This window comes from Pan paniscus, chromosome 5 (genome assembly GCF_029289425.2).
Source record: "Pan paniscus chromosome 5, NHGRI_mPanPan1-v2.0_pri, whole genome shotgun sequence".
In the NCBI taxonomy this organism is placed as follows: Eukaryota; Metazoa; Chordata; class Mammalia; order Primates; family Hominidae; genus Pan; species Pan paniscus.
Window position 1 is genome coordinate 167,182,960 of NC_073254.2, and position 288,358 is coordinate 167,471,317.

The 288,358-nt window shown below is 36.7% G+C and overlaps 1 protein-coding gene and 1 pseudogene across 4 annotated transcripts; both read left to right on the forward strand.

The window, feature by feature from the left end:
- The first annotated feature begins 30,083 nt into the window (after positions 1–30,083).
- STXBP5 (syntaxin binding protein 5) lies at positions 30,084–216,016 on the forward strand. Of its 4 annotated transcripts, XR_004672215.3 has the most exons (29): positions 30,084–30,663; positions 31,945–32,042; positions 61,172–61,253; positions 65,091–65,191; positions 86,430–86,564; positions 88,107–88,170; positions 92,891–92,974; positions 103,893–104,016; positions 116,602–116,680; positions 135,588–135,742; positions 136,961–137,033; positions 139,375–139,522; positions 139,761–139,828; positions 140,093–140,133; positions 141,014–141,234; positions 141,728–141,906; positions 150,451–150,576; positions 152,635–152,786; positions 159,657–159,722; positions 164,712–164,771; positions 164,870–164,917; positions 178,867–178,917; positions 184,629–184,868; positions 188,881–189,250; positions 189,547–189,712; positions 199,274–199,385; positions 208,304–208,524; positions 210,240–213,270; positions 214,603–216,016. XR_004672215.3 is itself a non-coding variant. In XM_034963050.3 (28 exons), exons 1-28 carry the CDS (start codon positions 30,511–30,513, stop codon positions 210,279–210,281), a joined length of 3,459 nt encoding a protein of 1,152 aa, XP_034818941.1. In that variant the 5' UTR covers positions 30,084–30,510; the 3' UTR covers positions 210,282–216,016. The 4 variants fall into 4 exon arrangements, 3 of the variants coding, with proteins under 3 accessions (XP_034818941.1, XP_034818942.1, XP_003811575.1); XM_034963050.3 differs by having other exon boundaries at positions 210,240–216,016; XM_034963051.3 differs by lacking the exon at positions 164,870–164,917 and having other exon boundaries at positions 210,240–216,016.
- Positions 216,017–226,556: 10,540 nt separating this feature from the next.
- LOC100987747 (transcriptional coactivator YAP1-like) lies at positions 226,557–234,393 on the forward strand (annotated as a pseudogene).
- The last annotated feature ends 53,965 nt before the right edge of the window (positions 234,394–288,358 follow it).

Genomic DNA, 288,358 nt, shown 5'->3' on the forward strand with positions numbered 1-288,358 from the left:
TATGGGTTACTGAAGCATGAAACTTATTGACAGATGCTAGCGCTAGATATAAGCTGCCATGCTGTTTTCCCCAAGTTCATTTTCACATTAAGTTATTCTGGCAGTTTTAATTTTTTTAAGGTACCAAGAACCTTTTTAAATGCCTAGAAACGGAGAAAACAGAAGGTCATATCACATCTAAATCTATTTTACTTAATCATATGTTTGTAAATAGTAAATGACACAAAATTCATTTTTTGTAGCATAAATATCTTTGCCCACTGATGAAACTCAAGATGTGCTCTGCCCTTCAATGATTATGTAACTTCATTTCCTGTACTCCTACAAATACATAAAATTATAGGACCTACGCTTTCATTCTACCAAATTCTCTCTTTCCAAAGCAGAAGACCATCATGGGCTCTCAAAAATAATTCTGGTTGATTTTATGAAGATTGAGAAGAACACTTACTTCCATTCTGCTCTCACAAAGTGCTGTTAGGAAGTGGTCTTATGCCCATGCAAAATCCAACCCAGAAGCCAAGAAAAGCAGACATGCAGAAGCACAGAATCTCCCAAGATGGGAAGGCACATTAAAAATAACAGTCTATACGCATGCTTGCACACATGCATGCACACACACACACATTTAACAGAATCAAAGGTCAAAGAAATGCTACACAAAATCTGTAACTGGGTGCACAATGGCTCAAACCTAATGTTAACTGATTAAAACAATTTTTCTATCCCATACTATGTGTTTAGGAGCTGCTAGGCATATATCAAAATTGGATAACTTAGAACATAAACTGTTTTCCTCTCATATCTATTTCAGAATTCTCAGAGTTTCTCAAATATGATGGGTAAACCGCCTGCAGAAAAATCACCCGGGGCCTTGTTAAAACTGGAGATCCCTGAGCCCAGCCCTGCAAGATGGAGAGGAGATTTAGAATTCGGGAACATGTTGTTTTAATTCAGAACTCAGGGAATGGTTATAAATATTAAAGTTTGAGAACCACTGACGATCAGGATCTGTTATGTACATTAACACAAGTGGAATTACTGTAATAGAGAAAAACACTTCTACTTAATATACCCCAAAAATGATATACTTTAAAAATCTCAAACCTGACTTCTTAAGCTGCTTTAAAGAATGGTTTCTCTGTACATTCCAAATGGACTTTCACATATTTGCCCTCAGTGATTTCTCATGTAGCTTTGAATCCTGGAGAACTACCCAATAATTAGTCTTAGAAACCAGTGAAGGTGGCCGGGCTTAGTGGCTCACACCTGTAATCCCAGCACTTTGAGAGGCCGAGGCGGGCGGATCACCTGAGGTCAGGAGTCTGAGACCAGCCTGGCCAACATGGGGAAACCCCGTCTCTACTAAAAATATGAAAGTTAGCCAGGGGTGGTGGCGGATGCCTGTAATCCCAGCTACTTGGGAGGCTGAGGCAGGACAATTGCTTGAACCCGGGAGGCAGAGGTTGCAGTGAACTGAGATCGTACCATTGCACTCCAGCGTGGGCGACAGAGCTTTTTTTTTTTTATTTGAGACTGTCTCACAAAAAAAAAAAAAAAAAGAAACAAAACTAGTGAAAGCATTTAGCTTATTTTAGGTGTAAGGAGTTGTCTTTTAGTGTGCTGAAAACAGAAGTACAGCAAGCATTTAATCTTGCAGTGTTTCTTAAAAGAGACTTTAAATGCTAGAGCATTTCAAACCAAAAGAACAGCAGAAATTGTCATCTAAAGGTAATGTTTTTGTATCCCACCATTTTTATTATTCTAAAAGAAAAACCATAATTAAAATTAAGCACTAATATAGGTTAGAGTTTAAATTGTATATAATATTTAGAAACATGACAGCTTCTAAAATGCATTGAACCAGGACATGGTGTTTCAAATATAGAAGGTCCACAGATAATCAAGAATTCTAGCTTAAGTTTGGTACTCTTCTTTGTCCTGGGGCCACTATTTCCCATCAGTGTCTTTTGGTACAAACCTGGTACTCTATGCACTCTAGAGGGTTATTGGGGGTTTTTTTGAGGTTTGATTTTAAGACCAAAAAAAAAAAAACCCTGTATGTTTTAATTTAAAACAATGACTGGTAAATTCTCAAGGATGCATGCCCAGTGTTTCATTACAAGGGTGCTATTCCTTGTTTTCTGAAAATGCATATTACGTTGTTCTTGTATTACTGCTATAGGGTACTATCTCTGCATATTATATTTCTAGTATTCATAGTTCATAGTTCGTGATTCTTAATTTTGCCACATTGGAGTTGTTTTCTCAATGACAGCCTTTTAGTCAACTAGATGCCCTGCCTTCTACCATACTCATGATGTCTTACAGGCAATTGTGAATGTATTTGGAACAGCCAAAATTAACTTAATAGTCTAAATAGCAGAAGAAATTAAATTTATTCTTCTAAATTAATGTCACTAGTCCATTTAAGATACTGTGTATCTGTAGTGTTCATCATACATGTTATCACTTTCCCAAGTATTTCTTGTACACTGTCATTTAATAAATCTATATCTAAAGTCATCTTACATTTTGTTTGCCATTATCTTAGGACAGAAGTGGTATTTCAATAATAGCTTTCTGTAAATATTTGTGGAAAGAACTTAAACTAGATAGGGCTGGTTAAATGTATCCTAAATCTGTACTTGATTGGTTCCACAGGTTTCATCAAAACTTTGGTTAAAAAGTCCTGTATCTAAAATTTTGTTGGGAAATGAAGGCCGGGAAAATGCTATCTGATTCACTGACATTTAGCAGGAATTAATGACCAGTAACAACCAATCTCCCAGGAGACAAATGCAAGGAACCAGGTTCTTTCATACCTGGGTCGTTATGCAAAGAGATAACTTGCTGTGAAACTCTACACCTGGGACCACATTTTTACACCTGGTCAGCTTCACACTTCTTACCAGCAGTTCCCTTCTCCAAAGCCCATTCTGGGTCAAAGAACAGAGCTAACATTTACTTCTATATCTAATTTTCTTTGAGCCCTTATTTTGTGCCAGGAGTTGTGCTAAGCTCTTTACAGTACCATTTGCTTGTATAATTATTAAATCCAATTTTACAGTTCAGAAAACTAAGATCCTATGCTTTTAAGGACTGTGGCATATAACTGGAAGCATCCTTTCTTGTGCAGACAAAACCAACCACCAGCAGTATAATATCTTTGGAACGACAACTCACTGCAGTCAACCCTTGCCAATAATTCTACTGTCAGATATTGATAAGGGTTTCTTAAATATAAATCCTCAGCATTTTCAAAGTGTACATTTGATTGTTACAACTCCAAGATAAGCATGAAAGAGATTATGATCCTTACTTTAGGAATGAGATAACTGAAGGGAGAATGCCAGTCAATTGACTTACACAAGATTATATAACTAAATAGCAGAACTGAGTCTAGAACCTTGGCCTTCTGATGACTCATCTAATGTTTTCTAGCAGAATCCCCTTCAAATAACACTTTAATTTCTAGTCCTTCAGTTCCTATATCTTAGAACTTTTATGAATTTTTCTAGAAATATACAACTATATGGAATACAAAACTGAGCTGAAAGGAAAAGGTAGAGAAACAAAGCAAAAATATGAGCTTTGAACCACATCGTAAACATAAAAGAAAACATTTTCTGAAATACTACGCTTGAGTCCTCAAAAAATTGTAAGGCTGACCTTCAGAAGGCTAGTTGCTAAGTTCCTTGATATTTTATTTTTATTTTTTTTAAGATGGAGTCTCGCTCTGTCACCCAGGCTGGAGTGCAGTGGTGTAATCTCAGCTCACTGCAACCTCCATCTCCCAGACTCAAGCGATTCTTGTGCCTCAGCATCTGAAGTAGCTGGGATTACAGGCATGCCACTATGCCTGGCTGGTTTTTGTATTTTTAGGAAAGACAGTGTTTCACCATGTTGGCCAGGCTAGTCTTGAACTTCTGACCTCAGGTGACCCGCCCACCTCAGCCTCCCAAAGTGCTGAAATTACAAGCATGAGCCACCATGCCTGGCGCCTAGTTCCTTGATTTAATAATTTATTCAATAACATTATTTGAGACACAGAACACTTTTTCAGCTTATTTTTGCCATTCTATGCTGACTGCAGAAAGAATTGATTTGCATATGATCATTAGTTATCAGTCACTGTATTCTGGACTGTATATTATATGAAAGTCTTCATCTGAGTCAAAAAGGAAAATCAATGTTATTTTTAATTTTTGAAGTTAAAAATGTACAAAAGACCAGCACCACAATTCCAATGGTTACTTTATTAATCAGTATCATTGGGTTATTTATTATAAAAATTATAGTGAAAAAGAAAGTTAAAGTATGATGTAAACTTTCTTTTCTCTGACATCTACAAAGACTTCTCTACTGAAGTGAATCAATCCAAGCTCAAATTCATGAGACAGCTGCTTCTTGCTCAGTTAGGTTGAATGGTTTGTTCTATTTCTCTCCAAGCATCAGTTCTATTCTTCTCTTTGAAGATTCACTTTTATTGTTCCTGTTTTTTCTATATTCTGTCTGATTTTGTATATGTAAGCTTTTTTTTTTTTTTTGTCTTTTTTCCTTCCTAAGGCATGGACTCTGGACCCAAATTTCCATGCTTTACAAGTCTAGCACCCATATTTACCAGCCATAATTTTGTCTCTTCATTGAAATTTTCAAGACATACCAACTAGTCTCAGCCTAGTCTTTGAGCATGTTCTAATCAGATGTGATAATCATGGTGAAAGATTTACATAAATAATGCCATTAAAGCCCATCAAGTCAGGATAATACCCAAAGAAAAGAATATGAGCCAGGCAAACACCAAAAACATGTCTACTGTTAACATTTATCAAACATTATCCTAGTTACCACAATAAAGAAAAACACAGGATTTTCTGGAAATATACAGAACATACATTTAAACCACAACAGAAACCATCATATAAAGTTTCTAAAGGAGGTAACATAGGAGCTGAGATTTGAAAGATGGATAAAAAGTTAGGAAAAGACAATGAAACAAGGAGTTTCACACAAAGGAATTAACATGCATAAAGATGTATGACACAGTTTGGCATCTTGAAAAAACTACAGGTATTTCAATATACCTATCCATGACTCTCTTCTGTCTCTGCTTGGAGAAAAGCATAGAAGTTTGAGGCCAAAGGTTTCCTCTTAAGTGAAGGAGAAGTTGCACATAGTCCTAATCATATCATATATGTGAGAACCACCAGGTGTCTATGTCTACTGCAATGGGATCAGGAAATGTAATCCCTAGCTTGCTTGACACAAATCAGCTAAAATTCTATCATGGAAAAAGGAATTTCTAGCAATCCTTGCTATAGGACAGTAGCTGGAGAGGTTAAAGCCAGTGAAGTGTGGATTAGATAACCTAGGAAGAATGAGTAAACTGAGAAGAAAAGGACAAGGACAGAACTCATGTATCTTATTAGTCCTTTTCAGGCTGCATGAGAGACATCAGTTGGATTCCAGATTCCCTCATCTCTTTAAAACATCAGGAGACATATTTCTTACCTTGCTTTTTTCTTGAGCTTTTGGTGACGTGACTCCCAATTGTCTATTTCATAATATATAACACTGTGGTAAGAAATGACCCCAATTCCAGTTATATTTCCAGAATTATCACCCCCACCACTAACAGCATGCTGCAGCTTTGCCTTCCTGACCTTCTGCTTTATCTGCTGAGGAGATCAGCTGAAGCACATAGAAAGCATATTATAAAACATTTGCATAACAGATGATTTGTAGAGACAACTAGTAGATTGGCTAAACCAGGATTATAGGGGTCTGAAAAGAATGATGGTTTAATATTAACAAGATAAAATTTCCTAGGCATACGTGCTGTATAGTTTTAAAAATCTGAATTCACAAGAGGTAGAAGATCTTGCTCAACAGTTAATACGAAAAGACCTTGAGTTTTGTTTAACCACAAGATCAATATTCCAGAACACTATGATACAATTGCTAAGAAAGTAAAGCAGTCTTAGGCTTTATTAGTTTGTTAGCACATACCACAAAAAACAATGGTACACAAAACATTGTATACTCAGCTCTTAGGCATGCCATTCTCATATTTACAACTTACAGTCACATTTGACTTCTTCCCCCTTCCCACCACATCCAATTAATGTCAAGTCCCATTTATTCTAACTTTTTAAAATGTTGTGATCCTTATGGTATTGAACTGGAATTTGAGGCATCAGTATGAATTCATTATGTATAATTACATATTACATACTACAAATATGTATTTGATAGAGTTATAAACGTGTGTGTGTGTACATTTCTTAGCAAAAACAACACAATAGCAATGAGCACGTCAAACACTCAGATCTATTTCTAAATATCATTTTTCACTAGACGGGATCAGGGATCCATAAAGAAATGGCCACATTTAGGGCTGGGGCTTGGAAACTGTAAAAAGAGCCTGGAACATTTTATTGTACAGAAAGTATTAAAACAATAATGGGGACATGTTAAAAAATATATACAGAATCCAGTTTAATGGATATTAAAACTGGTGGATGAAATCATGTTTGATGAGCAAGGAGATATTTACATAGTTTCAGAGTAATCTCTTATAAATTATTAATTACAAAGAGAAAAATAGTAACTTTACAGTAGATTTAGCAACCAAATTTATTTAAGTAATCAAAGTTAATGTCACTAATAATGAAACAAATTGACATTTTAGGCCAAGCACAGTGGCTCATGCCTGTAATCCCAGCACTTTGGGAGGCCGAGGAGGGAAGATCACGAGGTCAAGATATCAAGACCATCCTGGCCAACATGGTGAAACCCCGTCTCTACTAAAAATACAAAAATTAGCTGGGCGTGGTGGTGCATGCCTGTAGTCCCAGCTACTCGGGAGGCTGAGGCAGCAGAATCGCTTGAACCTGGGAGGTGTAGGTTGCAACACGCTACTAACTCCAGCCTGGGCGACAGAGCAAGACTCTGTCTAAAAAAAATAAAAAAAGAAAAACACATGAGACAAAGTAGCAAATGTAAAAAGTCACGTTTGTTCATTTTTGCTTGCCAAGATAATTTCACAAAGCCGCTGACTCTGGGACGTGCAGATCTCTGAAAAGACGCTTTGAAGACAAAAAAGGATAGATCACAAGACCACCCATGTCTCTTGCCTGAATCACTGTATTCTTTAAAAGATAAATGACGCTATTCCTTGCCTCTTCCTACACGAGAGATAATGTCTGATAGGGTTAGTGATTGTACCTCTGTATTCTATAACCTTTATACCCAGACCTTCATGTGATTCTGCATTAATGTAACTTCTGAGCAAGTTTGATGTGATTTTGAATGTACTGAGACCCCAGCACCTGTGTCTAAGTAGTGGGCTGAAACCCTGTGCTGGAGAAGTCTGATAAAACCTCTCTAAAATGCTGTTCCCAAGGTATAGGCATCGGTAAGATATTTGAATGAAACTAACTTTAATTCTTTAAAAGCTTGTTGTTTTTCCTTAGTCAACCAATACAAACCTGAAGATAATTGCAAGGAAACAAAGAAATCCAAACTGAAGGACATCCTACAAAGTTACTGGCTTTACTCTTCAAAAGCACAATAATGAAAGAAAAAGAAAGGCTGAGGAACTGTTTCAAGTTCAAGGAAACTAAAAAGACATGACGACTAACACAGTCTGTTATTCTAATTGTATCCAGAATCAAAAAAAGGATATTACAAGAATTTGTGAAATTTGGGTAAAAACTATGAATCATGGCTGGGCACGGTGGCTCACGCCTGTAATCCCAGCACTTTGGGAGGCTGAGGCAGGTGGATCACGAGGTCAAGAGATTGAGATCATTCTGGATAACATGGTGAAACCCCATCTCTACTAAAAATACAAAAATTATCTGGGTGTGGTGGTGCATGCCTGTAGTCCCAGCTACTCAGGAGGCTGAGGCAGGAGAATTGAACTCGGGAGGTAGAGGTTGCAGTGAGCCAAGATCGTGCCACTGCACTCCAGCCTGGTGACAGAGCAAGACTCCATCTCAAGGGAAAAAAAAAAAAACAACTATGAATCTATGAATCACATAACAATATTGTTGCTAGCTGTCCTGGTTTCGAAGGAGGTACTTTGGTTATGTAAGACAGTATTTAGGAAATACATACAGAAGTATTTGTGCAAAAGAGAAGACACCAAGAGAAAGAAACAACTGCTAAATGGGGCAAAATATTAAGAATTGCTGAGTCTGGGAAGAGGATATACAGGTCTTTATAATATTTTTTGCAATCTTTCTGTAAGTAAAACATGATGTTAAAATTAGAAACTAAAAAAGTTTTGAATCTGACCCCAGTAGTTAGCAATAGCTTGTTTCCCGAGTCTGGTAAATACTTCCAATGAAAAATAATAAATCCATAATCCATTAATCTAGCAACCTCCATCTGCTATGTACAAATTTAAAGAATGGAAAAGATTTTAAACTCTTGTTTACTTTAACATGGTTGTTGTTTGATATAATTTTTTATGTTTTAACTTATACCAACCAAGGTAATCGGACCATCATCTAGCAATCACCTATGTAGTCAGCTTTCAATAATGGAATTTCAAAGAGAAAGAAAAGTAGAAGTCTAGATCTAAAAGTTATGTTTTAGGATACTAAATGTGATCCCATATAAGCTAAAAATATGCTATAGGCATGACAATATCTTGGGGTAGTTTCATCCTCAGGACACAACTGCCATAGCTAACATGGAATGCAAAATAATTCTTAATGGAGTACTCTGGTCTTAGCGTTATAATTCAACTACACCAGTCACTAAATGAATTATTTATTTATTATGATTATACTTTAAGTTTTGGGGTACATGTGCACAAAGTGCAGGTTAGTTACATATGTATACATGTGCCATGCTGGTGTGCTGCACCCACTAACTCATCATCTAGCATTAGGTATATCTCCCAATGCTATACCTCCCCCCTCCCCCCACCCCACAACAGTCCCCAGAGTGTGATGTTCCCTTTCCTGTGTCCATGTGTTCTCATTGTTCAATTCCCATCTATGAGTGAGAATATGCGGTGTTTGGTTTTTTGTTCTTGCAATAGTTTACTGAGAATGATGATTTCCAATTTCATCCATGTCCCTACAAAGGACATGAACTCATCATTTTTTATGGCTGCATAGTATTCCATGGTGTATATGTGCCACATTTTCTTCATCCAGTCTATCATTGTTGGACATTTGGGTTGGTTCCAAGTCTTTGCTATTGTGAATAATGCCGCAATAAACATACGTGTGTATGTACTAAATGAATTTTAAAACATATCACATATATTTAGTATATTTATATTCCTAGCAAGAACTCTACAAAGAAATGATTTTTACCCCAGTTTTACATATAAGGAAACTGAAGCAGAAAGATATTGAATAACTTGTCCACACGTCCTGTAAGGATTTGAACTGGGACTTGAACCCAGTGGCTCCTGTTCACAAAAATAGTGCCTACTTGTCTTTGTCCTTCTTACTTACATGTGAATGACATAAAGACGTTCAAGACTGCAAACACTCCATAAAAGAGTAGAGGTAATACTAGTTAATGTGGCTAGCCTCTTACCCAAGAGTGCTCTTCTAGAAATCTATTCCTAAGAAATAGTTATCATTGCATATCAAAGTTTATACACAAAAATGTTATTCATATTGGCAAAAATATACTTCAAACAACCTAAATGTCAAATAATAGAGATTGAATAAACCATGGTGCATACAATAGAATATTTTCAGATAATTTTGATAAGAAAATGCTTATTATACAATGTTGAGTTAAAAACAGGAGAATGCAAGGTTAGATAGCATGACTCAAATATACATATCTATAGACATGTACATCTGTGCAAGTATATATAGGAAAAATAGAAGGAAATGAATCAAAATGTTAAATATGTTTATTGTTGGGCTTACATTTGTCTATCTTGTCTTTATTTTCCAAACTTTCCCATGTTAGTTGCAGTTACTTTTGTGATTTTTAAAAAGTCAATAAAAACCATTAAAAAGAAAATTACATGTAGCTTTTGAAAAGGTAAGAAGAAAAATAGATAAGCCAACATAAGAAAGGTACTTGGGAGACTAGTGTCTCATTGCCTGAGTCACCAAATAAGGCAGGCAGTGGAGAGAGTTCCCCTCTCTCTCTACAAGAAAGTTTCCACTTTGTGGGTTCTATAAAAAAGGGATTTGGGGGTTTGGGAGGAATTGTTCATTTCACAGCTACATTCACACAGGTTTTCAAGGACACCACTGGTGCCATCTTCTAAGAAATAGAAAAAAAAAACCACTTTAGGGAAAGTAGAATATATCCACCATTTATAAAAAGATCCAGGAAAAAGAAAATCAAAAGTAATGTACTTGAATGCAGAAATTTAAAATAAATAAAACAGGGCAGTGAAGTGATTCAATATAATACTACAATGGTAGATACATGTCATTATACATTTGTCAAAATCTATAAACCAAACATTAAGAGTGAACCCTCATGTAAACCATGGACTCTAGGGGATAATAATGTGTCAATGTAGTCTCAGTGATGGTAACAAATGGACCACTCTAGTGCCAGACGCTGATAGCAGGGAAGGTCTTTGCATGGTGGTGGGGAGAAGAGGATATATCAGAGCTCTGTACTTTCTGCTCAATTTGTCTGTGAACCTAAAATTCTCAAAAATATAGTTCATTAATTTAAAACATTTTTTAAAAAGTGAAAATGGAATTTTCCTGTAAACTCTAACACAATTCTCTAATCATTTGAAATTTAAGCTATGAAATCATTGAAGAGATTTAATTGGATTAACTTAATTTGGATTAGATTTGATCCAATTGGATTGAAGTGAATTAGAATTTTAATATATGCCTCTATATTGTATGCTTACATTCCTTAGGAGGAGGGAAAATTATTTTTAGGGGAATGTTTGTGTGCATGTGCATATGCATGGATAGATGATTGACAGATGGATACGAGATACATAGATACGTGTGTGTGTGTGTATATATATATATATATATACACACACATATATATATTCACTATGCATTTAACAGAATACCTGGTCGGACACTGGTGCTAGCTACTAACGATAAAAACAACTAAAGGTAAATTATGGTACTTTAAGAGATTGCAGCCTATCAGAGACACAGGCATGCAAACAGTCAGGAGTACCCTCTACTCACATAGATGCTGTGTGCTGTATTAACTCTGGGGGTCGGGGGTGGGAAGGCATCTACTTTGTAGATTAGGGAATGAATGCTATTACTTGGAGTTGCTCAGAAGTCCTATAAGAAGTTACAAAACAAAAAGAAGAGTGGGCTGTGGGGACATTGATGAGTAGGCACCCAGTCTTTAAGGAAATGACAGAGGCATCACGTATCAGATGACACAGGACTTGAGATTAATAGAATGTTAAGAAAGAAGACATGTTCCACCACTAGCAAAATCAGGGCTGGGGAAAAGACAGATTTCCATATTTCTAGAAAGTAATATGCAAGGTGAGTAGTAACCCGAGATAAACTAGAGGAGCATGCAGGGACCAGGTGGTGAGGATATAGAGAGTAAAAGTTGTATCCCAGAGGGAGTGAAGAGATGTGAAGAGTTTTGAATAAAGACATGACCTGATTAGATTTTTTTTTTTTTTTTTTTTTTTTTTTTTTTTTTTGTGGAGACAGTCTTTCTCTGTTGCCCAGGCTGGAGTGCAGTGGTGCCATCTTGGCTCACTGCAAGCTCTGCCTCCCGGGTTTAAGCTATTCTGCTGCCTCAGCCTCCTGAATAGCTGGGATTACAGGTACCCGCCACCATGCCTTGATAATTTATGTAGTTTTAGTAGAGATGGTGTTTCCCTATATTGGCCAGGCTGGTCTTGAACTTCTGACCTCAGGTGATCTGCCTGACTCGGCCTCCCAAAGTCCTGGGATTACAGGCATAAGCCACCGCGCCCAGCCCTGATTAGATTTTTACGTTGGATAAATAATCCTTGGGTAGCAAGGAGAGGTTCCATACTAGAGACAGGAAGATAAGGAATTCAATATTGCAGTAATCTAAGTGAAAATAATGAAGGCTCAAACTAGGACAAGTGGTGCAGTGGGGAGAAGAGGAGGAAACAGGCCCTGAGCTACTGAGGAGTAAGAGTCCTGGGGCTTAGTGACTAACGAATGTGATGGTGAGAGACAAATAGTGGTAGTCTTCTCCGAAGGAGAGAACATAAGGAATACGTTCAAGGGAAGAGATGAGCAGCCTAGTTTTAGACATGTTGACTTAGTGCCTAGATGGCATTCATGTGAAAATGTCCACATGACAATGGGCTATTTAAATCTCACTTCCCTTTCACTGACACTGAAGAACTGGTGACTTCAGGATCTATATAGCCCCCCTATATTTGTATGTGACACATGTCAGGGAACCATGCAACTTGCAGAGGGAAGTGGCCTGGCAGTTCAGGGCCAACTTTCACCAAGGGAGCAGGGAAGACTGACGCTAGCCCTGACCAAGGTGAGCACTGAGCTTACTTACTCTCTTCTAACGCATCCATCCTTTGCTGTCAGGCTGATTTTCTGGAAAATGCTGGCAGGATAGAGCATGTATCTTCTGATCAGGAGGATGTTTAGCTTGTGTCCTCATATTTGCAAAGAATATGGATGAAGCCAGGTAGGTGTACAGTTAGCATTTGAAAACATCTAATTAGGAAAAAGAAATAAGTACCACCTACCTTCCTATACCAGTATCAAAAGCACATTTATTAAGAATATATTTAGATGAAACTCCCTGGTGGTCATTCCATAAAAATCATTAAACTCTATCCATCATCCATCAGAATTTAGAGAACAGTACTTCAACTGTAAAATGATAAGCCAACATGAACAACCACCCTCAGGCTAAAGTGATTGAACATGACAAACACAAATATCAAAGTATGTAGTGTGAGAAATGGCCAGCTCAGAGTAAAACATGGAGGCAAACAAATACGTATACATGAAGAAATAGTCATTTCCCTGTCAAGCTATTAAGAAAAGTATCATTGAAGACAATACTTTTGCTATTTGTAGAATGATGAGCCTGGGTTTCTGGGAATAGAACTTTCCACAGTAAAAAAAAGTAGCCTGGTAATGGCTTGTAGGAAGGTATAAGATAACCTGATAAAAGGGGAATTGTGTTAATTTGCTTAGGGAGAGGGAACATGTTACACCTTCGAGGTAGAGAATGGGGATCATAGTTGCAACTCTCAATGGGAAGGCATTTTGATAACAGCTACTACGGATCTATTGTCTGCTCTCAATATTAGAAATTGCAATCCAACTATGTAAGTTAGGAGCACATGTGAAACCACCCCATATTATGCCTTATTAAACAGAAGTAAATTTTGAATTACATGAGTTTTATTATGCAATCTCCTCAGGCTTCATTGGAGTGTTGTGACTTCTATTGTAAGTTTCCAATTTTCAAGAATAATGACAACGTACTTAAGCTTGCCTATTTTATGAAATAATACATTTCTATTTCAGGTGAGGGAAATAAGCTGCATGATGAACTCCTGAAGAAGGAAATTACATTCATTTCCTTCATTACACTATTTCTGCTACAAAATGTTAGTACAATGAGCATGTTTGTAACTGCAACCAGACAACTTTCACCACTAGTAATTATAGGGGTAGAACAGGTTTCACAAAATGGAGTGAAACAGGACAAAAGAACAGAGCCAATGAGGTTAGGGTCTGACAGCTGGTAGGATATCAGCCTAATGTAAAGTTTTGGTTTGCTGTGCTGGCGCTCAGCATAGATTTATTAAGAGGGTTCTTTGGGGATGTCAGCCTCAGCCACTGTGACAGCAACATTACTATTACCAGATGATGCTGAGTCTTAGGATTGTTAGAGTCAGTTAAGTTTTCTGACTGTCTGGATTATAAGCAGTGGGAATCTATATAACATTTTCAAAGTTATTGATTTAGAAAAGTCACTGATCAAAAAGCAGGCAAAAATTCAGTGCTAACACCAAAAAAAAAAAAAAAATCACAAAGGTAGAGATAATGTTAGGAGGAATTATATTTATTCCAGTACTTGGGTAGAAAATCAACTAAAATCTTGGACAAGTGAAATAAAATGAAATACAATGAAAACTGGAAGGGAATAAAACAAATCTCTGCTGAGTGTTTAATTAAACCTAGGAGGAAAGACAAAGTCAAACTGAATTAATAGAATATTTGCTATTGATGCTATTTATAACCTTGATTCAGAATCTTGAAATTTTCATTAATAAGGTATATCCCTAAATTCTAAGCATTTCCACAAAGCTACAAACTAACAAAAATTTTACAAAATGCTTTAGAACAATGTTTTAAATAATTTTTAAAAAATGGAATGGAAGATTGAAATTGAAATGTGGAGAAAAATAAATAATGCTTACCTGCCATAAATTCTGAGATTTATCCCTACTTACCCCTTTTCCTAGGCAAAATGAGAGGGGAATAATAAGGCCCTGGAGAGGTGAGTGACTTCAGTTCTTTGGAAGGTCATTGCTGTGTGGAGGAGCTGGGTGCTCATACAAAAATGACTGCACTGTCAATTCAAGGGGTATGTGTTTGGTCATTTATGTCAGAGGGGCTCGGTCTGATAATGTTAAGAAGTGAGATGTTAGGCTGGGCGCGGTGGCTCATGCCTGTAATCCCAGCACTTCGGGAGGCCAAGGCGGGCAGATCACCTGAGGTCAGGAGTTCAAGACCAGCCTGACCAACATAGTGAAACCCAGTCTCTACTAAAACTACAAAAATTAGCCGGGCATGGTGATGGGCACCTGTAGTCTCAGCTACTCGGGAGGCTGAGGCAGGAGACTCACTTGAACCTGGGAGAGCAGAGGTTGTGGTGAGCCGAGATTGTGCCACTATACACCAAGCTGGGAAACAGAGCAAGACTCCGTCTCAAAAAAAAAAAAAAGAAAAAGAAAAAGTGAGATGTTACGCTGCTGACAGCATCGCTTGCCTTATGTGAATTCATGACTTCAGACTACCTGCATGACATGTTTTTCCCCTTTAAAAGGAGAAAAAGTGTGGTACTTTTAGAAGTATGAAGGAAAAACCCAAGCTGAATGTGGATAACTAGCTCTTAGGATCTTTATAATATTTTAATCTAAAATCAATGAGTTCCTTCTTTTTAAGAGTTTTATAAATTTATGTCACAGTAAAATAAGAATGAGAATGTTACAAGAATGTTGAATATAATGTAATTATGGTAGGATAAGGAAATAGGTAGTAAGGAGCATGATTTTTCTCTCACTCATTGTCCATCCCTCCAACGACCCTCCTTGCTTTCGGGCTCAGAGAAGTAGGTCCCTTTTTGGCCCACTTGGAGATCACGAAAACTTTGCTGGCAAACAAAAGGGGCAACGTCTTAATTTTCAATCCTTAATTTAAAATGGAAAGAGTTACGAAGCAGACAAATGCGATTGAGGGGAAAAAAATTGTCTGTTCTTTCTGCCTTCTCTAGGCAAATATGAGCAAGGAAGAAAGGAAGAGAAAAGTTGAAATGTTAGGTGCAAGTGTGGGGAGCTCTATACCTCAAGCCTCTTTCCACAGGTGGAGGGAGAGTTGAGGAAGGGCACCTCACAAACATATCTGTCTTAGCTCTGGCTACTATAACAAAGTACCACAGACAGAGTAGCTTATAGACAACAGACATTTATTCCTCACAGTTCTGGAAGCTGGAATTCAAGATCAGGATGCCAGCATGGTCGAGTTCTGGCAAAGGCCCTCTTCCAGACTGCAGACCGGTAGAAAGAGACAGACATCTCTGGGGTCGTTTTTATAAGGACACTAATCCTATTCATGAGAGCTTCACCCTCAGGACCTCATTTCCTTCCAAGCTTCCACCATCACATTAGGGGTTAGGATTTCAACATATGAATTTATGAACATAAACATTCAGTCCATAACAATATCTATCTCTTCAAGTATCTTCTTTCTCTTTGCCCCCTTTCATTTTGGTGATCTAAGAGTAACCTGTGTCTTCTGTTCTAGGATGTTACCAGCTTCCCAGAGAAATCACCCACCCCACTCAGTTGGCATGGCCAATAAAGTCAGAACATAGCACTACAGTAGGGAGGAGAGGATTGGAGAAAGGCTTCTTGGCCCTAGTGTGGGTCTTACAATTAGATAAAGTATCGTATTAGATGGCTATGTGATGGGCGTTCCCCACTGGAAATCTGAATCCGTGGCTTCATCTCAGCCAAATCTCACCTGCAGAGTTGAGTAAGCTTCCCAAGACCATCCCTGCCCTTGAAAGGTGGAGGTTCATAACCTGTGCTGAGAACCTGGCAGGATGAACCAAGGCTAAGAAGTCAACACATTTCCATTCACCACCATGGCAGCATTGTGAGAAAGGCAAGAAGCGAACATCTTGAAATGACTGAGTTTAAAACTGGGAATGGCTAAAAAATCCCTTAGCTTACCTGATATGATGAGACTAATTTTCTACATCAAGTTAAAAAAAATGAGGAGTAGGCTTCAAGTTAGAAATTAATGTTAGCATTTGAAAGTGAAAGAAGTTTCACCTGCATGCTGCGAGCTTTGTGCCTGCTGCTACAATAATGTTTCAAACAGGCTGTTTGGGGGATCTCTGTCCTTCTCCCTAATTTGCTCCTGGATAATCATTTGGCTGCCACTGAAGCAGCGATCTGAGTTGTGCGGCAGCCAAGAAAATCTCAGATCCTGTGTTTGCTAATTGGACATAGCAATTCATGCTCAGGGGCAACCAGTAAAATGGGCTTCACTCTGCCAGAATTGTTTTGGCTTGCATTTTTTGGGTTAGTCACACTCCCAGTTCTCTGATCCCTGAAGTATCTTCCTGGCCAATAGCATCCCGATTCTCCATCCAGGCATAGGGAATGCTCATTGCACTATATCTGGAGATGCCAAGGCCTTCTGTGGAAGATGAGGGTTTGCAGTTGGACAGAGCTTTTGTATTTTTCTGAAACTTGTTCACTTTAGAATAGAGTTAATATGATAATCAATTCACAAGAAACTAGAAGTCATAAACATTAGACAATAATATTCTGGCATATATTTCCACTTTAGAGATAATATAAATCATAGTTTGCAAGTCAAATTAGTGAGAGAAACAGGTGGCTCAACGATAAGACTTTAGGTTTAATTAACTAAAATTAAATAACCTTTAGTTATGAAATTATAAAATGGAGGTCCAGACGATCACCTGTGCCTGACCTGTGCAGTGGATGCTTAGATTATTAAAGGATGTTTAGGAAAATAAGAACACAATTACATTGGATCTTCAAATTAGTCCTGAAGATTTACATTTTTTCTCTCTATATAAAGTTTGAAGTAGAGAACATTAACATAAAGAGAAAATTACTCTAGTTATTTAGAACTTTGAATAAGTCAGTTCTTCAAATCAAAGATTTATTCAAAGCTCTTTGATTTGAAGGGTATTTATAGTTTTCCTAATTAGGGTATAACAACTAACAAAGTTTACATTTTGATTACTTTTCAATAGGACTTTTTTGGCATTTACTGTTTGATTTCTACAGCATGTCTTACTTTCCTCCATTTTACAAAGAGATATTTGTAAATGGAGGGGTTAAATTACGTGGTAAGTGCTATGTTGGCTACACTGGAGCTAAAAGGAACTCCTGCCTTCTGGTCCAGAGTCTATTGATTCATTTTTCCTCGATTAACTGTCCTCTGCCTCAGGGATGCCACAGAGAAGAAAACCAAGTCCTTTACACATAAACGTATGGTGCCTTAGGTAGTGGTTAGAGCTAAGGGGAAAAATAAGTACAGGCAGGGGGACTGGGGTGAACATGGGAAGTGCCTATGTGTGTGTGTTGGGGGAAGGGAAATTGTATTAGTCTGTTCTTATGCCGCTAATAAAGACAAACCCAAGACAGGGTAATTTATAAAGAAAAGAGGTTTAATGGACTCACCATTCCACATGGCTGGGGAGGCCTCACACTTATGGAAGAAGGCAAAGGAGAAGCAAAGCCACGTCTTTTATGGTGGAAGGCAAGCGAGCTTGGGTAGGGTAACTCCCATTTATAAAACCATCAGATCTCGTGGGATTTATTCACTACAACAAAAACAGTATGGAGAAAACCCACCCCCATGATTTAATTATCTCCACCTGGCTCCACCCTTGACACGTGGGGATTATTACAATTCAAAGTGAGATTTGGGTGGGGGCACAGCCAAACCATATCAGAAATTACTCCTAGTTTATGAGAAAAAGTCAAGGAGTGCTATATTGATGAGGTGACATCAATGTCAGTTTCTCACATCATCAATTTGTCACAAATGGTCAAGGATGAGAAGAAAATGTGGAAATGGATCCTGCAAATATCTGGGGGAAGAGAAGTATAGGCCAGGGATTATCCAGCCCACTACCTGTTTTTGTAAATAAAGTTTCACTGGAACACAGCCAAGCACAGTTGTTTACATATTATCTACAGCTGTATTTGCACAGTTTGTGCAACACTGGCACTGTTGCAATGTGGTTGCAACTTGGGCTGTATGTGGCCCCCAAAACTGAAAATATTTACTATCTAGCTCATTAAAGAAAAGGTTTGCTTACTACTGGTTTACACAGAGGCAACAACAAATGCAAAGCCCCGAGGCTGCTTGATATCATCAAGGAACAGCAAGAAAGCAAGTGTGGCTATGTTGGGATGGGCAAGGGGAGAGGGAGAGTAGGTAAGGACAGAGCAGAGAGTGGGGACTGGATCCTATAGCACCTTTATAGGCCATTGTAAAGAACTTTGACTTTTACTTAGAGGGAGATAAGGATGCTGAGTACAGAACTGACATGACATATTTTAACTTCAGCACTCTCTTTAGAGTAGATGACATGGTTCTAGGGATGGTGGCTCAAGCCTGTAATCTCAGCCCTTTGGGAGACTTGAGGCCATGAGCTTGCACAACATAGAGAGACCTCATCTCTAGAGAAAATATAAAAAATAGCTGTAGTGGTGCATGCCTGTAGTCCCAGCTACTCAGGAGACTGAGGCAGGAGGATTGCTTAAACCCAGGAGTTCAAAGTTGCAATGAGATATAATCATACCACTGCACTCTAGAGTGAGACCCTGTCTCAAATTTAAAAAACAACAACAACAAAAACTTGACTAGGTGAAAGGGGGTTTGTTTAACATATACTGCAATCACCCACATGAAAAATGATTCTGGCCTGAACCAAAGTATGAGGGTGGAGACTGTGAGAACTTGTTGAATTCTGAAAATATTGTAAAGATAGAGCTAACAGGATTTGCCAATGGACTTAAAATAGAGGTATGTGTGTGATGGCCAGGGGTGAGAGGTGAGGAGAGCAGGTGATCAGAGGTTACTGATGTGAGCCTGAACATCTGAGAGGGTAGAATCACCATTAACAGACATAGGAAGGTTTTGGGAGGTGTAAGGTATAGATTGAAGTTGGAAGTGAAGAATTTAGTTTGGACATTAAATTTTACATGGCTTTTGGATATAAGCTTCTTATATAAATGAAAAGCATACACAAATAAAATCTGGAGTTCAGGGAAGAAGTTTGAAGTAAACATACAAATTTGGGAGTCATCAATGTTTAGATAATATTTAAGTCATCTTAATATCTTAAGTCACCTAGAGAATGGTTATAGACGTTAAAGAGAATGATTTTATTAGTTACCACTTAATACATGTGACAATTTTGAGCTCGGAACTAAAGTTTGCTATGTAATCTTACAACACTTTACTTAGGTATTTGTATGCTCATTTTACACAAGAGGAAATGAAAAGTGTGAAGTGACTTGTCTGACTCTACTTAGCTAGTGAAATGTTAGAGTAGGCAGTAGGCAGACATGAGCAGAGCGGGAGAGGTCCCCCCGACCCAACCTTCCTTCCAGGAATGTCAGGTAATGGGCAGGCAAATTGTTAAACTGTCTCGCTAAAATAATAATTGATTGCAGCTGGTGCTAAGGAAAGGCCGTGTCCCAACAGATAGAAAACACCTGAAGATGGTGATCAGCAGCTTCCCAATAAGATCTCAGGAGTTGGTTGAGTGGGCTCAAACATGCACACTAAGAGGCAAAATAGCAGAGTTTAAGTGGTCTATGGTATATGACGTTCCTTTAGGAACACTGAACTGGTAAGGGAAAAACATCTCAGATGAGCCTGTGCACAACTTCAGTAAACACACTGAGCACGCTCACCTCCCAAGTGCTGGCAGGCCACTGTGCACGCGGACAGCCTGCCTCAGGGAAAAATCAAGAGAGGGGAGATGCAAAAGCCCAGAACCATGTCAACATGTAAAAGCTCAAGTCAAAGGTCAAACCGGGCACCTGGATCTCTCAAGTTGCCTGTATGGCCCTCTTCAGATTGTTCTTTACTTCCTTTTATTCCTACTCTAAAACTTCTTTTTTTTTTTTGAGACGGAGTCTCACTCTGTTGCCCAGGCTGGAGTGCAGTGGTGCAATCTCGGCTCACTGCAACCTCCGCCTCCCAGGTTCAAGCGATTCTACTGTCTCAGCCTCCTGAGTAGCTGGAATTACAGGCACGCCCCATCATGCCTGGCTAATTTTTGTATTTTTAGTAGAGACGAGGTTTCACCATGTTGGCCAGGCTGGTCTCGAACTCCTGACCTCAGGTGATCCGCCCACCTCGGCCTCCCAAAGTGCTGAGATAGCCACCATACTTGGCCCAAAACTTCTTGATGAACTCCTGCTCAAAAACTTCCCTCGGTCTATCTGTTTTATGCCCCTCAGTTGAATTCTTTCCTCTGAAGAGGCAAGAACCGAGCTGCTGCAGACACATACAGGCTCACCACTGCTAACAACAGGATCTAGGTATGTCTGCCTTAGCGGTCTGAGACCTCACTGTTATGTCATGACATAAGAAATAGAAATACAAAAGACTGAGCATCAGTAGCAAATATTTGAATAGTTGAACAAAAAAACAAATACTGAAGTAGGTAGCACATTGACACCAATATTGTCACCGGGTGGGTACCTCTCCTCTATGTCTCAATTGCAGTGAGACACCTCTTTAAGGAAACCACTAGACTGGTAAACTATGATAATGTTTTCATGGAACTTCCTCCTCAATTTCCTGAATTTAACAAACCCTCTCATCATGAATAAGCAGAACATTTCTAGCTTAAGAGGCAGCCACTGCCTAGGAATTTATGTATCAATGATATGCACATTTTAGGCAAACTACAGATTACTAAATTTGGATGCTCTTGTAGGTCACTGGACACATCCTATATTAAGTTAGAAAAAACAAACTTCATGACTGAAAAGTAAATATGAATCATTTGAAATAATACAGGGCAGAGAATGTGACTCATTGATAGATGTAACCCACAGTGTCACTAAAATCTTCACGGTGTTTCCTTTACCCTCACAAATCTATTGGCCCTAATCAAAAATGTTTTTGGTTGACTGATAGTCTCAAACTACTTTGTTTTCACTTTTTTCTCAAAAGTGCAGTCATATCCAGCTGCTAAAAAATGATGTGAAGCAAAGAAACAGCCTGGTATCCCTTTTCTTTTTCTTCCTGTAGTCTTGGAATGAAAGGATCATTTCTTATTTCATCACAACAAAAATCGAAAGAGGCATGGCACTCCATGCTGAAGGGTGAATAGTGACTATCTTGTATGCAAATGTGAAAACCCCCATTTACTTTAATTATGAAGCCACACCTTGAGGTTATACTGTCATTACGGTTATGAGGAAACCAAGGAAGGGAAGTTGTACTGGGGGCCTGTTGAACAAGGAGATTAAGTCTTGGTAGAAATATTTGGGTCATGCTGACCTGGATGAAATTTAGTGGGAGTAGTTAGAGGTTCTGAATGAGTGACAAGGGATTGAATGATTTCAGGGAACTGCCTCCTCCACCCGCCACGTTTTCCAACCCTAAGAGTTCTATCCTTGGAGGCCCATGCTCTGGGACCAAGTACCATGGTGATGAGTATATGCCCAGTGGGAGAGTGTTTCTACAGAGTGTGAAATGAGCCAGAGTAATTATCCTTAGGAGAATAAAAACATGCCTTTGACATTGGGTTTGTCTTACCTTTCGGGGATTCTGCTTCCCTACCACTAAATTGCCATCCCATTGGTTACCAAAACCAAGTTGAATCATGTTTGTATTCCCCACAACATCCAGCAAGATACCTGTCACATAGTAGGCCCACAGTTAATGTTTGTGGGATGAAATACTAATGCTCACCCTGCTGGCAGGTAAACAAACACTAAGATTCAGACTTTTGATCCTCTATCTTGGAAAATGCACTAACACTATTACCTTCCATCCCTCCCTTGCTTTATAGACTTTAATCATTTTGTGTCCCCAACATCATGATTATTTTTTTCTCTCGATTTATTTATGGGCCAGGAATAGATTGGAACTAAAATACCAAAGTGTAAGTAGTTACATTGCTTGTCCTTCCTTTGTAAAGAATATTCGTTCTTTGTGCTTCTGACCTATTCACCTTTTTTTCCCTTCCTGATTAGCTAAGGCTATCAGCTGAGTGTCAGGGAGAAGGGAGTATATAGTGCTACATAAGAAAATATATAGAACAGAACAGTCTAGGAGGTGAGATGAGGGGGTATTTGGAGAGAGCAAGTAAGCCATCCAGCAAAGGCTGGGCTTTCTGAGGAGAGAGGGACATGGGGGTGGCGGGGGAGTATTTGAAAAACTGCCCTGAGCTGGGGTAGAAGGTGGTGGGGAAGCTGATAAAAGGGTGAAGAGAACTCAGAGGATGTTTTTCTATGCTAAGTGTTTTATCTTCCTTCAAAAGTGGCCTTAACAGATTAAAACAATATCTAAATTGTTTTCCAAGGCTTTGGAGCTAGGGGTGTGTGTGTGTGTGTGTGTGTGTGTGTGTGTGTGTGTGTGTGTGTTTGCATCAAAGAGAGAAAGAGAGAGAGTATGCTGAGAATTAAAAGGCCCAGTTTTATTTGGGGTAGAGTCCATATTTTTTATATTCATTTTACTAACATTTTGGTTTACTAACATTTTGGTTAACTAACATGTTACCAGGTAATTTAATGGAGATTTTGCATTAAAAAAATTGCATTCCTAAAGGAACTTAGTTTGTGCCATTGGTCATAGAATCAGGAACAGGGTGATGGCTACTAAAGGTGGAATTGGGACTAGGGAAGTGTGAAAATAGAATAATAGAATGCCATAAAAAAAGAGCAGCTGATGCGGAAGCCTAAAGGTAGTTAGGAGGCCAGAAATTTACCCCAAAGTGGAAGCTGTTTGACCCGGGCTGGGAGAAGCAGGTACTCCAGTTTTAGGTCTGCAGGTACATTATCTTTGGACAAAGTGTGTAGTGTTTCCTACAAACACATTTTAAAAAATCCATTCTGAGTTTAAAGCTAGATACCTAGTCCTGTTTGGAGGAACTCCATCCCATGGATACAGACTGTGCTTTCCTACCTTCTGCAAAAAACTTCTAAGAGTTAATTAGCATCCTTTGCATGTTTTCACTGTTAGTATTAATATGATTCTCTTGGCTCTGATGGGTCGTTAGAGAAAGTGTTCCCACCCTCCTTATGTTAAGGTTTTTGTTTTGGTCCTTTTTGATTTCTTATGTGGTAATCTTTAGGGTTGACCAGAAAGAAAAGAGTTTGCATCTAAATGTTCCACAGTTCAGTGACTAAGAGGGGTGACACAGCCCCAGAGCCTACGATGGCAGGCACTGTTACATCGGTCTCAATTAACACTGTCTCACTGGGCTGGCCTGTCAGGCAACTCTCTCTGAGGGGAAAAAGCAGACAGTTTTCTATTAGTATGTTGGTATTTAGTTACTGACCTATTTTTCAGATGAAGAGTACTACTTTGCATGCTGCATAGTTTTTAATTAAAAAAAAAAAAAGATGGCCAGGCGCTGTGGCTCATGCCTGTAATCCTAGCACCTTGGGAGACCAAGCTGGGAGGATCGCTTGAGGTCAGGAGTTCAAGAGCAGCCTGGCCAATATGGTGAAACCCCATCTCTACTAAAAATACAAAAATTAGCCGGGCACGGTGGCGGATGCCTGTAATCCCAGCTTCTCAGGAGGCTGAGACAGGAGAATCGCTTGAACCAGGGAGGCGGAGGTTGCAATGAGCTGAGATCGGGACACTGCACTCCAGCCTGGGCGACAGCCCTCAGAATCACACTTGGTGTGCTTGGCCTGCCCTTTGAGAATACTTTTTAGAAGTAATATGATATACGATTAGTCGCTGTTTATATATAAATATATATATAGGTGCGAATCCAGGGGTGGAATGCGGGATGCAGTGGAAGGAGGCAGTGAAGGTGAGGAAGGAACAAAATATTAACTTATACTGCTGTTTCAAGCTTATTCCATTACCACAGCATATTAGCTGTGAGTAATTCCATAAGGAACAAGCTTTATTGCTTGCTCTTTAGTCCACAAATCAAATTTTAATGAGTTATTTGAAAAGAAAAGCAAACCCTTTGGGAAAAGTTTAGCAAAATGTTCAATATATTTACAATAATATTCAAATCCTAAAATATTAAAATTAAGACTAGTGGGAGCATTATTTCTTACCTCAGATACTCTTCCCATTTTAGAAATACCATTCCCATTGTAGAAATGGCACTTGAAATATATGAAGACGTATCAAGCAATTTCTGATTGCCTGATCAGGGTCTAGGTTTTTAGAATTTGACGTTATTTTTCACTCATATTATATATTAATGCCTACTAATTTACATTTAACTGTACATTTGGTTCTATTAGTTTTGTTTTGCACTTCTGGAATTTTCTCTTCACTCGTACTTTCTGACCCTTGTCTAGACATTTTCGTCTATAGTTTAATTACACCCTTACAAATAATATTAAATATTAAATTACAGAGGTAATCTCTGCAATAGTCAAGGCTCACTAACATCTGCCCGATCTGTTTTTGTAGAAAGGCCAGAGCTTATAAAATATCACAATGGGCCGGGCGTGGTGGCTCACACCTGTAATCCCAGCACTTTGGGAGGCCAAGGTGGGCAGATCACTTCAGGTCAGGAGTTCAAGACCAGCCTGGCCAACACGGTGAAACCCCGTCTCTACTAAAAATACAAAGATTAGCCAGGTGTGGTGGCACATGCCTGTAGTCCCAGCTACTTGGGAGGCTGAGTCATGAGAATCACTTGCACTTGGGAGGCGGAGGTTGCAGTGAGCCAAGATCACGCCACTGCACTCCATCCTGGGTGACAGAGTGAGACTTGGCATCAAAAAAATAAAAAAAGTTCAAGACCAGCCTGACCAACATGGAGAAACCCCCTCTCTACCATAAATCCAAAAAAATTAGCCAGGCGTGTTGGTGCATGCCTGTAATCCCAGCTACTTGGGAGGCTGAGTCAGGAGAATTGCTTGAACCCAGGAGGCGGAGGTTGGGGTGAGCTGAGATCATGCCATTGCACTCCAGCCTGGGCAACAAGAGTGAAACTCCGTCTTAAAAAAATAAAAATCATAATATAGTGGATTCTGCTTGTTCCCAGATGAGTCTTGTGCATTTAGCTAATGATATTTGTTGAGTCCACTGAGGAACAAATGGTAACCAGAAATTACTCAGGAGTCACAATTGTGGAAATGAAATTGTAGTACCACACTTTGAAGTGCTCAGGCCAAAACTCGAGGCATCATATTTACCTCTCCTGTCTCTGATACCCCCATACCATCAGCAAATCCGTTTGGCTCTACCATTAAAATATAATCCCGAATCTAACCCCCTGTGCACTACAATCACTTTTAACCATTCTGGTCCAAGCCACCAACCCCTTGCTGGATTATTGCAGCCATCTCTTCACTGTAGGAAGAACTGACAGTAGAAGGTAAAAATGGCGAGTGACAGATGGCTGCAATGATCTCTACTTTCTTTTACAATTAGATGCAAGTTGTATCTAAACTGCTATCAGAATATTTGATTGCAAAAACCAGAAATATAACCAAACTACTTAACGCAAAGAAGGAAAGAATGTCTCAAGTTTCCATAAAGCATAAGATTCGGGAACCAGAAAGTCAGAAATCAAGATTCTACTCTCGACCTCCTGGGGTCACTGGTGGTCATTCTCTGTCATCTCTGTGTCTGCTCCATCCTCCCGAGTTCTGTCTAAGAATGGGTACACTCAGCTGTGGTGTGTAGGAAATAAAACACACTACCCAGCCCTAGGACAACATGGCTTCCTCCTCATTCAGATTAATTTGTAATTTTGTAATCCAGTTCCAAATTCCCAGAAGATTATCTCTTGGCTTGCCTTATTTCTGGTTTCAGTCTCAGATCCTAGTGGTTTGGACCAGGAAACAAGGGGACCCGATTAAAATAGAGTTGCCCAGGCCCGTCATTTAGCAGGGGCAAGGGAACTCTTTCAGAAAAGGTGGCTTGAACTAGACAAACCAACTAATTAACATCTGTGCTGCAATTTCCAAATAATTTAAATTCAATAGTCTATTAAACTATGTAGTGAATTAATTATTGTCATGCACACTGCCTTCAGGACTCAATAAACTGAAACTAAGTCAATAAAAATGAATGCTAGCAAGTGAGGTAGATTTGTTCTACTTTCCAGAAAGCTTTTGCCATTAAATAATTTCTCATTAAAATGTTTATTTTCAGTTTCTGCCTTCTCTATCTCAATCAGCATCCAGCTTACCTTTGCGATCTGTACCAGGTCCTGCATTAGTCTGGTAACCTTTAAACTGGATAATGAGGACTGATAGATTCAGAAATGTTATGAATTCTTGGTCTTTAGTCTTCTGCACCTGTCAATTTCGTATGCTAACATTCTTTTAGTGTACGTGTAGTTTCGTTTTCTTAAAAAGTTGTCTTATTCTTTTCATTGTGTTGGCAGAATATTTTTTAGTGCCACCTTGACTCAGCTAAATGTAAGATGTATATTTATAATTTGTCAGTAGTATACTATTACATCATCACCTTATGGTCCATTCTTCAAACAGGTAAGAAATAATTTCATTCAGGAGAATGTCACCTAAAGGCAGAAGCTATTGAATTGCTTGAAATCAACATACTTACTCATTCATTCAAATAAAACAAATAAACACAACTTTTCTGAGAAATTATGATGGGTAAAATTCTCTGTTTTGTGCTCAATTTAAAAATGAATAATATAGATTATTTAGTTTAATGTATTTAATTCTAAACTTAAAATGTTTAATTCCAAATAAAATTCTCAAAATTTCAGTTCTAATTTGAAAAAACAAATTGATTAATTCTAACTGACTTATAAGAATTACTGTGAGTTTGAGGATCGATTATTTTACCTTTGCTATAATAAAGGTCGTTATTTTGGGCCATTGTTAGTTTTGGCCATTTGGATTTTTGGATAAGTCCCCGTGTCTCTGAGCACAGAGGATGGACTGCAAGTTCACAAAGGTAGGCTATATCCATCTTAAATTCCAGGTATCCACTAAGAACTGAAATTTTGAGAATGTCAGAATGAGTTCATAACCTGATGGAAAAGATAGAGTATAGAAATAAAAACAAACATTCTAGAGTCAGAAGAAGGAAACTGGCTTAAATTGGTGACTCTTTGAAGTCCCCTTTACCTCAAGGACCCTGATAGAATAGGAAACTGACATTTTTGAGTGTCTACAGAGTACTAAGCAATGTAGTACAAACTTTTCATATTCTTTCTTTTCCCCCTCCAGTTCATGCTCATAAATTTCTAAGAAGAAGGTGGTATTAATCTCATTTTAAACCTGAGGAATCTGATCCCTAGAAAAATTTAAAATTTGCCCAAGATTACACATATTACCATGGCCTGGACTGAAGTTCATGGCTGGCTGACAACAAAGCCTGTATTTTCCCACTACACCACAAAGCCTCTCAACAAGAAGTTGTCTTTTTTTTCTAGAAAGTTTTATAATCCAATTATGAAAAATTATCCAATAGATTTATTTTAGACCTAGGTAAGTAAAAAGGCAGATCATACAATTCTATGGGGTTGTGATCTGTCTGTTTTGCAATTTCCCCCTGTGGAATCACATGTACTTTTAAAAAGCTCTCAAGGTAATTCTAAGGCTCTCTTCCCCATTGTCTTCCAATGGTCTTTGCCTCCTGTTCGCTAGGTCTGCTCCTCCTTATCCGGCATGATCTATGGTGGGCGTCACCATGTCCAAGCCTTCCTGGCCAGTTAAGTGGCCCTCTGCCGTCCTCCTTCATTATTCCATCATTGGACTCATCACATCGTTTTACAATTACTATTTATGTTAAAAGTCGTCTCCGTTAGACCGTAGTGAGCTTGCTGAAAGCAAGGATTGCATTTTCGTGTCTTTAGTACCTAGCACACCGCCTGACAACAAAATGTTAGAGAACTAAATTAATAAAAAATTCAGAGCCACTTGGAAATAGTTTAGGAATGTCCTCAAATTTGTTTTCTTGGTCGTTGCACCCAGTGAATCAACTAATTCAATAAATATTAAACGACAAATCAAAATTTTGTAGGTTCCAAATGCAAGACATCGTCCTGGGATGCGGAAGCTGCAGAGTGGACTACATTTCCCGAAATCCCTGGGCCCAGTCGTAGTTGGTTCGCTGACTGCTTTTGAATGCTGGTTAACTCAACCAATAGGGTGACGAGAATTTCCCTAAAGGAGAGGGAGCCGACCTCACAAAGAAGAGGGCGGGTGCTTCTGACAGGTTTGGAACTTAAAAAAACCCTTTGTGGCGGTTCCGTGGCTTTTCCGCAGACGAGAGCGCGCGAGGAGTCATTCGCCAGGAACCTGTCCCCCTCTCCCCGAATTAGGATTAGTCTTCCTGCACTTCCTTCCTTCCTTACGTCTTTCCTATTTCCACATCCTTCCTAATCAAGTACCTGTGCTTCCGTCCACCTGTCCTGTTGAAAGCACTCTCCGGGGGGTTTCCCCGGCACAATCTCTGTCTGTCTTTTCCAACTTGAGCCAGGCATTTGTCTCCAAGCATTCACGCGAGATGGGCAGTGCGGCCTCGGAAAGATCTGAGCAAAAACTTCATCCTATCCCCCTTTCCCCGTTCTAGAGTGAAGCTCCCAGGGGATTACTGAGTGGCTCATCAGCGTCAGGGCGGATTGAAGGTTCTGAAAAATAGTGGCAGCGCGGCGTTTCCTGCCACCCGCGCTCCTCCCCGGCGAGGGGCTGGGTGCGGGGTAGTGTCATCGGCCGGGGCTGACACCGGCCCTGGAGCCGTTCCCCGCTGGCAGCCTCTTCCATCCCAGCAGCTAACTGCTAAGACCAGACACGTTCCACCAACAGTAACAGCTGTAGGAAAGAACCCGTTTTTTCCCGTCTAGGTTTCTCTCCTTTTCCTAGTACCTAAGTCCATCATCCTCCTGCCTCTGACATATCGTTGTCTAGACGCTCTTTTTCAAAACTCAAATCCAATCAAACAAAAACAAAGCCCGTCAATAAAGCAAGAACAATAATACTGCAGCCAGCGGCCAGGAGCGTGCACCCCATTAACGGCGAGAAAGCATCAACCCCTGCTGTAATGACTGAATTGGAAAGAAAGGTTTCCTGCTGCTTGTTAGTCGTCAACATTTTTACTATGCCAGCTGCAAGAGAAGCAGCTGCATACTCTGGCAACTCGACTGGGGTGGGAGAAATTTAGCCAGCGTCTGGGATTTTCGCAGAAGATAATTTAAGCCCCAGCTTCGCTCCGGCTGGGGGGCTGGGGGCCTGCGGGGCCAGGGTGGGGGAACCGGGCTGCGGCGCGCATGCGCAGGTACCGCAGCCCGGCTCCTGGGAGGCCCTGCTGCCGCCACCGCCGCGGCCCGCGCTGTAACCGCGGCTGCCGCTGCTGCTCCGGGCGGGCGTTGGTGCCGTGTGCCGAGGCGCCCTGTCAGGCGAGGGGGAGCGGCTGGGCGGGGAGAGCCGACGGCCGCGGCGGCGCCTGAGGAACGCAGCCGGGCTCGGGAGCGGCGAGGGCGGGCCGGTCCAGCGGCGGAGGAGCGAGGCGGGGCGAGGCAGGCGGCGCGGGGACCCACACCAGGCGCCCTGTGTGCGAGGCCGAGCGGCGGCCGCGGACAGAGAGCCGGCGACCCCCGGCAGGAGGAGAAGGAGCCGGAGGACGCGCGGAGGGACTGCGGGGCCGGGGCGAGCGAGCAGCGGCGCGGCCGCGGGCCATGGACGCAGCGGCGACGGTGGCGGCGCCGGGGGCGAGCCGGGGCGGCGGCGCGGCGCAGAGTCCGCCCGCGGCCAGGTGAGGCTGGGCTGAGCGGGCTCGGGCGCCGCCGCCACTGCTGCTGCTGCTGCCGGGCCGCGGAGCGAGGCGGCGGCGGCGGCGGCGGCTGAATCGGCACCACAGCAGCCGCGCCAAGCAGCGGCGGCCTCGGAGGAAGAGGGGTCGCCGCCCAGGTTTCTTGCGGCCGCCGCTCTTGTCGTCGCAGTATTTCCTGTTCGGATTATCTTTTGCTTCCCCCCAGCTGCCTCCTTACCCTCACACTCCCACTCCTCCGTTTCCGCGGTCGAAGCTGCCTTCGGCCCCGGGTGGTCTCCCCCGCCCGGGGACCCCCTGTGCCTCCCCTCCCGGGCTGCGGGGGAGCCCCTCCGAGACCATGAGGAAATTCAACATCAGGAAGGTGCTGGACGGCCTGACCGCCGGCTCGTCCTCGGCGTCGCAGCAGCAGCAGCAGCAGCAGCATCCGCCTGGGAACCGGGAGCCGGAGATCCAGGAAACGCTCCAGTCCGAGCACTTTCAGCTCTGCAAGGTGAACGGAGCGCGCAGCCCCGCGACGCCGTCATTGAAAAATTGGGGTTGTTTTAAGGGGGCTACTCGGGCTTTACATGGGAATGCAAGGGAAGAGAACGCCAATAATAATAATAATAACTCTAATAAAAGGCTCGCTCCTCCCTTGGCAAACGTTTCTTCGGTGGGTTATTTTGGAGATTGATACCTTACTCCTTTTCATTGATTTTTCTCTCTCCCCTTTGCACATGCAGCAATCAGTTCAAGGTTGCTTCAAACTATTATCCCACCTTTAATCGTATTCTGACACTGCCAGTAATAACCTGGAAGCTTTTATATTCAAGCGTTTTAATATGATTCACCAACTTCGAAGTTTCCTTTGGAAACGGTGTCTAATGAATGTTGTTTATCAAAAAGCCAAACCTGTTCTACCACACCTTTGCTCATCACTTTTCCCTTAAAATGTGGTGTGAGTGGCTTACGATATGAAATCACAGGGTTCTTTTTATCATTATGTTTGTTAAAAAGTACTGAGATTTTTGCCTGTTAATGGCACGATAATTGCCATAGCGTTCTGTAATTCAGAAAGAATGATGCAGCGAATTAAGTCACCAGCTGCTTAATGAGAAACACAAACTTGCCTAGGTTTTAATACCTGCCTTTCTCATAAATAGCCATGTATTTGTATGTCAGAGTTAATTAAAAGTGTGCATATATATATATATATATAGGTCTAATGCCCTAAAATGATTATGGCCTTAATAGTAAATTGCAAAAATGTATGTTGTACTCATCTTCATTCTGTTACAAGTGTAAAATGTTGGGATAGAGGTTTGATTATTGCTCTACTGAATGCTTGACTAAAGTAATTATATGACAGCTTTTCCTCAGAAGTACTTGCGTTAGCATCCAAATAAAGTAATGATGAAATGAATACTGCCAAAATAAAGTATGAATTGCATTTAATGGGTTTACAGAATTTTGGACCATTGCAAACTTTAGTCATCTGGTGTCGGATGTAGTAGTATAGAATATTAATAAAAGATTTTCTTCTATGGAATACCAGTATTATGGAAAAGCGAAATTAAAGTATATCACTGGACTAGATTTTTGTTTGTTTCAGGTTCTATGTGAATAACTTTGTTAATGTAGGTTTCACTTATTTTTTCAAAAGCAGTAAGTGCATGTGTATGTGTTTTGCATCAGTGGTAGTGGTTCTAAATTCTAACGCCTCTATTGACTTTTCTGTTTTAAAATTTCGCTTGCTGCCTTGGTTGCTGTGATGTCACTTGCCCATCCCTAGACTGTTCGCCATGGATTTCCCTATCAACCCTCAGCCCTGGCCTTTGATCCTGTACAGAAGATCCTGGCAGTGGGAACTCAGACTGGTGCTTTAAGGCTGTATCCTTTCTTTAATTTTATTTTTTAACTTCTACTTTGTTCTGCCCAGTCCTTCTGTGTTGCTGATTAGTTCCAAAGAAAATTTTTATTTTCCTGTTGGTGTGATCAGATATATACTATGAGAAATCATGTGTTGGCTTTTCCCTTGATTATAATTCAGCTTATATACTGCTGTGATGTTTCTCAGCTCCTAGTTTATAGTAGCTAAACATATATCCAAATAGAGGTCTAAAGTTTTTTTATGATAACTATTTTATTTGTAAGGAGATAGAAGTTTCTAAGGAAAAATATATCTGCTTCTATACTATTGGTGTGATGAATGGGGTATGTTAAGGATGAGGTTTAAAGACAATTACTTTTAAAAATATTATGCATGGTAGATATTGAACTTATGACCTATTCTAATAAATTAGAGATTGGATTTCAATCTGAATTTGGTTGTTTTTGGCATGTCCGTGTAGAAAAACAATTAGCAGAAGTGTAGCAAATTAATTTTCTATGAATAGTTATAAATGGTTAATATTTCTACCAGTTTTTAGAGCGTTTTCTTGAAAAATGCATGGGGATAAATTTTTCTCTTGATATACTTTTTCTCTCATAGTCTACATTTGTTATGTATTTGTAAAAACTGTTAGGTTACTATACATTAAACTAGTAGTATAGAATTACTTTTCCTGGTTATGTATGAACTATATTAGTTTTATCAAGCATTTTTTTAAATACTTCAAAAGATTTTTTTCAAGATAATTTTTTAGTGAGAACAGTACAGACGACTCACTTTCTATTTTTATGTTGAAATGTGTTTTCTTTTACTGTGACTTTGAAACATACTTAACCTAAATATATTCTTTAACTTAAGATTTGGATTCATCTATCTGTGGGATATCTACCTCCTGCATATTAATGAGTAACGTGTTGGTGATAACTAGAAAAAAAATCACTAGATGATTTCAATAGACATTACTATTGTCAAAAAAAAGAAAAGAAATATAGGATAGGGGAGGAGCTTTACCCCTTTATATTTTAGATTTTTCTGGTTCCTGAGAAGGAGTGAGGGAACCTGCATTTGAGTTAAACATGTGCCAGGCATTTTACTTACATTTTAAAGTCATTATTTCAAAGAAGTACTATGTGATACATACAAATATATATATGTATAGATAGATAGACAATGCCTCAAGTTTTATTTGTCACTTAATGTGCTATCTTCAAAATGCTAATAGAAGTTTTAGGATGGACTATTGAACTGTGTTACTAAGTGAAGTCTACTATACATAGTAACTACTACGCAGTCATACCTTTATAAACGACAAAATCTGACCAGGCTAGATCTGAATCTGTTAATTTCTGAGACAGTATGTCTGAAGTGCTCTTGCCCAAATATCTAGATAGTTATGACCAGAATGTTTTTTGGCTTCAATTGTTAGATATTTTTATTCCTGAACTCAGTGATCAAGACCATCTAGTTCAGGGTTGTTGTGTGAAGACGGGAATGAAGTTATTTTGTCAGTGTGGGCCCTGAGTGTTCAGCAAAACTCTGTAGTGACGAGACTAGTACAGCGTTGGATCTAGATGCATTCTTTGGAACTGAAAGCAGTTTCTTTTTTTTCCCAACAAGATAATTTCATAACTGGACTAGAAGAAGGAAAGTAAAGTTGAATTAAATCAGCTATTTTTCCCTTATTTTGCTTTTCTGTAAAATGAGTTTAGGTTTTATTGTTTTCCCAGTGTGGTCTCGACATTCTTTTGGTAAATAACCTCTTTTCCTTGTAACAGCCAATCTGGCCCTTTTATAATTTAGTATAATTATAAGTGAGTACCACCAGCAAGGCTGATTTTATAAAACCAGATTCTTAGACAACACTTTTACCCTAATGCATTTGTGTAATTAGCAAGTTGGCACAAAAGGTGTAAAGCGTTAGGCCTACTGTGAATTGCCAATTAAAATCAAGGATCAGGTGGCCAAAATTGTCACTTGTATATAACTTTTGGTGTACTTTCTATAGTTAAATATTATGTGAATAAAAGTGAACCTGTAATTATAGTTTGCAATTATACTCTAAAGTTTTTTTTAGAACCTCCTTACTAAGAATGAAGTATGGAAAACTGTTTACTAAATTACCTTCTACTTTGCCTTTTTATGAGATTTCTGTGGACATTCCAGAGTGCTAAATTGGCTTGCTTGCCAGTAATACCACCTAGTCATTCCTTCTGTTGGGTTTAAGTAGCAGATGAGCTTATGAGCTTTATTTATTATGGTTCTGATTTATAGAAAATGACTAAGTCCTTTTTATTTTATCTCATTTTCCATATATGTGCTTTCAGGTATATGTTAGTGTCTCTTTCTTTGTTATTTTTGAAACTGGACACCTAAATTCCGAATCTCCACATTTGGTTAACGTGCAGATTTACTACAAGTGTGTATATTTTGACTTGGATCTTTTGTATATTTTCCTATTGTAATTGGTTTCTTTTGATCCTTTATTCTCTTCTTATATTAGACTCTTGTAGTCTGTAACACAGTTATCCTAAAAGATATCATTAGAGCAGAAAATAGACTTCTAGATAAAGTATTGTCCTTGCAGATTGAAAAGTAGGTGATGTTTCCAGAAGTAAGATTAGGCTATTACAATTCCAAATGTGTATGTAATTTGACTGATGAATATCTTCCTAAATGTTAGAAGACTTTACTAAATTGATTTATCTACTCTGGGTTAAAACCAAAAAATCAAACAAGAAAGATATATCTGATAGCTAATGTTTGTAGACAAGGATTAGTGAAAAATCTTAATCCTTTAATAATACATAACAAATAATGAGGCAAAATAAATTAAATGTATTTACTACATTAATGTATAGCAAATGACATATGATATAAATATGCTGAATGCTAAACCTTCTTGGCTTCTGGAGAGAATATGAGATTGAAGAATGAAGGTATTTTTAATAATGTTACTGTCTTTATCTAGACTTCTGATTTACTACTAAAATTTCAAATTGCTTCATACTTTAATGTAATCATGGGTTACCCTGATCTTGTTTTTAAAGTAAATTTTTTTTCTAAACACAATGAGGTCATTTTATATATGAATATTTCAAGGACTGAGCAGAAAAATGGAATTTCAGGTTTACTGAACTTGTGTAAAAATTTGAGGTTTAAAAATGAATTGTCAAATGATTATCGAAGAACCTCATTCATTGTCTTCTTGACTGGTGGAAAATACAGTGAAATAGACAATCTCTGTTTTGATGAGGCATGGATTGTCTTATAATGCAGAGTAATGTTGCTGGAGACAGGCTTACAAAATGATTTTTTTACCTTAGAGTTGATTTAACAAGCACTTGAGTGTCAGACAACATTAGATTATAAATTGTGGCCTGAATTCTGGTTCTTCTCTTTCCACTAAATAATTACATGTCCTTGAATTAGTTTTTTTTTTCCTTACTATAAAAATGAAGGTGCAGTATTAAATGTTTTCTTCAAGGAAGAATTTTATGATTTCAAGTAGCTATGTATTCTAGAGGAGTAATACAAAAGAAATGAAAATGTGATCCTTCCCTTCAAAAAGTTTCCAGTTCTAACCAAAGGACTGGAACTAAATAAGCAGTTGAAATTTGAGAATTATTTGGGGCTCTACTGACATTACACAAAGTCAGGTTACATGTAAATTTGTTGCATTTGATGAACATTTCTATACATTGGTAGATAAGTATTCAGAATGACAGGGAGGAAGGAGTGGGAAAATTATTCTAGGCAAGGAAAACAGTATGGGCAAAAGCATGGAAAAGGGAATTATGCGAGTTTGGAGGAATACTAATGAGGCTAGTTGGAATAATTGAGTTAGCAGGAGAAATAAGGAGGCTGTTGAGGGTCTTGAATTTTAACCTGAGGTATCTGCATGATATTCAGTTAGGAATCATAGTTATGTAATAGGAGATGCTGACAGGAAGAAAGCATGATTTTTTAGCATGATTAGTGGAGTAGTGGTATAGGTGAAAAGAATGGACCAAGTGAACTTCACAGAAAATTATTAATCCATATAGGTAGTAAAGTGAATCCAAAACAGGGGTGGCAGAATGGGAATTGGAGAAGGGCTTGACTTGTTTGTATAAAATCTTAGGGAGTAACTAAAGATGATAAGGTTTTGCAAGTAAAGTAATGAGGCAATTACAAGCGAAGTGAAAAACTTGGCAAAGAAGTGGCAGAGAAATGTTGAGTTTGAAATTATGTTATCTTTAACTTTTATTGTATTATCATTTTGAGAGAGTAGCCTAGACTTCTTATTTTAGTGTGAGAATTTGATATACTTTCACTGTTTTGTTTTGGTTTTTTTTTGGCTGGTCCTTGGTGATTTCCAGAATTTTGTTACTGAATTTATATTTAAGGTCATTAGTAGCTGTTTGGCATTGTCCATTTATTTTCTGTCAGTGTTTCTCAAAGTGGTAGCTTTTTGGGCAGAATAATTCTGTGGGTTTGTCCAGCACATTGCAGGATATTTAATATCCCCGTCTCCCACCTACTGAATGCCCATGTTGCCTCCCCTGTCAGTGTGGCAACCGAGACCCTCCAACACACTTCCAGGTGCCCCTGGTTGAGAACCACTGCATTTAGCCCAAGTTCTTCACCAGTTAAATAAGAATAATAACCCTACCTAGCTTGCGAGGTTATTGTCACGATTAAATCTAATAAAATGTGTGTGTGTAGCTTTTACGATCATGAAGGGATATTGTGGTGGATACATGATTATTACATTATTATAATACATGATTATTATTAATATGAGAGTTTTTCTGTGGCTTTAATTTTCAGGTCCTTCATTTCTCTCAGCGAATACTGAGTGGCAACTGTGTAGGAAGGCCTTCATTTCATTTATTTTTGTAGCTAATACAAACTTTGAGGAAAAGATACTGAAAAGCACTGTTCTTTTCTTTGAGTTTGTTTTTAAAATGGTTGTGTTCAGCCTGGCACAGAGGCTCACGCCTGTAATCCCAGCACTTTGGGAGGCCAAGGCAGGCGGGTCATGAGGTCAGGAGTTTGAGAACAGCCTGACCAACATGGTGGAACCCCATCTCTACTAAAAACACAAAAATTAGCCTGGCGTGGTGGTGCACGCCTGTAATCCCAGCTACTCAGAGGCTGAGGCAGGAGAATCGCTTGAACCCAGGAGGCAGAGGTTGCAGTGAGCCAAGATTGTGCCACTGCACTCCAGCCTGGGCAACAGAGCAAGACTCTGTCTCAAAAAAAAAAAAAAAGCTTGTGTTCTTCTCAACCACAAGTTTTCAAAATTGCTACTTAGATGTAATAATAATGTATGTGAAAGTTTCTCACATATGGTAAATGCTAAATTGATTAATGATTTTCTGTACTGTACTTATAAGATAGCATTAGAATATTTTGACTTGCTACTTAATTTTATTCTATAAAACATAATTATACCATGGAAAAAAGAATGGAAATGATTTTCATTTGAAATAATTAAAAGTAAAATAATTAGTTTAGAATTTAGCCAGTGTTTTTTGTTTGTTTGTTTGTTTTGAGTCGGGGTCTTACTCTGTTACCCTGGCATGCAGTGGCAGGATTATAGCTCACTTCAGCCTCCACCTTCTAGGCTCAAGCAATCCTCCTACCTTGGCCTACCAAGTATTTGCGACCACAGGTGTGTGCCACCACTATTTTGTTTTATTTTTGGCAGAGACAGAGTTTCACCATATTGTCCAGGCTGGTCTTGAACTCCTGAGTTCAACCTCCCAAAATGCTGAGATTACAGGCATGAGCCACCACGCCAGATTTTATCCATTCTTCTCCCTCCCCATCATTTTTGTTCATAGCCACTTTCCTCCTCCTCCATCCTTTTTTGTTCATGGAAGACTTCTGGTCATTTGGAATTGTAGTTGTGCAGGAGAAACAAGGAGCTTGAAATTCTCAGCTCATATCTCAACTCTTAGCTCCTTTAGCTCCTCATTCAAGAGGACATTGCATAAAAGGAAGAATAAGTGCTGTATCAGCTGTAAGTTGTGATTCTTAGCATGGACTACCGCAGCAGGAGGAATAGGCACATTTATTTCAGAACAACCAGAAATGGAATCTGCTTGGAAACAGTTTATTTTGCAATGGATTTCTTGTGGAAGGAAACAAATGTGATAGAAACCATGGAATTGAAAAGAATATGTTAACTATTGGAGATTCAAGTCCGTGCTTTGTAAGCCTTTCTGCTTTAAGTAAGATGAGTTTTTATCTCTGTTGGATATTCTTTGTTTTCTGTTTGGTTTTCAGTATGATTCATTTGAAATTACAACCTAACTTTGCCATCCTAAAGGAAAAAGTAAAGGCATTTTGGAAGAATTGCCTTATTATTAGGAGATTCTTGTTCCAATAATCTTCAGACTTACCTTGTATAAGTCAACTAAAATCTCTGTGCTTCAGTTTCCTTTCTTGTAAAATGAGGAAATTGGGATGTGTTATTTCCAAGAATCCTTCCAACTTTTGGACCTTAGAATTTCTTTTTCTGTGGGGGGATTTAGGAATTCTTTGGACTGTGTTCCTGTAGAGGGATCTTCTGGTTGATTGCTCTGAGTTCCTGTTAAAGAGAATGAAGTGTCAGACTCCATACCATTGCGGCTCCCTCAGCTTTGTGTCCATTGACTACATTCATAATCCAAGTCAGTAGAAGCACAAGTGTAAACCTTTGTTTACAGAAGGGACCAGGAAAGAGCATGTGAATGAACTAGCACAAATGTCTTTCCTTGAAACAGTAGCTCACATTGAATACTAAGATGGTGGGTTGTAGCATTTTCTGTGTGTAACAGATAAGATCTCATTATGAAATAGGAAACCAGGACTTTTAAAAATACCATTAACAAAATTTACCTTCTTCCTTGGTTGTTAAATGTCAGGATGTAAAATTAAAATAAATTAACTTAAACAAGAATATTGAGTTCCTAATCACATGATCTTAATAATCTTTAGAGATTTATTATAGAGACTGTCTCTCTTGAATTGCTAGTATGTAATTTGAGTACTAAATTTGGTAATTGTATAGTGTAATAACTTGGAGTAATAATTGCTGGGCATGTACATGTAAGTAACTGGACTATAGGTTTGAGTATCACTAAAGATAAGCTTAATTGTTGGATCAATTTGGCTTTACCTTTATGCACTGGAAGAGGCAGTTATTTACAAGAAGAATTTTTTTCTTTTTTTTTTTTTTTGAGATAGGGTTTCTTTCTGGAATACAGTGGCACAATCACAGCTCGCTGCAGCCTAGACCTCCCGGGCTCAAACGATCTTCCTGCCTCAGCTTGCCAAGTAGTTGGGACCACAGATGTGAGCCACCTCACCTGGCTCACATAATTTTATATGTGTGTGTGTGTGTGTGTGTGTGTGTGTGTGTGTGCGCGCACGCACGCGCATATATATATTTCTTTTTTCTTTTTCTTTTTTTTTTTCTTTTTTGCAAAGATGGGGTCATACTATGTTGCTGAGGCTGGTCCCCTGGGCTCAAGCTGGGATTAAAGATTATGAGCTACTGTTCTCAGCTACAAGAAGAAAATTAATAATTAGGATATCAGTAGTGTAGCAGTAATAATTAGTAATAATCAGAATGTGTATTTGTTTTCGATGTTTAAATGAAAGTTTCCTGACCTGATTTGCTATATTAGCATCATCAGAAGGTATACTTGGTATTTTGGGATGGCAGATAAGGAAATAGTTTTTTGGTTTGACCTAAACAGATGTTTATCTGTTTAAGAGTATAACAGATTGATAAAGAAAAGGGCATTTCACTATTAATACCTTTTAGATTTGAATTTGAATTAAGATAGATTTTAAACATAATATAGTTCTACAGAAGTTCTTGGGAAGCAAAACAAAGTGATTACTGACATGATTTTTATGAAATAAACTAAGAGTTCATAAAACTATAATAATAAAAAACTGCCAAAAGGTACTTGATACATCTCTCTTCCCTTAGTCATATGCAGCACACATTATTCTAAGGAGAAGTTATGGTGCTTTCTAATTTAATTACTTAGACTTCCTGTAGAGACATTCAGGTTTCTATACAATACAATTATTTTGCACTTTAATTTGAACACATTTCTGATGTTTATTAGCAGTAATAAAAATAAGGAGTTTTTCATGATCTTCTGTATATCTGTATTATCATTCTTAATATTTCTGAATAAGTATATTGCCATCATCTACTTTCAGATTTAGCAATTCTAGTTGGTTGGTTTAATCTCTTATTTTCCTCATATTTACTTTTAAATAAATTTTGGACACCAGCTCTGTTTACCATGTAACTTATCTTTTTTCTTTTGGCCATGAGTGGAAGGTAAGCTGAGGTGAAGGAGGTAGGGGTAAGAATTGTTGACATAGTTTACTGCTTACTAGTGAGTGTTCCTCAATGGCCATGTGTTTAGTGAGTCCTTAAGTCTAGAATAAACTTTTCTCTGTTTAAATAATTCTTATGTTTAAAACCCAATGTCTTTGTGATATATGTTTTGGTTTGATTCCATCCCAACTTCCATCCTATTTAGCCATCTTTTTCTTAGTTGAGCCTTTAAAATTTTGATTTCCGCATTGCCATTTCTTTATAACTAATATGTGACATTAAATGTCTAAAAATAGACCTTTTGGAAATTGTAGCTGTAATATGGAATGGCATTTTCTTTTAAAATAAACTACGAAGAATGTTACAGGGTATGAAAAGATACCGTGCAGTCCAAAGTAATGCAAATCAGCAAAATCAGCCAGTATCCTCTCCTTTATCAAGAGTCCGGAAATTAGACAGTAGGAGTGTATAAATTATAAAATCAAGATGAGGGAACACACAGATTCCTAAATGATCAACTTTATGTCCTTCAGTAAGGGTCATAGGGTGGATGAGTATGTGTGTGTGTGCAGACACTTAAAGAAGATCTGAGTCTGTAGGAGTCAGTGAACATTTCCTGTAAAAGACTAGATAGCAAATTGTGGTAGGCTTTATGGTCTCTGTGACGGCTACTCAACTCTGCTTCTATATTAGCACAAATGCAACCATAAACAATATCTAATGAATAAGTGTGCGTCAGTAAAACTTTATTTATAAAATCAAGCAGTTGGCTGGATTTGGCCCACAGGCCAAAGTTTTCCAATCTCTGCCTTAGTTTATCAGCCTGACTTGTTTTTAAAGGATATACAGAGAAGAATGTTCAGTAAGAAATACATTTTTAAATTTAAACTTCATTAGTAGCACTTGTTACTAGTTGAAATTTAACCTTTTGTCACAAATAAGAGTCTTAAAAAGAATCAGTAATTTTTTTTTGTTTGTTTGTTTGTTTTGAGACAAGGTCTGGCTCTTGTCGCCCAGGTGGAGTATAGTGGTGCTATCTCGGCTCACTACAACCTCTGCCTCCCAGGCTCAAGGGATCCTCCCACCTCAGTCCCCCAAGTAGCTGGAACTCCAGGTGCACGCCACCACGCCTGGCTAATTTTTGTATTTTTTTGTAGAGACAGGGTTTTGTCATGTTGCTTAGGTTGGTCTCGAACTCGTGAGCTCAAACCATCTGCCCACCTCAGCCTCCTAGAGTACTTGCATTATAGGTGTGAGCCACTGCGCCGAGCCAATTTTTTAATCAGTAATTTTTAATAATACATAGTAACTCTATATATCAAGGTAAATTATTTTTATAGGTTTTTTTAAATCTTGTGAGAGGTGTGTTATCTCTGTGGAATTATGATTAGTATAATAATAAAGGTAGCTTAATTAGGCATCCTTTGAGGGTAGTTTAATGATTAGCTCAATTATTGAAGTGTTTAGCTTGACTTCCTAATTTTAATTAAAAATATACTTGCCTTTGTAGCTTTTTCTTAATATCTTTCTTAATATCATATACATGTGTGTAGGTACATTTAGATAGATGCCTTTAAAGATAAAAGTGAATGTAAGCATTTTATTAAAATATTGTGACTTCTTTGATGTTACAGATGTTTGTCAAAAATAACCGAGAAAAAACTACCTGAAAAATGAATAATGTATTTTTTAAAAATTCATGGCTGGGCACGGTTGCTCACGCCTGTAATCCCAGCGCTTTGGGAGGCTGAGGCAGGCGGATCACCTGAGGTCAGGAGTTTGAGACCAGCCTGACCAACATGTTGAAACCCCGTCTCCACTAAAAATATAAAAATTTGCCGAGCGTGGTGGCAGGTGCCTGTAATCCCAGCTACTTGGGAGGCTGTGGCAGGAGAATCACTTGAACTTGGGAGGCGGAGGTTGCCGTGAGCTGAGACTGCGCCACTGCACTCCAGCCTGAGCGATAGAGTGAGACTCCATGTCAAAAACAAAAAACAAAACAAAAAAATTCATAAGGCTCCCAGAATAAAATTCAGATTCTTGGCCACTTTCTTTAGAATCAGATATATTACATGCCTCTTGTTGGAAAGAACATATATGGTAATTTCATTGGAAACTGAAATTTTATCTACTTTTTGAAAATATTTTATAGTTGCCCACTGACCACTCTTTGCATTATCCAGTAGCAGTAAATATAGATATAATTTTATTTAGTAAATGAGGCTAATTTTTACTTGATTCCATTTCTCCAACTAGTATTCTTTTGGAAGTATATGTAAAAATATATATATGACAAATAAATGAAATGATAACATGCTGAGCATATTTCTTTATATTTATTGGAGCTATGATTTTAACGTGAGCATTCACCCAGAAAGGTTTTTAAATAAAAAATAGCTGATAATTTTTGTTTTATATTAATCTTCATTTGAAAAATAAGGTTTGCTTTATACAGCTTGTTATTTGTAAGATATATGACGAGTCCTAGAACTCACATGGTAGCTATTGTTAAACAGCAAGTTTTAAACAATTGGAGGTGTTTTAATAATAGTGTTTGGTCTTGTTTTTTATTTTCAAATAAGTGCAGTCTGGAACTTTGAAGCTTTTCCTTGTGAAGTTGTTTGTTGAGTGCTTAATCCTGCTCTTTCTTTAAAGTACATAATCTTTTCTTGTGATGGCAGTACCTCTGCTGTTTCACAGCAGCACTCTGTCAAAGGTGACTATAAATCTGGCCGCATCAGCTATTGCAGTACTTTCTGCTAAATGGTTTTCCTTTGTGCGTTTGTCTCTTTTTGTCTTTTGAAAAGGAAAAAAAAAAAGTGTTGAAACAGATTTTTCCATCTGTTCAGTCTTTGTACTGTATTTTTCATAATGTGTTGTATTTTTCTTTTAAAATTCACTTAACATACTTGAGAAAAGAACTTAGCCATTAGGCATCTGGGAATGGATGCTGGGATAAAAAGCTGTTTTTACTTATATGTGAGAATTTACATTCTTTGTTGTTCATTTAACCCAGACCACTATTATTTATGACTACGTAGTAAATAGTAGTTTGAGCAAGTGGTTCCTCTAAAAGTATATTTATCTATCAAAAGCCATTCTAAAGAATTGCCTGTGATGACAAATATAATTCATTTTTGCCTCTTCAAAAACAGTCCTAACTCCAAAACAGTGAATATTAAGAATGATTGTTTTCAACCACTCTAATTTGTGCACAAATAATAAAAAATTTCTTACTAAAAATAATAGTGGAAGGAGGTAACTAGAGGCTTATTCCAACCCAGTGAATACTATAATTATGTATTAGTCTGAATGTTGCAATTACTTTTCTGTTTTGGTGCTTGTTTTATTCGCATTAAAACAAAAAAGCAGTTGACCGACCTAAATTTTCAGATACTGTTGGACATTTGTAAAATGTTACAGTTGTCTTGACTTAAAGTTTTAAATGTTGATGTACACGTTTTTCATGGCTATTCTTAGCCTCTTGTTAAATTTTTACTGCAGAAATAGTTCATTTTGTAGTTTTACTTAAATGAGATTAGCAGAATATAAGCATTGAGTAAGCAGTAAAAATTAATTTTGCCTACTCTTATCATGATGATGTGGCTATCTTCATTTTTAATATATTTTCTAAATAGACTTCATTTTTTAGTGCAGTTTTAGGTTCACGCAAAAGTAAGTGGAAGGTACAGAGATATTATATATACTCCCTGCCTGTCCCAAAACATTCGTAGCCTCCTCCATTATCAGCAGAGTGGTACATTGAATCTACATTGACACATCATTTTCATCCAAAGTCCATAGTTTATGATAGGGCTCATTCTTTGTACATTTTATGTGTTTAGACAAATATAATTACATGTCTTTCATCATTATAATATCATACAGAATATTCTCACTCTGCAGAGTTTTGTGCTGTTCTTCGTGTAGATCTTGTACATATTTGTTAGATTTATATTTAAGTATTTCATTTTTTGGGGTGCTAATATAAATCTCAAATGATTTCAAATTAATTATTTCAAATTTCACTGGTTCTTTTCTGGTATATAAGAAAATGAATGACTATGTTTTTTGGTTTTTTTTTCTTTTTTAGAGACAGTCTTGCTCTGTTTCCCAGGCTGGAGTGCAGTAGCACAAACACAGCTCACTGCAGCCTCGATCTCCTGGGCTCGAGCAATCCTTCCACCTCAGCCTCCTGAGTAACTGGGACCACAGGTGCACACCATCACACCCAACTAATTTTTAAATTTGTTGTAGAGACAAGGTCCTGGCATGTTGGCCAGGCTTGTCTTGAACTCCTGGGCTGCAGTGATCTCACATCCCAAAGTGCTGGGGTTTACTGGCATAAGCCACTGTGCCTGGGTGTGAATGAGTTTTGTATGTTAACCTTGCATATCCTGGCCACCTTGCTATAATCACATATTGGTTGCAGGAGTTTTTCTGTTCATTCTTTCTGATAGCTGCATAGTTGATCATGTTATCAATGAACAAAGAAAGTTTTCTTTCTTTCTTCCTAATCTATCTGTATACCTTTTATTTCCTTTGCTCATTGCATTAGCTGGTGCTCCCATTACAGTGTTGAAAGGCGTGATAAGAGGGATATCCTTGCCTTGTTTCTGATTGTAGTGGAGAAGCTTTGAGTGTTTTGCTATTAAGTGTGTTAGCTGTAGTTTTTATGTAGATGTTCTTTATCAAGTTGAGCAACTTCACCTGTATTCGTAGTTTACTGACAGTGTTTATCTGGAATGAGTGTTGGATTTTCTGCATCAGTTGATATAATCGTGATTTTTCTTTTTTTAGAAAAATGTTTTCTAAATGTTTTCAAATGTTGAACTAGACTTGCATACCTGGTATAAATCCCATTTGGTCATGCTGTGTGATTCTTTTTATACACTGTTGAATTCAGTTTGGTAAAAATTGTATTGAGAATTTTTGCATCCATCTTCATGAGAAGGATCGATCTTAGTTTTCTTTTCTCGTAATGCCTTTGGTATTCATATTAGTGTAATGCTGGGCTCATAAAATGAGTTAGGATATATTTCCTCTGCCTTTATCTTCTGAAAGAGACTAGAAACTTGTTATAATTCACCAGTCAACCCATCTGGTTCTGGTACTTTCTATTTTGGGAATCTATTAATTGATTCAGTTTCTTTAATGTATAGAAGCCTATTCAGATTGTTTCTTCTTGTCTGAGTTTTGGTAGATTGTATTTTTTAAGGAGTTGGTCCATTTCATCTGTGTCATCAAAATTGTGGGCATAGATTTGTTTTTAGTATTCCTTTATTCTTTTAATGTCCATGGAAATTAAAGTGATGTCTGTCTTTCATTTCTGATGTTAGTAATTTGTGTCCCCTCTCCTTTTTCCTTAGCATGGCTAGAAGCTTTTTTTTTTTTTTTTTTTTTTGAAGGAAGCAGCTTTTAGTTTTGTTGATTTTTCTCTTTTGATCTCCTGTATTCAGTTTCACTGATTTCTTCCTTAACTGTTATTATTTATTTTTTTTCTGTTTACTTTGGGTTCAGTTTCCTCTTCTTTTTGTAGTTTCTTAAAGCAGAAGTGATTGATTTTACCTGTTTCTTCTTTAATATATATGAATTCAATGCTATAAATTCCCTTTACTATTTTCTGTGTTTCCCATAAATTTTGATAAGTTGTTTTCATTTTTATTTAGTTCAAAACATTTAAAAAATTCTCTCTTAATATCTTTTTTGACCCAAGTGTTAATAGAATTGTTTTGTTTAATCTCTACATATTTTGGGATTTTCCAGCTCTCTTTTTGTTATCGATTTCTAGTTTACTTCCATTATGTTCCAAGAGCAGACATTGTATAGTTTCTATTCTTTCAAATTTTTTGAGGTATATTTTATGGCCCAGAATATATTCTGTCTTGGTTAATGTTCCATGTGAGTTTGAGAAGAATGTGTGTTTTGCTGTTACTGGATAACGTAGACTGTAGATGTCCATTATATCTAGTTGGTAAAGAGTGGTGTTGAGTTCAGCTCTGTTGGCACTTTTTTTCTGCCTTCTGGATCTGTCCATTTCTGATAGAGGGATGTTAAAGTTTACAACTGTAATAGCGGATTCATATATTTCTCCTTGCAGTTTTATGAGTTTTTGTCTCATATATTTTGACACTCTGTTCTTAGGTGCATACACCTTAAGGATTGTTGTGCTTCTTGGAGACTTGACTCTTTTTTCATTTTGTAATGCCCCTCTTTAATAACTTTCCTTGGTCTGAAGTCTGTGTCTGAAATTAATATAGCTACTTTGCTTTCTTTTGATTAGTGAAAGCATGGCATATCTTTCTTCATCTATTTACTTTTATTCTATATGTGTCTTTATATTTAAAGTGAATTTCTTGCAGACAGCGTATAGCTGGGTCTTAGTTTTAGATCCACTTTGACAATCTGTCTTTTAATTGGTGCATTTAGGCCATTGAAGTTTAAAGTGAATGTTGATATACTTCAAATAATACCTACCATATTTGTTACTGTTCTCTATTTGTTGCCCTTGTTTTTGTTTCTATTTTTGTTTCCCGTTCTTTTTACGCCTCTTGTGGTTTTAATTGAGCATTTTATGTGGTTCCACATTTTCTCTCCTTTCTTAGCATATCAGTTTCTTAGCATATCAGTTATACTTCTTTTATTTTTTTAAATAGTTGCTCTAGAATATGCAGTATATATTTACTGTTAATCTGGGTCTACTTTGAAAGAACACTGTACTGCTTCACAGGTCATATGAGTACCTTGTAATAACAAAAAGAAATTGTAATTCTTTACTCTGATCACTTATGTCATTGCTGTCATTCATTTCACCTATATATAAGCATATGTGTTTATATATGTAAACATACATAAACTGGATACATTGTTGCTGTTATTATTTTGAAGAAACTATTACTACTAGATCAATTAAGAAACAGAAAAGTTTTTATTTTTGCCTCTATTTATTTCTCTGATGCTGCCTTCCTTTATACAGAGCTGAGTTTCTGATCTATGTTATTTTCTTTAAGAAAAAAACAACGTTGACATTTTTTGCAGCGCAGGTCATTTCGTCAGTTTTTGTTTGAGCAAGTTTTCATTACTCCTTCAGTTTTGAAGGCTAATTTTGCAGTGTACAGAATTCCAGTTTTTTTTTTTAACTTTCTGCACTTTAAATGTTTTATTTCTCTCTCTTCTTGCCTGCATGGTTTCTTGTGAGAAGTCAGAAATAATTTTTATCTTTGCACCTCTGTTGGTAAGGTGTTTTTTCCAATGGCTTCTTTCAAGATTTTTTTTTAATCTTTGGATTTCTGCAATTCGAATATAATATGTCTAGGTGTAGCTTTTTTTTTTTTTTTTTTTTTTTTTTTTTTTTTTTTTTTTAGCATTTATTCTGCTTGGTATTTTCTTAGCTTCTCGAATTTGTGGTTGGTATCCGACATTGATTTAGAGGAAATTCACAGTCATTATTGCTTTAAATATTTCTTTCTGTTCCCTCTTCTGGTTTTCTTGTTACATGTACGCCTTTTGTTGTTGTCTCTCTGTTCTCAGATACTCTGTTCTGTTTTTTTCCAGTTTTTTTTCTCTTTGCTTTTCAAAGTTGGACATTTCTGTTGAGGTATCCTCAGGTTAAGAGACTGTTTCCTTAGCTGTGTCCAGACTACTATGGAGTCTGTCAAAGGCATTCTTTACTTCTGTTAAAGTGTTTTTGGATTCTAGCATTTCTTTTTGACTGGTTCTTAGAATTTCCATCTTTCTGCTTATATTGCCCATCTGTTGTTTGGTGTTGTGTACTTTACCCATTAGAGCCCTTAGCATATAAATCATGGTTGTTTTAAATTCCTAGTCTGATAATTCCAACATTACTGCCATTTCAAAGTCTGATTCTGATGCTTGCTCCATCTCTTCCAACTGTATTTTTTGCCTTTTAATTTTTTCCTGATATCGGGACATGATGTACTAAGTAAAAGGAACTGCTGCAAATAGGCCTTTGGTACTGGTGTGGGGGGAAGGGAAGTGTGCTATAGTCCTGTCATTAGGTGTCAGTTTTTTAGTGAGTCTGTGCTCTTGGACTGTGAACTTCAGGAGTGCTTCTTAATCTCTTCTCCCCACACTTCCTCCCACTCCCTTTTAGGTGGAATAGGATGGCTAAAGTGGGCTGGAGTTGCGTACTTCTCTTCCTTTACTTGGAAGGCTTGGGCCCACTGGAGTGAATGATTTTTCTTCTCTCAGGTTAGTTGGTCCCTGATAAAACCCCAGCAGGTTAGGCTCTCGTAAAAGTGTTATTTCTGAAGGCAGTCCTTGTTGTTAAGAACAGAATATGCTCTTGCATATTTAAAAATGGTTGCCTTTTCTCTTCCCTCTGCTGGTAGCATGAGGGAATTTTCTCCAATATTCATTGTGAGAACCTGCTCAAGCTTTAGAGGTAAAATTTACAAAGATGTGGGGACATCTCTATGACTGGGTTCCCCTGGAGTTTTTGACTTTCTGACTTGTCTATTTTGAGCCTCCGGCTATTCCTCAGTTACAGTGCTTGCTTCCTTACCCGGACACAGGTTTTCACAGAGGTTTGTGCTTATGGGTTTCTGCTTTCAGCAAGTTGTGATTCTCTGTATCCACCTGTCTGTCTTTCCAGTTTGGGGGCAGTGGTTTTTCTTGTGTCTCACTTCTCTTACAGATCTTTAAGAAGAGTTGTTGATTTTCCAGTTTGTTCAGCTTTTTACTTCTTGTTAAGATAAAATGATTTCCATGCTCCTTACACACTACACTGGAAAAGAGAAGTTGATATTAATTTTTATTGGTGAAAACATAGGTGGTCTTCAAAAAGAGGTTTTAAAACTGACATTTATCAAGTAGGTGCAACTATTGAATGGGGTACTCTAAAACTGTAGTTAATCAGTTGGCAAAGGCTTTGGATTGCAAGCACATTCGTAGCCCATAATATACAAAATGAAGTGCTCTTCATCATGTTCATCTTTGGTAAAGACTTACTAAACTGTTGTTTTGAGCATATTTCTATTAAGTCAGTCAGAAGCTAATTTAGATGAGAGTAGAAAATTATTAAACATTTGGAAAATAAGACCTGGGAGGAGATAGGGAATTCATGATTATTCAATTAGAAAAAAAGGAAATCAGAGAAGTTATTTAATAGATTATATGTTTATAAATAGATTATTTAGGGAAGGTAATGCTTAATTATACTTATGTCCACAAGGTTTCCCAGTGTTTCTCAACTATGGCTATGCATTAGAATAATTTGTGGAGCTGAAAAAACCAAAATGTACAAACAATGCCCAAACATGCTTGGATTTCTTCTTTAGAGCTTCTGATTCAGTGAGTATGGCAAGGGGCATGACATCTGTAATTTTTTGTTTTTTAAATCTTTGTGGATGCTTGTGATATAGAGCCAAAATTGAGAAATACTGGTTTAAGTGTTTGACAGGCTGGGTAGCAGTATTCTTAGGCAGATGGTAGAAAAGAAACATGTTAATTACTGTATATAGACAGGATGTCGTTTTAAAGCAGTCATAACATCTTGAGATCTGTGGTGTAACCATGAGGAAATACACTGCCTTTTTGTTCTGCCACTGCCTTTGGAGACAGGGCTGTGAAACTGTTACGTGAAATATTTGGAAAGGAACTGGAGTTCCAGGTCTTGAGTTATGGTGTTTTTCCTTCCTAGCAGTTTATCACTGGTCAAGAGAACGAGCAATATAAAAGACCTTGAAGTCTAATTATGGTTGAAAAGTCTATTCTTAAACATGCAGGGCTTGGCCAGGTGCGATGGCACATGCCTGTAATCTCAGCACTTTGGGAGGCCAAGGCAGGCGGATCATTTGGGGCCAGGAGTTCAAGACCAGCCTGGCCAATATGGTGAAACCCTGTCTCTACTAAAAATAAAGAAATTTGCCGGGCATGGTGGTGCATGCCTGTAATCCCAGCTACTGGGAGGCTGAGGCACTAGAATCACTTTCACAGCCGGGAGACAGAGGTCGTAGTGAACTGTGATTGCACCACTGAACTCCAGCCTGGGAGACAGAGTGAGACTGTGTCTCCAGATAAATAAAATAAAATAAACCGAACTAAACTAAACTAAATTAAAATAAAATTTAAAAATTAAGTTGCAGGTGATCCTCACACTGATCAGGTTAAGAATGCAAATGACGTTTCACAGATGAGAAAACTACAGCACAGTTAGATTGTTTTAGTTATTACAGATCGTTTAATGTATTTTCATTTTTTCCTGGTAACCTGCTACTTACAGAAAGTTTATTTTTTTATCATTAGTAGGATAAATGTATCATGTACTGCTGCTTTTATTTATTGACTTTCATTTATCCCCCATAACAGTGCGGATGAAGAAATCAAAGGTTTCTGATGATGCTCAATTTTTTAAAATTGTTTTTATGTTCACACAAAATAAAGGACAGTATTGGTCCTAATCTAAAGCTCATCCTCTTTTCACAAATGCTTCCATCAATATTCTTTGATCCCATTACAGTGGTATTTAGATTTTAACTTTGTTATTGAAAAATAATCACATTATGGTTAAATCTCTTCAAGACTTAGGCCATTAAAAGTAAAAATCATCTACTGACTTTTTATTCAGAGTAGTAAGGCAATTCAGAGTAGCAACATTTTGAAGGCATATCAAAATACTTAAAAAGGTTTAAATTACCCTGTTTGCTGAAAGTAAAAGAATGTACTGAAAGAAATGGTAAGAGAGGTTAACCTTCAGTGTTTCTGATGAATTAAAATTGTGCTCTTGGGTTTACCTTTTTTACTGTGGTAAGAAGGAACAGTTTTCCCTTAAATTTTTTCTTGGTTTAGTAGGAGAATATCTACTCAAAGAAATTTACTTTCACAGAATATTATATAATTAAACATATACTATTATAGGATAATTTATTGTCATTTCTAAATGTAGTTCATAGAAAATATCATGATCCTTATTCTTATCTTTAAACTTTGCAAGATATAAATGTATTTCCAGAAACCTCACAGGATATCACAGTTCTCCAGTTGCTTTCTATTTTATGTGTACTCTAGTCTTCCATTCCTAGGTTGGAAAATTGAATATGTCCCTTCTGTAGAGATTAGAATAATATCATTACTTTTCTTTGCCTTGTTCCTCATTGAAAATAATTGAAGAACAGATTCTCTGAAAAGATATATAATCTTACAAAATATTAACAATTTATAATGAATATACCAGTTTTGATATTGTCTCATTCTTCATATAAAAGTAGAGGTTGTCAGAATATGTGTGTCAGACATTTTCATAATACACAGTGGTAGTGACGGTAGTGAAAACTTGCCCAGGAGCGATACTCTCAGACTTTATCACTGACTGCGGGCCCATGGCCTGTTTATTTTACTATTTTTTGTTTCTACTTTGCTGACAGTACAAATCCCACAGGGAAGAATAAGCAATAAGAGGAAATATTGTTGTGATTGTAATAACAACCTACAAAAGTCATTGAAGATAAAATGAATGGGCTGGAAATGTAATTTATGGGATTTTAAGGGCTATAATGGATCCTAGAGAAAATCGAGTCCAATTTCCTGATAGTGACAGGATTAGAACGTTTTTCCACTGTTGTATACTTTTTATTGGTTTTCCGAAAAGTGAACTAATCTTACCTAAGAAGATATGACTGGAGCGGACATGGTGGCTCATGCATGTAATCTCAGCATTTTGGGAGGCTTGACTCCAGAAGTTCAAGACCAGCCAAGGAAACATAGCGAGACCTTGGCTCTACCAAAACAAACAAACAAAAAAGCCAGGGGTAGTGGCAAGTGCCTGTAGTCCCAGCTGCTCTGGAGGCTGAGACAGGAGGATCCCTTGAGCCCAGAAGGTTGAGGCTGCAGTGAGCCATGATTGTGCCTCTGCACTCTACCCTGGGTGACAGTGATACCCTTACAAAAAAAAAAAAAAGATATTACTGGACATAAAACATGTTTCTTAGGTTTTAAGAAAACTCATTCATTCATTGAGTGTCTGCTATGTGTCATACGGTTTTCCAGGCTTTGGGAGTAAAAAGAGCAGATTACCACGTTCCTATTACCTGAGACTGTTTGAAAGCCTTCCACACTCTAGGATGGAAGTATAGCATAGGCTGTCAAACATAGTTGTGTAATTCAGCCAAAGATGGTCCCAACTGAAGGAAAAGGAAGTAGGTACAGAATTCAGTATGACTGTATAATAAGCAAGGAGGGAAAGCAAAGAATGGCATGAACATATAAGAATAGCATAAGACATGCTAAAATTTCAAATGAACTGATGTTTGTGAGAATAATTGAAAAGTTTTTTTTCCAAGTAATATTGTTACCTATGAAATTCTTATCTACTTGGAGTAACTGAAGACCTAACTGTTATATTGCTTTTATAATTCTGTTGCTAAACTTTTGAGATTTGTACCCTCAGTGCCTATTAAAGTTCTCAAATAAGAAAAATTGATGAGTTAAGCAAACATGGTTAAGGAATATCATTCTATAGCTTCGTATCTTTACCTCCTAGGAGCTACTAAATGAGCGAACATGGAGGGTAATTAGGATCATTAGTACAAGAAGCTCTGATTTGTTTCCCCTTAATGTGCCCATTTTTCTTGCCACACAAGTCTGTGTAGTAGTGAATGACAGCAGGTAGGGTTAGAAAGAAACCAGTGGTTATGGGGAAGAGAGAGAGACTAAGTAAGCGGTTTAAAATTCCAGAATGTGAGTTATGAAAACAAGGCTCTCCTGTTGTGTGGATCTAGAGAGAGATCTTGATTCAGGGTTTCTAGTATTAATGGTATAAGTCAGTTAGAGGGATACAGTAACATAATGAAATAAACCCAATAATTGTATGTCTGATTCTGTACTGCTACTTTTCTCCACTTTAGAAACACACTAAAGGTAACCACCTTTCCAAAGGCATATACATGGTGTAAAGATTAAGTAGTATAGTGTAGTGGGGGCTGTGATGAAAAGAACATGCCCTACCTTGCCCATGCCTACCCCTGCTCCCCAGAAGGATCCATTTAACTGTTTCTGGTCATGTTGCTAACTCTAAATAAAATCTCTTGCCAATGTTTTTTGATTCCTCAACTTTGGAAATTATCAGTTGATTTCCTGCCTTGATAAATGAGCATTTGCCTCGTATCTCCCCTCCCCTGTAGTCTTGTCCCTATTTTTACTTTGTTTCCTTGTTACCTTTGTAAATTTCAATAAGTATCTTATAGTTATTTCTGTATTTCTTGCTCTGTCAATTATGCATACTAGCTCTTGGCTCCCCACTTTGTAAATGAGAAAGTTAACCCATCACTTTTCCATGTTTGTTTCCTTTTTCTTCCTCCTTTCCTTTGCGAACTGTAGTCACATGTAATTAATATAAACTTTTAGTTTGATTCTAAAAGTTGAAAATGGGTGAACAGTACGTATTATACCTTTTTTTCTTTTCCTGTGATGACTTTTTTATTCCACAGTCAAGTGATATCTTTTGAGTACATTTCCTTTCTTGTACAGCTGCTTTTCTTCCTTCTCCCCCACTTCCCTTATGCATTGGCTGCTGTCATCTCATGCTTAAATGCCTCAGGCTTCTCAAGGATGGAGTCACATCTCTGGAGCCCTCTTGTTCTCATGAACCTGCCTCCAGTGAATACCTCCTTGTTCTTCTCTAAGCTGGGCCAGTGTTGTTTATGTCAACTGTACTGTTTTCCTCCTGGGCTTTTTCATCTTTTTTCTGAGTTGAATTCAGTGTTTATTAGATTCCCTGTCATTGCCTTGTTTTGTGTGTGTGTGTGTGTCTGTGTGTCTGTGTGTGGTTTACTCTTTCACTTTATTGGAGCATAGTCTTAAATGACTTACAAAAAGAATGATAAGATTTTTGAGGCCCATGAATATCTAAAAATCTTTGTTCTATAATTAGATCTTGTCAGGGGTTTGCTTGAATATCTTTATAACTCTGGGGACATTACTTCACTGTTTTCTAGCAACTAGCAATTTGATCATTTGTTTGCAAGTGGTCGCTTGTTTGTTTGTTTTTGTTTCTTTTTACCTGGAAGTCTGTAGGAAGTCTTAAGAAACATTTTAGAGTGGTGTATTTAGGTTGGGACTAATTTCGTTTATCATTCTGTGTACTTCCATCTAAGGACCCATGTTCATTAGAAGCTGAGTAAAATCTATTTTCTTCTATTATTTCTTTGATACTTTCTCTTCTTCTTTTCCTTTGTTTTCTCTTGTTGGATGTTACATGTTCTAAAATGATCCTTTATATTGCTTACTTTTTCTTTTATATTTTCTAGTCCTTTTATTTTTTGGCTTTACTTTTTTAAAGGGATCTTGGAATGAAATGACAGCATACATATATGTTCAGCTTGGTATCTTGGACCAAAGACTTCTTTTCACTACTTTTCAGTCATTATAATATCCAAAATTGGGATTTCCTGAGCAATTTTCATCAACATATTTTAGGAATTAATGTAGATTTTAAGTTATTAGTGAGAAATACAAATGATTTTAATTTACAAGGGAAAGATATTTTTCTTGGGACTTTTACTTACATGTATTTCTAAGACCATACTATTCTTTACATGATCAACATTCTTATTTGTTTACAAGAATATTGAATTTTCTTTGTTGTTTCTCATCTGTTAAATACGTCTTATTTTTAAATCGTGGATGAAATAAATTTAAAAAGTCAAATGCAGGACAGAAGGAAATAAGTAGCTCACTTGCAAAAATGCTAAACCTTTGTCTTGTTTTTTTCTCCTCCTGTGCTGCATTTCATTTAAGTTGCTAAATAGTTGAATTCATTCACTGCTTATGAAAAGTATTTAAATGTTTCAGACAAAAATATATTTAAGACTATCGTATGTTTTAATTTGTTTTCGTGAATAATTCTAGTGTTTGCTTGCCTTAAATTCATTGCTTTTTTTATTACCTATTCATATATGGTGTTAGTATTTATCATTCATACAAGCTAATTCTTTTTTTTTTAACAGCTTTAGTGAGATATGCTTACATATAATGATATGTAAGTACCAGCTTGTCAATTTCTATAAACAGCTGGGATTCTGATAGAGATTGTTTAGGTTCTTTATATCAGTTTGGTGATTATTGCCATCTTAATAATATTGTCTTTGTTCCATGGATATAGGATATTTTTTCATTTATTTAGGGTTTCTTTCAGCAGTACTTTGTAGTTTTTAATGTTACAGGTCTTGCATTTCTTTGGATAAATTTATTTTTAAATATTCTATTCCTTATGATGTTATTGTAAGTGGAATTATTTTCTTAATTTCATTTACAGATCATTCATTGCCAGGGTAATGAATGAAAAAAAAAAAATCCAGTTTTTTTTAGTGGATTTCTTAGAATTTTCTATATATAAGATTATGTCACCTATGAATAAAGATAGTTCTGCTTTTTTTCTTTCTATTCTGAACACTTTTTTTTTCTTGCATATTTCCATGGCTAGAACATTAGATTCCATGTTGAGTAGATGAGTGGTGAGAATGGACATGCTGTCTTTTTCCCCATCTTAGTGGGAAAGCATTCAGTCCTTCACCACTGGGAAGGATGTTAGCTGTGAGTTTTTCATAGATGCCCTTTGTCATGTTGAGGAAATTCCCTTCTATTTCTGGTTTTATTGAGTTGAGAGTTTAATGATAAAAGGGTGTTGATTTTTGTCAGATTTTTTTTCTACACCCGTTGAGATATGTGGTTGTGCTCTGTATTCTAACGTCGTGTATGCCATTGATCCCGTATACTTTTTAAAGATGATTGTTTATTTATTTCTATTTCTTATTTAATTTTGCCAAGTATTGGTCCTCTCAGTAGCTGTAGGCTCTAAAATGTTTTTTAGCTGATCATTTTATATGTGGAGATATTTGTAAGGAGGTTTTCTCAAAATTACAACTAGAATTAGAATACAGAATTCTAGCTTTTTGCTTATCTTTCTGGGCCATATTGCTTCATTATTAAAATTAATTTTTAAACATGGTACCCTAAGCTAACATGAAAAATGACTATAGTATATTATTCTTTAAATTAGCATATTGTTTACTATCTAATTGGTGTATGATGTTCATTTACTACAAGTTACATTTGGTCTAGTTTTATAGAATTAGACTAATCTGGGTTTATTAAGTACCCAGTTGTGAAACGTTGATTATAAATATATGTTCCTTTTCCAGTTTTAAGATGATTTATAATAAAGCAGGAAATAACATTTACATGTGAAAATTGGCTCTTAATATATTTTGCTGTGTGTGTGTGTGTGTGTGTGTATGTGTGTGTTTGCTTGCGTGTATGCTATAAGGGTTGGTAATTTATACTGTGGGTTCTGGAATTAGACTGCCTTGGTTCAAATCTCAGCTTCTTTACTAACTAGGTGAGTGGCCTTGGACAAGTTACTTAAACTTTGTGCCTGAGTTTCCTTATTTGTAAAAACAGAGCTTATCGTAGAGAACTATTGTGAGATAATACATATGTAGTATTGTACTTGACACAACTTAAGTGTTCAGTAAATCTCAGCTTCCGTGATGATGCTGGTGATGATGATGGTGATGATGATGGTGATGTACTTAAAGGCCTCCCAATTCTTCATTTATTCCTCCCTTCCCAACCAATCAACCAGAAAAAGCCATTTAGGCAGTTAGAGTGATGCTTGTTTTGAATTTGATATACACTACTGTAAAAAAAAATAAATAGATAAGGTTTTACTGGCTCTGGCATTTGTTTCTGCTCATGTGTCCTGTATACCTATACCTCTTCCTGCTTATTCATTAACTGCTAGTTTTATCATGTTTTTTTTTCCTGTGATTATTTCTTTTTTTCCTATTGCTTACATAGAGGGTCATGTCTAAATTACACAGCCTTGTGTTCAAAGACTGTGCTCCTGATCTGTTTTAACTTTGTCACATACATCTTCTCTTCATAAATACGCCAGTGATAATGGTGCTTGTCTGGACATGGACCATGAGTCTAGCTGTGCAGAAATTATCTGACATGTATCATGGGTCAGATAAATTAACTGATTTGCTTTAAAAACAAGAATTACTAGTGGGATTAGGTAGATATCATAGCTGTTAGTCAAGCAATAGAAAAATCGAGAGCAGAAATGTATCTGAGATAGGAATATTGTATTATCTTCAAAAGAATACATTGAAGTTTAGAGTTACAAGCTAAGATACAGTGACAGAAAAATATATTTACCTTTCCCTTATAATTGATGCATACATATATAAAAACAAATATTAGAACAGTAAGTGAATATTTCCTCACTTAATAAATTTGCAAGAATGTTCAGTGTATAATCTTTTGGTTTTTCTTCATTTTAGTTTCAGACGTTTAATTTTTTTCATTTAATTGTGAACATAGCCACAGTAAGTGGAAATCACTAAGCAGATCTTCATTATAGTGTTTGACTATTTCTTAATAAAAATGTTAACTCAGAAATGTCAGTATTAGGAAGAATCATGTGTGCAAGGAATAATAATTATAGATGTGAAAAGATATGAATGTTTTGTGATAAATTCAATGTTGACATTTTCTGGTATTATAATGGTATGTCCACTGTCAGGGAACATTTAATTCTAGCCAACATAGTGAATAATACATTGTCTTAAATAATAATGGATACCATTTGGTAAGTACACTCTATGTAGTTTAATCCTCACTGCAGTTCTGCAAGCTAGTCTAGATAGGTCTTATATGCATTTTATAGATTAGAGAGTTAAGACCTGTAATAATTCTCTCCAGATCACAGCATCTAATGGCAGAGCTGGCATATGAACTAACTTGAAAATAGAGGTCTTCAAGTCTCATTGTGCCTCAGATGGTTCCTGTGGCACAATAAGTAAATAAGTAATAAATAAATGAACAAATAAACAAACAACCTACCCAGGCATCTCCTCTGGAAATTTGGGTGTAGCAAGTTTGCAGTGGGGCCAGAATTCTGATAAACTACCAGGATAGGGAACTACTTGCTCTGAAATTTGTGTCCTTTCTATGTTAGTATCTCAAGATTATATGTAGGCATTATCAATTCTTTAAAACTTAATTTTAAATTTTTTGTTATGGAGTAATAACTTATGAGTTTTTCTTCTACTGCATAGGGCAGTTTTGGTGGTAGGACCCCTTGGGGCTAGCTGCAGCTGTATAATACTGCCTTATTTACAGGAAAAGGGAATGAAATAAGTAACTTTGAGAAAAAATCATTTCTCTGAGCCTTAGATGTATCGCCTGTAAAACATGAATAATAACTACCTTTCAGAATTACTGTGATGATTAGGTGCAATTATGTATTTAAGGCACAGTGCCTAACCATTTAGTAGCTACTCAGTAAGTGGTTCTTATTGTTTATTAAGAAATTATTTTTATCATGTTAGCTAGAAGTTAAGGAACTATGTTATATCAATTTAAAAGTACATTTTTTTGTTTAGAGTAGTGTCATACATAGCCCAAGAGTAAAACGTCTCTTGACCTCTGTGTAACTGACTCCCTGAATTTATAGACATTTTTCATTCTCTTTGGAGAAAACATTGATTGACGCCCATGGCAATTTGAAGTTTCAACACCAGTAAACTACTTCTTAGAAGGCTCAAATTAGTAGACCTGTTGCTTATTCTTTACTTACCAAGAATCAGTTTTTCTGTATTCCCAATCTGTTTATGTCTATTGTATTAGATATTCTAATCAGGTAGATCACCTTAATATTCTATAAAATGATGAAGTACAAATGCCAAAAGAGACATTTTTAAACAAACATCTAAGATGAATGCGTTTGAAAGACTTCATGAAGGTCAGTCACTTAAAATTTCCCTCCTGATTTGGTGTGCATACCTATAAATGACTGGAAAAGAAATAGACTGTATATGAATGCTGCACTCGTATTGGTTGACATTATCTTTAAAGTTCCTTTTAAGAAGTTAAACTGGAAATCTTATACCTGGATAGTCATAGCTATGTTTTACTCAAGAAAAACAACTCTGATTTTTAGTTAATAGATTCATACTTAAAGAAAATGTCTTTGCCTAATATCAAAAGATTAGCAATATTATGTATGTTTTGTGATAATATTACAGTAAGTATAATTTTTATGATTTTCTACAGTAACTCACTTAAAAAAATCAACTTATTCATTGATTCCGATCTGGTCTCAGAAGAGAGGTTTGACATTCATGTAAAATGGGAATTATAAAATATGCTGATTGGTGCCAGAAAGAATAATTGAGCTGAAGAGATTAGAATTAGACTCACTATACTGGGTAGAAGGGCAGTTTCTTTTTCTGAAAAAATAAATGGGTGAACGGAGATATAGACTTTTCTTTTTTTGGCCTATCACGGTGTGATTTGCACATTGCCAATACTATTAATTTGAATTCTAGTTTCCTGCAGTTGTATTTGAGCAACTGGTATAGCAAAAATACTACTCCTACTACTACTATTACTATTATGACTACTACTACTACTATTACTACTAACAATAATTCTAGGTGTTTAAAGAGTAGGATATTATGAGCTAAACATACTCAACCTGTTAATTTATAAAATATATAATTAATTGCTAGTAATAAATAGAAAAAACTCTTGAAAATGAATACCATCTAGAAAATTTCTAGAAAGCCAAAGGAAGAAATCATAGCCAATAGGAATTAAACCTATGGCACAATTTTTTCATTAAGAACTTTGTGGCATGTATTAATAGAATATAGAAACAGACCATACCTGAATGTGAATTTATATACTGGCAACTATAATTTTATTAAATCCCACCAAATTTTATTTTTACATTTTGCTTTTTACTTTAGGGTAATAGTTAATAACTGGCAAAATGAGATTAGTTTAGCAGCCGGTTAAAATGACTACCTTCTTGTTTCAAGTTTATGAAGGTAAAATGCATATAACAGTGCCTGGCACATAGTGAGTTCTACAAATGTACAGTTTTTTTTTTTCTGTTCTGTTTTGATGTTTTTACTCAGCATACTTTATTAATTTAGAGTGTAGACTCTGGAGCCAGAAAGCTTATTTATATTCTATTTTCGCTACTTCTAGTTATGTGACTTGGGGCAGGTTACTTAATTTCTTTGTACTTCAGTTTCCTTATCTGTTTAAGTGGGGGAAAATAACATTCTTCGTGAGTTATGAGGATTAAATGAGTTGATATAAATAACATTTTCATAATAATGCCTAATGTGGAAAATGTTATATAAATATTTGCTGTTATTATTGTATGCCAATTCATTTTAATCAGTATCCATGCCTGTAGTAAAAGATTGACACGTTCATTTGGTGAAACAAAATCATGTTTCAATTTGAAACATAGTTATGTGGTTCTTCATTATATTTTTAGCGTTACTTAAAAATTACACTGCAGAAATGAAAAATGACAGTAAAATCATTACTATTCCTAAAAGCAACATTCCAAAATGACATTTGCCTACTTTTCCGATTTGTTTGCTGACTTCAGCAAAATTGGATGTTCTATAGATCCAACCACCTTTTGTCTTCTTTTTGTTATTTTAAGATGAAGAAAATAATTTGGGCCAGCATAAAATGTATTACGTATATATTATCTTGTTTTAATATGTTGCTGATGTTAATAATTCATTTTCTTCTAATTTGCTTGTTTTGTTTAAACCTGTAATCTCTGAGACTTCTCAACAGAAACTATTAGATTGATGTGTAACAAACCTAACTCTAAATCTCAACTTCAGTAAATGGCCTGTATTGAATATGAGGTCATTGGAATATTTATCAGCCTATTATATAACTTACCAGTTTCTCAAAACCGAACAAATACCATAAACTCCTTAATGGAATTAATTACAGCTTTGGTCGTCCAGGAGTAGAATGTTATTGCCAGCATGACAGTGGAGCTGCAGTAATCCAGCTCCAGTTCCTGATTAATGAGGTTAGTGAACTGTTTTAATCATTTCTACTTATATCTAAAATAGGGCCACTTCTAGTCTTTCAGATTTCTTACATGCATTCACAATTTATTTACATATTTGAACAAAAAATAATTTATAATGAATCAGAAATAGTAGTAATTCGTTTTAAGGTACCGTCATGGACAGTTACATAAATAATGTAAAATGTTTTCTCAAGACAGTGTTGTAAATTGAAAGGCCTAAGGTGAATGTTTTTGGTAAAAGGTGCTGCATTTAAATTTCAGGGATATTGAATACTGTGTAACATAGAAATCTATATTAAAATATTTTTTAAAAGATTGAGCTTATTACAAATCAAAGAGTGTGCTTCTTTAATGAATTGCTTTGAAATACAACCAAGAAACCAGCATTCATTCATTAGAAAGTAGTTTCTGCCCAGAGTTCTTAAATAACACCCAAATGTGTCACTTAATTGCTTTAAGTAATTGATGTTGCCTTTCCTTTTGAAAGTATAGAAGGAGCTAGAGAAAACAGCATTTTATCGGCATAGGAAACACTGTTTTTGCATATTTTAAGAGCATACGAGCAGCTCAGAAAATAGATGTTAACTGCAAGTATTGATAGAGAGGGAAAGCTGGTCGTAGAAGGAAGAAAGAGAAATTGCTTCAGAAAAGGCTCTGATCTCCTTAGATATGAGGATAGATTGTGGACATTATTTTAGTCCCTAAACCCTTAGGCTTCGTGGAATAATTTCTTAAATGTATGTGAGAGAAAATAAATTCCTGAATACCTCTGGCTTTTGATAAATGTTATATTCATACCAGAGGATTTAAGAAAGGCATCATGGGTGTAAAAAGATAATTATGACAATGTAAAAACCTCCATAAAACTATAATCCAAATAATTTGCAATTGTCTAGATTTTTCAAGGTCAGAGGATGTGTTTTTAAAAACTTCAGTATCCTGTATAGAACTGTATATTAGGCATTTTAAGATGCTAAATTTTTTTTAATTAAAATGTAGAAAGTTGTCGAAGCCATATATGAAGACTCAGATTATTTTTCCTCCTTTAAATAATGTTTTATTATGGAATCATTATACTCATGGTTAAGTTTAAAAATAGTTTCAGAGAGAGCCTGTGTACCCTTCTTTTAGCTTCTCCCAATAGTTACATTTTATATAACAATAGTATGATAGCAAACCAGGAAAATGACATCAAAACAATACTATTAACTAGACTATAGACCTTTATTTAGATTCTCTAGTTCATATATGGACTCATTTGTGTGTGCATGTAGTTCAGTTTTATCACATGTACAGATGCATGTAAGGACTACCACATCAAGATACAGGTCAGTTCCCTCAGCACTAAGGGAAAATAAAGAAGTGCCTTCAGCACTAAGGGAATCCCTTTGTAATTGAACTCCTGCTCACCCTCAGTCCCTGGCAACTATTAACCTGTTCTGTCTTTTTTTTTTTTTTTTTGAGATGGAGTCTTACTCCGTCACCCAGGCTGGCATGCAATGGCGTGGTCTTGACTCACTGCAACCTCCGCCTCCCGGGTTCAAATGATTCTTCCGCTTCAGCCTCCTGAGTAGCTGGGACTACAGGTGCTTGCCACCACACCGGCCAATTTTTGTATTTTTAGTAGAGACAGGGTTTCACTGTGTTGGCCAGGCTGGTCTCTAACTCCTGACCTCGTGATCTGCCTGCCTCAGTCTCCCAAAGTGTTGGGATTGTAGGTGTGAGCCACCACGCCTGACCTGTTCTTCATTTTTATACTTGTGTTAAGATTATTTTTTAAATCAACATTTGAGCCAATGTTAATAAAATGCGGTAAATCATTTACTGTAACCTAAATTTTAGAAATCTTAAATTTATGCTATTTTTATTCATATTAAGTATTCTTTTTCTCTTCAATAAGATTGATCATAGACTTCTTTGGAAGGGCCATTTTTTTTGACCTGTTAAATTATAAATACATTATAAATACATAAAGATAGGGTTTTTTTTGTTTTAAAAAGTGGAAATCTGACAATTAGGTGCACCTATTTGCTTTCAGATTTGGAAAACTATATACTGTATAGGTGAAGGAGCCACCATAAGAAGAAGACAGCTATTATTGATATTTTGGCTCTATGTCTTCTCTTCTTCCTTGAGATTTTAAGATGTGGTAAACATTAAGAAAGAAGATGACATCGCCTGATATTTGATGGAAATAAGAAATAGCAGTACAAATCTTTGACACCCTAAATCCTTTGAGTTTCTCTACTTCAAAGTGATGTAGATAAAACGATGCTTTTAGTGAAATGGAGAGAGTGTGGACTTTATGTATTTCTGCTTTCCAGTTGTCATGTCCTGGCAACAGAAGTTACACACTAGGGTAGCCCTCATAGAATTTTGAAGGTGGAAAGGAGTTGGAGAGATAATTTAATATAAATCTTGTCCTGACAGCTGTTTTAATTCTTCTGAGTAGATGAGAAACTCTTATTTTGAAAGGGGGAGACTTTACAATTTCTTACAATACCCTAAAAGATTGGTCTTGCAAATCTCTTTTGAAATTAATGTAAATTCTGCATGTTACATCTCTTGTCTTATTCTTTCAGTATTGATGATAGATTTCTGAGTCCTTTGAGGAAAAACATTCAGATGTCTTAATAAATCAGCTCTAGTCTAGAGAGTCTTAATTTTATTCACAATTATCACATTGCATTCACAATTTAAATCAGAATCATCTCAAAGGTTTTTCAAAATATACTTCCATAGGTCTTTGCTCTGTGTCTTTGGCCATTTTCTGTTGCTACAACTGAATACCTGAGTCTGGGTAATTTATAAAGAAAGAAATTTATTTAACTTTTGATTCTGGAGGCTGGGAAGTCCAAGGTTGAGCAGCTGCATCTGGCTGACTTCTGGTGAGGGTCTCATGCTGCCTCATAACATGGTAGAGAAGCAGAAAGGGAAGCTGGTGCATGCCAGGAGAGCAAAGAGGTCAGCCTCACTTTATAACAACTCACTAGCATAAGAACTAATCCATCCTGTGAGGGAAAGAACTCCCTCCCTCCCTGGAGACTGCATTAAACCCTTCACAGAGGCAGATCTTTTATGACCCAAATGAGGGATGGTTCACCACCTCTCAACACCACTTCACTGGCAATTAAATTTCAACATGATGCGTTTTGGCATTGCAAACCACGTCTAAACCATAGCACTCTGGAAATTCTGATTTGTTGGGTTTGGGTGAGAACGAGCCACTTAAATGATTCTCAAATACTGCCAGGCCTTTTCTTCCCTATAAATAATAATATTTAGTTGTATCAGACATTTTAACATTCTAAATTAGTCAGATTTCAAACCTTCAGACATGGAGGTTACAGTGTGCCAAATGCTATGTTTATTTTCCGTACCATTCTAGTAGAAGAATTATGATCTGGGTATAGTACTTCCATAAGAATTTGTCTTAAGCCAAATGAAATGTGGAGGTTACTTCATACCATGTTTTGCTCTGCTAATCAAGGAAGTATGTATAATAGTTACAAAGTAACTTACAGTCTGACCTCTAATTTTAAATAACTAGATCTTAACCATACTATTCCACTAGATCCTAGTATACTTTTGGCTTATGAGATACTAAATTATACTTTAAAGTATTGAAGAAGTTAACGTATTTACATGCATGTAATACACGTACACTTTTTACATCTGCTGTTTTGAATTTGAGTGAGGCAAATGTTTCTTAGATCTAAATCTGTTGGCAGAAAGTTTTGAAATTTGGGAAGGAGATATTTCTGGCAGCTATTGAGTAGACTTCATGTTTATAAAATATATTATACATGAAATGTGTTATACTTGATTTTTAAGGGAGCGCTTGTGAGTGCCTTGGCTGATGACACCTTACACTTATGGAATTTACGTCAGAAGAGGCCTGCCATACTACATTCGCTTAAATTTTGCAGAGAAAGGTAAGAATTCTCCCAGTTATCTTATGTATAGGATATTTACTATTATATTTTCTTGAATTTCAGTCTTTGATTTTTTGTGTGTGATGGACCTTATGTGCAATCTAAAAACTGATTCAGAAGCTTCAAAGGATATACAATAAAAGCAAGATTCCTTCTTTTTTAGATCCATCTTACTTTCTTCAGCAACCACATAAATTTCTTTTGTGTCCTTCTGGAAGGATTTACAGTGTATGTATAAAAGAAAAAATCTCTGTATAGCTCCCCTGCTTTTTTTTGCATAAAAGGGAAGCTATTACATATTCTTCCTGTAACTTGTATTTACTTAACATATCCCATAGATTGTCTCATATCAGCACATTTAAATCTTCCTGAATCATTTTCATAACTACATAATATTCTGTTCTATATAAGTGCCATAATTTATTCAGCCATTCCTCATCAGTGGACACATAATCATTTTCAGTCTGCTGTTCATTTTACTCTGTTGTGATGTTACGTTACATATGTCTTTGTCTACATATACAAGTATATCCATAAGATAAATTTGTAGAAGTAGGTTAGCTTGGTCATATAAATCTCTTCTAATATGACCTGTGAATTTGGGGCTTTGATTGGAAAAACTTTTTCACCCCAGTTTTATTAACCATCGTCCCCTATATGTTTTTGTGGTACTCTTTTTTTTTTTTTCTGAGGCCTGGTCTTGCTCTGTCGCCCAGGCTGGAGTGCAGTGGCATGATCTGGGCTCACTGCAACCTCTGCCCCCCAGGTTCAAGTGATTCTCATGCCTCAGCCTCCTGAGTATCTGGGACTACAGCATGCACCACAACACCTGGCTAATTTTTGTATTTTTAGTAGAGACGGGGTTTCGCCATGTTGGCCAGGCTGGTCTCGAACTCCTGACCTCGAGTGATCTGCCCGCCTCAGCCTCCCAAAGAGCTGGGATTACAGGCATGAGCCACCAAGCCTGGCCTTTGTAGTACTCTTAAAGTTTTATTTTTTATACTTAATCTTTTATTTATATGAACTTATTTTGGCATGAAATATGAGTAAGGATATAGTCCCTTCCCTCAATAGTTTTGAGAGACATATATTGTTTATCTTATATACATGTGTAGTTGTATATATGTATGTATATAATATTTATGTAGTTAGCATTAAAAGCACAATCTTTTTTAATATATATTTTGAGGAAATTTTTAAAATTTTGAATCTTATAGGAATACCAAAATGGAAGTACTTGATTCTTTTATTTTAATTTCTAAGGAAAAGTTGATTTGTTTTCTCAAGTGGCTACTTTTTTCCAGTCAAGTTTTAGTTTTTAGTGTCTAAAATTTTGGTTAAAACCTGTTGACAATAAATGTGGAAGAAGAGAATGTGAGAACAGTATAGTTATAACAACTGTAATAACAGTAGAGGTAAGAAGTGTGAACTTAAAGTAGAGGAAGGAAACCTGTGAGCTCTAGGGTTTTATCTTAGATTGTCTTATTTGATTCTCATGACATTTCATGGAATTAGTGAGAAACGTGGTTTGGGAGAAACGAAACTTGGAATAAGGCAAAAAGTAAAAAGCAAGCATAGAGACTAGAGAGTTGGGAGATGTAAGGAAAGATAGGTATAATCACAGCTAAGTCATGATGAGGTAACTGGTGACTTTTTTGACATAGTAGGTACTTAGTAAGTATTTGATTGTTAAACAGAAAATGGGATATCTTGAAGTTTGTAGTTGTAGTCTTAGGTCTGTCTCTCTATTTCTAACTCTTACTGTATTATGATACCCAAAACAGGGAACCATATCACATTTCTTTGATTTTAACTTGCACAGTTTTTAAATTAACAGACTTTATTTTTAGAACAATTTTAGATTTATAGAATAATTGAGCAGATACTACAGAGAATTTCCATATACCTCATATACCACCCTCATTCCCCCAACTCAATCCCCCCATTCATGGTGTTCTCTGATATTAACATGCATTAGTGTGGTAAGTTTGTTACAGTTAATGAACAAAAATTGATACATTGTTGTTAACTAATGTTCATAACATAATAAGGTTCACTATTTGTGTTGAACAATTCTATGTATTTTGACAAATGCGTAATGTCATGTATCTATCATTACAGTATCATGTGGAATAGTTTCACTGACCGAAAAACCAATGTGTCACCTGTTTATCCATACTCTTTCTCTAATCCTCGACCCCTGTCAGCCACTGATCTGTTTCCTGTCTCTGTAGTTTTTGCTTTTTCCAAAATGTCATATATATAGCCATGTGTTGCATAACGATGTTACACTCAGTGACAATTGTATATATGATGGTGGTCCCAAAAGATTATAATGGAGCTGAAATACTCCTATAGATTAGGGATGTTATAGCTGTCATAACATCATAGCATCTTATAGATTAGGGATGTTATAGCTGTCATAACATCATAGCATCTTAGTGCAATACATTATTCACATGTTTGTAGTAATACTAGTATAAACTAACCTATTGTGCTACCAGTTGTCTAAAAGTATAGCACATATAATTGTGTACAGTACATAATATTTGATAATGATAACAAATGACTGTTACTGTCATATATTTATTAGAATATACATTTTATTATTTTAGAGTTTATTCCTTCTACTTATTTAAGAAAAACAGCCTCAGGCAGGTCCTTCAGGAAATATTCCAGAAGGCATTGTTATCATAGGAGATGATCACTCCGTGTGTGTTACTGTCCCTGAAGACCTTCCAGTGGGACAAGATCTAGAGGTGGAAGACAGTGAGATTGATGATCCTGATCCTGTGTAGGCCTAGGCTAATGTGTGTGACTGTGTCTTAGTTTTTTAAAAAAACAAAAGTTTAAAAAGTAAAAGTAAAAATAAATTAAACATATAAAAAAGCTTATGGAATAAGGATATAAAAAAATTATATAGTTTTACATTGTGTTTGTAAGTGAAGGGTTATTATAAAAGAGTCAAAAAGTGGAAACATTTAAAATGTTTATGACGTAAAGTTTACAGTAAGCTAAGGTTAATTTATTATTGAAGAAAGAAATTTTTAAAAATAAATTTAGCCTGGACTAAGAGTCCAGTGTTTATAAAGTCTACACTAGGGTACAGTAATGTCCTAGGTCTTCACAGTCACTTACCACTGACAGACTCACCCAGAGCAACTTCCATTCCTGCAAGCTCCGTTCATGATAACTGCCCTCTATAGGTGTACTATTTTTTAATCTTTTATACTACATTTTTACTGTACCTTTTTATGTTTAGATACACAGATACTTAACCTTTGTGTTACAGTTGCTTACAGTATTCAATATGTAATACGCAGTAACATGCTTTCCAGGTTTGTAGCTTAGGAGCAATAGGCTGTACTATACAGCCTAGGTGTGTAGTAGGCTATACCATCTAGGTTCGTGTAAGTATGCTCTATGATGTTCACACAATGTTGAACTCACCTGCTGATGGGCTTCTTAGAACATAGCCATCTATAAGTGACACATGACTGTCATTGGAATCATACATATAGCATGTAGCTTTTTTAGACTTCTTTCACTGAGCAATATGCATTTAATGTTACTAGTCTTCTGGCTTGCTAAGTCATTTCTTTTTATCAGTAAATTTCTTTTACAAATGTAACAGTTTGTATTTCCATTCACCTATTGAAGGATATCTTGGTTTTTGCTTTTTTTGGCCATTATGAATAAAGCTGTTATAAATATTCACATGCAGTTTTTTTGTGGATGTACATTTTCAACACAGTTGGATACCTGGGAGTGCTATTGCTGGATCATATGCTAGACTATCTTTGGCTTTGTGAAAACTGCCAAGCTGTCTTCCTTAATGGCTATACTATTTTGCATTCCCACTAGCATTGAATAAGAGGTCCTTTTGCTCCATATCCTTACTAACATTTGGTATTGCCAGTTTATGGACGTTAGCCATTTTAATACCTGTGTAGTGTTACCTCATTGTTATTTTAATTTGCGGTTCCCTAGTGACACATGATATGGGTTATCTTTTCATATTCTTCTTTGTTTCATGTGCTGCTTTGATGAGTTGTCCAGATTTTTTGCCCATTTTTAAGTTGGGCTGTTTGTTTCTTATTGATAAATTTTAATAATTCTTTGTATGTTTTGGGTACCTTTATCAGATAGGTATTTTACAAATATTTTGTCCTAGTCTGTGACTTTTATTTTTATTCTCTGCACAGTGTCTTTGTAGAGCAGATATTTCCTATTTAATTAAGTTTAGCTTATTAATTTTTCTTTCAGAGATTACACTTTTGCGGTTTATATCTAAAACATCCATCACCAAACTCAAGATCACTACCTAGATTTCCTCCTGTGTTATGTTGTAGAAGTTTTAGAGTTTTGCATTTTACATTTAGATCTGTGATCCATGTTGATTTAAATTTTTTGAAATATATATAAGTTCTATGTCTAGACTTTTTTTCTTTTTTTAATTCTTTTTTTTTGCTTATGATTGTCCAGTTGTTCCAGCACCATTTGTTGAAAAGATTATCTGTTTCCCATTGAATTGTATTTGCTCCTTTATCAGGGAGCAATTTACTGTATTTAAGTAGATCTATTTCTGGTTGTCTATTCTGTTTAAGATAGATCAATTAATCTATTTGTCTGTTATTTTTCTAATACAATCAGCTTTTTGTATCTATGGGATCCACATCTGGATTCAACCATCAGCAGACTGAAAATATTTGGGGGAAAAATAAAAAGATAATAAAAATAAAAATACAAGATAGCAATCATTTACTTAGCATTTAAATTGTATTAAGTATTAGAAGTAATCAAGAGATTATTTAATGTGCATAGGATGTGCATAGGCTATATGCAAATACGATACAGTTTTATATAAGGGACTTGAGCATTATTGGATTTTGGTATCAGAGGGGTTTCTGTAACCAATCCCTCACAGATATGGAGGGATGACTGATTGACTTGATTACTGTAGTTTTGTAGCAAGTCTTGAAGATGGGTAGTGTCAGCCCTCCGACTTTGGTCTTCTTGTTCAGTATTATGTTGGCTATTACGGGTTTTATGCCTTTTCATATAAACTTTAGAATCAGTTTGTCAATATCCACACAATAGCTTGCTAGGATTTTGATTTGGCTTTTTGAAAGAGGACTGTTGACTTTAGCATTTACTTATTTTGTACTTTTAACATTTTTACGTGTCCGAAATTGCAATGTTTTTATTAATGAATGGTGTCTTATAATTAATTGAAAATGTTTTGTGAATTTTGTTAATACTAAATAAAAATAATGGCATGCCCTAGCGTCAATAGCATTTAGAATCAGTGAAATACGGTTTTTGGTGATTTTGAAATTACATGAAATGACAGTTTGTAATTAATTTGAAGCATTTGTAGTGGACTTTCTGATTATGAGTTTTATGACCTACCAGTGGTTTTCCTTCAACACTTTGAAGTTGTTATTCCATGATTTTCTGCCCTCCTTTTTTGTTTCTATGAGAAATTAGTGGTTATTTGAATTTTTATTCCCCTGTGTGAAATGAGTCCTATTTCTCTGGCTGCTTTCAAAATTATCACTTTATCTTTGGTTTTTAGCACTTTGGCAATGATATGCCTAGCTATTATTTTCTTCATATTTATACTGCTTGAGGTTTGCTGAGCTGCTTTTTTTTTTTTTTTTTTTTTTTTTTTTTTTTAGAGGGAATCTTGGTCTGTTGCCCAGGCTGGAGTTCAGTGGCGTGATCTTGGCTCACTGCAATCTCTGCCTCCTGGGTTCAAGCGATTCTCCTGAGCCTCACGAGTAGCTGGGATTACAGGTGCCCACCACCACGCCCGGCTAATTTTTGTTTGAATTGAAGGCACTGTCTCCAAATACTGTCACATTCTTGGGTACTGGGGGGTTAGGACTTCACCATATGATTGAGGAGGGCAGCACACAATTCAGCTGTAAAACAAAAGTAGGCTAAAACCAACCAGGATGCAAGATGGAATTTTTTTAAATCAGCAAACAAAAGAAAAAGTAAATATACTTTGAAAGTTGAGGAAAAACATACAATTTTAAATATCCTCCTTAATTAGCATGTAGCTTATTATGCCAATTGCCAGACTCAGCTCAGGGATTTGTCTGCTGTATAATTTTTATCACAGGGACAAATTTGCCGATAGTAGTAGCTACAGCATCTCAATCTTCTGTAGCCTGAAAGGAATTGGTAGCAACAGTATGTCATAGTAGAATACTAGGGGTGTGTACTTTACTTACCCGTCCTCTGTTACAGATTGAATTGTTTTCCCAGAAAAGATAATCTTAAAGTCCTAACCCCTGGTACCTATGAACGTGACCTTAGTTAGAAATGGAGTCTTGGCAGATGTAGTCAAGTTAATATGAGATTATTAAGGTGGAGACTAATCTGGTGTCCACATAAGAAGAGGTGAAGATACACAGACACAGAAACTCAGAGAATACCATGTGATGAAGGAGGTAGAAACTGAGTGATGCAGCTATAAGCCAAGGAATGCAAAGGATAGCTGCCGATACCAGCAACTAGGGGAGAAGCATGTAACAGATTCTCCCCTAGAGCCATCAGAGAGGGCAGCGCCCTGCTGACACCTTGATCTCAGACTTCTGGCCTCCAGAACTGTGAGAGAATCAATTCCTGTTGTTTTAAGCCACCTATGCTGTGGTGATTTGTTTTGGCAGCTCTAGGAAACACATATCACCTTTGTTCCTCTTCCTTGATATTGGTGAGCCTTGTTAATATGTGCCATTAGGTTTATACATGCAAAAGAGAGGTTCTTTGCTCCCATAGAAACTGAGAATTTGATAAGTAAGACAGATAAGTTGCAGTATCAGAATATGTTCCATTTAGCTTAATACCTTGTTTTTTCCTTTAAAGAAGTTTAAATAGGAGCAAGTCATGGGTTGATAAGCAGCTACAACTCTCTTCTAGTCTTTTTTCATCACAATGAGTTAGTATAGTATGACCAGTATTCTCAATCATGTTAAGTTTTTGCATAAGTTTATAACTAATGATATGTGAAGCATTTTAAGACTGAAAACTAAATTATATGTGGACTTTTTTAGGACCTAATGTTATTGTTTAATATTTTTACCTCGATTTATATAATGCTTTATTGTTTGTAAAACCTTTTCACATAAATAATTATTTATTCTCAGGGGTTAAGAAAATTTCCCTTAATGAAATTTTATAGAATATTTTCCCCTGTAAGTACATTAAACACCAGAAAAGCTGAATCTTGATATTAAAGTTAATATATTTCTAAAGACGTATGTTTTTTCTTTATTCTAATAGTCTGATTTACAGTTTCTACATGACTTTTATTATTTGATGATAGATGCATCATTGTTTAGAGAATAACATAAGTGTGCTTTCATTCTAAAGTAATGAAAGGGAAGGAAAATTATTATATGAAATACATTAATAATCAAGACTTTATAACTTAAATATCAAGGGAGAATTCATGTTCACAGTCCTCTCATGGAAAAAAACAACCATATGACAAATGAAGTTAATCTGTTCAGATTCCAGCACAGCGAGGGGAGATTTGGTGCTTATAATGTACTGTAGCAATGAGTTGACACCCTAGCATCAGATTTTCCCAGTATCGTAAGTAAATGTATATAGAAACAAAAACTCATTTATTACATTATACTCATTATTTTATTACAGTACTGTGCTTTGCATATTTATAAAGCTTGTAATTTGCTTAGTATGCACATTAGTGCATATATTAGTAAGACATAACCTTAGACAGTTATAAAAGAGTGTTTGGCTGAGTACCAGACCCCAAAATATCTATACAGGTCTTAAGATTTTGAATTAACTAATTGCACAGGTTGAACAAGGAAAAAATTAATCACAGTATTGAAACAAAGACACAGAATTATAGTTTATCTGGTAATCGCATAACATTATCAAAATTAGTTTCTTTGAAAACAGCTTAATGAAAAGTGTACAGGCATTAGAAATGAGAGTGATTTGATGGGATGAAATTAAGGACTAGAACATAGGCATGAAATGATGCCCAATCCTGTTGGGAAGACGGGGGATCTGCTACTCTGGACCTAATTCTGATCTACAAAGACAACTGGTTGGTGATATGGAAATGATGAGTCATCTTGGAAATTGTAGGTATAGAGTATCACATATTCAAGCACAATTTTAAAATAAAAGAAAAATTCTCTTAATATTCAGAGGAAAGACAGTTATGATTTGATAAACTTGAAATTGTTAAAGGAAGGATGTTCAGGCAGTATTGGATCACCTTCTAGAATAAAATTATCCATAGTAAGGAGTCTCTTTGAATACCTCTACCCTTTTCCTTGTCAGAATTTCTCCTACAATTCTGCATCTTTTGTTTCAATATTGTGATTAATTTTGTCCTTGTTTAATGTGTGCAGTTAGTTAATTTAAAATCTTTGTTACACTTATATAGATTTTTAGGGGCTGGTACTCAGCAAAACACTCTTTTACAACTTCCTGACAGGAATTTCTTCTGTCAAGGAATAGGAGAAATATATTTAAAGAGACTGTTCTAGTTCCAAAAGGGCCTTACAATGTGTTAAAGGTATAAAAAGATTATATAAAAAGACATTAAAAGATTATATGGAAGGAGGAGGTATATAACCAAAGGCGAATATAAGAAGAGTACTTAGCTCAGCTGGGTGCGGTGGCTTAAGCCTGTAATCCCAGCAATTTGGGAGGCCAAGGTGGGCAGATCACCTGAGGTCAGGAGTTCAAGACGAGCCTGGCCAACATGGCGAAACCCTGTCTCTACTAAAAATACAAAAATTAGCCAGGCGTGGAAGTGGGCACCTGTATTCCCAGCTACTCGGGAGCCTGAGGCAGGGAGAATTGCTTGAACCCGGGAAGCAGAGGTTGCAGTGAGGTGAGATCACACCACTGCACTCCAACCTGGGCGGCAAAGTGAGACTCCATCTCAAAAAAAAAAAAAAAACTACTTAGCTCTGCCAATGAACCAATAAACAGAATGAGCTTTTTATTAATGCATGAATAGCTTACATTAGAGATGCAAATGTGTATTACAATATGAGTGAATGTGATTTTAGAGGTTTATATGAAAACATATGATGAAATAATTGAGTTTTTTTTTAAAGAAGACAAAAGTCAGTCATCAGGAAAATGCAGACTAAAACAACAACTACTCATCAGAATGGCTAAAATGTTAGTTAGATTGTGATGCAGCTGGAGCTTCTCATAACTTACTGATGTGAATTTTAAGTGTTGCAGTCATTTCGGAAGTTTCTTGGGCAGTATTGACATCCTCCATGACCCAGCAATTTTATTCCTAAACAGGCACCTGTGGTAGGCAGAAGTCTAAGATGGGCCCAAGGTATCTACCCTTTGATGTACACATACCTATTTCTTGTTAATTAATCAAACACTTAGCTTGGTGAAGACATTTTGCCAGATGTATTTCAGTTCCCAAATTAGTTGACCTTAAAATACGAAGATGATCCTCAGTAGGCCTAACAAGCAGGTGAGCACTTAAGATACTGGATTTTTCCTGTCAAAAGGCTCAGAGTGTGAGAAGGATCCAGTGGACAGGAGATTGTTTCTTGCTGGCTTCGAAGATGGAGGGGGCCATGTAGGAATACCAGTGGCCTCTAGGAGCATACCCCCTGACAGACAGCAGGGAGACAGGGATTCAGTCCTACAGCCACAGATGCTGAATTCAGCTAGCAACCTGAATGAGCTTGGGAGCAGATTCTTTCCCAGCACTTCCAGAAAGGGATGCAGGAATGCAGCATGGCTGAAATGTGGATTTTAGCCTGTAAGTCCTTGAGCAGAGACCCTATTAAGTGACTGCACCTCTAACCCACAGAAATAATAAATGGGTATTCTTTTAAGCCATTAAATTTGTGATACCTTGTTACAAATCAGTAAAAAAAAAATACACCTGGTATTAGTTTGGTACCTGAAAGTGGAATACTACTGTAACAAATATCTGAATATGTGGAAGTCACTTTGGAACTTGGCAGTGAGTAGAACCTGGAAGAATTTCGAGGAGTATGATAGAAAAGCACATACTGCCCAAAACAAGCTGTTTGTAGGACTCAGTACTTAAGTTTCTTGCTAGGGAGAGGCTGGAGAAAGTGGTTCCTTGTTGTATAGTGGGAGAACAGAATGCTTAGCAGAATTGTCCCCTACACAACATGTAAGTGATTAACTTGGATATTTAGCTGAAGAGATTTCCAAGGAAAGTGTTGAGGGTGCGAGCCGATTCTTCTTGCTGCTTTATAATAAAATGCAAGAGGAGAGAGAAATTGAGTGAAGAAGTTTTAAAGGAACCAGGACTTGACAATTTGGGGAATTCCTACTGTGATGCAGCTGGCAAGAGAGAGATTGTTTCTAAAAGTGTGGCACAGAGAAAAATGTGAGAGTGCAGCTGTATAATTTTTTACTAAAAACCCGTTAGAGATCAAAAGGTCAGAGCATTCAGTCACACAGAGGGCCCTTTTTAAGAGATTAACAGTGTGCCCCACAGATCTTTTCAAGAAACCAGAGCATCTAGAAAGTTTTTAAAAGTATCATCCCACAGGCATTTCAGCAGGAGCCAAAATGGAGAAAGGGTTATCCGAAAAAAGATTTGTGGGTGTGACTTTTGTCTAATGGAGTAAAACCCAATACAATTTAAGACCTGCAAGTTTCTTGAGAAAATTGCATCAGTAGAACATTGCCAGCTTGGACTGAAAAGGACAGAGAGAGTACAAAATAAAAGGAAGCTGTAGCCAGAAGCAGGCTGATAAAAGAACTCAGCTGCAAATAAGTGGTAACTTACATGAAAAAGGAACAATGATTAAGAGAGTAGAGCTTAGACCCACAGAGAATTAGTCCCTGGTCTTGAATCCTAAGAAAAATCCACCATTTGCCACAACGAATTTCAAGACTGTTATGGACTAATAAACTCCTTTTTACCTTCCACTTTCTCTCAGTTTCAATGGGAATTTCTATACAGTCAGCCTTTCATATCTGTAGGTTGTGTATCCCTGGACTCAACCAACTATGGTTTGAAAATATTTGGGGAAAAATACAAAAAAAAAATAGTATATTTGCATTGCACTTACATTGTATTGGCATTGTAAGTAATCTAGAAATGATTTAAAGTATATGGGAAGATTTGTGTAGGTTATATGCAAATATTATACCATTTTATATGAGGGACTTGAATATCTTTGGATTTTGGTATTCATGGGGCTCCTGGAACCAATCCCCCATGGATACCAAGGGAGAACAGTAACCAGTAACCTATATCCATCCCACCTCTGCATGCTGGGTGTGTTTGGGAGCAGATAATTTTTTTCTTTGGTTACTCTAGGACAGAGAAATTAATAGAAAAATTGTATCCTATTGTTGGATGTATCATGACAGTTCTGCTGTTTTATTGATATCTAATTTATTAATATCAATTTTTATATCTGTTCTTCTCCCTACTTTATTTTTAACTTCTTGTGTTTAAGATCAAAATTCATTTATTTGCTTAAGAATAAATGCTTTAGGAGGATCGCTTGAACCTGGGAGGCGGAGGTTGCAGCAAGCTGAGATCACATCACTGCACTCCAGCATGGGCAACAAGAGTGAAACCTTGTCTCCAAAAAAAAAAAAAAAAGAAGGCCGAATAGAGTAGAAACAGCTCCAATCTGCAGCTCCCAGCAAGATCAACACAGAAGGGAGGTGATTTCTGCATTTCCAACGGAGGTACCCAGCTCATCTCATTGGGATTGGTTAGACAGCGGGTGCAGTCCACAGAGAGTGAGCCGAAGCAGGGTGTGGCGTTGCCTCACCCGGAAGCAGAAAGGGTCGGGAAACTCCCTCCCCTAGCCACGGGAAGCCATGAGGTATGGTGCCACGAGGGACGGTGCATTTCAGCCCAGATACTACGCTTTTCCCACAGTCTTCACAACCCACAGATCAGGAGATTCCTTTGGGTGCCTACGCCACCAGGGCCCTGGGTTTCCAGCACAAAACTGGCCGGCCGTTTGGGCAGATACCGAGCTAGCTACAGGAGTTTTTTTTCATATCGCAGTGGCACCTGGAATGCCAGCAAGACAGAACCGTTCACTCCCCTGGAAAGGGGGCTGAAGCCAGGGAGCCAAGCGGTCTAGCTCAGCAGATCCCACCCCGACAGAGCCCAGCCAGACTGCCTCTCTAGATTTCTCCTCTCTGGGCAGGGCATCTCTGAAAGAAAGGCTGCAGCCCCAGTCAGGGGCTTATAGATGAAACTCCCATCTCCCTGCGACAGAGCACTTGGAGAAAGGGGCGGCTGTGGGCGCAGCTTCAGCAGACTTAAACGTTCCTGCCTGCCGGCTCTGAAGAGAGCAGCAGATCTCCCAGCACAGTGCTCAAGTTCTGCTAAGGGACAGACTGCTTCCTCAAGTGGATCCCTGACCCCCATGTATCCTTACTGGGAGACACCTCGCAGCAGGGGTCGACAGACACCTCATACAGGAGAGCTCCGGCTGGTGGGTGCCCCTTCTGGGATGAAGCATCCAGAGGAAGGAACAGGCAGCAATCTTTGCTGTTCTTCAGCCTCTGCTGGTGATACCCAGGCAAACAGGGTCTGGAGTGGACCTCCAGCAAACTCCAGCAGACCTGCAGCCTGACTGTTAGAAGGAAAACTAACAAACAGAAAGGAATAGCATCAACATCAACAAAAAGGGCATCCACACAGAAACACCATCTTAAGATTACCAACATCAAAGACCAAAGGTAGATAAATCAACAAAGATAAGGAAAAACCAGCACAAAAAGGCTGAAAATTCAAAAACCAAAATGTCTCTTCTCCTCCAAAGGATCACAACTCCTTGCCAGCAAGGGAACAAAACTAGACAGAGAATGAGTTTGACGAATTGACAGAAGTAGGTTTCAGAAGGTGGGTAATAACAAACTTCTCAGAGCTAAAGGAGCGTGTTCTAACCCAATGCAAGGAAGCTAAGAACCTTGAAAAAAGGTTAGAGGAATTGCTAACTAGAATAACCAGTTTAGCGAAGAATATAAATGACCTGATAGAGCTGAAAAGCACAGCTTGAGAACTTGATAAAGCATACACAAGTATCAGTAGCCAAATTGATCAAGCAGAAGAAAGGATATCAGGGATTGAAGATCAACTTAAATAAAGCATGACGACAAGATTAGAGAAAAAAGAATGACAAGGAATGAACAAAGCCTCTAAGAAATGTGGGACTATATGAAAAGACCAAACCTATGTTTGATTGGTGTACCTAAAAGTGATGGGGAGAATGGCACCAAGTGGAAAAACACTCTTCAGGATATTAGCCAGAAGAACTTCCCCAACCTAGCAAGACAAGCCAACATTCAAATTCAGGAAATTCAGAGAACACCATGAAGATACTCCTCGAGAAGTGCAACCCCAAGACACACAATTGTCAGATTCACCAATAACAAGTTCTGAAATTGAGACAGTAATTAATAGCCTACCAACCAAAGAAAGCCCAGGACCAAACAGATTCACAGCCGAATTCCACCAGAGGTACAAAGAGAAGCTAGTACCTTTCCTTCTGCAACTATTCCAAACAATAGAAAAAGAGGGACTCCTCTCTAACTCATTTTATGAGGCCAGCCATCACCCTGATACCACAACCTTTCAGAGACACAACAAAAAAAGAAGTTTTCAAGACAGCATGCCTGATGAAAATTGATGCAAAAATCCTCAATAAAATACTGGCAAACCAAATCCAGCAGCACATCAAAAAGCTTATCCACCATGATCAAATCGGCTTCATCCCTGGGATGCAAGGCTGATTCAACATACGCAAATCAATAAAAGTAATCCATCACATAAACAGAACCTATGAAAAAAACCACGATTATCTCAATAGATGCAGAGAAGGCCTTCAACAAAATTCAACACCCCTTCATGCTAAAAACTCTCAATAAACTAGGTGTCGATGGAACGTATCTCAAAATAATGGCTATTTATGAGAAACACATAGCTAACATCATACCGAATGGGCAAAAGCTGGAAGCATTCCCTTTGAAAACCGGTACAAGACAAGGATGCCCTCTCTCCCCACTCCTGTCCAACATAGTATTGGAAGTTCTGGCCGAGGCAGTCAGGCAAGAGAAAGAAATAAAGGATATTCAGACAGGAAGACAGGAAGTCAAATTGTCTCTGTAGACGACATGATTCTATATTTAGAAAACCCCATCGTCTCAGCCCAAAATCTCCTTAAGCTGATAAGCAACTTCAGCAAAGTTTCAGGATACAAAATCATCGTGCAAAAATCGTAAGCATTCCTAGACAAATAGAGACAGAGAGCCAAATCATAAGTGAACTCCCATTCACCATAGCTACAAAGAGAATAAAATACCTAGGAATACAACTTACAAGGGATGTGAAAGACCTCTTCAAGGAGAACTACAAACCACTCCTCAAGGAAATAAGAGAGGACACAAACAAATGGAAAACATTCCATGCTGACGGATAGGAAGAATCAATATCGTGAAAATGGCCATACTGCCCAAAGTAATTTATAGATTCAGTGCTATCCCCATCGAGCTACCATTGACTTTCTTCACAGAATTAGAAAAAAAACTTTAAATTTTATGTGGAACCAAAAAGCCCGTATAGCCAAGACAATCCTAAGCAAAAAGAACAAAGTTGGAGACATCACGCTACCTGACTTCAAACTATTCTACAAGGCTAGAATAGAACTAAAATAGCATGGTACTGGTACCAAAACAGATACATATACCAATGTAACAGAACAGAGGCCTCAGAAACAACCCACACATCTACAATCATCTGATCTTTGACAAACCTGACAAAAACAAGCAATGGGGAAAGGATTCTCTATTTAATAAATGGTGTTGGGAAAACTGGATAGCCATATGCAGAAAACTGAAACTGGACCCCTTCCTTACACCTTATACAGAAATTAACTCAAGGTGGATTAAAGATTTTAATGTAAGACCTAAAACCATAAAAACCATAAAAGAAAACCTATTCAAAACCATTCAGGACATAGGAATGGGCAAAGACTTCGTGACTAAAACACCAAAAGCAATGGCAACAAAAGCCAAAATTGACAAATGGGATCTAATTACACTGAAGAGCTTCTGCAGAGCAAAAGAAACTGTCATCAGAGTGAACAGGCAGCCTACAGAAGGCGAGAAAATTTTCGCAATCTATCCATCTGGCAAAGGGCTAATATCCAGAATCTACAAAGAACTTAAACAAATTTACAAGAAAAAAACAACCCCATCAAAAAGTGGGCAAACTTCTCAAATGAAGACATTTACACAGCCACTTTATGCAGACACTTCTCAAATGAAGACATTTATGCAGCCAACAAACGTATGAAAAAAAGGTCATCATCACTGGTCATTAGAGAAATGCAAATCAAAACCACAATGAGATATCATCTCACACCAGTTAGAATGGTGATCATTAAAAAGTCAGGAAACAACAGATGCTGGAGAGGATGTGGAGAAATAGGAATGCGTTTACTTTGTTGGTGGGAGTGTAAATTAGTTCAACCATTGTGGAAGACAGTGTGGTGATTCCTCAAGGATCTACAACCAGAAATACCATTTGACCCAGCAATCCCATTACTGGGTATGTACCCAAAGGATTATAAATCATTCGACTATAAAGACACATGCACATGTATGTTTATTGCAGTACTATTCACAATAGTAAAGACGTGGAACCAACCCAAATGCCTATCAATGATAAACTGGATAAAGAAAATGTGGCACATATACACCTGGAATACCATGCAGCCGTAAAAAAGGATGAGATCATGTCCTTTGCAGGGACATGGATGAAGCTGGAAACCATCATTCTCAGCAAACTAACACAGGAACAGAAAACCAAACACCACATTTTCTCACTCATAAGTGGGAGCTGAACAATGAGAACACAGAAGTGAACATCATACGCTGAGGCGTGTCGGAGGGTGAGAGGCTAGGGGAGGGATAGCATTAGGAAAAATACCTAATGTAGATGATGGTTTGATGGGTGCAGAGTCACAAAGTCATGAAGCAATCTCCCATATTTAAGGACCTGTAGTTAGACATTGCTGGGTGGGTAGTCAAGAACAAATAAGGCAAGAAAGATCTACTTCATGAAAGACTTTCTTTGTTCCTTTTCGTTGTTGTTGTTGTTGTTTGTTTGTTTAAGGAGGGAGGGGTGGTGCAGTCATGGCTCACTGCTCAAGCAATTTCCCAGGCTCAAGCAGTCCTCCTGCCTCAGCTCAAGCAATCCTCCTACCTCAGCCTCCTGAGTAGCTGGGACTACAGGCATGAATCTCCAAACCAGGCTATACATTTCTTGTAGAGACAAGTTCTCACTATATTGCCCCGGGCTCATCTTGAACTCCTAAGCTCAAGTGATCCTCCAGCCTTGGCCTCCCACAGTGCTGGAATTACAGGTGTGAGCCACTGTGCCCAGCCATGAAAAGGCCTTCTGTACAATTATAAGAAAGTTAGATTCTCAACCTTTTTTCAACTTTAAATAATTAATCTAGTAACATCATCTTAAGATACATGATAAGCAGGTATTTTTTGGACTATAGACTATCATACAAATTGCAGATTATTTCCTTGCTGTATTTCAATGCAGGAACAGAAACCACTGCAGATATTTTACACATAAGAGGATTTAACACAAGAACCTAGCTGTTTAAAAGAATGTTTGGAAGGGTACAGACTTACTGAGTTTTAGAACGTATTGCCATAGCTTCAATGCAGGGAATAGGAAACAGGGCTGCTTTCATGATTACCACCTCTCACCACATGAAGCTCATGAGCAGACTTGGAACACTGTGTTTGGTCCCCACTGCTGCTGCTCCATAAGTGTCTTCTACTGTTCAGATCTCTGTAAACATCCTTGTCAGCAGAGATAGCAACAGAAAGATAGTCTCTGCCTCACTTCTGCCTACACATTTCAAACACATCCAATTAGTAGAAATGTAATATCATCTAGAACCTTAGCTGAAAGGAGAAGTATGTTTTAGTTTTCCAGTATATGCAGTATAGAAGGACATATAGGAGGAAGTGCAAATCCTGTAATCCCAGCACTTTGGTACTGAGTACCAAGTGACCAAATCCTGCACACTGTGTATCTCTACCCTTTTTTCCCAGATATAGGTACCACAAAATGTCACTGAATATGGTTTCACTAAATATGGTTTAAGAAGCATTATGGTAGAAGGGAGGAAGCTATTAGAGTCTTTCAAGTAGATAATGTGAACTTTCTTGGCTTCGAAAAGAACTCTTCTGGCAGTTTAGAATGGATTTGACGATCAGTGATAATGGTTTAAATTAGGCTCAGGCCGTAAGGATGGAGAGGGAGTACACTGGGAATATCTGATTGTTTTATTAATTACTATAATAGGTTCCCATATTTTGTATGGTTTACTTGCTCATTTAATAAAGACTTACTGAATACTCATTAGGTGTAAGATATTATGATATTTGCTGAGAATATAAATGTGATGACATTTTCTATTATGTCGGGTTAATCTAATGGTTAATTTCAACATTACTTAGGAAGCTGTACATATTCTTCTGTCAAAGAAAATTGGTAATAATAAAATCTTCCAAATTTTGTGCTTGACTACATAATATTTGACAGGCTGCTGTCACAGCTAAATATTATAGCAAATAGGATGTATGTGTTACTCCCTAGTACTTAACATTATACATATCTTAAATTCCTTAAGCAAATACAGAACTGTCGTGTTCCCAGTAACATGATTTGTAAGATATGTTTAAGTCAAGTGCAGTATAGGGATTTAGAATACAAATTGTATTCTACAAGAATCCCCTCAGTATGCCACTAAATACAAGTTGTATTTAGTGGCACACTGAGGGGATTCAACTTCATTATCTGTGTATTTCTGTTACATTGTTGCAATCATTTTCTTTTCTCTTGGTTCAGCTTATCCATTTTAAGGTAACTTTTCAGTCTCAATTTAATATGCTGTTCTTATAATATTAAAATAAATAACCTTATTAGTGTTTCCTAAGTTTTAGTGTTTCTTAGGTGGGTTTCAACTATATATATTATTAAATGTTACTATTTTCAGTATAATTTTATGTTTTACTAATAGACGCCAGCACTACAAAACTTAACTTGGTCTCTTGATATTAGTAAAAGATGTACGTAAAAATATGAGTCATTGTTATTTATTATCATTAATGATCTATATCACCATAAAATTAAAAAATAATCTTTAAGAAAAACAAGTGAAGAGTTGATTTTGATCCAAGGCAGTATTTCAGCTTCATGAAACATACACTGTTTGCATTCCTGAAAAGTTTTGTTGGGGTCTTCTTAACTCTAGAACTATAAGAATTTATTTTCCTATATGTTTTTATAGCTTTATTTTAGTTGAGTTTATTTTATTACTAATAGGTCAATTTTCTATTTCTGCATAGAAGAACAACCCCAAACTTAGAGGCTAAAATAACAGCCATTTTGTTGGCTCATAGTTCTGTTGGGTCGGCAACCTGGGTTGGCTCAGCAGGAGTGCCTTCCCCTGAAGTCACTTACACAACTGTAGTTATGTGGCTGCACGACTAGGTTGGATGATCTAGCTTGCCTTACTCGCATGTCTGGTGGTTGGTTCTGGCTATGGGCCAGGCCAGGGTCTCCAACAGGCTAGTCTGGGCTTCATCACATGGCACTTGGGTTCTGAAAGCATTAAAAAAGAGACCAAGCCCCTCTTCCTTGCAAGTACTTTTCAAACTATGCCTGTGGCACAACTGCTAATAATTCACTGGCCCATGCAAGCCACACGATCAATCCTAGAGTCAGTGTGGGAGGGGAATGTAATCTGAAATCTTCTACGTTTGAAATCTGTTTGTCTCAAAGCTGTTCAGTGCCATTTGTTTCATGACTACTTTTACTAAAAAATGTTAGATTTCTATTGCATGTGACTCAAACATTTCCTTAAAAAAAGATTTCTTGTGGATTACTTTCTTAAAATTATTAAATAACGATACCTTCTGTCTTGTCTGTCTCTCTCTGTGTACAAACATGCACACGCATAACACATAGTTTTTTGTTTTTTGTTTTTTTTGAGACGGATTCTTGCTCTGTTACCCAGGCTGGAGTGCAGTGAGTGGATCTCGGCTCACTGCAAGCTCCGCCTCCCAGGTTCACGCCATTCTCGTGCCTCAGCCTCCTGAGTAGCTGGAACTACAGGTGCCCACCACCTCGCCTGGCTAATCTTTGTATTTTTTAATAGAGACGGGGTTTCACCGTGTTAGCCAGGATGGTCTCGATCTCCTGACCTCGTGATCTGCCTGCCTTGGCCTCCCAAAGTGCTGGGATTACAGGCGTGAGCCACCGCGCCCAGCCCATAACACATAATTTTAAGTGCTCTAACACATTACTCCTTTTAAGTAGTCAATATATTTTTTAATTTATTATTATATAAAATATTTCATATTCTTTAATTATTTTATCATTTAAACCCTCCATAAGATAAGGATTTTAATATCACTGGCATGGTATTGTTTTGTTTGGTTGCAACTGGAAGTTTAGTTTTTTCACTCTTCTGTTCCTACATTTTCAGAGCCATGACAATTTGCCAGTTAAGAAATTCTTGAGTTCATTGTGATTTAAAAAGCATTAAACTTTTCTCTCTTCTCAGTTTACTTAAATGATGATGGTAGTTATAGAGCAGAGTAATTTTTAAGTTTGGTGGTGCTTTGTACAAATACACTCCATTATTTATATATTTTTAAAAAAATATATGACTCATTCTAGAGACCTTATTAAAGTGTTGGTGCCAAACTAGTTAAATGAATGTTTAAGTTTCTTGTTAATGTATTAAATACTAAATATTTTGTTCTTCTCACTTCTGGAAAACATAGTGATGCTTAAAATATCTCAGTCATGTAAGTTAGTTTTATAGTTGACTGAGGAAAAAAAATCTTAGGATGATAGCTAATATTGAGAAAGTGAGCCTTGAGAGTAACAAAGTACTATCAAATCATTTTGTTTATACAGTAGACATGTCTATACTTGGTTAAACTTACATAAATTCTTTAGAAAGAGAACGTTATCATATAAAACACTCAACAGAAATTACAAGTAGATGAAGCTTAAGTAATTATCTAACTGAACATTACCTCTAAGAAAGAATGAGAATGAGTTGCGTGTGTATTTATTTGATAAGTGTTTTCGTCTTGAAAATCTCTGTAATAAAATTGTGTGTTAATGGAAATGCAAAATATTCTGTATGCTTTGCCGAGTGCCTAATGTTAGTATTGACAGGCTGGCAGTCATTATTATCATTTGTGTTATTTTAAGTGCTATTTATTTAAATTATAAAGTCTTTTCTGAGAGACGAAATGGGGGGTTCTGTAGGAAAAAAAAAAGCATTATAGATTTTCACAAGATACCTTTTTTTTTTTAACTAAAAATAAGTGCTATGAAAAGGACAAGAGAAAAAAACAGGACAAGACGGTATTCATTCTTTGCCTTGAAATTAAATGAGCCAGTATGAAAGCTGTCTGCAGTTGTCAGAATGATGAATTTTAGCAAATGCATGTAAATTATTGTAATTTGTTAATGAAGGCCTGCCATATCATCAGAACATAGGAAGAAATAGTTCAAATATATTTCAGAAACATTGTCTAAGGCTGAGTACAGGGGATCTCAGTCCTTCAAAAGGCCCACAAGTTAATGAGAAAGATGGACCTTGACAATCATATAAGGCAAGCCTGATAGAGATACAAAAGTATCACATCAGTTTAAATGCAAGTGGTATTTGAATTGAATCTTTGAAGAGAAGAAAAATATCAAGGAGGTGCATTTTGCCTGGAAGGAGTAGTAACCACAGGTACTGAGATGGATTAATGTGCTTAGTAATGCCTGAGAAACACAGTAGTACTCAGGGGTGATGTAGATGTTGAAATCATAGCTTATGGCCTAAAGGGTAAATGTGTGGTATGCCCAAGGTTACGCAGTTAGTGGAGGACAGCCAGATTTGAAACACATTCTAACTTCAAAATTCATCTTCTATCGTGCCATGCTATCTATTTGCTGTAAGGCCTTATGTTTGATGTATAAGCTGAATTAGCATAATTAAATATTAGTCACAATGAATAGATAAATCTGATGATTATATACCAGTTTTGCTGTTCCTGAATTATATATCATAATCAACCCTCTAATGCAATTAGTAAAATTTGCCATTTTTCAAATTTCTTTTTTGAGTATATTTTTCTCTTGCAGGGTTACATTTTGCCATCTGCCTTTCCAGAGTAAGTGGCTCTATGTGGGCACTGAACGAGGTAATATACATATTGTCAATGTGGAGTCCTTCACACTCTCAGGCTACGTCATTATGTGGAATAAAGCCATTGAACTGTGAGTTTGAACAAATATTTTGTATCTGAAAGCATCAGTTCTATATATAATAATACCGTTACATCATAGCCAATCAGTAAATCTGTATGGAATTAAATATGTGACAGATGTTCTTAATATTAAGTACAGACTTATTAGTTTTTTATGAGTAGTATTTTGACATGGCAATTTGTAAATTTAAATTATGCATATGTATATAGAGATATATGCACATTACGTATGTATATATTTACATTTGTGTACACTGTAACACTAGTTTAAGGAAACAGTCATTCCTACTAATGAAAATCGTATAATTTTTTCTGTTCTTTTATCTTCTAATTATTTTTCTTTCAAATGATGGTCATGACCCACAAATGAGTTGCCACCAATGTTTGGAAAACACTGATTTAAACTACTACTTGTTATGTTTTAATAATCATCAAATATAATGTTTGCTAAAGTTAATATATTATCAAATTAATTTTGTTTGATTTTACTTAATTTTGATAAATTTTTACTTTTTGATAAATTTGATAAATAATGATTGTTTTCATTTACTAATATTAGTAACAAAAACTAGGTTAAACTATAGGGCCCTAAGGATCTTTAGTGCTAACTCTTCACTCTGTCTTAAATTTTTTGTATCTTATCTCTTTCTACAAGTTTTTTCTTACATTTCTGGGACATAAAAATCAAAGTTTAAGGATATCAGCAAGACCCTTTTGAATGTTTCTTTTTGTTTTTAAGCAAATAGTCTTGTATTGTTGCATTCCACGGTATTTACCTCTTTTTGAGATAAGGATAATTCTGTGACGTATCTCTTAAGTCATGTGTTAGTATAGCTGTAATAGTGTATTAATCCTGGTTTTTCTTCTTGTAGCAAGAATATTATTATCATATATCAGTCCTTTGGTAGGGTGGGTTTTCATGGTCTGTTCTTTGAATTGATCATGACATCTACTAGGTAGGCCTAATGCAGGTGTCTGTATAGTTTCACAGATGGCTCTCATGAAATGGAGTGATCTGTCAAACTTGGGAGTTTCTGAATTAGGGGTATGCTTATTTTTACTCTATAGGCATCAGTTCAACCATATTCTTATTTGTAGAACTTCTTTTTCTCTGAGCAGATATAGGTGGCATTATTTTTTTTTAATAGAATGTTTTTCTATTTCTATTGAAACTAAATGGGATGCCTAAATTGGAGGCTAGAATTCAGTAAAATAAGATAGGTGCTGCATTATTCAAAAATAGTAATTTTGAGAATTCTACCTTGACAATAGATTTCCTGTGCTCAAATCTTTGACTAAATTGAAGATTCTTTCCTATGCAGAAAGTGTACTTAATTGTGAATTTTGCTTAGTTATATGAGTCACCACTTCTTCCCTGATCCCTATTTTGATCCATATTAAGAACTATATGCCTATTATTTATCTCTTGCTGAAATCCTTTCTTTCTTTATAAATATAACTTATTTTCTATTTATTTTTATTGGAATGAAATATGTAGCCATATTAAAATTCTTAATTGAAGAGAAAATCTTACTAACTTTTTCTTTTTTAGGTCATCTAAATCTCACCCAGGACCTGTGGTCCATATAAGTGATAATCCAATGGACGAGGGAAAGGTAGAATTTTTTGTAAAAAATTATATATTAAATGCACAAATTTTAGTATTTTTCAATAAACATACTATTTCAGGATCACACTTATTACAAATTGAGATTACCATTGAAGGTTGTGTATCATATACAGTTAATGCTTATTATTAATTATTAAGAACAAATGAAAGAATTAGAATCATTTACAATTTTAAAGGACAAAACAATACCTTAAAACATAAGTCAAACTTAATGCATATAATTACAGGTTATTAATTTATATTTGGCTTATTCAGACTGTTTCCCCTGATTGTCTGTTAATCCTGGTAAAAAGTTTTCTTTTGGTTTTTGGCTTCTTTTGAACACTTTGTACAATTTTTGTAGCGCTAATCACAGATTGCCTTATGTTATAGTTGTCTTGATACCTCATCTCCCCTAAAATTTTTTGTCATAAATAGTTCTAATTAATAATGTAGAGTTTTTTTAATGTTATTTAATTTTTAATACTCTGAAACCAGTTTCATATAATCAGTATCTAGCTATTGTTAATTTAGATTATTTAAATCTTTTAAAATAATAAATATTTTTGGATGAATTTTTATTTTCTATTTCAAACCAGTCTTTCAGGTAGTTCTGTTTAATAATGATGTTTTTCTACCTATATAATTTTATGATCTTAAGCTAAGTAAATACCAGGAAGTTTATTGCTATCAGAAATCAGTAAAGTGAAACCTCTGGATTTTGTGCAGGAGTTTAACCAGGGTTTTCATTTCCTCAATTGTGGGAGAGGTTGAGCTGATATATTGTTTAACACTGTTCTCTTAGTTTGCCATTGGGTAAACAAAAGGATAATTAGACCGTTTGGAGTTAGGTCATAATTATAGCATTGTTTTAAAAGCTAAGCCTTTCAGTGGGAGGCATGGTAGGAGAATTCAGAACTTCCTTTCCATCTCTAATTGGTCATCAAGTCATTTTAATTCTTCCTGTGCCTTTTGCTTTTCTTTTTCTTTCTTTCTTTTTTTTTTTTTTAAATTTTTTAATTTTCCTAAAAGTCTCACTATGTTGCCCAAGCCAGTCTTAAACACCTGGGCTCAAGTGATCCTCCTGCCTCGTAATCCCAAACTGCTGGGATTATAAACACAAGCCACTGTGCCTGGCTTAGACTGCCATTTTAATCTTAGTGTTCTACTCTTTCAAAGCTTTCAGTGGGTCTGTAGTATCTAACAAATAAAATCAGTTTTTCTTGAAATATAGCCCTAGATTTCCTTATTTTTCAGGATATCTTTACCTGAATGTTGTGCTGAAGCAAATAGTTATATTTTCAGTTATGAACTGCTCTTTATGTTTCCATACCTTTGTTTAAGTGAGTCCTTCTGTTTGGAATTCTCTTTCCATCTCTCTGCTGAATTCCTATCTACACTTTAAGGCCCAGATTAAATATTTTTTGTTTGTGATTTCTTCCCTGATAATCCTGACAGAAAATGCTTTTTCTTTCTTTCACATTTATTAGTACTTCAGTTATGAAATTTTATGGTATTTATCACATAATGCTTTGTATTAGAAATGTGTGCATATCTCAGCTCCCCTGAATTTGAAACTCGTTAAGCACAAAGGTAATATTTATACAGGTTTCTATTTGCCATAGCATCTAACTTATAATAAAAATACCAACTGCTCAATATACAATTATATGAATTATATATATAATTCATTCCATAAATAATGAGGATGGAGTAAATAAGTTATATATATATATAATTTAAAAAATATTAGGGTGCTAGAATAAACTATATTATCTAAACTTTGGTTTCTTTTAGACTCTTTCCTGTTTGCAAAGAACTAGACATTTTGTCATTGAAAAATCATGTAAGGTGACAGGGCAAGTTCCTTCAATGCTAACCTTACCGGTGGATACTGCCACATTAAGTGAAGGTCTTGGCCAAGGAAGGTTAGACATTAGATAGGTTAGACTTATGATAGGAATAGCTACCATTTATTTAATTCTATGTGTCAAGCACTGTGCTGGCCACTTTATATACACGATTTCATTTGATCTTTTCAACAAATTGTAAATTAGAAATTTCCCTTACTTTACAAATTATAAAGCAGAGACTTGGTGACATTATGTGTTCCATAGATACAGAGCTAGACTTTGGCGGATCTGAGATTTGGAGACCAATTTCTTTAATTTCAACCCAGGAGTACTCTCTGTTATGCTAAGCTTTCTTTCTAGATACAGACTGGTTATATATGTTGTAGAGAAATGTATTCATATTCCACATACACACTAATGCTTTTTCAAAGAGAAAAATTAGACGGGAATTAGTCATTAGTATGTAAGCTAATTAACATCTCTATGGGTTATAAAAGATTCTAGTAGGAATAAGCATTGAAGAATTTCCAATTTTAATTAAGTACTCTATCTTTAGTTTTCTATTTTTAAATATTTATTATTCTCTTGCTTTTGTAGAGAAAGGAATTGAAAAGCTGGAAGATTATGGGCATAAAATTCTAACCTGTTGTCACATGTTTCTAATATCCTTAGAATACTAGAGCTGGCTAGAGAGGTTAAAGTTTAACCCTCTTAAGTTATTAAGGTCTGGATAGATAAAATTATTTCCTTAAAGTTATATGGCTATTAAGTGGCAGATTTAATACTAGAACTCAGGTTACTTAGGTCCTAAGCAGTGCAGTGCTGTTTACAGTGTACATCAACCCTTACATTTTATTCTTTTTCTTCTCTTTCCTTATTCTCAAATGCTGTATCACATGTCCAAGATATTTGAAAAGACTGGGAAAAGAGAGAGGAAACAAATACCATTTTTTTCCAAAAGGTGTATGTATCTCAGATTGCCTAGGAAAGAAGAGATAAGGTTAGAAAAATTGACTGTATTCTGTACTAAAGTAGGAAAACTTATTTTGTTAGTTTTGATAGTTAGTCCCTCCAGCTGCCCCTGTACTCTGAAATCTTCTAAATTTGTCCTATTAAAATTACTGGTTCTGCCCAAATTTTGTTTATATCCCCAGATTACCCAAACAGATATAGACTAATCATTTTTCTAATTATTAAACAAATATTTATTGTGTGTCTACTATGTATTAGGAAGTGTATTAGATATTAGAGACATATAGATGAAAATGCATGGTACTAGCTTAAGAAAAGGAGCATCTTAATTTGTCTAGAGGAACTGGGTAGACTTAACCAGGAAGCAACACTGAATTTAGACTTAAAATATTAGTAGAGGATTGCTTATTGAATGAAAGGGGAGGAGGTTTTAAGCAGAGGAAATCTCATACTGAGATTTGGAAAATACTGAGGTGGGGCCTGGGGGTACACTGTGGTACACTGTGGGCAGCGTACATAGTTTGTGAGGCAGGAACATGCATTCCATCCTGAAATAGATGCATTTCATAAGAAGTATTTATAACATACCTGGCCCTGTGTGTTACGTTAGAGGTATTGTGGTAAACAAGATAAAAACTAATCCTTGCCCCGATATCCCGGTTTTACAGACTGCACAATAATTCAAATAAGGAAAAGTCCATTATTATATTGTGTGGTGATCCTTCGAATTAAAAAAGAAAAGTACAAAGTGTTATTGGAGCACATAGGGAGGGTATTGACTTACATTTGGTAGGTCACAGAAGGCTTCCCAGAGGAAACGATCACTAAAATGACATCTGAAAGATGAGTAGGACTAGTCAGGCAAAAAGGATGACATTCAAATGGAGTGGCCCAGGTAGCGAGGCAGCATGTACAAAGGTTCAAAGGTAAGAGAGAATATGAACTTAAGAATATACTGTAATGTATTGAGTGGCCATGGTATGGTAAGGGATGGAACTGGAGAGGTAAACAGAGGTCATACCATGATGGATCTTGTAGGTCATATTACTGAATTTGCAATTTATCCTAAAAATAATGGTGTGGCATTTAAAAGTTTTAAACAGAAGCATACATTACCCTGTTCGGTTTGTATTCTAGAACTCTTACTCTAGCTACAATAAGAAATGGGTTAAAATAGGAGCAAGACTGGAGTCAAGGAGACCCGAAAAGGAATCTTTGTGTCTTGAACCAGGGAAGAGGCCCTAGAGATGGAGAGAAGTAAATTAGATAATAGGATGTAACTTAAATTTACATGGTGATTTTACCTGTTGGAGGAGAGACTAGTTAAGAATGAGCTCCAGGTTTCTAGCTGGTGCCACCGAATAGACGTGATAAGGAATGGTGAGAGACACTGCAACAGGGAATTCCAGAGAAGCAGATTAGAGAATATAATTAATTCAATTTGGGGCACATTTACTTTGAGGCTTTTGCGTAGATAAGTGGAGATGTGGCCACTGGAATTATGTGTCTGAATCTCACCAGAGGGATGTAGGCTGGATATGATTTGGAACTAATCAATATATAGATGGAATAGATGAGATTACCTCATAGTGTGTAGAATTTGAAAAGTTTGTAAACTTGAAAATACATACAAAAGTTTTGAAAAGACTTCAAAATGGTACTGTTTTTGTTTTCAAAAGTCAGTTGTATGTTGAGTCCCTAATCATCAAAGACATATAAATATGCCATGCAGTGTTCTCATTTGTCATTTACGTGATTACTAATTAGCAATGCAGATGTTTGTTTATATTATACATTTATACTCAACGCATTTGAATGATAGTAGTTATTTTCATTGTCAGCAAATAAATGTTTTATAATTGATATCATTCCTAGGTAATGTGCCTTTTTCTTTTATCACAGCTTTTGATTGGCTTTGAATCTGGAACAGTAGTTTTATGGGACCTCAAATCAAAGAAAGCCGACTACAGATACACATATGATGAGGTAATATTATTTTTGCTAGTAAAAGCTATGGTCATTTCTCTCATATAAAGCAGTTTCTCTAAAAACTTAATTGGTAATTTTACTTTAGGCAAACTTTGTAATTGCAGTAATACACAAATTATTTTTTACAATAGATAATATGTTCACACAATTCAAAAGATAACAAAAATCTTCTGGGTTCCCACCTGCCATTTGGTTATCTAGTTTCCTTACAGGTAGCATGTTACCAGTTTCTCTCATGTTCTTCCAAAGAGACTCTGTGCATTTACAAGCAAATTCATAAATATATCTTATTTTTTCTTTTGTACGAATGATAGTATACTATAGACATTTATAATCCACTTTAAGAACCAGTAAGAATTAATTGTGATTGACAGATAAGTCTTTTCTCTCCTTTTGCTCCTCACTTCCCTTCCTTACCTTACCTCTCCTTTTTTGGCATTTATTTGTTGAAGATAGAGTCTTCCAGATGCTGGCTTTTTCTGGCTGCATCCCCATTGTCTTTAACATGTTTTTTTGTTTTTTGTTTTTTGTTTTTGCCCTCAGATTTCCTATAAATTGGATAATTTACTGAGGCTTGATCAAATGCCGGTTTATTTTTCATTTTGGCAAGACTACTTCATAGATGATACTGATACTCATTTAGCTGGTGGAACCTTAGTGTCTATTTCAGATGTTGGAAGCCAGTGGTGGTTGAGGCCGAGATCTGTTACTGTATAGTAGTTGCAAAATAGGAGACATTCTAATTCTGTCTTTCCTTCTCTATTTATTATGTAGGTCACTTCAGTAAAGAGAACCTTCCTCTTATCTGCTATTTGTTTATATAATAGGACAGTTCATATAGCAAAGGCAGGATAAATATGTGGTTCTTTTCCTTTATTTTAGTATTCATCTTAAGGGGTTGTTCTCTAATGGTTTCCATGATGACCAATTTATTCTGACTTTTAGTTTCACTGTGTGCTCAACAACTTAAACATATTTGATATACTTCAATCCACTGAAGTTATTGTTGCTTTTCACATTATCCCAACTTTGGTCAGTGTACCTCCTCCCTACTAATCTGTATATTTCTGAATCAAATTTAGAATAAGGTATTTTTCTATGGAACTATGACTTCTTTCAGTGCCATGTCTGGTGGCCATAATTTAGACATCAGGAGTGTTCATGGTTTCCAATTCAGTGAGTAGAGCTATATCTAGGAAATGTGTAAGTGGTTGTTTAAGATAAAATACATCATAATCTTAGTCATAATCATATTGGTATGTTCAGTTACTGAGACATCAGAACCTATTGAGTAATTATAGCAACATTTGAATACTTTGCACATGTTTGTACATTATCTTTTTAGGCATGACTGAAAGGGAATTCCCTTTGTTTTTATGACTGTATACTTTTTGCTGCTCACTAGTCAGGGTCTTCAAATTAAACAAGCATGTTTTGAATAAATACAGTTCCTATCATTTCTGTGTAGTTGTGATCTGTAGTTGTGGTCTGCAGATGAAAGCAGATTTTAAAAATTGAACATTTTGGTTTTGCTTATTATTTTAAATAGTGATCTAGGCTTGAGCCATTATGGAGTCACAGGGACTAGTTTACCTCCTTGCTTTAAACAAAGAAACTGGACAGGATATATTGAACAACAGTTTTCAGCAGTTAGACAGCAGGTCATGTAGAACAGTATTTTTTAGAGAGGAGAAACAAAGAAGGTAAACCCCTCCATTGCTTTAGCTAGTGGCCTGAAGAGATTTTCCAGTTCTTGGAACATGAAGAGGGAACCTAGGTGGAAGCTGAGAAGTCTCCCTGAGTTGAAAAGTCAGAGGTGGGAAATTGGGGAAACTAAGACATCTGCAGCTTAGAAGGCAAGGTATTAGAGAGCAAAGAGCTTAGAAAGAGAGTTGTAGAAGTCTACAAAAGGACCCCTGCCCTGAGTCTTCAGTTGAATACTGATTATTGCATGGGTATAAGGCTTGGATAAGATCCACCAAAAAGGAAACAGTAGAACCATTTCTGTAGCACAGACAGGACTGGGAATAGTTCACATTCCCAACAGAGTAGAGAAACTTTGTAATACACAGGGTATGAGAAAGAGTGCTCAGAAAGCTGTTGTTTCAGTGGTGGAACTAAACTAGCCCTATACTAAAGGCTGGCTTAAGTTCATCCTAACAAATCTTGAATGCAAACTTTCAAAGGACTGAAAGGACTAAACTGTTTTTAAGTACGTAACTACATCCTAGGAAAAACACCCAAAAACATTTAGAAGAATATGAATAGTAGCCCGATATAAATTTTACAATGTCTGGCATCCAAATAGAAATATATGAAGTATGCAAAAAGCCAGGATATACAACCCATAATGAGAAGAAAATGAAAATAGAAACAGACTCAGAAATGACAAGATGATACTATTGGCATCAAGGATATTAAAACAAGTATTAAATAGACTCCATATGCTTAAGAAGGTAGATAAAAGTATGAACATGTTGAAAAAAGACATGGAAGGCAAAAATCACACAAGTGGATTTTTTACAGATGAATAATAAAATAAGGTGAAAAATACTCTGAACAGTACTGCCAAAGGATTAATAAGCTTCAGGAAATAGCAGTAGAAGCTACTTGATGTGAAAGAGTGGAGGAAAAAAGGACAGATCATTAGTGAACTGTGGTACGACTTCAAGCAGACTAATATGTGTATTTTGAATCCTAGGAGGAGAGTGGAGAGAAAGTATGTTTGAAGAAGCAATGACCAAAAGTTTCAAATTTGATGAAAACTATATACTCAGAGATTTAAAGAGTTGAATGAACTCTAGGCAGAAGAAACACGAAACAAACTACATAAAAGCACAATTTGCAATTCCTACAAACTAGTAATAGAGAAGATTATGAGAAACAATTAGAGGAATTTTAAAAGCCACATTAAGTACAGGGGAGCAAAGATAAAAATGACAGCAGAGGCTGGGTGTGGTGGCTCATTCTTGTAATCCCAGCACTTTGGGAGGCCAAGGCGGGCAGATCATGAGGTCAGGAGATCGAGACCATCCTAGCTAACATGGTGAAACCTCGTCTTTACTAAAAAATACAAAAAATTAGCTGGGCGTGGTGGCAGGCGCCTGTAGTCCCAGCTACTTAGGAGGCCGAGGCAGGAGAATGGCTTGAACCTGGGAGACGGAGCTTGCAGTGAACTGAAATCACACCACTGCACTCCACCCTGGGCGACAGAGTGAGACTCTGTCAAAAAAAAAAAAAAAAAAAATTACAGCAAATTTTGTTTTCTTAGATGCAATGTAAGCCAGAACACAGTGGAATACCACCTTCACAGTACTGAAAGAAAAATTTGTCAACCTAGAATTTTATACCTGGTGAAATTTTTTTTTTCAAAAATAAAGGCAAAATAAACACTTTTATAGACATAAAAATTGAAAGAATTAATCACTTGCAGACCTCAACTATAAGATATGTTAAAAGAAGTCCTGCATGCGGAAGACAGATGTTATGAGATGGAAATTTGGATCTATTCAAAAGAATGAAAGACTCCAGACATGGCAAATATGTGGTAGATATAAAAACTTTCTTATTTTCTAAATCTAAGAGATCATTAATTATCCAAGCCAAATATAATAAAAATGTAGGATTTTTGGCATACATAGAGTTAACAAACAGACAACAATAGCACAATGGTCGGAAGACATGGTCAGAAGACAGAGGACCATTAACAGATTATTATTTTATACATAAAGTAGCATAATATTATGTGACGGTAGACTATGATAAAGATATGTATTGTAAATCCTAAAGGAAATACCAAAGCAACAACAGCAGCGACTCAGAGAGTTAAGCTAAATAGGAAATAAATTGAGATTTTAAAAATATTCAATCCAGAGGAAGGTAGAAGGGAACAAAGAATAGATGGAAGCAACAGTGAACAAACAGCAAGATGGTAGATTTAAATCCAGCTATGTCAATAATCAGATTAATAGTTTAAGCACCCCTTAAAAGACAGCAATTATCATATTGGATATAAAAGCAAGATCTAACCACATACTGTCTGTAAGAAACCCACTTTTAAAGATACAGATATGTTGAAAAAAAAGATAGATGGAAAAAGTAATATTAGCAGTAATCAAAAGGAAACCAAAATGACTATATTAATATCAACCAAGTAGGTATCAGAGTGTTTCACCCACCAACAGAGTAGACATTCTTTTCAGCTATACACGGAACATCACCAAGACATGCTATATTTAATGTCATAAAATCAATCTCAATAAATTTTAAAAGATTAAACTCATATAAAATGTTATTTTACTATACTAAAATTAGAAATCAGTTATATAGATGGAAAATCTATAAATATTGAAAAGGGAAACAACATATTTCTAAATAACCCATGAGTCAAAGAAGAAAACATAAGGAAAATTAAAGTATTTTGAACTGAAAAAAACGATTTACCAAGTCCTGTAGGATGCAGCTAAAGTATCCATTATAGCATTAAATGCTTTGTATTAGAAAACAAGAATGGTTTCAAGTGAGTGGCCTCAGCTTTCACCACAAGAAACTAGAAGAAAAAGAGCAGATTAAATCTATAGTAAGCTGAAGAACTGAAATAATAAAGAGCCGAAATCAATGAAATAGCTAACAGAAAAATAGAGAAAAGTGATAAAATTAAAAGCTGGACTTTTGTGAAGATCAGTAAAATTGATAAACATATAGTCAGAGTGGTGAGGAAAAAAAAGACGCAGATTACCCATTATGGAGGTGAAAAAGGATATCATTCCAGTTTCTACAGAAATACAGAGGGGCTGATAAGGAAATATGTACTTAATGCCAATAAATCCAGCAATTTAGATGAAATGGAGAATTTCCTTGAAAGACCCCAAATTTCTTGGAAGTACCGACACTCACTCTGAAAGAAATACTTAATCTGAGTAGCTCTGTAATTTAAGAATAAAGTTGTAATGAAAATGTTTCCCACAAAGAAAACACCAGGCTCAGAAAGCTTGCTGGTGAATTTTACCAAATAATACCTGTTGTACTTAGACTCTTCTTAAAAATGGAAGAGAAGGGCACACTTTGCAACTCACTTCATGAGGCAAGCATTGCCCTTTAACAAAACTGGAAAAAAAAATTATAAGGAGACTACAGACCAGTATCCTTGGTGAACACAGATGCCTAAGTCATAAAACTTATTCTTAACACACGTTAATATTCAAAATGAAAATCATGTGTTTTAAATGACGGTGTTAAGTTAGGTATAAATTCTAACTTCTAAATTAACTTGTAATGTAAACTGAGTAAAAATTTCTAGCTTTGTTTCCATGAGTTTATGCTATTCTGTCATAGAATTTGATTCTCAGTGCCATTTTTGCCAGGTGTACAATTTCAGATATTCAAGAAATTATTATAGGCATAATTCTTCCTCACTAGTGAGGGTTAAAAATTTAAGATTTTGACAAAATACTACCTTTCCCCTCCCCTAATATTTATGTTCTATTCAGTGGTATATTACTATATTCAAATTCATTTTTATTACACAGGCACAAATGTATTAAATGACATAACAATTTAGAACATTTCTAATGTAATTCAAGTTCTACTCAGTACAGCTTTAATTATTTATTTAATCTCTTGAGGGTGATTCAGATGGGTAGGAGTAATGGGAACAGAATTGTATCTTTGCACCCTTGAGCTTTTGTTGCTTTGTAACCATAGTTATTATTTTTTTAATTGACAAACTCTACTCTCCCCTGGTTGTGTCTCAATGATAGATTTTGTGTGCTTGGATAGCATTCTTAATATTTTACAGATATTTTCTACAGATGATACTTCATCTATATAAAATTTTATCTCTTTAATGGACATTCCATTTTTTTAGGCTATGATGTATTAAAATATCAAGCATTGGCCAGGTGCAAAGGCACATGTCTGTAATCCCAGCGCTTTGAGAGGCAGGAGCAGAAGGATCAGTTGAGGCCAGGAGATTGAGATCGGCATGGGCAACATAGCAAGACTCTGCCTCTACAAAAAGTAAAAAAAAAAAAAAAAAAAAAAAAAAATTAGCTAGGCCTGGTAGTGGTAGCGTGTACCTATAGTCCTAGCTACTTAAGAGGCTGAAGTGGGAGGATGGGTTAAGCCCTGGAGTTCAAGGCAGCAGTGAGCTATGATCACAACACTGCATTCCAGCCCTGGTGACAGAGCAAGACCCTGTTTCTAAAAATAAAGTATCAATATTCCTTTTGTAGTAATCAGTGTGGCAGCAAAGAAATGCAGTATTACTGATATTTTAAGACAATAATACTTATTAATTTCTTTATTTTATGATTATTCTTTGTCATATGTCTAGGGTCATCTATCAGTGACTTTTGTATTTTGGTTTCATGTTGGTTTTTCCTGGTAGATGAGAAGCATCAGAAATATTGGTAGTAAAATATGACAAAACAATAATTTGTGCTTTGCTAGCTCTCTGGGCACATTTAAGTCTCAAGACCATCAGAAGCCTTTTAAAAAAAACGTTGAGGCCGGGCATGGTGGCTCACGCCTGTAATCCCAGCACTTTGGGAGGCCAAGGTGGGCAGATCACGAGGTCAGGAGATCGAGACCATCCTGGGTAACAGGGTGAAACCCCATCTCTACTAAAAATACAAAAAAACTAGCCAGGTGTGGTGGTGGGCACCTGTAGTCCCAGCTACTCGGGAGGCTGAGGCAGAAGAATGGCATGAACCCGGGAGGCAGAGCTTGCAGTGAGACGAGATGGCGCCACTGCACTCCAGCCTGGGCGACAGAGCGAGACTCTGTCAAAAAAAAAAAAAGTTGAAATAATATGTTTGCAGCTCACAGCACAGGAATCATAACAGCTTTAAATGAATTTTTTTTTGCACTATGTATATTCATGGAAGCATTTATTCTCCCTTAAGGGTTTTTTCTCCCATATTTAGACTGGTGCTTTTAAGTCAGCTTATTTTCTGCTTATTTTTACAAACATACACATGCAGACACACAAATACACTTTCCCAAAGGTAAAACAGTCCTTAAAACAATGAATAATTTGGTCACATTTTCAAAATAATGGAAGAAAGTTCCACTTGGATTATGTATTCATTCATTCATTCATTCATTCATTCATCTTTAGAGGCAGTCTTACTCTGTTGCCCAGGCTGGAGTGCAATGGGGTTGGGGGAGGTTATTTTTAATGGAAAGGGCAGTGGTTTCAGTTTATAACTATTTATAATCTTTAGAGAGAAAGGAAAAAAAGCTATAAATCATTTAATGTCCAATGTATAATAACTTTTATCAACTACCTTACAAAATGTATGATTCAATAATTGTCTCATTTAATTATATAGTATTATGGTTGTCTCCCTTCTATGGTGTAACTATATTGAAAAGTTCACAAGCTTAAAATACTAGGACAAAAGCTGTACAATTTAATGTATTATTTATATGTGTAAGAAATCATATGTGCTATAAGCATGTACTTTATTTGATTATATAAGAATAATAAAACTACAGAGTATTTTCAATATTTTCATGTATTTGCAAATGTTGTAATTTTAAATGAAAGTCTACATTACACATTTTCTTTTGTCATTTTTTTGGCATTTTTCTGAGGGCTTTGACAATAATAGATAGTTACATTGGGAATCAATGCAGCTTTTGAATAGAATGTTAAAATAACATCTATGAGAAAAGAAATTATTTTAAAATAATTAAAATTAAGAATATTAATTAGTATATGTGTAATGTAAGAGCAGCTGGATTAGGATTTATTAATATATACATTTACTGTGAAATGATTCTAATAATACTGATGAGTTTGCAAAACCAGTATGTAGAGAATTTATTCAGTTTCCATACAATTTTGAGTTAGTGAATGTAAAATTTGATAGGTAAGCAGTTAGCCTGTTTTGTCTTCCTAGAAAATTATTCTACAAGATGCTGTCTTGTCTAATAAGAATAGCAGAAGGATCATAGGTACTACTTTTGCCAAACCCTAATAATTAAATATTACTCCTTTTGAAAAATGTGTCACAGTAGGCAGTGCTTTTTGTTTTTTCTTTAATTTTATCATAAATGAAAATACTGATGTCAGACTCTTAATTACCTTCATGAACCTTCTTATAGTTACGATTTTTGTCAGATACTACATCTTTTAAAGAGCTTTTAGAATCGCATGCACTGTTGCTTTGTGGATTATGGGAACAGCTATATCATCTGCATTCATTCTGTCTTCACTTTTTTTTCTCTACCCTGGATTCATCTTGTCCTCCATGGCTTTTGTATGTCTTTTATTTATTGTGTTCTATTTTCCATTCATCTGTCCTTTATTCCTCTTTCTAACATGATCCTGTTATTCATATATATGTATAATTTTCAGGTTTTTTTAAACAAGTAAATATTCTTTTTTTTTTTTTTTTTTTTGAGACGGAGTCTCGCTCTGTTGCCCAGGCTGGAGTGCAGTGGCACAGTCTCAGCTCACTGCAAGCTCCACCTCCCGGGTTCACACCATTCTCCTGCCTCAGCCTCCCGAGTACCTGGGACTACAGGTACCCACCACCACGCCTGGCTAATTTTTTGTATTTTTTGGTAGAGATGGGGTTTCACCGTGTTAGCCAGGATGGTCTTGATCTCCTGACCTCATGATCCACCTGCCTTGGCCTCCCAAAGTGCCGGGATTACAGGCCTGAGCCACCGTGCCTGGCCATAAACAAGTAAATATTCTTAATCACCTGGAAATTTTATATCTTCTCCTTGGAAAAACAGATAAGCCAATTCACACACAAAATTTATCAACCCCAATTTATGTTTCCTACATTATATCTCATATCTTCTCCCATGAATTATTCAGATTTGCTCCTAACCCACCTTGCTTCTGATTTTGAGCATGTGTCAGATTTGCTGGTGAGTTTTGATTTTCTCGCTTTGTTTACGTAAATTTCTCTGTCATTTTCTCAAGAATACTAAAGAAAAAGTATAAATTGTATGTTTTATGCATGGTAGATACTGTATACATATTTTTAAATACTTGTAATACTATGTACTACATATATACTTAGTATTAGAAAACACATCTTGTATTAAGTTGGATTTGCATATAGAAAATTGTATAAGTAAATACTGCATGTTTGTTGCATGTCCATATTTGGTTATTTCTTTGCTTTTTTGTGGGGTGTTTTCTGTTATTTGTTTCTGTTGTCCAAAATAATTGTGAACCACTGGTTCCAGTAATTAGATAGTATTTGTTTTTGGAATGCCTAATAATTTAATAATATTTTATAAATAGGAGTCACTTTTAAACAAAGATACACATTGTTTTCTTTAGCAAAGTAGAAATATTTCTCTACATATGATACATATTTATATACATGATATACATTTATACATGATACTATTAAGATGTTTTTATCTATAGGTTCCAGATAGCACTATAGACCTCTTTTGTATTTTCCCTTATCAATTTTTTAAAAAACATTTAAATAGCTTTTTAGCACTGCTCATGTTTTTGCAGAAATAAGTTTACTTGTAAAGGCTACTAAGGGATTGCTTATTTTAAAATTGAGTTTTCAAAATGTCATATGTATATGTCAGTTTATTATTGTTTTAAGATTTTATTTAGAATTTTGTAAGAGATGCAGATGGTCCCTGACTTACAATATTTCTTCAACTTATGATTTTTTTGACTTTACAATTGGTTTACCAAGACATAATAAGTAAAGGAGCTCCTTAGGAATTAGAATCGATTATGGTTTCTACTGAATGTATAGTGCTTTTGTACTATCTTAAAACTGACAAATTGCATATTGAACCATCGTAAGTAAGGGATCATCTGCTGTGTTGGTAGCATTAAATGCATTTTTGACTTATGATATTTTTGACTTATGATGAGTTTATCAGGGTATAACTTCATCGTAAATTGAGGAGCATCTGTACTTTGAATAAAAAACATTGTATGAAATATTGTCATTTAGAAGTATAGCTGATTATCTGTATCCATCTGATTTTATACCAAGATATTTTATAATATTTAGCTTAAATTTATAAGTATAGAAAGAACTCAAATAAATAGATGACGTGATAGAAAATGTTGACTTTATATGTGACAGAAGTTTTGAGTTTCAGTTATACGATTTTTGTGCTATACTCTGCAATTCTTGCATTCCAGTAGGGTGGCTTTAAGTCAATTGACCATTAAGAACTAAAATTGTATCAACTTGAGTTGAAAAGAAATAATTCAAAGGACGCATGGGAGAGTGATTTAAAAAGTTTTTTTTACATACCAAAATTTAAATAATATTAGAGCAAAAAAATGAGGGGTATCGTACTTTGGTGATATAAAAATATTTTCCAGATAGTTTTTAAGCGACCCAGAAGTACAAAATAAATTTCTTATCAGAACAGTGTCCCCTGAGATTAAAAATTGCCTCAGTAATTACTGTGAGAGATGAGGAACATGTCTTATAGCTCAACCTGAAACATTTGTATTGATCTTAATTCCAAATCTACATTTTGGCTCTTAGGATCGTGGTCAATTAACACATTTTATTCTAATCTTGTCATTGCAACTAGTTTTTCTATTGGGACACTGGTTGTAATAATTTGGTAATTTATGTTTAGGTATTGTTTATGCTAAATATAATGTAAGAAAACATTTTGTTTCACTGAACTTGTCCGTAGATGTCACTATCATGCCTTCTTTATGCTGATTTAAGGAGTAAAGTAAGTACAGAGAATTAAAACAGTGTTAATATGAAGAAATAAAATCTCATTTGTATTACAAGAGGGCCAAATTATTATGGAAATGTTAAGTTCACATGTTAACCTTAGGAAATAAAGAAAAGTTAAAAATGAAAATTAATAGATGAGATCATTTACAAATAGTTTGCTGTTTAAATAGATATTTTAAATGGTATTTTTCATCCTTCTATAGGCTATCCACTCTGTTGCTTGGCATCATGAAGGAAAACAATTTATTTGCAGTCATTCAGATGGCACCTTGACTATATGGAATGTAAGGTCCCCTGCTAAACCAGTACAGACAATCACTCCACATGGTAAGAATGCATCAATTTTAAATGCCACCTAATTGTAATGTACAGTAAACTGTTTTGTTTGAGTTTGCATTCTGATTTGTTTGATTTTTAGGATAAGGATGGGTTTCCTTCCGTTTTTAGGGAATTAAAAATATTTACACTTATAGAAATAGTATCTAACAACCAGTTAATAAAATTTCAAATTAAGCATATTTACAGTTGAAATTGCAAATTTGAAATTTTAGAAAATGTTATATTATTTTCTGAATATCATGTCTCTAATAGTCCAAAAAATAATAGTTTTGTGAATGAAAATGATGCAGGATTTACATTAAGCTTTTCCATCTCAAAGCTGTCAGTTGCAGGTTGTTAATATATAAATAACAGTGAACTTGAAATACTTGGAACCCTGTAGAAGGTAATTTCATATATCAAAATATGGTGTCAGGGGTCCTCAGAATCACCCTAGATTTAATGATTCACTAGGAAGACTCACAGGACTCAGCATATAGTCATATTCATTGCTGTGATTTATTACAACAAAAAGGCATAAAGCAGAATCTGCAAAGGGAAAAAACACATGAAGTTTAGAGGAAACCAGGCTCAAGCTTCTTGGAGTTATTTTCTTATGGAGTCACACAGAATAGGCTTCATTCCACTAACAAGGAGTTGTTACCACATGTGTGAAATATGTTTACCAGAGAAGCTCACCTGAGCCTTGGAGTCCAGGGTTTTTATTGGGGTCAGTCATGCAGGCATCCTCTGCTTTAGCAGGTACCACAATTCGAGACTCCCAGAAGCAAGGCAGGGGTTCAGCATAAACTATATTCTTTGTACAAACCAATTAGGCAGAGTAAATCATCCTCCTCAGGGAATAATGAGCGTTTTCTTGAAAACCAAGTTCCTAGACATCAGCCAAGGGCCAACCTTGTAAGCAGATCTTTGTAGTGATAGCAGCCACAGACCTGCTGTGTTAACTATTTTCTGCATAAGTAGTACTTAACAAAACTTATAAGAAATTTTTATTATAATATTTATTAGAAACAGATTATGAAGGCCACCTTTTTTGTTTTAGAATTTGTATTTCTTTATTAATCTTCATTCTCCACCCTCACCCTAAGAGAATCCTTCCTGGCAAGTTTAGGGAACTCATATTAAAGGAACTGTTCTATAAATTGATAGTATATTCAAGATTGTCCTTGTAGCTATTGCTGGTATTTCATTGTTTGCTTTAAAATTTGAATACCTACTTTTTAAAAAAGCTGATATATTTTGACTTACTACAATATAGAAATGAAAGAAACAGTAAAATTAAAAACAAGTTTTATCTATCTGTGGCATATGGGATTTTAGGCTTGCTTGTTTTCTGGGAAAAATAACAGTTCTTGAAACCACATATTGTGAAATACTTTACCACTGCTTTGTGACAGCAATCATCTTCTGGGAAAGCACTTACTTGAAATTCCCTACACATCTATTTATGAGTGCATCTAGAGGATATTTCTTATGATAGTAGGTTCAAGTTTTTCTTAATGTATTTTGTTCCTTCCTTCTATTAGTATCTAGGTTCCTCATCTCGACACTCCTAAAAATTCCCATGAATCTTAGAATCTCCTAACCCTGCTGGAACCTACGAATTCAGATAAACAAAAAAGTACCAATAAGGTGTGGTTAGTTCAAAAATCTTTCTTTTTAAACCCAAAAGAAAATGAAACTCATGTCAAAGATGATAGAAATATATAATGCTAGTTTTGCAGCTTGAAGATTATCTGTTTTTATCTTGTTTTGTAAGAATAGTACAAAGGATCTTTTTTTCTTTTGATCTGTTTGAGAGTAAGTTGTCAATGTGGTGCTGATTCACTTGCAAATATTCCATGGTCTTTTTTTTTTTTAATAAGGACATTTTTCTATATAACCAAGTTTTGCCTTTATTCAAAAGAGTTTTATGTGGATTAGATTTGGTTGTCATGTTTCTTCTCAAAACTGGAACAGTTCCTGAACATTTTGACTTTCATATATGATAAATTACAAAGATTATAGGTCAGTTATTTTATAGAACGTGCCTCAGTATGGTTTTGTCTCATGTTTATTCATGATGAGATTTAGGTTGCACGTTTTTGGCAGGAGTATCCCAAAAGGATTGAGGTGTTCTTTTTGCATCCTCTCAAGTGGAACTCGTTTTTGATTTGTCCCATATTAGTGGTATCTCATATCCTGATCCTTTGGTTAAAGTTCTGTCTTCTGCTAGTTCTCTCCATTATTAAAAAGGTTTTCTTTTTACTTTTGAAATTGAGAAATAAATTTTATTTGTATTTATAATTGTTAAGTATTTTGATTTGAAGGAAGTTCCACAAGAGTCTATGAACATATTATACTTCATCAAACTTTTCCCCTTTAGTTTTAGCATCTGTTGATGTTTCTTAGCTGAATTCACTATTACTGTGATGGTTGCCAAATAATGATTGTCTAGCTGGTCTTAATCTTTTTTTATATTACAAGCTTAGGTCATTGAAAGCAGACTCTAGTAAGTGGTATAAATCAGTTTCTACAGTGTTTATATTGTCTTAGCAGAAAAGGGTCACTAGCTAAAATTATTTTTAAATAAAAAAGACAATATGTGACTTAATGTTTTCTCAAAATTAGAATCCAAATGAAATATAAATAAAATGGATTTTTTTCTGTGGCTGGTGTTAAAAATTAGGATGGTATTTGTGTAGTGTTAGCAGTCTAATAGTAGATGGCCAGAATTTTATATAAAGTAAGGCATATTTATTTTATTTTATATAAGCTATATGTAGAAAATCTAAATTCCTTTCAAGTGTAATAGGGTTTCCAGCTTTCTTTTTGGCAGTAAAAACTACCAAGTGACAGGTAACTAACCAAAGCTAAATTCATGTTGACTCTACAACTGAATTCATGACAAAGCTGGAGTGCAATGGCGCGATGTTGGCACACTGCAACCTCTGCTTCCCAGGTTCAAGCGATTCTCCTGCACTAGCCTCCTGAGTAGCTGGGATTACAGGCGCCCGCCACCATGCCCGGCTAATTTTTTGTATTTTTAGTAGAGACAGGGTTTCACCATGTTGGCCAGGCTGGTCTCAAACTCCTGACCTCAGGTGATTCACCCACCTCAGCCTCCCAAAGTGCTGGGATTACAGGCATGAGCCACCATGCCTGGCCAGCTGAGTACATTTTTATACATTAAAGTACAAAACTACATTCTGCATACCATAACAAGGGTATCATCTGTTCCATAGAGATCACATTTGTGGTACATCATTTTCATTATATTAACTGTTTCTATGGATTGAAATTTTGTTCTACTTTCTCATTACTATTGTCTGTTGTGGTTTCTTGCTCTTAATTTCTAGCCAAACAGTTATGGTAAATTAGTTTAAATATACTAGCCTTTTACAATTGAGTACTTTTTCACTTCTTCTTATTTAAGTTCATCTAATGGTTATTCAAGTATCTTAGTCTTAAAAAACATTTACAGTATTACCTTGATTGCCAAGAACTGATTATAATTTAAGTCTCCTACCAGTACTTTACGATGAGTTTTAGTGTTAGGGTGTTTAGTGTTAAAAATAGGTTAAGATATCCTTGAAGAATCTGTTCAGAAGGTATTATGTTGCATTTATATAACATGGGATTTTGAAGCCAGAAGAGTTGTAGTTAAGCACTAATTCCATAGTTTCTGGCTCTGTGACCTTTAGGAAGTCATTTAACATTTTTGAGCCTTAATATTCTCATCCATGAATACAAATAATAATGAAACTTGACCTAGTCTCATACAGTTGTTGTGAGGATTGTATTTACTCATTCTACAAATATTTATTGGTTCTACTGTGTGATAGGCACTTTTCTTAGCTGTGGTTCAAATAATCAAAATGTAAGTGAAATTACCCAGAAATTATGATGTGCTATTCATATATGGCTCTAGGAAGTGTAGGTATGGAACTTGTTATTTACTTGGTAGAATAGATTAGTGAACCCCCAAAATATATTCCACAAAGACTAGTTTTTCTTATATTTATGATTCGTTTGGTGGAAAAGGTATGTCATAGTGAAAGAAGTTTTAGAAATACTGAATTAAAGATGAGCATTTTTCTTCACTTTAAGATTCAACAGGTTATTTTTGACTACCAAAAACAAACAAAAAGTGATAGGTCCCTTTAATCTCACTTTTATGAGTCTCAAACATTTCCCTGGCAGTCAGACAACCTGTAATGTAATTGTAAGTGCTATGTGTGAAATACCTTGTGGAGATTCCTTTTCTCTGAGACTTAAGCTTTATTATTTGTAAAATGGCAAGATTGAACAGGATTTTTAAGCTACAAAGTTTAGTGAATATGTGAAAATTAAGCAGGATTTGATTCCATATAACGACTCTGCAGTTATTTCCTTTCAGTGGGCCGTAGATTCTGCATCTCTGTATGGTACATCTAGGAGTAAGCTGTTTCTCTTTTGGCTTGTTTCTCTCCCGTGGCAGATAGGGTTTCATTACTTAGGAGGGAATAACTTCGGCAGTATTGGCATGGCTCAGATTCTTACCCTGAAGCACTCATCTTGGTTTTGTAATTTCCTTGGCCAGGGCCTCACAGGACCTCCCCTGTAGCGCAGGGTTGAGGGTGATGTGTTGCAGAGTAAGATTTTCTGTGATTGTCAGCTTTACCAGAATCGGATGGTTTCCTAAGGAAATGGAGGTGCTAGACCAGGGGTGCCTTCCTACATTAGAAGGAGGAGAATTATCTAGGACCACACATAAAATACACTAACACTAATGATAGCTGATGAGCTAAAAAAAAAAAAATCTCATAATGTTTTAAGAAAATTTTCTAATTTGTGTTGGTCCACATTCAAAGCTGTCCTGGGCTACATGTGGCCTGCAGGCCATGGGTTGGACAAGCTTGTGCTAGACAGTCAAAACCCATAGATTTTTATTATAGGAAATGATATTTTAAATTTAGTTTCTGAAGCTTATTCATCAATGCAATCAATCTACTTATCAAAAAGTAAACCAAGATTGGGGAACTTTTATTCTGTTGAAGGTCACTGAGGGAAAAATAAAATTCAAATTCACCTAAGTACGTCAGCTTAATATGTTAAGGATGAGACGTGTAAAGAATTCCATTAATCTGCTTTTAAGATTCACCTGAAATCTAAAACATTCAGTAAATAATAAAATTATACCTCAGTTCCTTATCATTCATCACAAACCTTTCCCCAGTTTATGTATTTGAAAAGACTTACCAGACTCCACAGAGCATACTCAAACAAGACCATGATTTAAAGGCGAAGGATATGATACAGGAGGAGAAAGAGAATGCAGGCAGGTATTCTGAAACATCCCTCCCCTATGTGAGCTCCCAGTGAGCACTTACACACGAGGATTGTGCTGAGTCCACCTCGAGTCACCAAGATCTGGCTTCTGAAGAGCTCCAGAGAAACTCTCAGGAAGACCCTTGTAATGATCAAGCCAGTCTTGCTAATAAATCAACTAGGCCGTTTGCCAACCTGCAGCAAAACTATACACTGGTGGTTACCAGGGAAGTTTTGGGCCTTAAACAACACATCTTAAATCCCACTGTCCTTTTCTTGGCCAAAAGTAAAATAACAGATGTTCAGGGGTCCAAGTCCAGCCGTAAATCAACTTTGTACACTCATTTAGGAGGGAACAACCCTCCTCCCCATTGCAGACTAGTATTATTAGCAATGTGGCTCTTCAGTTTGTCTTTTTATTTTCTAGAACATCACTGTCCAATAGAAAGGTAACGTGAGCTGCGTGTGTGATTCTAAATTTGCTAGTAACCATGTTAAAAACAGTAAAAAGAAACAGGTAAAACTAATTTTAATAACATATTCTTTAATCCCAAATATGCAAAATATTAGTTCATGATGTAATCAATGTATAAAATTGAGATATTTTATTCTTTTTTTGTACTAAATCTTTGAAATCTAGTGTGTATTTAGCACATCTTAACTTGGACTAGATACATTTTAAGTGCCCCGCTGTCCGTGCATTTTGAGTGCACGGTAGACTTACGGCTACCCTATTGGATAGCCACGCTAGACTGAGAACATAACTGCAGTGTAACAAGCATAACACTTAAAATATGTTCTTCATCCTAACTGGCAAAATTAAAACTTTAGAAAGCAACTGTTTTTGTCAGTAATCTTTATTCATTTTTAATGAATCTTTATTCATTGAATAAACATTGAGCACCTCCTACCTACGAGAGATTAAATACTGAAAATATACTGTCCTGAAGAGCTCATCATCAAGTGAATAAAAATGATCTATAAACTGATAAATATAATACATTGTGATAAGTGCTGATAAAGGCATGTATAACATGATATGGAAACAAATAAGTGGTGACTGGTTTTGGGTAAAAGGTGTTGGACTGTTTCACAAATTCAGGGTATATGAACTTGGTCTTAAAGGATGATACTGGTGGTATAAGGTAGCAAAGAGCAGGGCAAAGTTATCTTAGAAGGCACAAAGGCACAAAGACATAAACAAAAGTGGGGTGTTCTTGGAAAACTGCTAATAGTTTAATATGACCAGAGTTTAAAACGCCTTAGGGCAAGTAGCAGGAAGTGAAAACAGAACCATGTACAGAGGCAAGATTATATATCAAAGTATGATAAAAAGTTTGAACTTCATAATGGAGACCTAGTAATTGAGTTTATAGTGAGAAGCATTAAGTTTACATCTTAAAAATATCACTTTAATGATAGTACATCAGGTGGGCTGGAGGCAGAAGAGGGTGGCTAATTAGGAAGCTTTGCATTAATAAATAATGGAGATTTTATTAGAGGAAATGGGAAGAAATGGACATGTATGAATGAAATTGTGGAATTAGAATCAATAGGACTTAAACCAATTATTTGTGGCTTGGTGGTTTGAGGGGTGGGGAAATAGGCCATAGTAAGAAGGAGAAATCAGATGTGGCATGGTAGTTTATGTGAGTTATTAAGTCAGGTTTTATAATTAATCAGATCTTTTAACTGACTGGTCAAGGTAGTTCACGGATAGTTAAAAGAACAAGCACGTATTTTTGTTCCTCTGGTGGCATAGCATTTAAGAAGTAAAATGACACCTAGTGGTGAAATCCCCTAAATGTCTTTCCATTTATATGTGCTTAAAATCATGGGTAGTACCTTATTATTTGATTTGATTTAGAAAATGCTTAGCCTAGAATTATAGATGAATAAATAAACCTATCTAGACCATAAGCAGTAATCAGAGACATTATTTAAAACATCTTGGTTGGAAAGATATCAGAATATGCAGACCAAGGATTTGTTGGGTTTTTTTCAAGCAAAATTAATACAGGATGATCACTCTAAACACTGCAACATTTTTCATTTACAGAGAAAATGAAACTACTCTATTAACATCCTCTCAGAGGGACAGAAATAAAAGTTAACTTCTAAAGGAATAGAAATCAGACTGACTTAGACTTGTAATTTTACGTCTGAATGTTAGAACACAATAGAGCAATATCAAGGGACTATTGAGCAAGAAGAAAGTTAAGAATTTTGTACCTAGCCAGGTTTTTTGCAAGATATAGAAGCTCAGGCTTGGAAGCGTTTAGCAAATACCATCTAATGTCCTTTAGAATTTGTTCCAACCTCTGAAAGATTGATGTTGAATATTGAAGTAAGTTAAAGGAGTTATTTCTGAATAATTGTTTCACTTCATAAAACAAAATCATGTTTGAACCTAAATGTAAAATTTGTGTCTATAATTCTAAATTCTGTCAGCCTGACTCTCCCGCTAGAACTCTGCATGGTAGAAAGAGGATAAAAGCCAGCTGACCTTCTTCAGAGCAAACATTTAAATTTTTTACTGAAAGGTCATATACATCTCTATATAGATTGGAATAGAGGTTGAAGTTCTTAATTTATTCCTTGTATAACACAAGGGACTACTTTTCAGATTTAAGCCTCCTTTTTTCGATACCTTTTATTTTCCTTGCAATTCTCTCTCCCACCTCAACAATCCTTTCCTTTCTTCTGGCAGTTCTTTCCAGTTCCTTGGTCACTTCTGTCACTTCTTGGTTCCTGTAAATTGGGCTGCTAGAGATTCAAGATTCCCTGTACAACCATTTCTTCATAAGGAGGGGAAAGAGATTATTCTCTAGGATCTTAAATTAAGACAGGATTAAATGTTCCATTACCAGTCAGTGTACAAGTATATATTTATAAAAATTTAATATGGGTGATATTTCATACTAGTGAGGAGAGAATGATGGTTCAATAAATTGAGCTGGCAAGTAAATATTTATGTCAAAACTCATCTGATTGTACACTTTAAGTAGTGTACTTTTGTTTAGCAGTTATAGCTCAGTAGAGCTATTAAACTAGCACTGAGATGATTGATAGCTTATTAATTATTAAGAGGAAAATGTCTTCCCTGTATCAAAATACACATCAGAAAATAATGTAATAAATGAATCTATTCTAAATTATAAGAAAAAGCAGATTTATGTGATTTTGGTGTGGGGAAGAACTTTCCAAGCGTAAAACCAAAGAGGGGAGGGACCAAAAAGACGGATAGTTTTTTTCATACACATGTATCGTTATACATAAATGAGATCCTATCATACCAGTTCCTTCTCCCTCAGCCTTTTCCCATGTTAGCAGCCCAATCTCCTTTCTTGTCCCACCAGGTAAGCTATGTCAAAAATCTTACAGATATTCTTCTAAAATATAGGTATTTCTAAAATCATGTGTATTAACACATACACACAAATAAACATGAGATTATTTTTCTGATCGTTTTACAAAAATTAGGATTATGTTAGTGTTTTTGCATCTTTAAAATTTTTTTAAATTTTTGTGAGTACATAGTAGATATATATATTTATGAGGTACATGAGATATTTTGATACAGGCATACAGTGTGAAATAAGCACATCATAGAGAATGGGGTATTAATCCCCTCAAACATTTATCGTTTGAGTTACAATAGGGTGACTATAGTTCAATAATAACTTAATTGTACATTTTAAAATAACTTTTAAAGAGTGGAACTGGATTGTTTGTAACTCCTTTTTTGCATCTTAATCACTGTACTTTAGGAAGATTCCTCCAAATGTTCTGGCATTTCTTTTATGTTAATGGCTGTGTCAGAGCCAGTTGTTTGTATCACAACTTACTCAGCTATTTCAAATTAATGGGCATTCCCTTTGTTTTCATTTCTTAAACATTGCAAATTATGCTGCAGCTACCATCTTTGTACATATGCCATAGGAATTGGTCCTTTTGTTTCTATGGAATAAATACTTCAGAGTACAATTTCCACCCCGAAATATTGAAGTTTTATTATTTCTAATAAATGTTCTCAAACCATTTTTCAAAAAAAGCTATATCCTTCAGATTTCTACCAGCCATGTATGAGTATCCCTTTTCCAGTGTCCTTGCCAGTGATAGGTGTTATAAGTCATTTTACTTTTTTTTTTTCTTCCTGTTTGCTCAGGATCTCAAAGTCGGCCAGAAATGAGTGACTGGGGCCTTCTCCTTTCCTCACTCTTTCCTGGGCAGGCAGCCTTTTAGACCGCCATGAATGTGTCTAGTTCTCGGAGCTTTTCTTTTAAATTTCTGCCTGAGTTCCATTTGCCTCAACTGAAACTACAGCCTTAGGCAGCTGTAATACTTCTAACAGATTGCTATTGTTCTGGAATGCCCTGGGGGTAGGGATTTTTGTCTCCCATATTTGAGGTCTGTGTCAAATGAGATAGCCACAGCACTTTGGGAATAGAGTTCCAGGGAGCTGCAGGTTCACACAAAATGTTGATTGTGCTGTAGCAAAAGTGGTTTTAACAGAGCTCCAAGAAAACTTCAGTCCTCTCTGTTGGCTGATACTACTGCATTTTCATGGCTAGCCTACCACTGAGCTGGGTAGCTAGGGGATAGAAATAGACCTTCCTTAAAAATACCACAGTTCCCTGTCCCCGAACCCCTCATGTTACTGAAGTTCAGTAGTATCTATTGGGTAGATGATTTTTCATCTTGTTAGTGGCTTGGTCATTCTCCAGAATTTTAAAATGTTTAACTTTAGTTGTTTTAATAGTACTTTCATTTTTGTGGGAGAGCAAGTTCATCGAGGTCCTCCTGTTACTGGTGGCATATATCTGAGTTACCAGTAGTATATCTGTATGGGTCTGCAGTAACCTCAATTCTTGCCTCCTCAGAAGAAAGAATTCAACTGAGGAGCATAAAGCAAAAAAAGAGACCAAGGCAAGTTTCAGAGCAGGAGTGGAAGTTTATTAAAAAGGCTTTAGAACAGGGAAGAAACACTTGAAAGAGATCCAGGTGGGCAACTTGGAAAACAAGTGCAGTGTTTAACTCTGACCCTAGGACTTCATAGGCTTGCCCCTTTCTCATGATTCTTCCCTTAGGGTGTGCTGCCCCTATGTGTGGTGCCCTCCTTACCCTTGGTAGGTGAACACGTGCAGTGTGTTTAGGAATTCGTACACATGTCCATCTGAGGCTTTCCTCTGTTTTCCAGTGGAGTGCCCCCCGAAGGTCATACTCCACCATTTTGTTACTTACTGCCCATGCCTGGGAAGTTGCGTCTCCCTGGCGCTTGCGTTCAGTTAACACTTTAGTGCAGCAGGTGTGGACCATCAGGAAATGGGTTCTCCCTGGCGCCGGCTGCCAATATCACTTTTAGTGAGGCAGTGTGATAATTGTCAAACCATCATCTGACATTTCTAGAGCCCTCTCCTGCCCCACTCATGCCTACCTACCTATGATATTCACTGTATCATCTTGGAAGTTGATCTTTTTGGTAGTTTCCCTAGCCATTCATAGACATTTAGTCTACTGGGTGAACTTTAAGATCGCTTTGTCCAAATTCAAGAAAAGCTGTTGAGATTCTAATTACATTACATTTATAAATTAATTTTGGAAGAACCGATATTTTAGGATTTCATATTTTCTTAAATTGCAACATATTAAGGCTGATAGACTTGATTATTTAGATGTGTATTTCTGTACAATTTTTTTTAATTTGTAGGAATTCGCTAGGGAAAATATTTGCAACATACATGATTGACAGAATGTTAATAAGCCTGGACAATAAAATTTATTTTCTAATACAAGGAAGATGACATAGAAGCATTGATAAAGAACAGCAAGCTATTTTTTAATAGAAGTATACATGACCAGTTAGGGATCCAAACACATCAGATTAAAATAAGTTACTCTTTGTATTTAACAATCAGCAAAAAGAAAAAAAAAAAACATTGCTAGGGGAGGATATGGCAAGATACGGTCTTACGCTGCTGATAGAACTATAAATTGGCACAACCTCTCTAGAATAAAACTTTACCCAGATATACTATATGCCAAACAATGTTTGTCACCAGGGATACCACAACAGAAAACAAATACACTAAAAATGTTCGCTTTCCTGGCCGGGTGCAGTGGCTCATGCCTGTAATCCCAGCACTTCAGGAGACTGAGGCGGGCAGCTCCCTTGAGCCCAGAGTTTGAGACCAGCCTGGGTAACATGGTAAAACCCCATCTGTCATCTCTACAAAAAATTTTTAAAAATGTATCCAGACATGGTGGTATGCACCCGTGGTCTAATTACTTGAGAGGCTGAGATGGGAGGCTCACTTAAGCCCAGGAGGTTGAAGCTGAAGTGAGCCATGATCATGCCACTGTACTCCATCCTGGGCTACAGGAGTGAGACCTTGTCTCAAAAAAAAGAAAAAAAATTTGCTTGCCTAGAATTTACATACATGCCAGTTAGGCAAACAATAAACAAAGAAGGTAAATATAAAGGATACTAGAATGTGACAAGTGCTTTGGAGAAAAAATAAAGCTGTGAAAGAGGGTAAGAGGTGTTAGGTTAGGGGTGAGTGTCAGGAATTCCTCAGACCATTCCCAAGTTAGGTCATTTGCCAGAAGAAGTATTATAATGTGGACAGTGGTTAATCTCTGAAATATGGGAAATAAATGTTTTATTTTCTTTATTTTTTACTTTTCCATAGTTTCTACAGTGAACATGTAGAAATAGATAACTGAAATCAACATTTTAAAAAATAATTAGAATTCTTTGACAAAATGAGTCTCTGACACATTTTATAGAGGTTGGTGTATTTTAGCAGTCTTTTGGGTATTACAGTGGATGTATTTACTTAAGGAGAATAAATATAAATGATTTTATTAGCATAGGGCTTAATATTGCAGCCTGTCACACTGGGGTGAAAATGTGATGTAGATTTATTTTTCTCAAATCTTGCTGTTTTAAAATGAATTCATTTAGCAAGTTGAAATTCTATGTTGCTTATCTGCAATTAAGAACATTGGAAAAACTATCAGTTTCTCCTGCTAGAATTTTGTCACATAAATGTTCTTACTAAGTTATTAATTATATTTGCTTTTTAGCACTGAATTTCAAACGGTAACTTTGCTTGATCATTTAAAAAATATCTTACTGTGTATTAAATGCCTCTTTCAGAATCACTTTAAAATGTTTCATGGTGGATTTCATTATATTTCACTTTCATTTTATAAACTATCAATGTAAGAATGTAGAGTAACTTAGAATTTTAGAATTTAATGCAGGAAAATATATTTTAGGAAAACAGTTAAAGGATGGGAAGAAGCCAGAACCATGCAAACCTATCCTCAAGGTGGAATTCAAAACGACTAGATCTGGGTAAGATTTTACTTCATTGCCAATGTTCATTGTATATAATTCCTCAAATAGCATGGAAGGCTATTTTATCATTAATTTTGAAGGCCTATTTTAGAATAGTCTACACCATTCTTAAATTTTATGCTTTTTTTATTTAACAAAAGAAGTAAAATTGGTAAATTTAGGATAAAATACTTTTTTGTGTTCTTGTCTTTAGAAGTTTTACACATTATCTTGGAAAGTTTGAATTATTTTTCCTGTTAAACTTCGTGCCTTCTCTAGATCAGTCTTCAGTAGCAATAGTGTTTATTCACTAGTGATCATTGTGGAATAAGCAATGAAGAAAAAAAGATTTAAAATTTAACTTATTTTTACTATATATGTTATGAAAGTTATATGTATTCTTCAGAAATTAAATCTTATATAAGAGTATCTGCCAATTATGAAAATAAATACAGTTTAATATTAAAGGGAGTTTGTTGGTTGTAGTTGACATTGATTGTCACTATATGAATTACATATGAAAATTAGATTGCTTAAACATTTATATATTTTACGTATATTTTTGTGTCAAATGTTAGATTAAAAAATATAAAGAAAAAAACATAAAATATCTGTGAAAATTCCACATCTCTTTAACTTCTAAAAGAAACTCTTTTATTTATGTTCTAGTTCCCCAGGAAAAGTATATGGTTTTATTTACTATGGCTTTTATTTGCTATAGCTATGTTGGACAGTGAGTATATATAGTATAGTGCAGAGGTTCTGAAATTGTGGTCCCTTTGCCAACAGCATTAGCCGAGAACTTGTTTGAAATGCAGATTCTCAGATTCCACCCTAGATCTACTGAATCAAAAACTCTAGGGTCGGGACCCAGCAATCTGTGTTTTAACTAGACCTACAGGAAATGCTGATGCACTCTAACATTTAGAAACACTGGTGTATTTTTTGCATACCAGTTTATAACCACTGGATATTACAACTGGCCCACTCACTTTTTAATCTCCCCTCCCATTTCAATTCAACTTATTTGAGTAAAGGTACCAGGCTAAAATACATATATAAAAATGTCGTTATCTTTTCCTTCCTTCTTTTTAGGGTTTGTTGAGATCCAACAGATATATTCCAACAATAGCTATATTCCAACAATAGATTAAATGAACTCTAAGAGGTGTATCATCTGTTTGACTCTTGCATCCTTCATTGTATGACCTGTAGCATAGTTATCTGACTTCTTTGTGGTTCATTTTCCTCACTTATGACATAGATGGATAAAATGTCAGACATTAGTTGTTCAATTGAGATGATAATGTATGTAAAACATTTCAAGCAGTTTCTGGTATATAATAAACTCTATAAATGATTGAGAAACCATTTTTTTAAGGAAATCCCCTGCCACCAATTGATTTTTATTTGTTTCATTTGTCCTATGGCAAAGGAATTAAAATAGGAAAAGCATGGTAGCAAAGAAAGAAAAACAGGAAGAAAATCTGAAAAAAAAATCTATGATTATAATACAAAATGAATTGGCTAAATATTTAAATTAATAGTGACTAATTAAGTTCTATTCTTATCTAGTTATTTTAACAAATATTGACTGGCAACAAAGGCAACAGTTCAGGGAAGATTTTTTCCTCTGTGCTTCACCTGTTCCAGTTTTTACTCCTAAATAATGTTAATATTTATGAGTTCAGGTTTCTTCAAGACGGCAGTAATACTTTTCCTTTCATAGAATTAGAAATGAAAATTTAAAATGTTGCTCTTTTGTAGGCATTTGTAAATACAGTCATCCACTACCTAATAGCATCATGATCAGTGGTGGACTGTATATACAATGACGGTCCTAATAAATTATAATATTGTACTTTACTGTACCTTTTCTATGTTTATATACACAAATACTTACCATTGTGTTACAGTTGCCTACAATACTTAGTACAGTAATATGCTATATAGGTTTGTAACCTAGGAGTAATAGGCTACACAATATAGCCTAGATATGTAGTATATCATCGAGATTTGTGTAAGTTACACTCTATGATGTTCATACAATGACAAAATTGTCCAATTATGCATTCCTCAGAAGGTATCCTTTGTTGTTAAATGACATAGTTATACTGTTAACTGGATCAGTAAGATCACCATTTTGCAACAGTGTTCTCTACTTTCTCAATTTCTTTTGTCACCTAAGATGGGAAATTCAGTAAATTCAACATATTCTTCTTTTCTCTCAGTCCCTGGCCTCTTTCCTTGAAATAGCTTTCCACGTTATACTATGAAGCCTAAATCGAGAACTGTGCTACCCACTCCAGCTAGAGCAGAATCAGCCTCTATTCATTAAGCTGGGCAGCACTCATCTTTTTCCTGTTCCTATCAGGTATCATAAGCAGATGCCAACAGAATGTATTGTACAGTTCCTTTTGGCAAGTTACCAAATTTTATAAAAAGCCATCCTTTTATTCTCAGGGTCTTCTACATTTTCTTCTCTTTGCTTAGAAATAATTTGAGGTGGATTCCCTACCATCTTTTGTGGCTCAGCAAAAATATGCAACCTTAAAGATACTCTAGCCTCATTGGCCAGGTTAGGTCCTCCAATAATATACTCTCAAAACATGTAGTACTTTTTCTTTCTACAACCCATACATATCGTTAGTAATGAAATTGTTTATTGAATATATGTCACCCACATTAAACATTCACCTCAGTGAAAGCATGGTGGTGCTGAATGTGAAGAAGAAGATAGGCAGGTGTATTGAAAAGATAGTGATAAAGAGCTAACTATTCAAAGTGCTTAGTTTAACTCTGAGGCAAAGGCAAATTCTGACAAAAAATGGAATTGAGATGTTACATAGCTTTTATTTTCTGATGAGATAAAGCAAATAAAACTTAGATCTGGAGAAACCAGATGTTCTCTAGCATAGGGAAATAAAGTATTTTAGTAGCAGTTTTATTATGGAACCAGTTCTTTCTTTATGAGAAGTTAGAAATTAAATGTTAAGTCAATTCCATTGAAGTTGTTTCTTTGAGAAACTAATGTGAATCAGGTATGAAGTCCCATGGTGAATGGCAGTCAGCACAGTGTTGTGTGAACTCTGGAGTCAGACTACTTGGGTCTGAATCCCACCTCAGGTGTTTACTCATTGTGTAATCTTAGGCAAACCAAATAAGCCTTCTCTGCTTGTTGCTTTATCTGTAAGATGGGTATAATAATATTGCCTACCTCATTGAGTTGTTAAAAAATTAGATAAATATATAAAGCACTTGTAACGTGCTCTTTATACCAGTTGTGTCACATACACCACTGGTATATGTCTCACACATACTGGTTGTCTCAGATGTTTGATTACCTCTGACAAACACCTAAAATGCAGTTGTTCACTTATCGTGCTTCCACAAAGCAAGTGTACAAGTGGCAAGGTTAACCAAATTTTATAACTGAAGAATCTAGTATTCCTTCCTAAATTGAGAATCATATTTATCTGAAAGAGAAAGGCTGTGATTTAAAAAAATATTTTAGTCCTTTTTGATGTCAAAAAAAATTTTTAGATATCACATATGATGGTTCATTAGTGGGTTGTGAAAATAGTTTTGCCAGTTGTGACCATCAATTTCTAACTTATAAACTAGAATAGGAAATAGAGAGCACTGCATATTTTAAGGGTAAATATTGATTCATGAAACTTTTATTCAGTGGTATATATTTGTCTGTATACTGGATTATGAAGTAAAATGCACTTCTTCCTATGGGGCATTATTAAAATATTTGAAAGTCCCTGATTTAGTAGAAATAATTGGTGATTTGGATTATTAGACTGGGGTCCAAATCCCAGTTCTGCCACTTACTAACTGTATTATCTTTGGTAGGTTACCTAACCTCGCTGACCTTTTTACCTTACCTTAATAAAACAGAGACAATAATTCCCACTTTACAAAATTCTTCATGAAGGACTAAATGAAATAATATATGTCTGGCACATTATAGGTGTTTGATAACTCTAGTTTCTTTTCATTTCTACTTTACACTTTTCTTTTCACTAGTAGACTATATAAGAAGGTGTCAGTGGGGCCAGATTTTCAACAAGAAACAACTTTGGATGGATTCAAATAGGTACTCAGATGAACTCCTCTAGAGTTTTGAGCTACAGAGCATTAGAAGAGTTAGTTTTCTTCAGAAATGATCACCATTCAAATAATTACCAGCTTTGGGAAAAGCATCTCTTTATTATGGAACCTGAAAGCGAATATTGGGTCCTTGAGCAAGACGTCTGACTAGAGGTGCCTGGTGTTAATCACCATCCCCCGCACACACGCACACACAAAAGGACCAAAAAGAACAGACAACTAAAATTTGACTAGAGCCTCTGAAGGAAAGTGATGGAGCGCAGAAAGTGAGTGGCCAATTCCCCGTGGAGTATGGCAACCCAGGATGACGGCATAGAGGGGGAGCAAAACACCCTGACTCTGCTGCCCTGTCTCCCACTTTGAGCCAGGAGGCACTTCCCCTTGTGGGGAAAACATAAGCCATAGGCCCCCAACAGTCCCCGTTACCACTGCAGGCACATGCAGTCCTTCTCTGATAGAATTCTACAGTACTCATAGGCCCTGAGCCCAGTTTGTAGAGCCTCAAGGAATTTCCATGAAGCTGCATTGCTCCAGAGAATGAACAATGTGTGTACCCTCACCACCCCATGACCCAAGCTGCTATAGTATGGTGCCATCTTGAAATTGGAGCCAGTGCTTGAGTGCTCTGCTCAGGGGACCAGTAGCCATTTCATTTGTCCACTCTTGAGGCTCCGCTGTCATTCCACCATGCTCACATGGGTGACTACAATGCCATGATCCCAGCTGCTCAGTGCCTGTGGCCAGGAACAGTTGTGGCTCTGGTGCCCACACCCATACAGCATGCTACCCCCCCCCAAAAAAACAGATGGTCCTGTACAATGAGGGAGGCAGCCCTGGGCTGCTGCAGTACTACATGTCCTTGCTTCTCACTGGAAAAACAGCCCAGCAGACCCTCACCTGGCAGATCAGTGCCTGAACCAGTTGAACTGGCATGAACCTGTGCCTTCAGTAGGAAAAAAAAAAGCTCAGCAAACCTGCCTTTACTAGGTTCACCCCCCAAGTCAACCTGAAAATCAGCCCATCAAGCCTAAACCTGGCTAAGCTGTACTACTCTTGCCACAGACGTCTACAGCCTAAGCCACTAAGGCACTCACAGACATTGCTGACATGGATTACGGCTGAAGAAATTGCATGGAGACTACATCATGTCTCCACCCAGAACCAAAGCCAACACACCCTACCCAACTAGCATAACACCCATATACAGGAATAAATCTTTCCCTAAAAAGCTACTCCATAAAATTGGAACAGGTGACTATTCAACCAAATGTGCAGATTCAGCATAGGAACACAAATATGAAAAAGCAAGGAAACATGACATCCCCAGAGGAACACAATAATTCTTCAGTGACAGAATCCAAAGAAGAGGAAATTTACAATATGCCCATAAAGAAATTCAAAATAATGGTTTCTTAAAAACAAAACTCAGCAAGATACAAGAGAATACAGTTAAACAATTCAACAAAATCAGAAAAAAAATAGGAAATTCAACAAAGTTAGCATTTTTGGAAAGTGCAAACAGAAATCTTGGAACTGAAGAACTTAAATGAAAAATACAATTGAGAGTTTCAGCAACAGACTACATCAAGCAAAAGAAAGAATTTCTGAATTTGAAGGTAGGTCTTTTGAAATAATCCAGCCAGAGGGTGGAAAAAAAAATAAGAATAAAAAAGAATGAAGCAAACCTATGGAACTTAAGAGTTGCATTTAAATATACAAATATTCACATAATATTTATAGAGGGTGAGAAGAGATGGAGGAAAGGCACAGAAAACATATTTAATGAAATAGTAGCTGAAAATTGCTCAAGTTGGGAGAGATATGTATATTCAGATCCAGGAAGCTCTGGAGTTTCAAATAGATTAAATTCAAAAGGTCCTCTCCAAGACACATTATAATCAAACTGTCAGAAGTCAAAGAGAATTCTAAAAGCAGAAAAAGTGTCTTGTCACATGTAAGGGTATCTTCATTAGATTATCAATGGATTTCTCAGCAGAAGCCTTGCAGGTTAGTAGAGAATGGATGATATAGTCAAAATGCTGAAAGAACAAAACCTGTCAGCTAAGAATACTGTACCCAGCAAAGCTATCCTTCAGAAATGAACGTGAAATAAACTCTTTCCCAGACTGAGATAATTCATCACCACTAGATTGGCCTAACAAGAAATGATTATGCTGAGTCCTACAGCAAGAAGTGAAAAGCAGGTAATTACTGTCATGAAAACATCAGAAATTATAAAACTCACAGATAGAGATAAATTTGTAATCAAACTCGTAATACTCCAATACTATGATGATGCTGTGTAAATCTTTCAGACCTCAACTATGAAGGTTAAAAGTCAAAATAGTAATAACTACAGCCACAAGTAGTTGTTAAGGAGCACCCAATAAATAAGGAGATATATAACAAAAATGTTACTTTGTTGAGAGAAGGGTTGAGAAATGTTGAGAGAAGGGTAAAAGTCTAGAATATTTTTATGCAGCTAAAGTTAAGTTGTTATCAGCTTAAAATAGTCTGTTGTAACCACATGATTATTTATGTTACACTCATGATAACCATCAAGAAATAAATCACAGCAGATGCACAAACAAGAAAGAGAAAGGAATCAAAACTTAGTACCATAGAAAAACCATCAAACCACAAAGCCAAACAAGAAAGGAAGAATGTAACAAAGGATACAGAAAAGCAAGAAAGCAGTTAACAAAATGGCAAGAGTAAGTTTTACCTGTCAGTAATTACCTTGAATGTAAATGGATTAAATTTCCCAATTATGGAAGATATAGCATGAATGAAAAAAGAAAAACCTTATGCTACCTACTATAGGCTCACGTCACTTGTACAGATACACATAGACTGAAAGTGAAAGTATGGAAAAAGATATTTCATGCAAACCGAAACCAAAAAGGAGCAGGTTTATAAAATATCAGATAAAATAGGCGTTAAATCAAAAACTGTATAAAATGACCAAAAAAGTCATTATGTAACAATGAAGGGATCAATTTAGCATGAGGATTTAAGAATTACAAATATATATGCATTGAACACTAGAGCACACAAATTATTACTACATCTAAAGGGAGAGATAAACTGCAGTAGGTAAGTAGTAGAGGAATTCAACACCCTACTTTCAGCAATAGACACATCATCCAGGCAGAAAATCAGCAAAGAAACAATGGATTTAAATTGCAATGTAGACGAAGTGGATCTAACATACATTTACAGAATATTCCATCCAATAGCTGCAGATGCATATTCTTCTGCACTGTGCATGGAACATTCTTGAGGAGAGATCATATGTTAGGTCAAGAGCAAGTATTAACACATGTGAGAAGATAGAGATCATATCAAGTAGCTTTTTTGGCCACAGTGGTATAAAACTAGAAATGATTAACAAGAGAAACTTTGGAAACTGTAAAAATACATGGACATTACTCATCATGCTCTGAATAGCCAATGAGTCAATAAGGACGTTGGAAATGGAAAATAAATGATTCTTGAGACAACATGGGAAAACACAATATACTGAGGCCTATGGAATACAGCAAAAGCAGTCCTAAGAGGAAAATTTGTAGCAATAAATACTTCCATCAGAAAAGCACAATAATCTCAAATAGACAACCTAACATTGCACCTCAAGGAACTAGAAAAAAGTGAACAAACCCAAAATTGGTAGGAAGAAAGAAATAATAATTATCAGAGCCAAAATATGCAAAATAGAGACTAAATAAAAATACAAAGTAGCAATGAAACACAGTTTGTACAAAATAGAGACTAAATAAAAATACCAAATATCAATGAAACACAGTTTGTTTTCTGAAAAGGTTAAAATCAAACCTTTAGTAAGATTAAGAAAAAGAGATGACTCAAATTAATAAATTCAGAGATGAAAAAGGAAACATTACAACCCGTACAATAGAAACGATCACAAGAAACTATGATGAATAATTATATGCCAACAAATTGAGTAATCTAAAAAAAAAAGTGTATGAAGTTCTGGGCACATACAGCCTACCAAGATTGACTTAGGAAGAAATGGAAAATTTCAACAGACCAATAACAGGTGAGGGAATTGAATCAGTAATAAAAGTAGTGTCCCAGTAAAGAAGAGCCCAGACCTGGACATATTCAGTGCTGAGTTTTAGTAAACATACAAAGAAGAATATCAGTCTACCTCAAACTGTTTCAAAAAATTGAAGAGAAGGGAATTCTTCCAAACTCATTATACGAAACCAGCATTATTCTCTTACCAATACTAATTCCTGAAACTATTCTAAAAAATTGAAGAGAATCCTCCCTAACTCATTCTATGAGGCCAGCATCACCCTGATACCAAAACCCAGTAACACACAACAAAAAAAGAAAACTATCAACAGTACCTCTCTGATGAACATAGATGCAAAATTTTTTAACAAAGTACTAGCAAACTGAATTAAACAGTACATTAAAAAGATCATGTACCACAATCAAGTGGGATTCATCCTAGGGAATTTCTTGTGCACTTTCACCAGTTCTGTCCAACATAGTACTGGAAGTCTTAGCCAGAGCAATTAAGCAAGACAAAGCCATCCAGATTGGAAAGGAGAGAGTCAAATTATCCCTGCTTGCAAACAGAATGACGTTTTATTTATATAGAAAATCCTAAAGACTCAACTGAAAAACTGTTAAAACTAATAAGTGAATTTAATAAAGTTGCAGGATAGAAAATGTATGGTAGTCAGTAACATTTCTATATGCTAATAGTGAACTAACTGAAAAAGAAGTCAAGAAAACAATCTCATTTACAATAGCTACTGAAAAAAGATAGCTAGGATTAAATTTAACAAAGGAGATAAAAGATCTCTACACTGATAACTATAAAACATTGAGGAAAGAAATTGAAGAGCACAAATGGAAGTGTATCTTTTTCATGGATTGGAAGAATTAATATTGTTAAAATGTCCATACTAACCAAAGTGAGCCACAGATTCCATGTATTTCCTATCAAAAACCAATGACATTGTTGACAAAAATAGGAAACTTTCTAAAATTTATATGAAACCACAAAAAATGTAAATAGTGAAAGTAATATTTATCCAAACAAGTAAACACAAAACACGGTGCTGAAGACATCACACTACCAGACTTCAAAATATGCTACAAAACTGTGGTAATCAAAACAGCATGGTATTGGCATAAAAAGAGATGCATAGACCAATGGTGTGGAATAGAGAGCCCAGAAATAAATCTGTGTATCTATAGCCAGTTGATTTCCAAGAAAGATACAAAGAACAAAAATTGGAAGGACATTCTTTTCAATAAATGCTGCTGGGAAAATAGGATATCCACATGGATAAGACTAAAGCCACACTCCTTTCACCAAATACAAAAATCTGCTAAAAAATGTATTAAAGACTTAAATGTAAGACCTGAAAGTATGAAACTACTGGAAGAATACATGGGAAATGCTTCATGATATGGGACTGGGCAAAGATTTTTTTGGGTAGAACCTCAAAAGTGTAGGCAACAAAAGCCAAAATAGAAAAATGGAATTACATCCAATTAAAAAGATTCCTCAGAGCAAAGGAAACAGTCAACCAAGTGAAGAGACAGTCTACAGAATGAGAGAAAATATTTGTAAACTATACATCTAACTAAAGATTAATATACAGAATATATAAGAAACTCAGTTCAATAGCCAAAAAAAAAAAAAAAATCTGATAAAAAATGGGCAGAAAACCTTTAACAGACATTCCTCAAAAGAAGAAATACAAATGACCAATCAGGCATATGAAGAAATGTTCGACATCACTAATCATCAGGGAAATACAAATAATACCACAATAAGATATCACCTCACTCCAGTTAGAATGGCAGTTATCAAACAAGACAAAAGATAAAAGTGTTAGTATATGGAGAAAAGGGAACCTATACATATAGTTGATGGAATGTAAATTAGTGCAGCCACTATTGAAAATCATATGGAGGTTCCCCAAAAAGTTAAAAATAGAACTACCATATGATCCAACAATCTCATTACTTTATGCATATCTGAGGGAAATGAAATCAGTATGTTGAAGCAATATCTGCACTCCCATGTTCCCTTTGTGATTATGGCACTTGGTCTTATGTCTGTTAAGAAAAAGTCCACAGGCATATATGTATGTAATTTCATCTAATGAGTGAAGATCTCTTTGAGTCTGTGGACTTTTACAATTTGAAGTGCCTCATCAGTTAACCTTACCCTTTTTCATGTTACTTTTGGTATGTCAGTCAAAAAGTTTTAACCTTAAATGGTTGATTTTTGCTTTATCACTGTCTTCAGAAATAGTCATTCTACAACCCAGCCCAGATTTATCTATATTATCTTTAGTCTCTCAAAACTAGAATATTTTCTCCCAGTCTTAATCCCCAAATCTCACACCTAACTATGATAAATTGCCATTCACTTTCTTGTTTTTAAGATAACATTTTGACTTGCATTTGCTTAGCACAATTCTGATGTCTTCTCCCTACACTGTATAATAAACTAGTGGATAATTCTACCTGTAGTAAGTGGTCAAATACAGGGAGCAATCAAGCCAGCTCACATGGTGAGATTACCACACTACTTTGTGTTCTCGTGACTTCAGACCTGCTACTGCTGTATTTTTAATCACTTGTCTGGGGAAAGGTGACTATTATAGCTTTGTGTTATAATCCCGTATTGCCAGAAAATTATGTCTACTAGATTGATAACTCTGTCTTTTGACATTAGAACACCTCTTTTAGTAGCTTTGTAAGTATATGCCCAAGATTGGACTTATCCATGACTCAATATGAAGTGCTAAAATCCTTGCCCCTCTATTTCTAGGCTATTCCCTATATTTGTTTTTTAATTCATCACTGTTGAATTTAAACTGATATTACATATATAATGAAGCCTAATGTTATATGCCTACTGTTAGCACCTACAGAATGATTTCCTGCCAGTTCCGAACCCTTTAGAGTCAAAACTCCCAACACTGGTATTTTATCTTGAAAGACACCAAAATAAACAAGTAGAAAAGAGGACTAGGAGATTCTGAACAGGCACACACATACAAAAAGAAGGCCAGCATAATACGCTCTGAGGCTAAGATAGTTTGGTTTGATAGTTCGGGGCTACAGAACAATTGATGAGAATGATAACAGAAGGAAGGCCAGGAGATATATTGTAGGAAGGATTAATTTGTGAGAGTACCTTATTAGCATCATTTCAAACACAAGCCAGGATGCAGGGACATTAAAAGAAAGAAAAACAAGGCCAGGCATGGTGCCTCATGCCTGTAATCCCAGCACTTTGGGAGGCCTAGGTGGGCAGATCATGAGGTCAGGAGTTTGAGACCAGCCTGGCCAATATGGTGAAACCCCGACTCTCCTAAAAATGGAGAAATTAGCCAGGCATGGTGGCATGTACCTGTAATCCCAGCTACTCAGGAGGCTGAGGCAGGAGAATCGCTTGAACCCAAGAGGCAGAGGTTACAGTGGGCCAAGATGGTGCCATTGTACTCCAAATTGGTGGATTCACAAGGGAAAATGCATACTGGCGTATAACATGTATTTGGTGAGATACAGGTATCAATTATGTCTTTATTGATTTTTATAATCAGGTTTTTTACATAGTAAATACAAATATAGGAGTGAGTATGCTTTCCTTTTTGATGTCATAGATAATTCAGTAGTGAAAATCTTTTGTTGAACTATTTCATTATAATGAATTTCCCATGGTGAAATTTTGAAGGAAAGAGGTTTTCCGTGGCTCTCAACAAATTGCCATATTGCTTTTCAGTAGTATCTGTGTATACTTTAAAGAAGTGAGTATAAAATATACCAATTTAATAAATAATCTGATCAGTATAGGATGATTTTTGTTTTGTCAATTTAGTACTGATATGGTTTGACTGTGTTCTCACCCACATCTCATCTTGAGTTGTAGTTCCCTTAATCCCCATGTGAAGTGGGAGGGATTTGGTGGGAGGTAATTGAATCGTGAGGGTGGTTTCCCCCATGCTATTCTCATGATAGAGAGTAAGTTCTCATGAGATCTGATAGTTTTATAAGAGGCTTCCCCCTTTGCTCGGCTCTCTGTCATGTGAAGAAGGACATATTTGCTGCACCTTCCACCATGATGGTAAGTTCCCTGAGGCCTCCCCAGCCATGCTGAACTGTGAGTCAATTAAACCTCTTTTCTTTGTGAATTACTCAGTCTCAGATATGTCTTTATTAGCAGCAGGAGAACTAACTAATACAGTAAATTGGCACCAGGAGTGGGGCACTGCTGAAAAGATATCCAAAAATGTGGAAGTGACTGTGGAACTGGGTAACACGCAGAAGTTGGAACAGTTTGGAGGGTTCAGAAGAAGACAGAAAGATGTAGGCGAGTTTGCAGCTTCCTAGAGACTTGAAGGACTCAGAAGACCGAAAGATATGGGAAAGTTTCGAACTTCCTAGAGACTTGTTGAATGGGTTTGACCAAAATGCTGATAGTGATGTGGACAGTGAAGTCCAGGCTGGGGTGGTCTCAGATGGAGCGGAGGGACTTGTTGGAAACTGGATCTATGGTGAGTCTTACTGTGCTTTAGCAAAGAGACTGGTGGCTTTTTGCCCCTGTCCTAGAGATCTGTGGAACTTTGAACTTGAGAGAGATTATTTGGTGTTATCTGGTGGAAGAAATTTCTAAGCAGCAAAGTGTTCAAGGGGAAGCAGAGCATAAAAGTTTGGAAACTTTGCAGCCTGATGATGTGCTAGAAAAGAAAAATCCATTTTCTGGGAAGAAATTCAAACCTGCTGCAGAAATTTGCATAAGTAATGAGGAGCTGAATGTTAATCAACAAGACAATAGGGTAAATGCCTCCAGGGCATGTCAGAAACCTTCACAGCAGTCCCTTCCATCACAGGCCCAGAGGCCTAGGAGAAAAAAATGTTTTCGAGGGCCAGATGCAGGGTCTTGCCGCTTTGTGCAGTCTCTGGACTTGGTGCCCTGTGTCCCAGCCATGGCTAAAAGGGGTCAACATAGAGCTCAGGCCATTGCTTCAGAGGGTGCAAGCCCCAAGCCTTGGCAGCTTATATGTGGTGTTGGGTCTGCAAATACTCAAAAGTCAAGAATTGAGGTTTGGGAACCTCCACCTAGATTTCAGAGCATGTTTGGAAATCCCTGGATGTCCAGGCAGAAGTTTGCTGCAGGGGTGAAAGCCTTGTGGAGAACCTCTACTAGGGCAGTGTGGATGGGAAATGTGGAGTCGGTGCCCCCACACAGAGTCCCCAGTGGAACACTGCCTAGTAGAGCTGTGAGAAGAGGGCCACCATCCTCCAGACCCCAGAATGGTAGATCCACTGACAGCTTCCACCATGCACCTGGACAAGCTGCAGACACTCAACACCAACCCATGAAAGCAACCAGGAGGGGTCTGTACCCTGCAAAGCCACAGGGGCAGAGCTGTCAAGACCATGGGAACCCACCTCTTGCATCAGAGTGACCTGGACGTGAGACAAGAAGTCAAAGGAGATCATTTTGGAAATTTAAGGTTTAATGATGGCCGTTTTGGATTTTGGATTTGCATGAGGCCTGTAGCCCCTTAATTTTGGCCAATTTCTCCCATTTGGAATGGGAGAAATTGGAATTTACCCAATGCCTGTATCCCCATTGTATCTAGCTAGAGTTACGTGGTTTCAGATTACATCCAGAGTGTGAGGGGGTATGAGGCTTGGATTGAGATCCTCAATAGCATCCTCACATTCCCCCCACAAACCCACAGTGATAGAGTAAGTCAAGTAATAGTATTAGAAGTCTCAATTTTTGTGCTAGGCTAGCGTTGCTCAAATTATGGCTGTAAAGAGTTCCTGTGTGCTAAATGATCTAAGACAAGATAAGTACAGAAATCAAGACTGAATGTAGACACTTGAATGCCACTTGACATTGTTGCAGCATTTACATACATATTCACAGTTTGTGTTTGTTTGTTTTACAAAAGCATAGCTTTTCAACAAATTTAAAAAAAATTTTAAATACTTCTTGACCACAGTTTGGAAAGCAGTGTTCAAGGCAACATGTATTTAGACAAGTACATCAAATTCATCTTCTGATATTTTCAATTTTATTTCTTTTTTCCTCTCAGCCCTTCTATTAAAGAGATTTTTGAAAATGTTGTTTTGGATTATTTCATTTTGATTTGATAGATTAAAAAACTTAGTAGAAAAAGATTATTAATATTTTTCGAGTGTCCACAAGTTTGGTTTTTACTCTAACAATTTATGCATATGAACCTATTTTAATTGACATATAATCTGCAAAATAAATCTAAACTTTTTTGTGTGAAAAATAATTTAATACCAAATAGGAGAGTGTGAATTTCTATTAGACTTTTCAAATTAGGTATTAATAGTTTATGTTTGAAATTTGAGTTAAGAATTTTAGGAATTTGATATAGGGTCTTGTAAAATCAATAATTATTTATTCATTCAGTAAATACATATGTCTCTGGACTTCCTGCTAAGCACTAGGAGTAGAGTGGTAAAGTTTAGGTATTAGTTACCAGGTAGCTCTCAAGAGCTAAGGTATAATTCTGCTTACCAAATATATAGTTATTAAGTGTTCCCTCTAAAATGGAATTGTACATTTCCATTTGAAAAAAAATTGTTGAGGGTTTGGTAAAATCAATAATGCAGACAATTAGTAATGTAGACAATGTCATATGAGATTGACTAGAGCTTAAATCCCAATTTTTTAAATACATGGAGATATTGAATAATATAGGTACTAATTATGCAGAACAATTATTAAAATGGCACAGCAATTAAATTTCACCCTGCTGTAGGTATGTTCCCCAAATCTGGCCATGTGTGGGAAGCATCTGAAATCCTGGGCCCCATGCTCCAGCATTTCCAGTCCATTAAGTCTGGTGAGGCAGTGATCAGCTCAGCTGTAGGGTTAGTGGTATTTTGAATATTTCTTTGACAAGCACCTTGGGGTACCTAGCTGTGGTTTTGGGGATGCAGAGCTAGAACATGCAAAGCAGATAAACATTGACAGTGAAATGTGGTAATGCTGAGTAGAGGTATACAGAAGGTAGCTAGGAACATGGAGGGGGCCCCCAACTCTGCCAGGGTGGCTGGGCTGGGAAAGGTTTCTCTGAGGAGGTGATGATTGGAATGAGTTTTGAAGGAGGAACAGGAAGTGACTAAACAGAAAACGAGGAAAAGTACATCTGTCAATGAACAACTCAACTGAATGCTATCATACAAAAGTAATTGTGGAGATGAAAAGGAGGAGACAGATTCTAGAGATCCTAATGGAGTAAACAGGATGTGTCTGCATGATTTGGAGTCCTTTCACCCATTATCATGTCCTGGCTTACTCACTGTCCTGCAGTCCCAATGGCCTGTTAGTTCCTCAGGTACACCCAGCTCGTTTCTGACCTCTGGTCTTTGTGGTGGCTATTCCTGCTGACTAGAGTGGACCTCCTTCTTCCACAAACCCAGTTCTTTGAATGGCTGGCTCCTATTCATTTAGGTCCCAGCCCAACTGCCATCCCTTCTGGGGACTGTCCTCGTCATGCTGTCTCACTATCGCTCCTGTGGCCCTGCCCTCACAGTCAGCCTACCACTGAACCTTGTATTGATCTTCATAATATTAATACCTATCAGTGTGTTGTCTGCCTAGACTAGACGTAGGAGCACTGCTTTATTCCCTGGAACACAGGTGCTAAAAATACTTCAGTGAATGAACATGTAGTATTATGGAGCTGAGTTTAACAAATTAGTTATACAAATGGCTTTTTGGATAGAAGTGGCACTTTTAAGTGAAGAAGGCATCATATGGAAACATAGCTTCAGCTGAACCTATTGTTAAGGCAGGCCTGGGAAGGTAATCATTGGCAGAAGGCGTGTTTACTCCATCAAGTGTCTAGTTTCTTAAAAAATCTAATCAAACTAGAAGGCTTCCAAACTGACGTCTTTCTAACCTGGCTGTCTTCCAAAATGAGAAGGGTCTTGGTTAACACCCAATATCATTAAAAGGGATTCTACTAAAATTCTACTTAAAGTAATCAAGTAAAAACTATTATTTCTAGACCTTATGACATCAAAAGACTTACCTTTTTATTTTAAAAGAATATTAATATTCTTCACCTTTGTAATTCATGTTACCTAGAAATAGTTGAGATCCCTGGAACTTTTAATACAATTCCAAATGCTTACAAAAACTTTAAATTTTCATAATTTTTGCTGTGAAGTGCTAAAATATTGAACTTTATTTTATCATTGTATTTATGACTAATTTCTTTTTTTAAGATAATTATTAATATTTACTCTTCAAGTTTGAGGCATTATAATGAAAAAACATATAACCTGTGAAGGTTCACGGGTTGGATGGTTCTTGCCTGGCAATCAGACAGACAATTTTAAAGAGACAGCACATAAAATAACACAAGTAAAATAGATTTGGCAAATGTTTATTATTATGAAAAGGAAAATTACCTTGGTGACAGGTCAGTTGGCATTTCTTTCAAACTGTTTCTCTTTTGTAAATATAAGTTTAGAAAATAAGTACAGGCAGCTTACAAAGCCACGGAAGAAAAACTTACTTGCCTTCCGAGGATAAACCTACCTAGCTACCATGGTGTCAAGATTGTATAAACTGGTCACCTACCCGGTTTGATCTCCCTGGGTGCTTTGTGGACATTTTATTCTGTAATGTACAGCTATAATCTCTCTTCATTGTTCTGGCATTAATAACACAGTTTTAAAAAACAGGTTATATTTAAAAGCACACTTACCAGCCGTTCTGGAAATATTACATATAGAATACCTGGCTCAAGTCTTCCATTCTAAAAATTTAACAAGTGTTAGTTCCCCACTGGTCCCTTCATCCCTGTCCTTGGATTATTTGAATTCAGTTGTATGTTGCATCTCAAGGTATAGAAGAGTGGAGATGTATTCTGTTTATTCGTTATATGTGATAAAAAGTGGAAGAAAATCAAATATACTTTCCTGAGCACGGTCATAATAATTGCAGTATGCTGAGAGGTTGAAACACTGAATGTATGGATATGGTTCTATTTAGGATAACATTTTAAGCTCCCTAACTGCGATTTAGCTAGAGAAACATTATCCAGATCAATTAGTGCTAAAAAATAAATGATAGTAAGGTAGCAAATGAGTAGTGCAACACACATTTCTACTCATTCATTCCTTTGAAACAATATTTAATTACTACCCACTATATGGCAGGTACTGTTCCAGGCACTGTTGTGGATGCAGCAATGAACAAATCACACAAAACCACTGCCCTCATGAAGCATACATTTTAATGAGAAAAACAGTAAGCAAAATAAATAAATTTGTGTAGTGATAATTGCTATGGAAAAAATAAAGCAAGGAAAGATACATAAGGGTGTAGTTTCATAAAAGTATTATGTACACAAGCACATACATCTATTGCATTGATATTTAAGTTTACTTATAAACTACATACCCATATGATTACCCATCTAATTAAATTTTAGTGAAGTTGATTTACTCTTGTTTTAGATAAAAATAAATATAATTTAGTGGTTTTAATGGGTGTTTTTCCCACACACCATGAAGGGAAATTTTCACAATAGATGATAATGACAGTTTGATGATATAGTAATTAAAAGTAGGTAACTCTTACTAAGGATGTGCTGAGCCAGGCACTGTCCAGTTTAAGAATTATCTGAGATTAGATACTTATTACTACATATCCATTTTATACATGTAGAAGCTAGGAACAGAGAGGGTAAGCAACGTGCCAAAGATCATACAGAAATTAAGCCAGAGCTAAGATTTAAATGCAGTTGGGTTAGTTCCAGAACTAGCACTTTTAACCATTAGATATTATTACGTATGGCTTATAGATGTGAAGACTAAAAATTCTAGAGATGGAAAAGAAGGAAGTAACATCATGAATAATGGGTGAGGAGGAAGATAGATACACTAACCTTAGATTAAGCATTTAAAAACTAAGAAATCATAAATGGAGATACTTAAGAAAATAATATACAGAAAATTTAATTCATCTGTATAATGTACCATAAATAACTTCACCACCAATAAATGGAAAGACAAGTCAAATGCGTGGAAATATACTCAGACCATAATATGTGAAAAAATAAGCATATATTAATAGTTTTTGAAAATGAGTCTAGATAAATAATTTAGGTTTAATAATGACTAATAGAGAGAATGGGAAAATTAGTTATAACAGAGTTATGGGGCTAATTAGAATTATCAGGCTGGCAACTGATAAATGTGTGTATGGGAGCTATGGTTTGAGAATGCATCAGCCAAGGTTCTAGAAGAAATTAAGGCATGATTTGAGTGACTTCACAGTTCTCTCAAAAGTGATTTGTATTGAGTACAATTCTTGATGCGTTCTTGAGAATTTAATCCATTACCTACAATGGATGCCTCAAGGCATTAAGATTCTCTGTGGGAGCTTCTATTGAGAAGGCCTGGTTAGGATTGGAAGTCAAAGCAATACATTTTAGAGACTTTAATCAGTAGAAAGCCAGAGAGAATTTTATGAAAATTTTATTTAGGAGATAAAGTTTTAGGGAGGTATAAAAGTTAAATGTAGTCAATGTTTATTTTTATTGCAGGTTAATTTTCAGCAATTCGCTTGGGTCTTAACTAATCCAATTAAAAATTCCATGAGACAATTCAATTATATGATGTGTAAAAATGTTAGAATTTAAGATTTTGTTATTTCACTAAATTAAAAAATTATGATGTAGCAAGAAAATTATCTTTACTATGCCATTAATAATCTTAATATGTATTTTATTTCCAGGGAGCCTTTTATTATTTTATCAGGAGGTTTGTCATATGATACTGTAGGAAGAAGACCTTGCTTAACAGTGATGCATGGGAAAAGCACTGCTGTGCTAGAAATGGACTATTCAATTGTTGATTTTCTAACGCTGTGTGAAACACCATACCCAAATGGTAAGCTTTGCAACTTTAAAGCTCATTCTCTATAGAGAGCTGATATTAAAAAAAAAAAAAAAAGACCTAGGTTGTTTAGATAAAACTACTCATCCTATTGTGCTAATTCTTCTGGAGAAGAGCTGCTGCATTCATAATCTACAAACTTTATTTCAGAAGTGGTTTAATAAATTTAATCTGTTTTGAAGAATAAAAAAACGCTATTCATATTAAGAAACATTTTAAAATTCTGTTAAGATAGTAATGTATTAGTAAGGATTCTCCATAGACGCACACACTCATAGGAGAGAAAGTGATTGATTGATTGATTGATTGATTGATTGATTGATTTTAAGAAATTGGCTCACACTGTTGTGGGGGCTGGCCAGTCTGAAACCTGTAGAGCAGGCTAGCAGGCTGGAAATTCAGGAAGGCATTCATGTTGCAGTCTTGAGTCTGAAATCTATAGATTGAAATTTCAGACATGGTTTCTATGTTGCAATCTTGAGGCACAATTGCGTTTTTTTCAGGAAACCTCAGTTTGTGCTTTTAAGACGTTAAACTGACTGACTGAGGCCCATTCGTTCAGAGGGTAATGGGCTTGACTCAGAATCTACTGATTTAAATGCTAATCACATCTGAATATATGTATATATATGTATATTTTTTTTTCACAGCAATGTCTAGACTGGTATTTGACCAAACAGCTGGGGGCACCATATTATAGACAAATTGACACATACAATTAACCATCAGAGCTAGTGTATATAATTCAAGAAGAATTTAAATCTGGACCTTTTTTCACTTCAGTTGAAATTCATTGAGGTGTAAAGATGTAATGTATTTTACAGTTATTGACAGGCACATATGAAACATCCAAGAAAGATAGTATTATAGTAGAACTCTTTTGGGTTCCTGTGAGATTAAATGATAACTGTTCTTGTGTGTATTCAGATTTAAATTTTAGTTTTGTTGTCCATGTGCAGCTTTGAAATTTGCAATGCCATAGAAATTTCTGTCTTACTCATTTTTACAAAAGTAAAATAATTTTGAAATGGTCAGTAAATAGATTATCTCATAAAACTTACTAGCCTTAAATAACGTGCATGAAGTATCATAGGATCAGAATGTTAAATACTCAAGAGAATGAAACTAAATAAAATCAAGCAAGAAACATTTATCTAATTTGCTGTCCACTTGCATTTTTGAAACTATAATTCATGCATTGTCCAATTCCAGATTTTCAAGAACCATATGCTGTGGTTGTTCTTCTAGAAAAGGATTTAGTACTTATAGACCTTGCACAAAATGGGTAAGAAATAAAATTTGGTGAGTGATTCTATCAGTATGTGGTTGAAAAAAGACGCCTTTTATCATAGCATTGGCTATTTCATTTCTTTGAAAACTCTACATTTATATCCATAACCTTGACCTCTTTTGAGAGCTCCAGACTCACATATCTACTTACTCAAATTTCTCTATTATGTTGAATCTCATAAAATTTTCATTTTTAGGTAAAAATTTGTTGTAGTTCTGAAATTTCACGATTCAACCTGACACTTAGATATCCTGGGGCCACACAAAATCAGCACGTCAAAAATTAATCCCATCAGTATTTACCTCCAAAATAAGCTATTTTAGTCTTTCTACCTCTACTCACTCTCAGTTGCAATGTTTATACATGCTTTTGCCAGATTCGTTTTACACACAGTTCCAATCTTGTACTATCCTCTTCAAACCATGGTTCAGTATTGTTTTTTGATTTAAAAACATCTGCTACTCCAAACAGTAGGAATTCAGGGTTTCTTTCCAACCTGATCTCTGTCTTCTCACTAGTGTCTATTCCTTAGGAAAACAGAACTATGTATTCAACAGACATCACATTTCTATGTCTTCTCCTATGTAATTCCCAATACCTGAAACACTAGTTGTTTCACTGCCATAAAAATCTATATAACTTTCAAAGTCAACCTTCTTATCTTTTTCGGGCTTTTCCTATCCTCTGTTTACCAGATGTATTATATCTGATCTGTAACTTCACACCATAGCTTCTTTGTAACTTTTCATGGTATTTGCCATATTCTGCTTTTTGGATCATAGATGATAATGTTTACTTACAAATTATTTGAATGGAAGCACATTGTATTATTTATCTTTGGAGAAAGAATCATTAAGTATGGTTTTTAATTGAGTTTACTCATTCAGTATTTCAGTGTTTCTCAATCAAGGGTGATTTTTGCATTCCCTGCCCCCAGTCCCACCCTTCTCCCACCCAGAGAATATATGGCGATCTCTGTGGAAACCTTTTCAGTGGGTTTGAGGGTGTTGCTACTGGTAGAAGACAGAGATGCTGCAAAACATCCACAGTGCATAGGACAGTTCCCTACAGTAGAACATTATCTCGTCCAAAATGTGAATAGTACTGAGGTTGGGCGACCCTGAAGTAGGTGAACAGTATCATTTACCTGATGTTTAGGCAATTCTAAATTTACTTTAGTACCTGCTACTTTTACTAATCAATTGTGAGGAGTCTTTTCAAAATAACAAGATAATTTGAAAATATTATTTCTGTCCTAGAATAACTTATTCTTAATATGATTTTCTTTTATTTTTTTCCCTTAGGCAAGTTTTTCAAATAATTGAGACTTTTCACATGTGGTCTGTACTGAGATACATTTAACTCAAAGAAAATACTATGCAAGTAACCTGTGACTAGGCATTTTATTTAGCAAAAGTATCAGTTAAATATATGGTAATAATAGAATCACTGAGCTAAGGAAATAATGTGTGTTATAAAGAGAAGAAAGTTGCTTGCCGTTTTGTCATTTTATGAATGCATGTTGTTTGTGTTTGGTCCTGGAGGTGGGAGTGGTGATAGTTGGGTTCATTTTGCAGTCTATAAGGGACTATTTGGAAATTTCTCTCTTCTGTTTTAAAAAATTGTCGGTAGTAGACTGATCTAATTTTTGCAAATTAGCCACTTTGCACTTTTTAAATTTTTTAGCCAGTTTCTGGTTTTCCAGACTATTCTCATTCTAAGGACTTTAAAATGAGAAAAGAAATATTTTATATTTAGATAGGATTCTACTTTAATTTCATGATTTTTAAAAGCATTTTTTGCTTTATTTAATAAAAGAACTTCATATCTAGAAAACATTTAAGGTAGAATTTTATTATGGATTATTACCAAAACAAGAAAATATTCTGAATTAAATATTGGACTAAGTATCATGTTTATGGAGAGAAAAAGAATTGAACATTTGTTAGATCTGCTGACATAAGGATGAGGTATGTGTTATTCCACCATTTGCTAGCAGGCATGCTTTTGACACATTATTCTCTGTAAGCCTTTGTTCTTCAGTAAAATGCCTATGTTGTAAGTTTGGTGCAAGAAGTAAATGAGATGTATATATTTAAAGCACTCAGTGTAGTGTATAGCATATGGCATGTAGTTGCAACTAGAGCCTTTCTGTTTACTATTCTAATTGAGCAATTTTCATTATAAAAGACTTCCATTTTTAAATATATTTACAAAAATTAAATCAATTTAATCTCTATGATAGAATGTATGTTTTTTAAAGTTTTTATTTTTGTATTAATCATATGGTATAATTCATTAAATTAATAAAACTTTTCTTTTTCTGTTGTTAAAGATATCCTATATTTGAAAATCCCTACCCTTTGAGTATACATGAGTCCCCTGTTACATGTTGCGAATATTTTGCTGATTGTCCTGTGGACCTTATTCCTGCACTTTATTCTGTTGGAGCTAGACAGAAACGTCAAGGTTACAGCAAAAAGGTATTGAACATGAGCTTCAGTATTTAATGTTATATTTCTTATTTATTCTATATTTATCACCTTGGAGTATTTGATAACATTATACCTTTTCTATAGAAAATAGGTTAAAAATTATTTTTGCAAGCAAAATATGTTTTTCACTGGATTATTTATACACACACACACACACACACACACACACACACGGAGGTATGTAGTATGCTTGCAAGTTGCTTTATACAGTGATCTTTTTTTATAGGAATGGCCCATCAACGGAGGTAATTGGGGCTTGGGTGCTCAAAGTTACCCAGAAATAATTATTACAGGGTAAGTAAAAGTCTGTCTTCACCAAGTAAATCTATAATAGCTAAATATAATTGATTGAGACTACATGAATGTTAACTTATTGGGCAGGTAGAGCTTTCCTTTATGTCGTAATATAATAAGAAATGTTATTCTTAAGAACCTGCCAGTTTACCCTGATTTTTTTTACCTTTTTACTCATTTTGTTGACTTTTTAATAGCAGTACCCATTTAAAGAAGGAAGAACTGTAATTTTATTCATCACATTCTTAACATTGCTTTTCTTAGGCATGCTGATGGGTCAGTTAAGTTCTGGGATGCTTCTGCAAGTAAGTATTTTTAATATTCATTATTTGTTATATGTTACACAATCACTGCTTTTATACATCCTGTTTTATAATAATTGCATAACCAATATTTAATTTGAAATGTAGAGGTTATAAATTTAATGCTTGATTTATTAAATACATGAGTTTAGAATTTTTAATATAGTCTTAATATTAGTAAATCAAGAATAATTGGCAACACAAGTATTCAATTTTTTTTTTTTTCTTCAAAATTTCTTCAAACCTTATCTTCCTAAGTCAGAGTTAGGGGAAGTGGGAATGTGTTCCAAATCAACAGAAATTTCTAGAATAATTTTAATGCCTGACTCTAAATTTGTATCACTAACGTTCATGTTGTCTTTGTGAAATAAATCTGGTGGTTACATAGTAGCAAAAAAAGAAATAATGCCTTTAATGATTAATGTTTGCAAAACACGCATGGCAAGCATCCAATTGGAATCCAGTTAACTCAGGATATGTTGTGTTTCCTCATGTAAGAATGTTTAATTATATTGGTACTGTATCTTTTCTAGAGAAGATATATAGAAAATCATTTTAGGAAGCAAACTGTGTTGTTTATTATTTTCATGTGTTTACACATTATTTTTCCAAAATGTTTTTATTACTCATTTTTTTAAGGTTACCTAAAATCCATTGTGATAATAGATTTTTCTTCATGAATACAATGAGCACACTCTTGTTTGGTCAATGAGAACAAAGAATATATTATCTAAGTGTTTAATAGACTAATGTAAATTGAGAAATGAAAATATGATGTAGTTAAATATGGACCATTTTCTATACATAGTATGAGTGATTAAATGTTACCTTATGTTTGATCATTTTATATTAAAGTATCTGACATATATTATCTTTTTTCCAGTAACTCTACAAGTATTATATAAGCTAAAGACATCTAAAGTATTTGAAAAGTCAAGAAATAAAGATGACAGGCCAAACACAGACATTGTAGATGAAGATCCATATGCCATTCAGATCATCTCCTGGTGTCCAGAAAGTAGAATGCTGTGCATCGCTGGAGTTTCAGCTCATGTCATTATTTATAGATTCAGCAAGCAGGAAGTAATCACAGAAGTCATTCCGGTAATAACGTCTTAGTTATTTTCATGGTCAAGTTATTTTCATCCACATTTTTAAATTTGTGGATGATTTGGAAGACTTTTTGCAGTCAGTTTTGTGCAGAACTTTTGAAAACACCTTAGTATTTATATTATTATCTCTCTTTTGTAAAAAACAGCATTTTTTGCATATATTTTCACTGATTATTTAAATCCTTAAGTATAGGATATGTTTCCTTTAAGGAAAGCTAATATGAATATGAGTATACTCTAATTTGATATTAACACGAGTACCATACATTCTAAAATAATAATGCACGTTTGTGTGTGTACTCCCTGAGTCAAGAACATTTTCTTTCTTGCTAAATCCTTATTTTTTGAAATCTTGCTAAATTTTTACCTTTAAAAATCTTCTTGCCACTGAAGTTTATGTAAAGTGTGTGTGTATGTGTGTATAAATTGTGATAAAATGAGCAATAATTATTAGGAGTAAGTAAACTACCTTACTTTTACAACAGATGCTTGAAGTTCGATTATTATATGAGATAAATGATGTGGAAACTCCGGAGGGTGAGCAGCCACCACCTTTGCCAACACCCGTGGGAGGGTCCAACCCTCAGCCCATCCCTCCTCAGTCTCATCCATCTACCAGTAGCAGTTCATCTGATGGACTTCGTGATAATGTACCTTGTTTAAAGTAAGTTATAAAAAACTACAGAGGAGTTTTGGATATTATCTTTTAATTTATATAAATTGTAAGCATTAGAGCTATGGTAACATTTTCTTTTGATATAGCAAAATGGCATAAGAATGGTTCTTCCTGTGTTTTGCTATGGTTAGTCCAACTCATTTTTCTATGACATCAAGAGGAATATGATTGCATTTCATGATATTATCCTTAAAATATTAAGGTTTAATCTCCAAACATTCTCGTAAAGCAGCAAGGATCTAACCTGTATATATCGCTCAGTCTTCTAAATCCATCAGTGTTTTTAGTCTTGATTTATATGTAGCTTGGATTTATGTTCCGACTGCTTTCCACAACTCTGAAAATTCTGTTTTTTTAAGTCTTTTAAGACTCAGTTGTTTTCTAATCATTTTCTTTTTCTGAATCTTCACTAGCACCACCATATCTTTATTTAAAACCTTTTATTGTTGCATCCTAAATTTAAATATATCTTGCTTTTATACAGAGATAAATTGGATGAAGTTTTATTTTTTCTGTCCAATTTTTATTATTGAGTGGTTAAAATGTTTAAATGATAGAGGCAGAGAAATAAAACAATGAGTAAGGAGTTAAAATCATTGAAAAAGTACGTGAAGACTATGTGATTAATAGTATATTTACAAAGAATTCAACTAGGATAATGACAGAAAGGTGGTTCTGGTAGCACTCAGAGAGATTCAGTAGATTGGTAGAGGGCAAAAGCCAGAGTGTACTAGGTTCAAGGTAGAGAGGGTAGTAAGTAAGAGAAATAATTTGCATTTATTAAAAGGACCAGGCTTTGCACTATTTTACTTTAATCTGCTTGAGTCTCTTCTACTGGTAGATAAATAATTTCTGGGAAGAATGTCTGTGTAATGAATAATGCACTCACACCAAAGATAAAACGGATAGATTTTTTTAATATTACAATCATTTTAAAAATACAGAGTTTTAGAAAATTATATGTTTACAAAACTTGAAGGTCATGTAGTCTAAGCTAGTGGCTCTCATTTGCATATGATTTTGTTCCCTAGGGGACATTTGGAGATGCTTTTAGTAGACACAACATGAGGAAGGGAGATGCTATTGACACTTAGTGGGTAGAGGCCAGGGATGATGGTAAATATTCTACAATGGACAAGGCAGTGCACGCAACAAAGAATTACCAGCTCAAAACATCAGTAGTGCCAAGGATGAGAACCTCTGATCCAAACAGTGTATACCCATTGAGGTTAAGCAGCTACATTTCTCAGAAAGGTATCAAGTTTTTCTTTCTCTCCTCTCCCTCTCTCATACCTGTACTAGAATATACACACTTATAACTGTAGTTCTAGCACATGTTTTAACTAGAATGAGACTTGGGAATACAGAATTCTACACTTTTCCCCTTTATTACTTCTTCAATACTACTTTATACTTAAAATTGTAAATGTTCCGTTAATGCCCTTGTTTCTGATTTCAATGTTTTTTTCCCAAGCCCTTTGTTACATTTAATTTTTATGACATACGTAGTACAATTTGTCTTTGGGGCATTTTTTGTAACGTATTTCTATATTTCTGAAATAGTGTTTTCAACTACTGAAGTGACATTGTAACAAAATAACAATTCCATATAAACATACATTATCTTCAACAGAATTAGAATGATTTATTTAATTTGTACTTCATAATTTCTGATGCCTCCAAGTTTTTTAGGCTTGTGGCCAGAGATCCAGCAGTATAAAACATTAAATTCTTTTCCTACCTGAAGAAAAAACACCATCAATGCACTGCTTTCTCATGACAAGATAGGTCAGAGGAAATAGTACTGACAGGAGAAGCAGTACTGTTTGGACCAGAGTGACAAGACCTCTTACCTTGGCTTTCTAGGTTAAAGTTAAAGGCCGGCCTGATAGGTGAGTCTTTGTCCTCTGTTCTTAGAAAGGCCTTTTTTTTCCAGTTTTTTTACTGACTGAAAGAGCAAGGATAATAGTTAAGGCAGCAACCAGCAGCAGCTGTTAAAACCAGCAAACCAAAATGCAGAGTACAACAGTACCCAAATCCATTTTAAAGGTAATACTGACTTCGTTCTACAATTATGAGTTTTCTTTATTGTTCATGGACCTGAGATTATGGTATGGCCATCTTTCTTGTTTGGGAGGACTTTTCATACTTGTGATGGAATGTTATGGCACACTATTAATCTTTTGTAATTATTTAATGGAATGTCACTTAATATAAGAATTCCTTTTAAGCTGCTGGTTAGTCCCAGTAGACAGAGAGTCTCATTAGCCAATCCATTAATGATACATGTGAGGAGAGTCCTTTTTGTTGTTGGCATTAATTGTTATCTTTTGTGTATGGATACACTTTGCCAATCCTGGGATATACACGCAATAACATCTTAACAGTTTTTTCTGAATCCTAAAATAACTAATGACTGATTTGATGGTTTTTTTTCCTTTTGAATATCACTGTGGAACTCTAGGTATTTTTTATAGGCAATTTGTTTTAACTTACTGAATTTAATCAACTTAACGTGATTTTGTCACAGTTTTCTAGAGGGAGCTTCTTTTAAGTTGGTGTTTGTGTCTTCTTAACACCACTTCAGAACTTTGTGACCATCCTTCATTTCTGTCAAGATGTTCTAGACTTGCTTTGAATACTACTTGCCCTCACAGGGTAACAGACCAAAATATGATCTTTAGAAATGTTTGTAACATTATTTTTAATAAGCAGTATATTGTTATAGTAGACCACCTGGTGACAAGAGCTAGAAAAAATGGGGGGGGGTTGTTTTTTAAAAAACAGTCATTAAAACTCTTTTATTTTTCATTGAGTTTTTACATTACTATATAATGTAAATAAATAATTTTAAATCTCTTACCCAAACCACTCTTCTCCTATAATTTGATTAGCCTGGAATTATTCCATTTAATATTATTTATCTGTTAACAAAAGTAAGTCCAAAATTGTAGTATTAAAATTACCACTGATAGTAAAACACTAGATGAATAGTAAAATATAACATGACAGCTGTCCTTTAGACCTTTGAGCATATGACAAGTGATGCATAAGGCAATTACATTGTTTTGAGTTACTTTAATAATTTTTCTTCTGTTTTGGTTTTTTGTAGACTAACCTCATGTATAATAAAACTTTATAACAACTAACCTCATGTATAATAAAACTTTATAAATTCATTTTATCTTGAGACTTAATGTATTAAGGGACAGTTCTTTTTGGAAGTAGCGTTTGGTGTCAGATAGAGGTAAACTGCCCTGTCAGTATGTTTTATAAAATGGATGGAACTTTGAAGCAGTTCAGACTTTAAAGACACACATAGGAGATTCAGCCAGAGTCCTGTCACCTGTAATTGCTTACTAGAATCTACGAAGGAGCCCAGTAATTATACTTCTCTTTACCTATCTGGATTCTTTTTTTTTTTTTTTTTAAAGAGACAGGGTCTCGCTCTGTTGCCCATGCTGGAGTACAGTGGTGTGATCACAGCTCACTGCAGCCACGACCTCCTGGGCTCAATCAGTCCTCCCAACTCAGCCTCCCATGTAGCTGGGACTACAAGCGCACACCACCATGCCCAGCTAATTTTGTAGTTTTTTATAGAGATGGGTTTTCGGCATGTTACCCAGGGTGGTCTCAAACTTGGAGGCAATCTGCCTGCCTCGGCCTCCCAAAGTGCTGGGATTACAGATGTTAGCCACTGTGTCTGGCCCCCATCTGTATTCTTAACACATTAAGAAATAAAATAATTTCAGATGGTGACTAAAAATATCACCTTAATTATTGTCAAAGGTAAAGATGCCAACTAGCACAAGAGCCAGGTAGGTTTCCTGGTACTGACTGACCTGTATACAGAGATAGCCTTATCCTCCCAGTCGTGGCAGTATTAAGAACACTGCCTTTGCAGCAGCAGAAAAGAAAATGCATCCCCTGGGCAGACTTGCTCCCAAATGAACACAGGTTGAGGGGAAAATGAGAGGGCTACATTAATTATTTCCATATTTACCGGCTACATAGGGACTCTACCATTCCTGGGATAGAGTTAGAAAGAGGGTAGAGAGAAGCCCAGGAGTTCCACTGACACTCAAGAAAATACAACAGATGTGGAGAAGCAGTCCTGCTAATTTGAGTGTGTGTGTGTGTGTGTTTGTGTGTGTGTGTGTACACATGCTTGATTTTTGTTTTTGGCAGCCATGGGGGGTGGTTTGGCTGGTCACATAAATGCAAATTCTTACTAACTTTAATAGATAATGTTATATATTGTTACATCAAGTTATACATTTAAATTACAACATTACTTAAAATTTTAAGTATTGATTTTTAAAATTAGAAATATAAACAAATCATAGTAAAAAATATCATAAAGTAATGGCTCTATTGATACAGTTATGGTTATTTTGATCCTTTTTCTGGATTTTAGAGAAAACCCAAGAACAAGAACGCATGGGAAGATTGTAAACATAGGGATTGCATGATAACTATTTCCTTTTCTTCAGCCATTATCTTAAAATTAATTTGTTAGTAATAATAATTCTCTAGTATTACCTTACTAAAGGACCAATTTTTGGAGACAGAGTCATGAGAGAGATAACTAGTCTTTTAGTAGAATATTGTACAAGCTAGTGAAAGACATAAAGTACAAGTTTTGGACATTTTTGTCTAAAATCTATATATTAGTGATTTTTTTAAAAATCACAAACAACTTATACCTCATTTTTTTCTTTTAATAGTCTTCAAATAAATGCAGGTATTTATTAACTTCACATTGTTTTAGTCCACAGTCCTAGAGGCCAGTTTCTTAAAGTAAGAAGTACAACAAAAATTGATGTTAAAATATAATATTGAGGCTTTTTTCATATAAAATGCCTTTGTTTACAATTGGTTTATTTGAAGAAACATTTTAAAAGCAACTGTTTAAGACCAAGGAAGGGGATTGATTGAGACCAGGAGTTCAAGACCAGTCTGGATTAACATAGTAAGATACCATCTCTACAATAAAGTTTTTTAAAAAATTAGCCAGGTGTGGCGACATCACCTGTAGGCTGAAGTGGGAGGATTGCCTGAGCCCAGGAGTTCAAGGTCACAGTGAGCTATGATCATAGCTGCACTCCAGCCAGGGTGACAGAGTGAGATTCTGTCTCTTAAAAAAAAGAGGTAAAAAAGAAAAGGCAGCCGTTTGACTTGTTTCTTTTAGCAATGAAATTTTATGTTTTTGAATTATTTTTATTGTCCCTTTGCAAGGTACTTGCTCAAACAATCATTTTGAAACTGTGAGGCTCTACGCATCACTTTAACATTTAAAATACATTTGTACAAATTATGGAACTCTAAAAAACTTTTTCCTTAAAAAGTAAACAAATCAACTTGAATATATTAAAAACATTAAAATTATACCATAACCATTTAGAATAAAGCATAACACCCTCTTCCCATTTCATATTTTTAAAATGTAACTTACCTGCTTTCATTTCTTGGCTTAGGTTTCTCATCCTTTACCATTTTGCATCACGTTTGGCTGCCTTTTTATTTTTACTAAAGAACGTTTTTTTGTTTCCTTATACTAACTAAAATAAGAATTCCATGAGTTCTGTGTGTCCTGGTCACTTAAATCTTAAATGTGCCCATATATGTACTTCTAAAATTATCCCTGGAATGCCTGGTTCTGCTCTTGAGAATTTGTCGTGCACATTTAATATGCCAGAGGGAGGGAGGACACTTCCTTGACCCTAACCTTCTATACCTAATTCATAGAAGTAGAAGATAGACCACTCAGACCCTTCAGTCTACTCCTGTGTCAAGGCTGACTCTGGGAAGAAATGAAATGCCTCAGTTGTTACTCTGTCGCTTGAGATGGAGAGCTGTAGCTGATTAGTGGGTATTTCCCTAAGAATAATTCAGAAATTTTGCATCAGCCAGTGTAGAGTTCTGAATGCATTGCCTTGCAAACCTTGACCAGCCAGAAGTGAACTGTAGCTCAATTCGTATAAGCAGTGCCCTCAGTGATTCACATTTACCCTGAAGTCTGAACAACTTTTGCTGTTTCCTAGCATGTATGTCATCAAAACACGAGGTGCCATGGTCTTCCACATTAGAAATACCAACTAAATAATTCAGAAGGGTTCTTACCTCTGAGTTTGGTGGCAGGAAATTCAACATCGAGTAGTCTTCCTGCTGTTCTCTCACACACTGTCATTTCAAGGCAGAAGCCTTAAGAATTGCTGAAGTAACCAGGCTTTGCATATGTTTTGCTACAGCAATTACTAGGCAAAGAGTTGTGCAATCAAAAATGTTTTTAACTTAAAGTCATAGTAGAGTTTTTTTACAATAAAAGCAGTCACACACTAAAATTGTTCACATTTTTTAAAAAAATGTGTCTTTCAAGTACACTTGAAGTTTTCTGGTACAAGTATAGCAGGTATTGTTTCAGAAGGTCTCACACTCTTTTAAACCCCTCTTTATCTCTTCCTTTCTAAAATCCTAATGACAAGTTTAGTTCAGCATGGATTTAACTATTCATAAGGTTTGGGAATAGGTAGTCATACCTGCTGACTAGTTTCACTTGTAGTTCTCTACCATCATCTCAAACTTAACCCCATGGTCTCCTAAAACTACCTCTTTATCCCTCCCTCCCTCCCTTCCTTCTATCTGATTGTACATTCACTGTTTCTTCTTTTCTTCCTCTACCCTACCTCTACTCAACCTCCAATTCATTCAGTAAATATTGAGTACCTCTTTTGTGCCAGTGTTAAAAATATTAATAGCTGCAAGGTTTCTGCCTTCCTGAAATGTAAAGCCTTGTCTGTTCTTACTCAATTAATGTGTTTCAATCTCCCTTTTTCTTGTTTCACATCAGAATCACAGGAACTTCCCAATTGGTGTCCCTGTTCTACTTCGTCTTACCTATGTTCACCAAATTAATCTTCCCCAGATATTTCTTATTAACCTTCATTGGCCTTTAATTATTCTTTTTTTTTCTTCTTTTTTTTTTTGGAGACGGAGATCTCACTCTGTCGCCCAGGCTGGAGTGCAGTGGTGCCATCTCAGCCCACTGCAACCGCTGCCTCCCAGGTTCAGGCGATTCTCCTGCCTCAGCCTCCCGAGTAGCTGGGATTGCAGGTGCTCACCACCACACCTGGGTAATTTTTGTATGTTTAGTAGAGACGGGGTTTCGCCATGTTGGCCAGGCCGGTCTCGAACTCTTGACCTTAAGTGATCTGCCCACCTCGGCCTCCCAAAGTGCTCTGATTATAGGTGTGAGCCACTGCACCCAGCCTGTCTTAATTCTTTAATAATGAAAATATATTACCTTTGTCTAATTTGACCATCTACAAAGTACTTTTCATAGGCAGTCACAATTTCCTCACATTGTGACTAGGTAGTAATAGTCCCACTTTCTAGGTGAAAAGACAGCTGGTGAGTAACAGAATCAGTACTCAAAGTCCACCTTGCTGAGAGTTCTTTCTACCAACATCAAACCTTTGTGGACAGGACTTGAAGACCCTCTAAAGTCTGGCCCTGGCCTGTCTTTCTGTCTTCTCACTTTTACTACACACTCCTACCACTGTGGCCAAACTTAACACTTATCAATCCTTGAACATGGGTTTTCTGTCTGTGTTCTGCAAGAGCATTTTTTGTAGCATTATCCAGCAATTATTAAAAAAGAGTCTCTGCGAACAAAAATACTGTCACCTCAAAGTCAAGGTAGATTTGTTTTACAGTGAAAGTAGGTGCACACACACACACATAAATTGCTCATATTTGTTTTAACTCATTTTTTAAACTTGTTTTTGGACAGTTTTTCGTTATGTTACTTCATGTTTTTAAGTTTTGTGGGGTTTTTTTTGTTTTTTTTTGTTTTTTTTTTTTGAGACAGAGTTTCGCTCTTGTTGCCCAGGCTGGAGTACAATGGCGCGATCTCGGCTCACTGCAACTTCTGCCTCCCGGGTTCAAGCGATTCTCCTGCCTCAGCCTCCAGAGTAGCTGGGACTACAGGCACACACCACCACGCCAGGCTAATTTTTGTATTTTTGGTAGAGACAGAGTTTCACCATGTTAACCAGGATGGTCTTGAACTGACCTCAGGTGATCCGCCCTTCTCGGCTTCCCAAAGTGCTGGGATTACAGGCGTGAGCCACTGCACCCAGCCATTTTTAAACCTGCTTTTCTAACTTACATTTTTTTCTAACTTGATTTGTTTTTCTCTTCTTAATCCTTGGACTGCCGCTTCTCTTCATCTTTCTCCCCAGCCCTCCCTGCCTTCTTTCCTTTCTCCCTCTTCTTCCTCCTCACCTCTTATTTTCTCCTTTTCCTTCACCCCTGCTGTCCTCCCCCACTTTATATGTAGAGTTTGCATATGAGTTATTTTTGTTAATTACGTACTTAGTCCCTCCAACTAGGTTAAATGCTTCTAGAAAACAGGATTCTGATTTTTATATATTTAAGTATCTAGTATCGTTTCATATAAAAAGTTATTTATAATCGTATAGGCCAATAGTTGAAAATGGTTTAAAGATACCATGTTTTCTTTTATTTTAGAGTTAAAAACTCACCACTTAAACAGTCTCCAGGTTATCAAACAGAACTAGTTATTCAGTTGGTTTGGGTGGGTGGAGAACCACCACAACAAATAACCAGCCTGGCAGTCAATTCTTCCTATGGACTGTAAGTATAAGTTACGTTTTTTTCTAAGTCTCTTCATAGTATTCCATATGTCATTTTGTTTTTAAAAATAGAAAGGATGGTCTTTGTTATATCGTCACCTAAAATGGCATTCTGTAATTTTGATTTCAGATGAAATTCACTGTTTATTTGGAACATAATTTCATTCTGAATAACTTACTTTGGGTATGCATGCAGTATTTCCTGATGTAAAGTTAAATGCCTCATGGACCAATAAATTATTTGTGATGAAGTTTTAAAGTCAGTATATCCTCTCCTAAATATATTCCCAGAAATAATTTTCTTATTAATAATTACTTTAATGGAAATCTAACAATATGAACCCAGAAAACTGTTATAAAACTGATTTTTGTAAATGTTGAAGTGTAGTTGTGTAATTTTTCTTTCTACTTCCAATTAACTTGTATAAATTGTAAAAGCATGACAATAATTAATATTCATTTATACTATAGTATACTGTTTTATTTATCAATTCATGCCTTCAGCCATATAGTGTTAATTATACATATTTTTATTACAATATGATAGACTTATAAAGCATTTGTTATTTTCTTGTTTCAGAAATCAACACTGCAGTGTAAGAAACTGCTTCCTAACTGTTCAGTCCCAGAGCTATTTATCATGTGTAGTTCATTGTCTCCTTGCTTGATGCTAGCCCTAGGGACTCATTCATTTTTTTTCTTGCTGGTAGCTCCCACCACCTATTCTGTCTCTTGCAGCTGTACAGTTAGCCCTCTCTATCCACCTATTTTATCCATGGATTCAACCAACTGTAGATGAAAAATATTCAGAAAATATAACCAAAAAACAATACAACAATTTAAAAAAATTTTTTAATACAATATAAAAACTATATAGCATTTCCATTGTATTAGGTATATGTAAATAATCTCAAGATGATTTAAAGTATATGGGAGACTGTACATTGGTTACATGCAAATTTTATGCCATTTTGTATTGAGGACTTGAACATCCGCAGATTTTAGTATCTGTGGGGGGTCCTGGAACCAAGCTTCTGAAGAAACCAAGGGACAACTGTACATCAAACTAACACTGGCTACAGTCTGAGATAGTCTTCTTTCATATCTTTTATTTGCTGCCACACAATGTAAGAGCACAAACTTTCTTCTTTTAAATATTTATTTTCCACAACCATAAAGAAAACATAGGAAATGAGAAAAAGAACCAATAGGAAGTTTCAAAGGAATCTATTACAGACCTCACTAGGCTTACAGTTGTATTTTGTTTGGCCCTTTCTGTGTATTTTTAGAATTTTAATTAGTTACCAAGACTATATAAATCCATACTTAGAGCTCCAACTTAAAAATCTGATTATGTGGCCGTGTCCATGTTTCTCCATGGCAGCTTCATCTGGAACTGAGTTGAAGCTTTTCCTCATTAGATGTGCCATACAATCTTAAGTAACCATGGTGCTTACATGTCCTCTTTTACTTAGTTACATAGCTCTCTATACATGTCAGTTTTCCATTCCTGGCTTAAATGATCTTAAAAGAATAAATTTCCTTTATTCATAGTTGATTGGTTTATAGTTCCTGACTCATAATTGAGAAGGTATTTAGAACACCCCAAAGGGCCTCCAAGATGTATGCTTTCTACTTTTTATTCTTGACTTGAATGATTACCAAAACTTACCCCAAAGTATAATCTCCTACTTTCCTAATAGAAGGGAATGTCTCCCACCCATGAAGAGCTCAAAATGCCCCCAAGGTAGAAAAATAGATGTTGCATTGTGAGATGTGAGAGATTTATATCTCTGATCAAGTTTCAACTCCTATGCCAAATATTTTTATAAATAATGCAGTTGATTGATTTAGTGATATTAAATAATGTCTGCAGAAGATCTAAACAGTTCCATGAGTAGGCATATGTAACCTGTATTTCAGTTCCTATAGTTGTCTTTTGTTTCAAAGAATTTTCTGAAAGACCCACCATGCTTCTTTCTTCAGCCTTATAGACTGTAGTACATTTTCTTGGAATTATTTGTTTGTGCTAAAATGTTTGTTATTTTCCTATTCCCAGGGTGGTTTTTGGCAATTGCAATGGCATTGCTATGGTTGACTACCTCCAGAAAGCAGTGCTGCTCAACCTGGGCACTATTGAATTATATGGCTCTAATGATCCTTATCGGAGAGAACCCCGATCTCCTCGTAAATCTCGACAGCCTTCAGGAGGTAAAAAGAAAAGAAAAGAAAATCCTGAGCTTTAGGATTTCTGTAAATGCTGGCTTACTTTTGTGAATATAAGTATTATAGTTAGGTAAATAGCTTTCCCGATTTAGTCTGTATATATAAACTGCCAAAAACTAGCAAAAGTTGTGAGTCTTATTTTTGTTTTCTATAGTTGTGGTTTTGCTTTTTTTTTTGAGACAGGTTCTCACTCTGTCACCCAGACTGGTGTGCAGTAGTGCCTTCACTGCAGCCTTGACCTCTTGGGCTCAGGTGATCCTCCCACCTCAGCCCTCTGAGTAGCTGGGACCATAGGCACATGCCACCATACCCAGCTGGTTTTTTGTATTTTTTGTACAGATGGAGTTTTGTCATGTTGCCCAGGTTGGTGTCAAACACCTGGACTCAAGCGATCACCTGCCTCAGCCTCCCAAAGTACTGGGATTACAGGCCTGAGGCACCACACCCAGCCTGTTTTTCTTTTTAATATTCTAGGATTTTATTGCACATTGAGAAAGAACCACAGGATCAAACTTTTCAGCTAAAATATAATGACAGGAATATTTGTATAATTATTATATAAAAAAAGTTACTTTGTAAGTTTTTGCTCCTTTTCATTGTTTGGTTTTTGTAAGACCAATGATTTATTGTTTAAACCATTTAATTCAAAGGAATCATTCCCATGTGGGAAAAAAAGGAAAATGCAAAAGTAAATTTTATTTCTTTGAAAATATACCATTCTTAGATAGCTTTGATTAAATGTAAGCCCACACTCATTGAGAATTCTCTTTATAGAGTTCTTTTATGTTTGCTAGGTAATTAGTCTTAATTTTAAATGTTCTACTGTAATACCTCAAGGTACACATGTATACTTAGCTATATATACCAGTACTTCTTGCCCTTTTTTTATTTCATGACACACACAAAAAGATGGCATTTGATATATGGCACACAGGGTACACTAATGAGACTTCCAGTTGTAACTGGCCTGCAGGATCCAGTTTCCCCAGGGCCTGTCCTGCCCAGCTGGACCAGAGATTGAGGGCAACCTATTTGAGGCATACTTAACTCATTTGCAGAATACCAGTGTGTATTGAAACACCGTTTGGGAAGCTCTGGTCTGTACTTCCTAACTCAGTCCCCTCTGAATTAAAATTCATCCTGCAAATCATTTTTCAGTTGTGTTCGGTACATTATTAACTAATACTGCAAATTTTACAATTCATGGGGGGAAAAATGAGGGGATATAGACCTTTCTGTTACTTTGGCTTGATGATTGAATTTTTCTTTCCAAAGTTTTGTTTTTCCATTTTTTTTTAATGTGATCATTTTGTCATGTAATATCTTCAGCAGAGATTGTTGTCCCAACCATACCATTCTAGTATTTTTGTCTCCTTTTATTTCTTCCGCTTTTCATTGCTTCACTAAGGTGTGCTGATTGTGACTTCTTGCATGTGCGGCCTTTCTAGCTTATATTCTGAATCTATGAAAAAACTACGTTCTTCTTTTTTAAGTAAGTCATTTATGCCTTGGCATGTTTGTTCTTTGTAAAATCATTGGGAGTTTTTGTGTTCATTTTTAAAAGAGCTTATTAAAACATTCTATGTCTAAAACACTGTACTCATTACTTAGATTCATCTCATGACATGTATATGAAAACAGCTATTTAAATACTTGTGCCCCAATTCTATTTCTTTGTAAAGCCAAGATACTAATATTTAATGCTAGAATGTTAGAAAATTATCATGATAGAGAAGAAATATTTTTTGAAGATAAAACCTTTAGTTTATTTTACAAATGTGGTAAAAATTTCACTATCCATAAAATTAACCCCTTTTCTCCATTATACCTTATACTAGCTTATGTAAAATTGCTAGAAATTAAATGCCTCGATTTATCCAAGGATAGAGACTGATTTTTACCATCTAATTTTAAAAATACTTTTTAAAATTTATATTTTATTTATATTATTTTTATATTATATTTATATTATTATTTGCTTTATTTTGTTATTGAAGAATTAGCTATTTAGGCACAGGAGAACTATTTGAGTTTTTCTTTATTAGTTTAAGATATTTACTCATTGTTACGTCTCGCTTTGTCAATATTTAGGGTTGTGTTTTAAATAAAAATTAAAATTATATTAAAGTATGTTTTAAAATAACATCTTAAGAATATTTCTGACTCTGATCCCCCCAAATTTATAAATATTTGAAATAAAATTAAATATAGAATGATTGGTATAAAAATTCTTTGTCATAATGTAAAAAATAATATTCTTCCTAACACATGTATTTTATATATAACATATTCTTAGGTGTAGACCAAATATCATCAATTTGTTCTTCAGGCTTTTTTTTTTTTTTTTTTTTTGAGACGGAGTCTCGCTCTTTCGCCCAGGCTGGAGTGCAGTGGCGCTGTCTTGGCTCACTGCAAGCTCCGCCTCCCGGGTTCACGCCATTCTCCTGCCTCAGCCTCCCGAGTAGCTGGGACTACAGGCGCCCGCTACCACGCCCGGCTAATTTTTTTTGTATTTTTAGTAGAGACGGGGTTTCACCGTGTTAGCCAGGATGGTCTCGATCTCCTGACCTCGTGATCCGCCCGCCTCGGCCTCCCAAAGTGCTGGGATTACAGGCGTGAGCCACCGCGCCCGGCCTCTTCAGGCTTTTTTAAAAGAACAGTTTGGAGAATTTTTTTTGTTTTGCTACAAATAGATGCTGATATATTTTTATAAAGAATGTAGTTCACATGAATTTTAAGACAAAACTGTTTAGGCTAAGTTTAAATGTGTCATAGCTGTATTACAATACAGTTGCATTATTGAGTAAAATATAGGCTGTGTTTTCGTAATAAAAATTCTAAAACTGTCACAAGGACAAACAGTAATGAAGTATTTCAGCTACCCATATATCTGCTAAAAATCTGATTCTACTAAAAATGAACTGTAGGATAATATATATATTGTTTTGCTGGTCATTTTATCATTCAGTAGAATGATAAAACTACTAATGATTGTGTGTATATTAAATATACTAATGATTGTGTGTATATTAGTAGAAAGCAGAACTAAGTAACTTTGAGTGCTGCATTAAGAAGAATCATTTTTCTCTCTGGAAAGTATGAAAGCTATTATAATAATAAAGAGAAACTAAATCCTAAGTTCCTTTATGTAAATGAGGCAGACCAAGCAATAATAAAAAGAATATCAAGATAATTGGTGAATTTAAAAGGGATCCCCAGTTGGTGAAGGTCAAACATTTTACATTTCAGCTGATTTGAGGCACTAATTAGTCAGAATTCTAGAATGAGTTGCTATGTGCATATAGAAAATAGAAATGATCAATAGAAGTCAGCAGAAGTTCACTAAAAGTAAGTTGTAGCAAAATCAATTTTACTTTTTTAATCTGGTAACTACATTGATGACTTATGGCAGCCTGTTGACATAATGTTGCCTGAAGTTAATGAGGTATTGATAATTACTTTTACGGTACTTTTGTGAACCAGACAGGTAGAAGTGACCTAAATACCTAGTTCAGTTTAATGATGGAAAGATTGCTTAAATCAAGAGTCAGCAAACTATTGTCTGTAGGCCAAACCCAGCCTAGTGCCTGATTTTGTAAATACAGTTTTATTGGAAAAATACCATGTTTATTTGTTATGTGTTGTCTATAGCTGCTTTTGTGCTGCAACAGAACAGCTGAATATTTGGTTTTGGCTGAAAAAGCCTGAACTATTTATTACTTGGATCTTTACAGAAAACATTTGCCAGCCCTCTCAATTAAACCATGGTACTGGATTAATGTGTAGTCTAATTACCTTGATGTAGTGTGCCTCAGTTAACGGATATATTGTGTTGAATAACATAGGATTATGTTTTGTTGAATATTTTAAATAGTAAATGTAGCTTCCTGTCTGGACTTTGGAAAGAGAAGATATGCTTATAAGAAGGGTCACTGTTTAAGGGGGAGGTAGGTGTTGCATTTGATGGCAGAGTAACAACTCAAAAAGATAATTTATAGGTAGAAACAGTAAATTTAAACCAAAGAAATGAGATTTATCAGCAATACATGTTGAGTCCTGAGTTTAGGTTATAAAGATTGATTGTTTACATATAGAACAGAAAACACAGTGAAACATAATTGGAGATTTTGTTTAAGCACATCTAAGTTTAAATCTCTGCTCTTTTTAAAAGTTTGTGATACTAGAAAGGATATTTCTCTGAAGCTCAGTGTCCTCATTTATAAAATGAAGGTGGTGACTCCCTCATAAAGTTGGTGTGATTATTAAGTGAGAGGACACATGTGGCATACCTAATCATGTGAGTGAACATTGCTGGCATTCAGGTGGTTGTTTTGTTATTGTTGACCACAACTTCGTATGTGCCAGTAATGTGGCAGAACTGCTGAATATATTAATGTGAGAAGTTTAGAACAGTTAAAATTACAGTTCTATGTTTATGTTGTATTTTCCCCTCATTTTTAAATCAGGGCATTATAAAAAGCAGATTTTGTCCTAAAGCATGCAGAGCTTTTCTACCAGTAAAAAAAAAACACAGAACTCTAAGAGTGGCAATTAAGTGGACCATTTCTATAAGTAATTAGGTTTTTGTTCCTATATAAAATGCCTACAACACTCAGTGCCTCAGTTTCTTCTTCTGTGAAATGAGAATAATACTATCTACTTCATTTGCTGCTGTTAGGGTTAAATGAATTAAGCACTTAAAACCATATCTGGTACATAGTAAGTATTCAGTAAATGTCACTTAAGACCACTTAGCTAATTGGGTTGAGTGAGATAGGTTTGAACAGAGCCTAGGTAGCTGTATTGCTAGGAATATTTGTTGAAGGGATTCTGGCAGTAACAGAGGGGATGGATTAAGTTACATGCTATGAAATTCTTTCACATGTATTCACTCAACCATTCAACAGATATTGAGGCTTCCATGTGCTATGCACCATTATAGGCAGCAAAACAGACAAAATTCTCTACCCTCATGGAACTCATGTTCAACTGAAAGAGACACACACTTAAGAAGATAAGTAATATACAGTAGATTACATTAATAGTGCCGAGGGGAAAAGTACTTGAAGGAGGATTTGAAATATCAATGATGGAGTGTTAAATTTAAAATAAAATAGAGTGTCTAGATGATTTCAGGTTTAAAGGACGTGAGAGAGCTATTATCCATGAGGATGTCTGGGAAAAGAGTCAGTCAAACAAAAAACATTTCATACAAGAGAACAAGCACAATTTTCTCTGAAGCAGTACACCTGGTGAGTTCAAGGAACAATGAGGAGTCAGTGTGGCTGGAGAAGAGAGAGTACCAGTGGTGGGCAAGTCAGTGAAAGCAGCAGATAGTCTGAGAGGTAACAGGATACAGTATACTGTAGGATCATCTACATCACCCAACCAAGTAGGGTTGGACTTTGACTTTTACCCTGAGTGAGATGAAGGCACTGAATGGATTTTTAGCTTATTTAACAGTTGTTTAATTTAATATCTAAACTAAATCCTCTCTATCCACATTCTGTAATTCAACTCCTAAATGTTTCTTCCTAAGCCTTTTTAAGAATGATAACTATATCATATAAGTTTAAGAACTTTTTTAGTCAGTAAGTTCAGTAATTATTATATCATAAGGACCCTCAACTCAAACCTCAAAGTGGTTTCCCCTAAGTATAATCTTTAGTAGCAGTTGACAAAAATACCAAGGGGGTAAAATTTCAAATTTGACCATTTTTATTCAGTACTAGTCACGTCATAAAACTAGAGTGTGTTCTCACTACTGTTTAGAGATCCTCTTAGTGTTCTATCAATAAAGAGTACGTGTATATAAACAAATATTTTGTCAAAGATTAAATGCATACCTATAATTACATCTATCATCTTAGAACTGTAAAAACCAGGTTTTCTTCCAGGACCATTAGTTTGATGAAGATTTTTTTTAAAACTACTAATTCTCAGGCTGGGCATGGTGGCTCACACCTGTAATCCCAGCACTTTGGGAGGCCTAGGTGGGTGGATCACTGGAAGTCAGGAGTTCGAGACCAACCTGGCCAACATGGTGAAACCCCATCCCTACTAAAAATACGAAAAAATTAGCCAGGCATGGTGGGGCGCATCTGTAGTCCCAGCTACTTGGGAGGCCGAGGCAGGAGAATCGCCTGAACCCAGGATGCGCAGGTTGTGGTGAGCCGAAATTGCACCACTGCACTCCAGCCTGGGCGACAGAGGGAAACTCCGTCTTAAAAAACAAACAAAAAATATGACTAATTCTCATTCAAGAACTTCTTATCTAATGAAAAAAGCTAATATGTGCCTCAAAATGGGAAACTTTTCTTAGAAGCTGAATTCAGTACTCATGTTCTCAGGAAATGTTACTTTGAAAGCTTTCTCAGTGACTGTTGGAAATGTGACATCATGTCTTTTACCAAAGTAATAGAAAAGCAGATACTGGTGATACATACACATCCTGTTCATCGATGTGACACCTGACTTCTGAGGCTTGGACATGTAACTCCTTGCCCAGCTAGTCCAAACTCTTGATGTGTTTTTGTTTATTTATAATGTTTAGACAATTTGCAGGGGTTTTTATAACGTCAATCACCAGGCAAATTTATAACATATTGTTTACTTTGTATTTTATCATAGATTATATTTTTATTTGTTTTAACTGATGAGTGCTGTATTAGTTTGAGGTATTTTAATATAAAATGTTTCTATCTCAAACCCAATGTGCATGGTATCAGTACCACAGTCTGTTAATTTATTGGGTTCTTTTAAATGGACAATAGTTAAATGTGTACTATAAATAAAAGACAAAACTGCACTTACATAAATGTATGGGTTGATTTGTTTTTTGTTTTTGTTTTGTAGCCGGTCTGTGTGATATTAGTGAAGGGACTGTTGTTCCAGAGGATCGCTGCAAATCTCCAACCTCTGGTAATTTGTTTTTTTTTTATTTCATTAATAATTATGATTCTACAAAATCCAAGATAGCATACTAGTGTACATTTTGATAGATATGCATTTAAAATACATCTACGAAAACTTTTGTGTCATGTATTTAGTCTTAAAATCTTAACTGCATTCTTTGAATTCTGATTAAGTGGAAAGAAATGTAGCTTGTGCTAAATAAAAATCCAAAACTTTACCTGCTGAGAATCATGTAATTGTTTATTTAATGTTCTTATATTTACACCTTTTTTAGAGAAAATATATTTTACTCCTTGCCATTGGATCAAATGTCTTAGTTATCTACAATCTTTAAATGTTATGAAAAATGTTTAACACTTATAATCTAATCATGAGTGTAGACAATTAGAATAATTATAGACTAGTTGTATGTATTTTTATTTATGATGAAAATAGTTTCTGATATATTTATAGCTGTATTAAAGCAGTTCTCATTTCTTATCTATAAATGGGTCTTTATGTAACCTGTGTGTATATTAACATTTCAAAAGAATATTATTTTTATTATCTTTGGAGACCTCTTAAAATTAAGAAGATCTTGAATTTATTTTATTTTGGTGGATTGATCCTTTTCTAATCCTTCATAAAGTTAATATTATTCACCAGTTTTCTAGTGAAGAGATCATTCTTAGCATAAGTAACACTGTTGTTAAGACAGGTTTTGATCCTTCCATAGCTGGTATACTACATCAGAAACAATTGTAAGAATGGGAAATATTGAGAAGGGTATTTTGTTTTACTCCCTCACATTTTAGTGTAATATTTTATTATATCTAAGACTGCAAAAGCTTTTATGTTTGCCTTTTACAATTGCATTTTCCTGATACTAACTAGTCGATTATTTCTTAAAGTTAAAATGTACCTATGCATTTTCTGACTTTCTTGTTCTTTAAACTTCATATTTAAATTTATTCATTAAACTAATAAAACATATGGAGGAATTGGTCACATAATTATTACCTAATAAGGTTTAACATTGGTAGAATTAAGTTTGAATGAATAATATGAAGCAGGAGCTGTTTTCTGTCTCCTAGGACTGTTTATTTCTGAATTTGGAATTTAGAATTGTAATATCTTTTAGTTCTTACTTTTCTTCTAACTACATAAAATAATGTTCTGACCTTCTCATCTTCCCCAAAATCGGTAAATGCATTTGTCAGTATGTTAAGGATATAAGCCAGGGTGAACAATTTGGACATGGAACATGTGATATATTACACTTAAATATATTAAATACCATGGGAGATGGGTTTTAATAAGATTCAGCCCAAATAAATTAGTATTCCTTTTTATCCTAGGCCAGACTTTCAAAAAGTGGATACATCTAGCCCTTTGAAATAAACGTGATATTTGTAGATAAGTATATATTTAAATCTAAGTATATGAATATAAAAAGTAGCCGGGCGAGGTAGCAGGCGCCTGTAGTCCCAGCTACTCGGGAGGCTGAGGCAGGAGAATGGCGTGAACCCCGGGGGGCGGAGCCTGCAGTGAGCCGAGATCGCGCCACTGCACTCCAGCCTGGGTGACAGCGAGACTCCGTCTCAAAAAAAAAAAAAAAAAAAAAAAAAAGAAAAAAAGAAAAAGTAAATAAAGGTTAAAAACCCTGTAAATTCTCAAAACAGAGAAACTCAAACATGGTTCAGCATTTTCAAATATATTTTGCTCTTTGGTCCATGTGAAAAGGAAAGTAATAGAGAAGTTCATATGTCCTTAGATATTTCATTGTTTCTATCTCAGCATGTTTGAAATGCAAAGTAAAAATTGCGACTTTAAAAAATCATTGATAAATCATGTATTCTTATCATTAGATATAGAAACCTTTGTTTAGTCTTTGATTATGTTCTGAAAAACATAGGAATTCTCTGAGACATTATGTCGGTTTCTACATATCAGGAAATACTGTTTTTTTACAAAAAGTCAAACTTTAATAGGGAATAGTTGTTTCAGATAGCAGGAGATAGCAGTTATGCACAACTAGTAAGAGCGTTACAGTAGAAACTAGAGTAATATTCTGGAAAACTAATATAAATAATTTTGACACTGCATTTTTATAGCTTGTGTGTGTCTTTCTCAACTTGTCCATGTAAAAATTGTTAATAGTAATTTTTGCCATCTATTATGGGTTAATTGTCTTACTCTGTATATTTGTAACTTTTTTTAACCTTCATTCCTGTTAACATTCTAATAGGAAAATAAAGAAATAATTTATTATTACCCCTTTGGCCAACACATGCAAATTCTACTACTTCGCGGTGGTCAAAAAAGAATAACAGATGGGATGAATTTGAAGTGAATCAAAAGAACCACAAGGGGATCATGTTTTAAAAAACATAAAAATTAGTAATTAAATTACAAGCCTCAAATAGTTTCCACAATGAGAATGATATAAAGAGGTAAAATAGTTGAGTGATGCATTATAGATTATTAAAACCGATATAGCTAATATAAAACAAGTTGGTATTTATGGGAAAAGAAGAAATGTATAAATTGATTGGGAATTAAAATGAGTCTCTTGTAAATATTAAGTAGAAGACCAATATAGAAATATAAAGTAGCCATATGCCTTTATCAAAACCAGTAAGTTAATTTAAAATAATTCATATATGAAGGGAAACTTTTTAGAAAACCTTTTAAATCTCATAATCAAGATTTGTGATCTCAGCTGTTTAGTTAATTAAAATCAAAGCTATCTTCAGAAATCATCATGAGAAAAATCCATGTAATGCATATAGTTTGCCCTTTTCATTTATTTTTACGTAAACCAGTGGTCCCCCAATAGAGAAAGTTAATTCTGCCTACTGAACAGATGCATCCTGAACAAATGAAGGGAAAGACTTTCATTTGATCTTTACATCAAAGAACTTATATTGCTTCACTGAACACTTTAGTATTATTGGAAATTTTTTAGTACTGCATGCAAAGATATATATATATACATACATACACACACACACACACAGAAGAAGTCATGTTAAAATAAATTTTTAAACTGTTAGGTTATTTCAAGCTGAAGAAAACCCAGGGCCACACATACCATGATGTAAACGGTGCCTTCAAGTGCATTCATGATTTAAATGAAATCATGAAAAAACAATAAGCTGTAGATATTATCTGTGTTTTATTGTAGAAATTTAGTAAATATATTCAAATAGGATAAGCAGAAAACTATTTTGGAGCTTTTGCATGAGCTGTCACAGAAGTTATAACAATCAGTAGTAAGTATTTTTAGTTAGAAGAAAAGTAAACCTCCTTGTTTTGTTTACATTACAGCCTATGTTGCCTTCTTGGTATTTGAAAATATGAAATATTTTTCTAATTTTATTATGTATAGATATGTTATCCTGCTATTGCTTTGATATGAAATATATCAAAATTAGTATCAATAATACATTTTTGTACATTCATGTGGCTATTTTGTAGAGATAGTGATATTTTAAAATATATATAATATATAACCATTATTTAGAATTAAATTCAGAATTATATTAAAAACAACTATATGTATTTCTGTTCCTGGAAATGTTACTGAGCTCAGTGTTACATGTGTGATATTGAAGTGGGATTTATGAGGATCTGTAAATGATGTTTAACAGAAATAACATGGACTTTAAAAAAGTAACCTTCTAAGACCACTATAAAAGTAATGGTTCTGCCAATGCTGGCAGGTTTTACTCGGTCAGAGAAAAGCTGTCAAGGACATTCACCACTTGACCGAGGGAGGGAAGTACAATTTTACTGGAGAGTGTTATATGCGGTGTCAAATTTTGAGCTGATTCATTAAGATTCAGTGCTTTTACTGGGATATTTTTAAAGCAGAGAAAGAAAACCTTTTATCTACTTCCAATTACATTGTAGGTATTTGCCCCTGGCAGAAAAGCTTTATGAATTCAGCAAATACTTAGAGAACTCTACATGTAACACACTCCACTAATCACAAAAGGGATACAAAAATGAATCAAATGTGGGCCCTGCCTTTTGGAAGTTCATTCCAGTGAGGAAGGTCGTATGTGCATAAATCTAAAATAATACGGTATTAAGTGGTTAGCATCATATGAGAAATATATAGATAAAACATTAAGGGAACTCAAAGGAGGAGAAGTGATTTATAGCTGAGGAGACTGTGAAAAATTGAATGGATGAGGTATTGAGATGTGCCTTTAAAGAAGAGATGTCCAAACGTGATAAACCAAAATACTACTTGAGATCACATATATAATAAAAGATATGTTATAAATTAAAGAAATACTATGAGAAATTAGAAGTTTTTAAGGAAAAAATTACCCAAAAAATCTTAAAGAAATATTAGGTAAGATTATATGATAATATTGGGAGTCACAGCCAAAATAAAATCAAATATTTCTTACCTCCATAAATTTAAGTAGACATTTGAACATATCTACAAATATAAGTATTATCTTCACTATTTTAAAGATCCCTTATTGTACATTTTAAAGATTTCTATGATATGTAGTAGAATGAATAGTTTTAAACTATATATATAGTTTAAAAATATATAGTTTTAAACTGTCAGTCTAACTCTAAAATAACAAGTTTTACCAGCAAATTTATAGTACAAGATCTTGGTTCTGCTAGAGAAACCTTATTCAGTTAATACTATCAAGAATTCCAGATTTTTTGGAAGAAACAGTTAAACACTATTTATAGTTTTTTTAAATATATTTTCTAACATCTAATATACCAAGATTTTGCCAAATTGTTGTAGAGTTAATATGTATATATACCAGGGTCTACCATGAAAGATATTGCACTACTTATTACTATACTGTAATAGTATAAGAACGGTTATTTACTTATACATGGTCTCTTCTTGTGGTCACTAACATGATAACTTGTTTTGAAAGTTACCAGATTTTTTATTTGTACATTTTTCTTGTTACAGCTCAGTATTTATGACTGACCATGTACCTATTCCTTCCATTGTCTTCATTTGTGTAGGTTCTTCATCACCACACAATTCAGATGATGAACAAAAAATGAATAATTTTATAGAAAAGGGTATAGTATCTTGATTTTAAAGTATTTTCTTTTATGTTTAATTTATTTAGTTTACTTTGACTAGATTTTGACATTTTATATCAAAATATTGTTTTCAGTGAAGACCAAAAGCAGAAAGTTTTCCAAGATGGTAGCCAATGATATAGGTAGGAAATAGAAATTTCTATTTTGTTTCTAATCCTTGCTATATGCAGTGCTAACCCAACACCAGAATTATCCAGTGCATTGCATTTTTGTGTAAATTTGTTGTTCCTATGCTAAAAAATAATCTCTTGGGCTGTGTCTCTTCTAAACTCATTGGGGCAATAATTATTAAAAATCAGTTCAATTGGGTTGCAGTTCTTTCTCTGACTTACAGTGTGAATTTCTCTGTTAATTTTATTTTTGCTTTACTTTAAAATAAAGCAGGGTTCAATTTATGCCGTAAGTAACACAATTTTATACTCCGAAGTTTTGAAGCAATGGTTTCTTTATAGTTTTATTTGTGTTTTTTCTACCTTTATTCTGTCTCTCTCATATTTTCAAGGCCCCGTATTTCAAGGAAATGGTTTTCTAAAAGATTGACTCTTTTAGTCTATAATCTGTACCGCCTTTGGCAAAGTTAAATAGGAATTTTCTAGGACTGCCCCTACTCTCTCACCGCAAGTAAAAAATGCATTACTTCTTGTGATTGTTTTTGTGAATATATGTTGAGATGAATTGCTCAGTCCAACGTTCTCAAAGTTTAAAATTAGGGAACAAAATATATAATCAAACTTTGAGGACATAATCAAATTAGGGTTTTAAGGTCACGAAAGTTCAGATGTTCTCCAAAGATTTTTAAAGTCTTGAAAAACACTTTTAGAAAAAGAGGATAAATTTGATCTTTGATTTAAATTCTAAATTTTTATCATACAGTTATTGTATTATTTCCTCCCAAAACCTCTATCACATATTCTTTGAATTCAGTCAAATTAGAGGAATTTCTAGGCAGATGGAATAGTTTTACTTTTTCTCAACTGATAATGTTTTAGATATGCTTAAATTTTCAAAAATTCTTAGAAGTAACATCCATGTTGTCTGTATTTTATAAATTGAACCCTGTTTAGTCATATTAACGGTGGCTGACTGTTAGCCCCTTGTCATTTTTTAAATAAGGTGGTTTATTCTTGGGCAAAGGGCTCTTCATTTATGGAGAATCAATTATTTATCTTTGTATTTGTGGGGTTTTAGTGACTCTTTTGGTAATAGTTAAATCACTGTAATTATGTACTAGCACTATGGCACAATAGTCTTTAACCAATTTCATTTATTGTGTATTCTGTCTTAGTAGTACATTAGAGGTTCTTTTGTTGTCATATTATGCAAAAAGAAAAGATTTTCCTACTTACATTTTACTAAACAACTTTAAGAATTAAATTACCTAGGGATTTTACCTTGCATGAAAGGGACTTTGTACATAATTAAATTTTTAAAAACAATTTTTCTGTCTTATATTTTGTGCTGGGGTTCTATTTATTAAATGTACTGACTACCTTCCCATTTTTTCTGTGTTTTAAATAGAATATGTAACATGTAATACTTGAGCTTGACTATTTGAAAGACTACATTAGAAAATTTATCAGTGTTGATAATGTTATTGGAAGGATAGTTCTTTGATGACATTCTTGCTTTATTTTTCTTATTGGTGAGTTTTACTTTTTGTCACACCAGTTTCTGTAGTTATATATTTTGGGGAAAGCATATTATGTTAACTTCATTCAGCTTTTCAAAATTTTGGTAGTACAGTTATGCATAATTATTTTTAAACCTCAGGAAGCATTGTTATATCCTTCGGCTTTGTTTGAACCTTTCAGTGTGTTTTTTTAAATCACAAGATTTGGGTATACAGAAGGAAAGTTAGTGTCACTTTTTTTTCTTCTTTCAAAGGGAGACTGCCCCATTTTAGACTGTAAAGTTTTTTTGCATTTGAAAAACTAACACATTAGTTTATCTCCCTACATTAGTATTTAGTTTTGTTATAAGAATTAGCGTAAAATATGCTATTGAAAAACATAAAATGTCAATGAAACATTGGGAAAAAGCTCATAGATCTTCTGAGGACCTCCCTGTCAAGACTGGTATTTTGTGCATGAAGCTGTGGTGTCAAAAGTATTAGGACTTCTTGAGCATTCTGAACTCACCTTATCATCCGATCTGGTACCTGCTATGAAGTATCCTGAACCTCATGAACTTACCACCTCTTCTTCCTCAATATACAAGCATTTATAGCTTCAACTTATAGGTAGTTATACAGTGGCTGGGAAAACGTAAGAATTAGTACCTCCAGGGTTGCACTAGTAAAAGACCCACCTTGTGTGGAAGGTGAGTAAATAGCTTGGCCCTGAAAGTTTGCCCCTGAGTTTTACCTGTTCTTCGAGAGTAACTGCTGCTGGTGTCAATTTGTGTGTGTGGGTGTGTGTGGGTGTGTTGTGGGTGGGTGGTTCAGGATGGCAGTCACAATTTAATGGTTAACCCAAGCATGGGAAATCAATCACCCTGCCTTTTTTTTTTTTTTAACCGCCTGACAGTACAGCTGAGATAGCTGAGACTATAATGATAAGCTTTTTGAATGTATTTAGCCTTTATCTTATAATTTTTCTGGCATGTGCCAGCTTTTTATAAATAATTTTTATCAATCCACACAATAATCCCAGTGGGTTAGTTACTACTGTTTCCCTGTTTTACAGATAAGGAAACTGAATATAAGTAATGTATTTGTTGGTACACAGCTAATAAATGAGAGCAGGATTTACACCCAGGTAGCCCCACTCCATGGTCTGTCCTCTTAAACACTGTGCTATGTTATCTCTTAATACAATTTACAGAAAACTAAAGGATTCAAAAGCAAATTCATGGTGTGATTAATAACCAGATAATTTGGTTATGGCCCTGTTCTATCTACACAATAATCTGGAAAAAAAAGATTAAGTTCTGTGTTAGAGCCAGATCATGGATGCCATCTTGGTACCCATCACTCAAGTATAATATAGTGTCTGGAAGTCTACCTTCCTCAAAGACTAGACTCAAAGGAAGGATAACTAGAGCAAACTCTGGAGTACCCTAGCCCATCTACCCAAAGCCTAGCTTCATAGTTTATTTCCTTATTGAAAACTAAAATCAGTTGAATGATCCTGACAATGACCTTGATCTTGCATAAGAAGAGCAGCCTATAAAAAAATAGTTTTAGTCTTGTGAGTTTGACAGCAAAAACATAACAGAATATAATGTAATTGCAGCATCCACAAAGAAAGCTTCATGCATGTAGTATGTATGCATATGGTAATTTGTTTTGCCTGTGTATACCTTATAAATTTTTATTAGTAAAATCTTGATTACCAACATTTTCAAAATCCATAGTTTTTCTGTACTGCTATAAATCACTTAGAAAATAAGATAGGTTATCAATTTTTTATTTACTTGTTATTTGTTTTACAAAAATTTGAAAGTATAGAGTTTCACAAAGCTTTTTGTTATTTTTAATTTATATAAAATAGTCCTACAATGCATATCTTTGTTAATGTATGAATCAAATTTTTCATGATATCCTTATGAATAAAATACAGCCTACATGCTAGCATTGTTTGATAAATTTGAAACTACATGATTAACCTTTTCTAAAGATTATTCTATTTCATTATGGTTTTGTTTCATGCTAAAAGTAGATTTCTAGCTGGAACCCATAGTCTGTGACCTGGCCTATATCCAGTTTTATTACTAATTTTCTTATGGAAGGAATGATTACCAAATTCCTTCTGGTTACATAAAGTTGTGAGGGGAAAATAATACCAAGGATAAAAAATAATGACTCAAAATTATGGTTACTTAAATGAGTGCTTTGCCAAAAACAAGTAGAAATAATAGCTTCATTTATTGGGCACCTCCTAAATTCTAGACACTATACCAGGTATTTTTTTATGTGGTATTTATTAATGGAGGGAAAATTATATTTCCAAGGTTACTTTTATCTCTCCAATTCTGAGTTAGCATAATTATTTAGGTAAGGGTTAACTTACTTAGCAAAAACTGGAATAATTTTTGAATTCAGTTTAAATGACAATAATGTTCTTTCAAGTGCTGTTTTTATTAGTTCTCTTACACATGAATCTCAGTGATTCCTTTTTTAAAGTGTTCCAATATAACTAAAGTCTTCTCTTTGTTGTTTTATTCTACATCACTAACTCATTAACTCACACAATTTTAAAGCAGTTCTAACACCTTTATTTTTCAAGAAAAGAAATTGAATGTCAGAGAAGTTAAGTGACACATCCAAAGTAATGCCCCATGGTAGTGACTTAGGACTGAAATCCAGGCTTCTTGAGTCTTATTTTACTATGTATAGCATGTTTCACACTTCATACTCAACTATCTGCCTTTTCTTTCTTATGTGATTGCTTTTTCTTGTGTGTCTTCTCGATTCTTTTGTATCTACAAGTTAAAAAATAAATTCACAAAGGTTCATTTAGATTTGTTGCCATATGAATGAAAAATTGTATATTAAGTCGTATTTTAAGTTATCAAATTATTTTATTCATTGTAAAACTCAAAATAGTGCTGGTATTTCTACTTTACATTCCCCAGTATTCAACCTGAAACGTGGCTATTGAATTTGTAGAATTTAGCTTTTATATTCAATCCACAAGATGGCTATTGAAAGGAGACGCTCAGTTTGAAAGGGATGATTAGTAGTGTACAGTGATACCATTTTTACAGGTGATTTTAATATTTTCTATTTTGGAAGAAAATTATTTCTTGCCCTTAATTGGTCAAGAACTAAATTTTATAGGCAGATACTTCAAAATTATTATATGAGTCTGAGTACTAACAAATTTTTTCTTTTTTAGAATGAATAAAAATTGGAAAGTATTGGCATATTGTATATTTAAATTTAAATTTTATTTTTGAATGTATTTTCTGTCAAATTTCTTAATAAAATGTGCTGGAAAGTCTGTGTTTCATATTCCTGTACTTACTCTATGTGTGCTTATCCCTCTATTGAACTGTCTTTTTTTACATTAAAAGGATATGCAATGACCTTTCTAGAAATAAACTGTAGTTTGCTTCCTAGCATAAAGAAAATTAGTCTGAGTTAGTCACATTACTGAAATAAACCTTTGTCAACTATTATTTGAACAAAACTATAAATGTGGCAATTTATGTTCTGTCATTACTTATTTTATTAGTTTGTTAGGATAGCCACCACAAAATACCACAGACTGGGAGGCTTAAACAATTCGGGAGGTTAGAAGTCCAAGATCAAGGTGTCAGTGGGTTTGATTTCTTCTGATGCCTCTCTCCTTGGCTTGCAGACAGCTGCATTCTCATTGTATCCCGACATGGGTTTCTGTGCAGAGTACAACCCTGGTATCTGTGTATCCACATTTCTTCTTCTTATAAGAACCAATCAAATTGGATTAGGGCCCAGCCTAAGGGCATCATTTTAACTTAATCACTTCTTTAAAGGCCTGTCTCCTAGTATAGTAGAGGAACTGGGGCTTAGGGCTTCTATATATGAATTTTGCAAGGATACAATTCATTCCATAACACTTACTGTGTTAGGTTTATGTAATACCTTGTATTCGGTACAGAATTCTCTTTGAGATGTTGCAAAGAGTTTAATTATGATGTTATTTAGACATTAAGTTTTATGAATGCTTGGAAAGCAGATGGGTCAGGAAAAAAATTGAAGACAAAAGCTCTGGGAGTTCAAGAATGAAAAGAACTTGGTATGGTCAAGTCTTTACTAGACAAGTACTGATATCTTTGAAGATTTACCTCTATTTCAGGTAATAGATATAGATTCTATGGGTATTTCCAGAAGTCGTCTTTTTGATGAACAGGTCTGTATTTAATTTGCCCTCTTTTTCACTTTATTTCTTTTCATTTGTGAAGAAATTCATCATTCTATATAAGTAAAATTCCAATGACAGTTTTGGTTCATTTATTCATTGCAATTATTTATTCATTGTGTTTATTAAACACACACTAAATGCTGGAAACAGACATATATAGAGCGTTTACAAGATAAATTCTGTTTCTGAACTCCTGGGATGTTTTAGCATGGGAGATAGACATTGGTATTATTAGTTCTAATGGCTACTAAAATACATACGATACGTGACAAGAGAGTTTCTACTTCTTGGTTCCACTTTTCTTCTTGGATTCCTTACTATATCCTGCAAACTTGAGTTTTAATTCCTTTACTATCTCAGTTGTTTTATTTAACACAAATACATTCCAACATTATCCCTTTCAAGAGAGTAGTGTTGGATCTCTGCCTGTGGTGACAAAAGTAATATTGTCATTTTATTCTAATTGTTGAAACTCTCAGTATAAACAAAAATCAACTTGCTTTTATGACAGCTTCATCAGTCATAGTTCTTTTTACCTTTTACCTTTACGTTATTTTTTACTATAAATTTCAGATTCTAAAAAGTGAAGTTATAGTTCCGTTTTTCTTTCAAGAACGCCTGTTTAGAAAAAAGATGTGGACACAGTGGGTAGAAAAACTAAAGGGAAATTACAAAACATCTGTTTAATTTGCTTCTCTTCGACATCATACATCTTTTCTTGGTATTGAAATTTGCATTGCAGACATAATTATTGTGATCAGGTATAACTTCGTCATTCCTACTAAACAAATGCAGCTCTTTACTGTTTATACAATCAGACAGTTTGATGTCCTTATTCAGGTTTATAAGAAGAGAGCAATGACCCACCTTAACAACCTGCCTACACTCTCTGAGACTAGTTTTCCTCAGACTGAAGAAACCTTCTGCCAGAGGCAAGGGTTGAAGAATACACAGTGGAAGAAGAAAACAGAAACAATGTGTCTTTCAATAACTCATCCAGATTGCATGCTTTCAGTTTGAAGGTCACAATAGAAGATGAGTAACTTCAAGACATGAACAGAAGTTTCTTGATAAGTACAGTGAAACGAGCTAGCTGGGTAAATGAGTTTCATAAGTGATTCTGGGACTCCTGAGAATTAGAAATATGAACATCATAAAATTGTTGGACAAAGTCTACAACCCCATCATCACAAAGTTATACCAGTGTACAGAGTACAAGCCAGGAGGACCAATTGACTAGAGGTTCTCCAGAGATGGGTCTACTTCTTGTAGTGGTCTTGCCATCAAGGAGGTTGGCTAAACAGACCTGAAGCGAGTATATTCCCCAGAAGTCATAAAAATTGAAAGATAAACGGCCAGGCGCAGTGGCTCATGCCTGTAATCCTAGTACTTTGGGAGGCCGAGGTGGGTGGATCACTTGAGGTCAAGAGTTCGAGACCAGCCTGTCCAACATGGTAAACCCCGTCCCTCATAAAAGTACAAAAAAATTAGCCGGGCATGTTGGCGGGTGCCTGTAATCCCAGCTACTGAGGAGGCTGAGGCAGGAGAATTGCTTGAACCCGGGAGGCGGAGGTTGCAGTGAGCCAAGATTGCACCACTTCACTCCAGTGTGGGTGACAGGGTGAGTCTCCTCAAAAAAAAAAATACAAACTTTTAGCCAGAAGTTCAACTTTAGGCCTTAGGTTTGGGACTTAGCAACCCACTAAAAACAACTATAAAAATTGGTCAAAAGATACAAGCTTAGTATTTCCAGGCATTGAACAGCAGGCTTTCCAGGACTGTCATCCTTGAGAAAATGGAGATACATGAGGTGAGCCCCATGTTTCTGCCACCTTTCTGCTCAGCTTTCTGCGACAGAGCACGTTCCCGTTGCAGCACAAGTGGAGCTGCAGTATCAGAACCTAAGGAGGCAGAGAGTGGAATTCTGGGTTGCTGGCAGGACTGGAGTATTTGCTAGAGAGGAGGAACTGCTCCAAGAAGTCCTAGAAGTCTCTGGACATTCAAACTAGGTCCTGAGAACTGTATATTTTAAATGCTTGCATTGGAACTGTTTTAAACCAATGATCTCAAGTCTTTGTCTTAAGTTAGAAAAAGAAGGGCAAATTAAATACCAAGTTAATAGAAGGAATAAAATAGCACAAAGTAGATATCAGTGAAATAATACATAAATAATAGAGGTAAAGAGTTTTCAAGGATGAAGGTGAACAGTTTTCAAGTATGAAGACAATAGGCAGACATTTCTAACCATGAAAGAAGCCAAGGAATACAGCAGTCGTTTTTAAAAACTACCTCATGATGAAAGTTCCACAATTAAGTACTACAGCAAAATAACCCAAGAGATGGAAAGCCATGGTAGGAAGATTGATGTTGATCTTTAAATCCATTTAAACTTAAAAGCTACACTAAACCTTTGTGCAAATTGTGATTATAATATACCAGTTTTAAAACTTATAAATGTGAAAGTAATATAACTAATACAAATCAAGAAGAAGGAATGTTTGATCATAAAAGGAAAAGAGGGCTACTTTCCTGATCTTTCATAGCTGAGAGCCAATATTTACTGTCTAATAGTTAGAGAAATATTTCAACCTCTGAATGTTTTACACAATGTATTTTCCTATCCTTGGAGCTTTTAAGAAAAGATACATCTTGTAATAAAAAAAAGTTTGAAATACAGTAGTCCTTTAGCTTCACTTTAGTTAGATGTAAGGAAAAGCAAATGTTTATTGTATTTAAGCATATAGTATCACAAGTGTCTGCAAATATTTATTAGTGGCTATCTGTATACAAAGGACGATATCGGATGTTCAATTAATTTAATGATTATTTCTGGTTAGCAGGATGTTGGGTGATTGTTTTTAATGTGTACTTTTCTGTATTATTTGAATTCTTTATAATAAGAATGAGTTATTTTTACAAAAACAGTTTAAAATTTTAGTTTAAATGTTAGTAATGACATTATATCTGGTTAACAATTGCTCTCTGAAGTTTTCCCAGCTTTACACTAAAGTACCTATGAAATCAAAGAAAAACATGGACATTCAGTTTCAGCAGGAATTAGGTAAGGATACGTGATCACAACCCAAGTCAACATTGCCACTCAAGACAAAGCCTTGGTAGATACTGCACAGTTCTTCTGCCTGCCACTTACAAGCATTTAGATAGATGCCTCTTCATGCAAGGGAAAGAAACCCATTACAGACATCCTAGGATTTAAATCCTTTCCCTCCCTTCCTCCCTCTCCCTCACCTCCTTCCTAATACTCCCTGCCCCCACCCTGTGAAAGGCATGCATGCAAAATAGACAAGATTCAGAGGTAGATAAGCGATAACTAGTTAACATTTCAGATTTCTCAGCTGCACTCAACACAGTAACAAAATGGACCAACTTCTTAAGTTTTGAGGGGATATAGTTGTGAGCAAAACTTTGACATTTTACCAAAGTTACATATGTTTTTCTTTGTTTTCATCTAAACAGTTTTTGTAGTATTATACTTAATATACCTTTGAAAAAATACTAAAGGCACACTTCAGAGCTCCTTGGAGTTGGGGGAGTAGTACTGGCATTAATTTCCTCCTATAAAACTCTATCCTAAGGAAATCCAAAATATATGCAAAGATTTATGTACAACATTTTTATTCCTGTGTATACTGAAAAATTGGAAAATGCCTAACTGATTCATAAGTGTTCATATAACTATGCAACCATTAAAATATACTGACAGTTAATGACATTAAGAAATGCTTGTTTTAATAGTGAAAAGCGGCAGGATACAGATTTCTTTATATAGTTGATCTCAACTATGTAAAGAAAAGTGGACTTTTAAAAGTGGTAGGAAATATGCAAAAATGTTGCTTCTGACTATGGGCATTAATAGTGACCTTTTTTCTGTTTCTTTATTCTTTATTGTCCAAATTTGCTATGAAAACACATAATGCAAAATAACTCAAAGATAAAAAAGCATGTATAACATAAGATACAGTAAGAGAATATAATCTGATATGGCCCTCTGAATCTGTTAATTAAGAGGATACATATTTACATTCATTCTGTGCATTGAAAAAAAAATACAAGCTTTAAAATATTTTCAGGAAGAAGCTAAAAAACATCCTGAGTTTAAGACACCTTATACAAGAGTTGATACTGTGATTTCATCAGTATATTGTTGTAGAACAGGCAAAACTGATCTGTGCTTAAAAAGCATTAGAGCCGTGGTTATTCCCGGAAATGGGACAGGGATTGATTAGGAAGAAGCATGCATGTCCTTTTTGGGGTGAATGGTAATGTTCGTTATCTTGCTTGTTCTAACAGTTTGAGTTACAGAGGTGTATATATTGTCAAAACTCAGTGAATATACCTTTAAAATTTCTGCATTTGTATGTAAGTTTTACATCAAAAGAAAATATACTGTTAACCAAAAAAGAAATGTTTGGGGAACATCTTGTTTCGTGAAAATGTACAAAGTCTCTCGCTGGTTTTGTCTCCACATCCCATGGTCTTAGATAAGTGTTCCAGACTGAGATAGGGTATAAATCCCATGTACTCCAGTTGACACCTTGTGCCTACCTTTGTGAGTAGTACATACTACACTTTGGAGTTGTTTCATCTAATGTGAGCTCCTGGGAGGCCAGAAGTATATCCCTGCCCTCTGGCACATTACAGGCATATGCCCAGTAGATATTTAATAAATGAATATTCACACCTCCACATGTAACAGGTTTTTCTGTACTCATGGAAGGCCTTAACTCTGTATTTTTAAATATTACTTGATAGCTAGAATTAACACAAGTAACAAAAGTTAATCTTCTAATGTCATTTCAAGTTCTGCATTCAAGGAGATTGCTTAAAATTTTATCCAAATATAATAGCAATATGGCTGAAGTATCTGTCAAAGTTGGTGTCCAGGTTGCGGATATCCACTTGCAAACTGTTTCGGGAGAAAATAATAAATTGACTATATTAAAATTTATATGACATTTATAGTAAAATTACTCTATTCAACAATCTTTCCAGTTATTTTGTGTGTGATTTTAACCTCTCAATAAAAATGTTGAAACTAGACTAACTGAGAATTATTTGGAAAGCTGGTTAGTTATATTTAGTATTTTTTACATAATAAATTTAAAATAGTACTAGAAAAAAACTTTTATTCTATGGGAGAGGTTAACTTAAATTTTTAAGAATACTTGAGCTTATATAAAATTTTTTTAGTAGAAATCCTAAGGAAGATCAAAAGCATGCACCTAGAAAATTCAGAAGGAAATTTTCTGCTGGTATATTTTTTGGCAGCAATGTATGTATAGATGGTGAATGAAAGCATAAATATGTTAAATAAACATTCCTAATTGATTAAAATATGTATTTAACGTTTAATGTATTCAGAGATGAATTTGTTACTTTTATAAATCACTGAAGTTATTACTCTTCTTTGTTTAGCCATATATATTTAGTTTTTGAAATGAACTTAAAAGGTTGAGCTTATTATAGTGGTGCATTGCATTCTATACTTTTGTCCTAAATTTTTTTTATGGTTTTGTTTTAGTTACTTAGAATTTTGCCATAGAATTAGAATGAAGGAACATTAGGTTATTTGCAAGTATAGTAGTAGCTCATCTGTATAGTGTTTTACATTTTATGACAAGTTTATATCTCACCTTATTATTAACAATAAATAATAACATTTATTAAATCATACTATGTGCCAGGTATTATGCTCAGTTCTTTGCTTATGTCATCTTACATAATCCTCACAACTATCTATCCTCATATTACAAATGATGAAACTTGAAGTTTAGAGAGGCAAAGTGATTACTAAGGTTACACATGTAGTAGTTAGTTAAAGTGGGTTTGAACCTAGGTTTCAGCTGATTCCAAACCCAGTCCTAACCACTATACTTATTCTTCCATGTTTATTGAGGCTTGTTCACAAAATGTTTTTGGTGGGCCTAATTATGTAGACGTACTGGGATTAATAGTTTTGTCTTGGTTACTACCATGAAGTTGCTTAGTGTCTAAGGACCTTGCTACTCAAAAGTGTGGTCCACGCACCAGCAGCATCAGCAGCTCCTGGGAGTTCATTGGAAATGTCTCTTAAGCCCTAGTCCCAGAGGACAGAATCAGGGTGTGGATTTTAACAAGATCTCCATGTGACTGGTGTGCACATTCAAGTTTGAGAAGCAAAGGATTTAAAATAACTTGATCAAATCAGAGTAGTGATGTCTAGAGAGGCGGCGTCCATATCATATGATTTTTATCTAAAAGAGTTACCTTTAGACTGTGCCAAATTTATTTTCTACATCTGATATCATGCACATTGTATAGATACTACTTATCAGTCTAGGTATATTGCACCTATGATATGTGATGAAAATCTCTGGATTTTTCAATGTGTAATGTTGCCTTTTGGAGGACTGTTTTAGAGATACAATATTTTCTAATTTTAAGGGTATTGGATTTCAAGCACAAGAACAACCGTGTATGTGACATCAACTAACTGCAGATGTTATTTGGCCATTTTAGTTTTGTATTGCATTTTCTTTTTTAACTGAAATTTTTTATGTTGGTGAAAATGGGGTGACTTTTATAAATTTAACCCATTCTTGTTTGCTGAAAGATACTAATTAAGTTAATGAAGCTGAGAAGTGAAAATTTGATGTCCCTTCCAACCCCCATTCCTTCCCAGTCTGCCTAATGCCTCTTTCCTAACACTGGATTTGTCATTTTTTTAGATGTGGAAGTCATGTACTATGACTGGATTTCTCTTTGTTTACATGGCGCCCTTATGGACTAGCAGGGTCTGTGCTTTAAATATCTCCTAACAGTCCAAAATTTAACCTAATATATTCATTCCTGTATTAACAAATGCTTTTTGAAAATTTCACATAGGAAGCACTTTTCTTTTACGCATGCACTACCACTAACATAATAGATATAGTTGAACAACGCCTAACTTTAAATCACTTTCTAGATTAAGACAATAACTGATTTTGAGGATGGAAAGTGGATTCCAGTAAGTTTATACATTCATTCTTTTTCCAAGATTACAGAAAAATGCCTGTGGTTTGCATCTTATGTAAATACCGTAGTTTCAGATTATGCATGATCTTATTTTGTTTTTCACTAAAATGTAAATAGAAGAGTTAACTTATATCAAGGAGTGGTTGAGTCAGATATTGTATAATGTAATCAAATACTTAAATTTGATTAGATATAAGTTTGGCCTATAAGCTAGAAATTAACTTAAAAAGTAATGAACCCAGCCAGGCACGGTGGGTCACTCCTGTAATCCCAGCACTTCGGGAGGCCAAAGCGGGTGGATCACTTGAGGTCAGGAGTGAAACCCCATCTCCACTAAGAATACAAAAATTAGCTGGCAGTGGTGGCTTGCACGTGTAATCCCAACTACTCAGGAGGCTGAGGCAGGAGAATCCCTTGACCCTGAGAGGCGGAGGCTGCAGTGAACCGAGATCACACCACTGCATTTCAGCCTGGCAACAGAGTGAGAATTTGCCTCAATTTAAAAAAAAAAGAATGAACCCAGTAGCTATGAAGATGATGAGCTGGAAAGATTTTATATCACATACCCAAACTTAGTCTTAGGCCTCTACTCTCTTTATCTGCAACACCTTTCTTCTGAGAAGTTACTGTTTCTCACTCAGAAAAGCCTAACCCTTTCCTGTGAGCCTAAGAAATAATTAAAAGTTAGAATTTAAAAGGCTTCCTTAAAGTAAAAATTTTAAGTACAAAAAGATATTACATCAAGTAAGTAAAAACTTTTAAAAAGTTGGCCAGGCATGGTGGCTCACGCATGTAATCCCAGCACTTTGGGAGGCCAAGGCAGGAGTTTGAGACCAGCCTGGGTAACATAGTGAGACTCCATCTCTACAAACATCCAAAATAGCCAGGCACAATGGTTACATGCCTGTAGTTCCAGCTACTTGGGAGGCTGAGGTGGGAGGATCACTTGAGCCCAGATGATTGAGGCTGCAGTGAGCCTTGATCGCACCACTGCACTCAGCCTGGGCGATTGAGTGAGACCCTGTCTCAAAAAATTAGAAAATAAAAAGTTGAAAGGATTTACTTTCCACTCCTAATATTACTCATCTTTTATTTATCTCGGCATCTAGATTTAGTAATAAAAGTATTCACTTCTATTTTGAAAATCAGTTGATATTAGTATGAATCAAATATTCTTCAGAATTTTAAAAATGTCTTTTATTTTTCAGCAAAGATGTCAAGGAAGTTAAGCTTACCTACTGACCTAAAGCCTGATTTAGGTAAGTAAAATAAATATTCAAAATAATTTAACTCCCTATAATGGGAAGACAAGGAAATCAGAAGATTTATAATTACTGTAAGATAGTCATTGGAAAGCAAGTTTAAAATGACTAAGATGCTTAAGGTTTAAACATTCTTTGGAATAGTCTTTAGAATGCTAAATGCTAAATTAAAATGACAATTATAATACAAATTCAAGCAAACCACAAGAATATATTTTTTTGCCCTCTCATACTTTGTCTGAACAGAACTTAGCATAAGATTGAATTTGTGCAATTTTAGATTAATTTTTGTTAAAAGTGGTTATATCCCATTTAACCATGTGAAAACCTATTTTGAACTCTATAAAATATTTTTATACTAATGAAATACTTAAAATTTAAAATAGATTAACTTTTTTCTGTATTACAGTGAATCATAGCAAGAATCATCGTTACTAACTTTTTGATTATAATAAGTTGGGAAATATTTCTTCCACAGCACTTTCTGTGCAATTCATTTATTATGAAAGCAGGATGAATATATTCACACATTCATTTTGCTTTATATCTAACCCACAAACAGCACCTTGATATCACATAGGGACAAATGACATTTCAAAAAAGATAAAAGTAAGATTTCATGTAATACATATAAAACATGGTATCTTTTTAAACTCATTTTTTATTTAAGAAATTTCTGTTGCCTTTAACTAAATAGGTATGATTGTGTAAGGATGATTTCACCCACCTCTATCTTAGAGATAACTAGGTTTTCTCCCTTGCATTAGCCCACACCCCTCACCACTGTTTATTCTCTAGATTTCTTGACTATGTTTGTTATGCATCATACAAACTTAGGTGTTGGTCCATTTAAACTTACTAATTTTAGCATTTCCAAATCATTATCTTACTTCAGTTTTGCTGATAGAAAGCATGTGATTATGAGTGAGTAGGCATACAATATATTCCACTGTCATTTGTAGAAAGTTTCATTCATAGGAAAAACAACTTAGTAGAACCCTATAATATCCCTAGTATAAGGGAACAAGAGTTAATCATAGAATATAGGATAGTAGACATTTTGAGAAGGTCATAGTTTTCTCCACCAAAAAAAAAAAAAAAAACAGGTATAATTTGAAACCAAGTATATCTGAGGCATACAGTGTGCATTTTTCCCCATAGCAGAATCCAGAGTTTTCATCAGACTCTAAGAGGCCCAGGATTTCAATAGCATTAAATATTACTAGTTAAAGTGGCTTCGTGTATTTTAGTTTCTTAAAAATCTGGGTAAACACATGTAAATATACTTTTAAAATTATAAAAATACCATAGCCAATTACTTTTTAAGGCATACTCACATTTACAAATCATGTAAGTAATTTAATTAAAGTATGTACTCCATGCTTTCATAGATTATTCACTTTATGGTTTAGCTAGCATGCCCATGTATGCCCTATGCCAATTATAACTTTGACTAATGTATACCTGTAACATTCCTGTGTTGCCTAAGTAATGTCCCTCAAGTTATTTTGTTGTTGAACTGTTACTTGGTAGAGATTCTTGGCTGCTAATTACTTTACATTGGTCAGGGAGGCAATGGGGAATAACTCCAACTATATTGATGGGTTCAAACTGCCAGATGTTGGTAAAGCACTGAGGCCAATGAGCTGTTGTGCAGCTCCAGAAGCTTCTGTGCATAGAATTCATTTTTTGCTTATGGGGAAATTGTGCAGCACTGTACTTGCACTATAGCTTCACCATCCTGGATTCTGTAACCCAGAAGTCAGAATCCATGGGTGATTTTGTTACACTTATGATTGTCACATTTCAAATGTCAGCCATAGGAGGCAAACATCAGAACCATTATATACTTTGATATGAATTAGTTTCTTACCCTGATTTTTACCTGAACAGATTCAAATCTTGGCATTATGTTTTGATTTGGGAATATAAAAGTTTGTTGAATAAGGCTCTCTGTGGGGAGGAGAAAGTGATACATACAAGTAGCATGTTGTAAGTATGCAGACAGTAGCATGAAAACGGTGATTTTATGGCATGATTGTATCAGGTACAGCTGGATGGAGGCATTAATGACAAATTTTGTCTGAGTTTAGATCAGCTAAAAAGATCACATATTCAAGCACATTTCTGACATCTAAACTAGAACTTTAATTCTCAATAATAACCATAGCGTTCCAGCTGTATGATAGTGGTGATATGGCTGTTTGGAGTTGCCTAACAGAAAGTTTTAGACTTGGAGACAGACACAAATTCTGACTCTACCACATACTAGCTTGGTCATTCTGGGCAAGTCACTTAATCTCTCTGAGCCTCTGTTTAATTATTTGTTAAATTGTGATGATACTACTTTTCAAGGTGGTTATGTAGATTCAATAAAATGATAAATGTAAAGTATTAGTGCCTGGCACATGGTAGGCCTTGCTTAGTGTTAGTTATTTTCACTTCTGCTCTTATTACTAGAGCTACTAAAATTAAACTTTTATTCCATTTATTTACTTTGCCAAACTTGTATAAATAAGCCCACAGAGACCCATAATGCTTAACTTAAAAGGAGTAAGTGGAAGTTGTAATTCATGAATTGCTGAAAATTCTGACTTTTTTTCAAAAGTCTAGGCAGATAATAAAATAAGCAACCTATTTCTATCAGTTTCAAACTTGACTCTTATTCAGGCAGTTCTTCCGTTTTGATCTAGCTTTAGAAGTTGCTTTGGTAATCTAATTTTTATAGATAAATTATGTAATAAAAATACAATTTTAAGTTGTGCATTTTATATAGTTAAATTAGTCTATTAAATTCAAACATTGCTCATTTGACCTATGAGTTAACATTTAAAATATATGTTGTTGTGAATCACCTCTTGTAATTTTAATAGTTATCAGTAAGAGTTTTTCTACAGGTTAATTTACAATGAAATCTATATTATCTACTTTTTTCATATCATTGTTTTCTATTACTATCACTACATCACAACTGAAAATGTTCATTTGCCTTGTATATGTATGCTTTACAAGTAACGAGTGTATTTATCATTGTAAAATTTTAAAAATGTATTTTGCTAAAATAACTTTGGAAACCATAAAGAGTTAATAAATATTTGTAATTAATATCATTACAAACTGTATTGAGGTGTTGATTAGGAAAGTTGTTTCATTTATAGTAAGTAGTTCTTTTCTACCGTATCATAATTTGTAAATTATGGAAATGCAATCTCAAGCAAAAGAAAGACATTTTTAGAAAGTACAGTTTAAAAAAATGATCCATAGTATTATCATAACTAATAACATTGTTTTCAGAGGCTACCTGTAATCAAAGTTATGTTGCATATAGTTATTGGGGATATTTTTAATCTATGAATCTAAATTTGATTGCAAAAAACTTTTTGTAAGGTATAATTAAGATTTGGCTATACTTTTTTTGTTTAATAAAGTACAACTTAGAATTTAACATGTTTTATAGTTTTCACATTTTGAAGAGTCCTTTCTTTCACAATAGCCTTGAAAGCATGTGATTTAGGGAGTTATTAGATGTAAGCAGTAGAAGCTACTGAGAATTTTAATAAATCCTAATGGAACAGCAGAAGCGTTGGTTTAGACATTCTCAACTATAAATCTGCCTTCAGCAAGTGTTTATTGAATTCCTTTCACATGCAAGACACTGTGCGAAATTCCAAAGGGTATCAAAACGACACAGTCCTTGCTTTCAAGATACTTGCAGTCACTTTAGAGTGAGGCATGAGAAAAGTCAGAAATAACTACAGAACAAATGTACTCTAAGTGTCATGGGAGAGATACATGGCTATAGGTATGTAGTCAAGAGGGAGAGAAACTATATAGGTTGTAGGAATCAGGAGAAACTTCAGGAAGATGACAGTAACTGAAGTGGAAAATAAGCAGAATCTTGATAGGTAGGAGAAAAGGCTGATGAAAGGCACCAATCAGAATACCTCAAGCAAAAGCCTAAAAGTAGGTAAGTGCAGGTTATGTTTGGAGAAAATTGTGTGGCTCTATTTATTTCTCACAATGAACTGAAATAGGGTAGCATTGGGAGATAAGGCCAGGAGGGTAGATTAAAGGTATTTTGTGAAGAGTCTTAAAAACTTGAGTAAGATTATAAGCATGATTAAATAGGAGCTACTAAGGATTTTTTAGATTGAGGCCACAGAATTATAACTATGCCTTATAAAATTTAATTGTGTTGTGTTAGTAGTGAGATGCTGCTGGTGAGGAGATCAGCTGGGAATTGTCTAAGTAAATGGTGATGAGAACCCGAACTTAGGATAATGGAAGTAGATTACCAATGGAAGGAAGGAAACAAAAATGTGCAATAAAATACCTTAGAGCTTGGCATCCCATCAGATGTATAGGTCAAATGAAAAGGAGAAACCCAAACTGTGGCTCATCTTAAGTGTTTCTCCCTATGAGAACAGAAGTGTCATTAATATAAATAGTGCCATTCGAAGAATTTACTGGTTTGGGGGAAATTATATGCTTTGGTTTTGCATAGTGAGACATAAGTGGAAAAAAGTCAAAGAAGTATTTGGAAATGATGTTCCAAGAGAAAAAGGAAAAGGCTAGGGCTTGAGACAAGCTTGGGATTAGCAACAAGGGAAGGTAGCTGAAGATGAGAGACATTTTATTAGTATAATTTTTTAAATGCGCCTGTCATTACAGACAGAGCTGGGTAAAGGAATTTGCCTGGTATCAAGTGTGAGCCAGATGGCAGTTGTACATTTTGGTGAAAATGCCTTAAGTGAATGTGGATTGCAGTTAAAATGGCATTGAAGAAAAATGGGAAAAAAGCTAAACTTTTGTTGATTAAAGGTTTTTATTTGGGCAAATCTGAAAAAAAAAAGATCCATCATACAGTAAATTAGAAGGTAGAATCAGAGTACTTCTAAATGCATTTTTTAAAGGTAGAAAATGGAAAAGACCCACACTTGTCACACTCTACCAGTCATGGATTGTATTACCAAAGGAAGGCACAGTACCATGAGAAAGAAGGTGCCAAGGGCTAAGCAGCCAGGACCCCAAGGATTGCACATTCAGATATTCATCGGGAGGCACCCGGTTCGGTTCTGAGGAGTGTGGAGCTGTTTGTTTGTATATTAAGAAAAAGGGAAAATTTATTAGCATAAAAGTAAATTGTTTTTGTTTTCAATTATACTTGACGTTTAAACAATGCAGGTGTTAAGGACACCAACTCCTCTGCATATAATCTTTGATCTCCAAAAACTTAACTTCTAAAAGCCTACTGTTGACTGAAAGCCTTACCAGTAACATAAACAGTAGATTAACACATATTTTGTATGTTAGATGTGTTATATACTGTATTCATGTAATAAAGTAGGCTAGAGAAAAGAATGTTATTAAGAAAATCATAAGGAAGAGAAAACGTATTTACTATTCCTTAAGTGGAAGTGGATCATCCCAAAGGTGGTTTTTCCATAGAGTAGACTGAAGAGAAAGAGAAAGGGAAGGGTTGGTCTTGCTGTCTCAGGGGTAGCAGAGGTGGAGGAAAATCCATGTAGAAGTGGACTTGTGTAGTTCAAACCCATGTTGTTCAAGGATCAACTAAAATGAAGTGAATATTAAATATGCCGTAGGTTTTGTCTTCTTGCAGATTAACTATTTGACCAAATTTATATTAAAAAACACAAATAACTTATTTTATAACTTGAGCAATCTCACAACATTTTTAACCATTTCAGATGTAAAGGATAACTCCTTTAGCCGATCACGGAGTTCAAGTGTAACAAGCATTGACAAAGAATCCCGAGAAGCGATCTCCGCTCTTCATTTCTGTGAAACATTTACTCGAAAGACGGACTCGTCCCCTTCCCCTTGTCTATGGGTTGGAACAACGCTAGGAACAGTGCTTGTCATTGCACTGAACCTTCCCCCAGGGGGAGAGCAAAGACTTCTTCAGCCAGTAATTGTGTCTCCAAGTGGTATGTATTGCTGCTGCACTTAGAGTTACATTACAGGTGTGATTTACTATGATAGAAGCCTTTGTTTTTCATTCTTGAATTGATCTAAGAATTCTAAAATGTAAAGTAAATGGTGACAATGATGGCCTTATTTATTTATTTTTTTAATTATTATACTTTAAGTTTTAGGGTACATGTGCACAATGTGCAGGTTAGTTACATATGTATACATGTGACATGCTGATGCTCTGCACCCACTAACTCGTCATCTAGCATTAGGTGTATCTCCCAATGCTATCCCTCCCCCCTCCCCCCACCCCACAACAGTCCCTAGAGTGTGATGTTCCCCTTCCCGTGTCCATGTGTTCTCATTGTTCAATTCCCACCTATGAGTGAGAATATGCGGTGTTTGGTTTTTTGTTCTTGCGATAGTTTACTGAGAATGATGATTTCCAGTTTCATCCATGTCCCTACAAAGGACATGAACTCATCATTTTTTATGGCTACATAGTATTCCATGGTGTATATGTGCCACATTTTCTTAATCCAGTCTATCATTGTTGGACATTTGGGTTGGTTCCAGCAACCTACTCATCTGACAAAGGGCTAATATCCAGAATCTACAATGAACTCAAACAAATTTACAAGAAAAAAACAACCCCATCAAAAAGTGGGCAAAGGACATCAACAGACACTTCTCAAAAGAAGACATTTATGCAGCTGAAAAACACATGAAAAAATGCTCGCCATCACTGGCCATCAGAGAAATGGAAATCAAAACCACAATGAGATATCATCTCACACCAGTTAGAATGGCAATCATTAAAAAGTCAGGAAACAACAGGTGCTGGAGAGGATGTGGAGAAATAGGAACACTTTTACACTGTTGGTGGGACTGTAAACTAGTTCAACCATTGTGGAAGTCAGTGTGGCAATTCCTCAGGGATCTAGAACTAGAAATACCATTTGACCCAGCCATCCCATTACTGGGTATATACCCAAAGGACTATAAATCATGCTGCTATAAAGACACATGCACATGTATGTTTATTGCGGCACTATTCACAATAGCAAAGACTTGGAACCAACCCAAATGGCCTTATGTTTTAATGAAAGAATACATAGAGCAAGATTTCAGGATGTTGTTTGTTTATACAGCCATTCAATTTTGCCATTTTTTTTTAAACTTTGGGATCCTGTGTAAAATAATTACTATGTAAGAAAATTTTTTTAAAAAAAGGTTACAATAATGCATTCCTAATACCTCAAGCAAAAGAATGCTATAAATTTAGGAGAAAAACAGAAAAGTGCATTTTCAAACATTCTACACATGGTTATTTTTCATCTCGAAGTGTGAAACCTGAGATTATTTTTCTACTTTGAAGTGTTAGGAAAAGGTGACTTGAGAGCAAATTTTAAAAAATAGTACTAGACTTCATATTTTGAAAATGAGATTGGATTTTGTCAAATGTTTGTGGAGTCTGTTAGGTCAGGAGATAACTGAGAATTCTGATTTCTGTTACTACTCATTTATGCTCATCCAGATAGAAACAACCATGATTTTGCTTGTAAATCTATCTCTTGTTTGTGCCGACTTTTACAGTTTTTGGAATTTAGAAGTTAAACTGCATTTATGATTATATTTCTGAGCCATCATTACATTAAATAATCAGTTTAATTTATTCATTTTGCTCTATAAGTGCTTGAGTATATACTGCACCTCAAGTTGTTAGATTAAGGAAAACAGGTTACATAATGATATTCTTACTAATCTCAGTTCTTATTAGTAAATATGTGTATAGGAATAAAATAAACTGGAAAGTTGAAAATCAAAATGTTAACAGGAGTTATCACTGGTAAGTAGGATTTGGGGTTATTTTTATTTTCATTTTTTTACTGATTTGTAGTTTCTAAATTTTCTACAGCAAACATACACCAATTTGTAATAAGAAAAAAAATGTTTCCAATAAATGAAAATGACTGAGCGGGATTAAATATAGATAATTTACTGTTAACTACACAAAAAGTATTTAGTATACTTTCCAACTTGCAATAAATCAAATTAGCTGTAAAGTGAATACAAAAATAACTTTCATATGTAAGAAAGAAACTTAGTTTCTTCTCAATGATGGAATCCTTGAGGTTTGTTTTTAATAAGATGCCTATTTAAAAATATATCAGTGACACTCATGTCATCTGTATTGGAGCCCTGAGAAGAAAGAGATGTTTTCAGGCTGATGGGTTTCTGTGCTTCAGAGCCTAAAGTGGTCTACTTTGTCTGCTGTTATTTTTTCTTTTCTTCAAGAGGAAGATTCAACAGTTAACCACTACTCTACTAGGAAACATGCTAAAGTCCCATCAACTATAGGACAAGCATACATTTAACGGTTATTTTAGGCCAGTTTTTTAAACAATCCACATACTAGAACAATATATGTGCTATAAACAGTTCCCAAATTAGCATGGATAATTCAGCTGACCTCATCAAAACTTTAAAGGCGGAAGGACTCTTTGGGTGGACCAGAATAAAAAATAAGAGATCTTGAAAGAAAAGCTAGCTTTATAATATGTTTTGAAATAATAATTAAAACTGTAAGATTATAACTGTCTTGTGTTTCGAAGTTTTCTACAAAGCTGCTTAAAATAGTGAAATTATCTGCTCACCAAACTTGGATGTAGAGTAGGGTTACTAGATTTAGTAAATAAAAATATAGGATGCCCAGTCAAATTTTAATTGATATAACAAATACTTTAATATAAGTGTGTCGCATTGGACAGATATGTAGCATTTGGGACATACTTATACTAAAAAGTATTCATTGTTTATCTGAAATTCAAATTGAAATATGTGCTCTATTGTATTCTGCAACCTTACTATTGATAAAACATAAATGCAAAGAGGAAAGGAAAGGATATTTTTCCTTCTAAAATGTTTTGAGAAAACATCAGGAACTCTTTTTCTTAGAAATAAAAGAAAATAATATGTGGAAAAAATACTGTAAGCTATAAAACCTTATATAAATTTAAAACAAAATATGAAAAATCTTTAAGAACTGAATGCTAACTCAGTTATCTACCCTCCCTTCCATTCTATTAATGTTATCACTTAGTTTACTCAGAAGTGAGCATAAAGCATATTTGTACATTATCAAGGATATAGGGGGAAAGGGTACCATTAACTGAAGCAAGTAAAAAAATGTAACCCCTACATTAAGATGATAAACTGACCAAAATAATGCCTTAAGTATATTTGACAGTTGTTGTAAATCATTTAAGAGGAATTTTGATTTTAGAGGTAATGGTTGGAAATGTGTGAATTTTTTTTCATTGGCCATCTAGATCACTACTGTCTATTAGAGATGCAATGCAAAGCCACATAAATAATTTTAAATGTTCTAGCAGTCACATTAAAAAAGTAAAAAACAGGTGAAATTAATTTTAATAACATTTTATTTAGTCCACTGTGTCCCAAATATTATCATTTTGGCATGTAATTATTAAAAGTGATTGAGGCATTTTACATTGAACTTTTTGGAGTGCTAAAGTCTTCAGATGGGGCATGTGCTTGAGTCTCACCATGCACTGCAGTTGTTCACACACTTTGGACAAGGCGCATTCCCAGTGCTCTGCAGCCACATGTGGCCCCACACTGACCGCTCCAGGTGCTGTCCACTTGCTCTCCTGCTGACTGGTAGTGCACTTACTGGATATAAGAGAAAACAGTTCCAGATACTCCAGCATGTCGTTTGTTTATTCATTTAAAGATCAGATACGTGTTTGCCAAATTTATCATACGTAATTAAATTGTGAGTGATCATTAGTGGCATTTATCTATTTGGAGCATGTAAGTTGACATCTTTTTCCAGACTCATAAATACCATGCTTAAAGTCTGAATCCTGTCAATGAGCCAGTGTTCAGTTCAATATGCGTTCAGCATATATTTAAGTATCTACTGTATGTCAAAGTTAGAATAAATGTGTTTACTCTGTTGATTAAAATATTTCAGTTATTTACTAGACTTCTATATTTTAGGTACTATATTGAGGTTAAAAGGTGCAATCTTGAGAATGGCATTTCTGGATACCACAGGCTGCTTAATACCACCTGCGTATGAACCCTGGAGAGAGCACAATGTTCCTGAAGAAAAAGACGAAAAGGAGAAATTGAAAAAACGGCGGCCTGTCTCAGTATCCCCCTCCTCTTCTCAGGAAATTAGTGAAAACCAGTATGCAGTGATATGTTCTGAAAAGCAAGCAAAAGTAATCTCACTGCCAACCCAGAACTGTGCTTATAAGCAAAATATTACAGAGACCTCGTTTGTGCTTCGTGGAGATATTGTAGCATTGAGTAACAGTATCTGCCTTGCCTGTTTCTGTGCCAATGGACATATTATGACTTTTAGGTAAGAGTTAGATATGTTTTAAAACACAGATATAGCATTTCCTCCCTCAAACTATACTACAGAATTGTTTAAAAGAAATGCTTTTTGTGTGTGTATAGTCTTATACTCTGAGAATTTATTTTTATTCTGTTAATAGTGAACAAGTATATGAGGAGCATAAACCATTTTTTATCTCCCACTCAAGTATACAAACTAAATCATAAGATTTATAAGGTCTCTGCCATTTTTAACAATGATAGTGTGTTCAAGACTAAAACCTACCTTATTATTAACAAGTTTTTAATTTTTTTCTCAAGTTTGCCAAGTTTAAGACCTCTGTTGGATGTGTATTACTTGCCCTTGACCAATATGCGGATAGCCAGAACGTTCTGCTTTACCAACAATGGACAAGCATTATACCTTGTTTCACCTACAGAAATCCAGAGACTTACTTATAGTCAAGAGACCTGTGAAAATCTTCAGGTAATTAATAAAAATATTACTGTAATTTCTTCAGAGGTAAAGTATTCTCTGAGGGCCCGTATACTGTCTGCCCCTTATTCTCATGGAACTATACAAGTGAGCCTGCTTGGGAAAATCCAGACTGTTGAATTAGACTTTCAGAGCACATGCTTTGAGACTCCCATGATTAAAAGTATCTTCTTCAAAACATCTGCTATAAGCAACTTCATCTTATTAATCCATATCGGTCTTTCCAGTGATGGCAGAGAAATATGAACTGTTGCATACATTTTATACCTACTCTCTACATAGAATAAATATCTATTATACACACACACAGTCCTTTTTAAAGAAGTGTGTTAATGTGAAAATAAATGAGTCTATTTTGGGGCAAATTTTGTAATCTCAACTCCTATTCACAAGGATATTTACACAGAAGAAAAAAATGTTATTTGGTAGTTTTCCTCTAGTATTTTGGTTGATCTGTTTTTGAGAGACTATATACAAATTCTTTATATACAGAAATGTGTCCTTTTTTAAGTATTTGAGTGCTGTATGTGCTTCTGTGTATATTCGAAATGATCAGTTTAGCTTTACCTTCCAAAGTAAAAGTGCTCTGGAAATGTTGAGCTAAAATATTGATTGATATTTTATATTTAGAGGAAAGTACTATCTAGAGGAACTTTATAATGAAAGTTTTTGCAATTATTTAGCCCTATTTTACACATTTGCAAATTTGAATTTCTGGCTTATTATTTTTAGAACATGAGCTTTAGAGTCAAGAAGGCTGAATTCAAGTCCATCTTGCTAACTATACAATTATGTAATCATAGACAAGTTACTCAATGACTCTAAGCATCATCTTTAAAATTAGCATAGAAGTGGTATCTCAAAGGATATGATATGGATTAAAGGAGACAGTGCATGTAATGTGCTTAGCATAGTGCCCCTGGTACAGAGGGTGCTTAATAAATGTCAGATGTTGTTGTCCTCATTGTGTTATTATTTCAGTAAGCTATACTATACTGGAAACCTAGTCCTGAGTAGTATTGTAAACTTTGAGAGTAAAACAAAATTACATATCTGACATTAGATTTAAATTCCCATTTATGTTTGGGTGAAAGTTATTTTTCAAAGATTCCTAAGTTTCTGAAGTAAAATTTTGTTTTCTGTTGGAAGGATAAACCTTAAAATTTTCCTTTTAGCATTTCCTTTCACTAGCAAAATGTTATGTTAAGAAATAATATAGACAATTGAATATTAATTCATTTCCATATGAAATGTGGTCTTAATTCAACTAGTTGAAAATCTAAACTTCATCACTTTTCTGGGATCAATTTATTCTATCCTTTAGTTGGTGTTTTCTTTAATTATTCTTAATAGCAGCCATAGTTTACTCATTTATGTTTAAATGAAATAGTCTTTTAGTAGTAAACTATATTTTAAACTATCTGCTATGTGCCTTCATCATACAGAGATAAACAAAAAATGGACTATCTTAAAGGAACTTGTGATAAAATGTTTTCTTTGGGCAATATTGACATGTTATTTACCTTTGTATTTTTAGTACCCAGAATTAATGCCTTGGTAAAAATCTGTTGAAGACTATGATGAACTTGATAAACACTATACCTTGGTTCCCTGAGTACCCTTTTACATTGTGCATTCCTTCAACTTTAGCCCAAAATAAAGAAGATGCCTACAAATATTTATGGAGTTTCCAGTCAAGATGGAATAATAGGAACCAGATTAACCCTCCTTCCTGAAACAACCTAAAACAAAGCAGACAGAACTCATGAAACAATGGTTTTCAAATTACTGGACATCTGGCAATGAAGGAAAGTAATTTCTGACAGATAGGAATCAAAGAAGGTGTCCCAGCTTTAATGCCTTAATAGAGTGTTCAGGACATGGCACAAGGCGAAGGTACTAAGTTAAAGCCTGGCAGACTTCCCAAGTTGAAGAGGCAGGAACAAGAGTTTGGGGACACCAGTTAAATTCGAGAGAAAAGAGCTACAAAGAGAAAGAACCCTGGAGATGTGCAGAGTCCCCCTGAGTATACCATACGTGCTATTCAGCACGTACACTTGACTAAGCTTTCAGAGCAGAAAAAGAACCATCTGAAAGGAATAGAGGATTTGTAGAAACCATTCCAGGAACAGTGCTTGATCCCAACAACCAGACTGGAGAAACCCATAATTTGTGTGGATATTAGTTTCCTGAGGCCACAAACTTGGTGGCTAAAACCAGTAGAAAATTACTTGCTCGTACTTGTAGAAGCCAGAAGTCCACAATCAGTTTTACTGAGGCAAAATCAATGTGCTAGCAGGGTCTTGCTCCCTCCAGAGGCTCTAAAAGATAATTACTTATTGCCCCTTAGTTTCTAGGAGCTGCTGGTATTCCTTGACATTGGGCCACATCACTGGAATCTCTGCCTTTATGGCTGCATTACCTCCTCTTCTGGGTGTCAAATCTACCTCTCTCTGTTAAAAAGACACTTGTAATTGGATTATAACCCATTCAGTAGTCCAGAATAATTTCCCCAGAGCAAGATACTTAATCACATCTGCATAGACTCCTTTTCCTTGCCAGGTAATATTTGTTGGTCCAGAGATTAGGACCTGATATCCTTGGATGGTCCGTTATCAGCCACTACTACAGATATGCCTAACAAATCGCAAAAGCAAGAATCAAAAGGATGAAAATGTTTTCTGTCAGAATGAAATTCAAGAAAACTTAAAGGAAATAAAAACTATTTAGCACCCAATGAGGTAAAAATTGCGATGTCTGGTGTCCAGTCAGTTACCAGGCATGCAAAGAGACAGAAAAACATGAGCCATCTTGAGGAGAACAATTAGCAGAAACCAAACCAGAACTGACATACATACCAGAATTGGCACACAAAAGGATATTAAAACAATAACAACTGCGTTCCATATGTTCAAAAAGTTAGAAACATGAAAGATACAAAAATAAAATCAAACTTCTAAAGATGAGAAACTATAGTGTTTGAGGTGAAAAATATGCTAAATGGCATTAACAGCAGATTTGACATTACAGAAGAAAAGATAGTGTACTTGAAAGCGTAGCAACAGAAAAAAATAACAGTGTTTGAACTTGGCAAACTTATAGCACTAAAACACCTATATTAGGAAAGAAGGAGGTCTCAATGCAATGATGTCAACTTTCACTTTAAAGAACTGAGAAAAGGCCGGGCGTGGTGGCTCACGCCTGTAATCCCAGCACTTTGGGAGGCCGAGGCGGGTGGATCGCAAGGTCAGGACATCGAGACCATCCTGGCTAACACAGTGAAACCCCGTCTCAACTAAAAATACAAAAAATTAGCTGGGCGTGGTGGTGGGCGCCTGTACTCCCAGCTACTCGGGAAGCTCAGGCAGGAGAATCGCTTGAACCCGGGAGGCGGAGCTTGCAGTGAGCTGAGATCGCGCCACTACACTCCAGCCTGGGTGACAAAGCAAGACTCTGTCTCAGAAAACAAAAAAACGAAAACTGAGTAAAGCAAATTAAACCCAAAGTAAACACAAGAAAAAAAATAATAAACATCCAAGTGGAAAACAAAGAAACAATAGAAAAACATCAATGAAACCAAAACTAATAAAATTAATCTCAAGCCATATGAAGAAAGAAGTTACAAATTATTAATATCAGTAATAAGAGAAGTCTCATTACTATATATTCTATAGATATGAAATGGATAAAAAGGGAATATTATGAACAAGTTTATGCCAAAAATATTCAAAACCTTAGATAAAATGGACAAATTTCTTTAAAGACAAATTACCAAGCCTCACTGAAAAAAAAATAGATAACCGAAATAGTCCTGTGTCTATTAAAGAAATTGAAATAGAGGTTAGGAACCTTGGACCAAGAAACTTCCAGGCCTAGATGGCTTCAATGATGAGCTCTATCAACATTTCAGGAAGAAATAACACCAGTTCACAAACTTTTCCAAAAACTGAATTAGGATTGCTTCCCAGCTTATTCTATAAAGGAAGCATTAACCTGATACCAAAATTAGACCAAGTTATTATAAGAAATGAAAACTACCTATAAACCAATATCTCTCATAAATATAAAAGCAAAATTTGTAAAAAAAAAAAAAAAAAAAAATTTGCAAATTGAATTCAGCAATATATCAAAGGGATAATACATTATGACCAAGTGAGACCTAATCCCAGGAAAGTAGGATTGACCTAACATTTGAAAATCAGTCAATGTGATCCATCTTATTAAAAAGCTTAAAAAGAAGCAGTTGACAAAATCTAACAAATATTCCTGATTTTTAAAAATCTCTACAAACAAGGAACAGAAGAAAACTTAAAGGACATGTAAGAAAAACCCACATCTCAAATAATATTTAGTGATGAAATACTTAATTCTTTCTCCCTGAAATCAGCAATTACAGAAGAATGTTCACTCTCACCACTTACATTCAGTGTTGTAGTTAAGGTTCTAACCAGTGCACTCAGGCAAGGAAAAGAAAAGGAAAGCGGCTGTCTTTATTCACAATGACATGATCATCAGTATAGGAAATCTAATAAAATCTACCATAAAGGATACTAGAATTAATCAGTGTGTTTGGCAAAGATGTGGGATATGAGATAAATATACGAAAATAATTTTATTTCTATATATTAGCAATGAACATTTGGAAATTGATATTTTAAAAACCATACCATCTATAATAGCAACAAAAATATGAAATACTTTGGGATAAATCTAACAGAAAATGAAAGATCTCTACACTGAAAAACTATAAAAAATAAAAAAATTTTAAAGTCTTAAAAATTTTTAAAATTTAAAAAATTTTTTAGAAAATTTTGTAGGAATTGACAAATTTATCCTAAAATTCATACGTAAATACAAGAGAACTAAAATACACAAAACAGCTCTGAAAAAAATGGAAGGGCTAACACTACTTTATTTCAAGATTATTATAAAGCTGCAGTAATCAGTAGAGAATTGTATTTTTGGCATCGAGATGAATGGATCAGAATAGAATATCCAGAAATAAACACATACATGGACAACTGATTTTTTTAAGGAAGGCACAAGGCAATGCAATGGAGAAAGGATTGCCTTTTCAACAAGTAGTGCTGGGACTATTGGATATTAAAATGCAAAAAAAATCAGCTTTGATCCACGCTTCACACCATATACCAAAATTTATTCAAAATGTATTATGGACCTACATGGAAACCCCAGAACTACAAAATTTCTAGAAAGAAACTTAAGAAAACATCTGTTACCTTATTTTGGGAAAAGATTTATTAGCCATGACACCAAAAGCAACATCCATAAAAGAACAAATTGATAACTTCAACAAAACTTAAAATTTCTACTCTTCAAAAGACACTTTTTAAAATGAAAAGACAATTTATAGATGGGAAGAAAATCTGGGCAAAACATATATCTAATAAAGGACTTGTCTCTAGAATATATGAATGACCCTTAAAACTCACCAGAAGGAAGAGAAACAACCCAATAAAAACATAGACAAAATATTCAAAAGGAAAGCTCACCATGAAAAGATTCTCAACATTATTTATCATTAGAGAACTGCAAATTAAAACCACAGTGAGATACCATTAAACACCTTTGAGAGTGGTTGAAATTAAAAAGAATACCATGCCAAGTTTTGGCAAGGATATAGATGAACTACAACTCCATACAGTGCTGATGGGAATGTAAAAAACTATGACCACTTTGGAAAACAGTTCTGGAGTTTTCTAAAAAGTTAACATTCATGAACCAAAGACCCAGCCACTTTACTCATTTTTTTTTAATTAAAAGAAAAGGAAATTTGTATTCATAGCCGCTTTATTTGTAATGGCCAAAAACTGGAAACCACCCAGATGTCCTCAACAGATGAGTGGAAAAACAAATTGCAGTTTATCATACAGTAGAATTCTAGTCAGCAATACAAAGGAGTAAACGATGCAATCAGCAACATCAGTGAATCTCAGAATAATTATGCTTAATGAAAGGAGCCAAGAAAAAGAGTACATGTTGTTCTATTTATATAAAAACTCAAGAAAATACAAATTATAGTGAAAGAGCAGATCAGCAATAACTTGGATATGGGGTTGTTAAGGAATGAGAGAAGGTCGTACAAAGGAGCAGAAGGACACTTGAGAGTGATGAATATATTCACAGTGTTGATTGTGGTGATGGTTTCATGCATATATGCATATGTCGAAATTCACCAAATTGTACACCTCAAATATATGCCAGTTTTTGTATGTCAATTATACTTCAGTAAAGCTGTGTAAAAGATTAATGGATTCAGGACTTTTAATGGTCATTGACAGGCAATTAGTCAATGGTATGTTTATAGATTGAAATACTTAAGTTTCTTTTTACAGTATTATTCTTAACTGTACCATAGTGAAAAACACAAAGATAATTTATAATAAACAGTTTTTTTCAAATGGACTATTTATATTCATTTGTGAACCCTAACCAAAACTTGCTATAATCGTAGAGGTGGAACATACCAATTAATTCAGTTTAAAACAACTAAGTAAGTAACTTTGGTAAGCACCTCAGGATTATAATTTATAAACAAAACCCCAAGTAATCACTGTAAACAACTGATGACAGTTGAACTGTTTAGCTTCTTATATATATTGTGTATTCAGTATGAAGTTTATTGCTGTGTGTTTATCCTGGAGATATTTATTTTTTCAGACTCAATACTCTTACAATATAAAGTTTTCTTAAAATGATTAAAATCAGTGATTATTTGATGCACTGTAAAGGACTTTGTAGTGGCATCTAATGTATGGATAACCAAAGCCCATACATTGACCCATTCATGAAATTAGTCCTAAATTTTACCATTCTAACCTTGTTAGCTCACATGCAAGACAAATGATATGCAAGAGTCTAAAATCAGACAAGTATATTTATTTCTGAATATTTATATTTTAGAAGAGTAATTAAGTCCAATGTCTTGTTTCAGAAATACCGTCTACTATGAATAGATGTAGCAAGATCACAGAAATTACAAATCTGTTTTAGGTTTCACCAACATACACTAGCATTAACATGAATCATTCTAAATAGTAGATTTACTTATAATCAAAATCCTTATTTAAATAGAAGTGAAAAAATACCTATATATATTATTTTATGTATTTTCCCAAAACCCTTATATTAAGACTGCAGATAATCTAGACTCTAAGAAACATTGAGTTTTCAACTCCCTTTAAAGATGTCTGTTCATAATGTTAACCTGTAGATAAATGACTTGTGTATTTTCTAATTGGTTTCATCTCTATGTGATAGATTTTTCTACTTCTGTACATACACTATTGATGTCTACTCCTGGCACTTTATATGCTCATTATCTTTAATCCTAGTAATGTTCCTGAGAGGCAGTTATCATTATCTCCCCCTTTTAAAGTTGAAGAAGCCATTTCTTTGACAGACTAATTTGACTGTCTCCTGCTAGTAAAAGGCAGAAATTGAGAATCAAATCCAGGTCCATCTGGTTCCAAAGTTTATACTCATTCTACTACAGAGAATATAATGAGTTTAATCTGGTGTTTTTATATTTCTTACTTTGCCCTTGTAAAATTGTAAGCTCATTAAACACCAAATAAGAAATACAAATTGTAATTCTAAAAATGAGATAAAATTTTTTAAAAAGCATACCTTTAAACTATCGCTGTTGGTATGTCATATTCTTCTTTTGATTTAGCATGAGACACCCAAATGATAGCTGTGTTGCTGTTACTGATTTTTTTTTACGTTGTAACAATTTAATACATATAGTTTAAATTAGGATCTGTGAAATACTGTTTTTAAAAGATTTAAAATATGCCTAAAATTGCCTTTGTTATAGAGTTTAATATAAGTTCAATATAATAATAGACATCAGTATATTCTATAGTGGGTTTTAACAAGTTTGATTTATTGAATTCAGAAAGTGTTTTATTCCAGGTTTACTACACTTTATAGAAATCCAGAGGAAAGAAAATAAAAACGTAAGAGCTTCAGTCCACTTCAGTCTTATAAATAAAACTGTTGTGTAATGTTAATAGTTATTTCCTCCCATTTGCAATCTGGGTGGAGGGATAATGTTAATATGGATATGTCTAAAAGAAAACCTGAACATCCTTTACCAGCCTTCTTAGCCCAGCCCCAAGGAAGAAACCCTGAAAAATACATACTTTTATTCCACCTATAATGATGTAGTAATACCAGAGTATAGCAGAACTCCTATATAAATGTTACTACCGTCCTTTTCTTTTCTTCTTTTTTTTTTTTTTTTTTTTTTTTGAGACAGATTCTTTCACCCAGGCTGGAGTGCAGTGATGCAATCTCTGCCCACTGCAACTTCCGCCTCCCGGATTCAAGCGATTCTCCTGCCTCAGCCTCCTAAGTAGCTGGGATTACAGGCGCAGGCCACCACGCCCTGCTAATTTTTGTATTTTTAGTAGAGACAGGGTTTCATCATGTTGGTCAGGCTGGTCTCGAACACCTGACCTCATGATCCTCCCACCTCGGCCTCCCAAAGTGCTGGGATTACAGGTGTGAGCCACCATGCCCAGTCACTACCATCCTTGTCTTAGAAAAACTCTTCTTTCCTCTTTTTGTATTGTCAACAAAACCAGTAACATGTCAGCAGTCTTTTCTCCTTTTACCATTTCTGCACTCTAAAAAATATTGACAGTAATTTCAGAAAAATCTGATGATGTACAAGGGAAGAGTTCCCATCTCTCTGCCAGATTTCTGAAATTCCAGGTGTATGTTGGCATAATTCTCTTCCTAGCATGTGTTTATGAGAAAAGAAGTTGGTGTCTAAATTATAAATTTTCTGACTCAGCTAAAAGTTATAATTCCAAAACTACATATCATCATTATTACACTGGACTTTTATACTTGCTGTTAAAAAGTTTTCTTCTTTCTGGCCGGGCATGGTGGCTCACGCCTGTACAGCACTTTGGGAGGCCGAGGTGGGTGGATCACTTGAGGCCAGGAGTTCAAGATCAGCCTGGCCAACATGGCGCAAAACCTGTCTCTACAAAATACAATAATTACCCAGGCATGGTGGCGTGTGCCTGTAATCCCAGCTACTCAGTGGCTGAGACACAAGAATCACTTGAACCCCAGAGGCAGAAGCTGCAAGTGAGCCAAGATCGCATCACTGCACTCCAACCTGGGTGACAGAGTGAGACTGTCTCAAAAAAAAAAAAAAAAAAAAAAAAAAATTCTTTCTAATGTAATTATTAATCCTATTATCAATTGATACGAGTTATATGAAAATTTTGTCTTAAAGATTAGAATCTCCTGACACTCTTAAGCAAAAATACTGTTTGCCTAAAATGCAAACAAAGGGGCAAGCAGCAAATAAGTCATATTTTAGTTTTAGAAACTTACTGTTTGAATAAATCAGCATGTTCTATATCTGATCGTAGGACATGTGCTCATTAATTGTGAATCTCAACAGGTAATGTTCTGAGCTTAAGTTAAGGAGTTTACAGTGATACTTTTGTTCATTATAGTTTAGTTTCCCTGAAATTTCAACAGTGACAATTTGTTTTGATTTTAAAGGAAATGTTGGGTGAACTCTTCACTCCTGTAGAAACACCTGAAGCACCAAACAGGGGATTCTTTAAAGGCTTATTTGGAGGTGGTGCACAATCTCTTGACAGAGAAGAACTATGTAAGTTGATTTATTTGATTCGGATAATATATCTATAAAACAGGAACAAGCCATACAAAAAATTTTTTATACCTGTAAATTATGTTCACTTTTTTTCTCTTTGTCACAATTACTATTTCCATGTTTTAACAAAATATATAAAATTATTTTCTGTTATTCTATCCCAAATCAGGGAAATACTTTACTCAAGGAAATATCAAAATCAGAATAACTTTTGATTACTAAAAAGTAGTATTCACAACTTTAAGTAAATAATGTAGGAAGTACTTACTTTATTTTCATTAAATGTGATGTTATTTTAATGCTATGATTTTCTTTAACTGATAACCTTAACTTTGAAAAAGTTTTTACTGTAACATTTAATCTGTCTTTCAAAACCTCTAAAACTATTCTAGTTCATTTAACCTTCATCATAAGATAAACCTTCTGGTTCATTTAGTACCTTCCACGTAGTTGATACAAGTAAATAGTTTGTCCTTGAATGAACTAATGAATCAGTGAATGCTTGACCTTTCTTATGAATGGCAGCTAGGATCTATCCTTTGATTTTTTTCTTTTTTTCTAAAATATTTAGAATTGTTTCATGTTTGTTTGACTAGTGGAAAAACTGTAACATTAAATAGCAGTAAGTAGCAGTTCAGTGAAATTTTTTTTAAACTTACCCAAATGATTGGTCTGTAGTTTTAGTTCAGTTTAAAAAATAAAGACTGTTCAAGTCAGTGGGGACTGATAATTTGGGATAAAATTCTCACTGAGGAAAATTTATAACGTTATATAAAACTCAGAAAACGTATTTCTAAAATTTGTTAAAGACATCAAAGAAGTAATCATATAGTAAGAAGTTTTCAAGAACTATCTGTGGGGAAAGAAGCCCAGAGCGGAGAGCCTGACAACTCGGGGCACTTTGACTCTGCAGTATTTTGCTAATGAGGCTGAGGTACTAAGCTGTGCTAGAGCTAGCAAGATGGGCTCCCCAACCTGGCAAGAGTGGGGACCCTAAAATAACTCCTGCTATTTGCAAAGACACCAAAGGGCTATAATTTAAGAGTAATAAGGGTGAACTGGTAATAAACTACCCACCTCCCCCCACCACACACACACACGACTTTCAGCTCAGCTTCAAATATCTGGGTGGCCTGTAAAATCTTCAGTGCTAATTGTTAGTTAAGATTTTTCCAGACTGCTAGAGTCCCTAGCTCCTGGCAGAAGCAAATGGAAAAAATGATCTCAGAAAGAATATAGTGTATTCCAAGTCCTCAAATTATCTCTACAAATAATTTTTCAAATACGTAGTCATAGATAACCAGGAACATAGATGACCAGAAACCACTCATAGATAACCAGGAACATTAGGAATCAACAGCATGATTAATAAAATAGAAAAGGCAGAAGGATAGATACTTCACATATTGGAATTATCAAACACAGACTATAAAATAATTATTCATAATTATAGTGTTCAAGAGGCTCAGTATCATGCCTGAACATTGTATCAGGTAACTGAAAACTGTAAAAGTCAATAGCAGTAGATGTGAAAAAACCCAGAATGAAATTCTAGACCTGAAATACTCAAAAACTAGAATTAAAAACCCAATAGATAGGCTTAACTACAAATTAGACAAAAGTGAAGAAAGAATTATGTAACTTAAACATACGTTAGGAGAAGTCATCTAAAATGCAGCACAAAGAAACAAACAAAATAAAACATGTAGGAGAGGATTAAAAAAAGAAGTTGCTGTGAGAAGATCTAACATAAGTTTAGACCTTCCCAAGAAGGAAATAGGAAGGACTGCAAAGAAGAATACTTATATATAAATATAAATATATATATAAAGAAAGTCAGAAAACTTTTTAGAATTGATACAGTGATCCACAAATTTGAGAAGCCTAATTAATTCCAATGAGGTTTTTAAAAATTTTCAATTAACTAATCTCATTAAAATATAGTACACCAGAGACAAAGAGAAAATCTTTAATGTGGCTAGAGAAAAATTATAGATATTTTTTAACAAATAGAGACTGATACATGACTTCTCAACAGCCAAAGATGGTAAGATGATCTTCTGTATATTGACAGAAAATTATATTGATTATATTTAATCCATAATTCTATACGCAGAAATTCTTTAAGAATGAGACATTTTTAGACAAATAAGTAAACCTTGCCATCACACTAAAGGGAATTCTAAAGGGTACACATCAGATAGAAGGAAAATAATCTTGGATTGGATGTCAGAGACACACAGTGATTTGGAACGAAAGTGATGTGCATAAATATAATTAATATAATCTTTATGAACTGCAAAATAAAGGTGTATGGCATGTGTGTACACACATACACAGACAATAACATAGCCCAAAATATGTCATAACATTAAGGAGTTTAAAAACAGTAAGTGGATTTAAGGTGATCTGAGATTCTTGAATTTTTTGGGAAACTTGTAAAAAGTATTCATTGGCATTGATAAGGACACATGTAATTTATAGGATAACCTGTAAAACTTAGAAAAATAGAACATAACTTCCAGATGAATAGCAGATAAATCACAGTCATTCCAAAACAAAGCAAAAAGAGAGAGAGAATACAAAGCAGGTGGGATAAACAGATAGTACATAAAGCATGGTAGATTTAGCTTTAATATAAATAATGGTAATAAATGTAGGCAGAATAAATGTTTCAGCTAAAAGACAAAAATGGTTAGACTGAATTTGAAAAGAAAAGGCCAGTGTTGAGTCTCACACCTGTAATCCCAGCACTTTGGAAAGCTTAGCCGGGAGGGTTGCTGGAGACCAGGAGTTCGAGACCAGCCTGGGCAATATAACAAGACCCTGTCTCTACAAAAAATTTAAAAATTTAGTGGTAGTATGCACCTGTAGACCCACTTACTCATGAAGCTGAGGCAGAAGCATCACTTGAGCCCAGGAGTTTGAGGCTATAATGAGCCATGATTACACTACTGTCATCCCGGCCTGAGTGACAGAGCAAGACCCTGTCTCTAAAAATACATTAATTAATTAATTAAACAGAAATGTACATTGTTTATAGGGGACATATATAAAACATAAGGACACAAAAAGGTGAAATTTAAAAAGATGGAAAAGCATGATCACAAATGAATCAGCTGGTATAACTATATTAATATAAGAAAAATTAGACATTAAGGCATTATTTGAATGTACCTACTATTTTGACTTCAAAATATATGAAAACAAATATTGACATAGCTAATAGAAGAGACAGCTTCTCCATCATCATCATAAGTTCTAATTATAGATTTGATAATAAGCAGTTGTATCAATAAATTTCAAAGAGTTAAAATAACTTTAGTGTATACAATTTGATCACAGTGCAGTTATGCTTGTAATCAATAACAAAGATAAGTTTAAATCCTCATGTTTGAAAACAGAAATATACTTACCTTTGGATAACCCTTGTGTCAAAGAATTTATGACCATTGGTATGCAACTAAAGTAATCCTTAAGAGTGAAAATTTTAATCTTAAATATGTATTAGTATTTGAAAAAGAAAACATGAAAATGAGTGAACTCAGCATTCATCTCAAAAAGTTAGAAAAACAGCAAAATAAACCAAATAAAAAAGATTAAGGTATTAATGAAATAGTAAAATACAATTGAAAAATTAACAGAGCTGTCTTAGTTCAGGCTGCTATATCAAAATACCATAGACTGGGTGGCTTTTAAACAACAGAAGCTTATTTCTTACAGCTCTGGAGGTTGGAAGTTTGAGATCAAGGTGCCAGCAGGATTGAGTTGTTTGGGGGCCCTGTTCCTGGCTTACAGACAGCCTTCTGGCTGCATTCTCACCTGGGGGAAAGAGAGCAAGCTACCTCTCTGGCCTCTTTTTAAGGGCTGTAATCCCACTGATGAGGACAATACCCTTTTTACCTCCCAAAGGCCCCCACTTCTGACATTACATTAGGGAAGGATTAGATTTCAACATATGACTGGGGGGGAGAGGGTGGGGGACACAACTGTTGAGTGTATAACAAAAGCCAAAGTTGATTCTCTAAGAGTCTAATAAAAATGATAAACCTCTTGTGAAACGAAGCACGAAAAAAGAAATGCACAAGTAGATGCTATTAGGAATGGAAAAAAAAGGAATAACACTGAAGTTAAAAATAAGAGAATGTAATCTATAACTTTATTTTTGAAGGAGTTTAGTTGTTTTACCAATTATAACAATGAAAGTTGACAAAAAGCTAAAAATTCTAATAGTACTGTAACTATCAGACATTGAAGCCATCATTTTAAACTTTTCTACACGTAAACTTCTGGTACAAATTGGGCTTCACTAATATTTCTTCCAAATATTTAGGGAAAAAATAATTCAACTCTCACACAAACTCTTCCAAAAGATAGGAAACAATAGGTACACTCATCAACTCATTTTGTGTGGCTAACACAACCTTGATACCAAAAACCAAAATAGTATTAGAAAGGAAAAATCAAAGACAAATATCATTTATAGATAGAAAATCTGAAATGAAATATTAAGGTAGCAAATAATATGTAATAAAGATAATATACCAAGACCAAGTTTGGTTTGTACCAGGAATTCAAAGTTGATTTATCATTTAAAAAAAAAAAATTCTTATCCATTCCTGATAGAGACTCCTAGAAACTAAATTGCAAATGTCACTCTTAATGCAGGAACATTAAATAATATTAAAAATTATTCCTTTGAAATTAGGAATCACACATAGTGCCCACTATTAACACATACATTCAGCATTCTTTTCAAGTCCCTAGAGGGTGTGGAAAGGGAAGAAAAAATGAAGTACTATAATACGAAACAGAAAACAAAACAGTCATTTGCAAATGATTGATATGATGACATATTTAGAAGAACCAAAAGAATCTATAGCTAAATTGTTAGAAATAACAGGTTACCAAACTCACTAGATGTAATCATATACAAAAATAAAATTTAATTTATATTAACAATAATAAAAAATGAAAAACTTTAAATTACTATTTGTATAGTTTTCTGTTGCTGCTATAATAAATTACCACAAAATTACTAGCTTAAAAGAACCCAAATTTATTACCTTACAATTCCATAGGTTAGAAATCAACACAGGTCTTATGGGTGTTCCCATAGCTGTGTTTCTTGTTGGAAGTTTCAGGAGAGAATCCATTTCCTTGCCTTTTTTAGCTTCTAGAGGCCAACCACATTCCTTGGTTTCTGGTCCCATTGTCAGTATTCAAGGCCAACAACCTTGCATATCTCTATTTTTCTGAAGCCACATCTCTGTCTGCCCACAGCTGGAAAAAAAAAAACTCTTTGCTTTTAAAGACCCATGTGATTAGGTTAGGCTTACCTAAATAATGCAGGATGAACTCTATGTCTGGGTCCTTAGTCACATCTGCAAAGATCCTTTTCCTATATAAGGTGACATATTCACAGGTTCCAGGGATTAGAATGTAGCCATCTATGGGGGAAGGGGGACATTACTCTGCCTATCACCCATAGTATTTCTTTTAATTCACTATCTAGAAATAAATCTTAAGATAACATATTCAGAATCTCCATGGGGAAAGTAGAAAATTAGAAAAATTTGTTGAGAGAAGTTAAAGAAGATTCAAACAAATTGATGAGTATAATCCATGAACATGGTATAGAAGATCCAATAAAAGATACCAGTTCTCTCAAAACTGATGTCTGTATGTATATATACACATATACACTTAATATAGTTCTAATAAAAATCCTTCCAAAAATGTATAGCTAATTCTAAATTTTATATGCATATTCAAAGAGCTCTTACCACTTCTATTTTACATAGGAATGGAGGCTCTAGCCAGGGAAATTAGGCAAGAAAAGCAAGTAAAAGGCATGCAAATTGGAATGGAAGAAGTAAAACTATCTCTATTTGCAGATGTAATCTTATCTATAGAAAATCCTAAGGAATCCACACAAAACTAATTATAGCTAATAAACAGTTTTAGCAAGGTTTCAGGATACAAGATCAATATAGAAAATGAATTGCATTTCTATACACAGGCAATGAATAATTCAAAAATGAAATTAAGAAAACAGTTTCATTTATAGCAGTATCAAAAAATAAGCCACTTAGACATAATTTAACCAAAGAAGTATAAGACATGTACAATAAAAACTTCAAAATATCATTTTAAGAAACTAAGATGTAAGTCAGTGGACCCACATCTCATGTTCATGGATTAGAAGACTTAACATTGTTAAGTGGCCGTGTCCACAAATTGATCTACACATTTAACACAATTCGTATCAAAATCACAACAACTTTTTTTCAGAAAGCAGTAAGCTGTTCTTAAAATTCAAATGAAAATACAAAGAATTAAAAATAGCCATGTACACACACACACACACACACAAATATTGAAAAAGAAAAAAGCTGGAGGTACTCAAACATTTCAGTTTCAAAACTTACTACAAAGCTATAGTCATCAAGACAGTGTGGTACTGGCATAAAGATACATAAATACAGTTGAGACTCCAGAAATAAGCTTATACATTTATGGTCAATTGGTTTTTTTTACAAGGACGCCAAGAAAATTACGTGGCCAAAGAATGGTCTTTTCAATAAGTGATGTTGGAATAACTAGATATTCATCTGCAAAAAAAAAAAAAAAAAGATGTTGGGCCCCAGCTTCACACCACACACAAAAATTAATTCAAAATGGCTCAAAGACCTCAATATAAGAGCTAAAACTGTAACACTCTTAGAAGAAAACAGGTATAAATTTGTGTAACCTTGGATTAGGCACCTAAATCACAAGCAACCAAAGGAAAAAAAAAGATTGATTGGAATTTATCAAAATTTAAAACATTGTGCTTCAAAGAATACTAACGAGAAAGTGAAAAGATGATCCAAAGAATGGGATGAAATATTTGCAAATCACATATCTGATATCAGATTACGTCTAGTGTCCAGAATATATTAAGAACTCTTAAAAACTCAATAATAGAAGACAAATAGACCGATTTTTAGGTGGATCTGTGTATTAGTCTATTCTCATGCTGCTAATAAAGACATACCCAAGACTGGGTAATTTATAAAGAAAAAGACATTTAATGAACTCACAGTTGCATATGGCTGGCAAGGCCTCACAATCATGGCGGAAGGCCAAGGAGGAGCAAAAGCACATCTTACATGGCAGCAGGCAAGAGAGCATGTGCAGGGGAACTGCCCTTTATAAAAGCATCAGATCTGATCTTATGAGACTTACTCTCATGAGAACAGCACAGGAAACCCTGCCCCCATGATTCAGTTACCTCCCACTGGGTCTTTTCCATGACACTTGAGGATTATGGGAGCTACAATTCAAGATGAGATTTGGGTGGGGACACAGCCAAACCATATCAACCTCAATAGATATTTATCCAAAGAAAATATGCAAATGACAAATGAGTGCATGAAAAGATCTTCAACATCATTTGTCATTAGGGAAATGCAAGTCAAATCCACAATGTGATACCACTTCACACTTACTAGGATGGATGTCATCAAAAAGATTCACAATAACAAATGTTGGCAAAGATGTGGAGATATTGGAACCCTCATATATATTACTGGTTGAAATGTAAAATGGGTGCACCCTCTTTGGAAAACTGATGGTTCCTCAAAAAATTAAACATACAGTTATCACATCACCCAGCTATTCTATGCCTAGGCATATACCCAAGAAAATTGAAAACATGCATTTACCCAAACATTTGTATAAATGTTCATAGTAGCTTTATTCATAATAGCCAAAAAGTGGAAACAACCCAGATGTCCATCAGCTGATGAATGAATAAGCAAAATAACACCTTATCCATAAAATGATACATTATTCATCCATAATAAGGGATGAAGTACTGATGCATGCTACAACATCAATAACCTTTGACATTACTCTCAGTGAAAGAAGCCAGCTACAAAAGGCCACCTATTGTATGAATCCATTTAAATGAAATACTCAGAATAGGCAAATTTATGGAAACAGAGTAGATTAGTGATTGCCAAGAACTGCAAAGAGTGGGAATGGAAAGTGACTGCTAACAGGCGTGGAGCTTCTTTTGCAGTGATGAGATGCTCTGGTATTCATTAGTAGTGGTGGTGATTCACATCCTTACGAATAAAGTAAAAATCACCAATGTATTCACTTTAAAGGAGCAAATGTTGTGGTATACAAGTTGTATTTAAAGGAAAGAAAGAAATGTAAGCTGAGGAACCAGGAAACTTGAGATCAGCCTTTAAAGAATTTAAGACTTTTGCAGTGATCTAAGTGTTAGGTAAAAAGCATCTGGATAGCAAAGGGAAAGAAAACAGTGAATCGCAAGGTCTTTTGATGGAAAAATGTGATCCATTTGGTAAATGACAAGATAAATGGAGAAAAAGAAAAGAATATAGCATGCCTACAATTTTTGGAGACCGAAATAGACTACTGAATAAAATTCTTCATTTATCTTTACTTCTGAGCCTAAGCACAGTATATTTTTAAGTAAGAGGAAATGTGGAGTAAATAAACATAATCAAATCTGTATATTTAAATTTAAATCTGTATATTCGAAGCCAAATATCTTTCGTTTTTTGCACAAAAGAGCAGTTTTTGCCATTATATAATTGGTAACAATATACCTTTATTTGTTTCATTAAATATTTACCAGCTCCTTTTTTGTATAAGTCTTGTTGTATGAACTAGTATAGAATATTTAATGTACATTGTGTTTTTGCGTGTTTGAAAAAGTATCTAAAAATTATTAAACCAATCATAACAAAAGAAAGCATGTATTAAGCATATTTCACTTTATAATTTTATTTCAATTGTATTACCACTCAATCCAAAAATTGTATTTTAATGTAGTAGGATTTTATATTAGTAAAATGTTCATGTTTTGAGTTACTCTTTCATTTATCAAATGTGTTCAGTTGGAGAATCGTCCTCAGGAAAGGCTTCAAGGAGCCTTGCACAGCATATTCCTGGCCCTGGTGGCATTGAAGGCGTGAAAGGGGCAGCATCTGGAGTTGTTGGTGAATTAGCACGAGCCAGGCTGGCACTAGATGAAAGAGGGCAGAAACTTGGCGATCTGGAAGAAAGAACTGCGGCCATGTTATCAAGTGCAGAGTCGTTTTCTAAACATGCTCATGAGGTACGACTCTCAAACAGATATTTGAACAAAAAGCTCTAGGTAAAGCAAGTGTGAATGTTATTTTATTTTTATAGCTATTGTATTTCTACACCCATGAATTTGCATATATTCATTGTACAATTGCAAGTTCCTGATTTTTGCCACCAGAGGGAACCATTACAGGAATGTATCTCCAATAGCCTTTGGTTTCTTACTATAAGATTATACATTTTGAAGGAATCTGCCCACCTTCAGGCTTTTGGTAAGCGAAGCTAGCAGCTTTGCAACTATTTCTTAAGGAATGCAATACCAATGTTAATTTTTCTTAATGCCTCAGAGTCTACTACCACTTTGTCCTAGAGAAAGAAATAATTCGCCTCCTTGAGTCTTCCAGGTAGATATAAATAACTAAAATTGACAAATCTTTTTATTTAAATAAACAATACTAAGTCCGCGTTGTGGACCAATTCATATGGAGGAGTAGAGAGATGCATTTTGCAATGGTGGACCTAGGAAGTCATGATAGAGCTCAGAAACACATGCTGTAAAGTAGGGATCCCTGACTGGTCCCCTTACACCACATCGTGCTCCTAAAAAGCTGAATTTAAAAGCCTTTACGGGAAATAACACATTTTTCATTTTGACACACAGGCCTGCCTTTCCTTGGTGCTTTACACTAGGTTACTTCACACATCTAGTTCCTAGGCTGGCCCTGGAGGACATTTTGAATTTGTCTGAAGAAACAATTTTAAGGTTGTTTTTATATTTGAGCACCCAATCTGTAGTGGTAGCTCTTTTTTAAATTTTTCAACCAAAAGTCATTTCCTCCTTGCTCAAAAATGCGGAAACCTAGAATGCATGAAGAGGTAACTTGACCTGGAAGATACTTGTCTAGGGCTTCAGAGAGGTTCAGAGATCCTTTATGATTACTTGTACTATACCCAGGCACCTCAGATACAGGCTTGTGGTGGTCAATCTAGGTTGGGATTTTTGTTGTCATAACCCTACACCCGATTGTATGATCTCTACAGCATGTAGCATTTCAGTCAATTTCGGAATATATTCACACTCTGAATATTTAGGAAAGAGCTTAATCTCACACTGTTAACTTTCCCTTCTACCGGTTGTTCTTGAGCCATATTTCAGAGTCTAAGGAAGACAGTACATTGAGGTAGTTACAATCACAGGTTCTTGAATTAGACTGCATGGGCACAAATTCCAGTTTCACTACTGCATTACCTTGGGCAACCCCTAGAAGCTTCAGTTTCATTTATTAAATGGGGAGAAAAACAGTGCCTAGCCCAAGAATGGTTATGACTGAAATCAAGTAGGAAAAGTGTGTCATGCAGTGTCTGGCTCAGAATAGATGCTCAGTAAATTTGAGACGGCAGGAGGAGTAGCATTTTCAACCTTTAATTCCCCAGTTCTTCAAGCATTATTTTTAATTCATAGTACAAAATAAAAATTATCTTATATTACTAGCTTAGGTCACCAAATTATGTCACATTTCTAAGAAATCTGTGGAACTTCTAGGCTAGTTCTTAATGGATATCGTATTTTTTCCTCCAAATAGAATAGTTCTTACTGCTTTCAATAAGTTGATTTGAAGTAAGCGTATAATAGCACTACAGAATATTGCAGAATGACATAATGTTTTGGAAAAATATAGAAATCACTTATAAATGTTATTGTTCCGGCATTTTAAAAGCATGTTTTTCTTTTTTTTCCCCCTTTAGATTATGTTGAAATACAAAGATAAGAAGTGGTACCAGTTCTGACAACCAGAATCCAATAAGTCCAACTTCAGCCAGAAGGAAAAAAGTTTTCCATTTTTGTTACATTCTTTAGGAAAGTTAACGTTAAAGGGATGTTCATCACTGAATACTGTTCTTCCCTAGCACAATCATGCACTGTTTTACCTCAGTCATGTGGCTTTAACTGAGGAGTGTTCACACGCACTCAAAATGGAGTATATGGTGTGTGCCAGTTATGAGTTGACCATTTGGGAATTAAACAGGTCACACGTGACAGATGAAGAAACCAAGGGGGCTGCTGAGGAGACCTGGTGCAGGGACTAATCCTGGATCATTCCTGTATTAAACTTTCATATGCCAAAAGGGTTTGTGCCGTTTTATCTGCCATCAGTGTTTGACCTGTTTGGGGCAGAGGCAATAAGTCAGAAGTCTTGAAGCTGAAATAGTTATATGTGTGTCACTGGACTGGATTATAAACAGCTGTCTTGGACTTTCCCTCTCTTAACACTGACTGGTCATCAGTATCATTAGTGAAAAAGAAACAAACTGTTTGTTATTATCTCTTTAGACAGATAAGCTGAATGGTGGGCTTTAAATAATAAAAACATACACATAGTTGACTTGTGTATGAGCTACTCTTGGATTCTTGTTATTATAGACTTGTATTTAGTTCATATTTTGTCAAAAGCAAAACAAGAAGATACATCACTTTTCATTGAAAAGAAAAGTGTAGAGCATGACTGAATTGCTCATCATTCTGGGAGTTTCCATGTAGTGGCTATGCAGTGTGGAAAGTGAGAAAAACCTCCATTGTGGTGAGGAGAATACTTCAATGTCCCTTGTCCTTGTTCTCATTAATTCAGCTAAAGGTGGATTTGACCAAAATAATGCTGGTTAGATTTGTAGAAATGTTGAAATTGGCTATGTTTTAAATTTTGCTTGAATTTTTATAAAATGTTTAACCAAATGTACCTTTGCATTCTTTAATTAAAATTGCTTAAAAAAAAACTTTCATTATTTCAGTAAAATGCTCAGCTCCCTTTTTAAAATGCCCTTTATTTGCTAACTGTTCCAATACACTCAGGTGATGAGCCAATTAAATGTTAGTGCACATGCTATCGCATGGAAAATTACAAGCATCTGTTGTCAATAATTATCTATATAAGAGTTTAGTCTGATGACCTACAAAATATTTTGTGTAGAAATATACTATAAATCTGTACATATCCTTTCAAGGTTTTAAAAAACCAAAAAGAAAGGAAAATGTGTACACTGTGATAACTAAATTATTTCTGTATTGGAATATAATACAATTTGAGACCAGCAATGGACAATGAATGATTGTTTCATAGAATAGCATTACGGGCAGGAAAGAAACCACCTAGTAGATCTAGAAGTAAGCAATCTCAGAATACAGACTAATCTGAGATGATTATTGATTGTTGTTAAAGCAACCCAGCAAAAGCAAAATGGAAGCATTAAAATTAATGTTAATGAAATTTAAATATTGTCTTCTATAAAAAATTCCTTTAAATTTTGTTTTTTCATTAAGAGATAATCAGAGCACAAATTGATAGTAAACAGGATGGTTGTTTTTCTATTCTATATGATCATTAAAGGAATATGTAGGACATCTTAACTTTTTCATACAGTCTGTTATGCATATTTTCCTCTACTTTTCATTAATAAAGCTTTTATGTTTACATTTTATAACATGCACTACTAGATGCAAAAGTTTACATCAAAGTTTACTTTAAATATCATTTGGTAGGGACTAAATGTGTGTGATAGAGATAATTGATCAAGCCAAAAGAAATATTTTTTAAATAAGCCCTTTTCAAAAGTTTTTGAATTTATAGAAAGCACCAATGAATAACATATTTCTTTTTCATTAATGTCAGCTGCCTGAACATTCAGCAGTTTATAAATTGCTTAATTTGTGTTAACTATTATCCAGTAAACCCATAGTTCCATGATATGTCACAGGAATTGTTAGGTCCTATTTTAAAGGTACAGTTTTGTGAATGTCATCAATAAAATCAACAGTTATGGATTTGAAGAAGTTGGGAAAGCATTATGTAGATTAATATACTGGTTGGTTCCCTATCTATGTGGAAGGTCATATTAGCTGCAATTATTTAATTTGCTGTGTTATTTTGTGTTATATAACACAAATATATTTGTATATTAACTTCATTTTTACTGTCATTTTTCCTGTTGTATACAAAATGAACTAATCTTGTAATTATTTTCAAATATAGAAGTATATACATTTACCTTAGATGGATTTCCAAGATTTTGTAAGAAAATCTTAAATCAGTGTTTTGAGTTATTTAATTTTTAAATTAATCTACAAATTATGCACAACAAACTAGAGACTCAGTTAGGATTAGAAAGCTTAAAGTATGTTTGAGTGTAGGAAATAAGCTTCTCAGAGTTATACTTGATTCTGTCTGTAGATAAGAGACAGTCTACAGTAATAACTAACCCAGGGAATTTACTGTAATTTGAGAGGTAACATCTCTATTTTTTTCTTTTTAAATACAGAAAGTAATAGTCACCAGCAAGCCACGATTTCAGGAAAACTGACTAAAAAAAAAAAGTCAAAATAGAAAATATCAGAAAAATGAAAGATTTTTGTGTGCCCTCTCCATATCCTCATTGTTTTTGTTGCATTCGTCCTTGACTCTAAAATCACTGAAGTATTCATGATTAGTAGTTTGTAAGTAGGAAGTGGTTTTTCTGTATGTACCATATATCCAGTTCATTTCAATTTTCAAACTAAAATCCATATGTATTTGCTGAGAAAGTTATTTGAAATCTTATATTCTGACAAATTCTGTACATTACATCCATTTGAAGTTTTGCATCATCTTAACACTTTTGCTTTGCATTTCAATTGTACAAAGTGTTTCCAAAAAAATGGTTATAGATTCGACTGAGCTATTACTAACTTCTCCATTTGATTTTTTATGGATGTGAAAAATGCTGCTACTTGTCTATGTTATTATGTGTAAGTATATTACAATTTAATTAAGTACAGTAGTTTAAAGAACGAAGCAATTTTTTTTTTTTTGGCTTAGAACTTCTTAATTGTAGGTTCCTCTGAAGCGATTTTCATGTAGATATGTGAGTGTTTTAAACAAGTCTGAAAGTGTTACATACTTTTAGGTTACAGGGGTGCTGGGGAGACAGCTGAGGAAAGGAAGAATATGTGGAAGACACCACGGAGTTCAAAGTTTTACCCTGAGTTCTATCTTCCATATATGTTTTGCTTAAGGCATTTCTCATGTGACATTAGAAAAGCTATATCCAAAGGTAAATTTTTTGTGGCAAAGATTTATTTTACACTTTAACTTTTGGGATTTTATTTGTTTCAGCAAAATAAAGAGCACTGAACTTTAAACTTGAATTTTTTCTGCACTTTTTTAGGTAATGAAAACTTTTTATTATCATTTAATCCACATTGCTCAGTTTAAACCAAGTGATACATGTGTATAAAACATACCAAAATCATGAATATGCTGCTAGCTGTACCTTAAATAAACTGATCAGTTTTAAAACCTTTAATAGGGTTTTATATAGATTTAAAAAATAGTAAAATAATCTGCTGTATGTTTCAGTGTTCTTGGTCTTAAATTATTGCAACACTTTCAGATTTGTTTTAAGATCATACAGTAACATGTTATATTTATACATACTGCTAGAAAATATACTTTTAGTTTTAAAATGGAATTTTTATAAATGTACTTTAATTTTAAAATGGTGAACTTGTTAAGTTTAAGTCAAAGTACTTAAAAAGTATGTATATTATCCATACAAAAAGTTATGTTTTACGCTTATAATAAGAAATACTGGTATCTCATATCGAGATACAATTAATTTTAAAAAATCATACATCATTTAAAAATCTTCACACATGAACAGGAAAGATATCATTTCTATGCTTTAAAAAACCCTCTATTGAGCATTTTCAAATATTAATTTTATTTTGGGAGAAAATGCCCACAACAATAATTGCGAGATCTTTCTCAATAGCTTCAGTTTGCTGTTGGATGCCTACCTTAACTATTGTTTTAAAATATAGATATAGATAGATATATATATATTTAAAATAGTTTTCCAGGTATTTTCTTCTACCTTTTTTAAAAATAAATTTCCAAAAATGAAAACAGAGTTTATGTATTTTTGTCAATGAAGGTTTTTATTTTGTAGTTTATAGAATTTGTTCCTTATCAGTTTGATACTTGATCAACATTCTTAGACTTTTTAATCTGTATTTACTTTGGGGGGAAAAAAGCACTCCTATATCTTAAATGTCCTTCTTTTTTCTTTTCCCTTTTAGGGTATTTGTTCTCTTGGATTGAAATTTATGCCCACAGATTTTTCTTTTCATTTGAAAATGAATGTGAAGATACTGTTTACAGCTTTTGTTAATTGCAGTTTTCATCACTCTGATCAATTTCTTGTAAAGTGCTATGGGAATTATTTTTCCTGTGAATATTAATGATTTTATTACTGCCTCCAAAGTTTTAAAAAAGGTTCTGTAGACAGAAAACAGTTGTTGCAACCAAAAACAACCAAAAAAAGAAAAAAAGGGAAAACTGGCTTACCTTTCTCAGATGAATTAAATGATTTTAATAACTTCCCAATTACCAGGGTTATAACGTTGCTTTCTTCAGTTATTAATACAGTCAAATTAATTTTAACAATATAGGCACAATTCATTTACAAATTCAGTACAGTAGTCCAGGGCTACATGTAAGTGGTCTCTATTTTATTCTTTACATCAGAAAAATCATGAATGTCAGTTTTGCCAGTATTTTACAATGAGGCTTATCGTTTAAAATTTTATAGTGTATGACATGTAAATAAACCAGTATTTATTGTAGGTTGTTTGATTCAGGCATTTCAAATGGATATAGGTTAATGGCAATGGAATCCTATTTATTTGGTAGTTGGTTTTGTTTTTGTTTATTTACTTTTGCTATTTGTTTTGTATTGTCTAAACTTTGCTTCAACTGAAGACAGTGTAAGGAGTTGAAAATACAATCAACATAGCAATGGAAAGCAATGCAAAGAGGGTAAATCTTGTTTTAATTTTTTTAACTTTTTTTTTTTTTTGTAAATAAATAGTACTGTGATACTTTAGGTGTGACCTCTATTCCACATGATAGTTAGAACCAGAAAAACACTTTTGCTTTCTAGTTATACTATTGGTTCATTGTAAATGCATTACCAAAAGACAATATGAAAAAGAGCAAGATTAAGTTTTTCTAACATTGTCCACTTCAGGGGCAAGCATGCTTGGTATAGAGCTCTAGCTTGTGTATACCTTAAACTGTAACTTGCAGGTGTTTTTCAGTTGCTGCACTTTTTATTTAATCTTGCTCAGTCCCAGTAACTATCTCAAAGGTAATTGCTGGAATATGCATTTTGAAATACGGTTTAAAAAAAATCTGTGTATTGTTTCATCTAAAAAGAAAAGCACTATTGCGCAAACACTAAAAACGTGTTAAACTTTGTAGTTATTTTGCATTCCTGTACTTTACAAACTGTCATCACAGCAAAAAGTTTAAAATTAGGTAATGAAATATTTTTGTAAATAAATACCGTTAAGCTGGTATTTTAAAAAATGTATTATAAATTAATTAATGTTTCTGGAAAATGTTCATATATATGTATATGAATGTCTCTTTATGCTGAAGGGCTCTGATTGGGCAAAATAAAATACTCTAATCTCTCCTGAAACTAAACAAGCCCTTTTTCCTGGAAAATTTGTTCTAATTTTTTTCTGAATTATGGAATTAATCTATTAATAACCTAAGAAAATAATTGATTAAAAAAATAGATTCCCACATTTACTGAAAGTGAAGCTAATCATATAACTCAGGTAATACCAACTATATTTTTCTTGACTATCCGGAGTTTTTGGTGAAAAACACCTACCCCTGTGTTGGGTGGATTGAGAGTAAAGGAGACAGGGTGAGAGTTAAGGAATAGGAATGAAATCTGAGTGCATGCTTCTTGGCCTTTAGTGTGTACACGAGTCACCTGAGGATCATATTAAAATACAGATTCTGATTCATTGCATTTGAGGTGTGGCCTGATTTTGCATCTCTAACAAGCTTCAAGCTAATATAGATGCTGCTGGTCTTGGAACATACTTTGAGTAGCAAGGATATGGATAGTTTCCACAGAGTGTCAGTGTCCAACTACTTGTACGAAAAATGAGTATCACATTAATGAATCTTGAAAAATGTAAAGAAGACCAAACAGTACTTAACCACTGTTTCTGTTGTGTTTTAGAATAAAAGACGTAGTAGTTCTCTTATTACATTGAAGGATTATTTGATTTTGAAATATATATATTTTTTATTGTGATGCATGCTTATCCCACATGGTGGCAGTCTCGTCTCACTGTGTGAGCCTTTAGCAAGAAGTGCTTGCAGTGCAATTTTACATGGGAAAAAAACATAGATTTTCCAAAGGATAATTTTCATGATACTTTTTTATCCAGAAAGTTACTAAACACTCTTAGATATGGAACAGATAATATGTTCCTAAGGTATTATAAAGTTATGTAAATCATTTGGTAGAGTGATCTGGTTTATTATCAAAAAATTTTTCAGTGTCTTTCTAGGAAATAGAGGCATAAAGTGATAAAATTTTAAAAACTGAAGATTGTCTTCATGTCTCCGGTCATGCCTTTTTAAAGAACATTATATTGGGTATGTGCTGTGTAAATAGTACAGTGCTATCCACTGCTTTAGATAAAAATTTATATTATTGCAACCCTTCATGGGAATTTACAGGAAGATTCTGATTTTCTAGGAGTTTACAGGAAGATTCTGATTTTCTTCCATTAGTTTAAAAATTGTATGTTTACCCCATTTTTATGCTTTTTTCAGTTTTTGTACAAAAGTGTTTTGTCCTAGATACTTTAAGGAAAGCTTTCAAAATGCTTTTTTTAGACTAAAACATCTTTTGAATAAGAAAATACTTACCTGTCATTTTATTTTTTTCAAATTCAATCTGTCTTTTTATATCAATAATGTATATTCTGTTAACTTTAAACTTATGGAAATATTCTAACATTTAGTTTTAATCATTTTATATGATTTTATACTGTTTTAAAAAAACCCATAGCTTCTTTTTTTTAATAACTTTTCAAAAACAGCATGAAAGTAAGATACATATTTAACAAGGTTCCAACAAAATAGAATATTCTGTTAGTAGCAAAGGAAGGAAGTCTGAGGACTTCATTTAAAGTTATTAAGGAGAGAGAGAGAGAGAGAGAGAGTGTGTGTGTGTGTGTGTGTGTGTGTGTGTGTGTGTGTGTGTGTGTGTGTGTGTCCCACCAAACAAGAGACCTCTTTGTTCATCTCTCCCGGGCTGAGTTCGACTCTGAACCTTTCTTTCTACTTGTCTCTGCTGCTTCCATTTCAATTCTGTTCCTGCCCCCCATGCCTCTCACCCCAATTCTCTTTACTCTTTAGTATGTTTTATTTTAGCTAACTACTTTTCTTTGCCCATTTAGCAGGGAAATAATGCAATCCCTCTGTTTCCCAGGGCCCCTCCTAAATACTGAGTAGATTTGTAAATAATGTTTGTAAATACAATAATGCCATCCCTACTCTTTGTTACCTCCAGACACTCAAAATATCAGCAGATAAAGCAAAACACATTAGTACATGGAAGAAATACTGTGCTGAGGCTGAGAATTGTAACTCCCAAGAGCACTGCAGGAGTATGTTTGGATAGAACACACTGCTGCTTCACTAGGGTGTTTATCCAGCTTGCTTTTTTATTTTTTGAGACACAGTCTCACTCTCACACAGGCAGAAGTGCAGTGGTACAATCATGGCTCACTGCAGCCTTGAACTCCTGGGTTCAAGCAATCCTCCTGCCTCAACCTGCCAAGTAGTTTGGACTACAAGTGTGCCTCACCACTTCCAGTTAAGTTTTTTATCTTCATTTTTTTGTAGTGACAAGTTCTCACTATGTTGTCCAGTCTGGTCTTGAACCCCTGGGCTCAAGCGATCCTCCTCCCTTGACTTCCCAGAGTGCTGGAATCACAGGCATGGGCCACCACACCCAGCCAGGTGTTTTAGCTTTCAAGATCAAAGATGCCCAGAAATTACAGCATTGCATGAGTACAAAAGTTAGAAGACCACACATTTCAGAAAGTGAAAACTTCCATGTTCCTTTAATAACAATGTGACTGCAGATACCATTAGTCTAAGCAGTGGTTCTCCAACTTGAACATCAGAATCTCCTGGATACACAACTTTTGTGAAAACACATCACTGGATCACACCCCCAGAGTTTCTGATTCAGTAAGCCTGCAGTGGGGCCCGAGGATTGGTATCTTAACAAGTTCCCAGCTGATGCCGAAGGTGCCAGTCTGCAAACCACACTTACTGAGAACCCTGATGTAGAGCAATGCCCTAGAAGCAGTGTCTTCTCTGTATCACATATGGTTTAGATGTCTCCGTTACTATCTGGTAATGAAATTATAGATAATATGCTTGCCTATACATTCAATTTTTAAAAATCAACATAGTGTCTGAACTAATGTGCCAGAGATATGAAATGAAAGCAATTTATAATTTTTTAAAAAGTATTTCAATATGCAAATGCTGAGGTTACACACAAGAAGAACAAAGACAAGTCACACGTATTTCTAAAACGTTCCGAAGGGGGTATCCCCTCCTAACCTCACTCCCGTTGTAGCCTCACTTTGCCCCTCACACCCTCTGACGTTTGAACCCTTGGGCCAGAGAGTAGAACCTGCAATAGGACCCATCTTTTTTCAAATTTGTTCCCATGCAGTGGGACTGTCGTGAATATGTTTATAAATGTTATGCCATAATATATACATGAAAGTATAGAAGTATAGACTACTTAAATGCTAGTTTGGAATTTTAGAGCAGTTTGCATTAATTCCTCTTACAAATTTATATTCACTTTCTTATTTAAGCTGTTTTTGAACTAGAGTGAATTAGAGAGCCAAGACTTACCTTTATAAATTTGTGCCTGAAACACACTAATCAATACATGGTATGCTTCTCCTAACAAAAACTCATCTTGACAAATAGAGCAATGAATTCATTCTATGAAGATTATATAGATTCTTACAGATTATAAACATCTATTACATAACATTAGTATTGGAAACTTTCACTTTTTCTGATAACGAAAACTCAATCTGTGATTATTGGTTAATTATTAAACAAGTCCATTTGCCTAGTATTTAAGTGCATTAAAAGTGGGCATTTATATAGAGCTCATTTCAAATGCCAAGCACGTCTGTCTGAGTGTGAAAACCAGAATTCTGTCCCTAAGTTTACCAGCAATACCAATGACCTTTTCCAAGTTAACCTCTATTTGCCTGAGTTTTGTTATTTATAAAACCGTGATCTAAATACTAGCCTTCCCTACCTCAGCCACTGTAGGGAATGTAATAACGTCTGAAAATCATTAGAAAAACAGAATTAGCATACACAAAGATTTATGATCTTAAAAATCTTAGTCGTTTAGAAGCTCTGTGAATCAGATATATTTGAATAAGGAAGAACAAATAGCAAGTCTTATATCAGGATCAGCAAATCAGTATTATTACTGCTATAATCAGGATAAAAATTGATACATTAATAAAAGAATGAAGATCAAAATGTCTTTGAATTTCGTAAGCACCTTTCGTTTCAACTGAATTTTTTCTTTGTTGTGTGTTTACTCCAGGGAGCCAGCTCAGGATGCGTTTATTGCCAGCTATCATCAGGATACAAGATCTTACTGAAATTACTCTGGTTACCTTTCAAAACAGAACTGTAACCAAATCCCAGTACCTGGAAATTTGTTTTTTAAAACAAATGTATTTATATTTGTCTGTTTTCATACTATAAAGAACTGCCAGAGACTGGGTAATTTAGAAAGGAAACAAGTTTAATTGACTCAAGTTCAGCATGGCTAGGGAGGCCTCAGGAAACTTACACTCATGGTGGAAAGTGAAGAGGAAGCAAGGCACTTTCTTCACAAGGTGGTAGGAAGGAGAAAGCAGAGTGAAATGTGGGAGAAGAGCCCTTTATAAAACCATCAGATCTTGTGACAACTCACTATCATGAGAAAAGCATGGGGGAAACTGTCCCCATGATTCGATTACCTCCACCTGATCTCTCCCTTGGCACCTGGGGACTATGAGGATTAGGAGGATTACAATTCAAGATGAGATTTGGGTGGGGACACAAAGCCTAACCATGTCAATATTTAAATTCATAAATGCATATTTTTTCCTATCTGGTATAGACAGTAAATACTTTTGGAGGTTTAGTCATAGCATAGTTAACATACTTTTCACAGATTCTTTATAAAATATCTCTAAATATAAAAATTATCTTAATTTAGAATGTTATCTTCCTGTTCTTTTATAGAGCAGATTGCCTCTCAAAGACTTTTAATTAAGCAGGTAAAAAAGAGACTTTGGTAGTCAGGCCAATGCTGCTTACCAATAGTGTGACTTTAAGTTACTTAAGCTTTTTTTTTTTTTAAACCTTATTTCCTTCAAATATTAAATAATAGAAACAGTGCCAACTTTGAGATTGTTTGATGGACTCCATGTAAGAATGTGAGTCACATAACTCAGCAGAGCAGCCTCCCTGTGGGGGCACCCTGCTCTCCAGCCTGAGACAGCAGAGTATAGGAACTTGAGTGTGGGCTCTTTCAAGACTTTAACTGCCTGCTCCATGATATGCATGGCCTTGAGCAGGCTATGAAACTTCTCTACGCCTCAGTTTCCTATCTGTAAAATGGTAATGATTACGAAGTTAATATAGTACATCTCAAATGCTCAGGATAGTATCTGATGCATACAGCATTGCATTAAACTAAGATGCCACTGAGAGTAATATGTGCCATTATTGGTACTACTAACAAACAAAAACACTGGTAATTTGTGTTTAAAAGACATATCCTGATTTTTTAAAGATTTAAAACTATGAAGATGGCTATCTAGGAATTGGTGATGTGGTGTAAGCACTCAATGAATGTTTACTATTATTAGGAGTACTAGAAAATAAGACTCCCTCCCTCTGTCTACTTGTAATCACAGGCATTCCAAGAGTAACCACCATGAAGAGGAGGAAAGACCTAAAAATTCCTCTCAAGTGCTTCCCTAGGCACAGGTCTTTTGAATGCTGCGCTACTGAAGCTAGGATTCACATGGTTCCGTCTTAGGTCAGGACTGTTTGTAGGTCCTATTGTTAGGTCCTGTTGTTTCAGGGAGCAGAATACAAAAGATGAAAAGTACTTATAAAGGAATTCCATTCTTTATTGACTCTCTCAAAAGATTCTAAAAGGGACCCAACTCAAAGCCCCCAAAACACTTCTCATAGCCCTTTTCCTTTTGAATTTTTAATTGCCCAGTACTCCCTGAAGACTTTCAAATGTCAAGTGTTCCATCCTTCTCTCCCCTTAGACTCTGGCTCCCAGATATGTATTAAGAATGATCTAAGCTTTCACTTGCATCTCAGGTAAGATGCTCTTGTGTGTCCCTCTGGGTCACTAGACACTGGGGGAGCTCTCTCCAGTCCTCAGCTGAACCATGCCATCCAGGTATCTACTCTCATGTGGGGACCGCCTGTGTATTCCAAGGGGAAGTAGAGCCTCAGTCCCCCCACTTATCCTCAAATTCTTCAGAGAGTTCCATCGTTCCTCTCCCCTCCTTAGAGCTAACCCATGGGGGTCCGGCTCAGAACCCTGTCCACACTCTGCCCCAGCCTGTGAGATTATTTTCATCTGCATAGCATGATAACAATTATCTGTATGCCTCTGGTTTAGGCCAGAACCTCAGCTCTTGATGTTTAAACCAGGCTGCCATTTACTCAAAAACTTTTTGCCTGAAAGCTATTGTCTATACCATAATCTCTGAAACTCTCTTTTGAAATTCAATTCCCAGGTTTTTTTTTATTCAACAAATATTTGTTGGACCCCAGGATGTGTCAGACTCTATTTTAAATATTGGAAATAGAAAAGTGACCAAGACCCTGTTCTAGAACTTGTATCAGTGACAGTGACATTTTTCTTTCTGTTTGGTTCTTCATCAATAGCTCTAACTTCAGGACAAAAAGGAGGAAGTGCCCTAGCTAACCGAGCAAGGAAAAACAAGGTATTTTGTATATGGGATGAGGAAATAAATCATTTAAAACATAAAATATTATCCCACCATAAATATTTATTAAGCACATATTCTCCCTTCCTCCACACTCACATCGAATCAGTTGCCAGTGGGTCCTTTTTACTTCCCACGTGGCTCTCAACTTTCCCTTTTTTTCCCTGCTGCTCAGGGCCTGCCGCTGTTTCTGCATCTTCAGCCTGAATTACTGATACTCCTGATGGGTCTCCCTGTTCAGTCTCCTCCTTCTCCAATGCGTTCTATCCCAGCTCCAATTAGGCTGTTTCCTATTGAAACTTTTCAAAGGCTCCTCCAGTGCCCCTAGTGAAGTTCAGTGCTTTAATTTGGTGAGATGTCTCCTTAACATTCTGCCTTCCATATTTCATTATTTGGGTATCATACCCCATTCTAAGCTAATTTCCCGCAATTTGCTTTTCCCCTAAACAATACGTGCTGTCAATTCTCTGTGCTTTTGTTCATGCCTGGAATACCCTTCATTTCCTTCTTAGCCTGGAAAAATTCCCGTAACCCTTTACGATCAAGCTGCAATATCACTTTCTTCTCTTGAAGGCCGTCCATGCCCCAGGATTAATTGCTCTCTCCTCTCTGCTACACCACTTCTTCATACCATTAGATAAGTCCTTATCACAATGTGGTCTAGCTTGTTGTTCATGCATACATCTCCTCTCCAGATTATGAGTTCTTTGAGAAAGGCTATTTGTCCATCTTTTTAGCTCCAGTATCTGGCATAATACCTGTCAATTAGAAGGTGTTCGTTAATATTGGTTGATAATGTTTTTACATATTTACACACATGCATAAACCATCATATGTACCTACACGCACATATATTTTTAGATGTTTTGTAATTTAATATATCTGTATTTCTGTCCTAAATATTCAGTAGCTGCTGATGTTTCTTTGGGAACGTATCCATAAATACAAAATTGCCTTTCATTTTAAATAGACTAATATTCTATTTGAAGGCTTTCATAGTTCTGACAGTTTTGACAGCTTGACTGTATCTGAAAGTTTATTATTAATCTGTAACACTTTATATTCTGTACTCTGTATCTATATTTAATATGCTGTTTAAATAAGATTCCTCAGATAGTTAAGAAGATGCAGTCAAAAACATGAGTCAAAGGCAAGAACTTAGGCATTGCCAAATCAAGTGATACAATGGTTTGAAATAAGCTATCAGGTTCTCATTCTGTTTCATGATCATTTAATTTCTCAGAGAGGAATATTTAAATTCAGCTTTAAGGTGAGAAACAACAATAGTAAAATCCAAAAGAGAATCATTTTAGTCTTTTTTTCTCTCATTGTCTTTTTTTTCCTCATTAGTCCATGAACTAGTATCACCAGGAAAGACTTGGGATCCTGGTTTGAAACTATGATGTAAAGAAAAGTACAAACTGCAATAGAGTAAACTAATAAGAATTGGGTACTATGTGCTGGGCTAAAGATATATAATAAATAGCTCTACCTTGTCTTTAACAAGACAAAAATTTGCAAGGTACTAAACTTATTCATGTTTGTTGGGTTGGGATGAGAGTGGGGCTCATAATACAAGGTAACTTTGGCTGAGTAGAAAAATTGTTCATAATCTTCAGTGTCTAAAAATCTAGTTCGCTTCCTAACAAAGTTATGCCTTGTCTGCACATGTAAGATTGAGCCCTTTATTTATTATCATAATTGGTACTAAACTAAAATCTTAAAATGTAGGTCAGGTATCATTACAACAGAGGGAAGAGGAGCAAAATCACTCTACAATCATGTAAGCATAGAATTCCAAGCTTCCAATTTGAAAAAAAAAAAAAAAAAAATTGATGTCAAAGAAGCCAGAGAGCAATGTGCCTAGGTTCACAGAGGCACATAGTGGCAGTGGTAAGATTAGAATTGCTTAGAGTAAAATCCAAAATTCCCATGGCCTGCAAGACTCTACACACCTGGCCTCTACTTATCCCAGTATTCCCTCACTCCTCAACGATGCTGACCTCATTCCCTTGTCAGTAATTTTGCATTTGCTGTCCTCTTTCACCAGGAACTTTCCTGACTTTTCACGCTGCTGGCTCTTTTGCATCTTTCAGGTCTCAGTTTAAATGTCACCTCCTCAAAGAAGCCTTTTCTGATTTCTGTGTCTAAACTTAAATTCTAAAATAACCTGACCCCCACCCCCACCCATATCAGGCCATCTTCTATTAGAGAAACTTATGCAATTTCTTCAAACACTTATTATAATCAAAATTATCTTTTTTATACCCCTGTTATTTTTTTAATCTGTCCGTTTCAATAGAACATAAGTCCCATGACAGCAGATGTTTTGCCTACGTTGTGCTCTGCTGTGTTCCTAAACTCAGAAGATGGCCAGGCACACTGGTGATCATTAGTTATTGAATGAACTCAGATCTCCAGAGACTTGGTCCGGTTTAACAGGGTTGGGGAAAAGAGCATAAGACTTAGAAGCTTAGAGTTTTAGGCAAGTCACAAATGATATATGATCCTTAATTTTCTCATTTTTGGAATAGGAAACACAATGTCTCATATAGGGCTGTTGAGAGAAAAAAGTAAATAATATATGTAAAAGTGCTTTATAAATAGAAGCCTATTCCTATGCAAATAAGTGACCCAAAGCAAACTGGCCTCTGTGTTTTGATTTCTTTATCTATAAAATTAAATGATTAGATTAATAACTCTAATGGGTCTTGTAGTTATAAATTTTTAATTCTCTCATTTGATTAAAAAAAAACCTTTAAAAGTCTCTGTATCAGTCCATTTTCACACTGTTATAAAGATACTACCTGAGGCTGGGCATGGCGGCTCATGCCTGTAATCCCAGCACTTTGGGTGGCTGAGGCAGGTGAATCACCTGAGGTCAGGAGTTCAAGACCAGCCTGGCCAACATGGCAAAACCCTGTCTCTGCTAAAAATACAAAAATTAGCTAGGCATGGTGGTGGACGCCTGTAATCCCAGCTACTCAGGAGGCTGAGGCAGGAGAATTGCTTGAACCCAGGAGGCGAAGGTTGCAGTGAGCCGGTATCTTGCCACTGTACTCCAGCCTGGATGACAGAGTGAGACTCCATCTCAAAAAATATATATATATACTACCTGAGACTAGGTCATTTGTAAACAAAAGAGGTTTAATTGACTCACAGTTCTACATGGCTGGAGACACCTCAGGAAACTTAGAATCATGATGGAAGGCAAAGGATTAAGCAAGGCATGTCTTATATGGCAGCAGGAGGAGAGAGCAAGCAAAGAAGGAAGTGCCAATTTTAAGTCATCAGATCTCGTGAGAACTCACTATCATGAGAACAGCATGCGGGAAACTGCTGCATGATCCAGTCACCTTATACCAGGTCTCTCCCTCAACACATGGGGATTACAGGTCAAGATGAGATTTGGGTGGGGACACAGAGCCAAACCATATCATCCCACCCCTGGCCCTTCCCAAATCTCAGGTCCTTTTCACATTTTAAAACCAATCATATCTTCTCAACAGTCCTTCAAAGTCATAACTCATTCCAGCATTAACTCAAAGGTCCAAGTCCAAAGTCTTATCTGAGACAAGGCAAGTCCCTTCCACCTGTGAGTTTTTAAAATCAAAAGCAAGTTAGTTACTTTCAAGATACAATGGGGTACAGGCATTGGGTAAATGCTACCATTCCAAATGAAATAAATTGGCCAAAACAAAGGGGCCACAGTCTCCACGCAAGTCCAAACCCAGGCAGGGCATTCACTAAATCTTAAAGTTCCAAAATAATCTCCTTTGACTCCGTGTCTCACACCCAGGGCACACTGATGCAAGAGGTGGATTCCCGTGGTCTTGGGCAGCTCTGACCCTGCTGCTTTACAGGGTACATCCTCCTTTCTGGCTGTTTTCACAGGCTGGCACTGAGTACCTGCAGCTTTTCCAGGTGCACAGTGCAAGTTGTCTGTTGATCTACCATTCTAGGGTCTGGAGGATGGTGGCCCTCTAGCTCCACTAGGCAGTGCCTTAGTGGGAGCTCTGTGTTGGGGTGTTCTGCTGCCCCTGTAGCAGACATTTGCCTGGATACCCAGACATTTCCATACATCCTCTGAAATCTAGGCAGAGGTTCCCAAACCTCAATTCTTGACCCTGTGCACCTGCAGGCTCAACACCACATGTAAGCTGCCAAGGCTTGGAGCTTGCATCCACTGAAGCAACAGCCTGAGCAGGGCACCAAGTTCCAAGACTGCACAAAGCAGTGAGGCCCTGGGCTCAGCCCAGGAAACCACTATTTCCTCCTAGGCCCCTGGGCCTCTGATGAGAGAGGCTGCTATGAAGACCTCTGACATGCCCTGGAGACATTTTCCCCATTGTCTTGGTGACTAACATTTTGGCTCCTCATTACTGATGGAAATTTCTGGAGCTGGCTTGAATTTCTCCCCAGAAAATGGGTTTTACTTTTACATCATCAGGCTGAAATTTTTCAAACTTTTATGCTCTGCTTCCCTGTTATACATAAGTTCCGATTCCAAGTTATCTCTATGTGAATCCATAAAACTTATGCTTTTAAGATCACCCAGGTCACCTCTCAAAGGGTTTGCTGCTTAGAAACTTCTTCTGCCAGATACCCTAAATCATCTCACTCAAGTTCAAAGTTCCATAGATCTCTAGCACAGGGGCAAAATGCCACCAGTCTCTTTCCTAAAGCACAGCAAGAATCATCTTTGCTCCAGTTCCCAAGAAGTTCCTTATCTCCATCTGAGATCACCTCAGCCTGGACTTCATTGTCCATATCACTATCAGTATTTAGGTCAAAATCGTTCAACAAGTCTCTAGGAAGTTCCAAACTCCCACATCTTCCTGTCTTCTTCTGAGCCCTCAATACTGTGTCAACATCTGCCTTTTACCCAGTTCCAAAGTCACTTCCACATTTTGGGTATCCTTATCCAGTGCCCCACTACCGTGGTACCAATTTACTATATTAGTTAGTTCTCACACTGAGACTGGTTAATTTATAAAGGGAAGAGGTTTAATTGATCCACAGTTTTGCATGTCTGGGGAGGCCTCATGAAGCTTAAAATTACGGCAGGAGGCCAAGGCGAAGCAAGGCACCTTCTTCACTAGGTGGCAGGAAGGAGAATGAATGCAGAGGAAACTACCAAACACTTATGAAACCATCAGATTTTGTGATAACTCACTACCGTAAGAACAGCATGGGGAAAATTGTCCCCATGATCCAATTACCTTCACCCGGTCTCTACCGTGACACATGGGGATTATGGGGACTACAGGTTAAGATGAGATTTTGGGTGGGGACACTGCCAAACCATATTACCTCTTTTGTTTATAAATTACCCAGTTTCAGGTAGTATCTTTGTAGCAGTGTGAGAATGGACTAATACAACTTCCCAGCCTCTGGTAAGCATCATTCTACTGTCTGTCTCCATGAGTTCAATTGTTTTAAAATTTACCCCCCATAAATTAGTAAAAACATGTGAAATTTGTCTTTCTGTCCTCAGCTTATTTCACTAACATAATGTTCTCCAGTTCCATCCATTTTGTTACATGTGACACAATCTCATTCTTTTTTGTGGCTGAATAGCACTCCATTGTATATATGTACCACATTTACTTTATCCATTCATCTGTTGATGGACATTTAGGTTGCTCCCAAATCTTGGTTATTGTGAATAGTACTGCAATAAATATGGAAGAGCAGATATCTCTTTGACATACTGATTTTCTTTCTTTTAGTTATTTATCTGGCAGTGGAATTGCTCGGTCATATGGTAGCTCTTTTTTAGTTTTTTTTTTTTTTTAGGAACTTTCATACTGTTCTCCATAGTGGCTTCAATAATTTACATTCCCAGCAACAGGGTATGAGGGTTCCCTTTTCTCTATATCCTTGCAGCATTTGTTATGGCCTGTCTTTAGGATAAAAGCCATTTTAACTGGGGTGCGATGATATCTTATTGTAATTTTTATTTGTATTTATCTGATTATCAGTGATGTTGAGCATATTTTCATATACCTACTAGCTGTTTGTATGTCTTCTTTTGAGAAATGTCTATTCAGATATTTTGCCCATGCTTTAATCAGATTATTAGATATTTTTCCTAGAGAATTGTTTGAGCTCTTTTTATATTCTGGTTATTAATCCCTTGTCAGATGGGTGGTTTGCAAATATTTTCTCCCATTCTGTCTCTTCACTTTGTTGTTTGTTTCCTTTGCTGTGCAGAAGCTTTTTAACTTGATGAGATCCTATGTGTTCATTTTTGATTTGGCTGCCTGTGCTTTTTGTGGGAAAAAAAAGCACAAAAACTAAAACAAAAACAAAAACTAAAGAGTTTCCTCGATGTTTTATTTTAGTTGTTTCATAGTATGTGGACACATATTTAGGTCTTCAATCCATTTTTATTTTTATATACAGCAAGAATTAGGGGTCTAGTTTCACTCTTCTGCATATGGATAGCCAGTTTTCCCAGCACCATTTATTGAAGGGACTGTTCTTTCCACCAATATATATATATATGTATATATTCCTGGCACCTTTGTTGAAAATGAGGTTAGTGTAGATGGATCATTTGTTTCTGGGTTCTCTATTCTGTTCCATTGTTCTATGGGTCTGCTTTCATGCCAGTACCTTGCTATTTTGGTGACTATATCTCTGTAGTATAATTTGAAGTCAGGTAATATGAGTCCTCCAGTTTCGTTCTTTTTGCTTAGAATAGCTTGTCTATTCTAAGTCTTCTGTGGTTCCATATAAATTTTAGGACTATATTTTTCTACTTCTGTGAAGAATATAATAGGTATTTTGATAGGGGTTGCATTGAATAGAGATTACTTTGGGTAGTATGGACATTTTAACATATTGATTCTTCAAATCCATGAACATGGAATACCTTTCCATTTTTGGTATCCTCATCAATTTCTTTCATCAGTGTTTTATAGTTTACATTGTAGAGCTCTTTCACTTCTTTGGTTAATTCCTAGGTATTTACTATTATTTGTTACAATTGTGAATGAGATTACTTTCTTGATTTCTTTTTCAAATTGCTTACTCTTGGCATGTACAAATGCTACTAATTTTTGTACGTTGTATTCTTGTATTCTGCAACTTTACTGAATTTATCAGTTATAATAGTGTTTTGGTGGAGTTTTTAGGTTTTTCCAAATATAAGATAATATCATCTGCAACCAAGGATAATTTGACTTCTTCCTTTCCAATTTGGATATTTTTTATTTCTTTCACGTGTCTGATTGCCATAGCTAGGACTTCCAGTACTATGTTGAATAACAATGGTGAAAGTGGGCATCCTTGTTTTTTTCCAAATCTTACAGACCCCATTCTGTTTGATACTAGCTGTGGGCCTGTCATATATGGCTTTTATTATATTGAGTTATATTCCTTCTATCTTCAGTTTTTTTTAATCATGAAGGGATGTTGAATTTTATCAAATATTTTTTCAGCATCAATTAAAATGATCATATGGTTTTTATCCTTCATTATGATGATATGTTGTATCATGTTGATTGATTTACATATTTTGAACTATCCTTGCATACCAGAGGTAAATCTCACTTTGTCATGATGAATAATTTGTCTAACATATTGTTGAATTGGGTTTCCTAGTATTTCGTTGAGAATTTTTACATCAATATTCATCAGAGATATTGGCCTGTAGTTTTGTTTATTTATTTATTTATTTTGGATGTGTCTTTGTCTGGTTATGGTATAAGGGTAATACTAGCCTTGTAGAATGAGTTTGGAAGTATTGCCTCCTCCTCTATTTTTCCGAATACCTTAAATAGGATTGGTACTAGTACTTCTTTAAATGCTTGGTAAAATTCAGCAGTGAAGCCATTGGGTCCAGGGCTTTCTTTGATAGAAGTCTTTTTATTACGGCTTTGATCTTGTTGCTTGTTATTGGTATGTTCAGGTTTTCAATTTCTTCATGGTTCAATCTTTGTAGACTGTATGTATCTAGGAATTTATGTATGCTTTCTAGGTTTTCCAATTTATTAGCATATACTTGGTCATAGTAGACTCTAATGACCCTTTGAATTTCTGCATCATCCATTGTAATGTCTCTTTTTTTTTCATCTCTAGTTTTATTTATTTGGGTCTCCTCTATTTTCTTTGTTAGTCTGGCTAAAGATTTGTCCATTTTTGTTTATCTTTTCAAAAAATGACTTTCTGTTTTGTTGATCTTTTGTATCTTTTTGTTTCAATTTCATTCATTTCTGATCTGATCTCTATTATTTCTTTATTTCTACTAACTTTAGGTTTTATTTGCTCTTGCTTTTCCAGTTCTTTAAGATGTATCATTAGGTTGTTTATTTGAAGTTTTTCTTCTTTTTTGATTTAGGCACTTAAAACTATAAACTACCCTCTTCATACTGCTTTTGCTGAATCCCATAGGTTTTGGTATGTTGTGTTTCCATTATCATTTATTTCATGAAATTTTTCAATTTTCTTCTTAATCTCTTTATTGACTCAGTAGTCATTCAGGAGCATATTGTTTAATTTCCATGTGTTTGTATAGTTTCCAAAATTCCTCTTGTTAATAATTTCTAGTTTTATTCCATTATGGTCAGAGAAGATGCCTGATATTATTTCCATTTTTTCAATGTTTTAAGGCCTGTTTTGTGGCCTAATATATGATCTATCCTTGAGAATGATCCACGTGCTCAGGAGAATGTATATTCTGTAGCCATTGTATGAAATGCTCTGTAAATATCCATTAGATCCATTTGGTCTCTAGTGCAGATTAAGTCCGATGTTTCTTTATTGACATTCTGTCTATATGATCTGTCCAATGCTAAAAGTGGGATGTTGAAGTTCCCAGCTATTATTGTGTTAAGGTCCATCTCTCTCTTTAGCTCTAATAATATTTGCTTTATTTATGTGGGTGCTCCACTGTTGGGTGGATATATGTTTACAATTGTTAAATCTGCTTGCTTTAAAAAAGCCCTTTTTCAACAAAAAAATATATCAATAGAACCAGATTATAATGGGATCCACATGTGAAAACTATCAGACAGGGAATTTAAAATACTATTATTGATATTGTAAAGACTTTAGGGAAAAAAAAACAGAAGGTATGCATGAACAAATAGAGAATTTCAACTAATTGTCGGTAATTATGTGAATAAAAATGAACTAAACACTGCATTCAAAAGGCAGAGATCAGGAAAATAGATTTAAAAAATAAATATAGGCCGGACGCGGTGGTTCATGCCTGTAATCCCAGCAATTTGGGAGGGCAAGGTGGGCAGATCACTTGAGGCCAGGAGTTCAAGACCAGGCTGGGAAACATGGTGAAACCCTGTCTGTACTAAAAAATACAAAAAAATTAGCCAGGCATGCTGGCACATGCCTGTGGCCACAGCTACTCAGGAGGCTGAGGCAGGAGAAGTGCTTGAACCCAGAGGTGGAAGTTGCAGTGAGCCGATATTGCACCACTGCACCCCAGCCTGGGTGACAGGCAACAGAGGGAGACCCTGTCTCAAAAATAAATAAATAAATAAATAAATAAATAAATAAATAAATAAATAAATATTGGGTCTCACTGAACTCGCCTGCAGCTCTTGGGGTTTCTGTGTCTTTCTTCATAGTGGGAGCCAGGCCTAGACACCAGCAACCATGTCGAAGGGACCTGCAGCTGGTATTGATCTTGGCACCACCTACTTTTGTGTGGGTGTTTTCCAGCACGGAAAAGTGGGGGTAATTGCCAATGATCAGGAAACCGAACCACTCCAAGCTATGTCGCCTTTACAGACACTGAACGACTGATTGGTGATGCCACAAAGAATCAAGTTGCAATGAACCCCACCGACACGATTTTTGATGCCAAACGTCTGATTAGACAGATTTGATGATGCTGTTGTCCAGTCTGACAGAAAGCACTGGCCCTTACTGGTGGTGAATGATGCTGGCTGGGCATCCAGGTGGAGCCCTCGCTCGCCTGATCAGGGAGTGTGTGTCAGGGGTGGGAGAAGCCATGGATCCCGGGCAGCAGCAACCGCCTCAACCGGCCCCCCAGGGCCAAGGACAGCCACCGGCGCAGCGCCCCCCAGGGGCAGGGCCCGCGGTCCAGACCAGGGCAGCCGGTGCCCACGGCGACCCAGGCGGCGCCACAGGCACCCCCCACCGGGCATCAGATCCTGCACATCCACGGGGACTGGGAGAGGAACCTGGAGGCGCTCTTCAACGCCGTCATGAACCCCAAGATGGCCAAGGTGCACCAGACCATGCCCATGAGGCTCCGGAAGCTGCCCGACTCTTTCAAGCCACTCGAGCCCAAGTCCAACTCCCAACGGGTCAGTACTGAGGCAGGCATCGCAGGAGCCCTGACTCCACAGCACGTTCGAGCTCATTCCTCTCCAGCTTCTCTGCAGTTGGGAGCTGTTTCTCCTGGGACACTGACCCCCACTGGAGTAGTTTCTGGCCCAGCAGCTACACCCACAGCTCAGCATTTTCAACAGTCTTCTTTTGAGATACCTGATGATGTACCTCTACCAGCAGTTTGGGAGATGGCGAAGGCATCTTCTGGTCAGAGATACTTCTTAAATCACATCGATCAGAAAACAACACAGCAGGACCCCCAGGAAGACCATGCTGTCTCAGATGAATGTTATAGCCAATCCACCAGTGCAGCAGAATATGATGAACTCGGCTTCAGGTCCTCTTCCTGATGGATGGGAACAAGCCATGAATCAGGATGGAGAAATTTACTGTATAAACCATAAGAACAAGACCGCCTCTTGGCTAGACTCAAGGCTTGACCCTCGTTTTGCCAGGAACCTGAGAATCAGAGTGCTCCAGTGAAACAGCCACCACCCCTGGTTCCCCAGAGCCCACAAGGAGGCGTCATGGTGGCAGCAACTCCAACCAGCAGCGACAGATGCGACCGCAGCAACTGCAGATGGAGGAGAGGCTGCAGCTGAAACAGCAATAACTGCTTCGGCAGGAGTTAGCACTGCGTAGCCAGTTACCAACACTGGAGCAGGACAGTGGGACTCAAAATCCAGTGTCTTCTCCCAGGATGTCTCAGGAATTGAGAACAAGGACAGCCAATAGCTCAGATCCTTTCCTTAACCGTGGCACCTATCACTCTCGAGATGAGAGTACAGACAGTGGACTAAGCATGGGCAGCTAGTGACCCTTGCACCGCAGATGACTTCCTGAATAACGTGGATGAGATGGATACAGGTGATACTATCAACCAAAGCACCTTGCCCTCACAGCAGGACCATTTCCCAGACTACCTGGAAGCCATTCCTGGGACAAAAGCGGACCTTGGAACACTGGAAGGAGATGGAATGAACACAGAAGGAGAGGAGATGATGCCAAGTCTGCAGGAAACTCTGAGTTCTGATGTCCTTAATGACGTGGTTTTGTCGGAACCTAGGCAAATGACCATATTAGTGAATCTGTTCATAGTTGTAGCTTGGGATGGTTATTGTAGTTGTTTTGGTAAAATCTTCATTTCCTGGTTTTTTACCACCTTATTTAAATCTTGATTATCTGCTCTCTCTTTTATATACATATATACACACACAAATATAACATTTATAAGAGTGTGGTAGCAGAATGTATCCTTTTGTTAGGTTTCCCTGCTTTCCAGTTAATTTTTAAAATGGTAGCGCTTTGTATGCGTTTAGAATACATGACGAGTAGTTTATATTTCACTGGTAGTTTAAATCTGGTTGGGGCAGTCCGCAGATGTTTGAAGTAGTTTAGTGTTCTAGAAAGAGCTATTACTATGGATAGTGTCTAGGGGAGTGCTCCACGCCCTCTGGGCATATGGTAGGTATTATCTGATGAATTGGAAAGGAGCAAACCAGAAATGGCTTTATTTTCTCCCTTGGACTCCCTTGGACTAATTTTTATGTCTTGGTTGGAAATCACTGAGTAGGTTCATAATGTCCATGACAGAAATAAGCTTTATAGTGGTTTACCTTCATTTAGCTTTGGAAGTTTACCTTTGCCTTAGTTTTGAAAGTAAGTTCTAGTTTGTAGTTCTCATTTGTAATGAACACATTAAAGACTAGATTAAAATATTGCCTTCAAGATTGTTCTTATTTATAAGACTTGCTCCTACTTCTATGGTGAAAATTGACCCTGGATAGAATACTATAAGGTCATGAGTTAGCTGGAAAAGTGATCAGATTAATAAATGTATATTGATAGTTGAATTTAGCAAAGAAATACAGATAACCATGATTATACCTTTATTTTTACAGGAAGAGATTATGTAACTAGAGTATGTGTCTACAGGAATGATAACAGTTTCCAAAGAGTTTTTTGTTTTTTGTTTTTGTTTTTGTTTTTGTTTTTGAGATGGAGTCTCGCTCTGTCGTCAGGCTGGAGTGCAGTGGCGCGATCTCGGCTCACTGCAACCTCTGGCCACTGCAACCTCTGCCTCCTGGGTTCAAGTGCTTCTTGTGCCTCAGCCTCCTGAGTAGCTGGGATTACAGGCACATGCCACCATACCCAGCTAATTTTTGTATTTTTAGTAGAGACAGGGCTTCACCATGTTAGTCAGGATGGTCTGGATCTCCTGACCTCGTGATCCACCTGCCTCGGCCTCCCAAGTTGCTGGAATTACAGGCGTGAGCCACCGCACCCGGCCCCAAACAATATTTTTTAAAGGAACAAAATGAGCATGAATTAACTCTTCAATATAAGCTATGAAGTAAAAGTTGGTTGTGAATTAAAGTGGCACCGGCTAGAATTAAAGTGGCACCGGCTAGCACCTCTATGTTTTAACGGTCTTCCAATATTTCTAGAATAAGCCCTTATTTTCAAGGGTTTATAACAGACATAAAATCTCTTCTCCTGGCAAAAGCTGCTATGAAAAGCCTCAGCTTGGGAAGATAGATTTTTTTCCCCCAGTTACAAAATCTAAGTATTTTGGCCCTTCATTTTGCAGGAGTGCAAAAGTTGGAAGTAAGAAATTTTATTTTAAGTACTTCCAGTGCTCAAAAAAATGCACTCACTGTGTTGTATATAATAGTTCATAGGCCAATCACTCATAATAATTGACTCTAAGGCTTTTATTAAGAAAACAGCAGAAAGATTAAATCTTGAATTAAGTCTGGGAGGAAATGGCCACTGTGCAGATGGAGTTTTAGAGTAATAATGAAATTCTACCTAGAATGCAAAATTGGGTATATGAATTATACAGCATGTGGTTGGGATTTTTTTTTAATGTGCTGAAGATCAAAGCTTCTTGGAAGGAGTGCCTATAATTTGCCAGTAGCCACAAATTAAGATTATATCTTATATATCAGCAGAGTAACTTTAGCTTAAGGGGAGGGTGGGAAGGTTTGGGGGGTTGTGAAGATTTAGGGTGACCATGATAAAGAACCTTATAAACTTCTTTCTCTTTAATAAAGACTTGTCTTACATCTTGCTGTCATTAAAGGCAGCTGTTCCTAGAATTTAAATCACTTAAGTACACCCACAAAACAAGAATATGGAGATCTTCATTTCTCCTCGACTTTAATTTGCCCAGTTATACCTCAGTGTTGTAGCAGTACTTTGATATTATGATACTCTCTGTACTGACCTGAAGGAGACCTAACAGTCCTTTCTCTTTTTGAGTTTGAATCACAGCCTTGATGTGGTGTCTGGTTTTATATCCTTGTTCCTCATGTAAAAGTGATTAACTGCTTCTTGGTTGTATTGGGTAGCATTGGGATAAGATTTTAACTGGGTATTCTTGAATTGTTTTTATAATAAACCAATTTTATAATCTTTAAATTTATCAGCTTTTTACATTTGTGTTCTTTTCACTCAGGGCTTCTTAGATCTACTTATCATTCATGGAGCACATTGATTTGGAGATTCAGATCTTCTAAAGCACTATTTGTTGTAATAACCATTTTATAAATATAATGCCTTTAAAGGAAAAATGAACACAGGGAAGTGACTTTGCTACAAATAATGTTGCTGTTTTAAGTATTCATATTAAATAGATGCCTTCTATATGGAACATGGCAGAAAGACTGAAAAATAACAGTAATTAATTGTGTAATTCAGAATTCATACCAATCAGTGTTGAAACTCAAACATTGCAAAAATGGGTGGCAATATTCAGTGCTTAACACTTTTATAGCATTGGTACATGTGAAAAATGAGTGTTCAGGTGGATTTTATCCTTGCAAGCATGTTTTTATAAGAATTGTGATTGTGCCTATCATAACAATAGTTTTCTGTATCTTGAAAAAGTATTCTCCACATTTTAAATGTTTTTATATTAGAGAATTATTTAATGCACACTTGTCAAATATATATATATATGTAGTACTAATGTTACCTTTTTATTTTTTGTTTTAGATGTAAGAGCATGCTTATATGTTAGGTACTTACATAAATTGTTACATTATTTTTTCTTATGTAATACCTTTTTTTTTGTTTATGTGGTTCAAATACATTCTTTCCCTAAACTCTTTAAAAAAAAAAAAAAGAAGTGATTGCTAATGGGTTCAAGGTTTCCTTTTGGGCTGATGAAAATATTTTAAAATTAGACAGTGGTAATGATTTAAGAATCTGTAAATATAACTAAAAATTACTGAAAAGAATAAAATTTATATAATGTGAAATATTTACCAAAAAAATCAAGGAAAATTCTTGAACCACAAAAGACCCCCAAATAGTCAAAGCAACCTTGAACAAAAAGAACAAAGCTGGAGGAATCAGACTATCTGACTTCAAAATATACTACAGAGCTATAGTAACAAAAACAGCATGGTACTAGCATAAAAACAGACATATAGACTAATGGAACAGAATAGAGAGCCCAGAAATAAATTCACACATTTACAGTTAATTTATCTTTGTCAAAGATGTCACATATGCACAATAGAGAAAGGACAGTCTCTTCAATAAATGGTTTTGGAAAAACTAAATATCCACATGCAGAAGAATGAAATTAAGCCATTATTTTACATCATATACAAAAATAAACCCAAAATGGGTTAAACGCTTAAACATAAACCTGAAACTATAAAACTGATAGAAGAAAACATATGAAAAATGCTTCTTGACATTTGTCTGGGCAATGACTTTTGGATATGGCACCAAAAGCACAGGCAACAAAAGCAAAAATAGACAAATAAGACTGTATCAAACTAAAAAGCTTCAGCAAAGGAAACAATCAATGAACTGAAAAGGCAATCTACATAAAGGAGAAAATATCTGCAAACCATGTATAAGTGGCTAATATCCCAAAGTACATACAACTGAGTAGCAAAAAAACAAAAACCTGATGTAAAAATTGGCAAAGGACATGAATAGACATTTCTCAAAAGAAAACATACCAATAGCCAAGTTATATAAAAATGTTCAACATTACTAATCATCACGGAAATGCACAAGGAAATCACAATGAACTATCACCTCATACCTGTTAGACTGGCTATTACTAGAAAGACAAAGACAAGTGTTGGAGAAGATGTAGAGAAAAGAGAACTCTCATACACTGTTGGTGGGAGTGTAAACTGGTATAGCCATTACAGAAAACAGTATGGAGGTTCCTCAAAAAATTAAAAATAGAACTACCATATGGTCCAGCAATTCCACTTCCACTTCTGGGTATACATCCAAAGAAAATGAAATCACCATCTCAAAGAGATATCTGCACTACCATGTTCATTGCAACATAATTCACAATAGCCAAGACACGGTATCAACTTAAGTATCTATCAATAAATAGATGGGTAAAGAAAAGGGAACATATATAGAGAGATATATAGATAAGCACATATATATAGGTGTGTATATGTGTGTATGTATATACACACACATATAATGGAATATTATTCATCCTTAAAAGGAAATCGTACCATTTGTGACAACATAGATGAACCTGGAGGACATTATGCTAAATAAGCCAGGCACAGAATGAAAATACTGCATGATGTCACTTATATGTAGAATCTAAAAAGCTGAACTCATAGAAGCAGAGTGTAGGGTGATTGCCAGGGAATGAGGTGGGGAAAATGGGGTGACGTAGGTCAAAGGGTACAAAGCTTTAGTTATGCCCAATGAACATGTTCTGCAGATCTGATATACAGCATGATGGTTATAGTTAATAATACTGTATTATGTACTTGAAATCTGCTAAGAGAATAGACCTTAAATGTTCTCACTACACACTCATAACTATGTGACAGGATGGATATATTAATTAACTTAATTATTATAATCATTTTGCAATGTCTACATGTATATCAAAACATCACATTGTATACCTTACGTTTATAGAATTTTTCTTTGTCAATTATACCTCAATATGGCTGAAAAAATATATACTAGAAATAAAACACAGTAACACAGATGCAGACTACCTTCAATGGGCTCATTAGGAGACTCAGCACAGCTGAGGAAAACAATCAATGAACTTGAATATAGGTAAATAGAAATTACCCAAACTGAAAAACAAAGAAAAAGAACAAAAATTTATTTCAAAACTGCAGAGAGAAAATAAAGAATTTTTTAGACTAACAAAAACTGAAAGTCATTTTCTGTAGAATTGCACTAAATGAAATGTTAAAGTTATGCAGAAGAAATATATTATCTGACATAAACTTGTGCCTACACAAAAATTAAAAAGCACTGAAAGCACGGTGGCTCATGCCTGTAATCCCAGCATTTTGGGAGGCCGAGGTGGGTGGATCACCTGAGGTCAGGAGTTCAAGACAAGCCTGGCTAACGTGGCAAAACCCCATCTCTACTAAAAATACAAAAATTAGCCAGGTGTGGTGGCTAATGCCTGTAGTCTCAGCTACTCGGGAGGCTGAGGCTGGAGAATTATTGAACCCACGAGGTGGAAGTTGCAGTGAGCCGAGATCGTGCCATTGCATGCCAGCCTGGGCATCAGAGCGAGACTCCATCTCAGAAAAAAAGTAAATATAAAATTTGGTTTTTTTACTTATTTTTAATTGCTCTAAGAGATAATTGTGTGCTCTGGTGCTGGGTAAAATGGAGTATGCCTGCTCCACATTGTCTTTCCAGCTAAATGCAAATATAAGAGCTGGACAGAAGGCAAGGAATGTTCGACAATGCAGGTGTGTTCAGTATGGAAATTATCAAGTTGGAACAACTATATAAGAACTCTGAGAAGTTAATAAGATCAGTCAGGTCATGGGAGAAGCATAGAATTTAAGCTGCTATCAATCTGGCACCATTTCTCCCTGATCTGAATACAAAAATCTAGCATGAAACCTGGAACTGGACACTTAGATAAAGAAATAAATCTAGGAGTGGCCCTCTAATACTAGCACACAGAGTAGAAAAAAGAAACTCGTAATGCCCAGAGAATGTAGATACCAATAAGCTTTTATTCTGCCATATGATCTCTTATACCACAGCCTTGAAGCAATCCTTCTGGGACAGTGGCAGAAGCCACCACAGAAGATGGTTTGAACCAAATCTCTAAGAGAGGAAATTTTCCCCTCCAATCAGAGAACTCCAGTGGCTTTTTTTCCCCTGTGTCTCTGTCCTTTCACCACTTGACCCCAGATGTGGATGCAATTGCAAAAGTTTCTGAGAGTATAGGTTAAATAAAGCCCCAGCTTTCTGGCTGTAGGACCAAATAGAGGAGCTCTAGAAAATAAAAAAGTACCAGACATGGAGAAGCTCAGCAAAGCAATCCTAGAAATTTGCTTATAAACACCTGGGCTCACCCCTAAGTAGTACATACATGAATCTGATCATAATCAGTATACAGAAAACTTCAAAAGTGGAGTTAACCTGAGGTCCCAGAGAGAACAATGATTGGTGTACACACAGAATACATGGAAATAATCTCAAAGTCTAGCTGACATTGGAATTGGAGGTCATAGAAGGTGGGTTAGAACTTGCAGCCTGAACTCAGACCTGGTCAATTGCCTCCTAAAACAAAAATATCCACATATTCATAATAATTTTAAAAGGCCCCCACATCTCATAATATTTAAAATGCCTAAAATACAAACCAAAATTACATGCCATCTAAAGATCTGGGAAAATATCAAAAGGAATATCAACATGTACCAATATTAAGGTAACAAAGATTCAGAATTATCTAATAAAGACTTGAAAGCAGCCAGATGTGGTAGCTTACACCTGTAATCCCAGCACTTTGGGAGGCCAAGGCAGGAGGATCACTTGAGTCCAGGAGTTTGAGGCCTGGGCAACATGACAAGACCCCATCTCTACAAAAAATTTAAAAATTAGCTGAGCGCGGTGGTGCACACCTGTGATCCCAGCTGCTCAGGAGGCTGAGGTGGGAGGATCACTTGAGCCCAGGAGTTCAAGGCTGCAGTGTCCTGTGATTGCACCACTGTACTACAGCCTGGACAACAGAGAAAGACCCATCTCTTAAAAAAAAAAAAAAGGACTTGAAAGCAATTATTTATTATTATTATTACAGATAATCCAACAAACAATCATGAACACAATTAAAATCAATAGAAAGCTAAAAACAACAAAAAAAGCTATAAAGAATTACAAAATGACAATTTAATGACAATAAAATTTAAATTTTAAAATGACATAAAAAATATGACAGCAGAAAACTCATTGAATAGAACGAATAGAAGAACACAAACAAGAAGAAAACTGGAGTGCAGCTATTAATATCAGACAAAACAACTTTCAGAGCAAAGAAAATCCCAACAAGGATCGAGAGAGACATTTCAGAATCATAAAAAGTTCAATGCTGCAAGAAGACATTATAATCCCAAATGTGTATACACCTAACAATAGAGCTTCACAATACAAAAAGAAAAACTGACAAAACTTGAAGGAGCAATAGACGAATCTACAATTATCATTGCATATTTAGACACTCTTATTTCAGTAACAAATAGAACTACCGGAAAAATCAGCAATAATATAGAAAAACTGAACACCATCATCAAAAACCTGGACGTAATCGACACTTACAGAACACTTCACTCCATAGCAGCAAAGTGCACATTCTTCTCAAGAGCACAAGAACATTCACCAAGATAGACTCCATCCTTGACTTTAAAATGAACCTTAACACATTTAAAAGAACTGAACTCACACAGAGTGTGCTCTCAGATCCTAATACAACTACACTAGAAACCAATAACAGGAAGACAACAGAAAATTCCAAACCTTTGGAAAGGAAACAGCACACTTCTAAATTATCCACCATCCAAAGAGGAAACTTCTAGGAAAATTAGCAAATATTTTTAGCTGAACATAAATGAAAATATAACATACCAAAATTTGTGGGATGTCATTAAGGTAGTAGCCAGAGGAACAGTTCGCCATGTACTTAATGTGGTCAGCGTCATTCTGATTCTAAAATGAGACAATGACATTCAAAGAAAAGAAAACTATAGACTAATACCTCTCGTGAACATAGATGCAAAGTTAGGAGAGTAAGAGAAAACAAGCCGGTGTCCCCACAGTCCCCTGTAGGGATAGGACCCCACCAAAGAAGAAGGAATTTCTCTGAGCAATCTGCTGTTGCCACTTATAGAAGCAAAAGAACCGAACCAGATCTCTATGCTTTCCTATACATTATTTCCCTTTATCTCAATCAGAGCAATTTCCAAGGGGACCACAGAAGATTGACACTAAACCCAAAAACCAGAGAAGATGGATGGATATGGAGTAGACTATGTTTAAGAACTGCAGGCATATTTAGTATGGAAATCGCTAACTTGAGGGGCAGTGAGTGAACTGACTATACGTTTGATCACTACAGGCCAAAGAGTTCATCAATTTCTGCACAGCTTTAATCAAGGACAGTTCCAAAGGCTTTGGAATTAACGCCATGACGGTTAATACTTACGCACCACTTACTTGGGTCAAGCCCCATAATGGCACTTTAAATATACAATTTCACTTAAGTGTTCACAATAACTTTACAAGGCTGAGTAATGTTACTATTCCCATTTCACAGATAAGGAAACTGAGGCTCAGAATATTTAAGTAGGAAAATATTTTGACTCTAAAACCTCCACAGGCTCAACCCTCATAGCTCCTAACACTGTTCTCCACTCACCTCATACCACCCTAAAGAACTAAAGTATATCTTTTAAAATTTTTTTTAATGAGGTGAAATTCTGACTGTCCTTACAAATCTTGGTTAACAAAAACAATAGTCCTGCTCTTCTAAAATCGCTTAGAGCTATTGTCTAGGCCAAAGAGTAAAATGGAACTTTGTTTTTGCGGTTCTTCTATCAGAAGTGTGCACATGTCTATTCATTGACAGCAAGCAAAGCCCCAAGTACTTTGCATGAGGATTCAAGTTTCTTTTGAATAAGAATTTTGATCAGTAAAATAATATTTCAAGCATTGTGATGTCACTGGTGTCACATACACTGGCGTTTTAAAAGAATTTATAGCTTAAAAGCAAAGCAGAAAAAGCAAATTTTTAAAAATGCACAAAAATTGTTCACTGAAACTTGCCTCTAATTATTATTTGGGGACTTTGAGACCTCTGTAAAATCCACTCTTCCTCTCCCCAGTAATTTTTGAAGCACTCAGTGGTAACTCAAGAACAAGTCACGCAACCTCCTTAAAGCAGCCATCATGTTTTTCTTTCCCACTTAGATCAACTTGGTGGCAAATGCAAGCGTCCAATATATGCCCCCTAGGCCTCTTCCTAAGGCTAGAGCTAGGCAGGGACCTCTGAGGTCTCCGGGACGCTGGTGCCACCCTGGGATCTGGACAGAGTTTGCAGCTGCTTCTCTTGCTGCCTGTTTCTCAACATGCTGAGATGGCGGCCAAGTACTGCCTGTGCCCCAAAGCCTCACAGAATATTTGGTACCAGTGGCTCCCTTCCTTTCTATTTGTAGCCCTAAAGTGCAGGTTCAGGCACACATCTTAGGGCTTGGATGAGGTCATTCTTTGAATTAGACATCTCATTAGCCTTTCTCACCTTCTCCTATTAGCACATATTTGCCTTCCTTCACTGAAACCTTACTGTTTTTCTTTCCTGTTATCCACCTCCCCCAGGGTTTCATAAGCCACCCTTTAACATGAGACCTGGGCTTCATTTGGAAGTTATCACTGCATAAGTGCAAAAGTTCTGATGTTTTCACTGGGCTCTGAAACCCAGAGTGGAGAGTGGGGATCCTAGCTGCCTCTACTGTGTGCAAGTGATAGGCTGTTTGTGTAGGTCAGCTATCTTCTCAGTGGGTCTTCTATTAAAAGCACATGATTAGAGCATGCACCATCCCACCAAGAATTCCCTAATGGAACACTCTCTTCCCTCCAGGTGGCTACTGCCATTGCACATCCCGTTCATCCTCTAGGCTGCAGAGCCTGTGAGCCATGGCGCTTTTTAGATCTGCTCTACTTTAGGCTTTATGACTGTAGGATGGAAGTAGAGGTTCAACAAGGTTTGCACTCCCCTTTTGAACTCCAAAACTATGACGACAGCCTATCACGGGGTTCTGATAGGTAAAATGCAACAGCAACAACGATCAAGATAATTTCTCATTTTTTAGAAGACAAACTAGAAGCCATGCTGTAATCCTCATATTCAGAGCAATTATGAATATATTTACTTAAGATTATCCAACATCATAATCCAATTCATTTCAGCAGCTCCACGGGAGCCCACCTGAAGGCCGCTTGCCTTGCAGTCATCTGACTGCCAAGCCCTGTATCTTCAGGCCTGTTATGAAGTTTTGCTGTCAGCTCGCTCCTAATTCTCCCCCCGTACAGAGGTCACTCTGACTTGGAACTCAAGTGTGTATCCTGATCAGACCTCCCTTTCTCGCATGGGTTACTCCAGCCTTAATATTTTGTATAGACCCCATTTCAATTTCACTTTCCCAAATGAATTGCCATGGTTTGAAATATATGTGTATGTTTAGCTTCCTCTGCACAATTGCCTCTTCAATGCCTCTTCCTTCATGCTTCCCTGGGCCTATTACTCATCCTCCTACCTCTGTTCTGGCAGCCGCCCTCATAGCTCCACTTGCTCCACCTTCACCCCTTTCAAACTCATTTGAGAATATCCCATTACCTTTTTTTCCAGTTATTCCTTCTGTCCCACTTGCTCTTTATTTCCATCCTGTTTTTAACAAATGTATCTTTAGACTTTCGTGTTCAAAACAGAAGAGGCAAGCAAACTCACCTTCATTATGTGCCACGGGCTTTCCAAATTTCTCATTTAGTATTCTTAACTATTTTATAAGAGAGAAATGAGGCTTGAGGCTTGAGGTTTATGAAAAGAGGTTTAACATGCCCAGGGTTGCATAGCTGGTAAGGGGTGGGATTTAGATTTAATCAGATGTATATGATTCCCAAACTCCTGTTGTCTTTTCATCACACAACACTGCCTTCAAAACATTATTTATATTAATGAAATTGAATTTTAACCAAAAGTAGCCAGAGACATTGATATGTTTGAGTTCTATTTGTAGTCCAGTGCAGTATTTCAAACTGCACAAAGGTGGTCCCTTAGCAAACAATTTCTTAAAATCCAGGGTCTTAGGAGTGGAAAGGACCTGAGAGACCATTCCATGTCATAGTTGAGAAACTTAGGAACCCTGGGAGATTGCATAGCTTGCACTGCTGAGCTCCAAAAAGTCAGGTGCCCTTAGAAAGTGTATCACAGCTTTTACCATCTCATGCCAGTTAGAATAGCGATCATTAAAAAGTCAGGAAACAACAGATGCTGGCGAGGCTGTGGAGAAATAGGAATGTCTTTACATTCCTGTTGGTGGGAGTGTAAATTAGTTCAACCATTGTGGAAGACATTGTGGTGATTCCTCAAGGATCTAAAACCAGAAATACCATTTGACCCAGCAATGCCGTTACTGGGTATATACCCAAAGGATCATAAATCATCCTACTATAAAGACACATGCACACGTATGTTTATTGCAGCACTATTTACAATAGCAAAGACTTGGAACCAACTCAAATGCTCATCAGTGATAGACTGGATAAAGAAAATGCGGCACATATACGCCATGGAATACTATGCAGCCATAAAAATTCATGTCATTTGCAGAGACATGGATGAAGCTGGAAACCATCATCCTCAGCAAACTAACACAGGAACAGAAAACCAAACACCACATGTTCTCACTCATAATTGGGAGCTGAACAATGAGAACACATGGACACAGGGAGAGGAACATCACACCTCAGGGCCTGTCGGGGGTTGTGGGGGTAAGGGAAGGGACAGCATTAGGAGAAATACCTAAGGCAGGCAGGGCTTAAAACCTAGATGACAGGCCAGGCACAGTGGCCCATGCCTGTAATCCCAGCACTCTGGGAGGCCAAGGCGGGAGGATCACCTGAGGTTGGGAATTCAAGATCAACATGACCAACCCCTCCTCTAATGAAAATACAAAATTAGCTGGGTGTGGTGGCACATGCCTGTAATCCCAGCTACTTGGGAGGCTGAGGCAGGAGAATCACTTGAACCTGGGAGGTAGAGGTTGCAGTGAGCCGAGATTGTGCCATTGCACTCCAGCCTGGGCAACAAGAGTGATACTCTGTCTTAAAAAAAAAAACCTAGATGACGGGTTGATGGGTGCAGCAAACCACCATGGCACATGTATACCTATGTAACAAAACTGCACATTCTGCACATGTATCCCAGAACTTAAAGTAAATAAATAAAATAATTTTTTTAAAAAAAGTGTATCACGGCTTTGTGAGTCCAGGGAGGTGTCTCCTCTGGCTGGAGAGAATCTCACTCAGTGCTCCCACATCTTGAGCTAAAGCCCCTGGAGGGAGCTGAACCAACGGTCTGTTTTCCAAGACACCCTCGGGTCTCTTCCATCACCCTAGCCATCCCTTTTCACTCTGTCACTGCATGATGACAGAGCCAGGTCTCCATCACCGCCACAATTCCATTCCCACACTTATTCTCCCATTCCTTTTACAGGTACCCCCAGCCCATGCACACATGCCTTGAGAATTCCTCTGTGCCTCCTAAAAGCACCATCATTAGCATATTTCCCTACTCCTTAAATGGTTCACTTCCTTGACTTAGCTGCTCTAACTATGCCCTGATGACACTTCTTGCTGCAACCCTCAAAGTAGAAGCTACTTTTGTTTCTCATATCCCAACTCCCAAAGGGCCTAGAAAAAGAGTAGGCATTCTGCTTAACTCTCCCTATTTTCTTGATGAAAATAACAATTGGATGGGAACTCCCTCATCTTCTCAACATACAATGTGCCAGCTCACCTGCATTGGACTGGTCTCTTCTGCCATGCTTCTATCTCAGCAAGAGTGTTCCGGCTCTGATGGGGACACCCTCCCTGCTTCTGCATGGGATTCTGTCTTTTGTGCCTCCTCAAGGACTTTGCCTCCAATCTTTCCCTCTCCTTCTATATCATGACAAGCTGCTCCCCTGTCATCAGCACACAAATAGACTCTAATGTCCCCTATATTTAAACAGATACTCCCTTGACCCTGGGCCAAATCTCCACAGTTTCACCATTTCATAGCAAAATGACTTGCGTTATCTGTTCTCACTGTCTCCATAATTTATTTCTCTTAATTCTCACATATCTCACTTTCATTCTCTTAAAACTGCCTGAGTCGAGGCTGAGACAGGAGAATGGCGTGAACCCGGGAGGCAGAGGTTGCAGTGAGCCGAGATTGTGCCACTGCACTCCAGCCTGGGCGACAGAGCTAGACTCCATCTCAAAAAACAAAAAACAAAAAACAAAACAAACAAAAAAAGACTGCTGAGTCGGCCAGGTGCGGTGGCTCACGCCTGTAATCCCAGCACTTTGGGAGGCCAAAGCGGGCAGATCATGAGGTCGGGAGATGGAGACCATCCTGGCTAGCAGGGTGAAACCCCGTCTCTACTAAAAATACAAAAAATTAGCCGGGCGTGGTGGTGGGCACCTGTACTCCCAGTTACTCAGAGGCTGAGGCAGGAGAATGGCGTGAACCCGGGAGGCGGAGCTTGCAGTGAGCCGAGATGGCTCCAGCCTGGGCGACAGAGGGAGACTCCCTCTCAGGAAAAAAAAAAAAAAAAAAAAAACTACCCTAGTCAAGGTTACTGATGACTTCCAGGTTGTCAAATCCAATGAGGTCTTCCCTGCTCTCAGCAACCTTCAAGGTACTTTCTTCTGTTGGCTTCTAAAACACTACCTTCTAGTTTTCTTCCTTCTGCACTGGATTTTTTTCCCTGTCTTTGTTATTAACTCCTTCTCCTATACCAGTTGTATGACACATTCTCTGTTTACTAAAACCCTTGGCAATCTCATTTAATCCTTTGAGCTCCATGACTTCCAAATTTACCTCTTCAGCCAAGATCTCTGAATGACAGGATTCCAAATGAAGGAATGCATTTGACATCACAAAGTTAACACATTCAAAACAGAACTTTTATGCTTTGGAACTAGTTAGAGGTGGAGGGTGCACAACATTTTAGATGTACTAAATGTCACTAAATGTTCACTTTAAAATAGTTTATTTTATGTTATGTAAATTTGACTTCAATAAGAAAAAGAAAAAAGAAACAGAACTTGTGATTTCCTTCCTCACCTAAACCTGGTCCTCTTGATAGCAGCAGGAGGCAGACAAATTCTAGGCAGATGGGGTCGGTCCCCAGTGAAACCCGACCTTCAAGCTGAAGACAATTTAAAGCCTGGTTACCAGTCCCAGGCAAATCTACCAACCAGATTAAGAACCTGCCTTACCCTTTGGCATGCTTTCCTCTGATTGATCCTCACCTTTCATTTTACATATACCTACCCTTCCCTAATTGTTTTTTTAAACTGTCATGCCCATCTTTGAGTGGTGCCTTTGTTTTAACCATTTTTGCGTACTCACAAACCAATCAGCATGAACTCACCCATCCTGAGCCCATAAAAGCCCTGGACTCAGCCACACAGGAAGAGAGACCACCTGACTTCAGGCGGTCTGACTTCACATCCCCTCTCCGCTGAGAGCTGTTTCATCACTCAATAAAATTCTTTTCCACCCTTTGACTGTCATTTTTCTTGGATGTGAGACAAGAACTCAGGATCCACCAAACATGGGTACAAAAAAGGCAATAACACTGTAGCCCCCTGCCCTCCTCTGGTGAAGGGCAACCACACTATGTGGTGGGAAACAGCAGCATGGCCGAGCCAGCCTTGGAGCCCTGGGCCAGAGTGGAGCGACAGGACTGACTGAGCTGTTAACATGCTACCATCCATCTGGCTGCAGACAGCGGGACTAGAAGAGCTAATTAGCATGCTGTAACCCCCCTTCTGGGGCTTCAAGGGTCACAGGCACCCCTATCTGGGCACCACCACACTCCCCTTGTCTGGACACTGCAGTCCACCGTAGGAGTTGCTTGCAACATGCCTGGTCCAGCCACAAGCCCTGCACAGACCCAGCTCCTGTGCCATTGCTTGGAATGGCCAGCTGGACTCCACATTTGCTCACTCACACACCCCCTACCACCAGGGGCTGAGCACACAGTTGCAGTGGCCACAGGATCTGTGCCAGACTGCGAGCAAGGCGCAGCCTGGAGGGCCGAGTACTCGGGGTATCTCCTGTGGTGAGTGTGGGCCCAAGCAAGACTGGAAAAGTGGCCAAGAAAAATCCTGCATCACTTTCCTGGTATTCCTTGTCTCAATAAATGGCACAAGCACAGCCACCTTCCTCAACCTCCCGAATCCCCTTAATTTCAAATTGCGCACATGTGCTGTCACCTTCATCTCCAAAGCTCCTCTATAAGCATCTGCTCCTCTTCTTTGCTGTGGAGGCCTCTACCATCTACCCCTACAACTCTGACAGATGCCCTGCTTCCACTCTTGTCTTTCTATAGTATGTTCTCTGTAGCAGTCAACATGACATTTAAAAAATGTAATCAAATCACATTACTTCCTGGGGTTCCCACAATACTTAAAATAAAAGCCAATTCCTGACCGTGGCCTACAAAACCCTCTGCGATTGGACCCTTGCCTGCTGCTTCTCTGATCTAAACTCTTGGCCCTTTGCTCTTCCCCCAACTATGTCTAAATCACACTGCTCACCTTTTTATCCTTGAAAACGCCAAGTTCATTTCTGCTTCTTTCGTTAACTTGTGTATCTTTCTTTCTCCTGCTAGAAGGTAAGCTATAGAAACAGGGACTTTACTGGTCTTGTTTAGCCTGTGTCTCCAGTAACTAAAAAGTCCTAGACACATAATAGGTGCTAAATAAATAAGTGTTAAATAAACAAATTAGGTCCACACTCTTTCTGGCTTTGTTTTTTCTCAGTAGCTTCAAAGATATTGTTCAAAGCCCTATTGTTTTTTAAAAAAGCTATAGAAACTAAAACAAAAGTGTAATTTCCAGATGGATTTGGGTTAAATCAAAAGTAATACAGACAAACATAAATAAATATACTAGAAGAAAATGCTAAACATATGTACAATTATTTAATGGTTGCAATTTTCCTCAGTGACAAAGGAAATTAAAGCTACTAAAGAATAGACAGGAATATTTATCTCTAATACACAGAAAATTTTATTATGCAGAATAAAACACACTTAAATTTTAAAAATTATATTGGGAAAAATATTCAGAGCATGTACGATAAGATTAAAAGTAACACTTCTGGCTGGGCACAGTGGTTCATGCCTGCAATTCTAGCACTTTGGGAGGCCAAAGCAGGCGGATCACTTGAGGTCAGGAGTTTGAGACCAGCCAGGCCAACATGGTGAAACCCCATGTCTATAAAAAATACAAAAAAAATTAGCTAGGTGTGGTGGTGGGCACCTGTAATCTCAGCTACTTGGGAGGCTGAGGCAGAAGATTTGCTTAAACTCAGGAGGTGGAGGTTGCAGTGAGCCAAGATCGTGCCACACTCCAGCCTGAGTGACAGAATGAGACTCCATCTCAAAAAAAAAAAAAAAAAAGTAACATTTCTAATGTATAAGAAGTTTCTACTGTTGGTGTTATGTACATATAAGTTCACTATTTTACTTTATTTCTACTTTGATATATGTTTGAAATTTATGTTAAAAAAAGAAAACAAACAGAATAAGAACAAGAAGGTATTTTACATTGAGATGATGGGTTTAGAAAATTTTATTTTTATTTTTATTTTATTTTAAATTCTGGGATACATGTGCAGAATGTGCAGGTTTGTTACGTAGGTATACATGTGCCATGGTGATTTACTGTACCTGTCAACCCATCTTCTAGGTTTTAAGCCCCTAATCCCCACATGCATTACGTATTTGTCCTAATGCTCTCCCTCCCCTTGCCCCTCACCCCCCGACAGGCCCCACTGTGTGATGTTCCCTCCCTGTGTCCATGTGGTCTCATTGTTCAACTCCCACTTATGAGTGAGGGCATGCGGTGTTTGGTTTTCTGTTCCTGTGTTAGTTTGCTGAGGATGATGGTTTCCAGCTTCATCCATGTCCCTGCAAAGGACATGAACTCATTCTTTTATATGGCTGCATAGTATTCCATGGTTTATATGTGCCACATTTTCTTTATCCAGTTTTTTGTTGATGGGCATTTGGATTGGTTCCAAGTCTTTGCTATTGGAAATAGTGCTGCAAGCCATTGCTATTGGAAATAGTGCTGCAAGCCATTGCTATTGTAAATAGTGCCACAATAAACATATGTGTGCATGTGTCTTTACAGTAGAATGACTTATAATCCTTTGGTTATATACCCAGTAATGGGATTGCTGGGTCAAATAGTATTTCTGGACATAGATCCTTGAGGAATCACCACACTGTCTTCCACAATGGTTGAATTAATTTATACTCCCACCAACAGTGTAAAAGCCTTCCTACTTCTCCACATCCTCACCAGCATCTGTTGTTTCCAGACTTTTTAATGGTCATCATGCTAACTGGCATGAGATGGTATCTCATTGTGGTTTTGATTTGCATTTCTCTAATGACCAGTGATCATGAGGTTTTTTTCATAGTGTGTTGGCTAAATAAACGTCTTCTTTTGAGAAGTGTCTGTTCATATCCTTCACCCACTTTTTGATGAGGTTGTTTTTTGCTTGTAAATTTGTTTAAGTCCCTTGTAGATTCTGGATATTAGTCCTTTGTCAGACAGATAGATTGCAAAAATTTTCTCCTATTCTGTAGGTTGCCTTTTCATTCTTATGATAGTTTCTTTTGCTGTGCAGAAGCTCTTTAGTTTATTATATACCATTTGTCAATTTTGACTTTTGGTGCTATTGCTTTTGGTGTTTTAGTCATGAAGTCTTTGCCCATGCCTATGTCCTGAATGGTATTGACTAGGTTTTCTTCTAGGGTTTTTATGGTTTTAGGTTTCATGTTTAAGTCTTTAATCCATCCTGAGTTAATTTCTGTATAAGGTATAAGAAAGGGGTCTGGCATATGGCTAGCCGGTTTTCCCAGCACCATTTATTAAATAGGGAATCTTTTCCCCATTGCTTGTTTTTGTCAGGTTTGTCAAAGATCAAATGGTTGTAGATGTGTGGTGGTATTTCTGAGGCCTCTGTTCTGTTGCATTGTTCTATGTATCTGTTTCTGTACTAGTTCCATGCTGTTTTGTTACTGTAGCCTTGTAGTATAGTTTGAAGTCAGGTAGCATGATGCCTCCAGCTTTGTTCTTTTTGCTCAGGATTGTCTTGGGTATACGGGCCCTTTTTTGGTTTCATATGAAATTTAAAAGAAATTTTTATGATGTCTTCCAAGTCATTGACTAGAGCTAGAGAAATGGGGCTTGGGAGATGATGGCTAAGGATTTCTTTTGGGAGTAGTTATAATGTTCCAAAATTGATAGTGGTGATAGATATATATCTATAGTAACTCTGTAAGTATACTAAAAGCCATTGAATTGTACACTTTAAGTGGTTGAATGGTATTATATGTGAATTAACATCTCAATGAAGCTATTTTAAAAGGAAAAAAAGAAGCTCCTACTAATTATCAAGAAAATGATATACAACTCAAAATAAGCAAAATATGAACAAGCACTTCATAGAAAAGGTGATTCCGGTGGCAGATAACCTAGAAAGACGTTCATCTTCCCCTGCACTCATGAAAATATAAAAAGTAACAATGAATGGCCTGTTTTTTTACCTGTCAAATGAACAATACTTACAAAAAGTTTTACAGAGGGATCCAGGCTGGAAAAGATTCAGGAAAAAAATTCTCTTGTGTTCATTGGTAATGGGATTTGGGGTATATGTGCTCTCCACCACTCAAATCTGTGCCAGCCTTAAGTGACTTGCTTGACAAACAGAAAATGGAGTAAGTGACTATATGGGGGTTTCAAGGCTAGGTTTCATTAAGCCTGGCTGCTTCCACCTGAGCTCTGGGACTGCTACATTGGAGAGGCCTCTGTTTTGGAGGTGACACGGAGGTCCTGAGAATACATGGACAGAGAAAGCTGTCTGGCCAGCCCTCAGCTGTTTTACCCACAGCCATCGCTGTTTTACCCCCAGCCATCCATGCCATCCCTCTCTGGGCCCAGACACTATGTAGAGCTCAAAACAAACCATTCCCCAATTAATTCTGCTCCAAAAGAAGATTCATTAGGAAAGTCTTTAATTGATTGTTGCTTTTAGCCGCTTTAGGGTAGTTTTTTATGCAGCAATGAGTAACCAAAACAAGATTGACTTGCTACAACCATTACATAAAGTAACCTGGTAACACTATTAAAATTAAAAGCATAACATCCTTCATAGGAGAAATACTACTCCTTGAAATCTATCTCAAAGAAATAAAAGCATCAGTCCATAGGATGCTTATTGAAGCACTTTTGTTGCAGAGAAAAGCACAATATAAGAAAGAGATGTAGTCCATCATTAAAGGAATATTGAATATATTACAATCATGTTTTTAAAAAGGAACAGAGTGAAGTTAGTTGTCTTGGACAGATTTCCACAAAGTAAAAGAGAAAGCAAAATGTAGAAAAGCATGGGAAACAGAATCTTGTTTTTGTAAAACAAAGAATGAAGGAAAAAGCCCCCAAATATACATCTGCCTACCCTATTTCATTAAATCTCAGATGGTAAGAAATTGCAGTTTCAGAGATGTTAAAATGTGAAAAAAATGACATCTCAGATTTGACGTAATACAGTCTGTATGCATAGCACATCGACCAAATAAAAGCCAAAAGAGACACAACAGTTTACTAACTTAGCTTGAGAAGCCTCGTGTTTAAAGGATGAGAAAGTCCATAGGGAGACTAACAAAAAAAAAAAGGCTGAACGTAAAAAGCATACACACACACACACACACACAATATAATGTTTCATTTCTGCGAAATACATGTGTTTACAAGAAACTAGACTGAAAAAGAGATATATGTCTAAGATTAACTTGTATGAATGTCCATGAGAAATTCTCCAAAATTCTCCAAAATAAATTCTCCAAAATAAATGAACACAGTATGATTCTATCTGGATAAAAACAAACAAAACACCTGCATATGCTCATATTGTTATGGGCATGAAGAAGATTATGGAAGATTATACTCTAGATTGGGCATAATTATTTTTTATATAGTCCCACTATAGATAAGCATTATTACTTTGTGATTTTATGAAACTAAATAAAATAAAAATAGACAAAAATTGAGGCATCTTGGACATCTTGCCATATAGCTAAAATACATTCGATTTTTTCATTTGTGTTACAATTGTCTCTGCCAAAAACCATGATTATCATCTCAGGACCATAATAAAGGAGGAAGAGAACTGCTAATTCCTCAGTAATCAATGACAAAATTCAACGAGGCACTCCCCATGGTTTATATATCTTAATGTATTGTCAACATTCTTGTCACCCTAATTAATCAGTTCAAACATTTTTTAAACACTGCTATTGATCATGCAAAAACTAAAGGCTTTATTCAGATCTTGTAGAAAAAAAAATAGTTCCATGTTACTATAAAGAAGAGACTAACATGGAAGTAAATCTGCCCCAGGTGTAACTTAATATTTTGTTTCCTGCATTGGGAGGTCACTAAAAGGCCACTAAAACTAGAGTCAAGAATTGAGGCTGATTCTCGGTTGTCTAGCTTTCCTGCTCTGTGTGCCGCGGGCAAATCGTTGCTCTCTGAGAAGCTCAGTGGGCCCCTTCATAAAAGGACAATGAAAATCCTAGCCACACCTATTGAAGTGATCATTATGAAGACTAAATGTGAAAATTGTGAAAATGTGGGTGAAAACATCTTTAATAAGTCTGGCACCTGAGAATACTTGCTAGATTCCAAGAGTCTCCTTTTTTTTTTTTTTTTTTTTGAGACAGAGTCTAGCTCTGTCACCCAGGCTGGAGTGCAATGGCACGATCTCGGCTCATTGCAACCTCTGCCTCCCGGGTTCAAGCGATTCTCCTACCTCAGCCTCCTGAGTAGCTGAGATTACAGGCGTGCGCCACCACGCCCAGCTAATTTTTGTATTTTTAGTAGAGATGGGGTTTCACCATGTTGGTAAGGCTGGTCTCAAACTCCTGACCTCATGAACCACCCATCTCGGCCTCCCAAAGTGCCGGGATAACAGGCATGAGCCACCGTGCCTGGCCCCTAAGAGTCTTATTAAGCAGATAGTGGGAAGAGAAAAGGAGTGAGAATCAGAGACCAAAGTGTTTTCTCAGCCACTGTCTCACTGGGTGACTGTGGCCATCTCAGGTCACCTTTTGTGGACTTAATTTCTTCAGCTATAAAATAAGGGGTTGTTCCAATGATCTCTTCTAGTACCTTACTTCTAATATTTATATTAGGTTGGTGCCATTAAAAGTAATGGCAAAAACCATGATTACTTTTGCACCAATCTAATAGAAAAAAATCAATTCTCAAATCTGTAAGTTTAGAAAATTTTTACTATTTGTACATTTGTATTTCCTTTTGGGAAGAAAAGAATTCTTTAATTCTTTAACCATCCCCTTAAATCTAAATATTACTTTAGTTGAATGTACTTTATGCACATAAAGTCACCAAAACTATTTCTTGATTACTAAATGATGATGAAAAGTATTTCACAAGGTCCAGATAACAAATGAAGACAAATGTTTCCATAATCCTCTTTCCTTGAAAGTACATAACCTTCATTTATCTTCAGGGATGACATCTATTCCTTTAAAAATATTTCCTTTATTAGATGCATTTTAGTGTCTGTCGGTGCCTCTTCATGATTCTTACATCTATTATAAACTGCTGAGCCCTCAAATCTCTCAGGTGAGATGCGGTTCTGCTGACTTCCCACATTCCTGTTGCTGATTGATGGGCTTCTTCCTAACGGAGCTGCCAAAAGATCAAAACGCACAAATTGTACTTTGCCCCTATTAGGACTGTGGTCCAATGGAACTCTTGTCAAATACTTTAATTCACACCTGCCTCTGCCCACTGAAATGCAGGTTTTATTTTATAATAAATAACATGTTTTTATATGAATATAGACTATTGCATTTCTGCTAACTTCTGAGTTTTTTCATCTTGTTTTGTTTGTAACTAATTCAGTATCTTTCTTGACACAGCCTTGTGTATATTACTCATCTGTCAAATACATCCAATGGCTCAGGCCAGATACCTCTGTGATGGTTAGTTTTGTGTGTCAATTTCACTGGGTGACAGGGTACCCAGATATTTGGCCAAACATTATTCTGGGTGTGTCTGTGAAGGTGTTTCCGGGTAAGATATATATTTGAATTGGCAGACTGAGTAAAGCAGATTGGGTCTCATCTGATCAATTGAAGACCCGAATAGAACAAAAAGGCTGAGAACGAGAGAGCTTCAAGCCTCGCCACTTGAGCTGAGACATTGGTCTTCTGTCCTGGAACTGGAACTTACCCCATCAGCTCTTCTTGTTCCCAAGACTTTGGATTCAAGCTGGAACTAAAACACCAGCTTTCCTGGGAATTCAGTTTATAGACTGCAGATCCTGGGTCTTCCTAGCCTCTATAATTCTGTGGTCAATCTTTATAATACATTTTATTTATTTATATATATATATGTATATATATAATCTCCTATTATTTGTTTTTATGGAGAACCCTAGGACAACCTCCACCCAGGTTTCAAGGTCTTCCTTAATTCAAGCCCACCCTAACATCCAGTCTCATTTCAAAAGATTAATATTACTATATGAACAGTTTACAGCATGCCAAGCGCTGTGCTAAGGGCTGTATATGCATGATCTCAATTAATCTGTATAACAGTACCCTGAGGTAGGCCTATTTTTATTTCCCTTAAGAGATAAGAACACTTAGCCTCTGAATAATTCTGGGAATTTAGCCCAAGCCTGCCTGACTCCTAAATCTGTATTATTAGTCTGAGTCTATGCTATCTCTGCAAGCTAACAAATGAGCCCTTCTACAATCAGGCTGAAACTCTCAGTTCATTTTGGTCTCCATGTCTTAGAAAGGTAATTATTTCTGAACTTTGTTGCATAACAGAATGACCTGGGGGATTTTTTTTTTTTTTTTTTTAATATCTAAGGTGCTCAGCTCTAACATTCAGAGCCGCAGTTGTTCTGTGGTGTGGTTCAGGAATCAGTCTTTTAAAGTTCCCAGGTGATTCTAGCAGGCCAGACTGCAAGTCAATATTGGGAATAAGGGCCTTAGGGGTTAGACCAGTGGTTCTCAATCTTTAACCTGTATCAGAATCACCTGGAGGTCCTGTTAAAACACACGCTGCTGAGTCCTGCCTCTCAAAGTTTCTAATTCAGTAGATTTGGGATAGGGTCCAATAATCTGCACTTGTGATATGTTTCCATGTAATCCTACTACCGCTAGTCCAGGGACCACACTTTGAGAACCACTGGGTAAAGCTCTTCTCCTTGCTTTAAATATGTTCTTTATACCTTCCTCAAATCCAAATTTCTGCTTATCCTTAAAGCCAACTTCTCCATAAGGCCAGCCCACTTCGGAACTTCCCCTCCTTCCTCTTCCGCTTCCTGCGGCCTGTATTTACCCCGTGTCATCCAAGCTGGCAGGTTCTGGCAGCCCAGGTGAACAATGCATTCTGGCTGTTTTTGTTCTTTCCTGTGATTGCAGGATGTCTAACTTCGCAGTTAAAAAGCCCAATAAATCTGTTTAGGAGCTGCCTGGTATGTCGATGTGTACACATGCTCTCAGCCACAGCGGAACCCCTCCTTCCTCTTCTCCCATTTACCTGCCCCAGTCTCTCTGAGGATGCTATGAAGGCTGTCTGGACGTGGCTCAGAAAACCGCTGTGAAGACCGCAGGGACCACAGGACGGCCGAGTCCCCAGCGCTGCCTGTGCCAGGCCTGGCCCACCTGCTGCTGGCACTAGGGACTCAGCATTTTGCCGAAGCTTGGGTATGACAGCCCTCAGTCGACGTCCCCACTGGCTAATTTCCACACTCTGAACCAGGCCCCTCTCCCTGGGAGCGAGGAGTGAACCACAGGTATGCTCCATGTGACAGAATATTGTGTGTCCTGACCCTCAACCCTGAAACTTTTAGGCTGTGACTGATATTTCACTTAGGGTGCATTCTTTCTTACAAGCCACGTTGGTCCCTCTTGCTAATAGAATCCCTGAAAACACCCCACTAATTCTCCAAACCCAGCTACGCATGGCTGAATCAGAGGATGATAATGCAGCTTAGGCTTTTTTTTTTTTTTGAGACGGAGGCAACTCTTGCTGCTAGGCTGGAGTGCAATAGCGTGATCTCGGCTCACTGCAACTTCCGCCTTCCAGGTTCAAGCAATTCTCCTGCCTCAGCCTCCCTAGTAGCTGGGACTACAAGCGTGCACCACCATGCCCAGCTAATTTTGTATTTTTAATAGAGATGGGGATTCTTCATATTGGTCAGGCTGTTCTCAAACTCCCGACCTCAGGTGATCCACCCACCTCGGCCTCCCAAAGTGCTGGGATTATAGGTGTGAGCCACCGTGCCCAGCCAGCTTAGGCTCTTGACGGGGCTCAAAGCACACATAACGCTTCAGAGTGACTCTTTCAAAAGAAAAGAAAATTCCTTGAAGTTAGGGATTATTCTTTGTAGTGTAAACTTTTTGCTCCTTACATTTGGCCTACAATGCCAAGAATAACATTAAAAGGTGTGCAGTCATCTCATAATCTGTCCCCAACTTACACCCCAGCCCTCCAACACCTTCCATTACTTTCCCTCCTCCACTCCCCAAAATCACTGCACTTTTCTAATCCTTCTCTTCCAAGGCCAGCTCAAATGCCTTTACCTTTATGACACTGGCTCCCCATCCCACACCCAACAGATTTCTTTGCTCCTTGGTCATCAGTTTGGGAGCCTCCTCTATCACTTGGAGCCCAACCTCTTTCTACCCTTCCTCTCCCAACCCACCCTCAACCTCTGCAGACCACGCCTGCCCCACAAAGGAGGCTATAAAGACTGGTCTCGACTCTCAGGCCAGGCTCCATCCTCCTCTCTGGGGTCCTGGGAATGAGCCCATAGCTCAGAGACTTGAGGGTGCAGGCAGGGGATTGTTCCAAGCCAGGGAGAATCTCCACTCTCCTACTTGAGGCCATTGCCTCAAAAGAACTCTTTGGCTCCCTTTGCCAATTGCTAGCCCCTAGAGGCAGAGCCTTCATTCTGGATCAGACGTTTTGCTCTCCACTGCCTTTCAGACCCTTCTTAGGTCCCATGACAGACTTCATTGATCAGGAACCCAAACCTCGAAATCCCCAAACCAAAGGTCATCCCTGTGCCCCTCACCACTGACTTCAATTTAGTTTCATAATTAAAGACATTTAAAATTAGTTTTGCATGGATCTTACCAACACAGTTCGATCCATATTCTTTCTGCTTATATAAACATACAACATACATGTGTATGGCTATGTCAATGTATGTCCAACAGCCAAGAGTTTAGTGTTTGGGTTATTCATATCAGCAGTAGATAGAATATGGTAAGTCTTTCTTTTAAATTGAATTGGGTTTGCATAACTTGTGAACCCTCTTCCTTTACATCATTCTTGACCCAACTATTGCCATTTTGTTCCTAGGCTAGTAACTGTGTCCAGTCCTTAGACTTATGCTGTGTACTTTTCTGTTGTCTTTCCTCCTCTATCACCAAGCTTTGAAGTCTCTTCAGATTTTAGGTCTCTATTTGTTCTGCAATTATTATTTGAGATGAAGTCTCACTCTGTCATACAGGCTGGAGTGCAGTGACGTGATCTTGGCTCATGGCAACATCTGGCTCCTGGGCTCAAGTGATCCTCTCACCTCAGCCTCCAGTGCAATCATTTTTAATTCACAATTTTGTTACCTGAAATATAACTCCATATTAAAAATCCCTCTCATCATACTCAGGACTCTGACCTTGCATCCTAAAACTTACCAAAGAAAACTTAAAAATACCAACATCTCAGAAGCTCTTTCTTTTTCTTTTACCGTCATTGCACTTGACTATATCAGGATGGGCTGAAGGATGACAGCAGATCTCATAACACGGGCTAGAAATTCAGGGACTGTGCATTCTGGTTGTGGCTTTGACGTTCGCATATTTATAACCCCAGGGAAATTATTTAAGCTCTTTCTCTGGTCCATGACATACTTGTCAAGTCATGTAGGATTTATGATAAATGTCATGTGTGATCTATGCTAGATGCTGAAAACTAAACATGGGCTTATCTTCTTAGCAGGATAAAATAATTAGCACATTCATTTATTAGAGCAGTAGTTTCCCCCAAAATTGCAGCTATCTGAATCCCAACCAAATTGGATGCATTTGACTTTTAAGTAGGTGTCCTCACGCATAGCCAGGTTTGAGGAAGCTTGGAATTGCAGAACAGGCTTGAAAACTGCTTCTGCAATGGAGACCGACCATCCATCTTTAAAAGAAATTAGTTCAAACTTTTGTCCTCCTGCCTAATTTGTCAGTAACTACTGAAAGATGGCCATGTGTGATTCATCACAGACATGCCAAGTTTTGAGCCCTTGCAGTTCACAGCAAGATCTAGGCTGTCAGCTGCTCATGCACATTCTCGTGGAACCAGACATGAGGGTTTGACTTAAACCAGTTCATTGGTATGCTTTGTTTAAAACAAAACTATAAAATGAGGAAGAGAGAGTCAGCATTTTCTATTGTATAGCTTTCTGTTGTATATTTCAAGACCTCAGAAGTTTTGGATACAGTGCAATTTCACAAACTTATTACACCACCAAAAAGAAGAGTCTCTTAAAAGAAAAAGACCTCAGACGTGGATGTGTGCCTTTGCATACCAGGTTGTAATGATATTTCTCAGCAAATTCACCACTTCTTAGATAACTTTCTGCCAGAAAAAATAAAAATTACTGATGAAAACAGACTTCCCCAGAAGGATGTATTTTAAAAATGTTTTTCCAGCTGTGCCCACTCCCACCCTCCATCCTGCCCTTTTGTGCACTCTTTTTTTCTGCCTCCTCAAAATAATACTTTGAGCTAGTGGCTTAAAGGACACCAGGATTTTAATGTCTTCTAATACAACAGAATCATGAGTTCTAAAGAATATTTGTAATTGGCAAATTTTCCTGGGTCAAGTTGCCCAGTCCTTGAAATCCCCCTTCCCAAATCAAGAGTTTATTTTGAAATCTGTGTTCCTCTAATAACTCAGTCAGTTCAGACGGGGACTATAATCTATGTCTTGGCTTAGGAGCAAAACATTTTCTTAGAGTCATAGGACTCTTAATTGTAGTGTTGGGTTCCCTGATTTCTATCTGACAGTTTACTTCCCAAATATCCCTAACATTTGCCTCCTCACCTCCTTTCCCAAAGCTTCTGCTTTGCTTCAGACACCCCACCTGGCTCTTTACAACAGCCTTCTAATTTCTCACTTTTCTTTCTAGGCCATCCTGTATGCTACAGCCAAAGTAATCTGGTCTCTTCTATACACATCTGACTGGGCTAGCCTTTCCTTAAAATCTTCTCAAAAACTCCCCAACCTCCATGGCAAAGACTTTCAACATGTTTTATGTTCCAACACATCTAAGGAAAATCATGAAGGAACACATCTAAGGAAAGCCATTATTGTTAATAATGGTGGCTCTGTGGTCAACTGAGTAGAGTACGGTCTCCAAGCTGTTCATGAGCTTGTGCTCATTCTCATACTATGGTTTGAATGATTGTCCCCTCCAAAACTCATTTTGAAATTAATTGCCATAGTGACAGTGTTGGGAGTTGAGAGCTTTAAGAATTATTTAGGTCATGAGGGTTCCTCCTTTATGAATGAGTTAATGTCATTACAGCAAGATTAGGTTCCTTACTGAGGGAGTTGGTTTCACCCTCTCTTGCTCATGCTCTCTCCCCTTCTCTTTGTCCTTCTGCAATGTGACGTCCTCTACCATGTGATGATTCAGCAATGCCCGAGACAGATGCTTCCACCTTGATGTTGGAATTCTCAGCCTCCAGAACCGTGAGCCAATGCATTTCTGTCTATTACAAAGTTCCCAGTCTCTGGTATTCTGTCATAGCAATACAAAAGATACTAAGCACATTCCTCCTTTCTAGTCCTCTGTGAGACTCATTTAGCCACTCATTTCTAATAGCTTTCGGGTTGTAGGGGCTGCGCTTGCTGCTATATTGGGGTTTTCCAGGGAACAGTGAGTTGTATTTGAGACTGGGAATCTTTCCCATGGGGAATTCTTTAATGTCAACAGAATAATTCAGGATGAAATTGGAATATTTATTTTGAGACTGGGAGAAGGTCTTGGTGGAGCTAACTCTGGAGGACTGTGGAGGACTGGGAAGAAGGACATATGGACTTTATTTGGAGATTGTTTTCTTTACACCAACTTTCCATTAAAACAAAAGATTTAAAAATGAGATAAATTGCTAAAATGAAAAACTAAAATAAAGCAAATATAGTGAAAAAGGATAAAATAGATTAAAAATAGGAAGAGATTATGTCAAGCAATATCCTTAAGCTGATTTAAATAACTTAAAGTGACCGAGCGCAGTGGCTCACACCTTTAATCCCAGCACTTTGGGAGGCCCAAGTGGGCGGATCACCTGAGGTCAGGAGTTCAAGACCAGCCTGGCCAACATGGTGAAACCCAGACTGTTCTAAAAATACACAAATTAGCTGGGTGTGATAGTACACATCTGTAGTCCCAGTTACTTGGGAGGCTGAGGCAGGAGGATTGCTTGAGTCAGGGAGATGGAGGTTGTAGTGAACCAAGAGCACGCCACTGCACTCCAGACCAGGCGATGAGAGTGAAACCCTGTATCTCATAAATAAATAGCTTAAAGTTACCAACAACTTCTCAGAGGAATGGAGGTTACCAAGTTTCTTGGGTGTTTTTAGGGGAGCAGTTGTTTAGTCTGGAAAGTGGGTACTGCTTATTCTTTTTTTTTTTTTCTGAGATGGAGTTTCACCCTTGTTGCCCAGGCTGGAGCACAATGGTGCAATCTTGGCTCACTGCAACCTCTGCCTCCCGGTTTCAAGCAATTCTCCTGCCTCAGCCTCCCAAGTAGCTGGGAGTACAGGCGCCTGCCACCACACCAAGCTAATTTTTGTATTTTTAGTAGAGACTGCAACCTCCGCCTCCCGGTTTCAAGCAATTCTCCTGCGTCAACCTCTCATGTAGCTGGGATTACAGGCGCCCACCACCACGCCCAGCTAATGTTTGTATTTTTAGTAGAGATTGCAACCTCCGCCTCCTGATTTCAAGTGATTCTCCTGCCTCAGCCTCCCAAGTAGCTGGGATTACATGTGTCCACTACCACGCCCAGCTAATTTTTGTATTTTTAGTAGAGATGGGGTTTCTCCATGTTGGCCAGGCTGGTCTTGAACTCTCCACCTCAGGTGATCCACCCACCTCGGCCTCCCAAAGTGCTGGGATTACAGGCGTGAGCCACTTCACCTAGCCCCGGGTACTTCTTATTCTTTTTGGTTTCTTATTTAGTATGCCTATCAGGCATCTGTATTTGAATAGTACCAGAAGGTAGGCCTGGCTAATTCTGTGTTTGAGCTAAAACAAACTACCATGCTAGGGTAGACTCAGCCTCTCCCTTTGTCCAGGCCACTCAGACACAACATCTGGAAATGACTGCATGTTTCTGAAAAGAATGGAAAGCAGGCCTGCAGCAGACACTAAAGAGCCATTTAAATTTATTCTGGAAGAGTAATCAACTCCAAACTGCAGCCTAAAGCTGTGAGCTATGGGCACATTGAAAGTTGATGTCATCATCTCCTTCCTTTGCATCTATGAACTGAGAGTCTTTCCTTCTATATTAAAGCAAAAAACAGAACACGGGACCCTAAATAGATTTGTGCTATGATCCTGATGGCTGCATGTCATAGTACGTGTTCTCATATATACTAAAGCACACAATGAAATTATTTCACAAAAATACTACCACTCATTGTGATCAAATTACTGTCTCAAAAATGGTAAGATATAGCAAGAGCATTTCTGCTTTCATCTTCAAACCTATGTCAACCATTTCAACACTGTAAACTTGGGGACTGTTTATTGACAGAAACATAGTAGTGTCATCTTGTATGCAGAGCCCACGACAAGACACCCCAAGGACACATCTTTTGGGGAAACCAAATTTAACATCTTTCTCAGTCAAGATGACCCTATCCATTGAGACTTCCTTACTTAAGTATCTTAAAAATCGTAGCCTTATATTAAATGTAAACCCTTCCTCACAATTCTAATGCCAAAATCACTCACCAGTGAGACAGCAGAACCGACAAAGGATGCAAGGACCTTCAGAAAAATTGCCTTGTAGAATTGACCAACCCACCTCATTACATTTGAAATGTAAGCATGGGTTGGCATTTAGCAAAACTTTTTTTTTTTTTGAGACTAACTCTCGCTCTGTCACCCAGGCTGAAGTGCAGTGGTGTGATCTCAGTTCACTTCAGCCTCTGCCTCCTGAGTTTAAGCAATTCCCCTGCCTCTGCCACCCGACTAGCTGGGATTAGAGTCATGTGCCACCATGCCCGGCTAATTTTTGTATTTTTAGTAGATATGGGGTTTCACCATGTTGGCCAGGTTGGTCTTGAACTCCTGGCCTCAAGTGATCTGCCCGCCTCAACCTCGCAAAGTGCAGGGATTACAGGCATGAACCACTGTGCCTGGCCTAGCAAAACTGTTTTTAAAGGACTGCTGGTTTACCAGCTACTTGAATATAGCACAGTTTCTGGTGTGGGGCTGCTCTCAGTGAGAATAAGTAGGCACGTAGCTAGTTTCATAAAAGGGAGGGCCCTGTGGCTCACCGCTCTCCCCAGGCAGCCTGGGGAACAGGACCTGCACCGGCCCACCTTGCGGCTGCTACTAGGAGCTAGTGGAGGGCTTGCTGGGCCTTCCTAGACCGGGAAAAGAAACTTAATTAACCTTTAATTAGGCAAAATATATAGGTGTAAAGTCTTAAGCTATAAAGCTTTACTAAGACCAATCACAAGGAGGTCACATTTTCATACAAAATTGTTTGAACTAAACCAAAAAGGAAAACAAAACAAAACCAAAAACCCTGAATCTTCCTGAAATGACAACACTCCTTAAAGGCTAAGTGCCTTGGATGGCCATATATTTGCATAATGACTTGCTTTTTGTTCCTTTGTTTGTTCTCACTAATTGCTTTAGAATACCTCTTTTACTCTGCTCTTTGTCATCTTGATAGAGCCCAGTCCTTTGATATGGACAATGGGATCCTTAAAGGCGCAGTGTATAAAAGGAAGCCTGGCCTGGCCTGTGGAGCGTGGGAGAACCAGAGCCTGGAGGAGAGGACTAGATGGATCCCTGGAGTTTTCCCTTTAGATCTTTCTGGTTAACATCAAGAGAAAAGGAGTTAGAGGATTTGGGGAGAACTTAGACCTGAATACTTTTCTCTCTCTGGACTTTCAGGTCCTCCAACTATGAGTGAATAAAATCTCCTGAATTGCCAGAAACCAACTGGTCCCTGACTCCACCAAGTTCCCTGGACATCTATGAGTCTAAGACTATAGTTAGGATGGTTCTAAGACTGGCAGTAACTTCCCACAAATTCCAAATGCAACTGCACTGAGCTCACACAGGCCAGGCCCAGGACATCAAACAATGTTTGCTGAAGAAAGAACTCTTCGTAACTGACGATCTTTTGTCCTAAATTCCAGCCTAAGCCTTGTTATTTTGATATTTGGTTTATTAGTCCATTCTCACGCTACTGTAAGGACATACCCAAGACTGGGTAATTTATAAAGGAAAGAGGTTTAATTGACTCACAGTTATGCAGGGTTGGGGAGGCTTTAGAAAACTTACGATCATGGCAGAAGGAGAAGCAAACACATTCTTCTTCACACAGCAGCAGGAGAGAAAGGGCAGAATGAAGGGGAGGCAAAAGCCCCTTATAAAACCATAGATCTCATGAGAACTCACTATCACGAGAACAGCATAGAGGTAACTGCTCCCATGATTCAATTACCTCCCACCAGATCCCTCCCATGATACGTGAGGAGTATGGGAACTACAATTCAAGATGAGATTTGGGTGGGGACACAGCCAAACCATATCATTTGGCTTCCTTTCCATTGGCCTTGGCAAACCCAGTAAAATCCCCTCTGGCCCTACCTCTCTTGGTTGTATAACTGTCAGGATTGGAGATTAGGCTTGCCTCATTCTTGCTACAGGCTGTCTTGAAGATAAAAAACTATGGCCCTCATCTTGTCTTTGTCCATTATTCCTGTTTTTGTAAGTTCACGAGAAGCCCAGGACTACTTACTACTAGGTGACCGTGCATCACCACATGAGTCTGTACATCCCCTTAACCAAACCGTGACCCACACAAACAATATGAATCATATGACAACCAGGACATCCTATATAGACACACTTACTCTCACTGTCTTAGTCTGTTCTGGCTGCTGTAACAAAATACCATAGACTGGATGACTTATAAACAACAGAAATCTATTTCTCACAGTTATGGAGGCTGGGAAGTTCAAGATTAAGACACCAGCAGATTTGGTGTCTGTGTGAGGGGGGGATGCTTTATCATGGATGACCGTTTTGTCACTCTAATCTCACATAGTGGAAGGGCAAGTGGTCTCTCTGGCCTCTTTTATAAGGCCACTAATGCCATTCATGAGGTCTCTGTCTCCATGACCTAATTATTTCCCAAAGGTTCCACCTCCTAATACTATTACCTTGAGGATAAAGATTTCAACATATGAATTTCAGTAGAACATGAACATTCGGACCATAGCACATACAAACATATCATGTACACATACACACATATACTATGCACACATAGGTACACCACACACACCCAAAACCACACCGTTCACATATGACAACACTCAAACACATCCTACATACCATATACACATCACACATAACATGTCTACAAGTACATACCACATGCACACATATGCTTGAAACAACAGATTCATAAAACTGGACTTAATTCTACTATCCACTCATATTGTTTATGTAATCCTGTTTTATTTTTTAAAACTACTAATCACAATGTGCTAAGTTGATTCCACAAAATGCTAATATGTGGCAACTTGCAGTTGGAAAACCACTGTCCTCATGATGAAAGAAGCCCATTATCAGCAAGAACATACCTGTGTCCGTGGCTTCTCTTCACTTTCATCGCACCTGAGCCTGGCTCTCCTTTGAAGACATCACGCTTCTGCCAACACTCTCAAGTGGAGATGGCCTCCTCTTTTACCACCTTTGTTCCACTGCTCCTTGAGGTGTTCCTCTTGTTTCTCTTTGCTGTTTCCAGATTATTCTTCATCTGTCTTCCTTAAAAGCCTCCACTTTCATCCTCACATGTTATAGAGTATACACCCAATACTTTTCTCTTTTGTTTTTGTCATTGTCTCTCCGTTGAAGTTTTCAGCCCTTGAAGATTTTAGCACAGCCATGCAATCTAGGACCTCTTCCATGATAATTCTTTGTGATGTCCATAAATATCTGTTCAATGACTGAGTGAACTGACTTTTTCTTGGTTTGATTTGGGTGATCTCAACTCCATAGGGTATACTGCAAATGAGTCTAGCTTTTACCTGTGGATTTCCTACTCTAAGACAGCCTATCTGAGCCTAAAGGAGTGTTTCCCAAACAAGGCCATATTAGAGCTTTTTCAATTTATAAAATATGCTCTCCATGTCACCAGAACTCACTCAGGCACAGTGAATGCTGGGAACTGCAGCAGCAAGTCTCATACCAGATGGCACAAGTCAGCATGTATGACCCTGTGAGCCTTTAACTGCATTTCTTTCTTCATGAGGATTAGGTCAGGAACTATGCCAGACAAGTTTGCAAGTGCCAGTCCTCCAGCTGAACAGGATCTGCAAAAGAGCAAGCTTAGTTTTACATGAATCAAGATGGATTTTTCTCTTGGGTTTTTATTTTTGGCATTTTAGGATTATTATTATAAAGGTCAATAATAAGAGCAACTGCCTGTCAGTTACCTGGCACCGTGCATGGCATTTTTCATATATTATGTAATGTAAACCTCTCAATAATGACAGAAAGTAGGAGATTATTATTCTTGACTTAGAAATGGCCAAAGTCAGTCACTCAAGTAACAGCCTGATTACAGATGTGCTTAGCTGATTAAGGATGTGCTTAGCTTGAACAAAACAGGGCAAACAAGGGGCAGAAGGAGGCCCTGAAGGTGAAGGACAAACTCTGCAGTCCTCTACCAGGAGGGACTTGGCAAATGCTAGTGGAAAGAAAGGCAGGAGAACATTTCTTGAAGGCCTTCAAATTCCTGAGGTTCTCCAGTCTCCCTTTTCTAAGTGAGGGACACCTGCTCTCAGCTGTGTGCCACAGGACAGAAGCAAAGCTGGGAAGGTCATGCCTCTGTCTTCCTACTATAAGGCACTCAGGAAGGAGCCCCAGGGTTGGCATTTTAGAAGCCTTATTGATTACCACCCAGATGTGTCTTTACCCTCTCCCAGTGAAACATGCTCACCCAAAATTCAGACCAATATTTAGATATTCATCGAAAATATGCTTGTAATTTTAAGTCTATAGGCTTTTTTTTTTTTCTTTAGACAGAGTCTTGCTCTGTTGCCCAGGCTGGAGTGCAATGGTGCCATCTCGGCTCACTGCAACCTCCACTTCCTGGGTTCAAGCAATTCTCCTGTCTCAGCCTCCCGAGTAGCTGGGATTACAGGTGCGTGCCTCCACACCTGGCGAATTTTTGTATTTTTAGTAGAGACGGGGTTTCACCATGTTGGTCAGGCTAGTCTCGAACTCCTGACCTCAGGTGATCTGCCCACCTCAGCCTCCCAAAGTGCTGGGATTACAGGCGTGAGCCACTGCACCTGGCCAAGTCTATAGGCTTTTACTAACTTAGTAGTTTGGTGACACTTGAAAGGGATTCCTCACATGATCCCTTGAGCCCAGGAATTTGTCGTGAACTGCATGCTTGTGTTCCCCTCTCCAATATTCATATGTTGAAACTTTAACCCCCAAAATGATATTGACAAAGATGGTGTCCTAGGGAGGAATTAGGTTTAGATGAGGTCATGAGGGTGGGGTGCCCCATGATGGGATCAATGCCCTTATAAGTAAAGGAAAAGAGATCAGAGTTTTCCTCTCTCCACCATGTGAGGATACTAGATGATGGCTGTTTGTAAACCAATAAGGCAGCCCTTACCAGACACCAGATTTGTAGGCTCCTTAGAATTCCAAGGATTGTGAGAAATAAATGTGTACTGTTTAAGCCACCCAGTCTATGGTATTCTGTTATGGCAGTCTGAACTTACTCAGAGAGTATCTCAGGCCCAAAAGGGAGACTCAGTGTTTTTATCTAACTGGATTCCTCATCAGTTATAATGATGGAATTAAAGTTCAGAGCAGTGAACAAGGTTTTTCATGGCATGGCCAATATAAATAGCAGAGGAAAACTGGAATCCACGTACTTTCTGCTGTCACCAGCATAGACCAGCTAGAGCAGGTAACTGCTGAAGATTCTTTGTGTAATTAGATCTTCAAGATTGCTTCATATTTCTCCCTAAAGTAAACTTCCCTCCGGGCGCGGTGGCTCACACCTGTAATCCCAGCACTTTGGGAGGCCGAGGTGGGTGGATCACCTGAGGACAGGAGTTCGAGACCAGCTTGACCAACATGGTGAAACCTCAGCTCTACTAAAAATGCAAAATTAGCATGGCGTGGTGGTGCATGCCTGTAATCCCAGCTACTCAGGAGGCTGAGGTAGAAGAATCACTTGAACCCAGGAGGCAGAGGTGGCAGTGAGCTGAGCTCATGCCATTGCACTCCAGCCTGGGCAACAAGAGTGAAACTCCATCTCAAAGAAAAATAAGATATAAAATAAACTTTCATTTTTGGTGCCAATTAAATGGGTGCAGTTACTGAATCCATCTGAAATAACAATGGATCCTTAAAGAATGCCTTGAGAAATCTTGAGACTTGTTTCTGAAGTTAGGTTTTAGACTATTTCTCCCAGCAGTACAGACCAATCCTTTCCTGGGAGGTTTCTGCACAGTGACAGGATAATGTTAAGGGAAGTGACACAAAAGGGAGAATCTTACATATTCATAAGCAGCTTCTAGCAATGTCAGAGAGGCTGTTATAATCATGCTGGTCTTAATAAGCTTGTTAACGGACCTATAGAAAACAACTGTAGCAGTTATTTTGATCAATTATGGATATACCACATCCAGAGTCTTTTCATCTTGCCCTCCTGGCTGTTGGTGAGTGCTTTTATAAATACCATAGTAAGCAGAGGCAGCTGGCTCTCAACTGACTATTGTGTGAGTAATTGGCATCACCAGATACCAGGTGATTTGATCTGTCATGATAATGTCTGTGCACCATTTGAGTGAAATGAAGCAGCACATTTACTCAAGGACGGCTTTTTTCTTACTGAATCTTCAAAAACAACGTGGGTAGAACCCTCCACAGCCCAAGCGGGTTGTAGAATGTGTCTAACATTTAAAAGGATGATTGAGGGGATCCTCAGAAGAGTGGGTCAGTAGAGAGTGGAGAAACTAGATGGTTTTATGGAGGAGTTCCTGCTCGGGAGAGGTCCTGGTTGGGTAGGTGATGGTGGTGTAGAATGATGCTGAGGGTATCGTCTACCCTGTGGGTGACTGTGCAGAGCATCCAGGCTCTATGCTGAACTTTCAGCCTGTGTCAAGTGTCAGGTGTATCCTTCACACTACTGGACATATGATTCCTGCCTGCCCATCTGCTCCTATACTCATGGGGGCTTGTTGTAGAACAACTGAATTAAACCCTCAAGCCTTGGTTCTGGCAATTTCTAGACTTATCGTCCATACCTTTAATAACCCAATGTACTTCATAATTTAGTCTATATTCCAGAAGCAATACAAAGACCTGGAGCTTCTTACCTTAAAACAAAACAAACAAACAAACAAACAAACAAAGAATAAGCAAATCCTCAGCATAATTAGAAGATACAAAACTCTTCAAACTTCAAATTACACACAAGTAGAAAATTGTGCACTGAGTTCTCAGCAGTGCCTTCTCTGAAGCTCATGCCACAAACCCCTGCAGAAAGCAAAGGAGAGGGGAGGGTCTGGAAAAACTAGATGGAACAGTGAAGAGAGGGTTGTGCTGAAATCATTCCCAGAAAAAGAAAGTCTACTCTAAGTAGTAAAATAGTGAAAAAAGGAAGGGAGTTACCAATATAGGAAGAACGAAGAGTAGAATGAACACTGTGCTGTAGGATTGGAACTGTTAATATCCAAATAAACTTATGGCTTTTAATGGATGGATAGATAGATAGCTAGATACATACATGGATAGATAGAAACAGAAATACATATATTAGGTTGGTGCAAAAGTTAATTGTAGTTTTTCCCATTACTGCTAATGATAAATACAGCAATTATTTTGCACCAACTTTATATATATGTATATATGTATGTATAGTGTGTGTGCATGATAAACACCTACATGTATTTCCTATTTCTGTCCTTTTAGAGGCCCTAGAAGCAGCAATACTCTGACAGCAATTACCATATCTAATGCTCACATTTCGGTTTTAAATACCCTTTTCCACTAAAAGGGACAAGGCTTCTCAGCAAAATGACTGAATCCAGGGCTGTGATTGGGAAAGTATAAGATTAATCTGGAATATCTTGTGACACTGAAAAGTAAGTGTGTGCTTAGAGGATGATTGGGGACCAGTCAAAAAGATACAGGTGATAAATCAAAGGCCACATCTGCACACCATGACACCGTGGACAAATGGACACATGGATACACAAAAAAATGATAGTAACAGATAATATACCACTGAATAAAATAACTCATGAGTTCATACTCATATAAATGAATATATAACTAGGAAAGAAAGAAAGCCCTTTGTTATTGAAGCTCTTAGATGCCAACTAATAAACATAGAAGGAATGATGGAATTAGAATTTTGCTATTTGACACCATCATAGTAAACATCATGGGTTAAGAAGTGTCAATGGATGTTAAAACCAGTAGGTTAAAGTTTGACAAGGAAGAGAACATTGACATAGTATCAAAGCATCTTCTATAAATTACTTAATAGTTAGAAAGAGAAAATAATAACTTAACAGCAGGGAAACCTGGCTGGCAGACACCACCTTAGCAAAGTGATCAAATCATCATTCCTGAGGTATCCCTGCCAAAAATGCAAAATCAAGAGAAAACATAAGAGAAACCCCAAATGAGGAACATTCTACAAAGTAACTAGTCTTTACTTTTCAAAAACATCAAGGTCATAAAAGACAAAACCACATTTTTTAAAGATAAGTAGCTGTTCCTGATTATAAAAGATGAAAGAGACATGACAACTAAATGTAATATATAATTTCAGTTTTGATTCTGGATCAGGAAAATAAAATTATTTTAATTTCTTCTTTTCTTTTTTCTGTAAAGAGCATTATTAGGACTATTGGCAAAATTTGAATACAGTATCTTGTTTAGATGGTGACATCAATATTCATTCTGTAATTTTGATAATTATACTGTCACATAAAAGAATGTCCTTGTTCTTAAGAAATACATAATGACATTTTTAGGGTAAAAAGAGAATGAGAACGCAGGTGGGGCAAAATGTGAACAATTGGAAATGATGTACTATTCTTGCATCTTTGCTATAAGTTTGAAATTACTTGAAATTTCAAAGTTATAAAATTGAACAAAAGCTTAAAGATTCCACTACATGTAAAGTGCCTAACAGCAAGGCTGACCAAGAGCTGTCAAGCTTTGGCAAAATAAGTAAATAAGAAAACTCAATTTCTAGTGAAGTAAATAAACATGACACAGTCATAGAACTAAAGGAATTGCTTTATTTTTTTCATTTTGTTTCCAATTTGATATGTTAGAACAAATAAAATTCTCTTCTCTAGAATACTGAGGAATAAAGATATTAAACCTCTTTGATGCGGAGTATTCCACCCAGGTTCCCTAGGATGTTATCAGAACAGATGTGTTCATTGTCCCCGAGCATCACAATAACTAAAGTGGAAAGATAATCTCCATGCAGGATCTCAGATAAAGGTGACAAAAGAAACAGATCACAGCATCTCCCATCCTAAACACCTATAGAAGTGAAAAAGAGAAGGGCTCCTCTATCTTGCCCCCAGCCCCCAATTATCAGTAGACCATTCATAAGAAAAAAGGAGAGACTTACCCTTCAAATTCCAAAGTCTGACAAGCAGAGAAAAAGAAACGTTCTGGCACAGTGGGGCATTCTTAGAACTCCGAAGTGGCAATGAGGAAAGATTCCTTTATAAACCCTTAAAGAATTGTCAAAATACCTTGCCAATTCTACCTGTTCCCCTAGCATGCTCCCACTTCCACACACTCCCTGCAGTATCCTGATTTGTAGGGAAGTAATCTAAAGGGCTAAGTAAGCAGACTGGAGAAAAGTCAATAAAAAAACTTCTAGAATCTCAACAAAGGTAGGAAGTACTACCCATTCTTCCCAGTTCCTGAGGTTCTTGCTCAACTGGGGACTGTGAAACCTCCTGCATGGATGGGTAGGCACTGGCCCAGGACATCTAACAGCACAGCACAAGGCATCTAACAAGGAGCACATCCAGCCCCCAAAGAGCCTTCCCTGCCATGTTTTGCACGCTCAGCCCACAATCAAGTACACACAAGTCAGTTCTTCTGTTCTGCCCAGACCGTTTGTTCCCCAAAGAAGACCACCAGAGTCCAGAGTCAAAGCCAAGCGGCAAGGATCTTTACTACAAGTTCGAACCTGGTCCCTCCATTCCACCGCATACAAGAGGGCCCCGAACAATGCGAGTGTTTGCTTTTTTATAGCCTGAAAGTTACAGGGGAACAAAGGAATTCTTTTGGTTCCCGCTCTTTCAGTAAAACTTTGAACGGCTGTCCCCTCATCTGTCCCCTTATCGGAGACTTTCCTGGTGGTGTTTGTACTGGGCTTGTTTGTTTTGAGCCCGGGGGAAGTTTAAGAGATATATGGTGATATGTGGTGGGATGGGAGGATGGGATGTGTTTGTACTGGGCTTGTTTGTTTTGAGCCCGGGGCTGAGGAATGTGCACGGCTCTTTTCATTCCCCCCCTTTCTTTTCAGGTATTTTTTTAGAGCCAATCTTGGGTCTTATAAGTCTGATTCTGTTTCAGCGTTTACAGGTTGGTATTGGGCTCTGAGGACCATGAGTTGTACAGTGTTAAACCTTTCTTTAACGAACTGCAAAATTCTGTTAACAACACAAGGTCCTACGGTAAGCAGAAATAGTAGACTCAGCAGGGGTCCAAGGAAGGGGGCTAACAGAGAAAACATAGATGAGTTCCACCATTGGTCTGCAGCTGAAGCAAACTGCTGTGTTCTTACTTCTGTGCTTAACTTGCGTAACTGTTGGACTTGGTCTTCTACGAGCCTTGATTCATTTATGTAGAAACAACAGTCTTCCTTTAGAAACATACACGTTCCCCCTTTTTCAGCAGTGAGTAGGTCTAAGGCCCTCCGGTTCTGCAAGGTTACCTGTGCTAGGGACGTGAGCTGCCACTGGAGGGAGGCAAGGGACTCAGCTGACTCCTCCATAGCAACGGCAAATTGTTGGTACAGCTTGTTACTTTCTATAAGGGTGTGACCTAGGGCTCCCCCAGCCAGTCCGGCCGCCATGAAGGATGCGGTGAGGGAGATTCCTGCAATGAGGGGGAGAAATATGGCTCATGCAGGTCTCGGTCTAGGGTCTGGGTGAATAACAGCACTAGTCCAGTTACCGGTATACCCTAGGAACTCGCCGGCAGTAAGTAGAGTTAACCGGGGAACTAATGTGACAGGAAGACACAGTAGGTTGGTAACAGAGGGGCTTGATAGGTTTTTAGATAATGTTCCATTACACCAGAAGAATATGCCTGACGGAGCCCTTAAGGTGATGTTAGGGGGCGTTGCAGTGATGTTGCAGAGGCTGGAATTAGTTCCTGAGAAACAGTAGGGAAACTTCTCTTGACTGGGGTTTAGGTATAGTGGCACGTTAGGGATAGGGGCATATGAGAGGTTTTGGTGGTTGTTAGCTTGGGCAGAGGTGGATGATCCCCATGGCAGGGGGACAGCGGTTAGCGGTGGACACCCTAGAGAGGCACATAGAAAGCAGCCAGACAGGCTGTGAAGTCCTGTAAGGTTGGCAAGTTCTAATCCTTCTTGCAATAATTTTAACCAGGAAAAAGGACGTAAATCTTGTGTCAGGCGGTTTTCTTGTCGCTGGATATTTCCATGGACCAGGGGCCGTACCTGCACTAGACCCCGCCACAGATAGAGGTGACTGCTAGGCCATGTGGAGGCGGAGGAGTAGTATACAGCCCCGTGTTGAGGCGTGGTCCAGCGGGAGTTCCAGGGGTCTCTAACTATCCATGTATATGAAAGGTCTCTATCTCGTCTGCGATGGAAGGGCCATCTGGGATCTATCTGTTCTTCTCCACCCCACCATTGGTATTTATGGATGTTACAATAGTTATAAGGGCAGCCGGCACTTTGGTGCCACCAATAGTGCTTACAATTGTATTCAGTCTGATCATACTCGAAGCATATTATTGGTGCCACTGGTTTGGCTACTGGGAAATCGGTAAAATTTAGTAAAATTGGGCTATTGCACCCTGAGGAGGGGCAATCTGCACTGGCCACTAATTTCCCGGGCTTATGAGGTTGCCCAGGGTGGGTTTGGTTTTCATAAAGCCAGAATCTCCAGACAAAGGGATTAGGAGCTGGCTTTATGTTTTCCCCAGCGGCCACTAGGGCGACTAATGTTAGAGTTAGACTACCTAACTGCATGTTTGCAGTGAGTTATGCTGCCGGCACAGGGTGAGTTTTAAGGGGTTGTTCTTAGCTCTGTCCACAGTCCACGTGTCCGGTGCTTCAGCCGCCACCGCCGTGATTGGCCCCAGAAGGTCGGAGGTTGGGTCCACTGGCTTGACGTGGGTGTAGTGGATCCACGACGCAATGCCTTCTACCTTCAGGGCGGTGGGTGTGGTCAGGAGTACTTGGAGTGGTCCTTTCCACCTGGGCTCTAGGGTCTCTTGTCGGTGTCGCTTAACCAGGACCCAGTCTCCCGGCTGGTACAGATGGGGTGTCGGTGGGGGACTGGTCTCATATAGCTCTCTCAGCTTGGGCCAGATTTCTTGGTGAATTTTCTGTAAGGCTTGTAAGGAAAATAAGAATTCAGAGACATTTTCTGTTTCAGACTTAAGCAGGTCATCTTTTAAGCTAGGAACCAGGGGTGGAGGTCTGCCATGCATGATTTCGTAAGGGGTGAGGCCCAGTTTGTAAGGGGTATTACGGGCCCGGAACAGAGCATAGGGGAGAAGGACTACCCAATTAGCGCCAGTCTCTATAGTCAATTTAGTTAAGGTCTCTTTTAAGGTCCGATTCATCCTTTCTACCTGTCCTGAACTCTGGGGCCTGTAAGCGCAATGTAGTTTCCAATTTGCCCCAAGGATGGAAGCCAAGTCCTGACTTACCTTAGCGACGAAAGCGGGCCCATCATCTGACCCTATCTGGATGGGGAAGCCATACCTGGGAAGGATATCTTCCAGAATTTTCTTTGCTACGACCTGAGCAGTTTCTCTTTTGGTTGGGAATGCTTCAGTCCACCCTGAAAAAGTATCTACAAAGACAAGTAAGTACCGGTACCCGTACTTTCCTGGCTTTATTTCAGTAAAATCTACTTCCCAGTAGATACCGGGCCTGGTTCCCCTGAGCCTTGTTCCTGCTGCAGCTTGAGATTGGAGGTATGCGTTGTTAAGCTGGCAGACTTTGCAACTTGTCACGATACTGCTGGCCGTCTCAGCTATATGTCTGATTTTGAGCTTGGAGCGTCTGATCAGGTCTATCATCCACCGGGCCCCCAGGTGGGTGGTTCGGTGGATGTGTTCTAACACCTGTTGTCCTAATTTTTCTGGTAGGATGGTTTGGTCATTAGTATCAGTCCACCACCCATTCTGTTTCAGGGGAAGTTTGTCAATCCACTGGAGATCTTGTTCTGAATATTCAGGGAAATATGGCAAGTCCCGGGGGCCCGGGTCAGGGAGCTGGAGTGCAAGGAGTTGGCTGGGAGCCTTCGCCACATTTCTTGCAGTTTGGTCTGCCAGAAAGTTGCCTTGAGCAGTTGGAGTAGTTAGTTTCTGATGCCCTGGGCAATGTACAATGGCTAATTTTTCTGGCCTCCATAGGGCTGTTAGCAGGGCTAGGATCTCTTGCTTGTTTTTTTATCTCTTTTCCTTCAGCCGTCAGTAACCCTCGCTCCCTGTAAATGGCCCCATGTATATGCGCCGTTGCAAAAGCATATCGGCTGTCTGTATATACTGTCAGCTTTTTCCCCGCCCCTAAGGTAAGAGCTTGGGTGAGCGCTGTCAGTTCGGCCTTCTGGGCCGATGTCCCTGGGGGCAGGGGTTCCGCCCAGATTACCTCAGTCTCTGAAGTTACTGCCGCCCCAGCGTACCTCTGGCCTTGATGCATGAAGCTGCTCCCATCAGTGAACCAGACAAGGTCGGCGTCAGGAAGTGGGCGGTCCTGCAGGTCTTCTCGAACTCCGTGCACCTGAGCTAGTATCTCGGTGCAGTCATGGAGTGGGGTGTCCAGGTCCGGGTTGGGCAGCAGCGAGGCAGGGTTTAAGGTCGTTGGGGGCAGGAAAATTATCCTGAGAGGATTTAGTAGTAGTCCTTGGTAGTGGGTGAGCCGGGTGTTACTCATCCATCGATTAGGTGGCTGTTTGAGTACACCTTCGATGGCATGTGGAGTAACGACCCGCAATTCTTGCCCCATGACAAGTTTATCAGCATCTTGCACCATCAGAGCCGTGGCCGCAATCATTCGGAGACAAAGGGGCCACCCGGTATCTACTGGGTCTAACTCCTTTGACAGGTAGGCAACTGGCCTCCGCCAGGGGCCTAAATTCTGAGTTATTACCGCCTTGGCGACACCCTTATTTTCATCCACGTATAAGTGGAAGGGCTTGGTAACATCAGGTAGTCCTAGTGCAGGCGCGGAGAGTAGGGCGGTTTTAATCTGTTGGAAGGCCAACTCGGCTTCGTCTGTCCAATTAAATGGTTGTTGCCCCCGTGTTGCCCAAGAACTGGACTGGGGACCCCTCCACTTGCAAAGTTACCCTAGGTTCGGGGAGGGGGTCCGAACCCCGTCTTCCCTAGTCTTCGTCTTGAGTGACTAGTACGGGTGTAGACCTAGGGGGTCCGGGTCCCTGTCCTCGTGGTTTCTTTTTGGGGCAGTCTCTTACCCAGTGGCCAGCCCCCTTACAATAGGCACATTGGTCTTTGCTCAGATTATCATGCCGGGGGGGCCGCCTAGGTTGGGTGTACTCTGGCTGTAGATGCTCTTTCTGTACCACTGCTGCCAGGACCTTGGTCATTTTTTCAGTGGCCTTAAATTGCTTTTCCTCTGGAGTATCTCTGTTATTGTAAACCCGCTGGGCTATCTGAAGGAGGTCCTGAATCCGCTTTCCCTCCAAGTCTTCTAATTTCTGGAGTTTTCTCTTAATATCTGGGGCTGCCTGATTTATGAAAGACATTACAACAGCTGCCTGACTTCCTGGAGCCTCTGGATCTATGGGGGTGTACTGTCTAAAAGCTTCCATTAATCTTTCTAAGTAGGTAGCTGGGCTCTCTGTCTTTCCCTGCAGAATAGAATATACTTTAGCCAAATTAGTGGGCTTGCGAGCAGCTGCCCGGAGACCCGCCATTAGAGTCTGGCGATAAAGGTGTAGCCATCCCCTACCTTCTGCCGTGTTGTAGTCCCACGCCGGCCTGGTCAGAGGAAAGGTTGTGTTTATGAGGTCGGGGTTGGCAGTCGGTTGACCGTCGTCCCCCGGGACCAGCTTTCTAGCTTCTATCTGTATTCTCTCTCGCTCTTCCGTGGTGAACAAAATTCGGAGGAGCTGCTGACAATCATCTCAAGTGGGCTGGTGGGTGAACATGACACTATCTAGTAAAGCCAGTAAATCTTTGGGATTGTCTGAAAACCGAGCACTCTGAGTTTTCCAGTTATACAGATCACTGGTGGAGAATGGCCAGTACTGGAGCCTGGGGATTCCTGTCATCCGGGGGTCCTATTTCCCGAAGGGGTAAAGCCACCGTGGAGTCAGGTGGCTGAGGGGGGCTGGTCCGCGAAGTGCGCCCTCGCATCCTCCCCGCCGGCCCTTCAAATTTACTTTCCCTTTCAGCGGGCCCGTGAGTGCCGGCCGCCTCCCGTCCGCCTGCTCCCTCCCGCAGCTCAGCCAGGGGGGCTGGGGCCTGGGGCCCGGAGGGGTACGGAGGGGGTTCTGTGAACAGTGGGTCCCCGCTGTCAGGTAAAACAGGATGGGGGGGGGCAGTTGGTTGCTTGGACTTTAGTGGTCGAGCAACTAGTGCCTTACAGGGTTCAGAGGCCAATTGGAAAGGGGACAGCCAAGGAGGAGGGTTCTCAACAAGGTCCTGCCATATGAGGATATATGGGATATGATCTAAGTGGCCCGCACGCCCAGGTAGGAAAATCTTGGACTTTACCCTAGTGATGACAGCAAGTCGGAAGGTCCCTTCGGGTGGCCACCCCACATCAAAGGCAGGCCATTCGGAGCGACACAGAGTAATTAGCTTTCCTTTCCTGATTTCTATACCAAGATCATGGCCCCTTGCTCTAACTTCTTTGAAATTACTCGCAAGGAGAGATAGAGGAGTGCTCTGGGTATTACCCATCCTGTAATAATTTGTAGTCTCTTCCTGTAAAGGAATGTGGGTTTGAATCCCTGTAAAGGAAATCTGATCTGACTTACTTATTAATGATATCTAATCGCAGGCGCACTTTGGCAGCCCTGGTCAGAGGCAGCTGCTGCCCGCCAAACCGGGGCAGCTCAGATCGCAAGCGCGCACCGGAAGCCCGGGTCAGAGTCAGCTGCCTGGATCGCAGTCGCGCTGGGGCAGCCCAGATTAGAGACAGCTGCTGCCCGCCCAACCGGGCAGCTCAGATACGGCTGCTGCCCGCCAAACTGGGGCAGCTCAGATCGCAAGCGCGCACCGGAAGCCCGGGTCAGAGTCAGCTGCCTGGATCGCGGTCACGCTGGCGCAGCCCAGATTAGAGACAGCTGCTGCCCGCCCAACCAGGCAGCTCAGATACGGCTGCTGCCTGCCAAACTGGGGCAGCTCAGATCAGAGACAGATGCTGCCCGATCAACCGGGCAGCTCAGATACGGCTGCTGCCCGCCAAACCGGGGCAGCTCAGATCAGAGACAGATGCTGCCCGATCAACCGAGCAGCTCAGATACGGCTGCTGCCCGCCAAACCGGGGCAGTTCAGATCGCAAGCACGCACTGGAAGCCCGGGTCAGAGTCAGCTGCCTGGATTGCGGTCACGCTGGGGCAGCCCAGATTAGAGACAGCTGCTGCCCGCCCAACCGGGCAGCTCAGATACGGCTGCTGCCCGCCAAACTGGGGCAGCTCAGATCGCAAGCGCGCACCGGAAGCCCGGGTCAGAGTCAGCTGCCTGGATCGCGGTCACGCTGGGGCAGCCCAGATTAGAGACAGCTGCTGCCCGCCCAACCAGGCAGCTCAGATACGGCTGCTGCCTGCCAAACTGGGGCAGCTCAGATCAGAGACAGATGCTGCCCGATCAACCGGGCAGCTCAGATATGGCTGCTGCCCGCCAAACCGGGGCAGTTCAGATTGCAAGCGTGCACCGGAAGCCCGGGTCAGAGTCAGCTGTCTGGATCGCGGTCACGCTGGGGCAGCCCAGATTAGAGACAGCTGCTGCCCGCCCAACCAGGCAGCTCAGATACGGCTGCTGCCCGCCAAACCGGGGCAGCTCAGATCAGAGACAGATGCTGCCCGCCCAACCGGGCAGCTCAGATACGGCTGCTGCCCGCCAAACCGGGGCAGCTCAGATTGCAATATAGATCAGATGAGAACCAGGGGACGTCTCCCACCGGTCTCCGCTGGCCGTCCTATAGCGCGTCCGCCAGGACTGTGCCAGCTCCAGTTTCAGACCTCGCGAGTCACAGATTCGGATTCAGAACAGACACGGACAAACGGAGACGAGCCAGCTCACCTATCAGTAGATCGATCCTAGCAGATCCGTTGACCAGGGGTCTGGTGGGCTTGGGGAATCCTGGACGGGCCCCCAGATGTTCTGCCCAGACCGTTTGTTCCCCAAAGAAGACCACCAGAGTCCAGAGTCAAAGCCAAGCAGCAAGGATCTTTACTACAAGTTCGAACCTGGTCCCTCCATTCCACCGCATACAAGAGGGCCCCGAACAATGCGAGTGTTTGCTTTTTTATAGCCTGAAAGTTACAGGGGAACAAAGGAATTCTTTTGGTTCCCGCTCTTTCAGTAAAACTTTGAACGGCTGTCCCCTCATCTGTCCCCTTATCGGAGACTTTCCTGGTGGTGTTTGTACTGGGCTTGTTTGTTTTGAGCCCGGGGGAAGTTTAAGAGATATATGGTGATATGTGGTGGGATGGGAGGATGGGATGTGTTTGTACTGGGCTTGTTTGTTTTGAGCCCGGGGCTGAGGAATGTGCACGGCTCTTTTCATTCCATAAGTAGCTCAGGCTATATGTAAGGTGGGGAGAGATGAAGTTTCCAAAAAAAGGTGGGGAAGGACATCAGGGAGAATTCACCCACATTATGCAAGAGCAAAGCAAAGGTCTGAATACAGCTGCTCAGGTTAAGCAGGAGCAAACTGACAAGAAATGGCATGGCAGCTATGTGAATGAAACCACCCTTGCAAAAGTTGTATCAGTGAGAAACTTAGTAAGCTAAGCTAACCCAACCCCTATCTTGCCTTTCCCTTAATTATTCCTGGGCTACTGGGCCAAGCTAACTTTGGAAGACATTTAGGGTACCGTTTAAATGATAATGTTGTAGGAGTTATTAAGAAATTATTTTAGGCAGACAGAGAGGAAAAGGGGTCCTTGGGAAGTTTCATTTTTAAAGCTGCTCCAGAAACGTTTTTTGTAAAGCCCTGGCTCTTAGAGCCAGGCTGGCAACCTTTGATATGCAAATGCAGGCCATTAGAAACTGGGTCCACCCAAACATTGCGATTACTGCTGCCTTCTTGCCCTTGCCGCACGTGGCGCCCCCACATTTCCCCAGAGTATAGAACATCATGGCGCCCTTCATTTGCATATTAAAAGGCCAGGGTGGGACGGCCAGCTTTTTCACGGACTATGTGAATGACATGCCTATTCAAACCAATCCCCTGAGCCCTATGCAAATCAGACACCGCCTCCTCCAGCCTCTGTGTATATACCTGGCTGGTATCCCTGGCAGGTATGGTTCCCTCTCTGGGCTTTGGAGCCCCCCTTCCTAAGTCTCTGTACAGAGGAGGTTCTTTCTTTCTTCCCCGTTCCTTCTTGCTTGTTAAACTCCCTCCTCCTTAAAACTACTCCACATATGTCCACGTCATTTTTTCTAATTTGACTTGAGACGAAGAACCTAGTGTTCTCCACTCATCAGAGCCGTATCAATGATAGGCCTTGCCCAAAACTCAATCGCTTTTGTAAAGCTATTGAGGCCATCAGGCTGAGGGGAGGAGAGGAGCCTGCATCCTGCTAAGGTGCAGACAAGTATTCCGGAGGTCATAAGATATGCAACTTCCCCCAGTTACTCCTGCAAATACCACCACTGCTGTAGATTGGACTTTGGAGATACCTTTCCAGGTTTTCTGCATGTCTGACACGCATGGCTCCACCTGGAACCGATGACTCCACCTGCAGAGACAACCCCGCTCCTGTGGCTCCATCCTGAAGACATTCAGCTGGCATGAGGAGAGCATCAACCCCCTATGATTTCGTCTCTGCCCCAACCAGTCAGCAGCAAGCGCCTGTTGCATGGCCACCCCCACCCGTTCCCCCAAACTGCCTTTGAAAAAACCCTAACCTATGAGCTTTGAACAAGATGATTTGAGTAGGAACTCCATCTCCCATGTGGTGTGGCGAGCCTCATGTCTGTTAAACTCTTTCTCTACTACAGCCGGAAAGGAGTCCGGATCCAGACCCCAATAGAGGGTTCTAGGATCTCACACAAGAAAGAATTCGAGGTGAGTCAATACAGTAAAGTGAAAGCAAGTTTATTAAGAAAGTAAAGGAATAAAGAATGCCTATTCCATAGGCAGAGCAGCCCTGAGGGCTGCTGGTTGCCCATTTTTATGGTTATCTCTTGATTATATGCTAAACAAAGGGTGGATTACTCATGCCTTCCCTTTTTAGACCATATAGGGTAACTTCCTGTCATTGCCATGGCATTTGTAAACTGTCATGGTGCTGGTGGGAGTGTAGCAGGGAGGACAACCAGAGGTCACTCTCGTTGCCATCTTGGTTTTGGCGGGTTTTAGCCAGCTTCTTTACTGCAACCTGTTTTATCAGCAAGTTCTTTATGACCTGTATCTCAAGCTGACCTCCTATCTTGTCCTGTGACTTAGAATGCCTAACCTCTTGGGAATGCAGCCAGTAAGTCTCAGCCTCATTTTACCCAGCCCCCATTCAAGATGGAGACATTCTGGTTCAAATGCCTCTGACACTATGCTGTTTATGCAGTGGGCAGGAAGAACCTCTTCAGCAGTACAAAAACATGCCACAGAAATGAATAAGGAGAGAAGGAAACACAACATGATAGTAACACTACAAATATTATATATGTTTATAATATTTTATATACAGCTTAAAACAACATTTATAAAACTAGCGCTGAAAAATAAGATGATATAATTGAGAAGAAAAACTTTACAGAGCATAGGAAACATCGAACACAGTGTTACATAGTTAATAAGTGTATTAAAAACAGAGAAGAACAGATAGACACAACAAAAAATTGAATTCCTAGTGTGGACAAAAGCCATGAGAGAAAAGCATGTCATGATTATAAAGTCAAGGAAAATTATGAAAGCAGTAAAAAATGATAGTTCTGGGACTAGAGAGTCAACATAAAGACAATAGTTATATGTGAAGCAGAGAAACAAATAGAACAAAGAAAAGATTTTTTAAAAAGTAATTTGGGGAAATTTTCCTGAAATCAAAACAGACACACTGAATATACAGATTGAATATACAGACTGAAAAAAACTGAATATACAGATTGAAAAAAACACTGTGCACTGTATTTTGAGAAAAACAATAGCCAGGTTAAATTATTAAAAATCAAGGATGAAGTAAACATTCTTTAGACATACAGGAAGAAAAAATGATTTACTAACATAAGTGAAACATCAGGCTGGCCTTAGACTTCACAGCAATATTTGGTGGAAATTTCAAAGTTCTAAGAGAAAGGAAAGGCGATCCAAGATTATTATAGGCAGTCAACCTTTCATTAAACCAAAAGACAATAGACTTTCTCAAACATGAAAGACTTCCAGAAATATGATAGCTATGAGTTCTTTGTAAAAACAAAAACAAAACATATCAAGCAAAAACATAATGAACAAAAACCCCCAAACCCATTGCCTTTACATTGTAATGTCAGTGATGGTCAATATGTGGAGGTGTGACAATATCTCCAGTTGTCTGAATGATCAGACAACTGGGGTAGCTTTGGGTGACAACAAAGAAGAGATAATGTAACCAACAAGGCCAGTCACCCTGGGCATCCAGCCTTGGGAGCCAGCTCCTAATTCTCTACCTCTGGCAGCAGTGGGAAGGGAGCACCAGAAAAACTGAACTGACCAGAAGGCAACATAGTGAAAAGTTACTCATCGAGAGACATAAGAAATACTAATTATCCTAAAACTACAGTTCTATGAGCTACTTACCTCTTTGGCAAAAGAAAACATCTGCAGTTTACAGTAGAAAAGCCACAGAGGTAAAATGACCAGGTCAGTTGTGGTGGCTCATGCCTGTAATCCCAGCACTTTCAGAGGCCGAGGAGGGTGGATCACCTGAGGTCAGGAGTTCGAGACCAGCCTGACCAACATGGTGAAACCCCATCCCTACTAAAAATACAAAAATTAGCCGGGTGTGGTGGTGCATGCCTGTAATCCCAGCTACTCAGGAGGCTGAGGCAGGAGAATCGCTTGAACCTGGGAGGTGGAGGTTGCAGTGAGCCAAGATTGCACAACTGCACTCTAGCCTGGGCAACAGAGGGAAACTCCATCTCAAAAAAAAAAAAAAAAAAGTAAAATGACTAGAAAGCAAATAAATGCAGAGAGAATGTATAACCCCCTATTGTACATATATGACATCCTATGTATAACAAATATGTGCAGTTGGCCCTTGAACAATGCAGGGGTAGGGTTGCTAACCCCAAACACAGCTGAAGATTCACATATAACTTTCGCCTCCCCCAGAACTTAACTACTAATAGCCTACTGTTGACTGGAAGGCTTACCAACAACATAAACAGTCAATTAACATGTTTTGTATGTTATATGTATTATATTCTGTATTCTTACAATAAAGTAAGGTACAGAAAAGAAAATGTTATTTAGAAAATCATAAAAGAAAATATATTGACTATTGAGTTTGAAGTGGATCTTCATAAAGATCTTCATCCTCATGATCTTGATATTGAGTAGCATGAGGAGGGGGAGTAAGGGAACGGTTGGCCTTGTTGTCTCAGGAGTAGCACAGGTGAAAATAAATGTACATATAAGTGGACTCGCCCAGTTCAATCCATGTTGTTCAAGGATCAACTATATATGTGTACCTATGCACACAAATACATATTGCAATGAATGTGTACAAGTTCTTTGACTTGTCTTCAAATTATCAAAATCCATATGGCCAAAGAGAAGGCCAGCCATTTCCTCTACTAGTAAGAAAACAACAACAACAACAACACACACACACACAAGGTAAGTTATTAAGGAGAGGCTATGTATCTGCTTGGTCTGTCACCATGCAGCTTCTGATGAGAATTTACCTGGTTCTGTAAACCTGGAGTGAGCAGCAGAGCCAAGGCCCCCTCTGTTGATGTCTGTTTTCTTGGCCTCTGAGCAAACATAAGATTCCAATGGGATATTTTCCCAAGTTGGAAGGACCATAAAAATCATGCCTCCTCCCTTGCAGACTTTGGAGAAGGCTCTTTCCAAGCCCGTCCATGTAGGAGGTTGTGCAGTGGTGTCTCAAGAGAAATGGCAGGTGCAGCAGGTTTTGCAGGAGGCAACAGCCAAGAAATACAGTCACACAGTTTTAGGAGGTGGCTCTTAACAGCGTTAGCATTAAACACATAAAAAATTCACTTTGTTTTAAGGATGTGTGTTCAAAGGTAAGAACATGTGGAAAGACCATTGGCGACCAGAGATCATTTGGTCCCATCAACCTGTGCAATCTTCGCATCTGGAGAAAGCCAGATGGGCTGTGAGAAAACCTGCACATTCATTCCACCTTCCCCCAAAATGACTTCTATGTCTCTTCCAGGTGTGTATCCACAGGTGCTTGCCAATAACAAAAGGTATCTAAGTCAATGGTCTCCAAAATGGGGCTTCAACTCTCCAGGAAATGTGCGTAACCAAACAAAGAAGGGCAGCAAGAAAATAACAGATTAACTGTGTGCATTTGTTTTTTAACTGTCCTGTTTCTGTGACATTTATAAATGTATAAATAATTTTTTTTTTTTTTTTTTTGCCTGGGGTCAGGCACTCCAAAACTGTAGCAGGACAAGCTGTAGACAAAACCCCTCAGACACCGAGTTAAAGAAGGAAGGGCTTTATTCAGTCGGGGGCTTGGGCAAGACTCACATCTCCAACAACTGAGCTCCCCAAGTGAGCAATTCCTGTCCCTTTTAAGGGCTCACAACTCTAAGGGGGTCCGCGTGAGAGGGTTGTGATCGTGAGAGGGTCACGATTGATTGAGCAAGCAGGGGGTCCGTGACCGGGGGCTGCATGCACCGGTGAATTAGAAGGAGACAGAACAGGACAGGGATTTTCACAGTGCTTTTCTATACAATGTCTGGAATCTATAGAGAACATAACTGATTAGGTCAGGGATCCATCTTTAACTACCAGGCCCAGGGTGTGGCGCCGGGCTGTCTGCTTGAGGATTTCATTTCTGCCTTTTAGTTTTTACTTCTTCTTTCTTTGGGGGCAGAAATTGGGCATAAGACAATATGAGGGGTGGTCTCCTCCCGTAAAACTATTTATCAAAGGTGAATGATAAAAAGGATAAGCACTACTGACTCTAAAGCCATTCAGATTCAAAAACCTGACCACATTCAACTTATTTCTGCTGTGAGACTCCTGCACTTTGGGGGTTCCCAGGCCTTCCATGTGACCCCCGCCCCCCACCCCAGCACACCTCCCAGATGCATCCTGTGCACAGTGGATGAGGCTCTGAGGAGCAGAAGCAGCTTGAAAGCATTGGCACAGCCTTATGGTCTCAGGACTGTTCAATTATTAGCAAGGAGGGATTGTGGATTTAAATTAGAATGAAACTGATGCCCTAAATATTGTTAATGAAAATGGTATCTTATTTTTCCCTAGCGTGATCTCTATTTGCCACTTAGTTTTAATAAAATAAAAACATTTCATAGAATTTGTCAACCCATAGCAAACATTTTAAAAAGTAGAAAAAAGTTTAAAAGCCTCACTTCCTGAAGACTATTTATTACTGACAAATGACTTCACTCAGAGCTTATGCTTAACTTTGATTGTAGTGTGCTTAGTTTTAAAAAATTTATTAAAACTTTCCTTGCTGCCAATTGTTGCAGCCTGAATTTTATCTCCTCCAAAATGCATATGTTGAAGTCCTAACTCCCATTATCTCGGAATGACTGTACTTGGGGATACGCTCCTTAAAGAGGAAATTAAAGTTAAATAAGATCACTGGAGTGGGCCCTAATCCAATATGACTGGTGTCCTTATAAGAAGAGGACGTTATGACATAGGCAAGTGTACTGGGAAGACCATGTAAGGAGAAGACAACCACCTACAAACCAAGGGGAGAGGCCTTAGAAAAACCAAACCTGATGACACTTTGATCTCAAACTTCTGGCCTCCAGAACTTGAGACAATATATTTCTGTCGTTTAAGCCACCCATTCAGTGGCGCTTTGTTACGGCAGCCCTTGCAAATGAATACACCAATCAAGAAACAAGTAAATTTTAGGGACACTATTTCCCCTCTTACTGCATGAACTTTCATCACTATCAGAGCTCAGCGGTCCATAGATTACATCTACAAAAGGTTTCTCTCTATCAGCGTTTAACATATGACTTAAAATAGATGATTCAACACATTCGTAAATATGGAACATGTTATTAGTTGAAAACTTTTATTTATCAAATTATAATTTCTTGTTCCAGTAATTCACTCCTTATCATGAATATCATCTTCCTCTTAAAACAATTCTGGACAGATTCTTTTTGCTACAGTGAAAATGTTCAAATATGAATTACATCATTGAAAGAAAATATCTCACTCTATATTAGGATATAAAACAGCCAAGGATTGACTTGATGTCCTGATGAAGAAGGAAATTAGTTGATTCACATAATTAGACGTCCAGGATTAGGATATTCGACAGAGTGGATGTAACTTAGTGGCTCTATTTCTCCATAGTTTCTCTGACTTTGCAACTCCAGGTACAGATTTCCTTCTGGAGAGAGAAGCCAGATGACTGCAGCATTTCCAGGGTTCACATCTATTCACTGCCACACAGGGGCTTCAATAGGCTCTCTGTGGAAGAGTGAGAAAGAACTAAATGTCCATCGGTGGTAGACTGAATAAAGAAAATGTAGTGC

What these genes read in the sequence shown, in the direction of transcription:
- STXBP5 (XM_034963050.3), top strand. Translation starts at nt 30,511, where the DNA reads ATGAGGAAATTCAACATCAGGAAGGTGCTGGACGGCCTGACCGCCGGC. An exon ending in CTTAAATTTTGCAGAGAAAG is followed by an intron (nt 65,192 to 86,429) that starts GTAAGAATTCTC and finishes TTTCTCTTGCAG; the next exon opens with GGTTACATTTTGCCATCTGC. An exon ending in GAATAATTTTATAGAAAAGG is followed by an intron (nt 164,772 to 164,869) that starts GTATAGTATCTT and finishes TATTGTTTTCAG; the next exon opens with TGAAGACCAAAAGCAGAAAG.